Genomic DNA, 275579 nt, shown 5'->3' with positions numbered 1-275579 from the left:
TTTTTAAAACACATTTAGGGGTGGTGACTCCACCACCTCCCCAAGCAGACCATTCTAGACAGGGACTCCTCGATAACAGGCGGTCCTGAGCGGGACCCCGTTAATCTCAGGGGCTGCACGCCCTTGCCCTGAGGCGAGGGGACGGTGAGCACAGCCCCGCCCCGGCCCCGCGGCCGCTCCTCCGGCGCCGCCGTCACCGCTCGCTGCCCATGCGCGCGGCGGCCGCGCAGGCGCAGGGGCGGGGCCGGGCCGGCGGGCAGCCATGGTGTACATCTCGAACGGTGAGGGGCTGGGGGCCGGGGGCAGTCGCTGTGTGTGTCTGCAGCGGTTGGGGGCCGGGCCGGGGGCTGGGCACCGACCGGGGGCACCGGAGCTGCGCTGTGCGGAGCGCCGCCCCCAGCGCCGCCGGTGCCGGGACAGCCGGGCAGGGTCTGGCAGCTGCCGGTGTCGCGTCACCCCGCGCTGCCCTGCGGCCTGTGGCCGAGCCTGGTCTGCTTCTAAAGCGGATTTGGGGACTTTGACGAGTTCAAGTGCGTGCTGCAGACACCGGGAGCGTCACACGGCAGCACTTGAACCGCTTACGGGGAATGAGACGCCTGGTACTTTCTGTGGGTTTTCTGGACGTAGAGCCCCTGTGGCGGTGCTGACCCCTTTGACTGAGGTACTTGGGCAGTAACCTGCAGAAAATGAAACTCGCTGCCATGAAGTGCAGTTTCACCGTCCCAGCTGCAAACTCAGGACTTAGCAGATCTGGTTTTGTGTAACGTACTGTACAGTGTCAAGCACTGAACATCTTGTATCTGAATATGTTACAGGACAAGTTTTGGATAACCAGAGTCGGGCTCCCTGGAGGTTGTCATCTATAACAGATTTCTTCTGGTCAATAGCAGATTTTGTGGTTCTGTTGTAAGTGGAAGTTAATTCTTTTAATTCATTTTAAATTTGACATAGGTGGAAGTTACACAATGCTATCATTAACACAACAATAAAAATATTATATTTACTCTCTAGCATTCCAGATGTGTAAATGCTTTAATACAACTATGTGGTTGTGTTTATTAAGCACGGTATACTTAACAAAAAGTGCATGAAAAGTGACTATAACTTATTGGCAGTTCAAATGAGTTTTCTTACATTTCATCTATTTTGATACTGCAAAAAGAAAATATACACTTTTGGTAAAAAGCATCTACTAGCTGATCAAATAATTAAGCTGTTTGGAGATTTTCTACTGGTGACAATAGATTCTGACTACGTAAAAGTAATCACACAGTAAACACAAATTTGGATCAAAGCCAGTTAAACAGAAAGTTCATGTGGTATATTCAGCAGTTCTTAGTGATTTCAGTTATAAGTTTATACTTTATGCATTTCTTGCATATTACCAAGAAAACTAGATTTTATAATTTAAACTTCACTGTAATTTGGAATTATTTCAGGTTTTAGTTTCATATGTAGGAGACAAACTGCCAAGATTTAAACAACAGTGATCATGAGAGGATACACTCTTCATTCCTGAACACTACTTACTGTTTTTCAGGCCATTTCTTACCTTCCAATCAAAATATTCAAAAACTATACCCAGCTATCAATTCACCTAATCATTGTTTTAATTTTTCAGTTTCCAGAGCATTATTCAACCAGATTTAAGAAGAAGAGGCTACACATCTTCCTCCTATTCAGGATACCATGACGGAAGAGGGTATTTTTTTCATATTCACACCAGTTTTTCCCCTATCTTGGTGAAGTGACATGAATCTGAGTAGATTACAGTTGTGACTTGCATTGAATTGGGTTGTGCGGGAAGGCTGAAATGGTTATCTGCACTGTTGTTGGTAACAATACACAGCTTTGGACAGCTGCAATAGCAGTACAGACAAACACTCTCTGAAAATATTTTTGAAGCCTGCCTAGGAGACAAGATATATCTTTGTTAAAATTCTTATTTTCTTAGACCTGTTTGTACTCAGCATTTGACTTGCATTAGTGCAGTCATTTCTTTTATTACATTACCTAAAACAAAACACTGTTACAGGGGTGTAATTTCTATGAACACCGCAGCCTAAGTGTTTGGTAGGACTGTGTAAAAGCATCAGTGGTCTGTGGCCTTCTCACATCACACAGCAGTAATGAAACAGGAGAGGATTTTTGTGATAGTGGGGTTGGGGTTTTCTTACCTAGCTTTCCAGGTGAAACTCAACTTTTTCAGAGGTTCAGACTTTCTCACTACTGACATTTAGAGACAGTGTTACTGTATTTCTTGTTGAAAAGTTTAATGAAGGTAGAATTCCTTTCTTTTCAGGCCTCCAGCAAATCCTCGCCGTAGGATGGGCAGAATAAATCACTGGGGTGGAGGCCCCAGTCCACCACCAATGGCTGGAGGTGGATGAGGAAGGTAATTCTAAATCTGCTACATCCTGCTTTGAAGGGTTTGGGGTTTTTTTAAATAGCACTGTTAATTCAGGGTTATGGTCAAATGGAGTGTTTTGTCCTGCTGCAGAAGTTACCAAAACAGGAAAATAATCAAAATTATTCAATAATAAAAGAAATAAAGATACTTCCAGTAAAGGGGAGAAAAAGCAGGGGGAGGGGATGTTAAAAAGGATTTTGGTTTAGGAATGATGGGCTTTCACTTTTAATTGCACAGAAGTTGATGGACAAAGTGCAGCAAAGATTTTGGAGCACAGCTGATAAGTTATTTATAGCTTCTCATCTTTTTTGGCTGCTAATTTAAAGATCAGATTGTTAGAAAATGATGCTTTGTTTGCATTTCTAATAGTTATATGACATGTGATGGGTTTTGGTTAAAGTTGATATTTCTCAACAGAAAAGAAAGAAAAATTTGAAGTTGTTGCAAGACAGTAAAAATGGCTTTTCCCCCCCATTACAATGATACAACCATACCAATCTTGAATTCCAATAAAGTGTAAAAATCAGAATTGCTTAAAAATAGAGGTAAAATTAAAAGAGGTTTTAAATTTCTTACAGCTGCCTGATATTTAATTCTGTTTAATAAGTAGTTTGGCTGCTGAGAGTTACAGCTGACATTGAGTGTATTTACAGTATGGTTTCATTTACTTTAACATTTAAGTAAACAATCCTTGTTTTTTATCAGTCACTCCCATTGTTACTATAATAAAAGTTACAAGGAAGACAAACAACCCATGCAGGTGGTTAATACCTGTAAACCTTGTAGAAAAAATTTCATATACCAGGAAATACAGACACCAGTATTTCAGCTCACTGGAACAAGGATAAGCTTCTTCCAAGTGGGAGAAAAACCCCAGGACCCCTGGTGTTTTTTTCTTGTTGAGCAGACACAATGCCGGCAAAGACTGTGGAGATGGCTTTTGGGTAATCACAGCAATGTGTAACCTGCTGAGAAAGAAAGTTAGCATGTCTAATTTAGCTAAATTAAAAGCAATATTATTTTAAATTTTTTACTTAATTTTATCTCACAAGAGGCCTCTTTAAATGTACTATTACTACTTTATCTTTTAGGTAAACGCCTGCTGAAGAGGCAGGCACAAGCATACACATCAGCCAGATGAAGAGTTTAGTGGTGGACCAAGTGGGGATGTGTATGCCTGACTGGAAGCTGTTCTGTGATAGAAGCAGATCAATGAAGTTGTACTGGGAACTCCTTCCTCAAGGATCCGGTGTAACTGAACCACAGTTTCATTAAATACATGTTTACTGTCTAAAGTCTTTGTATAGTTTCTGAACATTTTACTGTAGTTGCAAAGGTGTAAGTAAATTATATTTGGCTTGTCACAAGGCTGATTTTCTCATCATTTTTAGAAACTGAAAAAATCTGAAGTACAGTAAGCCTTCTGCTATTCAGATGAGAAAAAAATACATATTTACAGTTGATAGAGTTGGTCCCTCAAGAGTCAAAGCAGCAATTCCTAAGAGCTTTAATACTCACTCTCTCAGGACAAACACTCTGTACTTTGCTGTATTTTCCTTCTATTAATGATACTCTAAAAGCATTTCAAAAATGCAGTTAACTAATTATTTTGTTTTACAACCCTTGCTTCACTAAGGTCCATAATGGTTTTTATAACAGAAACACCTTTTGAAAGAACTTCATTCTCCACTATAAGCTTACTGAAACGTGTAAAAATATTTACTGTACAAATTTTGGGTTTTTTTACAATAAAATTAGGTGTTGTTAATACATGAAGAAAAAAAGAGGTCAACTCAAATACTGACAGCTCTCCCAGAGTAGTTATTTTCTTTCAAATAGTAACTATCTTTTATCTGATGTTCCCCTTTTCAGGATGGCAGTTTCTCATTGCTCTTGCACTGAATGTATTCCTTAACAGTCCTTAGCAGGAAATTAATCAACAATGCCCTTCAATTAACAAGTCCTCTAGCAGATACCGCTCCCACCTAACACAAAATTCCTCTCTTTTAGACTCGGCTGTGTAACAGCAACTTTCAGCCTTTAAAAACCACATCTCCCCCAGCTGCAAACATCCTCTCTGCACAGTCTATAAAGGAGCTCGCTGTCCACAAACAGGGAGGCCCTTACATGGTTAGCCCTTACAGCTGTACCACGCACACCAGCTGTACTACAGCCCTTGTATAAAGTATTTTAAGTTGTTGGAGGGCCGTACGCCCCTCCTGCAGCCCCTCCAGCATTACCAGCCCAGTTGAGAGCGTTTGGCCGGTGCTCCACCAGACCCGCGGCAGCGGTGCGGCTGCTCCCCAGGCTCCCCGTGCCGCTGTTGGGCTCCTCAGGGCCGGGGCAGGAGCTCCGCACTCCGCTACTAGTGGAGCCATCCCAGCAGGGCCCGAGAGCCGCCGAGGCCCCTCCCGGTACCTGCTGAGGGGCGGTGCCGGGCCAGGGCCCGCCCGCTTCCGCCCCGCGCCGGGCTCGGCGCCGCTCGGGCCGGGCAGACGCGGCTTCCGCCCGGCCGGAGCATGACCCAGGCCGAGAAAGGCGAGGCGGAGAACGGCAAGGACAAGGAGCGCGACCGGGAACGCGAGCAGCGCGGTGTGAAGCGGCCCATCGTCCCCGCCGCCGTGCCCGAGTCGCTGCAGGAGGTGAGGCCGGGACCGAGCGGCGGCTGCCGGGCGCTGCTCCCTCCCCGCTGGGGCGGGCCCGGCCCGGGCTCGGCCTCTTAAAAGCCTGCGGAGAGGGGTGTGGAAGTGCCGGGAGGGCTCCAGGTGGTTCCGGGGACTCGCTCTGATTCCGTGCTCGTTGTGCCGCTTTCAGCAAATACAGAGCAACTTCATCGTGGTGATCCACCCCGGCTCCACCACCCTGCGGCTCGGGCGGGCCACGGACACGCTGCCCGCGGGCATCCCGCACGTGATCGCGCGGCGGCACAAGCAGCCGGGCCAGGCGGCCTACAGGGACAGCTGGCTCCTCAGGGACGGCCTCAATGTAAGCGGCCCCGCCTCGCCGGAATCCCCCGTCCATCGCCTGTTCTGCGGCGGTTTGGTTTGTTGTGTAGGGCATATGTGCCCTTCATCCTTCGTGGTTTCTCAGAGGAGAGTACATCTCCTGTCATACTTGTTTTTCATCCTTTTAAGGACTGTAGATGCCACCTACTGAAGTCAGTAGGCTTGGACCAGTCTGGTTTTTTGTTTTATTTGACTTGTTTGCAATGAACTAAACCTGAGGAATTGACAGGTTGACGGTTTGTACATATTGATTTCCCTGTGCTATGGTCTGGTACCACAGTCAGTATTTTTTCTGCTGGAATGCCAGCTGTAGCATTCGAATGTGTTGGTTACTAGTTAGTGACTTGGGTAACACAGCAAGTCATTTTAGTCCAGCCTGGTCAAAAGACATATGTAATAATCTGAATCTGTAAAAATCGAACTAACCTCTCTGATATTAAACGCACTGTTAAATAATTGAGATATGTTTGAACATTTTTGCTCCTAATTTATATGTCTGTAGTTAAGTAGATAATGGTCTGAGCACATCACTAGAGGTGACGTCCAGCAGCCATTAAAAGCAGTTAAAAGATTCAAGTTGACTTGAATAGGTGTTGGGAACTCTAATAGAAACAATAGTTTCTTTAAAAAATAGCATAAGTCCATTTTGGATTGTACAAACATCTGTCCTTTCTACTGTCTATCTCAATTTAATCATTGTTTCCTAATAGCTTCAGTATTACCAGTATAGAGATGTGGTTTGAAAGTATTCACCTTGCATATTTGGGATTTTCCCTTAGAAACCTGAAAGTACTGAGCAGAGACAAAATGGCCTTAAAATGGTGGACCAAGCAATATGGTCCAAAAAGATGTCGAATGGAGCGAGGCGCATTCCAGTGTCACCTGATCAGGTAACTCATTCTAAGGTCTTATTAAATTGTTCATTCACACAGTCCTTGGGTGAGATGCTTTGCTTCAGTGGACAGGAATAGATACCTTTTCTAGATCAAATATGGATAAGTGTTATTGTGCTACCTAACTGTAAAAACATGACAAATTTAAATTATAAGTGTTTCCTCAAGGGCTGGGTTCAAAGGGGTATTTAATTTTTCTTCCATGCATAAAAAGTGACTGGTAAAATATTTATCAACAGGATTTGGTTTGGTTACATTTCAGGCCAGGTCCTACAACAGACAGATGAGGCCTGCCATTTTGGATCACAGCTCTGGGGCCAAGTGGACAAACACATCAAATCATCCTGAGTTTTTGGTGGGAGAAGAGGTAAGATTGATTTTCCTACTCTGAGGCTTTGTGTGTTTTAATGCAGCCATTGATCATTTGCAGTCTGCTATAAGTTAGTATGTACTGAAAGATGTGTAAAGCTAATCAAGCAAAACTGAGAAACTTTATTGTGGAGGAACTGAGTATTTTTTATCATTCAGCAAGACAAGAGGGTTCCCCTATTTGCTTAACAAGTATCTTGGATTCTTTGCTGCTATAAATCAGTGTTTTTGCAGGGGGTAGGTGAGAACTTTACCCATATGGCATAATTCAGAGAAAAGGCAAGAAACTGATAAAAGTATCACTACATGGAATTGCTGCTGAGTAACTTGATATTTGTGGGCTTCAAAGTGTTTAAATTATTTTAGTTTCTAATATGAGGTAGTGGAAAAATATGCCTTTATATTCACTAGATGTCTGTGGGTAAAAACATTAAAAATTCAAACAATTTAGACTATGTATTTGTTGCCTTTTTATTTTAATGGTTTATTATCAAAGCCCTGTTACAGAGAAATCAGCTATATTGCTGTTACATCAGTCTGAGCTCTGCAATGTCTTGTACATGCTTCTGAAATACTTTTCTTCCCAGTTGTTCCTCATTTTGTTATATTTTTTTGGGGAAAAGCAATGCTCAGGATGTAATCTCTCGTTTTCAGGCCCTGTATGTTAATCCATTAGATTCTTACAACATACACTGGCCCATTAGAAGGGGGCAGCTGAACCTCCACGCAGGACCTGGTGGCTCCCTCACTGCAGTACTGGCAGACTTGGAAGTTATATGGTCACATGCAATACAAAAATACCTGGAAATACCCCTGAAAGACCTAAAGGTGAGCTGTGAACAGCACATTTTTGTGGTGTGGGCTGTATCCACTTCTCTAAAGGTTATTGTAAAAGGGAAGCAACTTGCTGGTATTGGTAGCCTCTTACTGGTGCTTTTCTTAATAAATACCTTCTTTCTGCTGGTGAGCAAGGTTCCCAAGACTTCATCTGGAATTTTGTTCATGTCTTGAAGACAAAAGCTGTTGATAGAATCTTTAACAAGGATGTTTAGAAATCCCATTTTAGACATTTCAGTCTTAGTCTTTGTTTGGGTTTTTTTTTGTGGGCTGTAAAGGAGGCATCTGGGGAAGGACTGCCCAATACTTGTATAATTACTTATCCTTGCCAAGTTTGTCTCATGCCTGATGTACTTTTAAACATTTTAATGGCTATAGACTCTTGGCACTTAGAACATATTTTTTAAAGTATTAAAAACCTTCCCCTTTCCCAAACTTTTGATTTTTTAAATAACTTGTATATCAAACTTTATTGGAGAGCTGGCTTTAATTTGCTCTTCTTGTCTTCAGTACTACAGATGCATCTTACTAATTCCAGACATCTATAATAAACAACATGTGAAAGAACTGGTAAATATGATCCTAATGAAGATGGGCTTCTCAGGTAAAAACCATAATGCAGCAAATATTCAATGATTAATTACATAAGGATTTTAATTTTTTTTTCCTTTTAAGGCATATTTTTGCACATCAATCCCAGGTTAGCTAGGACTAGCACCCTCATCTTTTGCCAATCATATAACCTGTCTCTTTTAAAGGGGCAAAATGGTTGGCTAATATTGAAACAAGTTTTTTTTGGTTTGTTGTTATGCATTCCAGCTGTAGGCTTCTCATTCAACTGAGGTAAAAGTAGCAGCAGTCTGTTGTCTTAAATATTTCTAAAATGCACCATTGTCTAGAAGGACAGACTGGAATCTCTGGTACTTCTCAGGTTCAAGTATGGGCTTGTGACACAAATGTACTCTGTAAAGGTGGATTGCAGGGAAAACAGAGGGTCAAATTGGATCTTATTTCATAACTACTTAAAGACCATATCTGAAATGCTAATAATAATGCTATGTGATTAAAACTAGAAAAAAATTAGGAAAACACTTCACATACATCTGGTAGCCAAGACCCTGCACTACCAGATTAAAAAAATAATTGCAATTTGGAGACAATACCTTTAATTTTGTAGAAAAAGGATCATTTGACCCTGCTCTTGGCTTCTTTTCAGGACTTCTAAAGCCTTATTCAACAAAAAAATCTCTTAAGTACCCCCTACCCCTTCTTCACTAAATATACAGCTTTCAGTCAGGCTATTTGTAGATCTTGAAAAGACATAAAATGTCCTTTAAATGTCAATAACATGACTGTAAAGTTTGGCATCAATTTAATACAATTTTTTCTCATGTTGCTAGGAATTATTGTACACCAGGAGTCTGTCTGTGCTACCTTTGGAAGTGGTTTAAGCAGTGCATGCATCGTAGATGTGGGAGATCAGAAGACAAGTGTTTGCTGTGTAGAAGATGGTGTTTCCCATCGCAATACCAGGTACCTTAGAGTGTGCAGAATTATTAGAATCATGGACTTATTTGCTTACCAAAGATTTTTGACTTCTAAAAGACAAAATTTCTATAAATATAGGGGGTTTCTTGCTCTGAGGCAGTTAACAGAGTCAACTGTTACAATATGAACCTCAAAGAATTACCTTTAGAAGAAGAAAACAGGCAGAACTGATGGGAACAAATACTATGTTCTGTAATCTTTGTGCAAGTCACAATCCAAGCATGTCTAAAATGTCCCTAGCATTCCTCTCTCTATTGCTGCAGTCAGCCAATATTTCAGCAGCTACATAAAAAGATCTTTTTCTTCTCTGTGCTTTAGGCTGTGCCTTGCCTATGGAGGATCTGATGTGTCAAGGTGTTTTTATTGGCTTATGCAGCGAGCAGGATTCCCATACAGAGACTGCCAGTTAACTAATAAGTTGGATTGCCTGTTGCTTCAGCACCTAAAGGAGACATTTTGTCATCTAGATCAGGTGAGAAGGGGAAAATCGTGTGTTCTCCCAAGTAATTATCTTTTCTTTTAACAGAATGTTACTCTGGGGAGCCTTTTTGTGAGTCCAAGTTAATTGTAAATATTTTATTCACGAGAATACTGGCAAAAGCTGTAGAAGCTTTAGACTTGAAATGTTTGTAACTTGGTTTATTTTTCCTCTAGCTGAAAGGAATCCCAACCCTTAGGAAGATAATTTCTTTTTTCTTATTGCTCAAATAAGCTGATAACAGTTGCATACTTGCTAGTTTTCAACTTCAGTTCTGTAAGATCTGCCAACAGGTCTCTTCTTCCTGCAAAACCCTCATTGTAGAGGCTTAGGCATGTAGAAAGCTGTCTGGCACATCATACTATGTGGAAAAGACTTTAAAAACCTCAAGAATAGGTAAATAAAGTCCATAGTTCGAAGAGAATTTTGTTACTTTTTGCTGTTTTCTGTAGTTAAATAGATTACACAGCTTGATAAATATAAAAGATACCTTTTTTTGTTTGTTTCCATTGTTTCTTACCTTAGGATATTTCTGGATTACAAGATCATGAGTTCCAAATTCGGCATCCGGATTCTCCGGCTTTATTGTACCAGTTCCGATTAGGGGATGAAAAATTACAGGTGATTTTTAAATTAAATTACAAGTATGATGAGCATTCAGACTCAGAGCCTCAATTTGTATCAGTCCAGTGCTACTAAGCCCATGTGATTTATGAATTGTTCTTAAACTGTGCTTGTAGATAAAAGTAATTCCTGTATGGACGAGTGGGCCTAATGCAGCACTGGTGGATGCACAAGACTTTCTAAGTAGCTTTAGCCACAATGGTTGTTGCTTCATCTAAATATGATAATTATCCTTCAAGTGCAAAGCATTAATGTTAATTTTGCAAGTTTTTTTAGCTCAGCATTGAATTTTCTAATTTTGTAACAAACTACATTTGAGTACTTGTTTATCATGCAATGCTAAATCTGTAAAGAAACTTGTGTATTTGTTGGGATATTTTTTTAAGTATAAAAAACAGAAGACACTTTAGTATTTTACAGACTACCTGGAAAAAAACCACCTCTATTTAATCTTGAATTGTAAGAAAAACAGAGCAAGACTTTTCTTTTTTCTGTAGTAAATGCCGTAAGAAGGAATACTGTAGTAAAACCATGCCAAATCTCTCTTCAGGCACCCATGGCTCTGTTTTATCCAGCAACTTTTGGAATTGTTGGACAAAAAATGACAATTTTGCAGCACAGGTCACAAGGTGATCCTGAGGATCCTCATGATGAACATTATCTGCTGGCCACACAAAGTAAGCAGGAGCAGGTGTGTGATTGCTGGTTTTATTTTTCATGAACTATCATTTAATTGAGGAATTAAATGAGGACTCATTAGCTCATCTCAGAAACCGGAGTTTGTTACCTTGGTCAGAAGTATTAAAGAATAAATTTGAAGTAAGTAGCTACAGATGCCTAAACAATTTTTTAATTAGAAGGGGCATTTTTAAAGTCTAAGAAGGGATCCCTCTATAATGGGATTGAGCAATCAGACAGAGTTCAAAATAAGCCCTTACTTAGAATGAGGATTAAAGTGAAAATTAGATGAGGCAATAATGCAGGGCTTAACCTTGCTGTGCAAAAAGGTGAAGAGAAGTACAATGGTGCTTAGTTAAATCTTTGTACTGTTCTGTAACTTGCTGTGACCTTTTTTGCATTTTTGTTTTCTCATTTTTAAGTCTGCAAAAGCTACAGCTGACAGAAAATCTATGTCAAAGCCTGGTGCATTTGAGGGAGAATTGAGAGGCCAATCCTCAGACATTTCAGAAAGGATCTACCCACAAGAAGTGGAGCTGGGCTCTTCCCAGGGTGACTGTATGATACCTGGCAATGATTCAGAGGAACCTTTAACTGCACACATGTCCCGGAAAACTGCTATCTCTCAGTTTGAAGGCAAAGCCTTGGGCCTGGACAAAGCCATCCTTCATAGTATCGACTGCTGTGGTAAGAATTACATTTTTACCAGTCTGTGAAACAGACCTCAGGGTGGATTTATGTAACTCCTGTATTTCACCAAAGAAAGGTGTGTCACTAGGTTTTATCATCTGGAGAGTAGCTACACTGTTTCTTATGCTTGCATTTTTGTTGCTGTTTCTTGTGCTATGTATCCAAGGAAGAGAAGAAGACTTTTAAAAGCAAACATCAGTTTCTATCTGGCTTGACTTGCACTTTAAAACACAGATCTATGTCTATATATTCTTTCATTCCAGCATCTGATGATACAAAAAAGAAGATGTACAGCTCCATCTTAGTAGTGGGAGGAGGCCTTATGTTTCATAAAGCTCAAGAGTTTCTTCAACACCGAATTCTCAACAAAATGCCACCTTCTTTCAGAAGAGTTGTTGAAAATGTCGAGGTCATCACAAGGCCTAAGGTAACTGTTAACTGATAGCTAAGTAGATAGTAAACTATGATTGGTTAAAATCTTTGAAAGGTTAACAGAAAAAAATTATTTTAAAATCCCAGAGTAGTTGAATATCTGAGATTTAAGGGAGCTCAGCCTGTTACATAGCACTGGCTGGTTAGAGACAGGGAGTTAGAGGCATAGTAAGAGCGTGACTGGTACAGATCACTGAAGTGTTTATTAGCTCAAGGCCCTATTCTTAAAGAAGCAGTTAGTACTGGCCCATGAAGGTAACCTGTCTCCTCAGCAAGAAATTGTGATTTTTTATTTTTTAGTACTATAAAGATAATAGAAAAACAGTCATTGAGATTAATTTTCATTTGGCATTGTCGCAGACATCTTTTTTATGAAAAATCCTTTCTTTAGGGTTTTTCCTCCTGAGAAGCTGAAACCTCAGAAACAGAATGTAAACAATAGTTACCTGCTGCTGTGGAATGCAACAGGTGGATCCGTGATTGGTCTCGTGTGGATGTTTTGATTCATTGACCAGTCACGGCAGAGCTGACTCTCGCTCTCTGTCGGAGTCAGCTGCCTTTGTTATCATTCTTTCCTTTTTCTATTCTTAGCTAGCTTCTGAAGAAACCTTTCCTTCTATTTCTTTTCAGTGTAGTTATAATGTAATATATATATATCATAAAATAATAAATCAAGCCTTCTGAACATAGAGTCAACATTCTCGTCTCTTCCCCAATTCAAGAACCCTTGTGGCCACTGTCACATGGCATTAATCAGGCAAAACTTGTAAATATACTTCCATCTATTTCAGAGCCTCCATTACTGAAGGCAAGATTTTCATAATGTGCTTAGAAAGCATCTTAAAACAAAGTGACTTCTCAAAGCATCTTGAATATCAGTTAAATATTTTTATCTCACTACTTTTTCCTGGATAATACTGAAAAACTTTTCCCCTACCCCACCTGATTCTAACTAGTGAATAGCATCGGAAAAATAGGATACAGCTTTGGAGATGATGCAGAATGAGACCAATGACTGTGTGCAATGTGTATTTTGAATTTAGGATATGGATCCACGTTTAATTGCCTGGAAAGGAGGGGCAGTTCTGGCCTGTCTGGACACAACTCAGGAGCTGTGGATATACCAGAGGGAGTGGCAGCGCTTCGGTGTCAGGATGTTACGGGAGCGAGCTGCCTTTGTGTGGTAATGGAGGGGCTTACAGAGGAACCTGTAGCAATTTCACAGAAGATTCCTTTCCCCAAATGCCCTTTTTTCCCAGGGCACATGAATTGATCTTCTGCTGATAACATATTTTTGGTATTTTATTAATATTAACTTAGCTGAGATTTTTCTGGACGTGTTGTAAAAAACCAAAAGAGTTACTGAATTAATTTGACTTCAGCTACCCTTTGTCTTTTAAATTGTATGCATTGAATTCTGCATACAGAGTACCACTGTCATCTCCAGAGTAACTATATTTATATTATACAGGTATTGTATATTAAAATTGCACCATGTAGGAACTTATGTGAGAGATGTTAAGCCAAGATTCATTCCAGAAACATGTACACAGAAGCAACAGCTGAAGAGTGCAGCTGTGGGTTTAATGTAATATTCTGATTGCTACTCTAATGTTCCCAGGAGATAAAGTTGTTATATAAGTGATCATTGGGGTAAAAGTGAAATGAAGAACTAAAACTACAATCACTCTTTGTATTTTACTTATGTAATAAATTATTTTGTGGAAAGACAAATAATTTGGAAGTGGAGTATTTTTTTCTTGCCCTGTACTTATCATCAAAACCTCTTAGTTTTTCATTATCTATTGTAGAGTCCACTTTTTTCCTTTTTTTACAAAAATAAATATAATACACCCAAAAGACCTAGCTGCAAATTTATACAGCCAGCACTCCAGTTCACTCTTCCAGTTCACTCCACCTGAGGGCAGTGAGGCTGCACTCCTCAAGCACCCTGCAACACCAACCAAACCTGGTTTGGTTGGGCAGCTGCCTTCAAAACCACAGGACTGGTTTGAACTGAAATACTGAAGCTGGAGCTTCCTGAACAAACTTGAGAGCATTTCTATTGCAATAATATCTAAATGACAATGTCTTTTATATGACCTTATCTAAAAGGATGCTTGCAGCAAAACTACAGAATACAAAACTCAAGAAGGTGAGAACTCTTACCTCTGTCTGAGATGGCAATGAGACACAGTCACAAGTAGAGCAGCAAGGAGAAATCACTCACATCCTCCCACTGAATTGATTGTGAGGAGCTCTAAAAGAGAAAAAAATCAGTTTGAAACAAGTCTCTAAAGGTATCATCAGTTATCATAATAATACTTACCAATATATGGTATGTATCCAATATATGGTATGTATCCATGTATATTAATAGAATTTAGAGAAAATGCACACAGAATTATTCAAATGGTCAATTCCAATGTCCATACCTAGAAAATGTGCTAAAAAGCAATGCAGAATGATTCATCATCAATATTAGTTGTTGATTTCATTACTTAATTTTCTTCCCTACTTTGAAAGAAACAGGGCATATCATCTGAGTCTGCTCCCTGCCAATTCCTCCCATGTCACTGGAATGTACCTCCCCCTGCAACCCGAGGTCTCATCTCCTCTCCTCCTTTTTGTTTAGAGTTTTACCCTGAGCAAAAGCTACGAAATAACAAATTCCTGAAGTGCAGTGTTACTCTAATAAACATAAAACTTAAGAGGAGGAAGGTGAAAGGCAAAATTTGCCAATGCTAGTATATATAAATCACCTAAGACCAAAATCATCTGCATCTTGACGAGATTTTAATGTTCAAACATCTGTATAGCCAAAACATTCATTTTCCCCAGATTTTTGCAAACATCCAGGGGAAAATCTGCTGAATATACCTAATAAATATTGCATCAGGAAACAATGAGTAGTTTCAGCTTAGTTTGCAGTGAATACTGGCTTGAGAATGATAAATATTCATGTGTCCCTGCACTGGACACTTGATAAATATTCAAGTGTCCATCCTGTGCAGGTGAATTTGCTGTTTAAAAAAACAGCAAATTCACCTGCACAGGATTCTCAAAATTTCTGTTTAAAGGCCCTGTGTACGATTCAGTTGGTAACAAAAGGATGAGATATCATCACCAATTTCTAGTCTGCAAACCTGTGAAATACTGGACACCTGTAGGAGCCCTTACAATGAAGTGGAAGCTCCTCTATTTTTTCACATTCCAAACAATGAACTTAGAATTTTGTGCTCTACATCTACCCCTGTTTAACTGCTGAAATAGCCAGTTACTTCATGAAACTTCTATACTCTTATACTTATTTAGTGCATGTTTTCTATAGACTTTTTATTTGCTTACCAAGTAACAGCATTAGAAGTGTACAAAATGTTTTCAACACTGCAAACACACATCAGTTTGGGTTCAAGAATTCTTAATCACTGCAAAGATTAAAGACCACTTATATCAAGTACACATTTACTCACAGTTCCACAGGGAACAATTACTCTTTTCCATTAATGAATAGTTATTCAGAAGTTTGGAATGTGGTGCTTGAGTGTGAATAACTAATCACCCAGAGACTGTCCATTATCTACTTATCTGATTAAGAACAAAAACGTGAACAAGTAATTAAGCTAGAAAATTATTAATGGTTCAATACATTCTGAGAAGAATGGTAAGGAAGGACGGAAAAAACCCAGCATCTACAAGCAACATCAGATATTGCAGCAGAGACCATTGTCCTCAGATGATGTCAGGAAAAAGTACAAGATGTCACAATAATTTTGGTTTGTCTTCATTATATCAGCTTTGTTCTGCCATGAGTATTCTGAAAGGGTAAACAGGACTCCTGAGATAACCCTCCCAGAGTGGCACTGCCTCTTCCCACAATACCAATCCCTGGCCATTTCTCGGGGAATTTTGAGATACTCTCATTACCAGCACGTTTTAATGCAGTTTAGTCTACAACAAGCATGCACTACGTTAGTATATATGGGAGATATTCAGAGGACAAAGCCAATAGAGTTATCTGAGTTATACTGTGGAATTACTCGTTCTTCTGCCTACCCAAACGGGAAACTGTTCAGAATTATTATTGAACACACACTTTTCAGTGATACAACCAAACCCAAAAATCGTCACTGCTGAGGTAATGATTCAGTCAGCACAGGCAGGCCCGGCGGGACAGCACGTTTGCTGCTCTCACTTTAACCAAGGCTTTCTCCTGGGAACGCGCGTTACACAGGTAAGGATCGCAATTAATTAAAGACATTGCACCGGTAAGGATCGCAATTAAAGCCTTCAACTACAAGTTCCAGCTCAACTTCCAGGAGCTGCCTTCGAGCACTGCTCCCAGCGCTCATCCATACAGAGATGCCTCCCGTCAGCTCCGGGACGGAGCGAGGCGCGGGCACGGAGCGGGGACACCTGGGGGTTCATCCCCAGCCGCCCTGCAGCTCCCAGTGCTCCCGCTGGAAGCGTTTTCGCAGCCGAGGGTGGGGGAAAAGTTTTTCCCTGCCCCGCTAAGAGCGGGGTGAAAAACTTGGAGCGCTCCGGGATGGAGCGGGGTGGGGTCGCCTCAGCGCGGGGCTGGCTCTGCCCCGCATCCCGATGCTCCGCGGGAGAGCAGCCAGCCCTGTCTCGGGGGAACCTGGTGGAGCTGGCAGCCCTGTCCCGGTGGCACTGGCGGAGCTGGCAGCCCTGTACAGGGGGAACCTGGCAGCGCCATCCCGGTGGCGCTGGCGGAGCTGGCCCCCTGTCCCGACGGGGCAGCGCAGCCGCCTGGAGACTCCGGCGGGATGGGCGAGGCCGAGGATTTCGCCCGCTGCCCCTCTGGGCGCTTTCCACTCTTGCACAGCCTGCACAGCGGCCAAAGGGTGCATTCCGGGGGCAGTCCCAGCCGCGCTCCTGCCCTGCCTCCCCGCGGACTCTCCCGCCGGGGCCCCCGCGCTCCAGGGACCACCCCGCGCTCCGCCCGCCGGCCTGGGCCGCGGCTGCCGAGGGTCGGCGGCAGCCCCCACACACCAGCGGCCTCCCCGGCCTGGCCTGGGACACACGCGGCCTGTGGGTGCCCTGTCCTGCGGACGGGACCGGGACACGCCCAACTCCCTCCTGCTCGGGCGGCCGGGCGGGAGCGGCCGCGGTCCCGGTCCGGTCCGGGAGCCCCCAGAGCGGGGTCGCGGGCAGCCCGGAGCAGCCGGAGCTCACAGACGCTTGTGCAGAGGAGGAAGCGGCGAGGTAAGTCGGCTTGAACACTTTCAGCCCTGGAAATGAAACTCACCGCGATGTTTTTGAAAGTGAATGAACTTTCTCTCTAGCAGGAATGAAGGAAAAGTTAGCCCAAAACATTCTGCGGCAGATACATTTAAACCTGTTACACTGCCTGCAGCAGGGAAAAACAAACAAAAAGTAAGATCTGCTTTAGCCTGAGGAGCTCTTCCTCCTGCCCTTTACACAGTCAGGCCTGACAGCGTTCGGTGGTAACAGGAAGGGTTAACGTCCTGACAAAGCCCCATTGCTCCGCTACATTCTGTATTGTCTGTGCTGTGAACATCTCTGGGAGAGGGCCACGATTTCCATCTGCCAGCGAGAATATTCTTGTTTCTCCTCTGTCATCAGAGCAGGGAGTAACTGTTTCAGGCATTCTCCTTTTTGTCTCAGGATCAGTTTAGAAGAAATGGGCTAGGATAGTGCTCATGCAGAGGGACCACTGAAAGAAGAGAGTGGATGTGAATCGGTATAGCAAAAAGAATTGTGCATTGAAACTAGTATTTTACTCCATTAAAACTAGTGTTTTAATCCATTCAATCAAAACATGTGTGCTAGATTTATATTAAATCAGACTGACTTAGTTTTTGACCTCTGCACTTCAGAACTCAAAAGCACCAAGGTTTGTGAATCATCTACACACTGACTGCCAAAGTCACTTCACTGTTATGGCCAGGACACTGCTGACTGACTTCACTCCCAGCTCTCTTTGCAAGACAAAAATTCTCTCAGGTGTTATTCTGCCAGTCCTGTTCCATTTGAAGTAAAATAACAACAAAATGCGAAGAAAACTGCTGCAACATTTAGAAGAGCTGGCCACAAAACTGTAGTTCCCTATTGGGACAAAATATCTCTCCCAGATTATCAGGACCCAACCCCTCCACCAAAGTGGTGCTCCTGGATCAATAAAGTCCTGTGGCCCACCAGTTCTGCAGGTTAAACACAGGTATTGCAAAACCATAACCCTCTTCCTCACAACCAAAACAAGCAAAAACCTCCCTACCTTTGCATCCTCTGCTGCATCACAAGAAGCTGATAAACCTTTTTCTTCAAGACAGAATCCTTTAATAGACTTCACCTGCAAAAAAAAAAAAAAAAAAAAAAAAAAAAACCCTGACACATCCCCATCTCCAGCTGGGAACAGTTTCAAGTTATCCATGTGAGGAGAATCAGCTGTGTGAACTTTAGGCTCAGACATATCACCAGCATCTTTTTTTTTTTTTTTCTTTACAGAACAAATTATTATCCATGGTTGGTTGTTCATTCAGAAGTTTTGGGGTTTGTACAGACCCAAGCAAGTTTATTACAAGTTTTCTTAAGAAAAGTCAGAGAGTTATGCTTCTTCCAATCTGTTTCCCAAGAGCAAAGAAAGATACTTTTGCAAACAAATGTGTATAAAATTGTAATTGTGCATGGAAAATTTTTGACATTTAGCAGCAGTTTACACCTAGTTTTGTTACAGAGGTTTCAACGTATTTCAGGAGAATTCTTGGTTATCTCTCTCAGCTGGGCAGTGCTGGGGGAGATAAGTGTAGTGGACTCTGGATAAGTTGCTGTCTCTAGAATGAAGGACAGCAGCTTAGACTGAAGTCATGGGCCAGGGAGAAATATTATTTACGGTCCAAGGACACCCCACTTCACTAATTGTTTAGATCAAAGGAATGGTTGCATGGGGAGGGAGCAGAGGAAGCCCTTCAGGCTGGCCAGTACCTGTGACACACAAAAAAATCTGGCACCGAGGCCCTGTGCCCAAACCAGTGCAACACAGAGCTAAACCTATGGTACTTCCAAGGCTCACAGGCTTCTCTGAAAGTAAAAACTTGCCATTCTTACTCAGCCTAAGGAGCTGGTGGATTTAGACTATAACTGTATTCAGAGTACTCTTGCAGGATCTAGGTTTAGTAGCAAGGCACAGATGAACAGATCTTGCCTTTCCCTGTGTTAGGAGACACCTGAAAATCCAGCAGTTGTCACCTTAGGGACAGCTGGAAATGAGTTTGTTACACGTTTGTTTTGTGGAGACACTCTCTGGCAGAATGTGCAGTGAGCATACTCATCATTTCCATTGTGAATTGCCTTGTGTGATGCACAGACTCACAGGGAAGTTTTTGAAATTGCTGTTGTTCTTAAATTCTTGCCTATTAGAGGTAGATAGAGAGAGACTGCAAGGAATGTAAAAGTTTCTGCCTCTTCTGGGTTTGGCAAATACTTGAAAATGTTCATCTGTCTCAGGAACCAAAAGCAAATCAAAATCAGACTACATATAATTTACGATAGTACATTTGACTGCTGCATAGACTGCACTAAAAGAATAATAAGACTAAATAATAATAATAATTAAAAAATAATAATGAATAAATAATAGTAATGTTTACCTGTTTGTCACCATTGTTGTTAACTTTTTGGGTAGTGCAAATGGGTAAAGTATACCATTGTCACCTGAAAATGACTGACATTTTAGAGGTAGTAATGCTTACATGTTAATTAGTATCTTTGGGTTTTTTCCTAGGGTAAACCACTGGATTTTTGTCAGAAATTCTGCGAGAGTGATTATCAGTAAAGATGTCATATTTAATGAAAGGATTTAAATGTCACAGTTCTGTGATGTGCAAAGTAGCAGGAAGCCTGTTTAAAGCACACACGTTAAAGAACATATTCGGCATCAATGAACAATTCAAAATTTCACGTGCATCATCCCAGCTGAGCTCTGAAAAGACAGACTCTTATAATTACATCATTGTGGGGGCTGGCTCAGCAGGCTGTGTGCTGGCCAACAGGCTGACAGAGGACCCGCACAGCACCGTGCTGCTTTTGGAAGCAGGCCCCAAGGACACCCTGCTCGGCAGCATAAGGCTGATGTGGAAGATCCACATGCCGGCTGCCTTAACGTACAACCTCTGCGATGAGAAGTACAACTGGTACTACCACACCACCCCGCAGAGGCACATGGACAGCCGGGTGATGTACTGGCCCCGGGGCAGGGTGTGGGGCGGCTCCTCCTCCCTCAATGCCATGGTCTACATCCGAGGGCACGCCGAGGATTACAACCGCTGGAGCAGGGAGGGGGCTCTGGGCTGGGACTATGAGCACTGCCTGCCCTATTTCAAGAAGGCACAGACCCACGAACTGGGGCCGGATCAGTACAGAGGTGGGAATGGCCCCCTGCACGTGTCAAGAGGGAAAACAAACCATCCTCTCCATCAGGCTTTCCTGGAGGCTGCCCAGCAAGCTGGGTATCCCTTCACAGATGACATGAATGGGTACCAGCAGGAAGGCTTTGGCTGGATGGACATGACTATACACAAAGGTAAACCAGAAAGGGGTCCTCGAGTAATTTCTATTTTTGACCCAGAAATAATGTTGAAACATGGACATATAATCTGCACTGAATGCTATTTGAGTGTTTAGGTTACTGCCTAGCTATGGCACTCTGCATTTACACCCTATTCATCTCTCAGCAGCTTGCTGTCAGTGTCCCGTGTACTTCACTGCAAGTTGCATGGGTAGAAAAGTCCTGATTCACAGTTAATTATGTCACTGTGAAATTTGTTATGTTAAAATAATATCTTTAATTATTGTATCAAATCACATTTGCTTTGAACTCTATAAACTCTGTGAGGACTTTCCCTCTGTAGGCATCCTGGTGGTTATTGGCCAAAATCTGAAGCATACTGAGCATGACTGTTTTGATGTTTAATGTAAATATACATTGTAGGTCAAAGATGGAGCACAGCTAGTGCTTATCTTCGCCCAGCCATATCACGCCCAAATTTCTCAGTTGCAGAGAAGACACTTGTAACAAAAATCTTGTTCCAAGGAACAAAATGCATTGGTATTGAGTATGTGAAAAATGGGCAAAGGAAAAAGGTAAGAGATTTTCAATTTTCAGTATGAGAGGTATGAATCAAAGCTAAATTATATCATTTTTTTTAAAGTCTATTAAAAATGGCACTTTACTGTGCAAAATGTTCTCATTTTTTAGAGGTTGTGTTGTTTTTTACAATATATGATTCCTTGTCAGTTATTTTACAGTAGATGATATATTCCGGTTGTATTGATTTAGAGATTAACTTCATCATCACATTTCCATCTGCCAGTGCTGAGGGGACAGGCCATACCTTGATGTTCCCCAGAGTGTTGTGTGAGCCTGGAGCCTATGGTGCAACCATGCCCTGTCCCAGCACATTGACCAGAGTGCTGCAATGGGGACGTTTCTGAAAAACAATTCTGGCAGAGGAAAATCTGTAAAAGCCAGATACTGAAATCTGAATTGCTCAAGGGAGAGATGACAAATCTTACCTTATGGTTGGCTGTGGAATGAATATGTCTCAGTTTCAGTCCAACTCCCGCTGAAAATGTGATTGTGTGGAAGGAAGCTTGAATTGTCCTTACAGTACTCTGGGTAATGGGTTCATTTTATGCCTCTTTCAATCCATTGAACTCTGTAAGACCCAAACCATCCTCACTTCCCTTAACAACAGATTATGGATTAGTCTGTAACCAGGATATTGCCTAAAAGGGGTTTGTATGCTAATAACTAAGATATTTGGTTACAAAGGACTATAAAAAAATTACAAAGCGTAATAATAATATCTTAGAGGGAGCTGAGTACAGATCTGGGTGGTTTGAGTTCAGTAAGCCTTATAAAACTCAGCAGACAAGTTCTGTGACTGAGCACCTGCCAGAAGTTAAAATGCAGTATAAATAATCTGTTCTTTGATTTTCTAAAGCACAGATTAAATCTGCTGCTTTCTAAGTGGATTGCAAATGATAATCATTTTACCAATATGAAACAAAAGTTGCAGAACCTTTAACTGATTTCATAAGCTATTAAATTTCTGTGAAAACAGGACCTCTAATTGCTGTTCTTGTGCCATTATCAAGATCAATTTTGCTGAAGAAAGTCTTGAAAACCCAATTACACACGATCAAAGACTTTCTGAGTACTGGACCATTTAATTGCAAAATTCTTCAATTGCTATGAATTTTCATACATACTAATATATGCATGAATTCTACATAGTGAATAATATGTTTATATTGTGTATTGTAAAAAATACACCTTCAAAGTACTTTCCCTTCCTTCTTTCCCCTTCTCCTCCCTCCCTCAGCATCAAAACTGCAAGATTAGTATCTGCTTTTACTTTCTGGAAAATTTTATACCTGTCAGGATGGAAGAACTAATAATTTTATTGCATTATGACCATCAAGATGAAGCAATTGACTAAAGTGTTTTTGTTTTTACAGTCTATTTTAGATATAATCTCTTTTACATCAGTGGTCAGCAAAATGAAAAGATCATCAAAGCTGATTCAAAAGTTATTCAGAATGTATTCACAGCCAGTGACTTGTTATTTGTCTAACACTGAAGTCCTAGAGATCTCCCAGGACTCCAGTAAAAGTAGGAAAGGTAGACTGAACAGTCCTGGAGTTTTTAAGTTCAGAATCAAGCAGAAAAGTATATTTATACTTCATATTTCATATAAAGGATGAAAATGTTTTCATGTATTTTAGACTAACTCAAACAAAAGTGTATCAAAGTCACTTTTTCCTCTTAGCATGTTAGCTGAGACATTATGGAAAATTTTGTGTGGGCCAGGAATAACTACAGTGCTGACTTTGCAGGGGGTTTAGACTGAGCAAGCATCATTTGAATGCTGCTCTGAACAAACTGGTACCAGTTCTGTGTGTACCATAGAAAATGTAAATAAGTTAAATAAGTTTGTGTAACATGCAAAATAGAGCTCTAAGTATTGATTCAACAGGCTCTGATACAGGGTTTATTAGACTTAACATACTAATGATTGCCCAGAGCAAAGCAGTAACAAATAAAAGGTAACAGCACTGGCCATCTGTTGGCCATATTGGATAAATAGTGCCAAAATGCTTTTTATTATTATTACACTTGGATGTTACTGTAGCAACATTTTGCCATCTTTCTGTACAGCTGAGGTGTCATTCAAAAAGGACAAGGCTCCAAGTTAATATGCATTAATCTGTTAAAACTCCAAGTCAAAGGCAGAGGAATAATTTAGCAGCCTGTGTCATGACCAGCTCAGGGCTCAGACCAAACCATTTGATGAAAAGACTGTTAGCAAAACAAAATTCAATCTATGCATGCTACTATTTCATGAGTAGTGCTTTGGTGAATGGTGGGGCGGGGGGTGCTTTTGAGGACTACCATGAGCTGAGAAATCAAACCTTAGCCTTGGTTGAATTAAAAAACACCAACCTCTTAAGAACTTTTGAGCTACCATGTCTGTAAATTCCAAATCTTCCTTAGGAGTTCTAGTTTTAATTTATAAAGGGTTATTGAAAATGGCAGGGAAGCTTAGCTGCCTGATCTGAGTGCCACAGGTACCATTCCCCTGGCAAGGACAGGAGCTGAATGTTTCTGTGCCATACAGTTTGAATGGATTCTAAAGATGGGAATAAATACAGGAATGATCAAAGCAAAAGCTTGATTACTTCTCTCTGTGGAAAATTCTGACAAGACAGGAATACATTGAAATGAGGAAAATGTGAGGGAAGGGTGTCTAATCTGGATCAGAACAGCATATTCAAGCAGCAGTCCTGATGTTGCTTGCATTCAGCTCAGGCTTTATAATCTTAGGGCTTTTGTGCTCATTTCCTTTTAGGTTTTTGCCAATAAGGAAGTTATTTTAAGTGGAGGTGCCATAAATTCTCCCCAGCTGCTTATGTTGTCTGGAATTGGACATGCAGATGATCTAAAAAAACTGGGGATCCCTGTTGTTTGCCATCTTCCTGGTAATTTTTTTCTTTCTTCTTTCATCTTCCTATGGATGCAACTGAATGACCATTAAATTAAATTAATCATGAAACAGAGTTTTCTTTATGTCAAGTAGCCTGAAACACATGTTGAAAACATGTTTGTTACAAATCAGTGGAAAGATGTATTGATTTAATACAAATCAGTGGAAAAATGCATTGATTTTACAACTAAGCAACAAACTCCTACTCTTTCTTCACCACATCTGACAGTGCTGATATGCCTTATATCACCATATTTTTATAATTAAGCAGCACACTTGTCAATAAGAGTTTTGAATTAGTTTTGATCCACTACACATTGTGTAAACTCCCACTGTCATAAATATTCAAATATAGAAGAAATAACGTGAGCTTTTCCTTAAAGCTAAATAAGTTAGCACATTATTTAGAAGTAGTGGCAATTTTAAAACCACTGATATATCTTTCATTTAACTTTCTATTTTCATTCCAGTTATGTGTGTAACAAGTATTGTTATTCTAGTTATGTATGTAACTATTTTCATTCTAGTTATGTTTATGTAAAACCTTATTCTGACACGAGCAAAAGGATGATGTGACTCATCAGCCTTGGTCTGTGTCACCACTGCCCTTGTAAGAGCTTGGTTTAGGTCCCACTTAAGATGCTCTCTGCTTGAAACATGGTGGGCAATCTTTCTGTGTGAAATAACATTTTCTTTCCTCTCATTTTCTTCTCCCTCTCCTCTTTCTACCCCCTGCAGGAGTAGGCCAGAACCTGCAAGATCATTTAGAAGTGTATGTCCAGCAAAAGTGCACCAAACCTATTACTCTGTATAGTGCACAAAAGCCACTGAACATGGTGAGGATTGGTCTCGAATGGCTTTGGAAATTTACAGGTATGAAGCAAAGTCTGCAATCATTTTACCACTGACTGATTTAGAATTATGACAGCCTTTATCTGTGAGTTTTATAGGCTGGGAGCCTTAATATATAATCTTTTTCATACTCTGAGAAATAACTGGAATTTGCAAATGGATTTGTACTATTTCTTTTCTTCTGTAGCAGAATATTTTAAAGTTTTTATGTCTTAGGTAATGAAGGAGGTTATTATTAACATTCTTATATCTCATGCAAATAAAAATTCTACATTTAAAAATCCGTGCTACTAAGAAAAGCTATTGCAAAAAAGATGGAGAAAATATTCTATTTTAAATCAATGTGATGACAATAAAAACATATTCTTGAACTGACTTCTGTATAACTGTCTCAAAAGTATTAGTTTGTTGCTCTGATCAGAATCCTTTTGCCCTGTAAGTAAATGTGAATTGACTTTCCTTAGAATGACACATAAATTTTACAGTACCTCAGTCATAAGTTGTACCTTAAAAAGAACCAGTAAATATAATCCTTGATGGCAGTTAAATAGCCTGGCCAAAGTAGTACTCTATATCACTTGCTGAATTTTGTTGTTACTCGGCAACTTATTCTGGGTATGTGGCTTTTAACCATGTAAGTAAATATTGAGAGCCAACTTACAGTTTTAAACAGAAATGAAGATAACATAAGGCACATTGCATGGCTTTCATCTTTCCCTTCAGGGCAGGCATTGTGGATGGCTCTGCCTGTTCTGTGTGACCGATGGGATAACTGGAGTGCACGTCACAGAGCGAGCAGTGCAGGAACATCAGGATGCGCAGCCAGTTCCCTCCACACCTGCTAGGATCCAAATCTGCTTCTGGAGTCAGAGCCTTGGCCTGGCAGTTGCAGTGAGATAACTGTAACATCCCATTCTCACATCAGTGGGATTTCCAAAGTTATGCATATTTACGTTTATCCAGGAATTAAAAGGCAGATGATAGTGGTGCACAGAGCCTAAACTACAAGCTGCTCATAATGGATTTGCATTACTTGCAATTAACGCTGTACAAATCAATTATTCATGGTAGTGCATCTACAGGTTAAAAACAAGTGAACTTGTTGCTCTTTGGAGGTATTTTAATGGCATCTTCTCCCTCCTTTACACTCCCCTAGGTGAGGGAGCCACTGCCCACCTGGAATCTGGGGGTTTCATCCGGAGTGAACCCGGGGTTCCTCACCCCGACATTCAGTTCCACTTTCTCCCTTCCCAGGTGATTGACCACGGTCGGGTTGCTTCCACTATGGAAGCTTACCAGGTGAGTCAAAGAGAAAGTTCCAGAAAGACTTTGTAGCCATTAGCAAGGAGGGTTATGCTCCATTATAAATGTTGATAATTTGGCTATATACTGAAAAATACTGTGTTCAGTATAATATGAAATAGACTGCTTAACCTCCTTCAGAGGAGAAAACACAGCCTTATTATTTGATATTGCCACCAAAATTATCTTAGTTTTTATCTCTGGCAGAGAAGGCAAGTATTGAATGAAGTATTCACTCTGCTGAAGGGCCCGAGTGCTGTGGGTTAGGACACAATTTTGCAATGGAACAAAACTGTTCCACTGCATTTTAGACAAAGGTTTAAATGAAAATGTGTAGAAACACTCATTAATTCACTGGCACAAATCCAAGCCCCTTTTTAGACTATCATCTTCATCCAAAACTCTGGGTGCTAATTCTGGGGAACTGTCACTGAATATACGTTTTTCCTCACTAATCTCCTTCCTTCAGAGACACAATAATTTGGTCCAGTTGCTGATTGTATTAAAGTGCTCTGATGCTACTAAATTGGAATGGTTGTATTTTAAATGAAAGGAACAGCTGTGAGTTGATGTGACAGGCATATTTTCTTCCTGCAGTGGAATTACATATTTACAAAATAAATTATATAAAATGGAAACATGTTCAATGGTATTTCCCACTATCTCTGGTTAATGTTTATATTTGCCGAATTTGTAAAGGCTGTCTAAATTGCAAAAAAAAACCCCAAACAGCCATGCTGAATTTGGAAGTAGACCTGGTAGGATTGTGTTGGGTGTTGCAGGTCCACGTGGGACCCATGAGGAGCACAAGTGTGGGCTGGCTGAAGCTGAAGAGTTCAGACCCAAATGACCACCCCGTCATTGAACCCAACTACCTCTCTACAGGTAACTGCAGCCTCTCCTTGCTCTGTCAGCTTATTTCCTGCCTGTTTCAGTAGTTGATTTTTGTACCTACTCAACGCCAGTTCAGAAGTGCTGGTTGGTACATTGTTACTTATTTCTCATTTATAAAAGTCAGCTAGTATGAAAAGAGGTGATTGTGCAAAGCACTGTGTAAGTTAGAAGGAATTTCCTGTTGGGGATGAAGTCAGAATTCTCAGTATCTGCTGTGTCTTGCTGTTTGTTTCATCACCACCTGTGCTTGTGAAGGAATTAATGTCTTTTGCTCCTTTGTGCTGAGACTATTTTCCTTTCCCTGGACAGTGGGCACAGCAAGATAAAGTCCAATTCCTCATAGCTCACATCTTCCCTTTTGGGCTAGTGCAATATAAGCAACAGTTTTGTTCACAGTGAATGTAAATATCTGTGACTTTAAAAAATATTCTTCTTTATCATGGCTTTCAGCAACAAGCGAGAGACTTTCCCTCCAGCTTTTTTTCCACAATGCTGCTTTGTTTCTGTTTTGCATTCTGTATATACTGGTAAATCAAATGTGTACTTAGAATTTTCTTATTTTCTCTCTCTACAGAAAGAGATATTTGGGAATTCCGCCAGTGTGTCAAGTTGACCAGAGAGATCTTTGCTCAGAAAGCTTTCGAAAAATTTCGTGGGCCTGAAATTCAACCAGGAAATCATGTTCAGTCTGACAAAGACATAGATGCTTTCATAAGGCAGAAGGCTGATAGTGCTTATCATCCTTCCTGCACCTGTAAAATGGGTCAGCCTTCAGACAGCACTGCCGTAGTGGATCCCCAAACAAAAGTAATTGGTGTTGAAAATTTGAGAGTAGTTGATGCTTCAATAATGCCCAGTGTTGTCACTGGAAACTTGAATGCCCCAACTATCATGATAGCAGAGAAAGCTGCAGATATAATTAAGGGCCTCCCATCACTTCAGGAGAAGAATGTTCCTGTATATAAGCCCAAGACCTTGGAAACACAAAGATAAATTAATATTCTCATCCTTTCATATCATTTGCTATTTAGGCCTTCATCCACATGTTGGTATCTCATACTGAATATGCCAACATGATAAATATCATGCAAAACAACATATCCTATTAAAATAGCTATTAATTTTAATAATCTTTTGTATTAGACTACCTACTGGTCTTTTTTAATCAGCTGGCTTAAGTTCCTTTTTTAGAATCATAGAATATGCTGAGTTTCATGGGACCAATAAGGATCCAACTCCTGGCCCTGTGCAGAACACTCCAAAAATCACAAATTTAATTAAATACGACATTTTGTGGTAAATTCAAACTTTCTGTTGAAAAGAAGCTGTTTCTAAATTACAACAGCCAGAAATACCATGTGACTGCATGAGGAATGGAAGAGATTAATGTGGGCTGTTCTGAAAATGATTATGTGATTTGAAGAATTTTAACTCCTATGAGAATTTTACCCAAGAAAACAGTCAGTAATCACCACATCCTGCAGAGAATGGTCAAGCAAATGTAAGCACTTATTAAGCAATTTTGAATTCAAGAGCTGAATCAGTTTCTATCAGAATTCATAGGAAAGGGAGGAACCTACATGTGCTCAGAGTTTGTCAAACATGACGAACATTTCCTTTATGAAAGGAATGCACAGTTTACAAATCCCACTCAAAGTTAGATTTCACTGAGCTCAGCAGCCTCTAACTGTAGAGCATTCAGGGAGAAGACATACAGTGTATTTATCAGAACTTATTTTTCTAAAAATGCAGAACTGGAGTTGAAATTTATAAAAATCTACTGGAAAAATGATATTGCTCTTTGTTTTGTTTTGCTTTTGATTTTTTTTTTTAACAAAGCACTTAGTAGAATTCTGCTCACAATTTAAGCTGATGTAGTTTTACCACTCTAGCAGTAAGAAATCTGCACTTTGTACAGCATCCTTAAAGTGACTGGTCTTTGCTCAGATGATTGTTTGCAAAAGATATTTATCAGTACATATTCTGAATGATGCCTTGCTATCACTCAAATTTTATTTAGAAAAATTACAACCAAACTATATTTAAAATGATATGTTACTCAAAATAACTGTATAAGGTCAGATATTGATGATATGAGGTCTTTGTGAATTAGAAGGCAAATATCTTATTCAGTGAATCAGTGCTTTATTCTAGTTAGGACTTAAATCTATGCTTTTTTAATTTTCAGATGTGTAAGTTAAGATACTTGAGCTTTCATGGCAGTTTTTGGTGTCAAACTAACTTTCAGGTACTGATTAAAAAAAAACCTAAAGAAACTGAACTCACTGAAGGAAATTTATTCCATTGACTATTTTGTATTTATTAAGTATTCCAAAGTAACTTCTGACTAAGCAGATGTTGAATCATAAAGTAAAATCTTCTGTAGCCTAAGATTGCTCAGGACTTGTGACAAAGAGAATAAACATCTTTTCAGCAAAAATTGGAATTTTACACAACTTTAACAGACTGTAGAAAACCTTGCTGAGTCAGATGTTGGCTGGAGGGAAAACTGCAGATGTTTAAGGCAGATACTTGTACCTGCAGCTGCTCTCTGTCAGGCACTGACTGGAAGCTCTGCTGAAGGAAAGGACTTAATTCCTTAGGGCATCTGCATAAACACAAACAAACCCACTGAAGATGGAAGATAACAGCAGTGAACTCTGCTCCAAAGGGAGACAGGTAAACCCTTTCTATGTATGTCATGCTGTCTTTTGAAATGAGGGGAAGAACAAGTATATTGCACATCACAGGTGATTGATTAGCTGAGTTTAGAAGACAATTCCTCTGGTTTAACTGTTTGAAAAAAGCATGAACTGTGTATTGTGTACCTCCTCGTGGCAAATAATTCTTTCTCAGCACTTAGCTTGTGAGATTTTTCTTTTAGGGTATTGAGTAAGTTCTAGTGTCATGGAATACAATAAGGATATTTTAAGTTATATATACTGGTCAGACTTACCACAGTCCTGTGCAGTTGAGAAGGGAGGCAGTTTGGCAAGATGAGACACTGAAATTCCTACGTTTACAGATGTACAATGTGGCTTTCCACTCCAGGCATGCAAGATGGGAATTGTTATTATGCAACTTCAGAGGATTAACTACCCCCTGGCTTACATAATTTACCACTGAACATGCACAGACCTCTCTGCTGTTATGCCAAGCTCTAAAACAAGGAGTAAATAGCAAGGTTAGGTATTCATGTGTCCTATGCTCATTGCTGTACTGAGAAATCAGATAATCAGGCATTTCTTCTGAAACATCATCATCTTTTCTTGCAGTTCTAACCATCCACAGACATCTTGCAGATTCCTCTCCTTCTAAACACTTGAACATCTTCATCGCTGTGAGCTGCAGCTGCTTTACTAATTCCAGCCCCACTGCTATAGAACACTGAGGCTCCCTCATGAGATTGCTTTGATGCAGTGCTGGAGGGTTTGTTGCCCTGGGGAAATCTTTAAGTAGCATCAATTTACCATTAATTTGTCCTGTGTTGTACCTGGTTGCTGTTATTGAAGTCTTGTTAAAATTGTTCTGATTTCCAGCAGAGTCAAGTCTGCTAAAGGGTTCTTAGAACAGGTCTAGGTTATTCTGACATATCCTGTGGAGCACCGGCAGTCTCACAGCTGCAATTAACCATCTTTTACACCTTACTGGACTGCAGAACCTAGGCTGTAATTCCACAGTTTTACCTATTTAACAGAATAATACAGTGTGAGTATTTCCAATTCTACCCAGATATAAATTCTATAAATATGTAGATAATATATTATGTGTTCAACACCAGTTAACTGTAAAAGCTGTTTAATTCAAGAATTACTAGACCTGCCAGCATGGCTTGGACCAGCAATGGTACTGCAAGAGAGAACACCAGCATCTCCTTGGAAATGGCTTGCTGCAGATGCTCCAGGCAGTTGGAGGTCTCTGGCTGGGGACAATGAGATTAAAAAAGAAAAGTGACCAAAAATATTTCTTTTGTACACACATTTCAACTCAAGTTGTTTCAGTATGAGAAGTGCTTTTAAAAGCAGCAGAATATAGCAGTTTTTGTAAAACTGCATTGTATTCAGTTTATGTAAGATTTTGTACGCCACAACCTTAAAATCCTTGCCAAGTGCCCACTGTCAATTAGTCTGCAACCAAATCAGGCAGCTATATGAACACTGGAAAAGTGGGCTTGGAATATGCATTTTCTACAAAATAAATGTATAAATGGATTTTGAGGAGTAACAAAAGCATAAATATATTAAATTATAGAAAATATAGATATATCATACATCATTAAATAATAATAAAAGTAATTAAATACTTTTTATATGATAGTTAAAATGAAGAGGGAGAACACAAGCATATATTATTACATTATTACAATTTTTAGTCTCAATTCTTCTGTCAGCCAAGCTCCAAAAAAAGACACTGTTCAAATACGAATATATGTTATAGATTCATTTTTTCAGTGCATTTGCTTCACTGTAGAATACTTACCAGTGTTTAATTCTTTACTAGTATTTTCTCTCATTAAATACATATATAAACAAATTTGGAGTCTCATAAATAATGATTTAATTGTTGAGAGAACTTCTAGGATTTTAGTACTAATTACTATGATTGGTAGTATTCTAAGGGCGACAATTACCACATAATTATGCATATATTGATTACTTGTCCATGTATGGACAAAATACAATTCTGAGATTGTTTTCCTCCTTTTTAAAAAAAGTTTAATGTCAGTTGCCTTGAAGGTGATTATCAGAAATGGCTTTACCACAACAGGTAGAACTTTGAAATCTACTCATTGTTACTTCACAGGGATAGCTCCATTTTGGCCTCCCAGATTTTGTTTCTGTGAGCTGGGAAAGTGTAACAAAGTGAGTATTGCTGGGCAACCTACCCAAGAGCTTCCCAAGACAGCATGGAAAATTTATTTAGATGTTTTGGGGTATTTTAGTCAAATTTTCCTAATCATTTCCATAGGTCTGTCTCTGGAGAAGTAGTAATCCCTTTTGCACATGAATACTCTGTTTGTTTTATTTCTTTGTGGTGAACAGCAACCATTCATAAAAGACTTGCATGATGTGACACTGCAGACTGATACCCTATTCCACATATTCCCTCCCATTCTTATAACATTGCAAATTGAATTTAACCTTTGGAACTTCTTGGTGAAAAAATATTAGTAAAAGGACTCCCAGGTATAATAAAATTATTACACAGTTTTATTTTGAAGAACATTTTGCATTTGTTTTAATACAAAATGATGTAGGTCAAGAAATAATTTACAAACCTTTAAGTTCTTATCCTGGCATTTGAAATAAGAACGATTTCAGAGGAAGTCTGTAAGCTATTCATAGGAAACTGTCATTATGTACAAAATGTTTATTGACATGTTTTAAACATCACATTTGTAAAAATGTGAACTGGATTGCTATCTAACATAGGAACTACAGGTAAAACCTGATAAGGTAACTTGTTAGAACAAGTCATTGTTATCCAGTGCTAACAAAATAGACAGTAGCTTTCAGGGTGTTTTAATTATCCTCCAAGGTCATTTCAGCCTCAAAGACATTTCAGGGTTTTACTGCATTGTGAACAATATTGAAGCCCTCTCTTGATTGCATAAAAATAAATCTTTGAAATAGTACACATAGAACAACAGAAAGGAAGAGGCAATAAAATAGTTTTTATATCAAGGTTTTTGGTTCTGTGTAGAATCATACTATCACATCTCTTTTCAAGCAGAGAAGGTAGTACTGAAGTGAAGCATTTTCATTTACCTGTGAAATATTTTCTTCCTCGGATATTTTCTGTGTCAATTTAGGGTATGTAGGTATTACACTTTGTCAAAATTTTCCTATGACCAGGAACACCCTGGCATGAACTTGCCAAGGTTTTGGGGTTTTTGCATGAGGTTGTTACAAAAATAAAATTAGAGCTTACTTTTCAGTCAAAAAAAAAGGGAAATTACTTTAAGTTTTTAACCTTTCCAAGTATAAGACTGAGTAGTCAATGGTACATCCCTTTTGCAGAGAGATTCTTTTGACTCAATTATTTTAAAAAAATCTGATCTGTTGCCAAGTTCACACTTGACACTTTATCCCAAAAAGAGATTTACACTGAGAGGTGGCTCTATTTAAATATTTATGCTATAGATCTATATATTCCAAGTAAAAATACTTCCATCTAGAATTCTGTGGAGAGTTACAATAATTAGGGTCCATAAATATTGCTGCAGTTCAATTACGGTACAATAATTACAAAATATAGAACATCTCTTTACAAATACAAATCATTGTATATTACAATTAATTTACAATATTTTCTACTATATAATTTTTAGCAAACTATCTTATCTAATTCTACTATAACCTGGTTGCAAGTGCATTAGTAAGAATGCAATTATTCCAGTATATTTTGCCCTTAACATGATAGTCAGAAAACAGACCATCTGAATGATATTTTCCTATGTAAACTGATGTTACATATGACGGATTATTCTTTATATAACTTCTTTTTCCAACGATCTCTAACAGGTAGAGCATGACAAATTGTATTTTAGAAGAACATTAAGAAAAGAAATCAGGAGGCAAGTTTGGAAACAATGTTAGAATGGATATGCAATGGGTAGCTGATATGGTTTGAGCACTGAGGTAATGACATTACTGGTTGTCATCACTCATCTCATGTTGCTGTTTCCCACACAATCCTGTGCCAGACCCATAGAGACATTGTCACTGACAAAATCCTGCTCTACTAGGAAGGACAGCAGCACAAGGTTGAAAGACAGGCAAGATATTACACCTCAGAATCCTGCTCTAGCCCTCAAAAAACTGATTGTCACAATCTGCTTGGTTTCAAAAGAACCTCATTCCTACAGAGGAACTGAAGATTCCGTGGGAGGAGACTTGACCTACTGCAGCTCTGTTCACATTTCGGCAACCTGGAGATAATAAATTTATTATTTATGGCTTCCTTGAGGTGCGACATCACTCATACAAAACTTGGATTGGTTATTCACTCCAGCTAGTGCCTAGCATCTTGAAACTATGAGGCACTTTTTCTGTTATTAGAACATTTTCCTCGCTAAATACTATAAGCTTGTAATGCATATCATTTCATCAGCTAAGTCTTCTTCGTATCGTCCCGTTTCCGGCTCTTCGTCACTGTAGCCAGGACCAAAATCTTGAAGTTCATAATCCTGTCTGCTCAAAATTGGAAACATATCCCCGTTGGTCCCATTGCTGATATTCCCATTGAGAAGGTTACTTGCTGCACTCTCCATCTCATCAATAGTCATGTCACACGCATCAGCAATCTCGTGTTTTGTAGCCGAAACAAATTTAGGGTCCTTTGCATACCTTCCTAGGCCTTCAGATATAAGTACCTGGCAGAGGGAGGGGAGAGAGTGAGAATTTCAGTGGAATTACAGAACAACAGACAGATCATAGCATTGCTCACTGATAAAAGCACTAGAAACCCCATGCTGAATCACTGGAGCAACCCACAGCCAAACTGTACAGGTAAATAACAATTAAATCAACAATGAAAAGTCTCCAAAGAGCACCATGATGTGCAATAATGTAAATGGTGCTGCTGTACATCTGGCACTTCTCCTTAGAGATCTGGCAGTAGTCTTTGCTGAACATCAGTCATCAGGCTGATACAATAAAGACAAGAGTTAATACACCTCAGATGGTGCAGTTAGAAAAATACAGAATTTTATATGTTCTCGGTACTTTAGAGTACATGGAAAAAAGATGTTGAATTCCCATTTGCAAAAACATAACAAAATGTGTTGTATAGCTCACGGCAATGGAAAGGAAGGGATGGATAGAAGCTACATTAACTATGATTAAGAAATGCTGTACACACTTTATCTTCAAATCTTTTTTAATATAAAAGGGAATTCTTAGCATTCTTTAGTACACCTACAAATCAATCCTTGCAGTTGTTATTCTTCTCTCTGCATTTAATACACTGATTCATGGAGGTTTTGATATTTTATTCAGATAACTGAAAAAATGGGGATTTATTTCTATAGAAACAACAGAGAGAACAGGCATATGTATCATCTCTTCCTTATTGCCATCGTGTAAGAATACTTCAGAACTGATGCTCATCTAAAAAAACTTAAACTTCAAAATTCTAAAGTATCTTTCGTTCTCTGATTAATCTCTCGCTAATGTGATGATCTGGAGTCAGTAGAAATCCTTAACTACATGACAGTTATGAATAAATTCCCCTCTTTACCTAAAACCAGTTTGTGGCTATAAAACTAAAAATCCATTTTCAGAGCGTTGATGCGAACTTGATGCCTTGTGAAGGCTGACCTAGAACAGAGACCAGATGGAGCTAAAGAATAAAGTAGGTGATTATTAGAAGGCTGCAATGGATCCACCTTGGGTAACACCAGAGCTCAGCCAGGGCTACACCCAAGATGAACCCAAAATGGACGACTGGTCATAAGGTCTCTCACTTTTTTTTGTCCATTTGCATATTGAAGTTAATTGTCCAGTTATAGATTTAGCTTATGAAGACCCATCCTTCTTGTTTTTCTCTCTTCAGTCCACATTGTTTATGCTCTTGGGCCTGAGATATTGGCCAGTTGTCCTTGGCGCCCAGCTAGAGAGGGAATTGTTTTGTTTCCCTACTCTGTGAAGAGACTGTCTCCTAATATGAAGCTCAGAGCCACACACTAAATCAGCACAGAATCTAAAAAATACAAAAGCTAAAACCTGAGGCATCACACTTTATTCTGTGCTTTGAAGAGTTAACCCCAAACCTCCCAGAGGAGCACTCTTGGCTCCCTCAGAGGCCGTGCAGCACTCACCGCCTCCACCAGGCTGTCGGCGCTCCTCTGCTTGTCGCTGTGTTTGTGCCGCAGGTCGTTGGGCACAGTCAGGCTGGCTGGGGTGAACGTCCTGTAGGAGATGTCGGGGTCATCCGTGTACCAGGAGCTCCTGTGCAGGGAGGGCAGGCTGCCGTTCATGTGCTCTGTGGAGTCAGCCCTGTCCACCTGGATCAGAGGGGTGTAATAGGGGGAACGCTCCCTGTTGGGAGGGGTGGCGGGTGGGGTGGCCCAGGAGCGCGTTGAGCGACTCGGTGAGTGTTTATGAGCTTTGCTGGAATCCAGACCCGCCACAGCCATCACCTGGCAAAGGGAAGCATTTTAGATGTTAGTGATTTCAAATGCTCAGTCATACTCATTTCTCACTTCAGCAGTTAGCTCAAACCAATTTCTCAGGCAGCAGCTATGCAAAGTTAACATCTTCTGATGTGTAATAGAGGAACAGGACTGAAATTGGTAAATTGAAGCAACAAAATGGTATTTTTTCCATTTTACTCATATCACAAAATCTTTATGAATATATTAATATATTAAATAAACATATATAAATAAATAAATAAATATCAATATATGAAAGAAAACAAAATATAGAAACATTCCTTCTGTCCAGGACAGGATAAGAAGCTGTCAGCATTTTCCAAGCTGGGCACTGAGCCTCAGAAAGTGTCTGAGTTGTACTTGCAAATTATCACAAATGGAGTTGAGATAGGCAAACATTAATAGGCAGCTGCTGTATTATGCAATCTGGTCAAAATTTAGGGCATGGTGACTCTTTGTGGGCACTCAGAGTCCAAGGGGCAGGCTACCCATTCTGTGCTTCGTACAAGGTCAATGTTTGAGAAGCCTTGGGTCTAGCAACGAATACACCAGTGCTGCTTCAAACAGTGAAAGTCAGGAGTGCAATGTAGAGGCTGGAAAGATGGATCCACTGTTGGTTAAGGGAGTTTGAGTTTACCTGCTGTTGCATTAAGTGAAGTGGCAAAGCCGTGCGATGGTGAAAATTAGGAGAGAGCGGGATGTCGTCTTGGCTACTTTGTCGGCGGAGGCATTCGAAGTTAAAGGAAGATCGTCTGTGTGCTACAGGAAAATCATAATTCATCAGAAAAACAAAGTATTTTTCTTCAAAGTCTATTATTTCCAGAATTTCAGGATGAGTGAGCTATGATACAAATTTAAACAGATCCTCTAGTAAGAAAGAAGTTGTGCTAATAGAAGCAAGTGGCAGGTTATAAGATAAAGGACAGATTAATCACATAAGCAAAAGCAGTCCAAGGTAAAAATCATAGAAGCAAACTAACATGATAGAATTGGAATCAGCTGTTTCAGAAAACAAGCTTCTCTGATGCAGCTGACTGGCTCAGACTCTCAACTGCAGAATTCTGCCATAATCTGTTGTGACTTTCTTCTTTCCTCCCCATGGCTTCAAGTTCTCAATTCTAATAAACCAGATTTCCCAAAGGAAATATGAAATTTGTAGTTCCTTGGAAGCAATATGCAATATGTAAAACCATATCCAAGTCAACTCAGGTTGTCAATTCCTGATGTTTATTCTGTTGCTTAGGACAGCGATCATCCATGGTCTCTGCTGTTATGTGCACATTCATGGTAGAAAAGAAAAAGTGGAAATCTGAACTGAATTAAGATGTTTGGCTGATGGGGAGATGTTTCAGCTGATCTTGTTGAAAGCCTGCAGAATGATGGGAAGCATGTGGGTATCATTCCTCTGCGCCAGCTTCAATGCTAAACTACACCTGGAATCCAGATCCACCCTCACAGCTGTAAGCACTGGAGTGGGACACTGGAGAGAACCTGGCTGTACCAAGTTAAGTGCCATGGAGTTATGGCACCCCACAGTTATCAGCAGACACTTCATGCTGGATACTAACAAAGAGCCACTGAACTAAAACAGTCACCTCCACGAGGTCATTGTGTCCAACTAAAGCAAACTTTGTCCCTCTCCCTTGTCTCTATGGCAAATCCAAACAGAGGGATGTCAGCCTTAGCTCCTGATCCTAATATGCTAAATGTCCCAATACCAAAATGTATAAGCAACCCAAAAAGTCCCTTCATCCAACACAAGGCACTTCATTGCACATGCTTCCCTGCAGAGAAGAGGCTGAAAGAAAATCTCAGTTGTTCCTCAGCACACTTCTGGAAACTGCTCCAATACTGTGGAGATGAGTTTGGCATAGAAGCACCCAGAAAGCTTGCACAGAGCTCAATTTACTGACTGCAGTACTCAGCTAAGGCACTGGATGTTATGTTCACTTTGACTGATTCAGATGCTAGCAGGAACTGTTGAGTGCAATGTTGCATGGTCTTTTTTTTTCCCTTTTTTCTTTTTTCTTTATTAATGTGAGACAATCAAGGCTTCCTCTCCAGGCCAAACAGCCCATACACTAGTTACCAATAGTAGATTTGAGATTCTTTTAAAATTTGCTCAGATACTGAGCTGCTAAAATCTCTCAACTCTTTTCCTGAATATAAAATAGATGGTTATGACAGGAGGTCTAACACTGATTGCTCTTATGACATTACATTGGTAAAAGTCAAGGACTTCCTAAATTACCCTTATGCAACTTCGATCAGAACTATGTCCTCTTATCCTAGGATATCAAATAATCTTATCTAGTACCTTTATCTAGTTTCCTGTAGATGAGATAAAAAGCATAACTTCCTCTAAATAAATGACTGCCAAACACTGTCATTAAAACTTTATCTCCAAGACTGCAATTAGAGGAAACCTTTAACCCTCCACTCAAAACATTTTCATGGGCAGACCCAGGACAATTTTTATATGAAATTTTTTTTCCTGCAATCTGTGGAATGGATATACAAAGCATCTATCTATTTCTTTGGCTTAAAATTCCTCTGTTATCAGAGAGGCTTGTAGAAAGATGTACAGGGGTCTCCTTTCAAGTCTCTCCTTCATCTGATTGTGTTTCCCTTCTAGTACTGAAAGACAGACTGCAGCTTTCTGTACCCTTCACTACTGTTCAGCTGAGTTATTTACTCTCTGTGGTGCAAGATTCTGCCCCTGTAGCCCCTAAGGGCAGAAAGCCAAAAAGCAGAGAGCATTGCCAGTCTTATAAGGAGATGAGTGCCTAAAGTGTAGATCCAGTACTGGCAGTATTGCTGGAGGATGCTACCTTTATTATAGAAAAATATATTTTGCTGCTGCCTTTTACCACAGCTTTCTGTAGCTTTAAACAGTCTGAGACTGGACCTCAGATATAAAAATTATCTCAATACACTTGAGAATCTCTGAGACAAGAAAAAGCCTTAAAAAGAGGTTGCTTTTGCACTCAGAGGTCAAAGACCAAACCAAGAATTTTGAGTCTGTGCCTAGTTTCACCAGAGGATTAACATTGCTAATCTCTGCAGTATGGCCTGGAACATACAAAGACAGGATTGCAAGATAAGAACCATGACATCTTGTAGAAATGCATCTAAAGCAATATTGTTCTTGAGATAAGGAAAAACCAAGGGATAGATATAAGGAAGAGAAGAAATGAAAATTAAAGAATCAGGAAAAAACATGTTGACAATGCTAATTCTACCTATAAATTGAAACATCTTCTCCTCAGAAGAAACACAGAATTTTAAGCATCATTCCTGAGACAGCAGAATAAAGCACCAATGTCAATCTGAAATAAGATGCTTAAAATCCAAGTTTTATAAAAAATCCTTTTTAAACTGGAATCTGTCTGAATGCACTTGAATTATTTCAGATTTGCAAACCAATTGTCCTTAATGTACTTACGTGGTGGTGTTGGAGGTAGCAGCCGTCTCCTAGGAGATCTTTTTGTATCATAACAGATCTGTGAATCATCTTCCTCAAAAAAACCATGTGGGTGATGGTAACCTTTTGGTCTCTCAAAATCTGATTCATGGCAGTGATATCTACAGTGATAATCATATCTATGCCTGCATTAAAAAAAATAAAGAAAAAATTCTTTCAGTGAGTTTTTGTAGGTAGTTAAAAAATTTGTTTCCTTCTAAAAGATTTTCAAGTCTACTTTTTCTCCAGCATAGAATTAAACACTGCATTCTGTAATTGCACAACTCAGATTTAAAATTCAGTTTCTGTAGGATTTTGAGAGGGCATATACTTCTCTACTCAGGTCAATTCTCAGGTTAAATTTTTAATCATATTGTATTTTCAATGAATTTATTCTTACCAGCACAGGCAAAAATGTAAGATCTCAGTCACAAACTGCTTAAAAAACCAAAATAAATACTCTCTTCTACTCCTGCCATGTTCTCTTGAGAGCCCTGGGTAAGGTGCAGAGCACAGAAGCTCAGAACGGATTTAAGCCTCTTACATTCTGGATATTCTCATGTTTAAAATCAGATCTTGAAAGGGTGTTACTTGATGCTCACTATCATACCAAAAAAAATAGTGAACCTGAGAAAATTTAGCTTTCATGCAAATCAATGGGATGCAGATTAGGGTGCCAATCTTGCCAGAATTCAGCTGGTGAATGTAGCCCATACAGCAAGAGAAGGAGGAGGAGAATTCAGCATGTCTGGCACTCTAACATATCCACTTATGGATCTAAGATAAAATGGCAATAAATTCCTCTACTTCTGGGCTGGACTTGAATATTTTTAAAAAATGGACAGAAGTGAAGATTTTTTTTGAGATGTTACTGAATGTAGTCAGTAGAAAGGAAACATTCCCTCTTTGGAATACTCTCCTTTCCTACTCATGATTTCCCATTTCAGCAGTTGTGGAGTATTAATTTCATTAGAGAATTTGCAGTGTGAGTGTGCTTAGTGAAGCCTTTACATCTATGTATCTAAAATACGAAAATATTTTTGCACGCTATTTTATTTAACATATATTTTTATTTAACAAACATCCTCACCTGTTTCCTGACAACATACTGTCATCTTCATAATATTCTTCTCCACTGTAATACTCCTGCTCTGCCAGATAATGATCATCATTGCAGTAATCTTGCACTTCGTGTTCTTCCCGGCGAATGGTCGGTCGGCGTCCATCACCAGTGTCAGACCTGGAAGCAGCAACCAAACAGGAATTTTTATAATTCTATTTATACCAATTATATATTATTGATAATGTTCTTAGAATTCTTTTAATGTTCTTCAAAGAGGAGAAGAAAAAGACAAGCATTAACAACTCTCTAGTTCATGATGTGGTGTTACAGCTGTGCAGTTCAGAACAGGAATTATGTATTTGTTTCTTAAATATGGCCTTCCTTTATTTCCTTGTGGTACAATAGAAAAATGATAAAAGGATGCTCAGTGAAATCAAATCCATTCCAGACATTTTATATTGTATACATTGTCATCTCTCCAATGCCTGAAGTTTGCCAAATGGCTCAAATATTAAGAAGTTCTCACTGAGGTATTCAAAAAGAAATCTGAAATGAGTATGCAAATGTAGACATTAAAACCACCACTGAGCATCCATTTACCAATGCACTTTAATTAAAACAATAGATCTTATATTTTAAGAAGTGCTTAGAAAATATTCAGACAGAAGGCCAGGAAAGACTTTTGGGCTCCCTATAAAAGGAACTGCACACATTAACATTTATCAAAGCTATCACCAGTAGTTTTTCCAGTCTTGGTAAGTCAATTTTTAACAAGGGCTACAATAAGATGTGATCTTTATCCTGTTGAAAACTGCCTGGACTTTCAAAAGGTCTTGAATAATTTTGAACTTTACCAAAAGTTTGTCCTTTCAGAACAGGCAGTAAGTAAATAGACTTAAAAATTGTCACTTAAGTTACTGAGCATATGCATTGTTATACAGTTAATTTAGAAAAGAAACAGGAAAGGAGAGGAAAAAAAAATAAAAAATAAAACCTCCCTGTCCTCTTCAATTATGTCAGAACAATATCAACTCACCTAATATATGTTTCATAGTAGCGTGTTCTATCCAGGTTGGCCACAAAAATGAGAAAAATATTTTAAGAACAAGTCATTTAGAGAAATTCTTTGTTGATTACAATGTCTGTGCTGTAACTAATAATTTCACTTCAAAGACAACTGCTACTTTCAAACCCCAATAAGGCTTTATGCATTTCCCATTTATCAGTGCTACATTTTAAATACAGCTTACACATCAGTAGGCAACAGAAATGAAGATTCAAATTAATTTCACTTAGCTTAAGTTTCCTATAGTGTATTAATAAATTTATTTAAAAACAAAGGCATATTTAAGTTTACCTCCTACTGCTTGGCCTTCTTCTCTTCTCGTGGTCAGTCCTGGAGTGTGAGCGGTAACCGTTCTCAGATCGGTGCTCACGATTCCCAAAACTTGGGTGTTTTCCATGGACTTTGGACACGTTGGCATTATTGAGATTGGCATTTGTTGAGTTTGGAACGTGCTTTCCTACCGAGTTGTGGTTATGATGGTTGTGGTACACAGAGTTTCCTGCCTGATGGTACATGTTTTTCTCAGTATCACTTGCAGAGGGAATTGAAGGCCGCTGGACATGTAAGGGACGGTGTGTGGTGTTGATTTGGTGAAAGGAATCTCGTCTGTCACTGCTAATGTGGTTTATATGGTTGCCAAAGAGGGCACCATTCCTCTGTTTTAGGGGAAGAGAAAGAAAAAAATTATATCAGATACCTTAACAGAACATACTCTTGACAGTGACAACTTACTTTTCTCTCCTACATGCATAGAAAAGTAGCAATTCAAGTAACCTGTGATTTTTCTTTCTAATTTTATGATGCTTCAGATGGGATCTCCTGAAGTGACAGGGATGTGATTGTGGTGATAACAATATTGTATTTCAGAGTCAAATCAACAGTATGCTGTGATCATTATTCTTTTCCACCCAAGTAAAAGTGACATATCCAACTTTCTCCACATTTTATTATGCAGGAGAAACCTAAATTCCCATAAATGAACATGCACCAGCTTCCTCAGAAAGAGATGTGTTTGCTTAATTTTTTTGGGAAGGCCTTGGTGGAGTTCTGTGCTGCTCTCCCAGGGCAGGGGTTTGCAGCAGGAGTCACTCAGACAGGATGGAGTGCCATGCAACAGCTTGCAAGCAAATCCCAGGAGGGAACATTCAGCTCCAGTGCTTCCATTCTTTCTTCTCACAGAGGTACAAGAAAGAGTTTCTGTTTATCAGCCCTGGGAGTGTGATGGATGGTGAAAGAGAGGATGAGGTGCTAAGGTATGACTGTGACATGCAGCTGTCTTGGACACCTGACCCAGGTTAGGGAGCCTCCCTGTCTAGCCAGGTGTGGGTCCTGGATGACAGCAGTCTGAGTTGCAGCTCAATCTAGAGAAGACAGGAGGTAATGATGGTTGGCAGAGAAATGCATCTACTGATGGCAGCTGAGGCACTGTGTCCAGTGCCACATCCTCCTTTTTGCAAAGGACAGTAGCAAGCTATGGGGCTTCTGCTATAATTCCTGCAGAAGCATGATTTTACATCTGCTTCTTCTGAAATGCTTGGGAAAAAATAAGTTTTCTTGCTGGCTGACAAATGGTTTGCAGACTGCCTCTGATTATAACACCAAATTTACATGTTCACCACTTAGGACTAAATAGCATAAAGAGCAAACCTATTTTTTTTTCTGATTGATTCTTATTGATATCCCTCATGGGATTGGAAATGGCATTTTATTTAGTTGATTTCTGTGTAGCCCCATGAATTCAGTTTTAAATAAGCAGCTCCGTGTCTGTTGTGGTTTGCTTGCATAGACTTTCATTCTCTCCTTCTTATCTACCACTGCAGAGGTTAAAACCAGTTTCAACCTTGCCTCTATCAAAATTTGAGATGGCAAGGTTCATACCTTTTGATAGGATTTGCTTAAGAAAAAATAAGAATTAATGAGAAAGAATTAGGGGCAGGAGAAGCACCCTGCAGGAATTGCTTCCTAAATTTATGAAGAAATGCAAGTGTCCTGATACTACCATTTTTATAGATTTATACATAAAATATACTTATTTATAAAATATTTCTATTTTCTGATTTGAGGGGTTTAAAAGTATTACTATCTTATTTCATATTGAAGGACAAGGTCATTGTTTACTCTCATATTATACAAAAAACAATTCACATGGTTGTGTTCTGACATTACTTTATAAACATCTTCCTCCTCCTCAGGATTGTTTTCCTCTGGTTCATCATCTTGCAAGTCACAGGAAATAGCTCGGCGTATTTCTGGGCCAATATCATGAAGTGTCCTTAGTCCTGCCTAAATCAATGACAACACCATAATACATTAGGAATGCAAATTCTTTTTCGCTCTTTAATTACTGGTGGTAAAATTATTTTAAAGGACAATTAACAGTTTTTGTATCCTGACATCCACAGAGGATGTATTCTGCTGTAAGTTCCTTTACTATTATTAATGAAAAGTTCATATATTCCAGTACCACCCTGGTAGCACTGGGGTGATCATGTCTTTATTATCACAGTGTAGATTCTGACTAAAACACCACTGATGTTTATGGATCCCTATAGAAGAGAAATTAATCTTATTAAAAAGTGTAAGTAATCAGCAAGAACTATAATAAAATGCATTTCAATGAGATGTATATTTAATGTTCAAAACATGTTTGCAGCCTGTGTCAACAAAGGAAACACAAGGAGATCTTTGCTATAGCAACAGCAATTTTAGCAGAGCTCAGATGGAAAAGAAAGCAGTGAAATAATTCCAGCTCATCTGCACTGCACTGTGATTTGCAGATATTTGGTTTAAAGCTTTAGTTTAGGATAGAAAATCATTGAGTTACAGCAGCAGAGACTCAGTGTACACCAGTTCAGATTCCTCTCAAGTTTTCTACCACAAGCAACATTTAGGAAAAGGGAAAATGCTGACACTGTCCAGGACAAACCTGCACATCAGGGAGGAAAGAGACATCATACCCCACCCCAAGAGCTCAGTGCTTTGTGCAGGCCTTACTTCCAAAAGGAGAAAATGCCTCCTGATTTAATTCTGCCTGCTATGATCCCAACCAAGAACCACAATCTCGTTCTTCCCAGCAACTTCTTTTATCTCCTCAGGTTCAGAAAAATTCAAGATGTGTGTGTTTAACCCTTTACTACCACTACACTTACACACTACTAAAAATCCTGCACAGCACTTGGCTGAATTTTTGATTATGATCTAAAAACCTGATTTTTTTTTTTAGCATTTTTGAAGGAGATGTGAGGGCTGTTCCAGCACAACACTGACATTGCATGTTACTTGCCCTGGGGTAGCACGAGGATGTGCAGAGAATTTTGTGTTTCAGAGCTGCAGAATGAGCCCAGAGACCCTGGAGGACCCCAAACATAGCAAACATTCAAGCTGTTTCCTCACACCCTCCCAGGAGCACACTCAGAACTGCTCAAAACAGAAACAGCCGCTTTTCTGGGGAGAAAAATGGCATTTATGCAGTGTGGGCAATCAGAACCTGGAAAGGGATGAACCAAAAATCTTTGAACTTTAATGATGTAGATTTACTACAGGCTCCACTTCAGGTTTCACTTACTCCAGTATTTCCCTTCCTGAAAAAGGTGCCTGACTAATCACATTATCTACATCTATTTGCAAATTCAGTTTTCCTCCTCAGGGATGAACTTTGAGAGTTATGCTATAATTGAACAAGGCTCTAAAAATCATTTACTAGTGAGTTAATATACAATACTCATTTCATGAATACATTGTGCTTTCTCCCACTTCTTACGCTAATTGCATAGTCAGAACCTCAGCAAGGTTGCTAATGTCATCATTTTGCAAGGTGCTAAAGGAAAGCAAAATTAACACTTTAAGGTACACCTATTCGAGTGGAAAACCAGAGGCTTCTATTGGTTTATCAGAGACAAATGCAGAATTTATTTGCTAGAGGACTTTTATTAAATTTTGGTTATTTGACCATTAGCTACCAGAGCCACTTGCATTTCACACTCACTACCTGCTGACTTTAGAGCAAAGAGAACTAAAAGGAACAAAAAACCTCAACTGGCACATGAACACAAAAAGAAACTGAGCTTTGTATGAACAGAATACAATTTGAAAACTGCTAAAATGAGGTAATTACCATCCAGAAAAATACCTGAATAGACCTACACTACAACACTGAACACATAATAATAAGAGACACATAATGAGATCCACTTAATAAGAGACACAGCAAAGTCTTGATTGTCCTGAGTTATTCATGCTGGAGGAGCCCATCTCCCAACTCTGGCTGAGTGTGCTGCTCTACAACTGCCCAAAAGCTCTGAGTTTTCTGCCATCCCAGGCTGCCTTTGAGCTGAGCCCTTCTGTGAACACAGCACTGTCAGAGAGCAGCACCAGATAAAATTTAACTCTGACAAAATCTACTAGCTCAAACTCCTGTCTGCTAAATTGTGACAAAGCCCCACAAATATATGCCTGGAAGCTGAGAAAAGCCACGTGTTTGACAGCAACACACTGAATGGTAATTTAATTTTGATTACATTTCCAGCTGCCTTCTGGCTTACTTCTTGGTGAATTACCTCTCTCTCTAGAGAAAGCAGGCAGCCTTTATCATCTCATCTCTCTCCAGTAATATTCATTTCCAAGTAACAGACCTCTTGCATTTACACAGTCGGCAGTGGAAGAAAGAAACCTGGATCACCGTATGCAAAGGTATATCTTTATTAAACTAAACCCAGCACATTTATTCACTCACAGCCAGCACTGAGGCTCTCAAGCAACACCAATCTACAGAATTGAAATATTCCTCAATTTATTTGCTCTAATGAATGACCTACAATGGTTTTGTGAACTCTCTCCTGAAAATGACTACTCCCACTTTCTGTCTCATCTTACCTGGTGCAATCCAACAGCATCATAAGTAATCTAACATTTTATGGGGAGCACCACATCATGATACAAATGCTCATGCTGATCTCACACTGATAGGACAATTCTTCATTAGATCAGTCAGCTAAAGTGGAACTGATCTAAAACCACAGGAATTGGTACTTTTATGTCAGTAGCAAAATCCCTTTTTGAACCTTAATGAACACTTAATGAACACTTAATGTCTTCTGCAAAGACTGAGGCAGCATGGACTGATAAAACATTTGACTTTACCTTCAAGCACTTCAAAACAAAAATCTCAAAAACAAGAGTGCACAAAAATATCAAACCAACCTTCCCCACCCCTCATCTTTGGTTTACAGGGAAGAAGTGTCCTTCAGATACACATTCCCTACATAATATTTCACATTTTAGTCTACCCAGCATGAACCCTGGTGACAATGTAACACACAGGAGAGCAATGGCAGCGGTCCATGTCCTCCATTTGTGAGGTTTTAAAAACTGCTACATTTAAATCAGAGATAAAAACAAAAGCTGAGCAGATGGGGCCTTTCAAAAAAGAGAGCCTGGATAGTAAATTGTCTACCCTTGCTAGAGGTGTGCTTGTTTCTTTTTCACTAGGACTGCTAAAGTTCTTAGGAAGTGGTTATTACCCTACGCAGAACTTCCTAAAACTTTTATTACATACAGAGATTCAAGATGTGCCACATTCCTGAAGCATCATGTTATAATGACTTCTTAAAAAAATCAAATTTGAGTGTTATAGAGGGATTGCTTCCTCACAGTCCTTGAGCATGGCCCTAACTCTACAGATTTCACTAGAAGTTTGCAAAAGAAGTTGTTTCTTGTTCAGACACATGGTTTATTCAAAATTTAATTTTTGTTTCCTTCCTTGCTTCATCTTTTCTCCTTGTAGGTGAGGGAAAGATGAGAAGTATCGGTCCAAAGGTTATTCAGCAAAGCAGTGACACATAGAGTGCTGAACAACATAATTACATGAGAAACCCAAGCATGTCTTTAATTAGGCTTTCCCATAAATGCCCAGAATGACTGCAGATGAACAGGATAATTCTGTGCAGCTGTGCTGTGGAGGAACAACAGCACCTTGCAATGTTTTCTGGATGGCACAAGGCACTGATAAACCAGTGCTGGGTCCTAAATACCATCTCAAGAGACAATGACTGATGCCCCTGTCTCTGACACACCATTGAGATGACACAGATGTGTTTTCAAAAGCAGAAATAACAGAAATGTAGGAGTTCCTCATCCTCAGTGAGAAAAGATATCATATGACCAATAACTACCCCTAGACAGGTTATTTAGAGATATGCCTTAAGAGACTTGAAAGGCACCTCACACCAAACCATCAAAACATTTGGAAGTTAAACATGTAAACATTTTGAGAAGACTGCTTTTAAAAAATGCCAGATTTTAAATCCACTTCCCACATCTACAGTATGCATAAAAGAGTAACGCCATTTTAAATACATGTCTTATATTAAGAAATCTGTGTCTAATGCAAGACTCCAGTCGTTACTTTCAGAAGAAAAAACCTCAAATGCTTATAAATAGTGGAACTACAAAAAATCCTTTTCCCTGTACCTAAATTCAGACCACAATAATTTTAAGATATGGTCTAACCTACATATAGATGCAGTTTAAGCTTAGTTTAAGAAGTGCAAGCTCACTACCCTTATTTAAATAATATCATTGTTACCTACACTATTTCTAGTGCTTATTCTTTTGAGCTGTCCTAGAGTGGTACCAGGAACTGGAATACACTGGCAAACTGTGTTTCATAGACTTTAGAGCAATGATGTATATTTATGCATATTGCTATATAAATTCACTAGAACTGGAAAAAAGTACAAACATGAATACTAAATGCTTAGGCTTTCAGAGCTTCATAATCCTGGAAGCCTGGAATGATGCTAAAAACATTCCTGTAAACCATTAGATTTATAGGTAAAGAACATGTTTTTACTATCTGCTTATTTTAGAGCAAAGAAAACTACAATGAATAAAAAACCTCAGATATACACTGACACTTTAACATAAAAATAAGGTTTTTTAAATGAGGTTAGTGAGAACAGAATACAATGACAGAACTACTTTAAAAAGGAAATAAGCATGCAGAAAAATAGCTGAATGACCTACACTGTAGCAGTGGACATAGGAGACATAGTGGTCAAGCCTTGATTGCCCAGAGTTCTCCATCCTGGCAGAGCTGCTCCCAGCACTGCAGCTGCACAAAGGCTGCCAGAGCTGAGCCCTTCTGGGAGCACCACGGGGACATCAGAGCACAATTAAATGGGACTTGAGCAACAAATTAACCCCTCAGCTGATGCCTACCAGAGGGTTTGGCTTTTTCCTTTTTCTATCACCGTTTACTGCAGGGTTAATAGTAGTTGTAACATTTGCAGAGAGAAGAAAGCATAATTAGTTTAATCTGAAGCATGTTTCCAAAATCAGGCTCAGGTCAATAAATCAGTGCTTTTATGTACCTGGGATGTGAAAGAAAATATCCTTTAACTTTTATTTGTGTGCATTAGCAAAGAGGGCTACACATAAATAAACGTGAAATATAGATGTGTTACATATATAACACATCCATATACACATGTTACAGTAAGTGTTTTCCATAGGAAAAATAGTATAGAATTAGTTAATTCCCTCTCTGTGCTAGATGAAAATAATTAAAATTGTTCATGCTTCACTAAACATCTATTTTACTAGCAATGTGACCACTGTTTGGCTCAATACAAGTTTCCATCATTACACAAAGACATCCTTTTCTGACCCAGAAAATATATTAGTGGTCACTGCACAAGTATCAGTCAATAGCACAAGAAAGGCAGTGGAAACCCTTTTTGTTGGTGACCTCAGGGCATGTGTAACACCACAAAAATGGCATAAACAGGTGACTCAAACTGATCACCCATCATTTCAGAACCTCTTGTTCTCTGGCCTTCATAAGGACATGAATTCCCCTGGGTCTGCAGAACACAAACTGTGGGGTTCCAAGGGATGCTGGAACCCCAGCAGCTCTGAAGATGGGTTTGGTGACAATATGCAAGTTTGAACAAACTGCTGCTGGTTTTCATCTGAAGCGTGAGGAGGAATTTGAAACTTCATAGCAGAAGGACTTCCTTGACTTAACAGCAAGAGCAGATAATCATCCCCTCCGCACTTTCTAGGCTGCTGCCTCCCCTCTGCCATACCCAAACAGCAGCCTGGGTTAGGCTGACAGCCAGTGCCACACCCTTGAGGAAAACCTGAGCTCTACAGGATAAAAATCACCTTGAATGAAGTCACTGTGGAGTCAGAAGAGGAATCCCTGCCTGCTGCATGCTCTGGCATACACAAAGCAAATCCAGTTCTGTAGGGAGCTCTGCTCTCATTTTCTAATTCAATCCAAACTTCCACTCTTTCTTCTCCTGCACCAAACACAGCTCAAATCCAGCATCAGAAGAAGCTCCTTTCTTTCTTTCTTGGAGTTGGGTGGAGGTTCTGGCCCCCAAACATGAGGGAGCTGCCAGGGACATTCTTGTGACACAGTTCACAAGTTTTGGGTTCATATAACCAAACAAAACTCAGGCAAAGGATGCAAGTTGCAGTTCCATGTGTTAAAATGCCTAAGCCTTAATGACATAAAACCCCTATTCTGTATATTCTAGTGTTCAATCACTCTAAAATGAAATGCTCTGAGTGTCTCTCTGAAGATACCTTCTAAGAACAGTATTTTCCCATGCTCCTTGGTCATTCTTTCTTCCTGAGTGCACAGACTGGACCTTTAGCTAAGTTATGTGGCCTCCAAGGGAAGATTTATTCCCACACCTGGTGAAACAGAACTTATTAAAACAACTACTATAGGCCACCAGAAAGCCTGACTGGACTTTCTGAGCTCACAGAATTTTACTCTGTGTTATGCAATTCTCTCAAGCTAACTAAAGACAGTGTGGATGGCTCCCTGTCTTTCATACTACACTTTTTCTAGAAGTGTTTTTCTTGCTGCAAATGTTATTTTTATGACCTTGAACTCTAGTTGTAATGCTGTGGAGATTTTGTTTTGCAGTCTTAAGAACCCTTTTTATCTTGCATGTAAAGTTATTATTCTGCTTTTCTGCCTATATTCATATAAGTCATTCTATCAGAGACAGCAGCATAAGTACATGTTTTTGAAAGTTTCAGCTAAAAGCAAGGCATCCAATTTAATATCCTAGATTACAACTAAAGGACTAGTTTAAAAAAACCCAAAAGTGAAATTCCTTTTGAAAAACAGGACCTTAGGCCATTTGACATTTACAGGGTTTTCCTTCAATATCTTCAAAAGTACTGAATGAAATTATTGTAAAAACCCAGACTCCTGAGCATGAGGAATAAAAGAGGGCAAAGAAATTATCTATGTTTTAAAAAGGCTGTTTCAGTCTCATAAAACAGGAAAAATGGCAACGTCTATTAATGTTTTCCCCAACAGCTGTTCTTTGAACTAAAACACAATGGATTCTGTCACCAGGAGCCTTCTTCTCATGGGAGCTGTTTACTCTCTGAGGGCAGGAAAGTGTGACATGGCCAACTGAAGGATTCAGCAGGATTATAAATCTGTATCTCACCTCTTGCTTCACGCAGAGGTTAGGAAGGGACTGTAAATAGCTGAAGAGAATGGCAGGTTGTTTTCTTCCTCTCTTGCAAGAGATAGGAGATAAGGAAAGCCGGGCTAGATAATGCAGGAACTGCAGGGTTTATTAGATCCTTAAGAACCATGTTCTTCACTAATTAACCAGTTCATTCACCCCAAGAGAAAGTTACAGGTATCAGCGAAAGTGCAAGAGCGTTTATGGCTCCTATGGCTTTTGACACAAATTGGAACAGGTGACATTGCTTTTATCTGCTGGTTTGCTTAAGGATTTTGCAGCATGATATCCAGCTCTGTTTTAAAGCTGTATCCTCACATAAGTAATTATTCTAACAAGCACAGCATTAGGACTTTGAATTTGGCATGCTGCAGCTTCCAGTTAAAATTATATTATTCATTTATACGCCTGACTGGGCTTTTTGTTCTAACCACAGGTTTCAGGTCTCTTTGAAACAGTGTTTCCATTTTTATTTAGTCAATCAAGTTGAGTTCCTACTGATTTGTTAGAAAGACAAAAGCAGAAAAGAGGAAGATGAGAAAAAAGGAAGCAATAATCTTCCCACCTACTGGCTTGGGTCATTTCAATACCATTGTTTTAATCAGAAAAAAAAAGCTCCATGCCTCAAATCCCATAGGTCTTTGCAGACTTCTAGTAGAGATTCATGGTAATTTTTTTAATTGAAAAATATTTGCCTAATGAGAGAGGAAGAGCTGAGTCTTTCCAGTTCCATCTTGCCCTCAGTCATTGAACAAGAAGCAGAGTCTGATAACAAACAAGAGAGCACACTCACATTTGAGAGCTCAGTGGTTCTCTCTACACTGTTATGTGTGCAATTCCAAAAACACAAATGGAAACCTGCAATACTGAGGCTCAAAACCAACTTTGACCTCCTTATGCTCAAATGCTTCTGCAATAAAGTCTGAAAAGTCCTGCCTAAAAATCCATCATCTTTGCCCTCTCAACTGTTTACAGCCTTTTTATCAGTTCCATTACCAATAATTTTCTCTTCTCTAATGTATGCAAATACAGTTCCTAAGGCCCTGCCAAGCCATGTGGGCACAAACCCATAGCAAGGACTGTGGTGAATCTTCCCCTGCTTGTTGCATCTCTTACACTTGTGGTGATTTGGAGCACAATGGCAGTCAGAGCTGCCAGCAGAGACTTTCTTAGGAAATGGGAATGAAACACATCACTCACTTAACACAGCAAAGATCATTTTGCTAAACTTAAGTACAAACCAACAGGGTTTTAACAAACAGTATCTGAATCAAGTTAACACAGTTCTCCTCATTTAGGAAGGGATTTTCTAAACATAGTCCTAAATTTTGGCATCAGAATAAAAAAAACTATCAGAAACAAATATATTTATCGTTTGTAGCAAACTGCTAATCATTAACTGAAATTCACAAAGTCCCAATCCAATAAAAAGGGTGCAGTGTATGATGTCTGGAATTATTTGAGAACAGCTTTCCATTTGCCTGTTTCAAAGTTCATTCTACAAAGGTACCAGTGGAAAGAAGTTGTCAGAATTTGCTCTTTAGATCACATGTACTCTATGGACTGCTTGCTGCAGGCCTGTTGAGAGACAGAAGGCCAAATCTATTGTCCTTGTTTCCATGTGATAGCTTGTTTTAAGAGATAGAAGTGTGTGACATTAATGCAGTATGTTAATACTTCCTATGATATAAATTCATGGATGAAAAATTCAGAATTTGCAAATAATAAAAAAAATAGGAAGATAATTAACCACATCATAAGTGGAAAAGAAAAAGAAAAATGAGAATTAAGAAAAATGGTACTGTTTAAAAACCTAATTACTATGAGGTAATGCACAGTAGGAAGTTCCCTGAGAATTGGCTTGTAGCATTTCAGGTACACAAGGAATTGAACAGTTAAAGCAAAATCAAGAACATAAATGATAGCTCAGGGCTTCATTTATCCAATATGCAATCAGCAACTTTAGACTGTGTTTTACCTGCCAGACTTGCTAAGAAATTTCAAAACTATTGCTACTGTTTGAGTAATCCATAGAGAATAAGTTTTTGCACTTACCTTGTTATAGACAGAACAGCAGGATTAGCTTTTACTTTTCTGATGAATAAGGGCCAAAAGAGTCCCAGCTAAATAAAGTCCTGGCAGCACTGCACAATCATCAATATGCATCTACCTGCTATTGCAAGTAAGCTCACAAAATGGTTAGTTAAAAACATAAAACAATCACCTGCAGGGCAATGGTGGTGTTCTTCGCAGGATATTTCCCCACCAGTCCTTGTTCTTTGCGTTTCTTGAATTTCCTAAAGTAGTCCTGTATCAGGAAGGTGGCATAGAACTTCCCCACGGTTACCTCATCATCTAAATGAACAGACCAGACAGATCTCTCCCAAGTCAGCACATTTATCAATAGCCTGTACACTCACATCTGATTTGGGGGGAAATGTGATGGGTGCAACAGGTACTATGCTTCCCACAATGGAGCCTGGCAGGGGCTCAAAAGCAATGTTTCAGCAAGCAGCTTTGTTCAGTCAGTTAAGTGAACTCATCCTAATAAAAGAGAAAATCCAATACTTTACCAAGACTTGTGTACTTCTAAGTTTCTACCAAAAACATAAACATGTTTGTATATACATAGAAGCTGGAGTACTGGCTTTAGTTACTTAGAGTAAATAGATTTAATAAACTCTACTACATCTGACATGCATTGATGTTCATAAGAGTGACTCTGCCTTTTTCTTGTCCCTGCTGAACCAAATTCGCTTGTCCGTGTATGTATTGTGTTAGTTCTGTAATGCTGAAAGGAAAGAAAACAACTTCCATCAGTGAATTTTGTACAATTCAATCAACAGGCAAACAGTCAGGGCAGTAAACATAGCATTTTTACAGAGTCACTGTTGTGAACAAAATCCAAATTTGAAAGTTTCCAAAGGCAGGTGCCTTGTGAGGACACCAAAATCTCCTGGTTCATGGCACGTTGAGAATTAATGGGGCTGTTCATGAGTCCATTGTATCATTCAGCTGGGCAAGTTTGATCTCTCAGTGACTAATGCTTGCCAGAAAACTAGAAATAGTTTTCTATTCAAAAACATTGCTTTTGTTGTCACACACTTTTTTTCCCTAGAGTTATCTGACATGAAGTTCCATTTCCCTTCCTGCTGTACTGTTCAATCTCCCCATGGTTTTCAGTAACAGATGTAGATTTTGGCAACAGGATTTCTGGTTCCTGCAGCACATAAAGAGGGGCTGGTGTGGTTTAGGCATCAATGTTTTTCTGTCCAGTCATGGCTTGACTGAGCTGAAAATCTAACAAACCCAGACACATTTTAACACATGTCTATTAGAAATTTAACTACAGTGAAAATGCACCCACAATGTCTTCTCTCAGCAGTTTGTATTTAAATATATCAAAACAAAAATAGTTATAACAATTGCTTCAGAAGATACTGGTTGGGAGACCAGTCTGTTGCAGGAAGTACCTTAGCATATCAAAGAGCCTGCTCTGCCAAACTCTGACAAACCCTCAAGGGTCAGAGCCCCCCAGTTCCTGCCAGGAAAGGAGGAACTAACAAGAAATATTAAAAATATCTCACAAGAAAAGCTCACCAGTCTATGGATTCCATCTCAGTGATAAAAAGCTTCTTCACTGACTCCATGAATCTCATTAATAAACTTTTTGTGAACATTTGCTTTGATGTTCACCTATAATCTACCTTTGCAGGTCTTCAGGACACTAATGGAGCATTGTTTTAGGATGAGATCTCTTACACAGCATGTTATGCAAACTTGCTCTCCCTGCTTTAGATAAATCCACTGATCTGCAGCATAGCTCTGGTTTAACTCCCCAGATAAGCCTTTCCCCATCCCTCAGACTATTTCATTCCACGTACCTGAACAGAACTTTTAAGGAAGTGAGTTAGCAAATGGCTCCCTGAAAGAACAGGCACACAGAAGTGGCAGACTGGCTGTGACACACACTGCTGTGGTGGCACTCAGCACGGTCACATCAGGCCACCACACTGCCCCGCCACTGACTGTGCCTGGGGTGACACCACCTGGGACACACCAGGGGCAGAAATGAAGGGCCCTTACTGGTCACTCTGAACATGCACCAGTTGTTCATAAGCACATCAGACAAAGGCACTGCCAGTTTGCTGGACTGTGCCAAAGGCTGGCTGTGTCCCCACGGTGCTTGTCCATGTCACAGGCACAGCCAGGGGGACTGCAGACATGAGCACACAGGAGCTGCTGCCTGGCCAAGGGGAGCCATCCCTGGCTCTCTTTTCTGGGTCACACACATATAGCCAGGTACAGACAGCTATAGGAAGGCAGCTAAGCATAACTGACCACAGAGCAGACAGATCACTAATTACAATTAGTGACAGCAATAGCAATCATTTCAAAAGGAAGCTCTTGGAAGAGGCAAAAGGTACTAGGAAGCATTAAATGGATTTGCAGGTGGAAACTGGGAAGTTTAGAGAATATAGGTGAGTCCTTAGTGAGTTTTATGTATTTCTCTTGCTCTCTAGTGTCATTCATTCACCAAACATTTGACTGACATTCTATGTTTTTGCAAAGCAGTTTTACCTTTCTGTACTGAAAATGTGTTGCTAACTATTAACAGTCTCACTGAGTCATAATAAGTTATTTAATCAGTACTAAGAATTTACTGTTTATCTCCAGTGCATCTACTTATAATCCAAGGGGGGAAAACATCGACTACACGGATTATTTTCATTCTGCTCTGCAAATAAGTGTTCTGGAGACATGGCCATGACACACAAAGGACCCAGCATTCAGTAATATCAGCACAAGTATTACTGGAGCAAACTGCTGTAAACTGCACCTCTCAATAATTTTAACATATTGAATTTGAATGGTTTTTTGATTCATACTGAAGAGAATTTTCCATCTCTTGGGAAATTGTTATTATCAGCTGTCACTGGTGTTAATTCATAGATAATTTTCCATTGAATATTAAACATCAAAACTAATTTCTACTGTTAACTAAGCTATTTTACTCTCCTATGGCATATGAATGTAAAATAGCTGTATTCCTCTTTTTTTCTAGATGGTTTACAATATTTTCAATTTTCAGGTAAATCATAACAAGGTCTACAGAGGAACAAAGTAAACTGGAATTGAAAACTCATAAATCTGCAGGAATTCCCAACACATTCCCATTTATACTGGGTTGCCAAAGCCATCCTATTTCCTATCAATTGAGCACATACAGGTTTTCAGCCTTTCAGCTACACTGAAGAGCTACATTTGCAGAATAAACATTTAGCAATGAATTTTAGTATAGCTGAAAATAAATACACAGCTTATACTCAGCAATGAAATGAAGCTGAAGTTAAGAGTGAATCACTAGGTGGGATTAGTTCTAGGAATGTCATCTGTACAGGTTCTTTGTCAGATTGATTTAGGCAGGCAGAGCTCGCTATTCTGAAGCATGCGTCTCTATTTCAATAAAAATGTAGGGGAATAAAGTTGGCAAGAGGCAACACTAATTCCATGCCACCACCCTAAAACAGAATTGCTTCAGAATATTCGGAAAGACTCATAGTTGAAAGGAACAGAGGCTGCAGAAAAAGCTCAAGCACAGAGTTACAACAATAACAAAGCGATTCATCTATGCCATGCAAGCACTTAGGTGTAAGGCTAAAAACAACAGAGTAGAACACAAAAGTTGTTTTAAATGTGCAGTATCAGTTCCCCTTTGTAGAGTCAATTTAGCCAGATTTTTGGCTTCATCCCCAGTATTATCCAGCAGCCACCCCACCAACAGGCTGGCTCCTCCAGCCACAGAGCTGCTGCTGCTGAGTGATGCCAAGAGCAGTGCAGGCTGTGCTCCTGGCAATGAGCATCCCCTTCCAGGGCCATCCCCTTCCAGGGCCAGGGGCTGGGGTCTGAGCAGCCCTGGGAGCTGCCATAAGCTGTGAAGATACAATAAACTTCAAGAAACACCAGGGGATTACACTGGATTTGAGGATTGGATGTCTGGATAAGTATACCCTGGGTATGAGTGACAGTGAGACAGATCCTGCACCTTTAAAACTTGAAAAAGCAAGTAGAAAACAGTCACCTAAACCTACACTACAGCAAATTAATAAAAATGTATATATTGAAAAAGGCTAAATATATATATCAGAATATATATATTTGCAAAGAGAGATATTGACATGGCATTTCATGGCACGTAAGAACATTTACTAAATGTGCCTTGTAGTTCTCACGAATGTTTGGTGTCATTAGAATTCAGATATCTCTTTAAATGGGCCTCATTCATATCTCAGTCTTATCAGCATAAATCTGAACCATTGCCATCACCTATGGAATGGCTCTGGTTTAAACTACTGTAACTGAGATAATTTAGCTTCTTGCTTTATTAATTAAGCAAAAAAAATTTTAAGCTGGCAATTAATTCTTTTTCCTCCCAGCAGTATTCAACATATACAAGCAAATAAGCTATAATGTAGCATAGAACAAAACATGATGTTTTGCTCAATGCATTGAAATCACGCTAGTTTATTTTGCTGAATAATTTGAAATCAAGACTATATTTAGGTCTAATAAGGTATTTTTTTCAAGCAAGAAAATAAGCATAACATTTTCCTTTCTCACTTTGATCTAAGTTTCACTTATCAATCCTCTATACATCGCCTATTGCAATAGACATCATTGTCTCAATATTTATTTTGCTATTTTTTGCTGTCCTTAATCCCATTATAATTGCAAAATTCAGCAGTTTTATTCCTTTGGTTCCTGACACTCTAGAAGGACCAACAAGCACAGAGAACAGCACACGGCAGAGTTTATGGGACTGACCGCCAGCAGGAGGGACAACTTGGTCAAGCAATTTCATGCTCGTTTTCTTCCATATTTTCTTGATGACTGCTCTAAGTTCTTCATTGGCTTGCTCCAGGTTACCTGTGGCAAGGAAATGGCAAAACAGAGGATGGTAATTATGGTTATCACCTGCAGTGAATGATCCTTTGGATATTAGGTATATACAATTAAAGACTGTGATAGAGATCCTTTGGGGCAAGCCCATGCTATGTGATGTAGCAGACAATGCCACAACTAAAGAGAAAAAAGGGCATAAGACAGCAAATTCCTGGTGCTTTCAAACCCAGCTCTGGAGCAGTGCAGAGATCAAAGATGAGTTCCAAACTTTGGCCTCACTCTGTCACTCCTCCTGCTCAAATTGTCCAGAAAGTGATGACTTTTTCCTTACAAGCCACTTCTTCCTTGAAGCAAAGCTGAGCCTTTATTTACTTAATCACAGTAATTACTCAGTTGTACAGGTTTGAATGTTCAAACTGAGTAATGCGCAGTATTTCATCTCTTGCATTGCTCACATAGCAATGCCTGAGGAGCATTAATCTAAGTTTGTTATTGCCAGCAGAACCCAAAACTGAAAGCAGTAAAAGATGGCGAAAAAAAATTGAAAAATGTGTAGAAGTAGAAAGATCTTGAAACATGCCACTACCTTTAAAAGCCTTTCCCTCTTTAATGTAAATGAGAGAAATCTATTCAACCCAGTCAGAACTGGCCTCAACCAGAGTGGGAATGTTGCTCTCAAGTGTGCAAAAGTTGCACCACTGTGGGATCCAAGGCACTGAGCTAAAAGGTAGTGAGGAAGGAGCACCCTATTTGGGCAGGAAGGGAAATTCATTCAGTTCTTGCAGTAGAACTCCTGCTATGCCAGTGCTGCACATTTTCATCTGACCAGATGGAAACATAGAATAATTTCTGAGATATCTTGGGCTCTGGCCTCACCATCCCTTTCCTTCATTTGCAAGCAAATCATTCCTACCAACAGTGAATACAATCCATGAGCCAAAACCAGATCCAGTGAGACCAAGGCAGCCCTACTCACATCCAACAAAAGAAATAAATTGTAACTTTTCCTCACTGTGCTTTCTGACAAGGGCAGTGAAGGCTTTACCATGAAGAACCTTACCTTCTGTTTTTATCTTTAGAGCAGTCCTAACCAAAGCAAATAAAGTAGCATTGAACATGACAGTCCCATCACTGTTCAGTGGCATATTCATGGCTACTAACCTCTGAAAATGAGAAAAGGAAAACAAATGTTGATGCTGTTTTCTTTGAAAAAAAAAAAAAAAACAAAACAAACTCCTGTAATGTTAATTTTTGAAAAGCTGATCTATTCAAAGAATAGTATTACTGAGAGCAATATAAATTATGTAAGTTCTTCAAAACAAAGTTGAGTTTTCCATCCTACCTGTGTATAATATGCAGTAGTTAAGAACAATATTGGGTTTTTTTTTATTTTAATGACATGTATGCTTATACATGTTAAAACTGTACAGAAGATTTCTTGAGCTATTTAATGAGCTAACTTTCCAACACTGAAGCCCAGTTTTTGACTGAGTCCCACTGTGCCAGTACCAAGGACAAAAGCAGTTATTTGAGGGCACCCACTCCAGCTGCAGTCGTGTCCCAGGCTCCCCAGGGGTTCCTCATGCTCCATAAAGAACCAGAGCACCAGGTCTGAACTGTCCCAGCCCATTCATTCCTCACTGATCCTATGCCAACTTATGCCAGCTACTCAGAACTGCTGTGAAAGGGGCTTTTCTCTTTGGGTCAGTCCATCCTTGCACCAGAGTTCTTCTAGAGTAACATTGCTGTGACCCTGACTGCCAAAAGGACACAATTTCAGCTATCAAAATCTTTTCCTAATGTGGATTTTCTTCTATTCTAGTTTAAAAGCATTGCTCAATGAATAATTGATGTTAGCATATAAACAGATAGAGGTTTGCTTTAAGTATGCCTTGTGACATTGAATTCCAGCCCAGAGGTGTACATGTCAACTTTACCTATTTGTAAAACAGATATACAAGGAATCCAAATGACAGCACTTTGTATCAATCCTTCAGCTAAGAGATTTGATCTTATTCCCAATGAAATTGCTAAAATCTCAATATCCATAATTCTGAAGCCATCAAATAATGTAATAATCATTCAGCTCCTTTGTATTGCTTTTCAACTTTTACATTAAAATGCCACTAATCCTTATCAAAACTACACATTTTGCCTGAAAGATTCTATATAATTTTCAATTCCCATTAATTTTCTCTCTTCTCACATGCTTCTACATATTGTTACACACTGTTATTCACTCCTGGCTGGTCTATGATGTTGCAGTCAGACAGAACCAGGTGGAACCCACCTTGCAGGCCACTCGGTGAGGGCATAACTTGCCAAAACCAAGCGGTGGCTGAATCCTTCTCAGCAATGTCACCACATCAAGGTGCTTTATCCTTCCCCTAGAACAACACACACCAGTGAACAAACATCCACTCCCAAAACATACACCCTGCTCTGCTTGTTTCTACCAAATCAATTATGTCAGAGAAATGATCTAACTTACTTTGCTTCAGGGTCATATTCTGACCATATTCTTTTGAATTCATCCAAATGATGGGGGCCCAGAATAGACCAGTCACGTGTCAAATAATCAAAATTATCCATAATGACAGCCACAAATAAGTTTATAATCTAAAAAAATAAAAAAAGTAACTAAGAATGATCTTCAATTATTATTTTGAATTTTTATCAATTTAATATGTAGTAGCTCAAGAACTCAAGTAAATCAATAGTTTTTGGCAAATATCATCAAATATCACTGAAAATATTTGCATTTAATTAAATAGAAGTCTATCAAATAATGACATTACAAGAACATGGTATTTTAGAGTACTCAATTTTTTGACATAGTCTACAACACAGTTTTGTTTCTCTTCCTTGATTTACCAGATCCCACTATATCAAACTGAAGAATGGATCCAATGCACACATTATGACACAGCTTGTATCTCAGGAATAGGATTCAATTTCATGACAATAAATTTTGTTAACACAGAAAGTGATACAGAGCCACAGAACATATGTTTACATCAGTTCACAGAATTCTGTTGGACCACTCTCCTTTTGCAAGGAAACAATTACTGTGAATAGAACAAATCAATCAGCTTATACCAGACAGCTGCAATGAAGAAAAACATATTTCAATTATTATTTCATAGCAAATAACCCATTTTTGCCACAGATTAGGGTGAAAGGTTATTGTTCACTTCTCATGTGCCACACCTGAGGATACTTGTAGAGATGCAAATCCAAATTCTGCTAAGTTTAAACAAAACAAACAGCATTACTGCTCAGTCATGGGAATTGCAGCTCCATTATCAATGAATATTTAATGGTACCATTGAGAAATGCATGAAATAACAGCAATGAAAAGGCTGCTAACTTAGTTTACTCAGCAAACTATCCTGCACACGTGTGCAGTCAGAAGAAACCCTCACACATGGGAATTTAGAATCATAGAATAGTTTGGTTGGTAAGGACCTCTAAAGGTCATCTACACCAATTCCCTGCATTCAGCTGGATCAGGCTGCTCAGGGCTCTGTCCAACCAAACTTTGGATTTTCCCAAGGATGGGGGTCATCTACCACCCCTCTGGGCAACCTGTGCCATTGTTTCACCACTCTCACTGTAAAAAATTGGTAGAAAATATAGTATTTAAGACTCTGTATGAGAAAACATAACCTTGCCAAAATATTTTGGATATGAGATTTTCAGTCATATTCTCAACACTCTACTCTTCATTCAGAAGAAACCAAAATGCCAAAGCTCATTGCTGTAATAAGCACAAGCAAAACTCACCAAAAATGCACAGAGCATGTAAAAACTGATAAAATAAATGATGGCAAAATTGCTTCCACATGTGTATTCTTCCCCAGGATTATAATCAGATTCGGGATCACAGCGCTTTCCAGGCAAACACGCCAGCATGATTTCCTGCCAGGCTTCTCCAGTTGCACACCTTCACAACAGCACAAAGATAAATTCAGCATTATTTGATCAAGATGGATTAAAAATTAATTCATTTGTTACATTCTGTACACATGTATACAAGCACAAATGTGAAGACAGACTACAAACATTTCAAAGGGACTAATTAAAGAAAACTGTAGAGCAAGTTTTAGAACTGACAAGCATAATCTGACATTGCAGACACATTTTATAAGATGTACTAACGTACCAAGGCTTGCATATAAAAACTGTAACCCCAAACTGTGATTTACAAGTTAAATACTTATTGCAGTGGAGTTACTGTGTACAAAAGCAGTGTTGTCTGTGAAAATCAGTCATAAAATTTCAAAGTACATACTTGTAAAAGATGAACTTTCCCCTGTGTTTGAAGAAATGCCTCTCTCTAATTTCTGCTATTGCTTTTTTTTCACAGTTGCATAAAGCCTGTGTGCAGGCCCACAATTTCAAATTTTTAAATGACAATTACATAATTATGACATCTTTAGCTGTGTTCATTACCTGGCGTCAAAGGCATTAAATGACTTAGATCTCAGTGGGTGATGCCTTTGGTGCCAGGAATGTCCTGCCAGTTCTTCCAGACAGATGAGTAACAATGCACAGGAGCTGAATTACAGAATCTCAGGCAAGAGACAGCTCAAGGCTGTCACCTTTAGAGGCATCCCTGTCCCATGCCATTCTCTCCTTGCTCCAGGACATTTTAAAACACTCCTGGCAAATGTTTGCCTTCTTCTTAAATTCTCCAGAAATGGAAATCTCACAATCTGCCCCCGTCACCATGAAGATTTAGCTGCCTTCACCATCAGGAAGCTTCTCCTATGGCTCATCTGGTATTTCCCTTCTGCAAGTTACACCCCCTTCAGCAAATGTAAAGAACAGTTTATTTCTTTATGTTTGCAATGACTTTTCATTTCTTCAAATTATCACACAAGTTGCACTTCTAAAGATGCCACCAGCAAGGGCAGAGCCATTTCCAGCTTTGCCCATGCTCAGACATCAGGTTGATGTCTGGGTGTAGGTTTGGGCTGTGCCTGAATGCTGCTCAAAGGAGTTTCACAGGGGCTGGGAGGAGTTCAGCTCTGTATCTCCTCCTCAGAACCCTCTGTGCCAAAGGACACTCAGCACACAGCCACAAACAGGAGGGGATTGTTGAGCTGAACAGATTCTCACTTGCAAACACATTTTGCACATTTTTCATAGATCAGTGAAATGGGATGCACTGAGTGAGAGTTAAGGTTTGCTCACCTGAAGAGGAGCAGCACAGCTTGGGGGAAAGTCTGAAAATTGTTGTTTCTGTTTATTTGATTGTTGTCCCTCATGGCCACTTTTCCAAATACCTACAATAAACCAGAATTTTGACTTTCATTCCAGTGACCTGTGCTGTCGAGGCTGTAGGCCTTGCAGTCTAAACTTCCTTCAGGATGCATGAAATTTCACAAAAACACTTTCATCACACTTTAGATTTTTCATTATATATATATATATATAAGTGCAGTAAATATATCACATAAACAAGGGGGAAAAAAAGCAGCACACCAAGTTCCTCTCTTGTGTCTTTTGGAATTTTCTGATCAAGAAAATCAAGAGCCAAATAAAGATTTTTCCATTACTCTGAAAGCTCTGCCTTATACATAGCACCACTATCAGAGCAACGTTTCAATAAGCAATTTAAGAAACAAGTCTTAGACAGATCTGTGCTGTTGTTTAGTGCTAAAAAAATCTTTAATTACCTGCATTCCAATGACAGCATAGATGAAGAACAGCATGGCTATCAGAAGGGCAACGTAAGGCAGGGCCTAGAAAGGGACAGGTGCATTGTCTTTTAATAATCTCACACCATCATTTCTATTTCAACTTGCAAAAGTAATTTCTCTGTTCAACACAGATTTTTCCAAGGTTTTTCTTCCTATGCAAGTGCTTGAAATGTAATTACCTGTCACTCTTAATACTTTGCTGCATGCAATATATACCAGCTTCATTGTATTTTAAATTACTTCTGCCAGCAATCCAGAGGTTAGGATCATCTTTAGTGTTTTTTATTTTAGTTTTATTACTGCTTCTGACAACACAAAGATACTTTGTTCTATACAGTTACAGAGTTCATTAACTTCACATTCATCAGTTTCCAGGAGCAATGATTCATGTATCTATTTCACTTATGAAATTGGTTTTATGTAAAATATGGGTTAAATTCTTCTTTTCTAGTCATCTAATAAAAATGTGTGGAAGCATGAAATCTATGCATGTCAAACCTATCCCATCTCTTTTAAATATGCCAAATATTTTTCCAGAAGTACCATCAAAACCTCACAGTAACAGCTGATATTAAATGACAAAGAACGACCCTCAGACTCCCAGAAATAATTGGTGAAAATAAATATGGTATTGGTATGCAAATATATTTAAATATGTCATTATCGATAAGATTAACTTTAAAAAATATTTTTGCTTTCTACAGGGTATTGCTTCATAAAATTTGGTGTATAAATGGCTGTAATTACAAAGCAAATTGAAATAACTTGTGCTAACCTGAAATGACTTGATAAATGTCCAGAGCAATGTTCTGATTCCTTCTCCTCTGCTCAGCAGCTTCACCAACCTCATCACACGGAAGAGACGGAAAAAAGTGATGGAGATCCGAGCGCTGTCCTCAGAGTTCTGAAGAGCATCAGGAGAAGTCAAACCAAATACAAACTCAAACATGCAACACTTCCAGAAAAACAACATAAAATGCAAAGGTGGAAGAGGTAAGATTTGGAAATGTATCTCGAGAGCCTGTTCACCTTGATAACCATGATATGAAAGGAAAAATTACATGCTGAAAGCACAGGACCTGTAGAAATGCTTCACACACCACATGCATTTCCAAGTTTTCTGGTTTGTTAATAGGATCATATTGGGTTTGTTTGTAATAGACTCCAATAGAACACTGACAATGGATGCAAACCACTGCATAACACCTTTGCAGTCAGACAGGAATGAAAAATACAGAAAAACTTGGTGGAAAAAAGACATGGTAAAAAGAATAAACTCAAGTATAGGTAAAACCACTGGGGTCACTTTACTGATCTTACCCCAGACTCATCAGTTGTGACTGTTTCAGTTGGCTTTGGCTTTAAGAAATTGAGAACATTAAATATTAAAATCAAATAAAATATTAAAAAAGTTAGCTTAACCATAAGCAAAATTAAGAACATTTTAAATTTCTAAATGAAAATTAACATCTTTCAACTCAATATATGTCCTGAATAAAACATTAATTCTCTTATTAAACCATCCTCTTATCTGTTCATGTTGGCTGACTCATAATAAAAATTGCTGGTATAAAACATGTTTAAAAGATTCAATGGAAAGTAAATACAAAATAAAAGATCTGCTCCTATGTAGGCCAAAAAATGTGAGCCATCAATTTTCACACGTTGCATGAAATTATAGCAGGAAGCCCACCTAAAACTCAAGAACAAAGCTTTGGGGCCAAACTAGCCTTTCAAGGTCCTTTTCTGCTCTGCCCTTTTTGAAGATTAATGACTTCATCACTGGAATCTAACCAGAGTCAAGTAATGGTGTTTGATACGACAGCAGGAGCTCCCTCAGCAAAGTGAATCCACTGAGGTGGCTCAGTGACAAGCTCTGGGCGTTGCAGTTCCCAACAAGGACAAAGGGACACAGAAATCTCTCAACCCCGCACCCTGGGGGCTGAGCCTGCCCCAGCAGTGCTTGGGAGGCACCTCTTGAACTCCCTCCCTGAGCTGAGGGAACAGGATCAGGCATGGACAAAGGGCTCGGGATTTGATTGATCCTTCTGGGCAGATCTGCGCAGCCCTCAGGAGCTACAGGGAGCAGAGAGGCTCACACAGCTCCGTGTTCACAGAGCCAAACTCTGTGTGCTGTGAGGAACTTCTCACTTTTCTCCTTTTATTCTCTCTGTCTGATTTTGAAGAAGCTTTCCTGAGAGCCTAAATGGTCACACACTTCTCAGAGCAGGCAGCAAAGCTTAAAGGACCAAAGTGCTTGCTTGTGCAATGACAAACTCGCAGCAGCTTCTTCCAAATTTGGAGCGTCTTTAAAAACATTTTTAGCACTAGAAAAAAAAGGGATTCTGGATGTTAGATCCCAGTGATGAGTCTTACCCTCTCACCTAAAATATCCTCCTTTTAAAGAGGCACCTTTCAAAAATTCCTGTCACTCAGAGCAGCAGTGAACACAGTGCCGCCCCAGAGCTGCTCCAGCACCGGCCACACTCGGTGCCACACTCCACCTACTCAAATCTCACAGGCTGCTGGTACTCAAGACAGAACTCGAGGAGAAGGAAGGGAAAAGAGCTGGTTCTGCTGAAAATATATTATGCAAACTTATTATGGTAAAGAAAAGCAACAAGAGGTAGTACTTTTAAAAAACAGGATCATTATTAATATTTTAATTGTGTTCTCTATTACTTTTTTCTTTAATATAAAGGTTTTCTCAACTATGTGCAAGTTATGTATGGATAAATTACTGCCCTGCAAGGATATCAATATATTTTGAAACAAAGAATTTTTTAACTGTATAAAGGATTATTATTAAATTTATGCATTAAATTAACAAAATCCCACATCTTATTAAACTTCAGCAAGCAGAGTATTTGTCAAACTGGCTGCAATATCTAAACTTTCTAAGAACTTATATCAAATAGATGGAAAATCTGCTGCTAAGGGAAGACAACTACTTCATTAGAAATCCTCTGTATATTTCAACAATTTGAAGTAAAATCATCAAAATATAATCAAGGAAATCTTCATTATCACAAACACCATAAATGTCAAGATATCACAGATCATGGAAGCAATCTTGCAAAGCTGCCTACCTAAATCAATGCCAAACCTGCACCAGTGCACACAGACCCACACTGCTACTGACTTTTTAGCACAGAAAAAAAATCCTTTTGATCTGCAGCTTTAAAGAAAAAAGGTTTAATTACACCTTCTGCAGATGAAGCCTGAAATGTCATAACTAATCTCTGGTGACTGACTCAGGTTGAGCTTGATACTCTCTTAACTAGTGAGCAAATTACTTAATTTGCTTTGGTATTTTGTATGATCAAAAACTGAACACAGTATTTGACAGATAGAGATCAGATTAAATTACAGTATCATCACAAACTGACACTAAAAAAAATGAAATAAAATTTCAGGGTTGGCATTTGGGAATTTTTCCCATGGTGTTTTATGGGAGCAGAATGGGGCCCCAAATAAGTTAGCATCAGTATTAGGACGGCAATATATAAAGGATACTTTGGTCCTTCATGTTTTCATTTAATCACTTTTCCAAATGCAAAATGAGTTTGCATTATGACTTGGTTATGGACAAAAAGATCTCAAAAGGAAAAGTCAGTAAAAACAATGTTTTCTACATATAACCCTCTTGGTAATTACTTAATTCTCACTTTTAAAAATGCAGAGGTCAGATTACCCAAACTATGTGATCAGTTCTACTGGAGCAGCTCTGGAATGATGATCCCTCATTTTATTTTTTTGCCAGGAGGTCACTGCAAGGGATTTGTGTTTGCACAGTGGTGTTTGCCCAGGACTGCCCAATGCACACTCCCCTCACAAATCCCTCTTCTGCAGCTTCTTTGGACTAAGAAATCCTAATTGCCTGGTTCTGATGGCTGATCTGATGCTGCTGGGGAGTGTTAGTGTTATGCAAGAAATTACAAATTATGGACACTAGAAAGTGCAGGCCAGTAATGAAAAATAAAAACACTTTGTTCACAAAAAGTAAATTGTACAATAATGCCAAGGTGAAGATAAATCTAGAAACAAAGTAAAAACATGAACTCCTGGTACAAGAGGAGTTTTTCCTGCTGAAGCTGAAAGTGTTCATCACTAGGCAAGTGTTTTGGGTTTGACATTAGAGGGTGTATTTAATTTTTTATCCTCTTTGGCATTTCCCTCTGATAATACAGCATCTTAGTTTATTTTACTAGTACCAATTTTAATGAAGCTAGTGTAGTGATACACCACAAAAGAAAACATTTTTCATACTCATTTATAAAGGAAATGCTCATCTGGGAGACAAAGTTAGTTAATGGTTATGTGTGTCCATCCAGCACGAAGCAATGCTCAGATCTGGGAAACTGAGATAAAGATAAGACAATCTTCAGCAACAATAACAGACAGACTGACAAAAACAGTGTCTGCTTCCTACAGATAAGGGAAAACCAGACAGTCCCCAAGCACACAGCCTGATTTGCAGCACCAGAGACAGCTTGTGCACACACACGTAAGAGGGTGGCACTTTTTGATTTTGTACATGTAGGGAAGTATTAGAATAGACTTGAGACTGAGGGGGACAGGCTGAGCAGAGGGATGGTATCTGCTGACAATAAGGTAAATAAAATCACCTGTGGTCAGACAATCTACCCCCAGTCTTCTCTTTCCTCTCATTTTCCACCGATCATTCCCAATGCTGCTTGGTCCCAAACACTTTGGGACTGGCTGGTCATTATTAGGATTTTTTTGTCCCCCAAAAACTGGTATTGTGTGATTCCTAAGATGGCAGGTGTGCTTCTGCCTGCTACAAGTCTGGCAATGGTCACATCTGGAATAAATGGACAACTTCTGCTTCCCTGCTAGGCTGACAGACACCCTGCAGTGAGGGGAACCAGCACAGACACTCCCCATGGCTCTGCCTGTTCTGTCAGCCATGGACCAGTCACACCCAGAGCCCAGGGCAGCAAAGCACTTCACAGCCATGTAATTGTGAGCCAATCCTTCAATACTTCAAATAGGCAGTGATATCTGATTTTTCTTTTTTACTTAACTGAAGTGCAACACAACAGTTTTCTTCCTCAAACAATCTCAATACTCAAAAAAATATAACCAACGATCAATCTAAATTTCTGACTCACTGATGAAAATGTTTGCAACCTGCTACCAATTTTGGTCAAGTACTAATGCTGCTTATGAAAAATTTAGCACATTTCCTAAACAGGAACTCCTTGTTACACGAATGTTTGCAACAAATGTTAAAAATACACATCCTGACTATAAAGAACTTCAGTGTCAAACTGTGAACAGTGTGAAACAGATTGGATCATGCCTTGGAAGCAAACTCTGTGCTTAAACAAAAAATAAACATGGTGAAAACCAGTGATGTTAGTAAATGGTGCTGGTCAAAAGCTTCTTTTTTACATATTGTGCCAAAGGGTCCAAGAGTATGTCAGAACAAATGACACATGATGATAATGTCCTCATCACCATAATTAAAGAAGGAAGCATCTGAATGACAAACACACATGATGACAATAGCATTTATAGTAAAACATTCAGGTTGCCAAAATATCTCCAGAAATGTGTGCTGTGAGTCCATGTGCATAAAGACACACAATTTGTTCACAGAATAGTTACTGCAATTCAGATGTGAGCAAGAAATTTTCATTGTCTTATCAGTGCTCTCTATATTCCCTGTTCAACATGAACCAAATGCCCACAGACATTAATTAATTAAAATTTTAAGTCAATGTGAAAAACCTCTGAAACTGTTTTTTATAAGTGCCTCTTCCACTGTAAAATATGCATTTAAGTTCTAAAGTCACAATTAATATGTTGTTGTTATTATATGATAACTAATAAAAATTATTTCTGGCTCCAAATTAGATATTACAACCCTGCAGAGATTTGATATTGCACTAAGACTTCACACTAATGAAAGCAAGGCTGTATGAGAACACAGTTTTCTGACCTACCATTAAGCCTAAAGAGAGATGTTTGCAAAAGTATACAAAATATATGAACAATATCCAAAAATACAAATTACTAGCACCAATACCCAAGTTCTAACATATGATAGGGGTGCATAAAGTTGTACTCAAACTAAATTGGGCTGCCCTTGTTCAAAGTTGAATCCTGGATCTCTTACAGGAGGCAGACAGGGGCTTTACTCCACTCCTCCACACAAGCACAAGGTCAAGATTTGAGGCAGATGGGTTTTCCTGAGGGGCTCAGCAGGAAGATATAAATGCTGTTCCTTTAAGTCCTATTTCAGCAGAAAACCTGAAGGGTTTTTTATGTCAAGAATAAAATCAGTCCTATAAAGATGGCATTAATAATTTACATAAAAGATGAGGAAAGGGAGCTCTCCATTATTTTCTCAACATTTTGGCAGCACAAGAATGGTAAAAGAAACTTAAATAAAAAATGTGAATTAAAACCTTCACAACCACTACTGCAGCAATGTGATCATGCTTCTGTAATTCAGTGTTGGTCATCCAAATGGCTTCTAAGCTGACAAATAAGATCATTTCTATACAGTCAGGCCAGATTGAAACTTGTATGTTATTTCCTTTTAACAACTTGTTTATTCAGATTTTATTTCCAATTTATTTCTCTCTCATTCTCATAAGTTATATACCCCCTCTCCCAGACTGGACTGACCACACTTTGTGTCTGCCAATCATTACTCTGCATTTTTAATTGAAAAAGAACCATTTCTATGACCACACAAGATCTTGCATGATATGTGAAAGTTTCTGAAAACAAAAGGCCACAGAGCCCAGAAGTAATTATATAGGTTTTAGTAGTGATTTTAATTTTTTTATTGCTGTACCACATGTATATTTACTTATATATACTTGCCTCTAATAATTTCTAAAAATAAAATGAACATGAAAACCAATTAGGTTCATAAAAGAAGGAGGTTGAAGAAAGGGATATTAAATGAAAGAGTAAATTAAAAAGAAAATCACAGATAACATTTTATTTCCAAAATATATGTTACTCTGAGGTGGTGCATTTCTTGAGCTGGTCACTGATCCAGCCCTTGAGAATGCTGAGCAATCCTGTAAATTGCTTAACACATTAAAGACTGAATTCCACAGGCACCAAAAATATTCAAACTATAGTAATTTCCTGGATTATGTGAGAATGGGAGGTTACTGGATCAGAAGAATCAGCCTCAGGGAAGCATATATATTCTTATAAAAGGTTTAAAAAATTAACAAAACAAAAGAGATCACATTTATTTTCCAGTATTTAATAGTGAAATCAAGGCAGTGTGTACCTAGACAGTCCAATCCATTCTTCTGTAAAAAGTGGGTCTGATGCAAACTTGTTGTGGGCTAGAAGGGCTCACTGGCCTTTGCACAGGACCTGAGCATCCCCAGGTGCACTATCAGGGTGAGGCTGAGCTGTTTCCTCAGCACAGGACAATCCCATCTGTGATCCCACAGCAGTGTTTAGTTCACACTGAGGACATGAAATATTCACACTCGTGTCTCTCTTGCATTGCTCAATCTAGATGATTCTGCCCCTACAATTAGAGCTGTGACAAGATCTGATTTTCTGTCAGTGCTGGTGATTTACCCTGCTCCAAATCAGCCCTCAAACAAGGCTGAGCTTCCTCAGCTCAAGAAGTTTCTATAGTGGGAATTTTCCCAGGTGCTGTTTCAATCATGCTTGAAATCCCATTGGAAACAAAGTGTCATCAGCATCTCAGCAGAGATGTATCTTTCCCAGGATCACTGCCAGCCTTAGATAACAAGTACAGGTGGAATGGCACAATTCAGAATGCTGAAAAAATACTGGGGAAAAGATTCTGAAATACTGGATTTGGATGACAGAAATGTACACTAAACTACTCAAGTAGGAATAGTTTGGTAGAATCAAAACAATGAAAGTAAAAATCTAAGAAATTTCCCTGGACACTCTACAACATTAAATGTTCCATGTTGAAAATGGGAAATCAAGGCCAGAAATATATAGAAACCATAATACATTCTTGACTTGCACAAACAAAGCACAGAAAAATGGCAAGACCAGAAACAGACAATGCTTAGTACACAGAGAGTCTGCTGTGCAAAAGAAGAAATCAAAGATGAGCATTTTTTTCTCTTGTGAGAATAACATGAAAACTAAGAAATAGCAGTGCTGGTTGTTGACTGTGGTGTGTACTTATCTTGGACATTATCACTTGGTCTTCAGAATATTTTCCAGACAGCTGTGGGAATTGCTAAATCCCAGTGTTCTTCCCAGCTGACAGCCCAGTCAGAGTTACAAGGAGTGCTGTCCAATTAACACTGCCCGTACACTGCTGAATGCAGACACATCTGCTTTGGCCATGGAAGCACCTCTGAGCTACCCCTCAATCTCTTCACAGTCAAATACCTTCTGCAGTTATGAGGGAAAGCTATTCTAAATGATTGGTGTTTTTACTCTCCTCAAATACTGTGCTCATCTACACCAGTACTACTGTGAATAGAAATTTGGATGAATTGCAAATACTTGAGCTGTAAATCTAAATGCAAAATTTTTCTGGGGAAATAAAACAAACCCTAAAGTAAACAAAACAGGGGGAAAAAACCCAATCAAAATAAATCAGAGGCAGCTTTTACAAATGAACTCCATGAAGAATAATTATACTTAAAGAAAAGTCTCAAAGGGACACTGCTGTTCTGGGCTGACTGACCCTCCCTGTCAGCTCATGTTCCTTCAGTTCACAGGAAGATCCATCCCCACAGAACTGAGAAAAATCAGTCTGAAACCTAAAGGTCAGGATAAAGTTCTTCTGCTCCCATGTTCTCTCATCACTCCTCCATTTTCTGTCCACAAACTCAGTCAGTCATGAGACTCCCACCGTTTAACACAAGACCAGGAAGCAACTTCAAGGTGAATCTGTTGGCCAAACACCTATTATGTGCAATGGCTATCAGACAAAATTCTAGTAAATGATGGAGTTTTCCAAGTACTTTAAGAGTAATTCAAACTTCCAAGCACTTACTGCAAGATATGAAAAACAAAAGGACTGGGAAAAAATAAACATTCTATTTTCCACAGCATGGAAAGCCTGACTTTCTATGTGGCCTCCTTCTGCAACCTCATGAGATATGAATGGCCTCCAAACCCCAACCTCTCACAGAAAAAGAAATCATCATTTGTTAAACCAAGCCACTGAAAACTTACAGAATCTTGAATTATCTTTGTCACATTAGCTACAAAAAGCAATGGGCTTCAAGTAAGATAGTAACATAAGCTTAAATAATTTTTTTTAATATTTTCTGTGCATATATAGAAAAAACATTTTATTGTCTCACTGTGCTGTGTGCAACTATACAAGTATATAAATAAATAACAGCAGCTTGTACAAACATCTGTAGCAGTGTTTTGGTCTCTGATTCCAGGCTTAAACATACTTTTATAAAAAAGGACTTTTTTGGGATTAAGTTTACATTTTCTGTATTTCTTGATGACAGCAATTACTTTTTAGTGCATGAACAGTTGCTACTTACATTAACTTCTGTTATAGCAATATCAACGACGCTACCAACAACAATTAAGGCATCAAAAGTGTTCCATGCATCAGTGAAATAGTGCTGTTAGGACAAGCATTCAGCAGAAAGAGAGCAAGAGAAAAACACAAACAGAAAAAGAGAAGAAAAGGACAGTGTTATAACACAGAAACACTCTAGGCTTCTCTGATGTACCACTATACAATCTAAACTTTCCCTTTCATAGCTAAAAAAGATTGGTAGAAAAAAAAGGCTATTTATTTCCCATATCAACATAATTGACCTATGACTGGTCTGTACTCAAAACTTTAGAAACATCAGATCAAAATCTGTGACTTGTCCAGATGATGGAAATAGTGGGGAGACAGAGAAAGAGAAGTAGGGACTGGGGAAAGTAAGCTGGGATATACTCACATCAGCTTCACTGAGAACGACGTCTACTATGCTGCCAATAACGATGAGGGAGTCAAACGTATTCCAGGCATCACTAAAATAGCCCTGAACAGAGCAGGCAGGGTGCAAACGTTTGTGATTACACATGAAATGTCAAATATTTGCATACTTCTGTTTAGTTTTGCATAAACAGAAATTAGTTAAACAAAACCTGTGGTCTAATGAGAAAACAAAACAAAAACCAAACAATATTGCCTACTGAAGGAAAAGCAACATAGATGTGCATGTGTGTGTATATATATAATTATATATATACATGTACAGACACACACACAGACACACACACTCTACACATGCAGAACACACCATCAGATAAGCACGATGTTGGCAAGCAAGCCATCATCCAAAACTGGTTTTGGGCTTCTAGCAAGGCTGAAAAATTCTAATATAAATACCCTAATGAGGAACAAGGCCCCTTTTATTATATTTCTGCAAGACCAAGCCAATTGAAACCTCCTTATCATCAAGGATTTTGTGATAGTCTTATCTAAGTGGTTGGTAAAAATATTCAAAGGGTCACGTCTCATCACTGGCTAAACATGCACAGTTATTAATGTGAAACTGTGCATAAAGGTTAGAGAACTGACTTAATCTTCTATTCATAAACTAGGTCTAATATAGGAACTCATCCCACATTTGCAGTCAGAGGGTGATTCTGTAGCCAGTGAACCACAGCAACCTGAACAATTTCTTAATGCTTTTGGTTGGTGCAGCCAGTCCAGTGTCTGAAAACTCATTTTCGTCAATTGCTTCATCATCCTTCTGATGTTTTATGCCTTTAAATATATTCCCCACATGTGTGTTCCTGGGACATGGCTGCAAAGGGATATAAAGGTCTATAATGCAATTAGCTGACTGTGGGCATAAAACAGCACATTTGGCCAAAGAGGCTCTTCAGGAGAATCCTCCAGGTAGGTTCCAGTGTGGAATAAATCAAAATGTATTACAATTGTTAAGATAACTATGGAGACCTGAGGTTTCTGCAATATGTGGCTTTTTCCCTAGTTGTTATAGAAATCCAGAACTGCAAAAATTACTGAACTTGCCCTTTACCTCATCCTGATATATTAAAGTATCAGTCTACCAAGACTAAGGAATGTGCATTACATGAGAAAAGTTAGAATGTACATTTTGTACATGTACATTTCTTGGTAATTAATTTTAAAATACTAACTTTTCAGCCACTGTTGAAGCTCTAAAATAATACATTTAACAAGAAATTTAAAATTACAAACGTGCTAATCTAACCTTATATCTAGTCACTCTTTTTATTACACTGTTTGCTCTAAGATAATGTTTTAGCTGAGTAGTTTAAGTTATTATATGAGTTGTTAGCAAAAAAAAAAGAAAAATAGGTTCCAAATAGATTTTAGAATTGGACTGATATTTTTCTCAATATTTGAAACTTTTAGAATTTCTAGCAATTTCACAGTTTAAAGTAATGCACCTGAGTACATTAATATTTGAAAAAAGGCTTATTTTGAGTGGAAATTTCCTCTTGGAGACTATGAGAGAGCTGCTACAGTAGACAACAGCTCCACATTCTTGCAGAGGAAGCAGGGTCAGGAAAGGCTCATTATGTTTCTAATGCTACTCTTTCAAAACACAAATTGCTACCATCATTCCTTTGTCTAAGGAAGGGGCTGAAAGAGGAAAATAGATTAGAGTATTGTTATCTCTACAACCCTTTGCACTTCTCTGGTTCTTTGGGATCAACCACCAATTCCAGTTTTGGGGCAAAAGCCAGTGCTCTTGGATTTGGCCTCCTGAAGAAATGCCTGTGCTCCAAAGAGCTCTTGCACAATTCCCTGTTCCCTCCTTACTCTTCCTGCTCATGGGAACAAGTCATTCCCAAAGCTTTACTGAGAATCACACTGAACCATCCCAACAATACTGAATTTTATAATCCTAATGAGATTAGCAGCTGCCAACCAAAGAAAGGGAGCTGCTCTCATCATGTTCTTCCTGATCATTTGCATTCCTTATGTCTAAGTATCTTCCTTGATTTTAGAATAGCATTTTTATCAATATATACAAAAAATAAGAGACTATTGGCAAACAGCAAACACATAATCAGCACAATCCTTAGCTGTGCTATCCATCTTTCTCTACAATGGGAACCAAAAAAGGTCCTCAAAAAAAAGGATAATTTCAGCTACAGAAAAAGTTACTTTACTAGACATGCTACAAGATAAAGCACTGAAATAAAAAAATCACATTTTGATTCAATACAGCTAAAACACTTTACAGCTAAAATAATTTACACACTTATTTATTTATTTTATGAAACCTTTTCCATCAGTATAGACAAATATTGTTCAAACTAATATGTAAAGCAAAAGCATACAAATAAACAAAAAACTAAGAGAAAATAAAGATGGTTTTGGAAAAGGGAGGAATGGACAAGTCACAGCAAATAAACATCATGCAAATAAGTTGTTTTCACCACTGCAAGGACCCAAGATCAATTCACTTACTAGCCATCTTTCCTTTTTTCTTACAAAAATCTGATGTAAAACGACATGGAAAATCATTACAAGTTTAAGCAACAACTGGCTACCAGGAGGCTGTACATACGGTCTGTGTGGATGGATTATTTTTGATTCCAAAGCTGTATTTTGTTTTGAATGGCACTGAACCTTGCTGAGTAACAGATTTTGGCAAATGTGAGGAAAAAGACCTGTTCTTTTAGCTTATATTATGAAAAATTTGCTCACTGAGAAATGCCGAAGGAAAAAATCACAAATCCTGGGGAATAGGTAGGCATAGAGAATTAGCAACAAAATATGTTTCCAGACATCTACCACATAAATATTTTAGTTCTTTTAGTACTCTCTTGGAAAATTTAAGGCCTCATTCTGCAAAGCCTTATGTGATCCAATCTCCCAGTCAAGTGTGCCAGACGCTCAGCATCACCTTTCTATTGAGCACTTCTCCAGGTTTTATGTATTTCAGAGCTGCAAGGCAGCCTGCAGTGCTTTGATTTTACACAACACGGTATCATAGGAAGAGCATCAATAATTTATAGTAGCCTTAAATTTATATGACCAGCAAAACCAAAAGATCACCGTTTTCACAGGACTTTTGTCTGCATATTAAGGGGACACTGTCAAACAGATGAGATAAAAATTAACAGGTTTATATCTATTCTTATTTTTACAGAGTTAAATGGAGTTTTTATTTGATGCTTTGAACATCTCTGAAATAAGTTTTTAAAGCCACAAAATTAGTAAATAAAGCTTTATTCTGGTCAGACTAACCTAAGAGATCCACCCACCAGTGACATAGACATAGAAGAAATTTATCAGTCTTTCCTCATGGACCCTAAATCAAAGCATTAAGTTTGGTTTCAGATTGTTCCTACTATTATTAAACTTTAATATGAGTTAAAGCAATTAATTGTTGTTTTAAACATGCATCTATTTTGAAATTTAAAGACATTAAAATTCTGCTTAAGGCTGCTATCTGATTTTTGATTATTAATGAACTATGTAATGTGTTGCCAATAGGTTTTGTTGAAGAGTATCTGATAATTTACAATCTCCAAAGAATAACAGGAACAACCTTAAATATACTTTATTCCCTTCCTGCTCATTAGTATCTTCCAAAAGTCTGATTATCATCATGGTCTTTAAACCTTGTCCTGCTAATTAAAAAGTTTAAGGTGTTCTGCACCTATGGGGGACCGAAATTCAGGAAAGGAGACCTTTCCACTGGCAGTGTCTGCCTTTCAAACTCTCAGGGTTCAGATCCAGGGATGTCTCACAGTGAAAGCATCCAGTCAGATAGAAAGCATGTCGCAACAGAATTAAAGCTCAAATTGTACAGAGTCTTAGAGACCAGTTTTAACACATTGCATTTGCTAACAAGTAGGAAGCCCACAGTACAAATGGAGCACTGTGATTTGTACACTCATGATCAGACCACTGTGTTTGGCATTAGCTGCTATTTCTGACTACAGTCACAAGTGCATGGAGAACCATACAAGGATTCACAATCTTCTTTCAAAAAGCAGATGATAAAATGCAGCAAAGTCCTCTGTGCAAAACAAGGATATAGAACAGGAAATACAGATCAGGAAACACAACCAGCATACTCATGACACCGTGGTCCACACAGCTGAGCTAGCTCCTCTGGGGCCTCATATTGTGATATTTTTAATGTGAAACCCTTAGCATTTAAATAAGATAGCTGACACAAAAATACAAATAAATTCATTAGAAAAGTACAATGGACTGGACAGTGCAGAGCGAGACCACGGGAGAGCGGGTAAACATTCACCCTGAACTCCACAGTTCACATCTCAACACCAGATCTCAAGAGATGGATCACTCCTTCACTTCTGCAGGCAAATAAAGCTGGCTTTAAACCAAGTAGCTCAGGCTGTACAGCCAATCTCAGTACTAAATACAAGCTGAATAAATAGTTTTGAAAGTCTGTAAAGCTGTAGTCCAGCTGCTGCAGCCTGAGCTGTGGGCAGCCGTGCTGGGAGCACAGAACTGCCCGGCTCAGAGCAGGGATGGGGCTGCACAGAGCCAAGGCTGCTGCACTCCAGCAAGCGCACAGCTCTGCCAGCCCCTGGGCACATATCCTGGCTGCTTGAAAAGAAGGGCAATGGAAAAGGAAAAGTACCAGCCTTGGATGGTGAGAGCAGTAAACCTCAAATGGCTCATTTGGCTTTTTTCAAATTCCAAGTGTAGCAAGTGAGCACGTTTTACTCATTTACCTCGCCCAGAATAAACATTAATTTCATTGTACTAAAAACAAATTTAGTCTGTTTGTTCATCATTAACTTCTGCACTTCATAAATGCAGTATGAGAACTGAACAAAAAGGCTGCATTAGCTGCCACAGGATACTTCTAGCTTTTTTCAATTATAGTTACCAGTTTCACTCGCAAATCTACTTTTAAAATGTGCCTGAGTCATTCATATTGACAGTGTCCCTTTAAAACAAGGAATCAACTACTCAGTGTGGGGCCTTCTACCAAATATTATGTATATATAACTGAAAATATAAAAATCTAAAAAGCCTATTGCATATGTAAATTATTTATGTGTATGTTTGTAATACTTGGATGTATTTTATAAAATAAAGATAATATTTTGCATTTTAGAATGGGAAATTATACTCTATACAGGTCTTTACTGGAGATTAAATTAGTGTCAAGTAATGAATATAGTACCCAGAACAGGAGATGTGGTAATGCTTCTAACAGGAAATCATTTATCTGATTTAGAAAGGGCCATTTTTATTACCTCAAAATATTCTAGATCGCATCAACCACTTCCTTAGATTTTTTTCTGATATCTGCATTTCATTTCCTGGAGTTACATTTCTATTATAATTTCTCTGATAGATAAAGGTGGGAAATGTTGTTTCTTTTTGTTCTTTGAATAATATACAACAAGTGTGAAACTCATCATACTTAATTCCTGTGGTGATGACCTAATTAAAGCATATCTTAAACTTACCTTGGGTTTGAATGCAATCAGTTTCAAAACCATTTCAACAGTGAACACTCCTGTGAAAACCATATTCATAATGTCCATGGCATCATTAAATAGCTTAGACTGTCCATAGTGCTGTGAATGAAAAATAGAACACTTACAAAAGTAAAGGCTTTAAAATGTGAAGTGAAAGCAAGGCAGCCTAAGACAAAGTTGACAAAAAATCAGCATAGGAAAACATTTTCTAGTAAAATGTGAAGCACATCTATATACATGGAAGATTAGCTGAGTAACCCTGGTCAAGCATGGAACTGTTTCAATTTATTCTGTTTAGGCACAGAGCAGAACAAAACTGTCATTCCTTAACATCCTAAGGGAATCTCCAGAGAGAAAATTGTTCCCTCAGAATAGGAGTATTAGATAACAACATTTTCCCAAGTTTTATATGCAAGGTTTTAAAATTACACAGGCTTGTGTCACACCTGCTTAGAAAGCCTGAAGTATGGTAGTCACAAAATAACACAGTGTGTAGGAGGTATATTTTTAAGAGGACAGTGTATGCAACTATACTGAAAAAAGCAGAATGATTTTGTAAACTGAATTCAAGCCACCCTTTTTCTTACCAAAATCTGAAATACTAGGGAAAGAAAGAGACAGCTAGAATATGTCAGAGAAAACTACTGTGATCAGAAGTGCTTTCTTTGAAATTCTACTTCATAAAAAAATACAGGTTGCCATCATTTAAAGGCATTATACTTCCCATACCCTTCCCCTCAATTTATGCCAACAGCTTCAAGAGAGTTTCTGCTTTTCCTACCTGCATAGCCAAGCAGAGGGTGTTCAGCATGATGAGGACAAACATGATGTATTCAAATCCAGTAGAATTCACCACATACCAGAACTTGTACTGGTAAGGATTTTTTGGAATATATCTACGGAGAGGACGAGCCTTCAGGGCATACTCTACACACTGCCTCTGCAAAGCAAATACAGCAAAAACTGTCAGACTAAAACCTAGCAGATTAGCAACTGGGAACACAATCTTTAAGTGAGAACTGTTAAATGTAACTCTCAAAACCAGTCTGTCTACTTGATTTAGGGCCTTTTATTATTAAGCAGAAGGAGCTCACCAATCCTTACTTGATTATTTACAACCGTATCTAACCACATCCACTAGTCAGCCACATGCAAAAATCAAATAATGCTCATGGAAATTCTGGAGGGTTTTGCCTCTAGACACTAATATATTATAGTATGTATGCACATAGTACATAGCAGGACTATTAAGTCATCTATAAACCATGTTTTGTTTTTACTCCCTTGTCAACCAACAATGGGCCTGCCTAACATAAAACCCTAGAATCAGCAAAATAAATACTGAGGAGGAGTTACTTCTAATAGCTCAGTTAAATTGCCCAGCAAAACCACATATGTAGGAACATCATGGATTCATCTCATAATCTATTAGAGCCCAAAATCTTCAGGGCTGGGCCTCCTACTTGTCTCTGAAGGATTTCTTATGGGGTCTAATGGGGTACATGGTGCAGAAAGAATCCTGCCTGCAGTCTCTTGCTTGGCTTTTTTTAAATGAAGTCAGCCAAAAACACCCCAAAAATTGTGACTTATGAGTTTCTCAGACAAAGGATTAAACAGTAAATGGGGACAGATTTTTGTAATTTTAGTCTGAATATCCCCAGTGAATTTCTAAATAAATGGGGGTGAGAAGTGGAACATTTTGAAAACTTGAACTTTGGACACTTTCAGGCTATTCAGCACACAAAACTATTTTCCAGTTCTTAGTGTAAAATCTATCTTTGCCTCAGGATAACCTGGCTGTATTCTTATTAATGTGACACCAAAAAGCAAGATGCTAGGAAGTCAACAAGCTTAGTGGACACCTTCCACAACAAAAACACTGATGGGTTGGGCTCACAGAAAGGTACAACAACCTGAATACCCAGCTAAATAAATACCCAGATAGTAAAAAAATTAATAAATACTAAGCTATGTGTTTGGTGCCCTCTTCTGCCCCAAAACAGAAAGGATGTTCTTCATGCATAAACAAAAAAGGCTACTTTCAAAATTTAAGAATTCATTATTTATGTTAACCTGATTTTTGTCCAGCTCACAGTTCTTGTACTCTTGTTCTCCCTGTTCTTGGAATGTAACAATGACGAAACCAACAAATATGTTCATCATAAAGAAAGCAATAATGATGATATAGATGATGAAAAAGATGGAGATCTCCACTCTATAGTTGTATACAGGTCCTACATTCTCGCCATTTGAATCAATGGCTTTGTATAGCAGCCTGAAAAACAAACAAAATTTTATCTTTATTACCATTAAAATGAGAAAAGAGTAAAATATGCAGACTCAGAGGACAGGTTTCAGAAATGGTCTGATGTTCACTGATATCTTCTTCTATTTACTGATAGTGCTTGCAAGAATGCAGAAACCAGAAGAACCACAGCACGCTTTGTTATATTCTCCTTTTTCTGAAAACATTAAATTAATGACCCAACTTTTGTATTTTTCATTTATTTATTTATTTCCCCAAGTAAAATTTTCTCATTTAGGGAAATAGTGAGTGGCAGTTAGCTCTTTCTAGATTTTTCTATGAGTGTACTGCTGTCTGATTTTTTAGTAAAATGTTTACTGGAAGGCCTAAAACTTTCAAATTAGCTTTATTTAAGGGCTATTGATGGATAAGCATTTAGAATTGTAACTTCCATTAGAGCTAAGGAGAAGTTCCTTATAGCAAATGCAGCAAGACTGGGAATCAAACAATACAAAAAAGTTCACCTTTTCTTATTTTTCCTGAAATATGGGCTAAGTGCCCAGATTCAGGATAATAGGTTTCTTTATTTCCTCCCTTTTTACACCACCACTTAAAACTGCTCTACTGCCCAAAAATGTCTGGGAAATGACAGTGAATTGTTCTGGAAAATGCAGCTCTGGAAACAAGGCTGTGCAAACACGCAGAACCCACTCACGCTGGCCAGCCTTCAAAGGTGGAGACTGTGAACAGGGCCATCATAGCAGACAGGACATTGTCAAAGTTGAAATCACTGTTTTGCCAGACCCTCTCTTTGACCATGGGACTATCGACATCTCCGTCCTTATAAACGATGTAAATCCCTCTGTGGAAAGAAACCGGCATTAGTGAAATGCTGAACTGGCCTCAGGGTAACTCAGTGCCCCATTCAAAGCTGTTTCTTCCATTGCCTCCTCATGCTTGCTTTATTTCCTTGCTAACCTGTGTTTTCTGGTGGGTTTAAGATGACAATTCCAATTTACACAGCCCTAAAGAGCCTGACCCATGCACAATGCCTGCCCATGCACAGTTTAAGTTATTCAGAACAAAAAGTGGCACATTCTTAGAGCAAAGATCTCCTCACCGGCATTCCTCAGGGTTCTGTTTGGCCTCATCAGTGCACTTGTAGAACTTTCCCTACACATAAAAACAAAAAGCAATGACAAAATGCAGAATATGCAAAAAAAAAAAAAAGCTTTTATACTCTGATTGGTTCAGGATGGGACCAGCCCAGTCCCAGCAGCAAAGCACCAAGAACTCAATTCAGCTTTTCTGTTCTTTATGGACTGTAAATTCTCAGTGTCTTACCTTAAACAGCTGCACCCCAATACAAGCAAACATGAATTGCAGCAGAGTTGTAACAATCATGATATTACCAATAGTTCTAATAGCCACAAAGACACATTGAACAACATGCTGGAAAGAAAGAAAAAAAATAGGTTTCAATGCAATTTGCCACAGACCACATATCATAAAAGTCATTTCTGCATTCTTTTTTAAAATTACTATTTTTCTATTGCCAGCATAATACCTAACACTGTAATTTGACAGGTTTTCTAAATTTGTCTGCAAGTTTGTTGACACAGACCCATCAACATCCACTGACTAGAAATTACATAGGCACTATGGATAAAGAACTAAAATGCACTGACAGGTTGGGTCATCACAGTCCAAATCTGCTCAGTGGCAGCTCCTGCACACACAGACTGCTGTAACTGTGGGCAGAGCCTGGGCTGGCTAACATCAGACATGTTTAACAATCAATGACTGATTTCTGCCCTTGCTCTGTGAACTTCTGCAGAAAATTTCTCTTGAGCAAGAATTTTTAACCTGTGGCAGGACTGGAGAATCAGGCTGCCAGAAATATAACCTAAAAAATAAAAATAAACACCTTAAGTCCTTTTGCTCTGTTGATTGCCCTTAGAGGCCTCAAGACTCTTAAAACTCTCAGAATCTTCACGACTGAGATAGCACTTGATCTAGAAGAAAAAAAAAAATTATACTGTTACTGTAAAGGTAACTGATTTTATTACAGAATAACAATATTGTTGTAAATTCTTGAAATGTGAAATCTGAAAAAAAACCCCTCCAACTAGAACTGTAAGATATGTATACAAGGTTTTTCTTTATTCTTTACTGATTCTTTATTATTACAAAATAGTATAAATCTCATAAATACCATAAGAATCATTTTGATTTCTGGAGCAAATTTGGAATTAACAGCTTAGAAGCTCATCTAAGACCATAATGAAGCAAAACAGTCCCCACAGTATTTTCCAGTGTTGACAAGCTCTTTTGAAGACACTGTGTAAATCCTGTAAATCAATGAATCCTTCAATTTTCAACTAACCTCAGATGAAAAGATCTCAAATGACTTTGATTCTCTCTGTTTAAGTTGCTAGGAGTGCATTTTGAGGAAATAGGAGTGCAGAGTGTTCTAAAGAACACCCTGTGAAACTGAAAGTTTGTGCAGTAGGAGGTCTGGTACCAGCAGGGATCAGAGTGGGGAGCAGCTGCCTGACACCCTCCCCTGCTCTTTAGTCACTAAGGCTTTCACAGATTATTATTAATATGGAAAAACACCCAATGAACCAAGAAGCACATTTAGATTCTTTTACTGTGTTTAGTCTGACCAAACAAAATAAAATAAACCTCACCACTACCACTTACAAACGGATTAAAGTACAACTTCTCTCCCCTCAAACAGTCTAGTTCCATACCCCACAGGTCAACACTGAAAGACCAAGCTCATAAAATCAGATTGCAGGTGTGACAATGGCTCAAGAGAAGGGATTTAAACCTCCTGCAGCTCCAGGAAATCCCTGCTGTACCAACACCAGTGTCATGGGGCTCCTCCTTACTCTCCTGGTAATTGTGGGAAGTAGTAATTTGTTTCCAACCCATATTAGTGATGAATTACAACACCCTCCATGGAAAGCACTCCCTCTTGCCAGCCCATCCCTGAGCACTGGCACTGTACACCCACCCACCATGGGGGAACAAAAGGAGCTGGAACACTGATTTCAGCTTGAAACCCCAGAGCAAAAATAAACCATTGACAGTGTGAGTGTAGTACTTACTGAATCCCAAATGATACCAGAGAAACGCCCACAACCAGCAAATCCAGCAAATTAAAATAATTCCTGCAGAAGGACCCTTTATGAAGGAATGCTCCAAAAGCTGTCATCTAAAAATAGAATTGTTACACACTTAGTCTATATTTCAATTTATTCAAATTCACATTTAGGCTGTTTACAAGACACTTGCCTGGAGTGTGAATGCATATAATACTATCTCACTTTCTAAAATCCTTTTAGATATAAAACAATCCCTCCACATACATTAAATCTTTCACTTAAATCAGAAAAATTCTTCTCAAGCAACATCAATAAATATGCTAATTGTTTCTGATATCAACAAATGTTTTATTTTGTGTAAGAACAGATGAGGCTGAGATCATTACCCTGAATTAATTTGGCCTTTGTTAGAAAAATTGCTACAAAAAAAACATTTGAGATTTCCATGTTTACTAAACTGTAGGGTCCAAATTCTGACTCCTAATTATTCATACTATGTTAAGAACTGAAAAGGAGCTGAAAATGTACTGCCAACACCTGAGAGCCAAAGCTGGTCCAGAAGCAGGACAAGGCTGTCCTAAGGCAGCACTACAAGGTTATTTAGCTTTGGCTTATGGCAGACATGAGTGGCTATCTTGGAAAAACCTGATAACCAACAGATGTTTTGTATTCTGTGTAATCAGAGGTCCCTAAATTTCACTGTTCTGTGGGGAATATCAAACGTTGCTCTTCCTTTTGGACTTTCTCTAAAGTTTTTGTTTTCTGTCCCCATACTTAAAGGAAAAAAGCTTACCAAGTGGATCTTCTATGTATCATTTGCAGGTTTCATTAGGAGCCAGTGATAGAGGCTCTATTAATTATGGCTGCAGCCAGTACCTGGGCAGATGGTTTTTGGTATCACAAAGCTGAATTTGACTCCTAAATCCATGAATGTGACTTCCTACCATAACTGTAAGTAAGTACCAGTTTAAAATGGCACTGAGGAATCCAAATAACCATTAGATGCACAGACTCACCAACTGAAAAGAATATTGCAGAAGTCTTTCCATAGTTATGGATTAAGTCTGAAACACTGGAACTAAAAACTCATAACAAAAACAAGGATACCTCTGGAAAACACCTCCTAGTCAGCTCAGTCACAAGAATTCTAATTTCTTCAGCCTCAAGATCCTCTTACAGAGCCTGAACACTGAGCCATTCCTTATTTTCCATAGGTAAGAGAGTTTGATGCCATCTAGGGAACATCCCATACTGACTGTGCATTTTAATCCCTTTACTCTCTATTCTGTTCCTGGAGGAGTAGGGAAGAGATTTTATTTCACTTCCCCTCACAGCAGATTACTGCAGCTTTCCAGGCAGTTCCCAGCGTAGAGCAGAGCTACAGGCAATGGGCATCCCAGTGCACTGCATCCCTGCTCAGTGTGAGACATTTCCAGGCCTTCTGCATGGCAAACCACCACCAACAGTAAAGGCTGGACCTCTGCAAACGAAAGATGGGGTTTTTTGGGAAGCAAAAATTAATTAATCTCCTTATTCTGTTGTTAAGCCCTCTTTTTCGTGATCAAAATACTAAATATTCCCAAAAGCTAGAAGAGTAAAAATGCTAAAGCTTTAACCTATGCCATGGCATGAGACATATAACACATCTATACAATAAAATTTCTATTAAATTCTCTTGTTCATTTACAGCTTTACAGAGTACATCTAAACTCTGTTGGGAGCTGAACATAAAAATAACCCTGAAAACCTAACTAACATCTATCTACAACTACACATTTACATTGTATATGATAAGAGCAGCACACAAAGTTTCATGTAACAACGCCCACAAAAATTAGGTGAATAATTGACATTAAAGTGCAGGTGAGGTACATGTCTCCCCATCCTCACATGGAGACTCATATTTCAAAGACCACAAATCCCAGTGGAAGAATTTGTTACAACTCTCTAGTAAATTTAAATGGCGTGGGATCAGCACAATAGGGGGAGGTAGAAAGCACAGATCCCTAACCTGACCTTTGATCTGATGTTTTCACCTTTCCCATGATAAACTGAATTTCAATGTCATGCAGGGAAAATTCTCAAATGCTTTAAAGAGATGTTGCAGCTTTCTGTTATTCACATCTTCATTCATACCCTCAACACTGTGCAATGTGGAAATCCTTGTCTGGGAGCAGTAAGAGCACAGCGAAACTTCTCACATGCTGAGAGTATTCTGGTTAAATGCATGCTTTTGTTCAAGTTTCTTCACTACAGGTGATAATATTGCCTCTGCTTATCATAATTTCAGTTTCATATATCTTGTTGCCTGGAAATTAAGGAGTACTATTGTTCCTGCAGGTCTAGTTTTGAATTTTCTCCTTGCAGAGCACTCTCCTTCTGCACAGCTCGCACACTGTGGGAAGCACAGCAGAGGACAGGGAGGGCCCCAGGCACAAGCAAGCAAAGCCAGAGTCTGGGACAGGTTAGCAAAGCAGGCAGGTGTCTGTGTCGGCTCCTGACTGTGCACATCTGCATGGTGCAGTTTATTTTCCTTTACGTGAGTGAGTGCACTACAGAGCTTCCTGGAGAAACCAGAGTCAGAAGCATCAACATTTTTGGTTGTGATGTAGCTTCTTGTTTCCTTGTAATCTTTAAAATTCCAGATTTCAGCAGCCCAAGCTCTAGTTTCCTGCTTCCCTTGGATAACCCATAAATTGCTCAGTGCCACAATCTCTTGCAGTTTGCAGGAATGTTGTTTTTCTTAACCCACCCAGTTAAGCCTCTTTATCCTGCCCTTTATAATTCCTCTGCCTCCTAGAAAAACACAAATGGAACTGCAGGAACTGGAAAACCTGCTGTTCAGAGCATGTGGAACTTTACTGCCTTTCTTCTGTCACAGTTACAATGGTAACATTTTTATGGCTTCCCAAATTCAGAGTTGGGAGCTAGTCTGATTTAATGCTACAGCTCTTTTCAATGCTCTGCTCTCTCCTTTAGTTTGGCTTCTCTCTAGCAGCAAAACCCCTGGATATTTATTTTAGTATGCTACAAATAAGAATAACCAATTCTATAGCAAGCTCTCACTGCTGAAAATGTGAAATAAGGGGATAAACATTAAGCCTGGGAGAAAATTCACAAGCATAAAAATAGCCTATTACTTACAGTACAGCTTATCTTGTAAACAGCCCAAATATTGCACCAATTAGTAATAATCAAATTGCATTGTGAAGAGTATGCACAGCAATATGAGCAAAAGCTGGGAGAAGAGATCTTGTTAAGCTTAATCCTCAACTGGAAATGCATAGTTTATGTACAGATTCTTAGTGCGCCAGCAATTTTTAAGTGTATAAATCAGGGTTACTCAACCAAAGACTTGAGGTGAGAATCAGCACAGCATGAAACATTTATGAATCATATGTAAATCTCTGAAAAAACACTTTGTCAATTTCCAATGAAAAATTTTACTTCCTTGTTCAGCATTTTGTTTCATGTGAATGCATTTTTTGGTTATTTATCTTCTTTACCACAGTAAATCTTGTACATTGAATATCTGAGTAACCCCAATAGATATCCTTAATAATCAGCACACAAACTATACATTAAAATGCCAATTTTTGGCTCATGCATGGGTAATACATTTAAGCAAGCATAATTATGCCTGTCTGTGAATTTAAATGTATGCCCAAAATAAATGCAAAGTATCTTAGTGTATAGATAGATAAATGCAAGATATCTTGCAAGTCCTATTGCAAGAAAATAGTTATCTACTATTTTAGCTCTGTGGATATAGTTCAGCAAAATAAATGAGAAATTACATGCTCCCTCCTTAAAAGACTGGTTATCTCTTTCAGAAATGCCAGAGCAAGGAGAAGGAAAAGCTCATGCGCAGTGATTGATTTTTCCCTTTTCTGACAACTGTAAGTTTAAAAAGGGTAAAAAATGAATTATTAAACTGATGTAATGATAAAAAATCAGCTTCTTCATGCACCCAATGGTAAAAAAATAACCAATCAAAACTATGAGGAACTGTCAAATAAAAAAAAATCCTCTAGTTTAAAAAAGTTTAGCTTTGATAGCTTAGAGAAAAGGCAAAGAACACTTCAAGGGCCTTTTCTTGGCAGGTGACACACAAGGAAAATCCTTTTAAACAAGCTTCCTTTAAAAACCTGTTACCTTCAAAATGATCTCAAATGTAAACATACTAGTGAAGACATAATCTGCATACCCTAGGATCTGGAAGGTAAACAAAAAGTTACAAACATTATTGCTAAAGCTGCTTTTGGGCTAACAAGGATCAATTAACAATGCATTACCTTTAACAGGATTTCAACAGTAAAGATGGCTGTGAAAGCATAGTCAAAGTAACCAAGTATCTGCAAGGTATAATATGTGCCACAGTAAGAAATCCATCTCTTAATAATTTTCACAACTTAGACCACATACACAACACCTGAATTAATCTACGTAGACAGACGGAGGATTTAGACAAAGTAGTTTAAAATTCCAGCTACTGTGAACCATTTTTATTTGCTTAAAAATTGAACAGCTGCCACTGTGCTCATTAGATTTCACCCCTCAGTAATTTGCAGGACCCAATAGGCAATAATTTCTTTAAATTCAGACTTTTCCTCTACCAGCTTTCACAGATACTTTCTTCAGCCTTTAGCAGAGAATCTTAAACAAAGAATAAATACTTATTAATAATGTCTGTGGTTTTTACCAAAGTATTGCATCACAAAATAAAACTTCAGTGGCTGCTTCTAGAGTGCAGATCACCCCAAATTCTGCTACATTATATTGTTCTGTATAGGCTTGTGCAGAGTGTCACAAAGCTAATTAATTAATAACTAATCACTTAAAATCAGCACCACAACCCCTTTTTCTTGAAGTGGGAAGATACAGCAGTGATTTATTTGTACGAAATCTAAAAGGACCCACAAGAGTTGCACAGTGAAATGAAGTTTCTAAGAGGATTGTGGCTGTGGGATTGATCTCACTGCACAAGAACAGCTATTTCAGAACCACCCAGAGCTGTGGCCACATCACTAACACCTAAATCAGGGAACTGCAGGAGGCTGGGAGTTTAGTCTCAAGGATCCAGCAATCCACCTAGCCAACAGCTGTGCACAGAAGTATCCTTCCTGCAGTTCAGCAACTAACCAAGTGGGAAGGAGAAATAAAATAAAAAGACAACACACAAAGAAGTTAGTCACAAATCAAATAAGAACAAATCATTTTTCCCCCCATATTCCATTGAACATCCCATCCTGCTGTCTCTTGGTGTGGCTGAAAAAAATAGGCAAATGTTAAAGCCATATGACAAAGATTAATCAGTAACCAATTCACTCCAGACTTAAAATAAAATAAAAAATTCTTAAAGGCATTCCAGCTTCTAAACTTTCATTCTGTTGCTGACCTGGCTGATGGAGGGAACGTGAACTCTCAAGGCAGTAAAAAGAAAATTAAGCAGGCCTGGGGCATGTGAGAGTACTTACAACAACACCTTCCTGAAATCCCTCACACATTTTATCTATGTCCCAAACAGAAATAATTTTCAGTTACCATACTCTCCACTTACATTTTCCTAGTGCTTCTCTAGTTACAAACACAATTATCAGCCCTTGAGGCCATTTCTATAATAACAATTTCAGTATTCTCCACCAGCTCTCTCTTTTTCCTACCCATTAGTGTGATTTATTTATAGGATCACATTGGTCCAGCTTTGTAGATAAGGGAAGTACACTGCTCTGCTGAATAGTGCATGAAGAGTGTCTTTGTGCTTTGGCCTCTTTTTACCTCTGGAGAAAGTTTTAGCTTTTTGGTTTTTACTAAACTTACTGGAAAATTGTTCAGAGAATGCCAACAGCCTAAAGATTTTCAGAGGTTGCACTAACACCAGCAAGAACCAGAGAGATACAACCTCTGCAGCCTCAGGGCCACCTGTCCTGCAGGATACAGAAAAGTTTCTCTGACTCTGTGACCATCTCTACAGGTCATTTTGTACCTAAAACAGGAAAGGCCTGGAAGTTCTGTCAAAGCATCCCCAAAGTCCCCATGGACCACTACCAAGCTGCACCATCTCAGCCATTTTCTACCTAATCCAAAGCAAGCCCAACTCACAAGACTGTGAGAGTCTTGGTACACAGCTGAATCAAGTGCAACAAGGCTAAAAATGTCCATGGTCATGAGAGTGGATTTATTTTAGTTTCTCTGTCTGATAATGGTGCTTTTGAGTAACAGTTAAGTATTCCACTAGATGAAGCACTTAAAATGTGCTTAAACAAATTCAAGAATTTGTTTTGGGAGAACACAGGTGTTTAGTCCCCACATAAACTACAATTTTATCAATTAATAGAGACATTACTGAAATTAATAGTTTTTAGGCTGAAATGGCATTTTTCTCTGAGTCAAGGCAAGAGCTGGGCATGTTCTGATCCTCCTCTTACATGTCTTTTAGAGAAAAGTGAGATTTGTTTAGTTTGTGATGCAGCCAATCAAGAATCCAAATATCTTTGAGTCCAGCGTGGGGGTAACTCAAACCCCTCTGAGTGGCCACACAAGCTTCCCTGAGAGAGGAGGTAACACCCTCATGAACCCCTACACTCACTGACAGAGGGATCATCCTTGGCCATCCCCAAGGCCACATAATAGAGTCAATGAACAGAGGACACATCAGAGTCTGTTCCATACATGATAAACAGTGATAATTTTAACTGGCATTTTAAAATCAGCATCAAACACTGTGAAGTAGTAAGAGTGATTCAGGAATCGCACATCAGTTACTCCAGCTGCAAAGTAGGGAAAAATATGAAAATTATAGATATGATATTCAGATGGAGAATATTTTATCCTGATATATTTATAGTCACAGAAAAAGCATTATGTAAATAAAAAACATTTTTAATACTGATGGTGTTCCATCACTAGAGCTGTCTCTAAAGATATATGCTTCTTAGAGCAAAAGGAATATAAATGTATAGCTTGAAAAAGAAGAAGGAATGTTTTTTAACATGAAAATTAAAAACAAGGCACTAGGCCCAAAGGATTGTGTCTGTGAGGGTATATTTGGCTTCAGACAAAAATGAAGGGCTTACATTATTTCGAAAAGAGTGGCTGCGAATTGGATCTTCTGCTGCTAAGGAAACACTGCTCAGCATGATGAAGACAAGGATGAGATTGGTAAAGATGTGGTGATTGATAAGTCTGTGGCATCCCACTCGAATTCTAAAGAGGAGATACAGAAATACACCATTTTTGCACACAGAATTCAGCAGATGGTTAATACACAACATGTTTTCTGTTACTCTGCCAGCTCTGATGGAACGGAGCAACAATCAGCAGCTAGAAGCAATGCAAGTCCTGAAGCCATCGGTCTGATTCCTTAGAATGTAAATAAATCCAAAATCCAATTCACCCATTGTGAAGATGCACTTAAAGCCATCTGGGAGGGGTTGGTTTCTATTGGGTTATGAGCACCACAAGTTGCAGTGCTTGTAGCACCTTGCACGTGCAGTCACAGGTCAGAAAGACCAAGGCTAGATAATAAATCATTCCAGATCCCCAGTTCTATTTGATTCTCACTGAAGTTGTCAAAATTACTCATCTTGAGAGATGCAGCTTAGGCTGCAGATCTCCTTGTGCTACTTAGGACTCAAATCAGAATCTCCATGAAGATTTTCTTATAGAATTACAGGACAGGTGGGTGTTGGAGGCTCCAGAGCTGTCAGGCTTTAGCCACATGACGTGAAGTGTAACTGTGCATATGCTTAGAGTCACTGAGCCCAAAGTAATCACAAATACAGAGCAGGCCTGGGATTAAACTGACACAAAAGGCAGGATCAGGTTCATAACTGACTAACACTGAAGTTGTCTAAATTCTGATGCAGACTAAGGTTCTTGGCTAAAATTTTTCCTCCTGTTATTAAGTAGATGATTGGAGTGTGGTGTATCTTAGTTAAGCAAATTGGCCATTTTAGACCAAGAATGCATAGTGTTAGTTGAAGCTGAAAGCAATCTGAAATGTTCAACAAACTTAATGATTTTGCATCCAAAACATTTTATCGTGATCTTCTTCTAAACTTGATAGCCTCTATCACTGAAAGGGAGCATTCCCCCATGCCAAATAAATATCAAGTAAGGATTCTACTGACCAGTCAAGCTTGCTGTTTTCACCAGGGTAGAACTCCAAATGTTCTGGAGTTGGACTAAAGTGGTGAAATATTCCACTGTCTCCCCAAAATCCAACTATTACATTTCTTGATTTTTTGAAATAATTTGTCTTTATCTTTGATGCTTGTTTGAATCTGGGAAATGCTGTTACCCTAAGAGGAATATGTGCAACCTTTCTCCTACTTTTCTCTTTTTCTGGTTTCTCCTCCACAAAGGTTACTAGGGTTACTACAATTCTGTCTCATGCAGAAGATGTTCAGATCTTTTATATCCAGTGACTAACATAGTACATAGATAATACGCCTCAAAGGGTACTTTGCAGACATGTGAGAACTCAGACTACATGTACAAAATGCTATTATCTTCAACAGTGGGAAGAAAACTAACATATTTTTCAAATTCTTCTCATTTATCAAGTCAATTAGAAAATTTTAAGAGGGAAGCCAATCTCTTTTTGTTGAAGACACTAGATTTCTACTCCTGGTCTCCCTAGAAGGAGGTCTGTTACTTCACTGCTAAACCTTGATGTCTAAACCAATATTTTTCAAAGTCATATTTACGGGTTGGTGCTGCTGAAGATGAAGAAGGCACTCCCTTCAGGGATAGGTGTTATCTTCTCCTTCATGTTGAGCTCTGATATCCTACGGGGACGTGGGCCTGCTGGTACCTCTGGCTCATCCTCCTCCTCTTCTTCATCTTCACCTACTTTAGATTGAACATTCCTTTTACTATAAACTAAAAAATATCAAGGTTTTGTTCATTGCAATACAAAAGTGCAGCTTGTATGAGAATACACATAGGAAATATACATTCATAGCATAACTCTGAAAATCTATACACATCCAAATGCTGTCACAAGCTCTCACACAGGGTGCTGTGCACACGTGGGTGTGTGCATGAGTGCATTAACTGGCTTTGCTGGCCCTGAGCAGCCTCACCTGGGGACTGCTGGAGCCCCAGTTCAGCTCAGCCCTGACAGCCTGTCCATGCCTGAGCCGAGGGCTGAGCTCTGGGCACTGGGTGAGCACTGTGTGCTCAAAATTCAGGACAGATTTCTGTGCCATGCATCCAGACAATCAGGCAGAACTGATTTTTAGATAAGTATGTTCACTGGGCCAAGAAAAAATTGACCAAACATCATCAGCCCTGGAATGTCCTCTTTTGCCAAACGTTTCAGAGAAGTTTAGAATTTGCTCTCCCATCCAGACAGTGTTACCAAAACAGTCCTGAGGCTCACAATATTAACTCTCAAATGCTGCTTGTACTGTCTAGGAAGCTGCAGAACAAAATAATACTTAGGCCCATTTATCCACAGATAAGAGAGCACAACTTCACTGGCTTCAAAGGAATTGATTTAATGTTCACCAAGAGCAAGTTTAGGGTATTTTAGCAAACAAATTTAAATGTGTTTCTAGCTAGTATTCACATACCTGGTACATCACAGGGGGGATAGGGATCTTTATCCTCGTCCTCTCCTTCTCCATATTCGCCAATTGTCACCTACAGAAATGAACGGGATGCACAGGAAGAAAAACAAATTTTAACATAGAGTACAAAGCCCACAGAAAGCAAACCAAATAAGGCTCTGAAGTCAGAGAAATTAGTTTTCTGAAACAGAGTAACTCTGAGAACGTAGGAGAGGTGACAATTTATTACTCATTTTCAATAATTATTTTTCTATAGTATCCACATTTCTCTGGCTGCGTAAATCCCAATAAGAATAGAACAAATGCACTTGGATAAAATCTACCAAGAATGTTTGAACATTCTAAGAGTTTATCATTCACTGATCTTGCTGGACTTTTCAAGCAAAATACCTACAGGAATCCTAAGAATAAAATCACATTTTTCTAACATTAACTATTTTGTTCTCTAAGAGCTTCCCCTCTAAGGATATCCTGGAACCAAAAGGATTTTTCTGGTTTAAGAGACACTGTGAGAAAGCGAAGAATCAGAAGTTTCCTTCACCTGGAAAAAAACATAGGGATGATGGGCTCATAAAAGAAATTGTACAATGCACAATACAAAGTACTCCCTAGCAAAATCAGTAAAATTGCTTCTTAGAAAAGAGACAAGGTTTAGGATAAACACCTTACTATCCTTGGGCTTCTTCTGGTCACCTTCTGACTTCTCACTTTTTTTATTTTCCAGACTCTCCTTTCTATAAAATAATACAATAACAATTACAAAGCATGCCATGTAAAGACAGACAATTTTAAATGAACTATACCAATTCTATGAAAATCTGAAAGCCTTATAATAAAATATTTGAAATATTTTGTACAGCTCTAGGGGTCAGAGCAATAAAATCTACTGCATTTGAATGCAATGATCCATTTAAAAGATTATTATTTTGAATATAATTCCAGAGGCTAATCCCTAAAACATTCAATGCATGATCATTACTCCCTTTCTAGAGGGATAAACTGTGCCCTTGGACTCATACAAACAACTTTCATTGACTTCAACAGGCTTGCACTGATTTCAAAAGAAGGTTTTCTACTTGTCTATATAAGGCTTAGAGAACTGATTCCACAGGGAGCTGTGCACTGGCAACAACAGATAAATTCTTGTGCTAATTGCACAATAAATCCAACTGTTGCAATGTTTAAATATCAGCTGGTTTATCATTACATTCTTAATTCACCCCAATTACTACCTAACTTTTACCTAAAATTATATTGTTTGTCTATTATTTTAGTGTCTAGACAAACCCTTTTATTTTTTCCCTGAATCCAGCACATTTTGAAGTTGGTAAAGACATTCGTATAAAAACATCCTTATGGAAGAATTCTATACCCTCCTCCTTCCCTCTCCTGCTGGTTCAACATGCCCATCTATTTTACCTCGCATTCTTTTTCCTTTCCTTTTCTTCAGCTTCTTCTTTCTGAGCTGTATTTAGACTTTCAGCATCTGCCAAGTTATCCACAGCAATGGCCAAGAAGACATTTAGCAAGATATCTATTTCAAATCATTTTAAGGACATTATGCCTTACCACACTTGTGTGGTTTATTATCAGCATAAACACTGACAATGTGAGAGATATAAAACACATGTTCCCAACCTACAGCGTGGAGGTTTGTGATGCTGGAGTGTACTGCAAATAACACCCATTTAATGGACCAGACTGATACTGGCTGTAAAGTGAGCAAAGATCCATTAGGGTCATGGGTTTTAAAATAGCAGAATGCTTGAGGTATTTTTTTAAATAAATGAAATTCAACTTCATGCTAGCCTGAGCAAGTCCATGAATATGAAATTGTCTATTCTATGTGAAGACTGTTCAGGCATTTTGAAAAATTCATTTTTATAATGCACTGTCTTTCATGTCTACAACAATCTATATCAAATTCAGTTCTTCAGTCCATATCAGTTAACCACAAATACTAATACAAATACCATATAGGACAGAAAATACAATGGTTTTGCCCTTTCATCACCTCCTGACCTTTTAAGAACTTCTGAGAGAGGCAGTAATTTGTTTCTACGCGGGGCCAAGGAAGTATTTCCAGATCGCTGAGGGCAGGGAAGGGGAATGTTGCAGTAGACTTTGTCCCAGCTGTGCCAGGGTGTGTGCCCTGGTCCCTGCCCTGCAGAGGGTCCCTGGCTCACCCTCAGCCCACGCCAGAGCTCAGGGCTGCGCTGAGCACTGGGGATGGATGGGGCACCATCACTGCCCATGGGCTGGGCTCCAGCCCTGCTCTGCCAGCCATCACAAACAGCAGCAGGGCACAGCTCCCAGGGAAGGAAGAAAGAAAACATTCTCTGCTTTCTGCTTAGTGGTAGCCAGAGATGGCCTGGAGATCCCTGCCTCTGGTTCCTCAGGGAAGAGGGAAAGGAGATGGCCTGGGAGATCCTGCCTCTGGTTCCTCAGGGAAGAAGGAAAGGAGATGGCCTGGAGATCCCTGCCTCTGGTTCCTCAGGGAGCAAGGAAAGCTCTGTTTAAAGGTGCAGAGAGCCCTTGCCCATGGCCATTGACCCCCTCCCAGAGGGATTTTGTGGATGTCCCTGGCACACAGCCCCATCAGAGATGTTTCCAGGCAGTGTAAAGGATACAGTTACCACAGATGAAGAGGATAATGAAATATATACAGACAATCATGCCTGAGGATGAGGGACCACCGTATGCCATTATGCCATCATACATGACAGCATTCCAGTCTTCCCCTGTTAGGATCTGAGGAGCAGATATTAGGAGATTAATAGTAACTCAGCATCAAAAGTGAACAGAGAACACATTTCCTCTGACCACACAACACAACTAACCTTCTGTATGCATAAAGCAATACTGTGTTCTTTTCATGCATTGTTTTAAAATTCCCATTTAAACCTCTCCTGAAAGCTTGGGGTTAATTCTACCAGCTTCTTTTATTTTGTGCTATGCATTTATACGACTGAACTTCAAAGGCAAAAATAATAAAAATGAAATTCTACTGAAATTTTATTGATCTTGGCATGCCAAAGTAAGAGCCCTGGTTTTCAGTAATGCCACTTATATAGCAATGCCAACAAACGTCCATCACTTAAAAATCAAGTTAGTATATGTTTTAAGGTTCTTTTTTTAAATACTGGCCACAAATCTGTACTATGATAAAAATTCTGAGTATTGCAATGCAGGCTTTAGGGGCACTTCATATATTTCTAAGCAACTTCTGAAAAAATATCAGTTTCATCCTGAGAAAACATGCAATATTCACTCTCCTTCCAAGCAATTAAATGGTTAAGAAAATAAAATGCATGCCATTTTCTAAAATTCTTTTTTTGAGAGCTAAACTTATCCAACTAATTTTCATTGCTGGTGGGCACCCAACAGGTTGGTTGTTCCTGAATGTCTTCTAAAACTGAAGGAATCTCCATTCCTTTGAAAATGAGGCATCCTAAAATCTGAATTAAATCTAAATCAGCTGAATTGGATAGTAAAGGTTTAAGTTTTTGTAGGGGCAATGTCAGGTCAAATGTGAACACTTTAACCCATAAGGAAATGTCTCATTAATATTTCCTTATCTTGAAATTAAATGGAAAGATTTTTCTGCTTGCTCTGGGCAAACAGCAGATGAGACCTCTACCAAAGTGACAGGAAGTTGACATCAATGTGAATCCTGCAGGGTCAGCTTTAACTCTCACCTACAGTGGCTGAAACCAAATATTGTGGTAATGTACACAGCCAAGTGTGAAGATGGCGAGCAAAATGAGACCAAATAGCCTAATTTCAGTATCCAAATTGGGAAAAATAAGTTTTAAAAAAGGACCACAAATAAGTGAAAAGTAAACTCTAAGTATGCCCCTACCACTTCACTAGTAGCAGACAAGTTTGCCTTAAGATTTTAATGAAACCTGGTCTCTAAAGAAATTAATGCTTATTTTTAATTAATTAATGCTTATTTTTTCTTATAGTGATATGACCCCAATGTAAATGTTACACATCTAATAAGTTAAAGAAAATAAATTGATCAAAAGAAATATAACACTCCACCTCTTCTTCATGTCATGTGTTTGATGGAGAAAGGAGATTTAAGTCTGTGAAATAACACGACAGCTATGTTGCATAGATAGATCAAAGATATGAAACAAATGGTACAAATGGTGCAAAGTTACCAGAGTACTGAATTTAATGAGCAGAATGCTACTTAAAGTAAACTGAATAAATAGTATTCATGATTTTATTTTCAGGCAACATGATCACTTAAACAGTTTTGTTGATCAAAGGTAAAATGTCTCATACGGGATGAAAGAAAGTTACCTGGAATACAGTTAAAAGGGCTTGTGGAAAATTATCGAAGGTGCTCCGTTTTGTTTGAGTTTCATCAAAATTAAATTTGCCTCCAAACAGCTGCATTCCAAGCAACGAGAAGATTATGATGAAGAGGAAAAGCAGAAGCAACAGTGAAGCAATGGACTTCATTGAGTTTAACAAGGATGCTACCAAGTTGCTCAGGGATGCCCAGTGCCTATAAATTAAAATGCGTGTGTTAACACACACCAAAAAAACCCCAAACAAAACAGTAAAAGAGCAGTGCATGATGAAGTATTACAAAACAATTGCTGATCACTCTTCAGCTATCCTTAGAATTAGCAGTATTAGATAATCTTACCTTGTTACTTTAAAAATACGCAGGAGACGAACACAGCGAAACACTGAAATTCCAAGGGGTGACATAATTTCCAACTCCACCAAAATGGTTTCAACAATGCCACCACAAACAACGAAGCAATCAAAGCGGTTAAAGAGAGAAACAAAATAGGCCTGTAGGCCCAAGCTGTACATCTTTACTAACATTTCACAGGTGAATAAAGCCAGAAGAACTTTATTTGCGATATCTGGAACAAAATATTAAAGAAAAAAAGATTCTGAATTGCCTCATAGATTCCAGTTTTATTTTAACATATCAGTACTATACTTTCTACTTGAGTTTGCAGCTTTTTGCCTAAAAAGGAAATACTTCTTTTTTCATGTTGGACTCTAGTTGATGCTTGAGTGGCAAAAGTTACACAAGGATGTAAAGCTTCCTGCCAGCTATAAACTATTCATCTTTCCAATCTGTTGTGCAGTTCATGGTTCCTCAGCTCACAGCTTGAGTCCACACTGTAACTTAAGCAACCAGCCCACAGCAAGTCCTGCTGTGCCAGTTCCCACTTCCTCCTCATCTTTCAAGCACAGTTACACGATAAAAGTACAGTTATTTACAATTTAGCATTGTCAGGTCTGTGCTGCTGTATTACTCAGCTGTGCTACAGCTATGGAAATCAAAGACCACATTCAGTTATCTCTTTTATCTCCCTCTGGCTGGGCTGAATATCCTTCAGACAGCAAACAACAAAATGGCAAAGTACAAAACTAGCCACTGAGAGAACGCAACCACCCATAGTCAAGACCAGGACAAGTAATTTTTGACTGTACCTTGGATCTGGGTCAGCCAGTCTGGTTGATTGTAATGCTCTGATGAGATAGTTAACGTGTTCAAAAAGACCAAGACAATAACAAGCCAATAAAATGTGACAGATTTTACTGCAGCCCTACATTTTCTTCTGTTAAAGCGGTTCCAGCGACGCCAGCGTCGACTGAAAGTTCAAATAAAAATAAATTTATTATTATATGGAAAACACATATAAACTTAAGGAGAGTGTGGTTTTCTTCTGTGTAGAAAACAAGTTCAATTGTGTTTGTGTGAGCAGGTGTATTTTCATAAATATGTGTATAATACTTCAATAGCTGTGTAAGTCATCACCAGTTGAAGATTAGGGACCGCTAACATGTTATTCCTTTTTTTATATTTCCTAATAGATTTCTAAATGTAAACCACAACATTTGGAGACTCCAATTGCCTGTGACATAATTAGATTAAGATGCATTTAACATTTCATTGGGTAACAAAGTATATGTATCTTTCCAAGGCCCCATACATTTAGTAGCAATAAAGAAAAGTCAACGAATCAATTCAGAATTCAAATTAAATTCAGTATAAAAATGTAGGCTTTGAGTTAAACCACAAAGAGAATTCTGGCAGCATTAAACAGAATAGGAATGCTGAGGTCACCTTTTAGAAATCTACCCTATAACATCAGAAACCTTCTTTAGTAATTCCTAGAGATTTCTACTGATGTGCACTGAAATTGTGTCAGTGGGCAAATGTCTGTGAAATAAAAAAGACCGACAAGCTGAGGCTGTACCTAGATATGAGCTGGATTCAAAAGTGAGGATATATGTTTGGACTCATAAAACTAGATTTCTCTGCTTCACTTCTGGGAACTCTGTTCAAGCATTAACTAAGTTTTCTTTGTACATCTTAAATTTGTACTTGTAGTAAAGGAAATCAATACTGGTTTCAGATATCAGTACAAAGACGATTCAAGCCTTGGCAGTATTCTAACCATATAAAGGAAAAATATCCTGTCCTGCCCTAATTCAACATGGAATTCAAGACATAACATTCTTATCTTTCCAATCCCCTGCTCTAAGGGCTGTGTCCATGGCCATCAGCAGGATGCCTCACTCTCTGGGTAGGTTAAACTGACTGTTCTGACACTTCCAGAACACCCTAATATTGAAGTCCATGAGACAATAGAACAATATGAAAGAATATTGAAGAACAACAATGGTGGCATATTTCACTTATAAGACTCACAAGCAGGCTCAAACTGCATAACTCCAAGCTTTCTGAACCCAGTGGGGCTATTTTTTTGTTTTCCCCAGAAAGATGTGTGGAGCCAGTGATAGCAAAATATAGCTAACTGGTATATATATGAATGTGTATGAATAACATAGGCATACATAAACAGACTACAGAAATAAAACAAAAATTCAAAAAGGAGAATAGCAGTAAATTTCTCCATTAGGTTGATACAAGTAAAGGCATGCTCCCAAAGATTTACTTCTATTTTGACTTGTAGTGCAGCAGGTAGGCGAGCTTGCAATGAAAAGCATTTTCTATTTTGATCCAAAGGCATTTTGACATTACTTTCAAAACAATATCCTTGATAAGTTATGGCCTGACTTACTTTGTGCTCAAACTCAGTGTACTGCCATTGCAGAGTAAATTCCAGAAGCTGGAGTGAGGATCAGCCCAGAAGAGTGAGAATTGAACCAAGATTTTGCATTTACCTTAGAAAGTGATTATAAGAGGAAAATACTGACCTGAACTTGGATTTTGAGATGGTTTGACTAGAAGAAAAAAAAAAAAACATTTTTAAGAATGGGGAACAATTAATTAACAAATTCATTTTCTTTAGAATTTCACATCAGCATTACACATACATAAAACAAACTTCTAACAAAATGCATCACGAATGCTGAAACTCTTTTGTCTGTTATTTATTTCCTGAAATACTATTTCAAAAACCTTACAAAATTTCTTGGTGAAAGAAAGGAAATCTCCTTTAAAACTCAGTAAATAAATTTTGAATAAACATGTAGAAGCTGCCTGGAAGTCATGAATATCTGAGCAAATAAATAGTGAATACCATGGGTTATAGAAACACTCTCATATATTGTTATTGTCTAAAAAAATACATATTTTCCAGGTCATGCATATTTTAACAGAAAATATTTGTTTTTACATGTCATTAGAAACTTCCATTCTTTTCTTATAATTTTGGACAAAAATAGTAATTTATACAAGCTTCTAGGAAATCATAATTCCACTCCAAGCTGAGTTGAATTGTCTTACACCATCTTAACCTGAGAATTTTAGGAGCGCTTTAATACTCTTATAATTGGTCAAATATCAAACTCCTGCGTGTGCCATACAAAGCCTGGCTATTTCAGGGCACTTTTGTCTAAACAAACAGTGGGGAGAGAAGGACCCTTCGAAATGCTGAGATGCTCTGAGCTGCTGGGGTGGGATCTGGGCTCCCAGCCGTGCACTCACCACAAGCTCCCGCAGCACGCCGGGCTCTCCCCTTCCCCGCTGACGTTCTCCGTGTTCACCGACTCGGTCTCGCTGGTGGGCATGCTCGCTGTGGGGACACAGAACTGCCTCAGAGCCAGCCCCACGCAAGGCATGGCGCTGCTGGCATCTCCTCACCCATGGCAAGAGGGCCTCCAGCTCTGCCAAGAACTTGGAAGATCTGAGGAGTCGTAGATGAAGTCAGACACTTCATCAGTCCTCCTCTCTCACCGAAAGGAAGCACGCTGAACTCCAGAGAGAATGGTGGCTTTTTTATTTTTGTTGTTTCTTTTTAGTGATTCAAGATAATTGCTTACAATTCACTGCAGAGTATAAAGTAGAGGAAGTTTGTACAAAGAGTATGCTACCCTAGCAAAGAAACTGAGCTAGATTCTGAAACTTTTCCCTTTGAGAAGAGTTCTGTTAACACTTTGGAAGTGCTTTTCTGTTGAAGTGCTATTAAAAGCTCTCTGATTCCAAGAAATATTGTCAAACCTCTGAAAGTAGGAACAACACACTGTGGTCACACTGACCACTCTTTGCTTTTACTGACATTGTGAATTATTGAGGCAAGATGCCAGAAGGTAAATGTGCCTGCAAATACTGCATGAGCAGAAGGCAGAAGCAGGGGAATGGGAGAATGGTCCTTCATACCACTAATAAAAAGGGGACAAGTACATTTGCCACAGAGTGAATTACTGCACACAGAGTGGATCAGTACCGAGTGGTTAGCAGGTGTAGCTGATGGTTTTTTAGACAAAACTAATTTTCAGCTGAGTCATCACCATTTGTCTGCAAATCAGCTGAAATATAGAGGGAGGACACCTTATGTCCAAAAGTGTTAGGAAATTATAAACAGCCAAAGTTCTCAGCACTTCCTAGGGGAGAGCACTGCTTCCATGTCTGCAAAGTGAGCATGAAAGGAAAACCTTAGGAGCAAGAAAAGGGTAAATTAATGTTGCTGATCTGTACAGTAGAAATACCATTTCAAGTAGGAAACATCAGAGAGGTGCAAGGTGCACTGAAATTACTGTAAAACAGCAAGAACAAAAGAAAACCAGAGCATTCTAAAGGTATTCTGGTGTGTACCTTCCACTGTTTTGATGGTTTGCTTGGTTGGTTTATTTGGTTTGGTTTGTTGGGAAGGGTTTAAGCCAATGTCTGTGAACTGACAATGTGACTCAGGGCAATACATTGCCAACTTCTGATAGGGAGATCTCACTATTTTGGTAGCCTAAAGGATGATATGAGATTTAAGAATCAGACCCTGAATTTTCTGCTTTGTGCACAAATCAGGTACAAAGTGATAAATGTTAGAAACAGTCTCTCTGCACAGCCTCCATACTGCCTCAACACCAACATGAAGACAGAGGGGAGTGGGAAGGGCTGGTTTGGATTCTGCGCCCGTCAGTCCCATCCAAGCTGGAGACTGACAGGTCTGTGCAGGCCAGGTACTCAGCTACTGCTGAGAATCTGTCCCCATGAGCAAGTCACTGTTATATAGAATGCTAAACAGAGTGGCATAACAAAGAAAGATCCAAAATGTCCATGCAGGTGTTTGAATAAACAAGGCACTTCAGGCAGTGAGCACAGCAAAACCTTCTTTCACAAGGTTCTTCTGTTCTGATGATTCTTTTAAAATATTACTGTAATTACTTTATATATTAAAAGTCTCTGGTTAGCACCTGCAAGTGTCTCAATTCTAATATCATGCTTCCCTTTATAAATCTGTTTTAAAATAATGAATTTTGCTAGTCCTGTAAGAACTTCACTGCTTACAGAGTTCAAAAGGAATTTCATTCAAAAGTAAAGAAAACAATCTTAGATGTTCAAATTCAACTATTAAAATTTCAAAGGGTTAAAGAAAAAAAAATAATGAAATTATTTCAAGCATAGTCTCAGGGCTTCAGAACTAAGAATTTTTATTTTTAAATGCCAGTTTCTTTTGAAATAACTATAAGTATATATAAGTATACCCTGTCTGGTAAAGAACTGAACTGGTTGCCTTGTGCCAGGTGACTTGACTGCTGTTAGAAAACACAGCATTACAGTCACTTAATTATGAACATTTCAGCACTTGTGATGAGCAACTGCAAAATAAGAGTGCTGAAATCTTTGTTTCACACACCATTAAGAGCTGCCAGGAAAACACAGCTAGGCCTACTTCCATGATTATTGCCTATGTGCAATGAGTCCCACACTTGTATTTCAAATTTATCAACCCTTCTGTCCCCTGGAAAAAAGGTACCTAGAATCCAACTCTTCATAAAGTGTCACTCCACTGAGTGACAAAAAAGCTACATTTAATGGAAGTAATGTAAGTGCATGTAAAAGTGAAGTACTATTATTTTAACTCAAGTCTCCCCTGACTTTATCTGTTAGCCCACAATAAGAAATACCAGCCCCTTTTGAACACAATTATTTGAAGAAAAACAAAGTAAAAATATCTTTGTCCCTACTGAAGTGAATGTCAATTCTCTTAATTATGAAATACATCAGAATGTTACTGTGCTTCAGATACCACAGGGCTCTTGCTGCATCTCTATCAGTGACTTGCAGGTGCTGTATTACAAAGAGAAGAGGGAAAAAAATGAACCAATTCACATTAGAAACTCAGCTGCCATTATACTGTAATTTATATGTCAAAATTGAAACTTGACAGAAGTACTGAGAAAGGCACCATGTGGAAGTCCAGCTCCAGCAATGCCAGCAAGTCATGAGGTCTTTAGGCAGAAGAAAAGAGCAGCACCGCATGTCCACATCCACTCTGCTAATGCAAGCAACCTGCCAGGGCCCAAAACAACTCAGCTCCATGGCCACAGCTCCATAAGGGCAGGTGGTGTCCATGAGGCAAACACAGAACACAATTTTGAGAGACTGACCTCAGCAGGGTCAGTTCTGAGATCTGTAAACTGGCACCCCAGTATTGAAAGAAAGATGCCAAATTTTGTCTTTCCTTTATTCACCTTTTGCCCTTATTTTACTGGCATTCTTCTGGAAAGATTATCTAGATTTCTAGATAAAATAATCTCTTCAATTAAGCTAACTGGTTTCATACAAAAGAATGCTTGCATTAGACAATATAAGCAACCCATACAGCATGCAGCTTAATACTTTCCTGAGTGGATAGAAAACAGGTCAAATACATAAATTACTCCATTTTTCTTCTGTGGATAAGAATATAACATGAGAAAAACTATCCATTGTATTCAGGAGGTACTCTAGGGAGTTTCAGACTTTGGAGCAAGGACTTCCAACTCCACTCCAGGATGTAACATAACTAATAAACAGTGAAGAGCAAGCCACTGTCTATCAACAATGCTGGGCCCTTGCCAGCTAGAGTTAGAAGAAATAAATTCCATAATCCTGAAATACAACAATTCAGTGTCACTGTAGAAGCCAGAAGCGGGCTAAATTACAACCTGAATTACTGAATTGTGGTTTCAAGTATTATTATTGGAAATGTTTTCCTCTCTAATGGAAATTATTAAAATTTTAACCTGTTTCAGCTTCAGCTGTGCATTTTCACATTGGTGCATGTTGGGCAGCCTTTTGGTTAACTGTGCTGAAGGAAAAGTGCTGCAGAAGTGGATCGATCTGCACAGCTCATCTGTATTGGCTACTGCAGAGAATCTTGGCATTATACTAAACTGGCAAAATTTTAGATCACTCTTACAAAAAATTTCATGTTGTGTTTGCTAGTAACAGCCAACCAATTCCTTGAATTGCTGGTTCAAAATTTTCCTAATTCTTTCTCAAATTAGTACATTAATTTTCTGAATCCTTTTTATGAAATCTTTGAGGTAGTCAAATGGGAAAACAGAGTGGGAAAAAAAATCCCCAAAGTGGCAACATTATCATTGCAAATTCATCTCAAATTTTCCCAAGTCTGCTGTATGCCCAGAAAACACTTCAGAAAGAAGTGGCACTATCTCCTGTGACTGTGAAGCTTTTCAGGGTAAATTCAGTTTAAGGAGAGACTGCTTGGAAGATGTTCTCCATGATAGTGTAGCAAGATATATTTTTCATAGTGTAGATTTAATGTTGCTGTAGATCATTCTTATGGGCTCTCTCTTTTTATAGGCAGCCCATGGAAAAGCAATATAAGGCTGGCTGCATAGCAGTGAAAGGAGAGCAAATAAATTGGGTTTTGTTATACTAGCATCACTGAACCAACCACTTGGAGACTGAAGGATGACACTGAGAACCTTGGGAATGCTTCATATTCTACACACATGTTGCTTTTAATGGACATACAGGTAGAGGGAATACAAAGAAAAATATTTCGTGTGGTGTTTCTAATCCAGAGACAGTCTAAGCTTCAGCTCCTCAGATCAGCAGCATAATCATCTCGGGAAGAAATAAACTTAGGCCATTAATTTGTACTTTGGAAAAACCCTACTCACAAAAGGTGCACCTGCCCTGCAAGGCAGAGGAACCCAAGCCAGTGCCCATGAGTTTGGGATGCCTCTGACTTGCAAGGTCAAGCATCAGGCATGGCACAGCAGCCACTGCCAGCAGGAGACAGCAGGTGCCAGGCAGTGCCAGGCTGGTCCTGACAGACATCAGAACCTGATTGTTTAAGGGCTGTGTTGAAATACATAGTTCAAAGTAAAATTGCAAGTGTCTTCTCACAACTTTAATGGAAAAACTGTTTCAGCATGCAGAGCTGAGTGAGCTATCAGACAGTGATATGTAAATGTCTATATGTAACAGCTGCACAAACAATTTCAAGCAGACTCACTGTTTGAACAAAATTAGTCTAACAGGCCCTAGCAATTTCTGACTTAGAATTCTGCATTCTCTAAAGTAACTGGATGAGAGTTTCAGCCTCAGTCTGGGCCACAATAGTAATTGTTAGGACAGCAATAAATCCAGTTGGTTGAATAACTTAGTTGCAGATAGGACTAAAATTGGATCTCCTAACTACTGCAACTGTGCTCATGTCAAAACAGGACATTTGCCAGTATTAAAACAGGTAGATTAGAAAATAATTAGCATACTTTAAACCTCCTGCCCATCTTCAGTGTGGGTGGGAAGAAGTGAATAAAACAAATTACAGAAACAAAACCATCAATAACAAAAGGAGTTACAGTAAAAGCTTGTTATGTTTTGTTAGATTCTACATCATAAGTATCAAAAGTAAATAGTGTTATCATCATGCTGTTCTAAGCTTACACTTTGATGCATTATAAATCTTGTAAAATACTTTTATTACTTTCTTCATGCCTAAATTTAAAATAGATTTTTCATCTGGTTTACCTGACTTCTGAAAAAGAAAACCTATTCTTCAAGAACAGCCACAGACAAAGACACAGACAAAGGGGAAATGTGAATGGATTAACCACTCTGCTTTAGGGAGGAAGAGCAGCACCTCTATTTCAAACATGCACTTCAACCAGGAGGAAGGTCTGCATGCACAAGGGGTTCCATGCTAGAGGGCTGTGCCTAGGTTAGAGAAATGCAAAGAGTCTGTGCTCCCGAAAGCTACCACATCCAATGCAGTATGGGCAAAAAAGAAAAGTTCAACTGCAAATCCGAGCACGTTTTACCATGTTTATTGGAAGAACGGCCAAAGCAGCTAAGTCTGCTTTTCTTCTTGTCTTCCATTAAGTCAGCCAGTGTAAGCCCTGGGGAAGCACATGTAATCCCAGCAGTGACGCGGGAGGTGGCAGCAGTCGCAACGCAAAAAACAAAGACGTGTCCGTACACACAACACAGGCAAGGTTAGGCAAAACAGACTGACATCACCGGCAGCACGACTGTCACAGCTAAACCCCTCACCTCTCACGGCTCCTCGCATTTTGAGCTAAATTCGCAGTGCTTTGAAGGCAATGGAAGTTTTTTTTCATTGGCTTCAGGATAATCAATAATAAAGACTTCCAACTTTCACTAAAGGCATGTTTACAATTCTAGTAATTAAAAGTATTCTGTTATTCAACAGCATTGAATACCTGCCCATTATCAGCAACAGAGACATACAAATGCATAGGATTTATAAATAAATTACTTAATGACTTCTATGATTAGAAATTTTCAAATGGTGGGGGGGCATTGCAGGAACCTCAACTGCAATTTTAAACAATTACATGAGAAACTATTAATCACTGACTTAACCATCTTTGAAATCTCTGCCTTTGCCTGCCACAGAAATCTTGTGTATCCTAAACCCAGAGCTCTTCTACATCATTGAGGGGCACCATGGTGATCATCCATCTCCATAAACCAGCAGTAATCTGTATCACCCAGAGGTTTAGATATTCAAAACAGATACAGAGTTGCCTAGAAGCCTGAAAATTATTATTTTGACTATCTTGGGACCCAGCTCTACTTCATGCTTCCAAGATGGCTCAAGAAAAAAACATCACCAATACATTTCAACTAAATTTACTACCTAAAAATATCTGAAATGCAAGGAGGTGGGGCAACTCGGCAACCCTTCCTCCTTTACAGGCCGTTGCAATTGATATTAACATTGAAATACCAAGCCTCATATTTAAGGACAGGTGCATAAATCCAGGAGTGCTAGAAGATTGCCTGTTCACTGTACATTTTCACACAAAAGCATATATGTCTGCCTGAAATTAAATTCTTGGCATTTCTCTTAAAGCTCTTTTAATTACTTTCCTTCTATTTTCACTCTGCAAGTCTTCTACAACCTTTAACTTAGCCTAAAATTATGCCTAAGTTAACAGCTTGGACATAAAAGTTCTTTCAAACTCAGTAGATATGCAAAGTAATTTTGCATATTATCTGTATGACCTCAAAGCTTTTTAAAGAATGCCAGAGCAAATGGGGGGTTTTTGCAGCCTATTAACAGACATCCAATTTAAACAGGACAAAAAGGGTTCCTGGAATTTCACCTGTAAACCGAGTCCATTGGCACCACAGCTGACAACCCAGTCATCCAACACTCTCTGCAAACTCAGCATCACCTAGAATTCTACACAGCAGCCTTGTACAAATGTACTTACTCCACAAAATGTGCCATCTTTTGCATCTCAGGCTTAGGATTTTATACCAGTACTCAAACCCAGAGTTTATGCACTCCTTCCACACATTAGTAGCAATAACGAAGTGTTGTGAATTCTGGCTTTTTTTGCTCCGTTCTAGATAAAAATTCTATTTGTGCAACATATTTTCCAATAGACATAAATTATTCCTTTCCGGTGGTGCAGGAATCAACAGCAACCCACAGTTTCCCTTGCAGCCTCTCATAAAATCAGTGTCCTTCCAGTCAGTAACACAGTCCCTTACTCACATACTTTACTTTTATTGTGAACTAAAGGACTCATAAAATTCTGAAACTCAAAGATTCTGAAAAACTACTACTATCACTGCAATACAGAGATAGTATACTGTCTATCATACTTCAATATACTTCAACATCAAACTACCAGATAAATCACCTGGTTCTAACAGCCTACTGTTAAATAAATACATCATAAATTATATTTCTTAGTGTCAAGTGAAAATCCCACAAGATTTCATTTACTGCACACCCAGTTAAGATAGCTAGTAAAAATGTTCTCTATTGTATTCTGAATATCAAAAAGAAAGACATAGAATGTTGTTTTCCTATTTCAACAACAACAACAAAACATCCTCCGTATTAGCATAAGGTTATTTCTTGACTGTAACTTTGGTCATATTTTTAAGCACTTTATATCATTATTGTTTTCCTTGCATGCATCCACAGGAAAACACATTCTGAGGATTTACAATAACACTTAATGGCATATGGCTTCTCTGCACTAACTCTTTCCAGAACACAAATAAAGCAAAGTTTATAAGTCTCAGTAGTGACTGAATGCAGACAGTGATTCATACATGGACACCCCAAGCAGAATTTTGTTGTAGGATTCCAAATTACCTTCCATGACTCAGCATCTCCATATTGACAGAAAATTGCTCTGCTAACCAACACTTCTGCAAACTGGGAAAGGGAAAGCACTGGCCAGGCTGCCTTCCCTGCAGTGCAACACCCCCAGGAAGAGTCAAACTGTCCCCACAGAAGTAGACAGGAAGGAATACATACTGTTCCTTTTGCCTTCTTCATCAGCCTCTTCATCATTCTCAGGGTCAATGTCTTCTGCCTGGGTAATCCAATCTAAATATCCTTTCAGGTCTTCTTCAAGCTGCTGTTTTTCACGTAGCTTCTGGAAGTCCCCGCGGGCCTTGGCCTTTTCCCTTTCTTTGGAAAATTCTCTATCAAATGCAGATAAAGCAGAAAAAAAACACTGATTGACAAACTCTTTGGCATTTTAATCAAAGTCTTGACACTGCAGATTAGCACAGTGACATAGAAAATACACTGAAGATTGGAGTGCTGCTTTGAAAACAAGGTAGAGGTGCAAAGAAGTCATGGCAAATCCCTACCACTTCACATCTCAACTTTCAGAGCTTTTATGATTTAATCAAAAATTAAGCGGTATTTTTGACACTTCCCATAAGGGAAGAGTCAACTCTTCTCATTTAATTACTGCTCTTCTATACAGATCTCAAAATTTCTTTTATCTACAAACAGAAACTAGCTTGCAATAATGAAGCAATTTCACATTTAAGTATTAAGTTTCAGTGAAAAGAAAATTCTGGTTTTAGAAAAGCCCATTCTAAAATCCTTCCTCTCCCGGTCACAGTTCATTGGCCATGTCCAAACACACAGAACCCCACTTCTGGGCTCTCCCTTAACAATATCACACACAGACTCCTGTGATGCTGGAAATTTTCTCCCTGCAACAGAACCTAGAAGTCCTCACAGATCAGAAACAGAAACTTAATCCTCTATCTCACTGCCCCAGTCTCAAGACAATGTATTGGACTCTCTATCCAGTTTAGTTCATGACTGGGATCAATCCCTGAATTGTCATGGAATGATAATAAAAATAATGAAATCATGCTCTTTGATGAGGAGATTGGATAAAATGGCCTCCCTAAGGTCTTTTTCAACCTGAACTACCCCATAAATCTAAGATTTCCTGAATTACATATGACTCAAGACAACTAACAATTACATTCTATATTCTCCCTGCACAACATCTCACATGCCAACATCATTAAAACTTTTGGTGTGATCCACAGCTCCAAATGAGAAACCCCCTCTGCGACAAGGACAAACACATTCCAATTTATCTGAGTATCAATATGTAGTGTTAGGGGCAGGCAAGGATCTTTTGGATTGTACGCTAAGTACATACAATTCAGTATCTAAAGTTAGCTTGTTTTGACTAACATGTTAATCTTTGAAGGGTTTGGGTTGGGAGGGACCTCAAAGCTCATCCCATTCTGTGTTCCTGCACTGGGACCTCTTCCACTACCCCAGGCTGCTCCAAGCCCTGTTCAACCTGGCCTTGGGCACTTCCAGGGATGTGGCAGCCACAGCTTCTGTGGGCAATGTGTACCAGGGCCTCATCACCCTCACAGGGAAGAATTTCTTCCTAATATTGATATAAATTGCCTTCATTCAGTTTTAAGCAGTTTAGCCCTTGTCCTATTGCTACTCACATTAATATTACAATAGGGCTTAAGTTAAACTTTAAAAAAAAGTTAGAGCAATTTCATTTTCCATGAATTTGCATCTCCTTTATTTATTGGAAAATTTCACTTGAAGATATTCCCTAGTTAATACGCTCTTAAGGGGAAATTTATTGAACCACTCAATAATACCCTTTCTCAAGTGGAAAATATTATAAAATTCGCATAAGACAAAAATATTTTAAGACAGTCAAACAATTAGCAATAAAAATATTGCCCTAAGAAAGCAGAATAGAATAACAGAAAGTCTCCATTTTTCAAAATAATATTACAATTTGGTGATATACACTGTTTGTTTAGAATTACAAACACATAATCACTCCAGGGGGCATCTTATTTATTTTTACTGGCTGCTTTAGTCTTTAAACATGTCAGAGAAAAAATTTAGTATTTAGATGACATCAGTAAATTTAAGTGTTAAGCTGTTTACATACAACTATAGAGATGCTGGAGGCTTTTTAATGTTATGTTGCAGAAGTTACACAGCTTTCTGCTGCAAATGCTAAGAGGCAGGCATTTCATCTTTTACAGCTGAGGACTTAATTCAACAGCACTTCAGCCTGGCACATGGGGATCATCCTGTTCCATCTGATGGCGCTGTAATGAAGAATGCCTGTGCTTGCTTTGCATTTGCTACCCTTCACCTCCCATCCAGGACCAGATCCTGCAAGAGGCCATCTCCTCACAAAAATGCCAGTGAGAGAGAGAGCTCTAAAGATCTCTCTGAGAGATAATCACTCTAAAAAATAACCAGAGTGACTGCACAAGTCAACAAGAAACTGTTTGGGTTAAGGAATGCCAGGTTTAAGCTTCTCTCAGAGAGAGGATTAGAGCCTGTCCTTTCCACCTGATTGAGGCAGCGTGCTCATGACTCACTTCCCACAGGCAGGATCTCTGGAGAAAGAGCTATCATGGCAGAGGAGGAAATGAGAAGTAGCAAGCCTTGCTGGCTTTTACTAAGTATTCATGTGTTTTTCATTTAAAGTCCTTCAGGTATTTCTCATTAATTCAAAGGAGATGTGACGCATGAGGGTGAAGTAAAACAAAGTTGCTATTATTATATAGAGTGAACAAAATAATTTTTTAGTTAATCAGCTGGCAAGGCTGATCCTTTGAACAGAACTTCACCCATGGCTGAACTGCTCTTTGACTTCACATTAAAACAGCTGCATACAGAGAATTAAACCTAGTTTTTATACACAGCTGATTCTGACCTTTCCCTTTAGTACTGCACAGAAGTCAGATGCTGCCTTGCTACAGGCTGCTGCCATTTATCAGTAGGGGGAGATACAAAGGTGCTCATTTCCATGATACTTAAAAATTTCAATTTTATTTTTAAAACTGATTGTTTATAAGGAACTATAAAACATGAGAAGGTAATTTTTAATTTTTTTTTTTAAAAAGGGGGAGGGAAGAATCTCGCTCAATGGTATTTGGGACATCCCTCAGACACATATGTACATACTCCTTTTAGGGGAATGCCATTAATAAGAAAGGAGAATTTAATAGAATTGGAAAGTAATTAATTTCCTGTTGGCAAAACAAAAGCGTCTCTTTTTCTTGGCCAAGAAATAAGCAATTTGAAAAAGATGATGGGGTGAGAAGTGGGAGAGATGTCGGCTCTTTAAAGCTCCTGACAAAGACATCGGGACAAAAAGATACTTGCATATTTAGGTAAAGATACACAGACATTGGCTGATTTCCTGGAAGGAGGACTAAGACAGCTGCTTGTGCAGCATTTCATGGCTGGGGAGTGGGAAGGGTGGGTCCAGGGCAGAAAAGAAAATCTTTCAGCTCTGCAGGCAACACAGGGACTGACGTGGTCAGACTGGTGGCCTGAACTGGCCTCCTGTCATCAACCCAGCACTCAGGCCAGCAGCCTCTGAAGCTGACAGGCTCAAGAAACTGCACATTAATTGCAGTAAGTGGACTTAAGCTCTGTAAATATTTGGTTTCACAAATGCCTGTGCTAAGAGCTAACTTTGAAACACGTATTTCATTCTGGTTTGATAAAGTGACCTGGATCTGATATTTGAAAGTATTTTGGGCAGGGGGTGCTGCATTTGCAGCACAATAGAGACATCACTTGCAAAATAAAGCATTTTATGGAGACTAATTTACATAATCTCATTTACTTTTAGTGATAACTAACCTACTATATAAAATTCAGAGTTTATTTCTGTTGCCCAAAAATTCCTCGTCTCCTAGCAGAAAGATGATCTCATTTCTCTGTTCAGGCACAACACCATCATCATCAATGGTTGTTGAGGCAGAAGCATATAAAATGCAGGGCTTGAATTCATGCTTCAATAGTCTGGGGTAATCATGCCAGATTTTTCTTTCCTCAGCAGAGTGAAATAACCCCTGCTGATGTGCATCAGTTGGGAATGGCTTGATGCAACAAGGTGGAAGTGGCAGCAGAGTGCCTGCTGGGACTCAATTACATCTCCCTGGTTCTCACACCTTCAATTACAGGCAAGGTCATATTAACCAAAAATCCTAAGGCAATTTGTTGAAATTCTTTGGTACACTCTCCCTTCTCTCTGTGTACTTACAGATAGAATAACTGGAGACACCTCTACCAGCCTCCTACCAGCTGAAAGCTTTCCCATGCTAAAGGCCAGGGACATTTCATCAGGGGGCCTGCACAGCAGCAGGAGTGTGGTTGAAACTTCTGTGTGTCTCTAGGCATTGATGATGGGAAACAAACAGGTGCTTTTGATATCAGAGCATAAAGCAGGACACAAACCCTTTGCTAGCCATATTCCTGCCCTTTTGTGTCACTGCAAATGCAGTGGGAGGGAGAGTGAATCTCCTGCATACAGAGCTCACTGCACACAGGGTCTGGTATGGGGAAAGTGTTAAGCTAATTCTATATGTAGAACTGCCAACCAGACATCCCAGACTCATTTATTCACAGAGAACTGTCACATAATAACAAAAATGTACTCGCACGAGTACAGTGTTGGGCACCAGACTTGCAGGAGAGGTTTCACACAGTGGTAACCATACCAACCAACAAATCAGCAGAATCAAGTCAGAGAACTAAAACTACCTCAAGTGTACAGCTAAGCAGGGACAGCAGCTCATAGCTGGGTGTAGAGTGTAACAGATGTGAAGAGACATAAAAAAGGTTAAGTACATCACATCTTTAAATACAGGAGATTTGTAGACATCATTGTCACCCCTTCTTTTAGAGGGAAAAAACCTCACAGGCTGAACACTAGAATTATTACTCTAGGGCAAAACCAAAAAGTCCTAGCAGGAATTTTCCTTGAGCAAGGAGCATTGGGCCCTTGATGGGGAAATGCAAACTGGTATTACCCACCCATGGCTATCTCTGCGCAGTTGGTCAGCAATTACCAAAATGTGCATTCCACAGCTCCAGCAGCAGCTCTGTGGAGCAGGGGCCTGTCCAGCCTTACTGTGCCAGAGAGCTATGGGATCACCAGTAGGAACAGACAGACAGGGAACCATTTGACAGAGCGCCAAAACCGAGATCTGCTGTTTCAGACCATTGTTAATTAGATCTGCATATTAAGATGTGCCCCTCCTCTCCTGGGTCAAGCCCCATTTGGCCCAGGGCACTCAGGATTTCTTGGCAGAAGAAGGGGCAGGTGTGAGCCCAGGACCAGAGGCTGCCATCCCCTGACATCGATCCGTGCCGCCTCCATGGGGTTTGTGAAGCTGCCCTGTCTTGATCCCTGCCAGGGGCTCCCCAGCAAGCACCCCACAGCATTAATCCCTAAAAAACCTCGGTGTGGTGAGTTCAGACAAGACTGAAACAAAATCAGTTCCCTCCAAGCTCTTATTCAAGACTTCAGACCTGACCTGACTTTAGTGGTTTCTATCTAAAGCAATCAGTTACTTTCTGCTGTATACAGCTGCAAGTATTTGCTGATTAATTATTGTTAGTATATTCAACTGATTGATCAAATATAATATTTGCTTTCAAAAGTTTTACTTTCACCATGACACAGAAATTAAATGACCCTGCTTCAGCTTATAACTTCTTGAGATCTATAGCTGAAGTCCCTCTCCTTGTTTCCAAAGTATATTCAGTTTATTTATGGGAAGGAGTTACATTTTCAGCAGTAATTTTTATTTTATATTTCTCACTAGGCCTTCCTGCTGCTGTGAAAAGGAGCCCTGCCAAAACCAGTTCATTTTCCTTTTGCTGAAAGGCTATGGATGACAGTTTACTGCCATTTTCTATTTGGTGAATCATTATTCAAATGTCTTTTTCTATGATTTTTTCCATATATACTGTAGACAACAGTTCTTAGGTGTATAAGCTTATCTGCACCAACATCATTTATATGACATTAATTGACAGATACCGCTGGGAGATTGGGGTGGATGAGCACACACCCTTAACTTTTAGAATCACTATGTACATAGATTGCAAACATTGCTGGGGAAAACAAATTGAAAAAATTAACATTCCCTTAGTAACCTGCAAGATCACATGCAGGAGGATGTAAGGACATGTCAAAGCCTATGTTTTGATGTCATTTTGCAAGGCAATAGGCAATGAATTCAACTTATAAATTTATTAGAGTGTATTTGAAAGGTTTTATTTGTTCCCGTGGCTACCCAAAGAAACACTAATGCCTTGAGCAGAAAATGCCATCAGCAGAACCCATCTCCTAATGATAAAGACTATCTTCAGGAATAGATTATCATGCATCATTAAAAGCCATGCCTCTTGGTAAATGATTTATTTCCTCTGTTCATAGCAAACCAGTTAAATGCATGCTAAATTACTGACATGCCTATTTTAACTTCTTGGGTTTTTTTTATTTTAACTTTCTACACTTTCAGGAGGGATGAGTATCTCCATCCTGATCTTTATTTGTTAACTTTCTAATAACCTTAACCTTATAATTTCTAACTTTCAATTTCAGCTCACTCTTTTGCACCAATAACCATTCTAGGCTCTGGTCTTTTACACTGGAATATCTGGAGGAGGACTGTCCTGAGCTCCCAGTTTCTATGCCTAGTATTTCATACCTTCAGAGAATTCACTTTTAGAGTACTGTGAATACTTCCAGAGTAAAAACAGTAAGAGTAAAAAGAGTTTTCTAGAGTTTTTTAAAAAGCTGAATTAACTCAAGCCTACGAATTCTCTCTATCCTTGTTATCCAAGGGAATTACTTAGGAAAAAAAATCTCCACAGTCAGCTTCCATGCAGAAATCACAATATTTACCACATGCAGATTCCATACACGCATTGTTTCTGTTCATTTACACTACTGATATTAAAAATATGAACTGTATTTTTAAGAATGTCACCTTCTGCAGGCAAGACTGACATGGATCACCAGGAAACACTCACCTTCAGAAAGAGCTAGATGTAAAACAAAAGTTCTGCCTAATCATCATTCTCATCCATTTTACAGTACCTAAATACATCAAACATGCAGTGCACAAGAGGCATTACAGAACTACAAAGGGGCAGATGGTCACAGAATAACAAAGGAGTGCAAAGAGAATAACTGAATATTTTACAACAACAAACAGATCAAAAACAGCAAACAGATTAAAATGTACACAGCACAACCTGATATAAAGGAAGTAACACTTTCATACAGAAAAGGTATTAAGCATTCAGATTCCAATTTCAAAATCTGTATGCAGAGCCATGCTTTTCAAGTAAGTTGGCATAATTTTTGCATTCTTGATATTTGATTGGTTTAGTAAAATTTAACTTTATCTGTGGATTTATCATAAACCAAGTTTTCGTGTTATGGTTTGACGAGTATAAAACATAAAAGCTAATAACTTTTAAATAAAACCAAAAAACATATGTGTGATACATTCAATGCTTGTCTCAGAATGAAAAATATTTTTCTACTAAGAAACACAAAAGCATCCGTTGGATCTTACTAGTACATCAAATTTATCCATAAAATTTAGACTTGGAGCTCTAAACAGAAAGTATGGGGAAAATTATTTATATACAACTGTCATATACTGCTTAAAATAAATCAGAGTAACAGTATTCCACACTGGCCCTTGTTTGTCAGAGTTTCACACAAGTATGTCAGGACATTCCCTTCACTTCTCTACCAAACACCAGTTTGCTATGACTGGTATCTTTTAGGAGCATCTCCTTAGACTTCCTCCTTGCACTTTCAATGTCAGTCCGTGGTGATATTTATACATCACATGTCTCAGCCCTCCAATGTCATTGTCTTCAGAAAGAAAACAAAAACTGGGAGTTTTAGGAAGGCTCTTTCATGTATTTAGGGCAAACATGGATTCAGACAATTCATCAAGCACCCTGAGCATTCAATTGACCCTGGCTGACACTATGGCAGAAAAATTAATTTAGCAGTTAATGGCTTGATGAATATAAGGAGATTTCACTTTTCACTGCCATTTCTGTGCGCTGAAAATCCAAGGGAAGCCAGCAAGGGTTGTGAGGAGCATTAGAGATCTATGGATCACAAAACCTAAAAATCAGTGGTGATTTCTTGTCTGCAGGAAGGAACCCAAGGACAAGGGAACACCTCTTCCCTGTATTGGAATGACAGCTAAAAAACTACTCCATATTCCAAAAAATATATGTATCAAAATGTTGAAAACTTCACACAGTATTTTAAGCTTATTCAAATGTTAAGCTGATTCGTGAGAGTATGTCTAAATTTCCATGACTTCAGGAAAAGACATCAATATGGGCAACAAAACACCAGATTTGGTGTCACTTTCCCTGTAATTTTTTTATAAAAACAGAAAAGACTGAGACCAATAACAATTCGAGTCATGGAAGAAAAAACAGGAATATTCATTATCTGTTACCAGACATCTTCACAGGACAGGAAGAAAATTAATTGGTGCTTGTGATGTTCTTAAGGGCCAGAGAAGGAACTGTGAGAGCCTAATCCTGTAATGACTTCAGTGCAAAGGCCAGTCACACAGCAACGTTAGGTAACAGCATCAAAAGAAGAAATAAATTACACTGTAACTACCGTCATTTATCTGTCCTCCTTCTTATTTCATTTTCCAGGGTGGCTGAAAGCTGGGCCCTTAGTTTTGCAACAATTTACACATTTACACATTTGTCCTTGGAAGGACAAGGTTAAATCTAAAAATCAGCAGTGTTGTTTTAACAGTACCATATTTCTTTTCAACATCTGCTTTATAAAGTAGGCAAAACTATACTTTCTCTGGTTTCCTGTGTGCAACAGTAATCCATCACAGATAAATGGCTAAATATTTTAAAAAGCACAATGTAAAACCACTCATCAAATAAAAGTGCTCTTGTAACGAAATTACATCAACACCTGGAAATCTTGTTTGCTTATCTGCTTTCCAGGAATATAATAATCATTTTATCATTTCTTTCAGATACAGTGTAGCAAAACCATGAACGTGGCTGCAGACTCTATCAGCACCCTGATGACACCATCACCTGCACTGTCAGGCTGCTTTCCATGCAAGGGAAATGTTTCTGTTGGTTGCCAAAGATGGCACGACTTGCCTGACATTGCCAGAACAATATTGTTTGCTGTACAACTAAAACCTAATGGATGCAACCATAATGATTTTCTTTTCAGCACTTGAATGATAGCTGGATCTTTTATATATTTATCAAAAAATATCTTTACCATAGACTGGAGTTTCCCAAGCTCAAGTATGTTAGAAATCAGGAAATGGCAAAGGAAATAGGGTTGTAACTTCACATAAGGGGACTTTGTAAAAAGAAAATCTGGCAAACTCTTGCCATAAACCACAGTTTTAAAGCACATTATACAGCTAGAACTGACACAGGTTTAGTTCTTGGCTGGAGCCTGGAGTGCACAAACCAACAAAAAGCTGTGACAGCCTCCCACTGACAGCTGTATTAAATTGATACATTACTATTGATGAATTGATACATTACTTTACCAGCTCCTGGTGCAGGTTGTCACAGCAGTTCACAGTTCTACAACCCAGGAATCACTGAACACTGTCAGGGTAGTGCAACCACACTCTGTAAGACAGGTCTTGAAGCACTTATTAAAAATATTTTGCCATATTTTGAGTAAAATATGCAACTGTTAAACATAAATAACACTCCAATTGAACCATGACTATTTGAAGAAAAGCAGAAGTTGGTTTTTCAGAAAAAGACACTTGTATATAACAGCAGGGGAGGATATTTGTATGGGTGCACCACCATCTCTGTGCACAAAATCTTTTTTTCTGCAGGAATATTATAGAATAAGGAGATTAGTGCCTCATTGAATGAATATTTTTGGCAAGCATGGTGAACGTGATGTCAAGACAGATACAGGCATTCAAATCACACAGTTCAGTCCAAAGAGCAAACACTGGTAGGATGACATAAGAGTCTCAAGTGCATGCAAAAAAGCCATTGCTGAGAAGCTGGAGTCAATGCAGAGGCCATCTTACAAGTAGCAGTAGCATACACAAGGTTAACTCAACTGCTTACCCACTAAGTACACCAAGAACCAGGTTAAGTACGAAAAATGAGCCAAGGATGATAAGACTAACAAAATAGATCCATGGCCACTCACATCCTATTGCATCATTTACCTGTAAAACGCAAGGAAATAAGTTATGATTCAGTCATTCATTAAACAGCAGAGTCCTTTGTGCAGCTGCCAGACCACGTAGGTTCAACACAAAATTTATGGCCTATCCAGATCTTTAAAAAGTCAATGAATAATTGTTTCAATTTACTTACCCAAATTTTGTTGTAGATGTGAGGCTTTAGAGGATTAACTGAAATAACATCCAAATGAGTGCATGAGAATTTTTTGTCTTTTTTATGACTTTGCCAAAAGGACATGAAGGGTACATACTGGGATGTCTAAACTCCAATTTTGGTGTTTGTATGTTATTTATAGGAGAGATACAAGAAAACTTTTCTGTGTTGTAATTAGAGGAGGAAGCAATAGAGGTTCACTAAAAGATGTCATCCCAACTGAAGTCTCACCTGGATGAGATAACCTGTGTGTTCATGGCAACTGGATTCAGGACTCTGCCTTCATGATGAAAAAGGTGTATGCTTACCCGCTCAATACACCAAGAACAAGATTTAGTACGAAAAATGACCCAAAGATGACGAGACTGACAAAATACACCCATGGCAATTCAAATCCCATTGCATCATTCATCTGCAAGAAATAAGATGATCTTATAGAGTAGATCACTATATTTACAGCAACGAAGAATCAGAGAAAGGAGAATTTGATCATTCAGATTAGATAACATGCTATGTATTCCTTCAGAAATCAAAGAACAATGAGAGTAAGAAGGCACTGGTCATATTCACTTTGCATTTCCAACACAAACCCTAAAACAAAACACTGAGTGAAACTAGCATTTGGATCAGAAATATTATCAAACATAAATGGAGCACTGCAACAATTCTAATCTTTTTCCCTGCAGGAATATTATGGAATAAGGAGTATTAATAATAATAGGAATAAATATTTAATGCTGAGAACATGAACTAAATTTCAGATCTCCAATTAAGATGATGATCACAAATTATATTGAAATCTTAGGAATTTCAGTTCATTTATATCCTGTCTACATGGATGATTATTGGAAAAAATAAACAGAAATATGTATCTCAACTGTACAAGCAGTGTTACTTTTTGTAACACAGAATTCCCACACTTTTTCCTGAAATAAAGCAATCAAATGCAGTCAGATATTTTAAATTAATTCAAAAAGAAATAAATGAGAATGAGTCTGTGTAAAAAGCATGAACACAATTTTAGGAAAATGAAAATTTGAAAACAAATTTTAGAAACACAATGGAAACATGGAAACATTCCAGGAAAACTTCTGAACATGACTTATATATCCAGACCAAGGTTGAATAAAATTTAAAAGGTTGTTGAGGATTTTTTTAAGTGAAGTTGAAGTCACTGAGCTTCCAATACACTCTTTATAGACTCACACAATATTTTCCATAAAGATTTCTTCCACTTGCTATTCTTAGCCAGCTCATCATACCTATCCAAGGACGGACTTGTGAAATATACCCATGGAGATCTAAGAAGGCCTATTAAGAAAAATAGATATTTTAAAACAGGCAAATTTGGTTTTGTGTGTAGGATTCAGGTGGAAAAAGACATTTTGATAAGTCACAAAAATAATTTGGATGTGAAGCTTCTTAGAAATAGCTCTTCTTGAAGAGGAATTATTCTGACTTTTGCACTGGATTCTTCTTAAGATGTTTTATAGTCGTGAAAATTCAGCAGACAACAAAATTACATGTGTTACTGCAGAACAATCTAATTGCAAATATGTTTTCTCTTCTGTGAATGTCATTGGGTTTTTGTATCTCAAATTTGTGATTAGGCTTTGAGCTCTACTGACAGTCAAGTTTGACACCTCTCCTTAACATCTCCATTGGAATAAACCTACTAAACATGAGAACAAACATTTTCCAAAATTTCTTCTTTTATTTTTTGCCCTGTCTTTTAAACATCATAATCTCAGTTTCTGCAAGGGGACCCTATGGATGGTTAGACAGAAGCTTTAAGTCTTTGCAGGTTAAGGCCCAAAGGCCCTTCGCTTCCATGGTGACCAGTGATAGCATCAGTTTGTACTTAAAGTAAACAAACTTCCTAAGTAGGCAAAACAAATGAGTTTACACAGCTTCTTCATGCACCTTTTAAAAGAGTCTATGTATCAGCTTTTAAATTTTTTTTAATTGAACTGAGGTACTGACAAGTAACTTACGATTACACTTGCTACAAAAAAAAAAAGAAAACTTGAAAACACATTTGGTTTGGATTTTTTTTCCCCATTCCAATAAAACTGTATTTTGGAGAAGTTAAAATAAACAAGGGTTGCAGCCATTCAGCAAAATTGGCTTCATTACCTTTAAGAGATGCCAAGCTTTCATTGTTCAGTTCTGCAATATTCATTGGGAAATTCGTTCACAATGCTGCCATTGTACCTACCACTCTCCTGGGCAATGCCTCCAGCAACCCTTGGCATGTCAAAGGCTTCTGTTAAGGACAGTGCCTGTGAAGTTTTGGGGTTTATCACCCACACCCATTCTGTCAAAGTGAGTCCCCTGTATTTGGAAAGTTTCAACAATGAAGACCCAAAGTTAATGAGTAGAACACATCCCATTGCCCAGACTGAATTTCTGCCTCATCCCAGTGGATGCTGCCCTTTGCATCTTCTTTAAAGCATAGGCATCTGGCCTAATGTTTTAAGAGTAATATTTACTCAATTTTTTTTCTAAAGTATACTCATAATTATTTTATTACTTTAGAAATTAATTTGCTTCATAGACCTGACTCCTACCATACAGGTCAAGTGTTTTTCTAGCAATAAGTGATCAGAGCAAACATTTTAATTAAATTTCAAATACATCTGAATGCATTTTACATCCAACAACTCTACAATTAGCAGACAGTTGTTTCCAAGCCACCAGAGTTCAGAGTGCAGACATAAATTCATCTGGTATTGGTGCCAACATTCTGCTATGTATAATTTTGAAAAACCTGAGAGATTAATGTTTGCAATTTTACTTTGAGCAGAGCTCAAAAAACAGAGCTCTGGCAGTCACTGCAACACAACTCCATGCTCTGCTTTTGCTCATAAAGAGAGTATTTTCAGGCAGCCAGGCACTCTGCTAACTTAGTTACCCAGGAGCAAAGCTGAAATTCTCATGCTCTGTCACAAAGGCTCTGTTAGTATGAGCAGCTGGGATTTGTATTCACTTTTTAATGTGTAACATATTAAAAAAATTCTTTCTTATTTATGCAGCTGGATTTCAGACCCAATATTTTAGGCTAATCTATCTAGGACTAATGCTTTGTGAAGCAAAAATCGGCAACTGCAGTTAACCAGTACTAGAAGAAATGCTTCACTTTGGACAGATGCTGGACTATTTCAAAAGCATTAACTCAGGAACACCTGAACCTAGCAGAACACCTTGGAACAAATCTAAGATTGAATTCCTAAAAACTACTCAACAACTTTACCATTTAATTCTAGATACAGTTAAACCCTAATCAAGTAATGCATTGTAATTTCTATTCATGAAATAATATTTCAGATTGCATTAATGCCAGAGATCAAAGTACAAAAAGAAGTCCTTTCCTTTTGGAAAACTTTGCTGCTCATTTCACACATGTCAAATGGCATTTTCCATAACTTCCAATTAAAGAAAGATTAAAGGAATTGATTTGCCTTCTGATTAAAAACTGAGACAGAGCTTGGTTAATATATGAGAACAGGAAAATCTCCATCCTCAAAACCAAGATATATTCATTTGAAGTGATTAATGCTGACTTCTTACCCAAAGTGCAGAATGAGTTAAAGTCAGAAATTTCAGATTGCTAAAGCAACACCAGGAGTTCAAGGAGATCTCACATCTGAAATCCTCAGCAAAAGTCCTTGTCTTGCAAGAGTCTCCTGCCCTATGGCTCAGGGTGCACTGTGCCAAAGGAGGTGTCACATTTAATGGCTCTCAATGGACTTGTTCTGTCTTTTTGAGGCCATGGGACTTTTAGCCTTCAAAACACCTATGGCAAGGACACCACCAAGCACCATCCTTCTTGCCCTTTGTCTTTTTAAAGGTCTAGTCTTACTATTTCAATGTCAGTTCTCAGCAGTTTGTCCATCACATCAAGCAGAGGGCAGATGAGATAATGGACAATATGAAGGACGAAGATTTCTTCAAATCCCTTCATTCTGTTTCACCATAACAGTAGATGTGCACTACACATTATTTATTTGGCTCTTTATGTTTACCCATATATGTTGGTGAGTCTGCAACTTTGAAGAAATATCTTGAGCTGATTGGACAAACTTGTTACAGTGTGAAACTGCCTCAAGTGGCATTTGGATTAATTATCTTGTGAGCTGTGCTGTAGGTGGAGTCAACTATCATTGCAACACAGCATAAATGATCAGAGACCAAGACTGAAGTGAAACAAGGGAAAAAGTCACATTTACTGCAGATATAACCTTAGTATTACACAGCAGCAGATGGCAAACTTGAACCTAAAACATCAGTTAGAAATCATTAAAACATTATTCATCCCTACTTATGGCAATTGTGAGTAAAATCCTCATATGCGATTGCATGAAAATCAAGGTCTTAACTTTTCTCTACACCTGGTATTCTTTTATTGAAAATTGTTGCAAGCTCAATTTGCAATCAATATAAGCTCTACCGGGGGTTAATGATAAAACAAAACCTCTAACTCTGCATTTGTAGCATTACAGATACAATGTGCTGATGCATGAACCTATTTTGATTTTCCACAGAGTTTCAAACTCTCTTAAATTTGTTGAATTTCTTAGTTTCCTTAGGTTTTAATTTTACCTTCCTCTTTTCATAACATGCTAACAAACACATAACTGGTGGGTTTACTTTGTGCAACCTGTAATCTGCCTCATCATCTTAAAAATTGTTCTGACTGACAAATTTAGTCTCTTGAGAGGTGTAAAAATTCTGCAGACATCAGTGTTGTGAAGTGGGACTATCCTTGCATTCTTGGAAGCCTGGAAGGGAGGTTCACAAAACCCCAGATCAGGCTATTTATTCTACCCAGTGAAGAGCACACCAGAGAGCTCTTCAAAGCTGCCTGGCTTCAAAGGTTTCGTCCTGAGATATTCTTGGCTGAATTGGAGTTAACTTAAAGCTGATTTAAGACAGGCTGTGCTTGAGGCACAGAACTCTCCAGACGGATTTATAAAAGAATGGAATTCTATATTCAGTGTTCTGGAGTCAAAGCACAAATTTCCCTGGCAGTGTCCTGCTTGGACAGACTCAGCCCTTTGTGGTGCTTCTGACACAGAATATGGAGGAGCACTGGTGGGGTGTGCACTGAGATCACCCTTTGTTAAGCATTTCAGCTCAGCAGCGCCTGGAAAAACGAGAGTTCCATGTCTCAGGCAACAAGGTAGGGCCTACACAGAAAGAGATCCCATTGAGAAGCATAAAACTGTCACAGGACATGGAGAGCCTCATAATTGCTTAATCACCTCTTAAATTTGGACTCTCAAACTGTACTGTGCAATTGCATACAGGAAACATCTAAGTGATCCTCTCAAGTTAAACCTCAACTTGGAAGACACTGCTTCAGCTTAATGAATTTGACCAAGCTGAACAGACTTCATTTTCCTCCTTCTGTTGGTTTCATCCATTCTTAGCAAATTAATTGTAACATTTTGGTATTCCCATAAAGCATTTACTCTTCAAAACATGACTGTTTATAAATTTTTGCTATGATTGTTTGGAAATGAGTTTAGATGTAGGTCTTTCATTCAGACACTGAATTTTATCTGAGGCTATTTTAGCTAATTCCTGTTAGTGGCATTCCATTAATCAGCTTACTGTCATTAACTGGGAGGAGGGGCTGGGCGGAAATCAAGTCATTGTTCCAAGGGAAGCCAAGATGTCAAACGTGACTGTTAAGAACTTGTTTTATCTTTTTCAGATAATTATGCATCCCTGCTTAATCTGCAGAGCAGATGGACAGAACCATAACAACATGAAGAGTGCTACCTCTAAAAAACAGTAACCCAGAGAAGGTTTGCTGTTGAGCACTACCAGGTTTATCAAAATCTGTATTCCAGATATAACAAAATCCAAGTGTTTGACTCCTCTCATAAATAGCAGCATGTTAATTTCAGATTAAGAATTTGTTAGTGCTTATACCTATTTACCTGTGTTGCCCAAACTAATGTCACAAAAATTTATAAAATCTATGCATAGATTTGGCTTGTTAAATCTAAGGGCTCAAAAAACTACTAAAATTAAGTAACAAATGTGATTAACAATGTATTTATTTTTTTCAACAGTTAGTTATCATGTATGAAAGTTATACTATGTACATATCACCTTTCTTTTGGGATCTGCTATTCCACCTATATATATATACCATACCTTATACAAAAATTGGATGTGTTTAATCTTTCCCATATACTGGACACAAAAAATACAAATACAATGCATTTACCCTTCAGATAGATTATATAAAATTGTTACCTTAGTTTATGTAGCACCAACGAGCAAAGCCTCAATACTCAGGAAGATCTAAAATTTATCTACTAAATTTTTATCCTGAGACAGACTGGGAACAAGGATTGTTATAAAATATTTGTTAGCTTCTTGTGGCAAAGATTTTGGAAGAAGCTCTAGCTGATGGACTAGCGGAGTTCTTAACACTACCCCAAGTTTAGCCTCTATTTCCCATCCAGTTTTGACCCAGTTTTATTTAAAATTTCTGGGGAGAAATAATAGGTTCTTCTTAGTATTTGCAATGATCTGTGACAAGAAATGAGTTCCACGTTTTGACTGCAGTACAGGTCAGCAGTCAGCTGAGGCTGAGATACCAGATATCTTGTCAAAGTCAATCAAGTTCACCTCATGGGAAAGAGATTTCCCTGTGAGTTAGTTTAAAATCCTCCTCTGGTGGGCTCTTTGTGTTAAGATGCAAATTGGGAAAAAATTATACTATAATCATATATATATGGATGTGTGTGTGTGTGTGTGTGAGATACTTATAGGTCACATCCTTTTTGATCCTAATGCAAACTTTTACTCTGTACATTGCTTGGCTTGGTAGCTCTGTTTGCATGTCTGATTTTGATCATTCCCTTTTTTCTCTTTCTGAAATTAAGTCCTGTCTCTTTGCAATCCAAAACTGGATGATTCAGAGCTTTTAACAACAAGAGAATATAAAAAAGCAATTAGTACAAATCATTACATAAAAGGCAGGGAGGGGGGGTTAATCTTGATTTTAACATGAAACCAGGTTCAAGTAGTTAACACTCAAACAGAAAAAATTCTGCCTGCAATCCCTGGCTCTTTAGGGAGATTTATGCAGTATATTAATGCTGTCAGTCAAAATTTCTATCACTCTGTCTCCAGCTGCACATCATGTGTTAACTTTCTGCTATGTAGTCATGGAGGGCTGGGAGCCCTGTGCAAGCAGCACATGGATGCCTTTGGGGATGAGCTGACTTGTTTCACTCCAGAGCCTCCCTCAGATGACCTGTGAGTGGTGCTGAGCAATGCCAGCAGAACAGCACTAAGCTTTCCCTAAGTACATAAGAGGAAAAGGCAGGAGTAAGTATTATCTAAGATTTTTCAGGCACAATTCCTCACAGTTTTTACATTGCTAAATATTTGCAACTCATCTACAAATGGAAAAAAAGCTGTGAAGCATTCTTTGACTTCTCTCAGACAATAAGCTGAAATTCATTGCTGACAAATATTGCTTGGATGCAGGAACATGCCTTCCATTTCTGCAGGTGGAATGGGACTAACATGGCTTAAATCACCATAAGTAGTTGATTCCCCCTTATTAAATCATTCAATTCAAAGTTCTGGACTATTATTGCTTATTTGATTCTTGGTCATATTTTTGGAAAGATATTTTTAGCAGACTCCTTGCTAGCACTCTGATGACAGTTTTGGTAATACTTGAAACATATTTTGCAGTTTTTTGTTTCTAGCCTATTAATACATTTTGTGCACGAGCCAAGAGGTTTTCTTGTGTGATATGTATTTGTAAAACATTTGTTTGTGTTTAGGAAATATCTCTGGCTGCACATCAGCTGATTTCAAGTACACTATATCTGATTCCACCCTTAAATATTCTTGAATGGAAGAATTCTAAAAGGTGTCAGGAGTAGAGATTGAGCTCCTGACCTGATCTGATTGACATTAAATATACTGGCTGTGCAGACACTTGTGCAAAAGTGCATGTAGACATACACAAGAGTGCAGTGCAACCTGAACAGTCTGTGTTATAGAAATAATGGATTTTTTTCAGATGTTCTAAGATGTTTCAAGGAGTATATTGGGGGATTTAAAGCTCAATTTCTTAAACAGGAGAGAGGTTCTTAGCTGTACCCTTTTTTGTTATAAAAGCAGAGGAACAATGAATGAAGAATTTCTTTGATGATAATATATGTTATTAGCAAAAAGTACTAACAGTTTTTTAACATTGACATATCAGTAAAAGGTATATTTAAAAAACCTGCCATCTCTTTCCTTAAACCTTATATGAGTTTTAGGTATATTTAAGATCGCCTAGACATTTCAAGTAATGATCTGAGTATTTTAAACAAGAATCCTTTAGAGAATATCTTTTTAACATATCAGTAGGTGTATTAATAGGCAAAACCATGTAAGACATCAGTGTACCATTATTCAGCAATTTTAGCTCGAGTGCTTCAATCTCAGAAATCTTCAGGTCAATCTGAACAGTTCTAGACAGGTATTAGAGAACTGGGGAGCTTTAAAATTGGGGTTAGTGATGCAGCATCTGGCCATAAAATTGACCTCATAAAATTCAGTAGCCATTAATACATTTGTCCCAACTTTGAAGCAACTTTGAAGCATCCCCTTTGTTTCTCAGAGGCCCTGACCATCTCTCACTCAAGCTACAGTTGGATTATTCAAGTGTACTAAGTCAAGATAACTTCACTATGGTGAAAACAAGAATTAAATGTGACCATCTTGGTGCCCATAGGAAAATTGAGGGTTTTGCTGGCAAGTATCACTGCTTGTTATCTGTGCTGCCATGTATCAAGTGAAGCAGCTAAAAATAAAAAGCAATTTACAATTTTTGTAAATTGTTTGCCATTAGGAGATTATACATCGAGATGTTTCAAAGGCATGGGAAAAATCTGGAGCCAGATATGCAAATGCAGATTCAAGTTCTGTAATTCCTGAGAGCTTGCTGCCACAAACTGGAAATGAGGCAGAGAGTACTATGCTCTCAGCTTTAGAATGTGAGCCAGAGTGTTAAAAACTTGGGCACACGGAGGCTGCCACTTGGCTGATAACAAGGACTGCACCAGGATCCAAAACCAAAAGCATAAACCTCCAGTGAGGGCTCCAGAGCAAACAGAAAGGACATGAATGGGAATAAACATGGTCCCAAATGGAGAATATACAGAGATGAGCAGCCACAAACACAATTTGGGAGCACACATGCTGCACTGGCTGCTGAGAACATGGACAGCACCCCTTAACCTCTCAATTCAAACCTTGGCACTAAGGAGTCACAATTTTTGTGGATAAGCCATGTAATGCCTTCTTTCCAGGGAGTTATGAGCTAGAGAGGAGAGGCCAGATGAAGACACTAAAACCCAGCTGGGATGGGGATGGGATGCAAACTGGTGAGCAGCAGGATGCCCACGTGAGTCACCATGACCTGAAGGGTGCCCAGCAGCAGCAGAATCAAGGCCTTGACTCACAATAGATATGCACAAGAGAAAAATCATTATTGGTGCTTGGAGAATTTTCAAAGCAGTTTACTGTCATTAACCAGGTGATAACAAGCTGTGCCAGTGAGGGCTGTTGGAAGCTGTCATTTTCAGCTGTCATCCTTGCTGACAGAATGCCACTTAACACGATGCAAAATATTGCACAGATTTCACCCACTCACATTACACCTGCTAGCAAGAGAAGCATACATAAGTTTATTTCACTGTTCCCCCAGTGGCCGAGTGAAAAGCGAGAATTTTGTGCAGTTTCTAATATTTGTGGGTTTGGTTTTATTTGTTTTGTATAAAACTCATTCAGTCTGTGTATTAATAACAGAGTTCTAAGCAAAAAGCAACCCACAAACCCCATGCACATCGAGCTAAAATGGCTTCCTCAGATTCTTTTATTACAGTTTGGTATCCCCCTAATGCTTTTACAATTTTCAGATGAAATGAAATCTTTTCCAATTTTTAGCTAAATCTACTTCAGCTTGATCCAGTGATAAAATTCAAACACAAACTGTCATTCCTCTTGTCCTCAGCAAGTAATTTCAGTTTGAGAATGGGCAACTTGTTGGTCTGTAAGATAGAAAGGATCTGAATCTATAATGTAATTATATAGGCATCATTTAAGATAGATCCAAAGACACCTGAATATCTGATTCTGATTATATTTCACTAAGTCAATAAATATTTGCTTCACTGTCTAGCAATTCCAGTATCATTTGTAATAAAATGAAAAATGACACCTGTGTACCTGTAAATACTTTCTACATTGGAAACTCCTTATAGAGAAAGAAGTAAAAACAACTCATGCAGTTATCAATTGTTTATATTTTTCTTATACTTTTCATTTTGCCTGATCCTGAAAATATTCAACATCCTACCTTAATGATTTTATTTTTTCTGCTGTCATTGGAGACTCTGCAAAGGACAGCAGAATAATTAGGGCATTTAATCCCAGGGGAAAAAATATTTAATTCTGAGATACTCAAATTGTTTCTATATGTTTTGTAACAATTGTATTCTAAATACAGCAACTCTCCAAAGCTTTTATATTCATTTTCTTTGAAAAAAAGTTGGAGAAATTATCAGCTCCTGAAATGTGGGTATACTTTTGCCTCAAAAGATATTAAAGGTATAATTTTTTTCTAGACAACCACAGTACACCTTCCCTTTTCAGGAAGAATTAAAATAATCGCTATCACCATGAACACAAATCATAAAGCAATGCTAATTCTACATTCACACAGTGTCCTAGTAAATTAGGGAGAGCTGGAGCGCAAACTACAAGGAACTGAAAATCCTTTACAATGGGAAATCATGCAATGGCCTATACATAGCCAGACATGATTGATAGTCATTAGTGTTGAAGGTTTGTGTCTTTCTAGCCAGTTTTGTAACTGATAACAGGCAGTGGAAGAAGATATTCATAGTTGCCCATTTTTTTATCTTTCAATCCTAAAAGAATGCCATTTTAACATCTTAATTATCTTTAACATTGATATTTTCTTAAAAATACGTCCATATTCTATACTTCAGTATCACAGATTTTATCTGAGACTACACTGTGCTATATGTTTTGGCAACAGTTTATTTCACCCTGATTTCACATCAAATCATCTGGTCATTTACTGGGTAATACCACATTCTTAAATGTGTCCAGTAGTCCACAACCAATGCACTGTTAGTAAATAATCTCACTTGGCCTGACAAACTTCAACAAACTCTCACAGAGAGCTGCTTTCAGCAGCACCACCTAAAGTTCCACTAAGATACTCCTTGAGATAATCCTTTTTAACAGCTTGCTAACAGTGATCCTTACCAGTAATTGTGTTTCTTTTTCCATACATATTTTCTAACACTTGACCTGTTAGAATTGTGTTTGTTAGTAAGGTCCTAATAGCTACAAAGACTCCCTGCTGAGTACCAGGTAGTGCAGAGTATTCTCACTGATGTTCAGCACCTGTGGGAGGTTCTGTCACAGACTTCTTGAATGCCCTTGGACAAATCACATCAGATATTGAGATACTCCAAGACTCACAGAACAATGTCACATCACTAGGAGTGGAATGGAGTTAAGCAGAGAAATGTCTATCTTGTGTTTTAGGTGACTCGACTCTTTTAAAAATCTGTATGTTCATTTTCCTCTATCCTTCAGTTTCCCAGTCTGTGTCCAACAGACTGTAGATGTTGCAAGGCTCTGGAAGCACCATACCTTACACCAAAGAAGCATTTAAATGTGAGGATTTAGGGAGTTAGGTTTTTGAATACCTTTTGCTGCTTTCATGGAGATGATATCAGGGCCATAGTTCCTGTACATCTGTAGTTTCCGAATGGTTAACATGATTTTCAGTCCCCATGGCAAGCAATGTCAGTTGAGAGCTTTCTTTGTTCTAATTTATGTTAACATGCTAAAAAATTTTCCACAAATACTGCAAAAAGAGAGCTCTTAAGCCTAATCAGTGAAGACATACTTAATATCTGTAGGCTCACACAAAAAAAATGCTAGTCCAAAGGACATAAATGTACTTTTACATTTATCCAAATGGAATAGGCAAAAAACCCCTCACATAAACAATGAATAAATTTGTTTCTAAAATGTTCTTTTAGCCTGAGGAATCCAGTAACAGGCTGTGACTGAAACAAGTATGCAGCCGAGTTTGTCTCTGCAAAACTCACCAAGATTTCCTGTTGATGGTGCTGCAAAACACAGCTCACTGCCCACTAGAACAGAGAAGCTTATTTAAAAGCACACAAAGCTCAGTGATTTATGAACTCACCCAGTAGAGCACATCAGTCCATCCCTCCATGGTTATACACTGGAACACAGTCAGCATTGCAAATGCAAAGTTGTCAAAGTTGGTTATGCCTCCATTGGGTCCAACCCATCCACCCTTACATTCGGTGCCGTTCATGACGCACTGACGCCCATTCCCTGAGAATGCACAAGGTGCTGGATCATCTTCAACTAGAATATCTGCAAAAGGACCCAAAAGTCACAGCTCTGAGACCTCAGGATTTCATGAGTTACCCATTCACATGAGGAAATACCAACACTGTTGTGGTATTGTGAAATCTGGAATCCAGATTTCAAGATGAGAAAGGCAACACATCAGAACTTTGGAGGTCTTAATCTCACTCAGATCTGGGCCTTACAACCTCAAGAACAGACTAGTAAAAATAATTAAGCAGTGGAAAGAAGCACAATATAATAATACAACATTTAAAAGCTCCTCATGCTGATTTTTTTTTCCTCTTTACTGCTACTACTTCACTTCAAGGCACTTTGCACCAAAACATGGACTACTAAGGAAAAATTGATCTAATTCCTATACAGAGTTGTCTTCATTCCTTAGCAGAAAGAAAAGCACCTTTAGCTACCAGGTAAGATGGTTTCACTCTTTCAAAGTTCTCCCACAACACACGCTTCCATTTCACGATTTCACCTGGATGGAATAACACTGTTCTCCACTCCTCACCACATTGCCACAATCTGGATTTGTCCCTTGTAAGTAGTCACCCTTATTTTCTTCACTGCTGGTATTTAAGCTACACATATCAGAAAATAAAACCTATTCAGAGCATAGTCTAGTCTCTAATTAGTTTGATTTTTTGTGACTTTGGTATTGAGGTTTTTTTTTTCATTTAATGCACTGTACCTAAAATTGTGAACGAGTAAACTGGTGTAACAACAGTTGAAGTGCTTTGGCCCCTAGTTCTACTTCAAACTGAAATACCACAGATTTAAAGGAAAACATCTTCAAACCCTTATTTTAATCAACCGGATAATGACTTACCTGAATCAATAAGAAAACAAGATTTGTGCATTTTTCCAATAAAAAGTTCCAATCCTATAATAGCATAGATTATGATTACAAACAATACCAAAAGGGCAATATGGAGGAGGGGGACCATGGCTTTTATAATGGAGTTCAGGACAACTTGTAAACCTAAAAAAAAAAAAAGACGATACAAGATATGAACCATATTTCTGTGTCTTATTCTATCAAATTTTATATAATTACATGTTATTACATTATTAGGATTTAATGATACAGACATGCAGAGATAATCAGATTTTTTAAAATATCTATTACCCAGAACCACAAAATGCTGTTTTAACACCGAAATCTTCATAAGAATCTAAAACTTTCTGTCTAATTATTTCCTCTGTTAATCAAGTTTATATCATAGAAGTCAGTGCTTGAAATGTGTCACAAGAATCGGTGGGTGTTTTATAAAGAAAGGGCACTTAGTCAGTGTGTGCCTGTTAGTCATTTATATGACCTTGAAGTTCTGTGCTAAAACAAAAACTTTGTGTCAAGTTCTGAGAAAACGTGCACTCAGCCAGTTGCAGAACTGTCCTCTTACTCTGGGAGAAAAACACAGTTAACTGGGAAAACACATTTTTCATCTGTACAAACTTATTCTTTCATCATTTATCCCTTTCAAAACTGCTCTATTTTTTTTTTCAATTAAATATTTCTCCAACTTTTGGCTTTACCAAGATGATCTAATCCCAGACTAATGAAGCTGCCACAGTACCAAAGAGAATAAAATAGGCCTCTTTTTCAACTTGATAGACTTCCTCTCTAACATTTCATAGGACTGCTTCTGTCCTCAGTGAAGCCCTTTTGCCAAAAATCAGTCATTTCCATGTAACAGTCCACAATATATTAAACACAGAAATAGCTTTCTTCCTTTGAATGCCTTGGAAAGAGCTGAACTGGAAGTCGTGAACCTTGTATAGCCCACATAGCTTCAATAATTAATAAAGCATTCAAAGAAAACAGGAAATATCAGAAAATTCAATAGCTTTCTTAAACAATATTGTTCTGCTTTTTAAGCTTCCTAATTTATCTGTTAGCTCTGTTGAGATAAACAGAAGGCATTCATGTGCATTGGAGGGGGCAGGAAACACAAAATGTGTAATGTGCTCTGGCATACACTTACCAACATATAAACTATTTTAGGGCCAGCTACACTTTCAGATGCAGGGGTTTAGAATTTTTTTTTAAATCTAAATTTAATTTTCTGGGGTATTTGCATTTTAACATGTAATTTACTTTTTATATAAAGCTTCTAAAAAGGAAACGTATTCCCCTGTCTGCTTATTGAGCTGTGTAAGGAGATCATACACTGACTGAATTCACCATGTCTTGTTCAACTTGAAATAGGGTATCACTCATCTTCAAATTCACTTTATGTACATAGGCAGATAACAAAAATTCAGCTTTATCCCATCTCATGTCTGTAGTGCCTGGAAGAATACAGTTCAACAATGAGAGCAGCCACATTCCTGATTGCAATAAAGAGAAATAAAGGAAACAAAGAGAGCAGAGCTTACTGGGCACTCCTGATACGAGTCGGAGAGGTCGCAGTACACGAAAGGCTCTTAGGGCTTTGACATCAAAGCCACCAGGTTTGCCACCTGAGTGGCTGCCACCGTCTGTTTCTTTGGTTAATTGTTCCAATATTACACTAAATAATCTAGAAAATGAGATGAAAGATAAGGTCATCACTATCTCTTTACCACACAGTCAAAGATACTACTTTGGAAATTAGTTGAAGTGCAGATAATTCTGCAAAGCTGTTCAGATGTCAGACTGAGAGGTATATTTACACATTAAATCATGACAGACAGAGCTATGAAGTGCAAGACTTTATAATCCCTCTAGAGAATGAGGATCACACAGTTTCCAATAATTTAGCATTCAGCTTATATATACAGTTTGCTATTTTTAAATAAATGAAGCTGCTTTGCCACTTTTGTTCAAACATTTTAGCTTTAACATTTGGAGAATTAATCTTCCCTTTAGAAGAAGAAATAGATAATAACTAAAACCATCTGGTTTAATTTTGGTGGAATATATGAACTCTAAGTGGCACAGCAGTACAATATTCTACATACAGTCAGCAGAAACGGAATATTTTAAAAATAATTAGAGTTCGCCATTTAATAACACCAAAAAGATTTGTTTCTTACACATAATACCTCTGAGGAAAAATACATTCCCAGATGGCTCATTTATTACATTGTATTTTTTCCCTGCAGAAATGAATTAGTCATTCATTAGAACAGTTTGCAAGACAAGACTTTTATTTTGTTTTCCCACTTTTAGCAGCAATTTAAAGTGATGCATGTTCTTGAAATGCAAATAAGTCTTAGGTTTGTTTTAGTTTGGAGCTCCATCTCACATGCATGGGTTTCTAGACTGCCACTAGACCACACAAACTGTGTCATCCTTTGCACAGAGACTGTAGTTGCAGAGCTGCATTTCTCCTGAAAGGATTATCACGTTAATAGAGTTCTGCAATCATGAGAAATGTTTCACACTTGTAAAGGGTGCCTGAAATATGCAGGGTTTTAGTTTGGTCGTGAAAATTTTCCACAACTCTGGTTAAGAACTCTGTCACGCTGGAGAGCTGCCTGAAATCATATATTATTTAATAGGGTGCCTAAACTAGATTATTGAAGGCTTTACTCTCCCCCAGTAAGCAGCTGACCCACATCAGTCCATACCCATCCCTAGACTGCTTCTTTCTGCTCCAGACTAAAACTCAGCCCCAAAGACTCTCCAGATGTTCAAGGGAACATCAGCAGCCCACATACTGTTCCACCAAATCCAGATATCCAACACCAGGTCTTGATTCAGCCTATAATTTATTGGAAGCATAATTGCAGGAAAACTAACACCTCGGTGATTTCAAGAGTGCTCTAAAGACAGACATTATTAAAAAGGCTTCTGAATCAAGTCCTGAATTCAGAGAACATTTCAGCCTGTCAGTTCATATGGCATTCAGAAAATTAAAGGGCAGGGGCAGGTGCTACGAAAGCTTTCTCTACCAGGACCTTATTCTTGCACAGAAATCAATAGAAATTACATGAGAGACCATACGGGTGAGCAGACTACTCAGAGTAATTCATACTCTGATGGGTTACAGAGAGAAGTGACAAAGAATAGAAAGCATCACATTCACAGCTCTGTCTACAGCTCTGTCATTTTGTGTTGTTCAGCTGAAACCAGGACACATGTCATTCCTAAAAAGCCATTAAGGTATAAAACTATTGATCTGCTTTATTGAAATTTACATTCATATTCCTCTACACTTTATCAAAGTTTAAAGGTTTAATTACGATTTGATCTTAAAAACATCTCTATATGTGTTTTCCTTTTGCTTGTAGACATTTCTTTAGGTATAATTAAGATTAATGGAATTGGACTGGCTGCAGTCTCTGCTGAGAAAGCAAATTTCAATACATTCAATATAGGACATCATGGCAGCTCTTTCAAGCTATTAGAATACCTAATGAAATTTCCCATTGAAGCCAGTCAAATAGAATCAGGTCCAGAAGTGGTTCCATATCCACCTTGGGTTATATATGAAAATCAATTTTTCACTCTACTACTATGTATTAATTAAATAAATGGGACTCGTGCTTGCTTATTCATGCAGGTTGTGTTCTTACTGAAAGAACAAAAACCTTGCTCACAATTCTGTCAGTGTGTGACATGTTAGGAAAGGTCCACCTTGTCTTACAGGTAGGCTGCTGACAACCTGCAAAAGACGTTATATTCCAAACCACTGGATTTAAATTAGGACTTAATCTTACTGTGATATTTTAGGCATTTGACAAGATTTAGTCCTTTTTTATTCGTATTTTTAACAAATTTGGTGTGAGCATTTGACATAACTCCATTTAGCCTCCAATAATGAGTGTTTTAGGAATTAGTGGAAAATTTTTTAGTTATCATGTATTTAGGACACAGCCAAAGATAGAGGTCATGTTAATTAGACTGCTCCAGGGTTACTGTAACTCCATGGTCACTTGACAAAAGGGAAGAGGCCTATTCAAGGGACTGCTTGGCAAGGGAGCAGAGCTGTGTGTGACAATCTCCAACCTGCCCACCAAGCTTCCCCTTCAGGCACAGGGACCAATCTGTTGAGAATGACCTGACCTGATGAAGGATCTATTTATACACAAATTTTAGTCCTGGACCAAAACTGCCTGCATGCCAAAGGACTGGCCCAAATACAACCTTCTCAGTAACATTCAGTATCTCATAATCAAATGGTTACAAATGAGGCATTCTTATATTCATAGTACTTCCCCAAATTTAACCATGCTTTACCATAAATTCCTTTACTTAGCAACTCTTTCTTTCCCTTAATGCAGTGACAACTTAAAAGCAGCACACACTCTAATTTCTGAGCCTTTTCAAATACAGGCAACTCTTGATATGGTTTAAATTTTAAGATGAAATTAGAACTGCGTACTGCAAGCCAAGGTAGTGTTTCCTACAACACACAAAGTTATACATGGATAATGTTCTCCATGTTCTAGATAATGCATACTTTTAGCAAACAAAATTTGCAGTACTGGTTAAACACCTGTTTAACATAACCTCTACAACATCTAGGAAATTGGTGAAAATACATCTTGAGATTAATTCCCTAGATAGCTAAAGGTAAGAACTAATGAAGTAGCACAGCCACTGACATCAAGTTGCTAACACAAAAATTAATTATCAATAAGTAGGTGCATAACGTAAGTTCCACTCCTCTGAACCTGCATAAGGCCCAAGCAGTCCCTTCTCTGGGGCAAAGAACAAACTCTCCAAGGTTTCCTGGTACAGCCAGGTGCACAGGGTAAAGAAAAAAAAAGGCATTTTTAACATACATTCAACCCCAGGCAAATCAAAATCACATCTGTATCTGGGGGCTGACATGTAGCACCCAATTTTACTCAGATTTTGGCAATATCAAGTAATCACTGTTAATTCTGTCTCCCCAACTACTCTTCTCCACTTTGAAACATGTGGGTCCTCATAGAGGTCTTTGTGAAACAGATGAACTCCACATGACTGCAGTGAAGGGCTAAACAAATACATTAAATAACAACACGCAGCCCTTAAGAGATCAACATATGGAAAGACACCAGGAATTTACCTTGAGAAAATCAGATGGAAAAGCTTCTGAAAAACAACACTGGAAATCTCCAGCAGGACTCAGAATTCCCTGGGAACTTATAAATGCAATACAGTCTATAGCCAGGGATAGCACTGAAAATTTAAGGCCTTTTTAACATTTTTTTATTCAGTTCATTCTTTTACTCCAAAGAAAGAAATCCAGCATAGGCTGCTACTCACAGCCAAAGAGGCCTATACTTACCTCACTGTAAATAAAAGTTTAAATATTTTTATAATGGAAGATAAGCTACTTACCCTACTATTACTATTACAAAATCCAATAAATTCCATCCGTTTCTAACATATGCATTGGGGTGTAATAATAATCCATATGCTATAATCTTCAAAAATGTTTCAACTGTAAAAATTATCAGGAAGGCATATTCTACTTTTTCCTGTGGAAGACAAAAAAAAAGTACAATAAAAGACAATGAATGTAACAGCTCTTTTTACTATTGACAATTTGCAACAAGTGGGTACTGATCAGGACTAAGGAAATACGTTCATGGCAGTTTATTTCACAGGTTTTAATTGCATAACACTTAATTATAACTATACTGACAAGGTTATAATTATATAATTGCACAAGGTTTTCTTGTTTTCACATTCTGTGAGAGGAAAACAAGCTCTTTCTGCAAACATTTAAGCATACAGTACCTTTGCTTAAGCAAAGAGTCCCATCCAGATCAATAGGATTCCCTGCATTCATTTTAACCAGAAAATGCTGTAGAACAGAGCCCTGGAAATATCCTTGAAAGGTAAGCTGTGGTATACTTCCTTTCACTATTAAAAAAGTTTTAACTGTTTAATATTTAATTTTACACTGTCTTGCAACTTTTTAATCTTGATATGGAAGCTTGCATTGACTTATTCTCCCTTCCACATCACCAGAATTTCTTTAAAATACCCTATTATGTTGGAAGAAATTTTAGGGTACTGTACCACCACCTTGTATCATTGAAGATCCAACATAAGATTTAATAGTTTTTTTAAATGTTATTAGTTTCTGCATTTTACTGAAATTTTTATCTCAGGGCTATATACCAAATATCTTTTCTTAGCTAACTAGATACTTTAGAAAGAAGAAACCCCAAAAAATATTATTAGCACACTTGACTTGGTAAACTGAAGTCACCACTATCAAAACAGAGCAGTTAACAACTGTTCTTTTTACCTTCAGATATGATCATTTCATTATTTTCTACAACATTTTGTTTAGTTATCTCTTGCTACTCAAATATTACAGCCAAGAATAAAATGCACAAAGAGTATGATTCATTTTTTAAACTTGTTCAGGAACACATGATGTTGCTCATTTATCACATACAAGGTTCATTACATGACTGTAACTGCTCAGGCAGGATTACCATCTTCTACTATCATTACTCAAATAGAACACCAACATTACACACAAAAATACATTATCCTTATTTGTTACACAAAAAAAATACACAGTTCTTATTTGCCACACAGCTTGGCGCTCTCATACACAACCAAAGGAAAAACCAAACCTTAAACATTTGCATCTTAAACAAAGATCTTGATATTCTTATGTGAGAATCTTTAATTTGGGCAGCTAGATTTCTTTTCCTGCCAAAGAGGCCATTTAGGATGGTTATGTATACGATGTGGTATTTCCATTTATAAATCTGACACTGGTGATTTAATGGAGGCACAGGCTGGTCAATAAACTCCTCTCCAGGTCTCTCCCTGCAGCAAGCAGCACCTGGGGTCACTGGGGCAGGTCAGGCACTCCCATTGCAAAGCAAGGATTCCTGGGTCTCCTTTCCTGCTCAGCTCAGTCCTGTACCCCTGCCTTTTTCTCCCTCTTTTGATTACATTTCATGAACACTGTGGAGCTTCATCCAAGGCTCCTCAGCCACTTTCCATTTTGGGTGAGATCTTCCAGCCCAGTGAAACCAATAGACATCTTCCTTCTCCTCAAACTTCCTAATATTTCTTTCCAAATTGTCCCTCCCACTTACCCATCGATTTACCACCAATCAGCCAGGACAGTTGCTAGATAACAAGAGTGAAGTGGCCTCACACAAGAAATGTCATGGCCTTGTGCACCAAAATCCATCAGATCTCTTTGGCTGGAGAGCACCACTGAGATTACAATAATATGAATTATCAGCATTCCTGAGAAACACGCTTAGAAATGCTTAAATATAACAAATCCTACCACATACACATTCCACAATAACAGCTATTTCTGTCTCCCTACATACAACTAAATTTGCAGCAAAGTTATAGGAAGATAAATAATGTAGGAAAACATAAGGAAGACAAAAATATTACAGTTGTCATTTGCCATGGGCAAAATATATATCAAAATCATAGTAGTAAAAAAAAAAGTGAGACAAAATATGTATGTTTCATTTATGCCAAATTTCAATAGCTTCTTTTCTTAAAAGGAACACAGGATCCAGGACTGGATGTGACCTTCTGAGCCAAAATAACCTCAAGTTTTATAGGCGACCATGTAATTTAACTTCATCCATTAAAGTACCAGTTCCATCCTAAAAACCATCTTTGCTCTTCACTGCTCCCCTTCAAAAATATTCCAATGCTCCTCTGCTCTCTGGGCTAAACACCAGTCCCAGTGCTAAAGTTACACAACTTTGTTAATGTCACACAGCCCTGCAGCTCATTTTAATGGGACAGTTCAAATCTGAACAACTCTGCCCTGTCATTTCCCATCCAGCCTTGAAAAATAGTATTAGTCTCCATCCTGTTTATCTCTTCTCTTTTATGGAAGCAGGAGTGTTTCTTATTTCCTAGACAGTATTGCAAACATTCCATTAGAGTCTTATGGAATGTAGGACAATCTCATTTTTAAACCCACCCATGGGCTCAAGGTCAGTGTGTGTCACTTCACAGATGGAACCATAAGAAACCTTGAGTCCTGCACCAACAGAAGCCACACAAAATCTCAGCAAGGAAAAATGGGAAGTGCTGCACCTTGGGTTAAATAATCCCACGCCAATATGGGCTGAGAAAGGACCTGGAAGTCCCACATCAATTTAATGTGTGCTCATTTAAATCAGACAAATTCCATAACTTAACTGTTTCATTTTCCCTCCCTTCCTGCTTTCCTCCCTTTCATACTCTCAAATACTCTATTTATTTATTTCTTTTTAAAGCACAACCTGTGTCTTCCACAGAGGCCAGATGAATGACTTGGCCCCATAGTTAGCACACAAAGTACAGGCCGTGCTTTCCTCACAGACTGTTTGGCTCTTTAAGTAGGCACCCAAGAGATGTTCTCACACAAACTGCAGAGCTGACAACCTGCTCACCCTCAGGAAGGTTCTTCTCACACTTGGATAATTTCTTGCTGCTCACTATGGACATCAATTTTTGCCTCTGCAACCCTGATACATCCATAGGCCACACATCATCTTGTACATCCAGAGCTTAAGCAACCACTACTCAAGAGTAAATAACATTCAATTTTCAGTATTCATGAAAGAATTGTAGAGGCAGGGTTGGTTTGGGAAAATAAAACTAAAAAAGTAAGAGATAAACTCAAAATACAGATTCAAACACTGCAATTTTAGCAGGATATGATGCACACATTTATCTGCTCTCTTTTCTCCACAGAGGCGAAATGATATTTTGTTCAAATTAGTTGATATTTTTAAATGAACACTTATCTTCATGCAAAATGGCAATAGGTACACTAAAAAAGTAGACAGCTAAACAAAATAAAAAGGAAATAAGAGTATGTATTGAGTGCTTGCAAAAGAAAATCTATTAAGAGAAACCAAGAAGGCAGTTTTGGTTCTAAGAAACTGCAGAGATTATTGCAGAATTTGCAATAATTCTAATATCTATTTCTAATAATTTCTAATATCTTTTATTGCATTTAGTTCTACACTGCATCATAAAATCAGCAGAAAAAAGTGACAGCTGTAAACCTAAAGAAGATATGGAGCACAACAATATGTCTGCATTCTGAAGGATCTAATCCTGAGGCTGTATAGATTAATAGTTGTTTGTTCACTGATTTGATAAAGCTAGGTCATCTCTCCTCACAGGCAGCTGATTCCAGCAAGGCTGTCTGACACTTTGGTTAATGCTGCTCGAAATCTTCAAGTCTCAGCAATCTTTTTCTGAATATATGATGCACCAGGACTGATAAGATAAACTGCCCTTCTCATGGAATCCATGGAGTCTGCCTTTGGTATTGACCATGGTGCACAAAACAAAGGCCACCCTTACCCTATGAGCTTAGGTGCCGTCATAAGATCCTCATTTTCTCAAAAAAAAAAAAAAAGGAAAAAATGCAAGCATTTGCTTTCTTATTTTAAGTAAATCAGCTTAGCAGAAACCCTGTTGCTCAGAAAATCTTTTTTCCCCCACCCTAGCCAGATGGTGTACATTAGTCATCATTTATTATCTTCATATTTTCAAAATCTCAGAAAGAAATATGCAAAGCTACTGTTACATGTCAGAAGGTGACACACCAAAATTCTGCATTTATGTTAAGATGTTTCACAAGATAACTGCTCCAAAATAGGAAGTCATTAATTTGCAAAACCTTAATCTATTATGCTAGGTAATTAAGTCTTACTATATTGAAATTTCTATTCCCTTAGCATCAGAGATGGGAATTATTTCTTAACTGAAGAAATACATCTTTGCATCCAGACTAACAAATAAGCATCAGAGTAAAAACTGCTTAGCAGATAAGTGACTCAATGTAAGCAAATTAAGCAGACTGATCAACTTTCTGAAGCTTAGACACAACACAAAATACTTTGACATTATTGATTTAGGGATCAAAAACCACAAAAAAAAATCAGATGCTGTTTAATAGGTTGTGTGACTGATGTTTGGACAACACATATAAAGCCATTCATCTTTTTGAAAATCAGCCATTTTTTCAAGTTCTGGCGCTGGAAAAACACTATCTACAAGACAGAAAAGTAACTTGAGTTTTGAATTTTAAAATATAACGATTTAATTTTTCACTTTGTATAGCTGTATTCCTCTGAAAATCCTCTCTGACATGCAGCACAGTAACAATTAACAATAGGAAAGTAAACCTATTTATTCCCACATGTGAAAAAATGTTATAGCAGTTTCCAAATGCAAAAAAATGGAAACACAAACGGAATCCATACACCAGGCAGAAAGAAATCTATATACTTGCCTTTAATTCATCAACTTTAAAAGCAGAAACAAAGTAATGTACTACCAAGACCAGACATGGAAATTGCTGTCTATTCATTAGAAGAATTGGAATTATTTATCTCTCAACAATTCGGATAACTATTGGATTAACTGTGCCTTTAGATACATAACAACAAACAAGGAGGGCGAGTTTAAAAAACATGTTTTAAGGATTCTTGTCCTGATCAATCCAAATAAACCATGTTTCACCATCCTCATCAGTCCTGACCCACTGGAGGGAATATAACCACTGCTCTCTACTTTGTCTGATGTCTGCATTACTGTCCTTGTAAGAGCAGCTTTGCTCTGCAGCAACTTTAGAAAATATCATTATGTTCACAAAATTACTCCTTTAATATAGGCCTGGGCAACAGACCTTGCTTCCATCTTCAAGAGCACATTTCATGTACATGAGACCTTTTATGTTTGAATACATTGAATACATGAAAAATCCAGGGCAAGGCTGGGCGGGAATTTGGCATCAGGCCCAGAAACATCTCCAGTCTTTTGAGGGGCTTTGCAGGACACCATCACATTACTGCAGATCCAGATGCTCTGGCATTTCAGGCTGGTGCGTCTCATGGCAAGGCTGAGACTTGAAAGTCAACACCAAGTACAAACTCCATACTTAGGAGTAGAAATAAGTAGGTGTTACACAGCAAGGACATTCTTACACCAGTTCAATATTAAATGAACAGGATTTCACATTCTTGGTACCGCTGCCAAGCAACAAATCTCACTCAACATTTTCACTGTTTTCAAAGACAATACAGCGTCCTTTCATCTTTTTTGAACTGAGGATTCACAATCCCATGGTCTGGTCACAATTAACAGTTGCACCCTCCAGATCTCAAGCAGGCATTTGTGTTTGCAGGAACAGAACATGCAATAAGAACATCTCAAATAGTGAGCACAGCAAAGGAACAAAATGGATGTGCAAGCAACACACTGAGCTACAATTAAAATTAACTGCAATTAAGTTTCTTTAAGTCCCTTTTTATCAGTGTAGTCTGAAGGAGCATTTGAATAACTTACATCACTGAAATAGTACCCTCAAGCTTCAAAGACAGTTTTAGTTTTACTTTCATCTGACAGGTTCTGGCAGCCAGAGGTAGAGGAATAAGCAGAGCATATTTAACACTGATTACTTTTTTCATTATTTCCTGCAATCACTTCCTCTAAATGCATTGTAGACCTGCATTTCATCTTTGAGTGTAATTGATTCTTATATGTATTTTGCACTTTATGTTGTAACACAATAATGGAGATGTAAACACCTCTGTTCTGTAAATAACCATTTGTACAGAGAGAAAAATGTTGCATCCAAATTAGAATTTTTCATACAGAATACAGGCTTCTGTGTGGAGCCACATTGGTTTTATTAATGTAAAAGTTCAATTTAGTACATGTTAAGTATTTTCAGTCCATAAATAGAAAAGAATCCAACCTCTTTGTCTGTTTTTTCCTCCTCTGTATTTAGTCAGAGCTCTGCTCTGGGACAGGTAATGCAGAGCTTTGCTGAGCAACAGCTGGGGAAAACAATAGACATCCACTCTGTGTGTACATAATAATAAATTCACTATTGGCACTGCCTTGCACACCCTCATAGAGGCACAGACAACCCTTCTGCTTCTATTGCTGTGAAGAGATGAGATAAATGGTGTGGTTTTGAAAATTTGATCATAAATAACCAAAAGCAAAACTGAACTCCTGCAAACTGACCACCTACTAAAAAATTTTCAAGAAAGGGCCCACAAACAAATCAATCACTTGGCAATGACTGCATTCTCGCAAGGTGTGAAAGGCAGGTTGTAGAAATGCCAGCAGGCAGAAACATGTGAGCTTCAGCTCTAAAACCACTTGAAGACTGAGCACAGTATTCCAAAGAATTGCACAAAAGAAAGCTGGCCAACTAAGCAACAAAGAAGATACCCAAGTAAATTAGATTTTATTCCAGGTATCTTTCTGCCCCCATCTAACTGATGATATTCAGGAAAACAAGGCCAGCACAATAAGTAGAAGAGAATATTTGTGTATACTGGCACATGGTCTCATCATTTTCCTTACACAGTTGAATAGAATCAGTATCAAGTGGTAAATTAAACCTACATCTGCCATAAAAACTTTCAGCTGTCACAAAAACTTAACTACTCCAGCGATGCTGCAATAGCCTAAATTTAAACCTACCCACAAACAATGTCCATTTTTCCCCCGTTTTCCAACCCATGTTATTCCTTCTTTGGCCAACACAATTCTGAAATGCACAGGAGTGCCTCTCACACCAGTCCTGGTCACTCTGCACTCAGCTTTTCTGTAGGTGACCGTGGCAAAGCAAGGGTCTGTCCCAACAGACAATTCCAAGTGGCTCTGAAGGAATATGGCATCCCAAATGGAAAGAAAGGGAGAAGACCAAAAAGGTCAGGTTTTCTTGTGTCTTACTTAATCATTCACAGCTCTATAATGATCCAGTGCCGTGTTTTATTAATGTCAAGGACTTTCTGTAAAAAAAAAAAAATTTAAAAAAAATCAAACAGTAAAACAATATGGAGAACAGATTGGGTCTGTAGTTGTGTTCTGCACTGGTAGTGTCAGCCAGGAAACAGAACAATGACATTCCTTGAGTAGGTGTTTTTTCCCTTGATTTATTCATCTGACTGCAAATCTAATTTCCACTTTCATTACGAAAGAACTGGACAAAACTGATAAATTTCATCACAATGCTTTACTCATTAATCTGCCAGATATATGACTCAATCAGCTCTTTGCTTTTGTCAGCTTAAGAACTACAGAATGATTTGTTAAGAACATACCCAATGAGACAGCTTGTTTTCCTAAACACCTTTAGTAGGGTAGAAACTTGCATTATGTAAGGATTAATAATTTCATTTGGTGGGGTTTGGTTTGAGTTTGTTTCATTTGTTTGGTTTTGTGGAGTTTCTTTGTTAGTTGGTTTTTATTACAGTGGAAATGGTTTAACAGACGCCCACCAACAAGGTTTTCAAAAACTCAAACACACTCTACTACCCCATGTCCTGGTCTGACCTTGAGGGGAATACAAAGGGAGGACAGGGTTAGGCCTGATACTTCATTGGAATTTTTCTTATCATCCTTCTCAAATTTGAAACAGAAGAGTCCCAGACCAGTGGCCAATCTGTGAACTACATCCTACACTTGTGGTCTACTATTGACCCTGCAAACCAGCAGCATCAAGAATATTTTATTCAAGTCTCTGCTTTTGGAGAGTGGTCAACTTCCATGACCAGGATTTGGTATCTGTATCAGGACTGGCTACAGAATTAAAATATTATTTTAAAAACTTTTAAGGGCTTGAAAAGTACTGCAGAATGTGAATCCCTTACATTGATACAACAATGCTAAGAACTTTCTACAGAGAAATCTGTATTTTGTTCTGACTTTCTTCTTAATACATCCTAACATCAGCTCAGCACTAGAATTTCATACAGAAGACACTGAATGCAGTACATGATGTGGAAATGATGATTCCATACTGAGAGGAAAGTATGATTGTTAAATAAGTTCCAGTGTGCAATATCTAATGCCTCTCTGAGAACTACATGCTGCTCACTCTATTACTCCTTCAAAATTCTTTCCTTTTAGAAAGAATTTCTTAACTCCTTAGATAGACTTTGATTTACTCTACATATTTGTTAACAGGTAAAACAAAGTATTGCACTAAAAATCACTCCAACAAATCTAGAAATATTGCATTATTTATGAGCACACAACCTGCCAGAGCACTAGAAGCCATAAACTACAGAAATGTCAACAGCAATGTTGCTCATGAAATACATTTTCAACTAAAAGAGAAGACAGGATAGAATATTCCTGGTAGATGCTGCCCAGAACAACAATGTGGGGAACCAAAAAAATGCATTTATCCAAACTGACAGGAGAATGGTCTGCAGTAGCCATGAAAATGTTAAAACACAACTTTATCCTTGAGTGTCTCAGCTGCTGAACAAGTTGTCCTTTGCAGTTTTCTTCTCCTGTAGTAGCTTTTGAGCCAAATGCTTGAGGTACCTCTTTAATAAAAATTTTATTTCATAATCAAAAATCAAATAACACACTAATAAAAGACTTTGTTTTGAAAGACTATCTCATTGTAAATTCCAGATATGTGAAATGTAATGTGATCGTGGAAATTGGTATTTCCCTGCAGCAATAAAATGCAGGAAGATTCCCATTTTTTTTACCCACCAAGTATTTGGATAACTATGAAAGGAAAGCCCTCTAAGTTCTTTCATCTTAAACACAAGGCTAAATGAACATAGAAACATTTTCATCACACATCTGAGGATTAGATTGCTCTGGCTGTTCCATAACAACACAGAAAATGAGGATCTGTAGAGAAAATACAAGGCAAATGTGCTCTTTTCTATGACAGTGTTCAATGGAAGCCCTTTGCTGCACTGCAAACATAGAGCTCTTGGACAAGAAGTATTAAAAGGTGGAATGGCTTTCTATAAATACAGAGGAGTTGCAAGAAAAATTCAAGAAATAACACAGCTAAACCAGCAATTTGTATCCAGTCTACAAACAAGACCCATGATATACCAGCTTTAATTTCAGCAGTGCTCAGGTACAACACTGATCCAACTCTTAGGAAAATTCATTAAAAATTCAAGCATTTAGCTGGTTTCTCTACTAATAGCACCACCATGAAGCTTTCCTGTTTTCATTCTAACCATGGTAGAAAATCATTCAAAGTAACCCTAAATGTACTAATACTGAAATAAAGCAAGCCATGGAATACTACTGACATCCACTGCTAAGATATCAGGAAAACTTGCCACAGTAGAAACAGCTGAAATACCTGAATAATGTTGAAAACATTTTTGTTCATTTCATCTGATCTGCAGATCAAACCTTAGTGATAAAAATCTTCAACTCCTGATAGAAAGTAAAATATGAGTCTGCCTGCCCTAAAGCCACATTTCTTGTTTCTTTATGGATGAATCAGTTTTCCCTCTATGTTGTGGAATGTAGCCAACATAATTTAGGGTCCCTCCAGTGCCTGCTACAATTACAATTCCAGATTCTGCAAATGCTTCTAAGTGCATCTTTATAATCTCCAAGTTACAATGCAAAATCATTTTCTTCCTTTCATTCCCATACCATTTGGCATCCCAGGAGATGTATTTAGGTTCTGAATGTCTTATTTCATTTTCCACTTCTCCACACAGAGCACTTGATCAAGAAGATTATTTTATTATTATTCCCATCTGAACTGCATCTAAGCCTGTTTTAATTTATTCCCCTATCTGGAATATCAGTTTTGATTTCCAGAGAACTCACTGTCCACAACAATATATTCCTAAGTGCTCTGTCACTGCTTCGAGTTCACTTCTGTTATGACTATAAGACAGTTTGAGTACACCAACACTTGCTTTTCTTCCACCTATAAAACTGCTTTCCAGCTGACATAGAATGCCATAGTCCCTGTGATTTTTCACCCATCTATTCCATGGAATAGCCCCTAAAGCACATGTACAAACATTGTTCTTCAAGGTAACTACATGAAACAAGAGCCATTACCTCCCTTTTGGAAAAATTCGTCTTTCTCTCCTAAAGAACCAAAGTCTCTACTATCCTCAAATAGGCAAGAAAAAAAATACATTATTTTGATCAGATAAAAATGCCAGAGACCAAGAGTCAAAAAAGAAAATAATTTTTTTTCTCTTTCAGTTATATGCACAGAATTTAAAAACCATGCATTTACTGAAGGTCACAGAATCGTCAAGTTTGGAGAAGACCTTCGAGATCACCTGGTTCAAATATCAACCCACACCACAACCACAATAATTACCCCTGGACCATATCCCCAAGTGCTACTTCCAGATGTCTCTTGAACTCTTTGAGAGGTGACGACTCCACCACCTCCCTGAGTAGCCTCTTTCAAAGCCTAACCATTCTTTCAGTGATTTTTTTTTCCCTAATATCTAATCTGAACCATTCCTGACACAATTAAATGGCCATTTCATCTTGTCCTTTCTCTTGAGATTTTGTAGAGGGCAACAGTCACTTCTAAGGGAGTTGCAGAGAATGGTAAGAACCCCTGAGCCTCCTTTTCTCCAGACTAAACAACCTCAGCTTCCCCTTTAGGACTTTCCAGACCCTTCCCCAGCTTCACTGCCCTTCTCTGGACACACTCCAATGCCTCAATCTCCTTTTGAAATGAGGGGGCCAAAACTGGACACATGATTCAAGGTAATTTGATTGCCCAAGTAAAGATATTTCACAGCCAGAAGAGCTAAACTAAAAATTCTATTAGTCTCCCACTGTTTCCGTGATTTGAAGACAGCCCTAAAAATTATTTGATTCTGCTTCAGTGAGTGTAACTAAAATACAAATCTTTGTACCTTAATGGCCTGGGAGCTGATGACCTATGGGAGCCAGTTCACACTGCACATTGGTTTTTAAAATGACCACTGAAACACTTACAAATATTTTCATAATCCACTACTATACATTGCATGGCCAGTGAAAATATTGGAAAAATGAATGTCTGAAAATTAGTCCTTAACATGGGAGGAGGACTAACAGGAATTTACACTCCACAGGCTTGATTTGGAATCACTTTGGAGTCAGCAAGCACCATTTTTTGTTTCCTTCTGTGAACTGACAATTTGATGTCACAAGTTTTCTACTCTGATTCCAGCACCAGTGCCTCAAATTTGAAAAGAGGGTCTTCATCTCTACACAAAAAATGCCCAATACTCTGCAAATAAAGTCCTCAAAGTGCAACAAAATGCTTTAATTAAGTATTTTCTTTGCTTAGCACTATTTCTAATTTATGATTTGCCAAAGGCACTGTTTTACTCGTGTTTCGATGGAATACTTAGCACAGCGTGAAATAGATGGCATCTCCTCTGTAACAAAAGTGAAAGGTTGACTTCTGCCCTGGGCATCTCTTATTTTTTGTGAAAGCTTAGAGGTAGAAACTGAAGCATGATAATTGAATCTTGAAGGAAAAAGTAGTGACATTATAAGAACTGCTTCCGTCAAGTGATAAATATCCTGTGATACGGTATATTTAATTTGTACGAATAAATTCATAGTGTTAATAAAGATTAAAAGGGAGTTATGCCATACAAAATGGGACATGTTGGACATGCTGACAGATAGTAGGGCCCACTTACCATTGTAAGTAATCATACAGGTTACTATCAGATGAAAACAGAAAGCATAATTCACCTAATCGTTTTTTCAAAAATAATTCTGCATTTACATTTATTATACACGGCATATTTAAAAGGTGGTTTTCATATTGTCCAGCACCCAAGGCATAAACCTGAAAGTGCCAGTGGAAATAACAAATGATGTAAGAGAAGTGTGTAAAACCTGAGGCAAGAATACGTCGCAGTCAGAACCCAATGGCTCTGCTCAAGTGACACACACATTTGCACTCAGAAGTTTTGCCTTTTTTTTATTTTGGTTAAAGCTACCACAGCAACATTCTCCTAGTGAGGTGTGTCAGAACTAATGTAGCTGAATGTAGTTCACTGTAATTGAAAGTAATTCATGCTGTCACATTTACTGTAACGAGAGGTCACATCTCCAGGGCCATAAATGTTGTTCACATTAATCGTAACTGACACCTTCCTCCTCCTTCAGGGAAATTCAGCCATATTACATGGCTTAGTTCACATCCTTTTTAAGTATCTCAACTTTTTTATGTTTGGCTGGTTTAGTGGTTTGTTTTGGGTTTATTGGTTTTTTAAGCTAAAAACAGACAAAAACACCAGCAACAAATTCTGTCTGGTGCCCGGTGATAAAGTCATCTCACAGAAAAGTATGCAACAATAATTATAATTACCCTGATCTCCAAAAATCCTACAGATTTGACCTGAAAAAAAATTACGACCTGAAATCTGGATATTTTGGAAACAAAACCAGTTCTTAAATTATAAATACATATAGGCCATATTCTAAAAGAGTAAGTAAAATACAACACACTCCATAACAACCCCCTGGACTACATGCATTAATTTCTTCCTAGGAATCATAAAGCCCCACAGTAAACCATGTACTTATTTTGAAACAGTTACGCTCCATACTGACATGCCAGGGAATGACCTCCATTCTCAACATGACTGTATATTTCAAACCAGATAATTCAACTAGGACACCATTTCCTTTATAAATATTAAGCAGTTATCTGGGGGGCTATGGCATGTAAGTCTAAATCTTTTGATCCTTATTTAACAAAGCTACACACCTAAAGAAGGCCCTTCAGAGCACTGAATAAATGTGCCCTCCATAATTAAGACAGTGTACAGGAAGCGGAAAGTTTTTAATCTGCATGCTTAGTTTATCCTGAATTCTAGTTAAAAGAGGAAAGATGCCAAAGAAGAAGTGAAATGTACAAACTCACTGGCAAGAGTACGATGTACTTGTTGGCCAATAATCTAAGTTCCTTTGGTTTGTTTTGGTTGGGTTGACCAAGAATCTGGGTTTTCTCCTTGAAAAATTCAGTGGTGTCTTAACTCAGAATTAAAAGCTTAGGGTTTGGGTTTCTTCTAACAGATCCTTATGGGAACACAAAATATAAATTTTCATTTACTCACAACAACAACTGATAATATTAATGAGAAAAAGTTTCACCGATGAATCTCAGAATTATGTACTAAAGAAGTGAAGAACATAAAAATAGGAGGACAGATTCATTTCTATAATAGCTTGGAATAATACTATTTCTTGAAAGACAGCTTAGTCTTAAAGTCACAATTATTTGAAATTGATCATAACACCACAAGAAAATCAGTTGTTTGATTTCGTTTGGTATAACTCAGTAATAATGCTACTGAAACCAAATTAATTAGATGATTTTATGCATTTTTGAAGAATCAACGTTGAAAGACTCCAGACCTGCTATCTACCACCAAACACAACCCTTCAGGTATAAATAAAATTGTTTCTTTCAGAGACTAATTTTTATGTCATCTGACAATGTCATTTAATTTTGGTGAGGCATCCAGCAATTGTGCAATTTCCTACAGTAGCATTTGGTGTAGAGATGCACAAAACATTGCTGTGAGCCCTGCAGTAAATGTTTGCTGAATGACCTGAAACACCAAAACAACAAACACATGACCTCACTGCAATAAAAAAGTCATATCATGCTTATTCTTCTTACCTATAATTAATATTAACTGTTATCTTTTTAGCAACATCACTCAACATTTCTCAGAAATAATTCTAGGTTGTTCTTCCAAACAGGCAAGCACTTCATGTTTCATTATTACCACACTATTGCATAATATTTGTCCTGCACCAGTATCTACAATAGCCTTGATGGTGCTTGTTGTACCAAACATATCAACAAGGATAAAAACATGATTTACATTTCAACTAGGTCCCCATCTCAGCCTTAACTGCATTATAATTCCATCAGTTTCTTACTCTGCAGAAAGGCATTTCAGCAATTCTACCCAAGTACCTCATTCCTAACTTCCAAGGTTATCATTCATCTATATTTTTCCAATATTGTATCACTTAGGAAAATAGCTCAAAAGTCATCATGAAACCATATTCCAATAAATCACCATTGCCATTAATACCTCAGCACCACAAAAAGTATACATAATTAAATAACTATGGGATCTTCTAACCAGGGAAGTGATTTTCCCTTCCCAAATACTTTCTTTCCTGTTCTATAAAGAACAAGGCAGAATGTAAAAATACACTTAGATAATAAAACATGCACTCCTATTGAGTCCTATGAAATACAGCTGCTCAAAGCAGGTCTATTATTTGTTTAGGACTCTTTATGTACTTCAATAAATCATCAATCACTAATTTCAATGGCTTTGGTGAAAAGAAGTAGCAGCACCAATTATTAACCAGTCTGCCTAAACTCTGAATATGGTTTTGCAAATATTCTAAAGCTCATTTTTGTACAATAATTTCACAAGAAGTATACAGTCTAATACTTTATTAGGATTGGGGCTAAATCAAGGCAATATGACAGGGAATTCAAATTTGCCCCCTTTTCCTACTTTATTTCTTCACTCATTGCTACACTCTTTTCCAGCAGATTTGACAGCCCTGAGATGTGAAGTTGTGGGGCCAAATCCTGCCAAAATGAATGTCCTGTTCACTCCTACTGGAAGTCTGTTCCCATATCTCACCCCTCTGGCATTTAGAAAGCTCTTCTAATCACTAATGTAACTTCACCCCCAGCTAGTTGATACCCAGCTGTTCTTGTGCCAGCACTACCCTTTAGCTAGAGCAGCTTTCCTCTCCCCCTCATGTTCCCCCACTGAAATTCTCTCTCATTCTTCAATTTTCCAAGCTGAAAAATGTCATGCTGTTGGTTCCCTCTTATGAAATAAGTTTATTCTACACTCATCCTATTATCCTTCCTCTGCACCTATTTATTTGAATTGATCCACAAGTGCATGATTAATTTACCCTCTATCAGAAAGCAATTTCCACATTGTGACGAAGTATGCACATAAATCTGTTACATAACTTTAAAATATGAATTTCTTATATGTCTGTTTCTATGAATGTCTTTAAACTCCATACCTTCAAATCTTTACTTTAGGGTCAAATTGTCACTACTTGAACTCCACCAAAGAATCAACACTAGTTTCTCCAATCACATCTGATTGAAATCCATTACGTTAGGTTTTGAAGCTCCCCAGACTTCCATTTCAGTAGTGCACCTTAAGCATTTATCATTTCTGTATAAGCTTCTTAATATTTCACATGTGGGGAGCCCTTTCCATAGGGATGCTTAAAATACATCACTTTTCTTGGAGGAGAAAAGGATTATTCTGGTAGGTTCACATAAAGTCATCTTTTCCCTTGTTACGTAAGCCTTGATGTCTGTGTTGTCAAGTATTTTTCATGTCCAGAATTAAACAGCATTGTCTTTTAAGTCAAAAGGAGTAGGCCTGAACCCAGAATCTGGAAAGCATCCAGCTATAGTAATGTTTTCTTTGGATGAAATATGTTGAACAAATGTAAAGCCTTTTTACTACTGCTACAAAATATGGTTGGATTAGGTCTTGGGGCTACACACTTTGTCATTTCAATTCTGTGACAGCAACAAGCCATGAGAGGAGCAGAGAGAACTCAGGCAGTCAGCTCCTGTGATTATTAAACACTTGACATTTCTGTAAAAAATACTTCACACTGAAAGAAATAATAATTTTCTTAACCTTTACTTGCAGTCTTCTAGAGGTATGATTAATCAGGGGCTATGCTCTGTAGCTGTTTATTTTTCTGGTTTTTACTGCATGTACTGGCACAGGTAATTTTAAATGCTGTCACTTGTTCTTTCCCTCTCTCTTGATTGTGCACCCTTTCACCTTAACTTGCTTTCCCAAAAATAATAAACTTACTTCAGACAAAGTCATTCTGGTAATACTTAGCCCAGGTGAAAGTACATATTTTGAAAGTTAGACCATCAATTACATCTAGTATCCCATCTGCTAAACAGGAATACTGGAGTACTAATGACATTTTACGCCTCAATTAGATTTTGGTTCATTACATAAGAAAGGGCAGCACAGATGTGTTATCAAAGAAAATTAAATTACAGGACATATTTTAATTCTGAAAATTTATGTGCTCAGACACCATTTATTCTTCCACTGTGGAAAAGCATAAAAAGTCTCAAGAAAAGGCCAAGATCAGTTCGTTTAGCTCCTGAGTGATCCAGGGTATTCTCCAGACAAATACCCCACCCCTGGCCACGCAGAGCTCTGCTTCCTCAGAGGACCTGAGACACCAGAAGCCAAGTCTGAAGTCAGGCAGCAAAATATTAGTACAGTAATGGCACAAGGAAATTCACTGGACATGCTCAGGACAGAAAACTGACACTAAACTTTTGTCTCCCTAGTTTTCCTTCACCTCCAACTTTCACCAAACTCCACAAAACATCAGTGCAAAGCATGTTTGAAAAAGGAAAGTAAAAATACACCATAATTGTTTAGACACATTCCTGAGAGTGCTTGCTCTAACCTGGAGAATAATATTTTGTGCTCACTTGGTGTGACATTACTTTAGGCTGTCTATGACAACAGGCATTTTCTTTCTAAACTGCCATTAAGCTTTGATCACATTTTTTAATTGGTTCAATGGAATAAAAAAATAATTAATAGCCATGTATAATATAAAATGCATCAGGGAAAGATGCATGCAGATGTATTAATCTTATGAATAGCAAAGTGACCATAAGATCAAAAGGCAGATAAATATCAAATGGATCTAGCTGAGAAATAACCTTAAGACTGTAGGAGCAAGACAGCAGCAGAGGCTGATAACCTGCAGCCTGAGAGGGAAGTCACTGACTCTGCACTGATCTTCCTGCCCAAGCCAGTGAGCTTTAAATCCACCCTGCCTGTTCTGTAATTAAACCTCTGGCTGCAGTGGGCACCAGCTGGACCCAGCCGCACCATAAAACCTGGTATTGGCTGGCAAATCAAGCAGTCTGATCCATGAGAGCATTCTGGCTGTCCAGGGACTCTATTGCAGCACCCAAGAACTCTATACACAAACACAAGCTCCATGCACAAACACAAAGTGCACTGCACACTAGGCAGGGATGAAATCAGACTCTGCAAATGAGCGAGGAGCCCAGTTCTGGTTCCTCTGCACTCTGAGCCACTGAAAGGCTGCTCTGTGCAAATTCTACCTGCATCTCATTTGCTTTCATATTTTAATAGTAACTTAGAAAAAATACATAATACAGAGCCTGCATATTATGGACTATGTGTACACACAGCCTGCAGTGTGCTTACATGTCATACAGTCTGTACAGGCAGTGCACAAACCACTGGCACAGTGGGGAACAGAAAATGCAACCCTTTCCAGGTGGTGTAAGCAGCAGAGACTCCTCACAGCAGCTCCTGCTGAAAACTGGGGAGAAAGGGACCTTTCAAGCCAAGCCCCTCAGCTGGGCTTGTTCCCAAACCCATCTAAAGCACAGAACAAGGACAGGAGAGCATTCTCCTGCCCTTCAAAAACAAAGTAGGTCAATATGACCTGGCTGTGTTTCCTGACATGTTTATGCTGGCCAACTACTGCAGACTAGAAGGAAGACATTTCAAATATACATCCATCACAAACTCTTCCATATGTTTGCTGTACCCTCACATATAGAGCCAGAGGAAACAGGCAGAGGTGAAAAACTGAAATTGAAAATACACAGCTATTTTTATTTATATCTAAATTATTCCTGCCCTGATATTAATCTGGAGAATATCTCCTTGCCAGATCAGTATCATGCTGATGAATATTTCTTTTTAAAAAATTCTGTTTCCTTAATATTTACTTTCTACTTATTATCTTTGCTCTTTAAAAATAAAACGCAAAAATAAATCTTCCCCACCCTAGATACTGTTAATATTAAAATAATACTATTCATAGAGATTTGCATGAAGTCTGGTTTTCAGCACAAAAAAAAGTCTGAAAATCCTGTGTATGTTCAGTTTAGGATGAACACAAATACAAAAAGTTCATGTAAGAAAAGATTAGTAGAGGATTAAAACTTTAAAACATAGGTGAAGAGAAGGTTAAACAGGATATAGATCCTACCACCTTTCAATCATTTTTTTAAACTCTGCTTAAGTGCATAAGGGTTGAAACTGGATTCTTTGGATGTTCTTCTGCAGACCAGTATAACCAACCACCACACTCACAGCAAATCCTGTCATGAGTGCCTGCAAAACAAACTGGACAATCTGTTTGGCAGAAACTGTGGAAACACCAATCTCAGTCTACTGACTGAACTGTGGGTGAAGTTATTTTCTACTTAGCAAACATTAACTAAAGTTAAAATATTAATATATACACTGAAGTTTAGATACTGCATTTAGCTGTGCAAATACCCAGATCCAGTGCAGGTAAAGGACTAAATAATAAACTTGAACTGAAGTGGAAATAAAGGATCATACCTACACTTACAAAAGGAAATAACTTGGTAAATCATAACTCTCTGTTTTCTGTTCTTCTCTGAAGCATGATAACTGAGGAATTCAAGGACAGAGTTCAATCCTTTTGGTATACTGAGTGAGATCTGCCCTAAATTCTGGATTACATGGCAGGAACCATGTAATCCTTACACTGTGTCTACTTGGAAAATGTCAATTTAATAAAAGTTTAGGTCAAGTTCTTCAGAATCCATCCTTATATCTGTCTTCAATCACTTGCCCAAGCAGACCAAGTTCTTAGCAGATAACAGTAACTACAGTACTCGAGGCTCACAATGAAGCATCTGACAGCTTCCATGAAGACTGCCTGGATAGTATCATTTTGTAGATAAGGAAGTTCAGCCGGCTTCAAGCAATAAATTCACTTTCCATGAAGAATGCAGATGGTTAGATACCAGCAGGATGAATGCTGTACTGGCCTTACATGAAAGATTTAAGCAAGCAGCTCCTCTATTCATCAGCTATGCAAGAAATCCAATTTTTTAGCATTTAATTTGCAAGAGCATTTATTATTATGGGATCAGACCTAAATACAATATATTTCACTGTTTCACTGTAATAAACTGTGCCAGCTTTTTTGTGTGCTACCTTACCTCAACTACATCAACTTACCAAAAAGTGCATTTACATTTTTAAATGTTATCAGGGCTTTATGAATTTTTTAGTTTAAGACTTTTCATCCCTCAATAGTACTACATATACTGAAACTACATCCTTAACTTTCTGTAGAATGGATGTTCTTACATTGATTCTAAATTCACACAGCAAAAAAACCCCAAAGTGTTAAGCAGAGAACCTCTCCCCTCAGTATTTTCATAACTACCCCACAGGAAAGCATTACAATGCCTAAACACTGAATGCTCTGCAGCACTTGTGTAGTCATTACAATACTTTGAGTCACTTGACAACTGCACATAATATTTGTACTTCCAGTGGCAGAAGCAACCATGATAATGTACTTGTAATCAAACTGCCAACACCAAAAATAAGTTCCAAATTAAAAGCATTAGACTAGAAAATTTGAAGATGGAGGAGAGCAGAAAAAAGGATTCAAAAATAGTCATTAAAATGTTATGCCTCAAAAGCATTATTTTTACTGTAGTTTTGGGGAATATTCTTGTAACATTTTCATATGCATTCATTCAAGTTCCAGAAATCCACAACTGGGATATCTGAACTCAAAAGGCCCCATGTTCTTCTGTTAAAATCCTGCTCAGAGAATCCAAAGCCAAAAAAAAATCTGGTGGCTGAGGCTCTACATTTATAGCATACCCATGCCAGTTCAGACAGCAGTAAAAATTTGATTCATATCAGACATGGACATGATAATGTGTATCTTCAATTATTCAACTTGGAGCTTATTAGAAAGTTAGACTTCTAGAGCACATCAGATCCCTAGCAGGGCAAGGAGGCAATATCTGCCATGGTTGAAGTGTCACTGAAAAGTTTATCAGCTGAGAGAAACATTTACCAAACTTGAAAAGCGGCCTGAGTCTGCACAAGCTGGGAGTGCTACACCATGTGCACATGGCACTTAGCACTTTGAGCCTTCAAACCAAACTTTATTTGCTGGAGTTTGACTTAGAGGCTAAGTTTTCCACAGATCCTCATTTTACATTAGTTGTACATACAATGAAATACTTAATGGTTGTATATTCAGCCTGTGACAGGATAAAAAATGTGGGGAAGGACACTGACAACTCTTTTCTTCCCATCAGGAGTACTAAATTAAACAAAGCATTTTTCCACTTCCATCTTTTCACTCTTTCTCACAAAAGCAAAACCATTTCAACTACATGAGAATATACTGGGCATATGTTGATCGAGTTAAGCAAAAAGGTTTATTAAAAACCATGGGGAGGGGTCATTTTCAGAGAGATTTGGTAATTGATCTGTCTCACCTCACTCTGTACAGTTATTTCAGCACAGTCCAAGCAGAAAAACATGCACTGGAGAATGAAGGCAGTGCTCAACTAAGCAATGAGACTGCAAAACTGTTCATAAAGCTAAAATCTTCTATATTCCATGTTCAGGGGAAAAATTTTAAAAAATGAAAATAAAGGAGGAGTTTCAAAAGAGTAAGAGTCAATACAAAATATAAAATTACACAAGAAAGTATAACAGAAGACATATTTAACATTTTATCAGGGAAATTGCTGAAGAAGTATCAAGACCTGGATCCTCTAAGTAACTTCAGCAGAAGGAGAAAAGAAGAAAGAAAATTCAGCTTGATACCAGACTTCATCCTCTAGGAATTTGAAGAAGGGACCATGGAAGTTACCAATAACATCAACACAGCTAAAAGCTCAAGCAGAAATCATCATTATCTGATCTCACCCAACAAAAGCCTAGAGTGCTTTTGCCAGCCTGAAAAAATGACTGCCAAAAGCAACCCAGGGAAATGTTTTATAATCAGACAACTTTATTGCTACAAAAACAAGAACAATTCAACTCAATTAATAAAATCTTCTCCCTTTCTCAGGGCCAAAAAGCAGTGCCCTTCAAGCAACCTAGAGGAAAGAAATTAATCTATGAATAAAGAAGTGTCCCTTAATAAGTTTAGTAACTCTGTTTTGCCCTCCAAACATATCTCTGACCAAATCTGCTCTTTCTTGGCTGAGATCCTATGTAAACTTGTCAGAAGAAAAGCACAACACATGAAACTGTGCTTAAGCATTAAGAATGAATACCAGAGACTCATGTCATTCACTAAAGAGCTGGGTCAAAAGCTCTGATTGGTCCCTGAACAAAGATTTTCTTCAATTCCAAGAATGTAGAATTTCTTCTTCCCTCTTTGAGCAGCAGAGACCATCCCACCCAGACTTGCAGATGGGTCAGATGCACATGGGGCATCTCCTGTCACCTCTCCCATACAGCTGTGGTGCTATTGCTCAAAGATTTCACCTCACATCTCACACTTTGTACAGCTTCCCCATCCTGCATCAAGATACTAAGTTTTGCTATATCCAAAAGGTGAAAAGTGCTATATCCAACTTGGAGAAAAGCAAGGTAATAATCCAGCCCAAGTGTTTCATGGCCTATCCAGGACTCTCTCAGTTCTATTATATGTAGGCATTGACAGATCCTAAAATGACCTTCAGAACTCTAAAACAGAATACACAATAACCTACCTATAAAAATAAGTGGAAAGAATAACAAGATTAGCAAAGAGCTGCATGATAAAATGAGAGGTAATGCAATTAACATTAAAGAGGATACAAATATAACTAAGTAGACTAGGAAGAAAAAAAAATCTGATTAGCAAAACAAAATGTAATGAATGAACACAGTTAACAGTAGTCACAACTAGTAGTCACAACTAAGACAGCCTACACAGAAGTAAGTTTGGAAGAACTGAGTGAGTCTACCATAATTTTGCAGGCAGTAATTTGCTCTAGACAACATCACGAGATCTAAAGTATAATGGGAACAAATTGGATTAGCACCAATTGCAAGGAAATTAAATGCAGGAGTACTCAAAGAGGAAAGAGACATGCAAATTGCTTTCATAGCAATGATTTCTTTGGGGCTGCAGAGATTAACCCAGCTTGTTTCAGTAAGTGCAGAGGAAGTGAGGAAGTCTTTTTTAAAAGAACCTGGCTTTAACAGGGGAAAGTGAACATTTTTAGGAAGACTTTTAAAAGCTTTTTTAATGCTTAAGAAAACATGACAAAGATTTTTACAGCCCAGTTGGAAAGCAAAAGTTAAAAAATACAAGACTTTGACCAAATTATTTTTCCTTTGAATTGTCTTTCTTTTGCTCCCCAGAAGTCCTTCAGGTTCTCTTTGCTCCTACAGGTATCCCTGAAGGTAACCTTGTCCAGGCTTCTAATCTCATAAAGAAGAGCTCAACAAAAGTTCACTTTACTCAAGCATACAGTTCTTTGCTTCATACTCAGTATACTGAAAACCACACCACAGAACACCAAAAAAGCCAACCAGTGACACATGCTGCATGCTCTCCTTACAAACAAATTTTGCACTAGAGTATTTTGCTCTGACAAGTTTCTTCAAATGCACGATGAAATAACCGTGTTTTTGTAACACTGAGAAATCACTTGCAGCTTGGTTATACAGTACTGATCTTACTTTTTGAAACTAGCAAAAACTGTTGAAAATTCACTAGATGCATGCTAAGGAGACTGGAGACTCATTTTAACAGCTTATACGAATACATCAATATTTATGTCGAATGGCCTTAAGAAAATATAGCTTTGTTTGTTCAATGGTTTTTAAATAGAGATGCTTTGTTTACTAGATTAAATTGCATTAATCTTTACTCCAGTTAAATTACATTCTTCTAGCTATATGATTTTTTAATTCTTTTAATGCAGATATTTTCAGTAAAACAACTGCCCTGAAAACACAAATATAAAATTCAAAATTGATCAGAATTAATTTCTCTCATACCTCTGCACCATTAAAATACTAAGTGTCTAATACTGTTTCTTCTTCCTATAATGAACATCCAAGTACAAATAACCAGAAAGATCTGCTCACAAATGTAATCAAAACACCTTCCTGACAGCTTGGTGCAGTGGATATAAAACAAATTCTCTGGAGGCTTTGGCAACACTGAATTCTGCAAGAAATATGGAAATCACCTGTCCCCAGAAATTATTTGTAACATTTTTTAAAGCTTGTTGCTTAAAATACAGCAGGCTAACAAAGTCCTGTCAGGAAAAACATGGTACATGTAAATCACCTTCTGCTTCCAGAGCCTTCTCTTGTCATACAGCAGGATTCTTATTTCCCTCCTTATAGCCATGGAATAACTTTCTAACAAGAATTCTGGAAGGGCTTTAGAAGGTCATGAGCCCCAAACTATTTCTTGTTGACTACAGACACGTTGCTCAAAGAAAAGTAACACATTCTCCACTGTGATCACAGTCCCTTCTAAGGAAATGATTGAGAACACGATGGAATCCTAAAATATTTAACAAGGATGTATTTTAGAAGCTGCTGCTGACAACTTTACTATTTCTGTGAGTATGTTTTACAGCATGACTTCCTTCCAATTTTGAAATATTACTACCTTATTTGGGAATACTGAGATCAAAATCTTACACAGGAGAAAAGCTCCTAAACTGTACAGAATGGAATGTAGGTAAATGCTGAACATTCTTTCATTACCTATTATATGTATTTTAATTTACAGCCTGATGACAGAAGTAAAAACTTCAATGGGCTGAGGAATATGAGTACAAGTTACTGCAACAGTAATGTGGGAAAAAGGCCTTCAAAAACCTGTGCTTTATCTGCATGATAGCTGTGCAGAGAAATACACTCCTGTCACCGCCTATGTCAGGCCAGTATCAAGGTTGATATCAACATTCACAAAAACCCCAAAACTGCCTACTCAACAAACTCTATCTCAGCACTGTTACATTTTTCATCCTTTAATATGATTCTAAGAAGCTGAACAAGTCACCTCTCATATTTCTGCAAATATACAGCTATATATGTATATATACATATATAAAATATCCCTGAAAATCACCAACGAGCTCAAGAACATTGGCAGTGACCATATTAACTGAAAAAAAAAAAAAAGTGTACCTGAAACCAAACAGGGATCTGAAATTTTGTTGATTACATTTACGTCCAACTCTCACATCCCTGGTCACATCTAATGATAACATAGTCTAGAAAATTCTCATCTCCTGATAGTCATGTCAAAAAAAAAAAAAAAGGATGCTATTTAATCTACACTTTAGAATACCTCCAGAGTAAGGACTCCTTCCTCTGTCAACATACTGGGGTCCATTTACTTTCAGTACTATGTAAGAATATAAATATTTACTAAAAATAGCTCAGCTTGAAGATAAGTCACATCATCATGTCCTTGGAGACCAATTAAAAGTGGAGTCATTCTGATCAAGTGTTACAATAACCACCTAATAATCAAAACAAATAGAATTACACCTTGAGTAAGTACTATTTAATGCAAGAACAGCTGAATCATAGCATAAGTTTTAAAAGGTTGCATTGTGTGCAGAAAGAATTTCATTACTTACAATGGATTACACATCACAACAAGGCTTGAAATACTGGTTCTCACTTTTGGAAGGAAGTTAGAATGTGTGGGGGACATGAACTTAATTAAATTTTGCTAAAGAACCCACTTATCCCCAATCATTTGCTGCATATCATGAACAAGAAAAATTGGCAGGAGTAGGTACTGCACCCTTTGGGAAGGAGACCAAGCAAAGACCATTTTTGAGGAGAAATGTTTTTGACCTTGGCTCACACAAGCCCATAGGACTGTGAGCCTGGTATCTCATGTGTAAGGCTAATGAATAAAAATGCCAGCAGAAATATTCCAAACCATAAATGTCTCCAGTTTATACCAAATGGCCCCAAAGAATGGTTAGAACCTGCCTATTGGAGGCAGAGTGACAGAAACTGGACACTTCCCTTACAGGATCAACTTTAACCCTCAGATTAACTGGAGTAAGACCAAACAGGATTTTCTGGGAACCACGAGGGCAGATACAGAATGATGTTAAGCAGCCACTCTGCCTTTTACTTCTGCCCAAGCCCAGAAGGCAAATGCTTTTCTCTCTTTTAATAACTCAGTGCAAAAAAATTTATATTTAATGAGCAACATTTTGATTTCCAGCTCAATTTTAAGAAGTCACTCAATTTCAGATACCTAAAATCAGCAACCACCTTTAAAAATTTTTTTCTTCTTCACAGAAGCACTGCTCACAACATTTAATGAACAAACCACTGATACCTTAGCAGCACATTCCTACACAAAATCTAATTTAAGAATTCTGCTTTAAGACCTCTTAATGAGCCTAGGCACAAGTGAGGGTCCAATAGGCCAGCATGCTTTTAATGAGCTTCTCTATCACAACTCTGAGGATGAGTAAAAAAATTCATTATTAGTGTCTTCCCCAACTTGCCAAGAGCATTCTGCAATATTTGTAATAAAATCCTTTTTTTAACATTAGTTTCTTCAAATTGATCAACATTTCCTTATTTGGAAGGGATATGGAATATTTACATGGGATTCAACAGATACAGGAATGTTTTATTTGACATATTCTGATATTCACACTGCTTCAAACAAAACATGGCAAAAAAACATGTGGGGAACAACTGAAAAACAATAGTCAAGATTTTTGACCGTATTGCACTTTTTGTTTCAAAAAGTTATAAACAAGTTTAAGAACTTTTTCCCTATACTATTCCTACTATAAAAGACTTTTTCAATCATTAATGAAAAAGAAAACTGTCAAGATCCAATTACACTGTTGTGAACTCTATATGACAACCTGTTCTTGTTGTTTCTCTGGATCAATATTCTGTCATTATTCATGCCGGAAAGCTTTTCAGACACCTCAATTTAAATGAACACCACAATAACTGAGTATCTGGAATAAAACTGGCTGAAATCCATTTTCATGCCAATGTGTGCTCATAGACTGTGCTTCTGTACCCATTTACATTTGAATACTTGTTCTGATGACTAAGCAAAGTCCTATAGAAGCTGTCTTATTTAATAAAAGCACTTCTAGCAATTCTAATTAGGAGCATTTGTTATTCTACAGACATGCAATTTACAGTGGGGGTCATAAAACAAATCATGATAAAAGCCAGGATAATGTTCCTCTACCAGCTCAACTTGATAGATATTGTACACATGAGTTAATCTTTAAACTCCAGCAGGAATAACCATACTCCTGCTTTAGCTCTTTTCATGCACAGAGAAAAGCCAAAGGCACTAAAAATGGCCAGTCCAGCTGCAAAATTTTCTTGGTTCAACTCTTGCTACAATACCCATAGTGCTGCCTACAAAATAAAGCATAGAGCAGTTAGCCAAAGTGTGCATACTTGAGCACTAACATTTCAAATTTGGGGGCTTGCTTGCAAAATTGGTTAACACAATGCTGAAGAGAATTCTTGGATGGGTGGCACCTTCTCCTGACCATCCCTCCTCTAAATCCAAATTAACACAGTATAGTAAAAAAAACCAGGTATCTTGAACTGTGACCTAACAAAAATATTCTGAATCAATAAATGTTGAATAAAAAATAAACATGCAATTGAATGCAGAGCATATTATTCCTAAATTAGTAATTTATTTATCAAAATACACATCTACCTCACAATTCAACATAAATGTACCTTTTCTACCAAATTCCTGATTTGGTCCTATGTTCTACTCCTTTGACTACAATCCAAACATACTATACACGTGGAAGCACAAAAGTAGCTTAGAAAATCTAAGGGATAGTAAGCAGATCAATTCAAAGATTTCTCCTAATCTGGGCTAGACCAAAAATGTACAATGAGATTTCAAAATATAAAACTAATACTGCTGCTAGAAAACAAAATAGGCGACCTATTTTTGATAAGAATAATTTAGAGGTCTTAAGCAATTAGTAAATATAATAACACTTCAAGAGCAAAGAGTCATCTGTAACAAAGTAACATTTGAAAACTGCATCTAAAGCAATTTCCCTTACATAATTAATATGGGCCTGCTTCCTAGATTAGTGCATGCACAAGGGAAGTTTTCTTTATATGGAGCTCTGATTACAAGATTGCAGAAAAGGTAACGAGTTCCCAGGGCATGTGACTTCGGCATTCATTGTCTTCATCTTCTAATCCTCCACCAGGCAAACTTCTACACAGTAGAAGTACTGAAGGAGAAATGCAAATTCAGACCAGAATACATTTAAACTATCTCTGATTTACCATGTCACTAGATAAAGCAATTTTAATCATAAATCCCTGAGAGTCTTTAAAAAGTATCTAGATGATGCCCCTGCAACTTCTTAGCTATTCATTTTCAAATATACAGAAACACAAAGCTCAAAGTGTCCCAAAATGTGGCTTTTCAAGTGCATTTAGAAATTAGAAAAGGATTCTGTCCCTTAACAGGAAAGATGCATGTGTCATGCATAATCTTTTTTCTAGGTTAGCAACATATCCTCCTTCTCTTAGATTAACTATTATTAATAGTTGCCACTTGTATCACAGTTTCCTAATCAGAAGCTTAGTAATGCCTCAGAGCCTATAAGGTCTTACATGAAATTATTGTTTCTTTTTAAGATATAAAAGTGTTTTCTCCCATTAACCATGTGTTGGGACCAGAATTCAGAGATTCTTATTTTCAGGCATGAGCAAAACCAAGAGATTCACACTTTTTATTCTCCCAGTATGTGTTAAAAGAGTCCATTCCAAAATATTGAATAATTCAAAGTTATTGCAGAAGGAATGACAGTTTTATACATTTTTGTGACCTGTGCTACTATGTATTTCCGTTGATCAAAATCTGAAAGTCTTCCTGGAAAATCACGTCTTTGCCAATGAGCCAGATCAGTTTGGATTCACATGCAAAATATTCTTTCAATTTTACAGTAGTCTGTGATTAAAGCAGGATTATATAATTGCATTCCTGGTGACTGGCTTGCAAAACCATAAACAAACAAAAACCCAAACAGCAACACAACAAACAGAAAACCCAGTTAAAAGAGTACATTCCATTGAGAGCAATTTAAACTGCTGTCTTTGAACTGCTCAAACTTCCCTAAGAAATGCCTATATACTGTGTAGAAATGCAATAGTTTCCTTCCTACTATTTTCTTTCAATCACAGGCTGCTTTTTTCTTTTAAGTTCTTCCTAATTCCTTCTTTGGACTTCTGTATCAGACACAGAATTAACTAAGCTGATAGACCTGGCCAAAACAGAAAACAGAAAGGGATCACTTGTTTTTCAAGTCACAATGATGAGTCATTTGGGTTTTTATAATTCATAGCTGTATGTAAGAAAATAATGTCAGATTTGGGAAAATATAAAGTTGTAACACTTTCATATACAAGTTTAGTGTCATACAGAAAGGAAATTCAGTTTTGCAGGGGTTTGTGACCTTACATGAGGTGCAATTCACTTCCTTAAAAAGATAGCCTGACCAAAAGGTTAAAGAAGAATGAAATAAAATTCCAGAAAAAAAATGTTCTGCCAGTGAATCACCATGCCAGGCTCCTATGACACTCCTTCCACTCTAATCAAATTTACTTTTAATGTGATTTCTGTAATTGTACAGAACTCTATAGGCAGAGTCTGTAACAAGTACTCAAAGCCACCTTTTCCCAGCTCCTGAGAAGATACAGCATGTGAGAATGCATAAACCACAACCATTTCAACATTAATATCTTGGTCCACAGTCAGCAGAAATTGTATGGATCACATCACTTGAACACAAGTTATTCAAGATGATTCATTCCTTCTTCTGATACAGAAATCCCAATAGAGACTTCTAAATATAGGTACCAAATCATTTTGGAATACTCTTAAATTTGAACTAAAGCTACTGGCATAAACAGGCCTAGCCTATTTATTTGGCAATAGCCACAGTAGTAGTTATAGCCCATGTTTATTGATCTAGCTATTCCAGTTGAACAAAGCAATTACTTGGTTTGTTTTTCATTAAAAATGTAAATAGGCATTTTAAAAATCCTAAAGGATAATGCTGCTAATTAATGGCAGTCTTGAAAAATATTAAACATTAATCTATTTGTTCATACTCTAAAAAAATGACATCTCACAATTCTTCAGCAATATAAAGCAGGTTCAATGAATGTCCTGACAAACTTTCCACCAGTCTTAAAACATTTCAGTATTTTCATCCCCTATTACTGCAATAGCATGGAAATCTTCTATGGAGGGGAATTATAGCCCTGGTAAGGTCATACAAGACAAATTAGGGAACTGTGTTTACAAACACTAGGTACTATATTTTTATTCAAACTGTGAAATTTTTCAAGTTTTAATTTTGTCAGTACTCATTCAGTCTGCAGTCATGCACAGCACACACACATGCATACAAAAAGATTTCTTCTTTCTTCCTGCAAAGTTTCAGTTTCCACATTTTTATGCTCTTGATTAAAGTGGTGCAGTAAGATGGACTTTTATTAATGATCAATTTTGCCACTATTCTTGCTAGAGTAAAAACACTACTTTTGAGAATGGACTTAGGAAGCAGCCTCTTCCCAAGCTCATATTCTTCTTTTTCTCTGTGATACTGAAACAACACTGAGTTCAGACAAGAATCACTCCTAGCCAAGGAATAGCTGAATAAGGAACGGGACTAAATAATTTACTTGCTTGAAGAGAGAAACCCTTTAATCTCATTTCATTTATGAGAATTTTCACAGTGCAGCCCTTACACTGTGTATGTACAACACATTCCATAAGGACAAAACCACACTGTTTCATCTTGCAAATAATCATGAGGGCAGTCAACAGATGAGAGGACAACATTTATTCTGTCTTGGGTGTAGCCCTTCTACTCCATGTGTACATCCAAGCCTCTGACCACATTGACAAAGAAGTAAACAGAACCTGATAAATGAAACAACTGCACATAAGAACCCTGTTTTCTCATCCTAATTTCTTTGACTTTTGTTAGAGAACTGAAAATTCATCCTGTCTGAGCGGCAAACACCCAACTTGCTGCTTTCTGTCATTTTATGGGCATTTTAGCTTCTTTATAAGCTGTAGAATCTGATTATCACATTAAAAAAACTATGTTCACAATTTTAATTTAGAAAACTATTGCAGCAACACTAGGAAGCTATAGAGTTATTCAAGAATAACATTGCTGCTTTGAAATTAACTTTATATTCAAGTAAGGAATCTGAGACTCAACTGTTCTATTAATCTCTGGATTTCTCTGAAGCAAATCAAAGTTATTGCCTTAAAACTGTCAGGACAGATACCTGCACCACATGTTAGCCATCAGCTGTGCAAGGATCTCCTGGGTACTCTGAAACCTGCACTGAAAGTGAGAACAGGTTGGCTGAACACGTCAGATTTCACTGTATTAGCAGCTGGCTCCCAGTTAATATTTAAATAATTAACTAGGAAGTTTTAATCATTTTATTTGCACTGCTGTGGTAGAAAATATTTCCCTCAGAGAACTCCAACAGCATGCATTTGGCCATGAAGATATGCCTGCAAATGTGAGGAAACAGGACAAAGATAAAGAGCAAGAAATAGGATTATCTGCTGCAAACTATTCTTGCTGAGGGTCATTCTCTAATCAGCCTCCCCACGTAGCCACTCCTGTATCACCACAGCTTCAGTGTGTCAGTACAAAGCACTGGTCCTTTTTTCCTCCCTGTGTCAGCACAAAGCACTGGTCCTTTTTTCCTCCCTGTGTCAGCACAAAGCACTGGTCCTTTTTTCCTCCCTGTAGTTAACTGCCCCCAAAGGCACTGACCCAAAAACATGTCCAGTGTTATCACCTGCAAGTGCCACAGCACATCTGGGAGCAGCAGTCACAACCTCACTGCATTGGTTCTAAATTTTTCTTTGCAGTTCACATTCAGACACTGCCTTTCCAGTGTATAATTCCTAGTAGAAGAAGAAATTATGCAACATAGTAGGACGTTGTACATTTGTAAACCCAGTAACAACTGCAAGTGTTTGTAAGCATGTGCTCCTCAGAGCATGCACACCCCTCACTAGTCCCAAGCAGTTTCTGATAAATGAGAGTTTTGGGAAAGCATCTGCTGCCAAAATAACTCACACAGCTCCTCACAACCACCTCTTTTGGAAGCTGTACAGGTTTGCAACCACAAAAAAGTTTTAAATTACTCTTATGATTGCAATCCATTCTCATACACCAACTTTTCAGGATTACTTTGGCTTCTCTGTCACCCCACAAAGACAATTACAGCCCTTTAAACACAGTATTGCCAATGACAGGGCACAGGCTCTGTACCCAATGTGCCGGGTCTGGACCAAAACTTGCCTCTGTCACCTGATGCCTTCCTTCCACTTGGTTTAGCTCTAACTGTTTCTAACAGCAGGTAGCCATGCCTGGCTTGGTGTGGGACAAATCAATTTGAGGGTAATGGAGAGCAAAGAATAGAACTTATGTCAGAATACAGTGTATGTGTGGTGTGTTTTACACAGCTTGAAGAACACTGAAGAAAGAGCAAGATCTAAAAGTACAAGCAAACTTGTAAAAATGATCCCCAAGCAGATCCTAGAACGAAAAGAAGCCATCAAACAGCCCCTGGCTCACACATGCGACACCAAGAAAGCCTGAGCTCTGCAGTCCCACGGGAGAACTGCCCCTGCCTTGCCAGTCAGCAAAAGTTTCAGCAGCACAAGCACACAAAGTGCCCAAAGCCTGATGTCCCCAGCACCTCAGCATGCACATTGCAACTGTAATAAAATATTTACCTAGCACAGAGGGACATGAAGAGTAATCAATAAGATCCAATTATACCAGGTATTTAAAAGGTCCCTGGTGACACCTTGCAGCTCTGCACACCTTGCTTACACAGCTAGGAGTGAGCCCATGCTGTGTGGGGCTCTGCATTCTCCAGGCACTGCTGCAGCACACCAGCAAAACTCACAGCTCTCCAGGGGAAGGGTGAGAGGTTGTTGTGGCCAGAACAGCTTGCAGGACCACAAATTAAATTTTGGTTAAAATTAAATTTTAAAATTAAATTTTAAAATCAAAATTTTCAGAGTCTATGCCTTGCTACCTAATAAAGAGTGCTGCTAGAGCTCTCTTGATTACCAAAAAAGCAAACTAGAGCAGCTTTTGATTACCAAAACCACTCTAACAAGAAATGCTACTGCTACTATGCCATTTAGATGCAAGATCTGACAAGAAACAGATTATTACACAATAACTTAAGGTCATATGTACCTGCTGTAATTACAAATTAACATTTTAATTAGCACAAAACTCATGTCCTATTTTTTGCTAAACCTGTTTAATTAAATACACCATGACAATGAAAAAGCTCTTCTGGTTTACTATTAAATCACTTAGAATTTTGTTAGACTAAAGCAGAGACTAGTGACAATTTCTCATTAGGAAGGACAATTTAGTTTCTCATGTTTTTCATAGAAGATAAAAAGCACATTCATTTCTGGTACGGTATTACTAGCAATGCTTTCACTGGTACAGAAACATCTTGTAGGTTTCCTTTCCTCCAGAAGCATCAGCAAAACAAGACCAGCAAAGTACATTTTTTTGTGCGTGTGATTTGCTTTGGCCATAGCTTTGCTGCATCAGCAAAATGTCACTGAAACAAGACAAGAACAGCAACAGTTGATCACATCCCCTTTCTGCTGCACACGAGGCTCTGCTCACACTGCCCACATTGTACCTCTAAAGTCAAGTAAGCAATCTGAGAGTATCTAAGACTCCACTGTTCTGTTAATCTCTGAATTACTCTGAAGCAAATCAAGGTTATTGCCTTAAAACTGCCAGGACAGATACCTGCACCACATGTTAGCCATCAGCTGTGCAAGGATCTCCTGGGCACTCTGAAACCTGTATTTCCTCAGCAGCTCCCTGATGCCATCTAAGCCCTCCCAAGCGCTCCCTACAAAACCCAACGCTGTCACCTTTGTGACAGAACCTTTGTGAGCACAGATCTCTATTCCCAAGGCCCACACTACAAAGATGAGAGAATTATCCTGATGATCAAAGACATCCAACTCACCACAAGTGTGTCTGACAACACCTTTTATATTTCATGATCAGACAGGAATACTAAGAGCTCTCAGATCTCTGAGAGCAGTAAAACCAATGTGCAAATTCACCTAAGGAAACTACAAACAGCAGTTTTTTATAATCAGACGCGTCAGTGGTGGCAAACACAGCTCACAAACCACGTTAGAGGCAGAAAAGCTTTCCCCTGCTCTTTGCTAAGGAGACAGGAGATCATAATACCATTACTGACCTCAACCTCTGACAATGTCAACAGAGAGCAGATGCTCTGTTACTGGCACAGCACTCTGCTCTTTGAGGTAACAGCAGCTTGACACAACATGCTTTAAATGACATCCACACTTGTCACATGGAAGTATGCAGGCTGTTACAGGCATTTGTCAGCTTACCTTGAAAAAATACCAAAATAAAGAAGCTGCTCCTAATGAAAACCTCACATGCTTAATAATGCAAAAATAAAATAAAATTAAGATTAAGCCCCCAAAAAAGGAGACTTGAACTCACTTCATTGCATGCATGCTTCAAGTATTTTTCACTACAGGATAAATTAAATTCAATAATTAAATCATCTGTGTGCATTGGGTCTTGGGTGGGGGGGAAAAGACACTATTTTTCAGTTGCTATGTTTATTTTTTCCTCTCAAAGCCAGGACTAAATTCAGATATAATTCTAGAACTGCAGAATTATAGTCGCAATCAGTATAACTAAAATAAGAACTTGGCAACATGTCTCCTCATGCCTTGTATGGCATTAAAGGTACCATCTGTGTGCTTAACAAATTGATAATAATGTCTTGTTACCAAATGCTGCATGCTCATGTATGTATTAAGGCTTCTACTCTGAAAATGCATTGAAGCATAAAAAGAGAGATTAATTCTGAATTACCTGAACCAGTGCAATTAACATTTTGGCCATGTGCTAATGTAAGTACCATTTATCCACAAAACATATAGTCCACAGAGGGCAAAACAAAAACAAACAAGAAAACCCAGGTTTCCATTCCCAGAATTTTAGTTCTTTTTCTTTATTAATTCTGAAATTGCATCACTCCACAATTGAAGGGCCAGCATTCAAATGCAGTGTAAATGTATTGGAAGACTGTAGACTGCAATCCATCATGTGAAATTTCATGCAAGCCCCTTGCTCAAGTACTTCTGCCTGCTTTGGTGCAGTCCCTGCTGCTGTGTGATAACAAAGCTCTCAACCCCACTCCCCCCTGTGAGGGAGATTCTGGTTGCAGAATCCCTCACAGAGGGGAAAAGCTGCCAATATTGTACATCAAACCTGGAAATGAAACTGTGGGCAAACATCTGGATCCAGCTGAAGAGCAGAAAGGAGAACCCCATTCAGGCAATTCTCAGCTGTTCATCACTGCTTAGTTTAGAAAATGAAGTGAGGCTTATTATTAAAACGATTTCAATTAATTCACTTTGAAACATGAGGGTAGGGAAGAACCACAGTGACAGCTCTGGGAGACAGGAGAACAAGTTCCCTCCAGCAGGGAAGAAGAGACAAGATCTAATGATGAATCTGGTTTCTAATACAATTCAATACATTTTTAAAACTACTTATAACATTTCATATGTATAATTAAACTTGACTTCAAATCTGAACAGCAGTCTTAACAGGTTTCTACAACCACTCCATGAGTTTATACAACAGACATTTATCCCACCTTTGCCAATGTTATTCTACTTTTCCAGCTAAAGGTCATGTTAAATTTTAGAAGCATTTGGATTTCAGAAAAAGAAGTAAGGCCTTCCATAAGACAGGTCTTCTGAATATGCAATCATAAATGCTTTATGTAACACTTGTATTTATAATATTCATAATGCAAATAAGTCCTAACCTTTTCAACAATTCTGAATGTTCTGGAAATTTAGGGTTTTCCAAAATTTAATGGTTTTTTTCTTTCTGTCCTTTCCTCCTCAGCCCCAGAAGAACAAATGTGTCAATATATGGTCATTTAGTTTGCCAAAATCAAAACAGGAAGCCAGGAATTTAATAAGTAGTCCTCCTTACTGCTAATCAAAATCCTTCCACATCCCTGGTTTCTCAGCTATGAAACTCCAGATTGCATTCCTGAATCATCCATGTATGGAAACTTTACTGGTACAATACCCATTTACTCTCCTGAAGGGTTCCCCCCCTTCCTTGCTGTTCAAGTAACTCCACATCAACCAGTGAAGGCAGAAGAGTCACTTCACTGTCCCCATAAATGCTTTATAGCACAAATGTGATATTTATACAAAGTAACCCAAATCTATGCAGGCACATCTGGGCCTTTTAAATTGAATTACAATGGTTAATAAAGCCAACACCAACAAAGACTTAATTCAGACAAAAGGAAAATATTTTTGTACATAGACATCTCCTGAATAAACTCCTAGTTTATATGACTACAAATGGAATCAATCCAGGTCTTAACTTCAAAAGAAACAACCTCTTGTCATATCAAAGTAACAAAGTTTATATAAGAACATAGTTACTTCCCACTACATGCCATGTTCCTGATTAATACTTAAATAGTATCAAAATTAAGATCTCTGCCGTGCCTTTCAACACTACTCATTAAAAACATTTTCATTTCAACAGCGTCATGAACTGGGACATTGCCCAGGAACTGAACAAAATATCCAAGTTTATTAAAGACTTGACTTTCAAACCCAAGAATATTAAACACAGTTCTCACCAAGTATCCAGACACAAATTTAGCTTTACTAAGAATGTTAGGTTGGAAGCAATACATTCAGTTTGCTCTGAATTCATTCACAAATAACTGTGTCAGCCTCACCTCTATCACCCCTAATTCCTTATCACCCATTTATAGGCTCTGTCCGCTGTTCTGCAAGGAAACCTAATGCAGATCATTTTTTATCATTTTTAATGTCCTTGAGACTCTGCACATGAGATCCCCTGCTGTACAGGCAGTAGAGTTCTCCTGCTGGCCTTTCTTAGTCCCAGCCTCCACTTTGCCAGAAGTGTCACTCTCCAAAGACACAGAAGGGCTCCCATTCCCACAGCTCTGTTGCATTAGCAAGTGAACTGCTTTTTCAGCCAAACAATTACTAGTTTCAAACTCTAAGAGAGGAGTACCATAATTTATATAAATATCACCAGTCAGAAAGAAATCAAAGAAATATCAAACAATAGTTAGGAAATGCCAGTGAGTAAAACAAAAACTGGGACCCCTAAATTACATGTACACAAATCCACCTTATGTGGCGCAGCTCAACACCTGAAATCCACAATTACATGATCGTGAAATCCTAGAAGTCCAAAAGCAAATTCAACATTATAATCAGAAAGCATTTACACCTTGAGTCTGGCAACATTCTTAATAAAAGACAGATTAAATGATACAACACCATTCCTGTGCACTGTCAATCAAGTATCCACATTTCGATATCTTTCTATTCCCCCCTACCCAAACTGCAGGTTCAGGTATTGAAACCACTGAAAATTTGCATGTCATTGACACCTCAACTGTTTAAAGGTGATGAACCACATCCTTATCACAGCTGGAGAGCTGGAATCAGCTTGCAAATTGAAGGCTGTACCACTAAGACAGAAATTAATATTTCAAATATGCATTTACTAGTGACTTGTTAAATCCTCAATCATATTTTAGAATGATTTTACAACATAAAAGCACTTGCTTTATGAACTTCCAGCCATGAGCTCCCTTTTGCAAATTACTAAACTTCATGTTGAATTCAACATATTATTGCCCTAATTTGCTGTATGCAGTCATTGTCTGAAATATGAAAATAAATTATGAAAATAAATTATTATATCACAAGACATTTTTGCCTAAGAATGTTCCATAAAGCAACTGAAGTAGCAAGCAAGCTCTGTGACACTAGTGTTGATTAAAGGTGGTATTAAAAATCTAATTTTAGAAAAAGACCCAAAGAAAGAATCACAGAACACATATAAGTATCTTGACTTTGTATAACCCAGCCTTTAACAGATTTTGACACCACAAAACAGACACCTGCGTATAGAAACCTGATGTTTCTTTACAAGCTATCCAGAAAATCTTCATATGAACCAAAGTTCTGACCCAAACTAAAATTTTAAAGTGTTCTGGCCCAAAGAAAAAAGCTTTGACGCTACAATTTCAGATAAATGAATTCTACATTCACCAGGGGGTTTAGTGCATGTGATCTTAATACTAATTCCACACAAAGCATCCACTAAGGACTTGGCTATTTCCTTCCCCCTCTACACCCCAGCAAAACTGGATTAATGCACAGAATTTGAGTCCAAGCTCACTGTGCAAAACAAGGGATAAAGTGACATTATGGTAGCTGAGAATAACACTAGAAACTGCTGCCTTATTCTTCCAGAGGTCATCAGCACACTTGCAACAGATAACTAATGCTAATGAGCCACAGTAAACCTTCTACACTTTTATGGAAGACAGGCAACAAAGCAGGACTTTTCCTCAGGATGAAAGAGCACCTCTCTTTAATGATTTTCAAAGTATTTAGCAATGAAAGCAATGAAAGCTTTCAGCAGTGAAAGCAACCCAGAGCGTGCCTCTCCCAGCTGTTGTCTCCATCTGAAGATAAAAAAGAGAGGTACAGCTGAGTGATGAGCTAAATGAAAAAGCTTTTCTCACAAGTACACAAACGATTACAGACATCAGCCTTCAGCACAGAATAACTTTCTACTTCAAAAAAAGAGGATGAGTTGTACTATATAAAAATTACAGTATCAGCTTCAAAAGTTGCACTAACCTGCATTTTGGAGGCTGATAGAAAACATAAAAACACAGAATAGAAATATGAACATGCTATCAAACATGTTAATTTATACCACTGAAAAATGGTATATGACTTCCAGAATGTATTTCCTCATTTTCCTGCACCTCCACAGAACCATAGAATGGTTTGTGTTGGAAGGGACCTTTAAGACCATCTAGCTCCACCCTGCCTGCTGCATTTTCACTGTTTCTGGTCAAAATGAGTTCCCAACATTAACAGTCCATCATGCTGTAAAGGTTATTGATGGCTGTTTTGCAAAAATGTTTATCTCAGCAAGCATCACCATCACTGCAGGCTGCCAGCACAAATGCAGCAAGCATCTATGGTTCCCTTAGACCCCATTTAACAGCTGAGCCCCATCTTCTTACCCCCACCACAGGAGGACATGAGATGGTGCTGAAGGAGACCACCACACTATCAGGCTCCCAGCTTGCTCACCCATCTCCAGCTGGAAGCCTGTGACCTTGTGTAGAACAGGAAAACCATGACCAGCTGCTCCCAACCTGCCCTGTGGGGAGCTCATTTTGGGGTCTTTCCCAGAAAGACCCCCAAAAGAGCAACTGAAATGTGTAGGCATCCTGCATAGAGACTTCCTTTTAAATTGCATCATGCCAATATTATTTTGCCCAAGTCCTGCACCCTGACAGTGTGGGCACAGCAAACAGAGCCAGGGAGCTCCCTGACCCCTGTCCTGCCCTCTAAGAAATGTGCATTTAGAAACAAGTAAATTTACAGAAACAGCCACAAAGCTCAGCTGAGAGGATCTGTGACAGATACTCCTCACTGAGCCTGCTGACCTTACACAAGCAATGGAGCTGCTCATGAGATGGCTCCTTAGGAATCTGCACCACTTGGAGACAGATTCTCCTTTGGGAACTCATGGAAGTTCTTATCAGTGATCCAAAAGCATCTAATGGAAAAAGAAATTCCTGTAACATAGCTTCATCTTTACTGTACTGATTACTACATACTTCAGCAGCAGCAGCAGCTAAAGAGAGCTCTTTTCAAGGGAGTAGAACAATCTCCCACTTAAAATTTGAGTTGCATTAAACAATTAAGGCAAGGGAAAGAATGCATGGAGGTGTGCACCAACTGCCAAAAAAAAAAAAATCCCAGTTTTAGTTCCTAGAGTTTGGAAGACATTGAAGTTAGCAATTTTACAGAGGCATGCTCTCAGACTGTATTCCTTGCTTGTTATCAGCTTCTCTGCTTTATTGCAAGGGAATAAAGTTCTCAATCAATTAACTGAAAGGTTCTGCATAACAGAGAAATCTCAGAAGAAATAAATTTGCAGTCCACCCCTTCTTAGCATCTAGGAGACCTGAAGGATAACATAACTGCTGGACAAGCCAGGAGAAGAGTTTGAGTGGAATCATCTGTATTCACTAAGAGGACAATGCCTCTTTTCATATCTTGGCTGGATATTTATTAACACCAATGCAACACTGCAGACAAACATTTGGCCCAAAGGCCCCAATAATGAAGGCTGCCCCTCAGAAGAATTTCCATTCCTCCTTACTGAAGTGCTCCTACAAGCAAATGCAGCATCATCATAATGAAAAACAGGCCTGAACATGGTCCCAAACCTCTTCTGATGAACAATTATAAACATTCCATCAGTATGCACCTCACAGAGACTTGAGTCAATCTCACTGGAAAACAGAAGTGTGATGTTATTGTTGTCATCATCATCTCCTACAGGACTGGGGAAAAAAGAGTTTCATGAATCAGGGTTGAAATACTGTCCCCTTTCCTGCCTTCAAGACTTCTACAAAGATTTTTAATTTTAGGACATGAAGAGGGAGGAGAGCTTTCCAAACAAAACAAGCAAACACATTTTGGCACTAAGTAATTTCAATTGAACTTGCTTTCTGCTGTTTAAGTACAATGTCTTGCTTTCTCCTAGATACTTCCATGCTCACTTGATTGACTAATTCACCATTCATCAGGTAATGAAAACAGTATAACAGTTGATTATGCTGCTGCTGCCTATTGCTGACCAATTTCAGTCCCACTGTGTTTTCCTCCTACTTCAGCTGGAATCAGCAGCTTCTTTCACCATCTTTCAACACTGAGAAGGTTATTGATTTTTTTGTACATACATGTTAACTCAGTAATCTGGTAATAGAAATTTGTTTTCAAGAAAACTATAAACCAGTCAATTATTATACAAAATTAAACTAAAATCTTGGGACAAGAAAATAAAGCAAGAGATAGTTGTGTCCATCACACATTTTGATTTGAGAAAATTGTTTGGATATTCTATAGTTTACTTCATCACTACTGGCTGCCTTCTTCCCAGAAAACACCAGAGAATGTGAATAAGATTATGGTGGCATGATACAGAATATGTTTATATTTACTAACACATAAACTAGAAAGATATTTATAATACTGTGATACACTCTAATGAGAAATACTGCATGCAACAGTATACTTAGCAACAGTTTTCTGAGCCAGCATTATGTGTAGGCAATATGTAATGTGTTACTGCCAATAATGTACAGAAATTACAGTTAAATATCTGCAGATGTCATTTACCTGAAGTCATTACTAGAATCTGTCCGACACCTGTTGGCTTTAACTTCTACCAAAGAAATGACTCAGAAGTGCTACAATGAAATGTTTGAATCAAAATGAGAAACTTCTGGCAGTGTAAGATCTGAAAGGCACAGCTGACACAGCCTTAAATGATGTTTTAAGTTCCAATGCATATTCTGTTTACTTGTGGTACAAACGCAGATCTATTATTATCACAGCTGCTACACTTCTTCAAAATGCACCTTTCTTACCAGCCTTCCCATTATACAAGAAACACCACTACAATTCAGAATCTCAGCAGCACAGAACATGAAATGTCAGGGGCTAGTTGCAGTATCCAAAATGTAACTTAAATTGGAGGTATAGCTGAGGGAGGAAAATGAGATTGGTATAGGGATCAAATTTGTTGTTGGCTTCTGTTTAACACCTGACAAAGAAAACTTTGACTACTTTGAACTTCTAAGTTTATTTGCCAAAATAAGCATTACAATAAAGAGAGAAAACACTATTGAATACAGTTTTTACAAGGCATCTGCTAACAGAAAATATTCCATCAAAAATAGTATCTGACCCTGAATAAATAGTATCTATCCAGTACACACTAAATGAGACTAGAAATGCTTCACAGGCAGGAAAAAAGCCCAACAACATTCTGGTAACCCAGATCACTACTTGGTAAATACTGGGTCAGACTCAATCTGATGTAATATTCCAGTGTGACCCAGTGTACATGGCAACATCTCAAATCATCTTTCCAAGGAACCAAAAAGTCATTGTGTCACGATATTTTCTGATTCAAAACACTATTTCTGAACAATACCTTCACAGCAATCACTGCATTCTTAAGTTTTACTTCCTGATAGAAAAGAAAAATATCTACTATAGTGATATAAAAGGATAAAATAGCTTGTTAAAGGAGAAATAGAAAGAGTAACAAAAAAATTGCAGGTGAGTTAGAGACTGCTCCACATCAGAAGGTTTTTTAATAGGCAAGATGTTAGAATATTTGTCTCTGCTGAAGCATCTTTGGAACCAAAACTATAATAATTAAGCATAATGACTAGATTATTTTCTCTCAAAGCACTTAAACAAAGTATGGTGTGAATTATGAAGTGTGATGTGAACTGTTTCATCTAGAACCACTGAACACAAAGGCCTTGAGCTGAGGGTTACTGGATCCAGTACTGGGCATTTATTTTTTTCCCTAGACATCCTCAACTGGCCAGTGCTAGAGCCAGGATCAAGGGGTTGATCCCACAGGTTCAGTACAGCTGCCATAATTTGCTGTTCCTACACTAAGGAAAATCTTGATAAAGCAAAAGTTGCTTCTAGTATGCCCAAGTTAATTTTGGGGCACAGACAATTCATGGCATTTAGCTTCCAAATCATTACGGTGCTGAAGTTATTGATAAAAATAACCTTCTATATCTTTTCAGAGGTGTGAAAGCTTTTCAAATTTACATAAAACCCATATATGCCAGCTAGAAATCTACAGCTCAGAACAAACACATTGCTCTGTTTTAGGCAAATAAACACACACAGAGTATTGTAAAATAGAAAAAAAAAACTGAGTGCTTTGCTTGTCCCCTTTGGAAGATCTGTGTCTGCCCAAGCTGAAAAGGTCTCCAATCCCTATGCACAATTAGGACAGCAGAATACAGGCCAGATTTAGCCCTCCAAACAAAGAATTTCTAAGCATGTCTTTGATTTTTTCCTGTGATTTATCCAACAGCGAAGGTCACTGCAAACCACAGAGTGCACATTTCACTGCTTATACAAAACCACAGCTAGCAACTCCAAGCTAAAATATGTGCTATTTTTCTTAACTCATGCAGAGCATGCCTGCATAGATATAGCACCAAATTATCAAGTAATCATCGCCTGTGGCAGCATCCAACTATTTCTGAAGTTGTGGGAAACCATTCACCAATTTTAACATCTTTCCAAGTGTTATTATTTTCATCATCAAAATATCACTGCTTATAAAAATCTTTTAGTATGGGAAGAAAAACTGTATTGGGAAAAGCTTTAGAATAAAATGTGCCAGAATCCAACTGTTTTGGTGGAGTGAAGATACACACAACACATGGCTAACTTACAAATGAGGGAATCAATTCCCATAAATGTTTATCAACCTAACAGCTACTCACAGAGTAAATTCCATTATGAAGTCATGACATTTATAAAAATTAACCCACTCTGATTTTTGTCTCTGGTTTTTGTACAAATTTGCTGCAACATGTACTTATTTATAGGCTTCCAAAGATGAGTGAATTCTTCAATCCATTTCTGGGAACCACAGCCTTTTTGTCTCCAGCCTTTAGCCTTAGGAAAGAGTTCACTACATGCAAGAAAACGTGTCCATGATGCAGTTAATACTACATGTGGGAACATACTAAGTTAGATAAGCTGCTTCTGATTTGAAAACAGGTACAGTATTTAAATTACAAAGCTAGGTATTTCAAAAAGCAGGTTCTGTGTATGATATCTACACTCTAGGCTTGGCTTTAAAAAAAATCTACAATCCCTTGAGACTCCACATCCTACTCAGAGTTATAACAATTCTAACATTTCATTAATTACAATCTGAAAGCTAAAAACTTCTCTGCTCCCTGGAAGTCAAGTATTTTCATGTGATCATAAGACCACAGCAGTTTATCACTCATTAGCTAAGTCATTATATTTTTAGTGTTCATGGTTAACACCTCTAATCTGCAAGTAAAATGCATTCACTCAAAATATGAGCAGCCATGAAAAAGTGTCATTAAGATGATTCACCCTGCAATTGGGGTTGTCTCAGAGCACCACCTAGTCATTTCTAATCAAGTCAATACACGAAGAGAAATAAATATAAATCGGTCTTTGCGTAAGGACACACAATTTTAGGATAAAAAGATCAGTTTTGTCTTCTAGATAAAATGATAATGATAAGCCATTTTAGCTTCCCTTTCTAAGTCAAGATAAAGGCTTTTAATTACCCCTTTTTGATTATCAGAGAAATAAATATTCCACCACAAACTTAAATATGTAGAGCAACATTCAAATCCAAGGATTCAGCTTCAAGGATTTGCTTTCATTCCAGTAGGGCTTTAATATGCACTGAAGTCACAGCAAGTAAAAGCAAGGCAGCATTTGGAGTTTTGTAACTCTTTTCTAAAATACAGTCAGAGCTTGATAGGAAAATTCCTGAACTCTCTCTGTGAACAGTAAACCATGGACTTGAAACTCACAGACTTTATTTCTTGTGGTTATTTCTCCAAAGTTTTAGAGGGATAGGATAGCATGTGCTGTTATGCTCTCAAGATTTCCCTCTCTTCAGGCACTGCAAGGGGGTTCCAAGTTGTGCAGTGCAGGAACAGCTGATGTTCCAGGGTCCCCCTGCTCAGCACTGACCCTGCACTGGAGTGTCTGGCACTCTGAATGCTGCCTGTCAGCTGAGGAAACGCCTCCTGCAGACAAATGTGAGCCCGTGAATCTGCCCTTGACCAAGAAACCAAAGCATCTCTATTATTAGTGACCTCTCTAATAGGTTAGCAAGGAGCAGGCATCAGCACCCTACTCTGTAATTACGGAGACTCTGAGTGTGCACACAATGACTACGGAGAGACACCCAAATCCTTTAAGTTCATTGATAGCTGATGAGGTTACCTTTCAGTTCACATCACTCAAGATCTAGTTCTCAGAAGAACAGATAAGCTTCCCACAATTTATCAAGGTTAAAAAGTATATTATCATATGAAAACATCAACTCAGGGCCTCTACTACCAGCTTTCTTCCTGTGAAAAATGAGAAAAAGTGGCAGAAGGAAATGAATAAACAACTTAGTGGAAAACAGCCTTAGTACCTGGACCTCTTAATTTGTCCTTCACACTTGCCAGGGACTTACTCTGAGATTACTGGTTAATAATAGCCATACATTCCAAACACAAACTCTTCAAAATTCCTATGGGAAACAAGCGTCTGATACAAAATACTTTTGTGTTTTGTGGGATAAAATTAATACATTCACTTGCATTTTAATAGTCTGAAGATTTAAGTAAGATTTCTGTGGGTTTACACTTTTTCTTCCCCATTCTGCAAAAATGTTGTTTACACAGCTGGTTAAAAAAATTCATAATCTCTTCTAAAGAATAAATCCTCTTCACATGACAAATATCCATCTCCCAAAAAAAAAAAAATTCTGAAATCCAAAGATCCCAAATCTGAAGACTGAATTACCTACATGCAAACTTTGCTCTTTACTAGAAGCGAAATTTTTGACTAAGAACATTAGAAGTTTTGTACTTCTGTAAGAGCAAATTCAGCACCATTTCGTTATTTCATAGTTGTGAAATACAACAGTGAAGTACTTTATGGCTTTAGTAGTATTCTACAAAGCACTATATCAAATAATAGAACATTACTACTTATCTCCATCCCTGGAAGTGTTTAAGGACAGGTGGGATGGGGCAGGGGACATTGGGATGTCTTTAAGGTCCCTTCCAACCTAAGCCAAGATTGTGATTCTATCTTTTTATTGCTAAGTGATGAAATGCAGGATTCAAACATTTCTGAAGGCAGAATCCTGCAATTCAAAAACACCTTCAGTGGTACCATTCCCACCAGCTGGACAGCTCCCATCATTTTGAGCACTCAAACTATCACTCTTTCTTTTGTCATGTGCAATTTCTGCTGAATGGGGCGTGGCCTGCCTTGGCTTCACTGACAGATCACCTGTTCAAGGAATCACTGAACTTCCCAACTAAATACTGAGGGGTGCTTTTACCACCAATATAGCAAATAGAGGTTTAACATTAGCATTTCCAGATACACATGAGACTGCCTGGAAGCTTACTGTATCTTCTGAGACATCTAACATTAACTCCCCCAAATTTCCTGTCCTACTGCTGTTTACCTAAATGTCACTGCTTCTGCTGTATCACTATGGGAACAGTGGCTGTTCCTTCTGTTCCCATATTGCCACTACCAATCACTTTTCCTTCACCAAAATTTGCTGCCAAAACACTCTGCATACTCAAATTTAAAATATAGCCTCTAACAACAAAATCCTCCAGAAGCACTCACCAGAACGTCAGCCAAACCATTTCCAGATAAAGACAAAGGAACTGTTTTAAGAGAATTCTCTAGATATCATTCCACTGTCTATACAAAACCCATTTACTTTATCTGGATCTTTCACAGCCTCAAATTTACTTTTCCTTTCGACAAGCTTTTAAAGCAGAAAGCTTTATAGGCAGGAAACAAGAATTCTAAAAAGATAAATATCCTGTCCAAGAATACCAAGAAGTTCAGGGCAAACTGAAACATTCAATGCTCATCCCTGAAGTTCTTGGCTAAAGTCTTACCTACGTTCTCTTACCCTTTCCCTTATAGCACCAAACTAGTTGACTTTCTTAGCCCACATAGTCCAGAGCTCTTTTTAAAGAAAACAACCAGTTCTGTAAGCATGAAAAATAATAAAGCCTGATCCCCTCAGCCTGCCATTGTTTGAGTTCTGGGATGACAAGTGGCCTGCATGTGGGGGAAAGAGGAAACAGAAAGTTCCTCTCCCTGTTCTCATAACTCTTATAAAAACAACTTGGAAATGTTGGTTTCTGCTTTATTTGGTTGAAATCAGATTCTCTCAGAAGCTGAAGCTAAATCAGCAGCCCATGCATTTTTCATCCACACTGATACACACTCTGAGCCATGCAGTGCTCAGGGGAAACAGAGATGTGGGAAGCAGTCCCACAACAGGAGACCAAGCCCTTGACTAGAAAAGTCACAAGTCTAACCCGTGCTGGCAGGCCAGGGCTGTGCATGCTCAGTCTACCTGGGCTCAATCTGCACTAACTGGGGGTGCTCAAACTGCAAAGCCTCCAGCAAGTTTGAGTTCATAAGATCCACTTATGGCATTAGGAATGCAGATGGCACATGTGCCTGGCTCAGGGTGGGCTTGCACCAACACCCCTGTGACCACACAGACACACAGCAAAACAACATGGCCTTTGCCAAAAACATGGTTTAGTGACTTTCACTTCAATGAGATTGTTTAATTATACTAAAGAAAAAACATAAAACATTTTAAGTACCGTTCAACTTGGTACTAGAACGGAGAAAAGCTTTCTGGTCCAACTCTGTGCCTTGAGAATGAGAGCAGCTGAGGCACCTCAACAGGACCAACAGAGCCAGTCACAGACTTTGTACCTGGAACTACTCATCTCTAGCTTTCAAACACGGAAGCATCATTTAATACCATGAGACTTATAGGTACAGTTCAGTTAAACATCGTTCCTTTTAATCACTGAATTGTTCATTTCATTTTTCTGAAGTCAGTCGTGTCAAGAGATTTTGAGATCTTATTTTAATAAACATAGAAGAGGTACATAATTTTGTGGGTCACTTTCTTTCAGATTTTTCCTTTTCTATAGCAAGAAATACAATATGATATAAAGTTACTCGAACTCAGAACTACTAAGTATTCTTGTGATGAAGATAAGCATATAATCACTTAAATATCATTTCATTATGAATAATGTTAATGCCACACATCACTGGTTCGTGTTTTACAGGATTCTGGATGAATACATGAAAAAATCAGTAATGGCATCATAATAAACCCAACAGAGTGAAAACTGCACTAACAAAATGTCTGATAAACATAATAGAGCTTTGGGGTATTTGCTACTCAGTTCCTTGGAAGGACTGCATTTGTCTGATTAGCTGAGCTGCAGAAGATGCCGTCTTGCTGGAGGCTGCTGCACTCTGCAGCCACCGTCAGCAACCCAGAAAAGTATAATTATTAAACTCCTGAACCTTATTAACAAACACTTCTCATGCTCATACTCTTACCCTGTAAAGAGATTTCCTTTATGCTGAACAAATGCAAGCAGCTCTGTGGGCTCCTTTGTGCCACTGGATCTCCCACAAGATTTTACTGAAATGCTGCCTGGTAGTTCAGCACAACATACAAAACCTGTCAGGTGTGATTAAATCCAACATATCACCTGGCTTGTATCACAAGAGAAAAGGACAACTAAAACAACTGGGCTTCAGGCTGAACTATTTCCCTCAAACTAATATTTGATCTATCTTAATTACAGGGAAATTTGCAACAAAAATAAATCTGAAGACTAAATTCTGAGCTTCTGCAGGTTCTTTGTCTACTGTGATCCCTTCACCTTCACCAAGCCACACAGACCATGGCTTGTATTATCTGATTTACCACACTAACAAATAGCAAGATTCAGGTCCTTAACAACGTCATCACCCAAAGGTAGATTTCTACAAGATTGCAAACTGGTAACAGCTCTCTACCCCCATGAATAATGATCAGGGTGGGAAAAAAAATCATAACAGCAACAGACTTAGACACTGCCCAAACTTCTAGCCATGCATCTAAACAAAAAATATACTGGCACAATACCTTTTAAGAAGGGGGGGGGGGAATCTTGATTCATGACTAAACAAATCCATGCAACTCAATCTGCCTATCATTTCAAAGTTTAATTAATCCCTAAAAACATTGAAAAGTCAAATTATGCATCATCTCAGCCATGGTGACTTATTGAAAAATGACAGAATTACGAGCATACATCTCAAATCTTTATCTAAAGTTTGCTTCAAATGCTGAAGTCAAGCACCTACATTTCTGAGAAATACCACACTGTGTGATCAAAGGATTCCTCAAAAAGGGCTCTAAAAGCCCTTTTCTTCATAAAAATAACCATTAAACGAATCACAAACAATTGTGAGTGGCTAATTGGTTTTACCAAGTGAATCTTATACAAGCAGAAACAACACTCAGTCTCAATTTCTTCTGAAGGAGGCAGTGGAGAGGAAATACACTGATATTCAATTTGCAATTCATTAAATGAAAATGTTATCACAAATGATTACACAATGACCCAAAAAAAAATCACTTCCATCCTAATTAATATTTTCCCACTATCACTCTATATTCATTTAACCTTTCTTTGTGGCCCTATTCTTACAGATGGCCCTGCAAAAGAAAGGTTTTGGTGCATGACAGAAGGATAAACAAATCTGAGTTCTTGCAAAATGCACAGTAAACCAAATCACACATTCAATTAACCATGACCAAAAACAGTTTGTCATTAAAGCTCACCAGATTAGAAACTGCATTTCAGTTGATTTAACAGCTACATGAATCTTTTGAAATACTCAGGGACCAGCTTTCTAAAAGCACACAGAATTATTCCAGTTCTGCTCATATTAAGCAAGCCATCCTTGACCAGCACTTGCAAAAACCATGGATCCCAACTCTGGTATTCCAAGACACAGCACTCACACACGAACCATGCTAAAAACAAGCACAGTTCTCAAAGCCTAAGATACATCTGACCTGAACATCTTTTTAAAAGAAAGTAAACGCCCATACTCTGCATAACCTAGAGTTTTAAAACAGGGTTTATAGAAAAAAATCCAAATTATATTTATGGCAATCTGCATTTGGTGTGGCATTAATTCATGGCAACATTAAAAGCTTCTCGGTTCTATGGTGTTCTGTTTTTTAGTAAAACTTCCAGAAACAACTTTCAGGGTTTCCTTTAGCATAGCAGCCATTGTCAAGGAACAAAACCATAACTGGTGTTTTGTTAGGTTTACATACTCAATACTGGAGTAAGCAAGAAATTCACATGCTTTATATAAAGTCAGTAAAATAGTTTTATCACCAGGATTTTTCATGGGTTTTTTCAGAGTATTTCAAAATCTACTTTTATTCTATTCAAACAGTTTGCATATAAAGTACAAACTTCTCCCACTCATCTTAAATGCTCAATTTATATTTCAATTACAGCTATTTTAATACCAAATCTAACTACTTTCCCCACTGACCACTAATGATACAGTAACTAATATGATTGTGCTATGTTTTTAAATTAACAGGTTTACTTTTATTACAATCAGACTATAAGTAAATATTTCACAGGCATATCTTCATCAAACAGGGAGTAAGGGAAAAGAGTGGGGAATCACTGCTCTCCACATAAAGAAACTCAAAAAAACAGTTTTCTCTACCAGTGCAGCACTATTCTGTCTGGGGACCGACTTTAGGCTATAACAGCACAAGAACTCTTTCTGGGGTATGCTCTCTCCCCAGGCAGCTTGCCAGCAGTGCACTACCAGCAAACCTCTTTAAGGAGAGACAAGCCCTTAGCAGGAATTCCCCACAGGAACAAGCTTGCAACTTTGAACATGGAAAAAACATTTCCTGTCAAATGGGAATGATTAAGTACATCTTTTTGTAAGACCTTCTAGTCTGGACAACAGAGAAGCTCTCTCTTGCATATTAAAAAAAAAAAAAAGTTTTGTAGTGTCACTACCTGAAATCTGTAACACCAAACTGCAGATCTTCACATACCCTTATACTCCAAACAGACATTTTAGGATCAGCTACCTCAGCACAGATTAAGTTGTACTGGGACACACAAAATAAACTAAAGAGGGACAAGGACTTGACTGTGTCATTCCCACACCTCTACAAACCCAAATGACCTTTCTGCCAGTTGGAAATTGCCAGTCATCCTGGTCACAGCATTCCTTTGGGAACGTCCCTCTTCCTACACCAGAGTGAAATATAATTTCTGTTTCATTCACAGCTAGAGATGGACTTGACACATGCAATTACATTCTCCAGAAAAATTTAAGAGCTATGTCACATTACTGGGATAGTGCAGCACAGACAGCGCACAGAACTTACTGCAGGATAAAGTGGGAATAAAACACTAACTCAGAATTTTCATCGGTTTTGCAGGGGTGTGCATTGCAACACAAAGGAAAAAAAATTCCAAAATTCAAAATTTGCATTGAAAAATCAAAATAATCCACAATAATTAGTTAATGCACATTACTGAAGTTTTGGGCTGACAGTAATATTTAACAAAGAAATGAAATTGAAATAGGAATATAGGGATGAGAACTAAATTACAATATTTTTTTACAATCCTCTTGCAGAAATGTCATCTCTTGAGTAATTCTTGCAAATGTGCAAAGGTTACTGATGCACTCTCTCTCACATAATAACCATGAAATAACTTTATTATTAATTTTCAGAGAGATAAGGCATGTTGTTCTTGTAGTTAAATAGTTCTTTCATGGATTTTTGAACAAGAAAATACAAGTCAGGGTATCAAGGTACATGAAAAAGAGCAAAAAAATATTATCAGAACTATCCCTCAGAACATTTACCTACACACAAAAAAATTGACCCAAGTCTCCTAATTTTAATGTGTGGGGATTTTTTTTTTCAAAACTGAGCCAATGACTTTCTCATGGGCCCCTCCTATTCCTACACAGACATGTAAATACATTTTATTGACTTGAATCAATGCACAAAATAAAATTCCTATGGTATATCAGTTACAATTAGATCCTATATTTTTGAATCTTTTTCAGATAAACCTTAATGATATTTTCTCTTACAACAAATTAATCTGATATCCTTAGAATGGGTAGCCTGGCTAAGTATACAGAAGTCATTCTAAGGTCCCCACCATGTTTTCCCAAGCAAAGTGAAGTATTTTCAATAGAGTCCAAATTATCTTGCATCTTTCCTCAAAAGTTTACTTGGGTGACTTTGATGCCAGCTAACAGGGACATTAGGAGAGCACATTAGCTAAGAATCCAAAGATAGAAAAATATCAGAAACACAGTATCAAAAAGTTATTTAGATTGGAAGATTTCTCTAAGTGCGTGGAAAGAGAGCCAGGCCTTAAAGACCCTTGAGCTGAAAAAGTAAACATGGCAAAGACAGTAGATAAACACAGAAATCCTTCTAAGATACAACACTGAGCACTTAGCAATTAAACAAAAAATCTTTAGAATTACTTACTAAATGAGATTTAAATTTATAGAATTCTACAACAATATTTTCAGATAATCTCCTTATAAAGGACAACTGGGTGCCAGGTAAAAACCACCAACCTTTTCAATGGATGGATTAATTAATCATGTGGCCCCAGAACTGAATGAGTCATCGAGTTGCTAATGAGATAAGGACAGGAAGCTTGACACCTCTAAGTCAAGAGTTCAACCGGTTCTCCTCAGAGTACTCTCCTGCTGTGCCCTAGATTGAAGGCACAACACTGGCTTTCCTCCTGCTGAAGGGGCTCAAAGAGCCCCATAAAGCTCCTTACAGAGGAAATCTTGGCCTGAAAGTAGGACACAAACATTGCCTTTCTCTAGCAGTGTCTCCCACCACGGCTCTCCCAGTCCTTGGGATAAAGAGGAGGCATCCAAGACCATCAGCACTGCCCTGCAAGCACAGGCTGAGAGAGACATGGCCTCATTCAGAGGCTTCCCCACTGACAGCAGCAGTCAGACAAGGCTGAAAAATCCCGTTATCAGGGGTACAGAGACTTGTCATTAACATGAGGGGCCCTTTGTGCACTACAGGCAAGTTCTTTACTCATGGGGCTTGGCCAATTTGCTGTCATTGACACGGCTGGGTCTCCCACCCCTGACTCTGCTGCCAATCTCTTCTCAAGTAGAACAGTGTCACCACACAAACCTTGGGGGTCTAGGCACAAGAGATGCAGTGCAACCAAAAATTCAACTCAGACTCAGGGGTGTCATTTCCAGCAACTCTGAATGGATGGATGCCTTCTGATTGTTCATATATACTTATTAAAAAGAAGGAAAGAAAAAGAATAACCAACAATGTCTTGACCATGGCCAGAATCCATTGTATGGTGCTGGTCTGCCTGCACATGATAAATATGCACATGACTGTTCATATTTACTTATTAAAAGAAGGAAAGAAAAAGAATAACCAACAATGTCTTGACCATGGCCAGAATCCATTGTATGGTGCTGGTCTGCCTGCACATGATAAAGAAAGAAGCCCAGTGCAAGTAGGGCCATGGGAAAGGCAGCAGGAGGCAAAGCACAGAACAGAACATGGGACAGCAGGATGACACCAGGAAGACAAATTGAGGTGGGAGAAGGAGATAGAGAAAAGCATGCTGCACAAGAGGACAAACAGAAGAGAAAACACAGAGGGAAGCCAGAGGGTAGAGGCAAAAGATAACAAGAAAGGAAGGAGTGGAAATTTAAAGACAAAAGCCATGAAGGGAAATAACATAGCACAGATGAGGAATAAAGGAAAAGACAGAAACAGAAATAAAATATATATACAGGAAGCCCTTTCTGCTATAAACTTCTTCTTATCAAGCACAGACAAGAAACACTTCCAAAAAGAAGAGCTCAATTAAGCATGGAAAGTTCAGATCACCTGAAACTTCTGAAAGCAGATGAAAGAAACTACCTTAAATTATGAAGCAGGATTTCATCCCAAAGCACATGCCCCTGCTCTGCTCTAACAGAAAACTTCTCAGGTCCATAATACTTTCACCCATCTACTTGGAGAAGAACAGGGCCCACTTCTATCAGTACATTCAGTGATTAGAGACTAATTATTGATGAAGTAGAATTCAGGCTTAAGTTCATCACTCTGTGCTCCAGTTCATGCAATACACACAGCCATGAGAGAACTATTCTAGTTAAAATACAGAAAAGAGGATCCCTTTCTCCTGCCTCTCCTGGCACACATCAAAGACACATCAAGGTGTTTTAGATGAAGGATTACACAAATTTTCCCTTAGAACACAGGGCTGTAACCCTTGGCAAGTGGTCAAGCACAGCCCAGTCTGAGTTTGATTCTGCACTTCTGTTTTGTTTGAATGCATTGTTTTGTATCACTCACTGCTCACACCTCTAGCCTGGCAGAGTACAGCCGTGAATCCACTGAGCAAGGAGGTAACTGTAGTGCACCCTTTAACCCAGAGACAGGCAAAAAGCCCAAATACAAACCAGAATTTGTGCATTCAGAACACAAAAAGACACATCAAAAAAAAAACCTAATGATGAAAGGGACTCCTATTCCTACATCATTGCTTACCACTACCATCTGCTTAATTCAGTCACCAATATACTGAAAAAAACCTTTTCTTGCTTCCCTAAATTATCATAAATATCACATAGTATGCTGCTGGCTCTGTCACAAAAAACATCAGTAATCACAGCTTGCAAACCAAAGACAAGTGACCAACACAGAAACACACAGTGGAACCATCCTTGAACCATCAATTTTCTATAATTAGTCTACTGTTCCAAAAGGACAGGTTTGGAACCCTCTCACAGACCTTTACCTTAAGATATTTAGGATTAAAGATAGATTCATTTCCAAGAATAAATGATACCTAAGATACAGCCTATTTTTAAAAAATACATTTGATTTACCATTTCTCTTAAGACACATATACCTGTTTCTTACAGTGTTTGTTATATATTTGGTTATAAATGCATGTTGCCATTACTACTGCAACATATAAGTGACCTTGTGTTGGAGGCATTAATGAGAAAGGGAGAACATGGCTCACACAACCAGAGTTTGGGAGGTTGATAGAGGGTCAATGTTTCACTGGCTCAGCCACAGGCAAAGACAGACTCAGAAACACTCACAGGCTTATTTTACAAGTCTTGGAAACTCCATCTTACAGGCTCTGCCTTTTACCTCCCACCACAGAGAGGAGGGAACACCTGCTCTGCACATACATCCTTGCACTGAGGTCACCACTGCAAACTTCCCAAGTCACAAAGGATGAACACTTGGCCTGCTCAAATTCTCACATATTTACCTTCTCTTGAGCCCAACCAGAAATTATCAAGTTTACATTTCTAGTTCCCATTTACCAGTGTTCCACTGGTTTTTCCTGAGGCTGATTACAAATTTTGTCTATTTCGTATTCATAGAAAAACCCCACATGTATAAATACTTCATTTTCTGCTTACAAATTAAAAAAAAAAAAAGAGCCAGTTCAGCTAGCTGATGGAAAGCAATTCATCTATTCAATTCAATGTAGCAACATTGAGAGAACCAAGCTAGATATAATATCCATATGCAAACTAAAATTATGAAGATGAACTTGAATTAGAGACAAAGTGGGGTCTCCTAGCAAGACCAAGGGAGCAAAAATCCAGCCAAAGGTTCAGTGATGATTAATATTTGGTCTGTTCACAAAGCAGAGGAAAGGTCTGAACATTACTAACAGAATAATCCCTACTCCCATTGTAAGACAGTCCTCTCTCCAGCACTTATTGACATAAGCACCTCAAGCAGCAGGAAATACAGGATCCAGCAGGTTCCCAAGCAAGCCTGAAGATTTCTCACTCAGCTCTTCTCCTATATTCCCTCATAGTGCACTTGAATCCACACTAACCAAGGAAAATTGCCGGTGAAATTCCAGAGGAGAGGCATGGACCCAGACCACTGGGTAACATATTTCCTGGTAGAGAACCCCAATCACAGGAAAAGCCAATGCTGCTCATTCCAGAACTAATTATTTTATTAGACTGAACACACAGGATATGTCTGTGTGCTCCCTTATTGAGTTTAAATCTGTCCCAACAGCTCAAAGTACATAGCCAGTATAAATTCTGCTCTTTGAGCAAACTTAGTGGAATGATTCAACTTCAGGATAAACAGGATACAAATTTAAATGAGAATTTGAGATCACTTAATGGCCAACTAAACTTTAAATACATATAATTGGAGGGGTCCAAGAGGCCTTCTACTTAAAATAGATAAGGTTTAAGAATCTCTTACTAAAAGAAGAAAAAAAAAAAAGACATCAATTACTATTCCTTAGACTAGCCTGGCCACATCAAATAATAAAAGAGAAATCAGCAGGGATGAAAATGTCCATTGTCTTTCTAAACATTAGCACATTGTAGAATTGAAATTGGCTCAGAAACACCAGATAGTAACCTAACAAAACTAATGCTAGAAACATTTTTCAAAATTATTAGCTTCTGACACAAGTAACTGCTTTACCCTTTTCATGTAATGCTTTCTGAAATTAGTTATTAGCAGATCTCGGGGTCGACTGACAGCTATGGAGATTTGTGCCCTGAATTTCTCAGGGGAAAAAAAGAAAGGCTGTTGGTTGGTTGGTTGGATACACAGCTGCATAACTCTTTCTTTACACTAACCTGAATTATTCTGCCTTTCATCAGCAATTTTTATTGTCCATATTTACTTAATTGCAATTAAAATGTCATCTGCACAAAATAATTACTTTTAGGAAAATAAACATATACACACCACAAATTACCCAAACATGTTCATAAAACAGAAGACCTCATATCAACCCTAATTTTCCAGGTAAATTAATACAAAATTATCTACTTCTTGGTAGCCAGTTCCTTTTTTCATGAGCTTCCTTTCCCATCCAAAGAGTCACATGCAGATTATGAGTGCACAAAACCACTCTACTATTTCAAGATGGAACTTCATATAAACAACAAAATTGCTACGTGTAATTCAATATTACCCTTGACAGCCTTTGTAAGTTTTAGAGAATTAAAAAAAAATAATTTCCATTTTTTCTTTTCAAGTACAACCCTAGTATACTATTTTCAACCAAAGAAATACATCTCTGCGCACCACTTACTGCAACACCATCCCTTTTTTGAAAGATCATTTATACCAGCATTGATTGCTTTGAAAATTCACATTGATGTCCCTATCACTTTAAAATGTATTAATGCAAAATCTCCCACCATCCTCTCATTAAAAATGAAAATATCCAGTAAAATAAACAGCCCAATAACACCATTAAAAACTGCAAACAGAGTAGACAAGTACACTAGGAAAGGCAGTAAACCTTCAAGTCTGAAACAAGTGTCAGAAACAGTAAGAGTAAATATATAATCAATATAAGCAATGGAAACAAAACTTTTTTGCCACACAAATATATGGACATACACAGCATATTAATATACATTTCTTTCCAAAGAATTTTACTGATAAGAAACCTAATTTTGAACACATGACAAAGTAAACAAAGTAACGCTTAATACTGGGGGGGAGGGGGGGGAACACAAATCAATTCCATAAACATTTTGTATACCACTATCTACCAATTTCTTTTGCTGAAATTATCTATATTTGGTGCAATCTCAAATGCTAGCAGTTAATCATGTTAAAAGCACAGCAAACAAAGAATAAAAATTAAAGATTACTTACCAAATTATGATTAGTTGAATTAGAATCATCTTCTGGGAATGGGATGTAAACAGCTAAGGCCACACAATTGGCAAAAATAGACAGTAGTATAAATATGTCAAATGGTCTGGAAAATCTTGTTAAGGAACTCATGACTTTGAGTATCTGCAAACTTTTAAGTCTAGTTCTCCATTCCAGCATCAACAATGGTAAAGATTTAAGGCAATCTTTTGACTGATAACTCTGACAAACACTCCATCACCTTTAGTTATAGCACTATATATACCATATTATTTTCCATCACAATGATCCTTCAACATCCTCTTCCTTTTGAAAAGAGTGAAAACTATTACTCACGCTGTCACAGAGCATTTCACATTAATTTCCAAAGATGAATATAATTATCCACTCATAAATCTACATGCAGGTCATCATAATGGGCAAGGAACACTCATGGATCTATTCTGTCCTCATACAAAGGTTTCATAAATATACATTTGTCTAAAGGAAGAAAACCATTGGAAATACAGTTCATAGTGGGATATGGGAAAGATTTCCAGAAAACCACAGCTGTTCTCTTACAGGAGAGCTAGAAAGCTGTGCAATTGACACAGGAAATTTCTGAGCCTCTCCATGTCTCTGACAGTTGCATTCCTGAATCCTGGCTTTAGCCAAGCCAGATGAAAGTTTAGGTGAGTTGAGTAGAAAATAGAATATCATGGCTGGCTTGGCAGCCACAAAAAGAGAAGCTACAGATTTCCACACTGACAACAGCAGGGACTGCAGCTCTGCTTTCTATACTAGGGCTGGACAGCAGCAGTGGGAACCTGGAGATACCTTCTGTCTTCCAGAAAAAAATGTCTTCCTTATCTTAAAATTCATGATTATGTACCTCATCCTTCAGTTCATCATTGATTTTCCTTTTTCATGAGGTATTTTACTATTCTCAGTGACCAGAAACACAGAGGTACTGAGATGACCCTATCTGTGGGAGCTTGGAAATGAAGTACTTGGACCTCAGCTGCAATTTTTGGCATCCTTTGATGCACAACCTCTGGATATGTTTCCATAAGAGTCCAATAAAAGACTGGGGTAAGAGTACTAAATATATTCCAAAGCATATTTTTGCCAGCTTAAAAAGTTCCCTGGGAAAAAAAGAGGGGGAAAAAGAAAAGTCCTACAAAGCCCATATGTCCTATAAGATGTGTTACATTTTGTTTGCTGGCCTATTAAAAGTTTGTCACCTTGAGGGCCACTTTTATGTCTACAAAGCAGATCAACACAAACAGCTGCTACATTGTGTACAAAATAAAGTTAAAACAGCATTTTCCAGACTGGGGTGAGCAATTGATACCATCACAAGACTGACAATGTTTTTTATGATGTGGTGCTGCTGGGACAAATTCTCGCTGAGTTATTCCACTCCAGATCCATAGTAATTTCATTTACCCGACCTTAGCCAAGGAGAGGCCAATTTACTGAAATTAGTTGGACTTCTACCAGTTTAAATGAAAGAAGAAGCCATTTCACTATCTTTAATTTGCAATTGAATTTTGTACAAAGAACTGAAAAGCACCAACCCCATAAATGAGTAACAGCTCTTATTGCCAGGTTGGCTGTTCTGTTTATAGTAACAAATTGAGTTTTACTTCAGTAATCTACTGTCTTGAGCAGCTGTTTCCCATTACAGGGATGTTGCCATGGCTAATATGCTAACATTTGTCTCCTTGTACCCCAGCAAAACTATTTTCTATTTCAAAGCTTTTCTTGGTAATTAAATAATATACTAAACCATCATGCTATCCATTCTGCCAGAGAAATGCACATATTTCCACATCATAACCACTGAACTAAAGGACTTCCCATCACACAGGTCATCATGAACACAAGGCAGCATCTCCGCTCTCCCATCTAGATGAACATGCTTCCAAATATGTTTGGTGGTAGATATGTTGTACAAGCTCAGAAGATTATTATATTTCAGACACTTGTGTGTACTTAGAACATTTCCTTGGCTTAAGTAAAAATCTTCCTGCTTTTAGTACTGGGAAAACAATTGTTTTAAAAAGATTTCTACATCTGACTCCTTAGCCTTAATGGCAGTACCCCAAATTGCAATATGGAAGATATAGGTTTGACACCTTTGGCCATCTCCCTAACACTGGATGGCTAAATACATTTCCATCCATTCTTCCTTATTTGGAAAGGCAAAAAATGCAATGCAGAGATTTGCTGGAATATGATGTTAGCCTGAAAATGTTCCCCCAACTTCTCCCAAAAAAAAAGGAACAGCTATGAGCTCTGACTTTCAGCTGCCTACTTCAGTAAATGATATTCTGTGTCAATATGACACAAGAGACTATCTTTAACAGCAACTGAAGCCAAATTAACTCCCATTGACATTAATGACAGTTACCCACACATACAAGTGATGTAACATGTAAGTTGTGATGCTCCAAGAGATCCTGTAAAACAATCCCCTTTATATGATCAGAAAATGTAAGAAAATAATTTAAAAAGCAAACTGCAAGAAAGGATACTTCCATTCTACTAGACTAATGCAGGCTCTTCGTATTGGATTGTTGAGGGATAAACAGAAAAGGGCACGGGGTGGCCGACTATTGGATGTATTACCCTGTTTTTTGCTCTTGGCATATTGCTGGCGTTTTCTTTGGGACAGAGATCCTACAGGCTGGGCTGTGGTGGTACTCATGTTTTGGGCAGCCTTTGCTTGTCTAGCAGCATCGATTGCAGCTTGCCAAGATAGAACAGTTTGCTTGGATGGTGCTGAACTGTTTGACTGGATAGCTGGTCCGTCACCAGGGAGAGGAATCCTGGTGCTGCTTGCATAGTTCACCTCTGTGGGACAAAAGAAAAAAGTACTTGGTTATAATTGCTTTACACTAAAATGGGTCTAATCCAAAAAAGATTGTTCTAAGACCTCCTGGCAGTGTGATGTTTGCATTACATACACAGATACATTTGCATACACTTGTGCTGCGGTATATGCAATTGAACAGCAGAAAATATGCTCAGGAATCAGTCTTACAACTTCAAGATGGATGTAAGTATTGACACACAAACACGTCTCATTTTGATTCTTCCATTTACAATGTCTTTTTCTAAGTGGATGGAAGCCTTCCTGTCCTCATGTTTATTCAGTAAACCATACCTACCCTCTAAGATCAAGTTTGCTGTAGCACCTTCACATTTACTACTCTCTCAATTTATTTTGGTCAAAAGAATAGTCATTCCAAATTCTTACACATTGTTCAATTAAGAATAAGCAGCAAGGTAGAGGGGGAAGTTCTGTAAGCAAGTTAAATCTTGCCCTGCTTTGCATTCTCAAAGAAAAATGCGTGGATGCCTCCCACAAGCGAAGATCCAGTACTGTCTGTGATAAACACGTTCATAAAGCTCTGCTGTCTTGTGCACAAGGAATCACAACCACGGACCCATTGTAAAAGGATGAGCTCTGGTTCTGTAAAAGGATGCTGTTTGGTTTTGCTTCTTCATGAGAATTTAAAAAATAAACTGCACCTTCCAAATAATAATCGAATAATAATAATCGAGCGCTCTTTATGCAGATGACAGCAAAGAGGCAAAACACCACCTCCTCGCAAGGATCCTTCCTCGCGAGCTCTTTGACTAGCGCAACAGTCTACTCCTACATGCACCTGTAGGAAGGAGAGGCTCCTGAGTGCGTTTCAAAACTTGATGCCTGGGTGGGGAAAAAAATGGAGGAACGGCACAATATACGTGCTGAGAATTCGGGCTGGTAAGAGAGATGACTGTGAAACGAATCTACCCAGGCAGGGGACGAAAAATCTCTCCCCGCCAGGCAGCGGAGAGGCAGGGAAAGCACAGCCCTCCCGCTCCAGACGGGGGGCACAGACCACGGGAGCGCCGCGAACGCGCGTGGACGCGGCCGAGGCCGGCGCCGGCCCCCGCTCCGGGGGCGCGGGAGCCCTAAGATGTAAATGCCCTAAGATGGCTCCCCAGGATGGCGGCGGGGAGTGGGGGGGTCACGGCGGGGCCCCCACGGAGCTCCGCGGGGAGCGGCACCGGCGCGGAGAGCGCTGGCCAGCGGCGGCGCATCAACAGCTGGGTGACACGGGGGGCAGAGCCGCCGCGGGGGCAAAGGTGGCACAGCTACCTCCAACATTTTCCCAAAGCATCCCTGCTTCCCCTCCCGCCTTTTTTTTTTTTTTTCCTCCCCCAGATATAAATGCAATGGCACAGCCATCTCCCCCGCCTTCCGCCTGCCCTTCGGGATGCCATGAAACGTGGCTCGGCGCAAATAAACCACCCACCTACTCATCTATCTATACAGCCATCGTCTTTTTAAATGGATGCTCGAAAGGGAAACAAAGCCCGGGTGACTGCGTTCCTCGGGGGCAACACAAACTTGCTGCTGATTGAGGAGGGAGGAAGCATTTATAAACAACAGCGGGGGCTGTGGCAGCGGCGGAGCCCGTCGGCGGAGCGGATTAGCGGCGCGGAGCCCCGCGTCTCGCCCCCGTGCGCCCCGCCGGGCAGGGGCCGAGCGCATCGCGCCCGCCGCCCTGCCCTCGGCCCCGCCGCCCTCCCGCCCGGCGCGGGGCAGCCCCCGGGAGCCGCAGCTCCGGGCAGGTTGAGCTCCAGGTACACACGGATGAGGCGAACGCAGCCCCAGCCGCGTCCTCCCGCAGCTGATGTTAATGGCCCCGGGACAAGGGACAGACGCGCATAAATGAACTCGCACGTTGGTCACACGCCGAGGGCAGCACCTTGTCCCGCCTTCGCCTCATCCCCTGCCCTTCGCGGTCCCTCCTCGAACACAGCCGCTCATTCCTTTCCCATCCCAAAGCGACCCCATCCTCAACCCCTTCCCTAATCCCCCCAATCCCCGACTCCCAAATCCCTCATAAATCCTCCCCCCCGCCCCCACCCCTCCCCTCAGCCCCAAGCACGCCGCTGCCCTTGGTGGGCGCCCCGGCTCTTACCTTCAGGGTGCTGCTCGGGCTGCGGCTGCTGGTGCATTTTTCTCACTTTCTCCAGCGTGTGAGAGGAAAATGAAAAAAGGAAAAAGGGCAGAGACGCCCCCCAACCCCACCCCGAGCCAGGTGCGCGCTGCCCCTGCGCTACCCGCTACCCGACCCCCATGGTAGTGACTAGAGACGTGCGAGGGGCTGCTGCTGCTCCTCCTCCTCCTGCCGCTGCTGCTTCGCCGCTGCCAAATCCCTCAGAGTTTGGGCCAACATGACACTCACATCCGGGTGACACGGGATCTCTCCATCCCTAGCAACCCGGCTGCTGCTGCCGCCGCCGGCTCCTCGGTCCCCTCCTGCCGCTGCTGCCTGCTCCCCGGTCCCCCTCCTCCCGCCGCCGCCTGCTCCGCCTCGGCCCCCTCCTCCCGCCGCCGCTGCCGCCGCCCGCTCGTTCGCTCGCAGTCCCCCTCCTCCCGCCGCCGCGGGCTTTAACTCCCTCGCTGCTGCCACCGCCGTCACCGACACCTGCTGCTGCGGCCGGGCGGGGGCGCGGGGCCGCTCCGACCGCCCGCAGCTCCGGCACCGCCAACAGACCCGCGCCCGTCACCGCCCGAACCCCTTCACCGCCGCACCTGCTCCTGGGGCCCCCGTCCTTCCTCAGCCCCCTACCCAGGGCAGGGACAGCGACAACCCCCGGGGCACCGACCTGGGCCACAGCGGCTTTAGCGTCTCCCTGTCCCCGCGCTCCGGGCACCGTGTCCCGCTCCTGGCGGCTCAGGGCTCCCCGGCCGCTCCGTCCCTGCCCGCACCCTCTGCCCTCACCTCCAGGAAGACTCCCGAGTTATCCCAATGCCGAGCTCTCCGCTGGCCTGTTGAAATGCCCTCATTCTGACTTCAAGCGAACATAGGATCTTCGACGTTTATCCAAATAAATAAATTGACTTGGGAAAAAAATCATTTTGGTGTTACCTTCCACTGCAGAAGCCTCAAACATTCATTTCGGGTTTGTCTCATTCTGGGTGGTGAAGCTACCCCAGAAGCGCCGTGTCTGGAGGGACCATGAGCTGCTACCACAAAGGAGCAAACCTGGGACAGCCACCTTCCCTTACAGCAAGGCAGTGTTTCAATCACAACAAAAAGTGATTAATGAAGTTCCGTAAGAATTACAGAATAAATTCCAATTTAAAACAGAACTGATGCTTCAAAATTATAGTTTGTTTTCTCTGCAATGAACATTTCCCCATATTTTTAAAGAATATTTCAAGCCACAGTTATACTCAGTGGGTGTGAGCCCTTATCTTTGACAAAAACTGTTACAAAAACTTTTCCATTAAACTATTTCTACTACACCTTTCCTCTGCCACTTTTGTATTCATGTGCCTACCCACTCTTTCATCCATTCTTCATCCACAACTATCTCCATCTAATTAATAATAAATAACATCTACAGACAGTAATAAGAAGAAGAGCAATAAAACCTTAATACTGCTGATATTCTCCAGGGATCCAGTGAAGAATGCCCAGACAGCAGCTTTATAAGAAGCTCTCCGTTAGGTAAAGCCTATCCTTTTTGGCTTTACCTTTGTTAATTGAAGAATTAAAAAAAAAATAGCAGCAAGGCTGATTTAGAGAGCAGCCTTCCACAGATGCTTCCTCTTTTCCAATTTTCTGACCTGACTGGCTCAGCTGTTGCAGGTTTGGTTGATTTGGGAAGGCACCACACCCTCTCACAGGTGTCATTACAGTGCAGGTGTTTCCAGTTTAAACAATCTTAACATACTTAGGTACTTGCCTTACATGCCCAGAAATTAACTAGGACTTCTCAACAGCCAGATATTTATGCTTGGTAGATTTTTCAAAAGTATCTAAATCAAGATTAGTTGCCTAACAACCACTGCAGGCACTGAAGAAGGCACCTCATGTGCTTAGCAGGAGTCAGTGCCCCACCCAAGTACCTAAGAAGTATCTGGGCAAAGCTGGACTCCAGCATCCAAATAATTTTTTTTTAGTTAGGCTCATTAATTTAAGCACTGAGGCACTACTGAGAAATTCACATCTGCTAAGGTTTAGGTCTAACACAAACAAAAACATCCCCCAAAAAACTGCTTCCCTTGCAAATGTTTTCATAAACTTCTTGATTTTGGCCTCACCAATGTCATTTTCTAACCCCAGTCCTTATAATGACCACAGCAATACATACTAAAAGCTACCAAATACTCCTCAAAATCAATAAAACCATTAAACAGTGAAAAAAATTTCACAGTTGGTCCAAACTTGTGAGCATACAGTTGTGCATATTTCAAAAGCTAACTGTCCTTTTATTGCTAGATCAAATTACCTACTACACTTTCAAATCAAAATCAGAGATAAAAAGAAAATGCAAGTCTGTTTAGAAACTTTTGAGGAAGTATTCAGGAACACTGATAGTCTTTAGGTACAAAAGTGCTAATTACTGAAGCCATCAATTCTTGTCTGAACAGTTTTCCCTTCTTCTAGAAACTGGTGCCCATTTGTTTCTCTAGGATTGCTTCACTTTTCTGTCACTTTGGTATTGGTTGCTCACTCCTGAATGAAATGGCCAGCATTCTGTGGATGTTTTAGAATATGTCCGAGCTACAACATGATGACATTTTGAATAGAAATAACCATTTTCCGGAGAAGAAAGAAATATGGATGTTCCCATGTGTCATACCTCTGTGCCACACCATACTCAGTGTACTTCATTTAAATGTTATAGATTAGTAGAGCAGGGAGTACATATATTCAATATTATAATACATTTATTGCAGATTTCCAGCTAAATAACCATCATCCTCCTCTTGATAACATTTACTGCTTCTCAGGGATTTATTCTGTGTAAGGGAAAGAGGAGGATGAAGAAACCGACTCAGGGATATTGCAGAGAGCCCATTAAGAATTTTGGGGTGCTGTGCAGAAGGACAAACCTGCTTAACCAAAACGTCAGCGTCTATGAACTGGTGGAGTGGAGCACAGCAGTGCTGTGAAGGAGATCATTGCAGGAAGCAGAACCAAATCCAGTGGCAATGCATGTGGGAGGAACTTACATCACAAATACGTAATTTTATAAAAAATGAGAAGCTGCAGAAGTGGCCTCATCCTTAACAAGAGAGGGATTCTCACTCATGCAGGTTAATCCATTATTAATTCTAATAGTCCAGCTGAAGTTATTACTATGCTAATATATACTAAACTATTACTATCCTTATTCATGGGAGGAATATTTTAAGGAAACATGGCTATGTTGCAAACAAGGGTTTGCAGGATTAATTCTTGTCCATGTTATGCATTTTCTTTTAATTTTGTATATATTTTCATGGGGAAGGCTCTCTTCTTGTCCAGAGACTTATATTTTCATTCTTCTCATCTAAAGTATGATGGAGCTACAGTTTGAATTTGAAGATCTAGTTCAAATTTTTATCTAAAAAAGACCATGATGAAATTTAAATATGTTCATATATTGTTTATGTCAGATCAGTGAATATCACCTTTCTGATGTCACTGTGAGTAAGGGTGACTCTTTAAAGAACTTAAAATAGCACATTGTTATTGTGGATGTAATTTATATAGAAAAATATAAAAAGTACAGACTTCCAAAAATCCATTAACTTGGATCTCAAAAGTAGATAAAAATGTACATAAATGGATTTTAAAATACATTAATCCACTATGGGATAAAAATGATGAGAGGGAAGCTTAATTGTCCGTGTTATTGACCTTATCCACACTTGAGATTTAATAGGTAAAAGAACTTTCAAGAGGATTAAATGCTGAATTTTCATATGTCCTCTGCAAGAACAGTCTTTTATGGTTTTGCATCACTGGGTTGTTTTACTAATTTGCATGAGCAAAGTATCCTGATACTAAGCATAATTTTTATTTTCTTCTCTCCTATTTAGCACTTGAAAAAAAAATTCCAGATACAAGAAACCTGCCACACTGAGGTCTTGCCATGTAATCATTTGCAAATAAACTCACCAGAAATACAAATTTTTTAAAGGTGAATATAAATGAAGTGAGTAAGACTACTTCAGTCTAGCTGGAGATTTAGCTCTATATTTTGTGAAAATATCTCATTGTGAAAATTTGTACAAAGAAAGAGTGAGAGGGAGTGAGGGAGAAGGGAAAGAAGGAGGGAAGGCAACAGGATGCATGGACAATACTCTTTTCATTTGTTTGCCTGAGCTGAAGCTTCAAGTGGATTAAAGAAATGGATGATGCTCTCCAGTATTGCTCACCAACTCAACAAAAGTCCAATTTATTTTGTCCATCCCTTCTGCAGAAGTTCATAAGATGGTACCCATAGCTAGCAAGGAACAACTGCAAACATGATTTTGAATTAAACATTTCTTTTATATAGGTCTATGAAAGACATATAGTCTGCAACTACATTTTTCATTATCTCTATATGCAAGTATAAACAGTGTAATCTGCTCTGAACACAATGAAATCTGTCAAATTTAAAATCCAGTTGGACTTTTTCAAAACAAATTACTAAGAATGTAATGAAATGTGTTTTCCTGACTAATTAGATTCTTTGGCTTTGTGTGGCTTCAATTAGGATGCTATTACTCAGCAACACAGTTTATATTCTTCCAGCAGCTCCCTCTTTTAGCTACAGTTCTTCACTATTTTCAGTGTTTACCATATCTTTTCACCAACTTGCTTTGACTGAAAATACCACTAATTAAAAGTTGCTGGATATTCTGTTGTTCTTTATCTCAAAGCTTCATTTCCTAGTCATCAAAAATGAAAAAATCATCTTCTCCTTGTTCTCCTCTGATCTACAGTCATGGGTTGTCCTCACATTTTTCTCCAGGGATCCCCTGCTATTAATAAATACTTTCCACTCTGAGTGTTATCCACCTTCCAGAGCTCTCTCATGCTTATGCCAGTCTGCTCCTCTGGGGCCCAAGTGATTTGGCTTTGGTGGGCACCAGACTGGGTTTCCAGCCAGAAATTATTTCCAGCTCTATTACTGTGCTAGCAAGGTGAATTGAATTGGTGACAGCAGGACTACATCACCTTAAATTTAGAGTATCCATATTTAGGATAGAAAATATTTAAACTGTTGACTGCAAGAACACATTTCAAACTGTCATTTAAGTAGATTCAAAATTTTCTCTCAAGAGTTTCATCTCTATTTTTAGTGCTCGGTAGAATGATGATTTCACAGATGGGCAACATAGCCAGCTACCAAAAAAATTCCACTACACATAATTGTGCTTGAAAATGTCACAGCAAAATGGATGGATGACTCACTGTATCAGCACATGTGCCTCATGCAAACAAATAACTTTTATAAATACAAGCCACACTCCAGGTTTTTTCAGAATGTTCTGCTGGTGGCTTGTGATGGAGTTTCAAAACCCCGCACCGGAGGCTGGAAGACTACTAAAAACTGCACAGACTTTAGGCAAGCAAACACATCCGTGTGGGGGCTCTCCCCCGGCGCCTGCAGGAGACAGCAGCCAGGCAGCTGCAGCCCCGGCGGGGCCGGGGGAGGCTCCGGCAGCGGGGGCGGCCGCTCCCAGCGCCCCCGGCGGGAATTCCAGCCCCGGAGCCGCTCCCAGCGCCCCCCAGAGCTGCTCCGGGCGCTGCCCGAGCGGAGCCCAGCGGGAATTCCAGCCCCGGAGCCGCTGCAGGCGCTGCCCGACCAACCCCAGCGGGAATTCCAGCCCCGGAGCCGCTGCAGGCGCTGCCCGAGCGCAGCCCAGCCCAAAGGAGCGCACGCTGTAGGGCACGGTCCCTGCGCTTCCTACAGGAGCCCTTTGATCTCTCCTCCGAAAGCCCAAATGAACCCTTTCAAATGTAAACTTGCTTTGCAGTTTTAAACCAACTCTATCTGCTGCGCTACCTGGAAGTGTTTTTGCCAGAATAAGTGAAATTTATTGGCTCTGTAAGAAATATTAACAAACTGACACAGATATTAGGGAATGCGTAAAAATTCATGTGTTTTAACATTTAGCAGAACACAGACTGAAATCAAACACTCAGGTTACTAATCAAATTCTTTAGTTACTAAAATCACACATTACCTGGGCTTCAAATATATTTTTCTCTTGGCAGACAGAGGAAACTTGAATTTAGCAAATTTCTCTGCAGAACCTTTCCCAAACTGACTTCAAACATTACTTTGAGAGACATTCCTTGTCATAAGAAGACTACAGCTGCATGGTTGAGCACACCAAGGTCAAGAAATGTCCTACTTCATTCTGGGGCCGTGTCATGACACAGTTTCACATGGTCCATGCTGCCTTTTGCAGGAATACGTGCTACACCATATGCAGGACAGCCAGCACTTACAGCCGGAAATGAAAGGTAAATACTCCCATATTTATCTTTTCAAACCATTAATTAATTTATGTATTCAGCAATGGATATGACACAAAATGTATTTCAAACTTCTTTTGTTGGAAGGCAATTTTCTACTGCAGCAAAAGCACACAGGATTTGCCCATACCTGTTTCACAATGAGAAATAAGCACGAACTGCTTTTAAAGTAGGAATTAACAACTGTAAGAAGAAAGCTTTCTCTCTGTGCTAACTGGTACCTACTGAGGGAAATGCAGTCATGTCTCTTTGTTGGCATTGGCACCCCACACTGAAACAGGAACCACAGACAATGAGAAGATCACAGGCCCATAGAACAAGGGGAGACACAGTAACTGCATTAGAGAATGGGGGAGGCAAATATACAACACTACTGAGGAGGAACACAAGTCTAGATTTCAGATCTAGAGCAAGCGTTTAAGGTAATTTTTCTTTAAAATCTGTCAGTCTTACAAATAGATCCAATGAGCTGCATTACTCACAGGAGTAAAAGATTGCCATTAAATAATTTAAGAAGTGTGGTATAATCTCAATACTAAATGATATGACAATAATTTTTCAAGTGCCTCACCAGGTAGAAGAGAGACTGTCACGCAAAGGTTCCATCTTTGGCTTTAACATTAACACCTGGAATGAATGATCAGTCTTTGTTTTTATGAGTATCTAAACACATGTATGAATTATGCGTTATTCAAAAATTCCTTTCTCTGTCTCTCCAAATGCTGTAGGATGTCCAGATTCCTACCCTACTGAGAAGTTTTCTTCCTGGCTTTATGGTGACATTCAACAAAACACAGGACCATGTTAGGTCAAACCTCTCACAATGGTGCTTTCACTGGAGTTCAAAAAGCTTGAAAGGACAAAAACATAAATGAGGAAGCAAAGTAAATATCCCATCATATCATAAGGCTTTACTGTGTAGCTCTTGACAACACAAAGACCAGCTTAATAGACTAGGGAAACAAATCCCTATAGAAAAGCACTGAGGGATCACGTTAGTAGTAGACAAGGCAACAGAGGAGCTTTCAATCAGTAATAGAGGAGATGCAAATAACAAAATTCTTCAGCACACTACAGACTCTCTCTTTATGTGTTTCAGTTAGCAGGTGCAATTACCAAAAGGGGCTTGTGAAATACACTTTGTCACTTAGAGGGTTTGGGGATTTTTCTGTCATCAGAGACATCACCGCCCAAGCACATCAAATGAGGATGTGCTGTGATGTGTTTAATTCCATGGAAATATTCCAGGTTTGCATCGTATTAATATTTCTAAAACAACTAACAAATTCTGTCACACTTTTGCTTTCTTCTGCATGCCCTTGAAGCTAATTGAAAATCAGCTAGTGCAGCCAAATCTCAATATTTTATAATCACCTGCCTCACACAGTTGGCTTGTTGATGCAGTTCACTCACAGCTTTGAACTTATGTGTAAGGCTCCATTCAATGGCTGTGGAACTGGGGTCTCAAGGTAGGGTGCCACTTCCCAGGGAAGGGGGTGTACCCCACCATGGATATCAGCTTGAGACAGCTGACAGACCTGTCAACACACTCTGCAATTTCAAACACAACAGAACTCTTATGCATGCAAAATAAAACTTAGGATCAGGTAGATTAGGTCCTGGGGCTTTTCCAGTTTGTTATTGTAGAGAATTCTCCAAGCATTTCTCTGTGCAGAAGCCTAGACTAATATCTTCAGTCATCTAATATATATGTTGCCTTTATTTTTCTTTTATTTTTTTGTCCCGGAGTCTTTTATTTCCTGTCTAATAAAAGGATTATTCCTGAAAATGACTCTCACTAGATTCAGTAAGATTTTTATCCATTTCTACGTCTGAAAGGTTTGCATCATCAAATAAGAAACTAGAGATTATGACTATGAAAATATGTGAATAAAAGCAAAGGGACAGATGCCGAATCCATAAAAATTACTAAGGCATAATCTGTGCTTGCTGTTCCATATAAATACACAGTTTAAAAAATAAAAAAGAAACCAAACCACAAACAAAACCAACATAGAGTAAAACCTCAAAATTTATTTTCAGCTTCCAGCCGATTTAGTAGATGAGGGGGCTTTGTTTTGTTCTCTACAAAGGCAAGTGACTGAGCTTATTTATGGGCATATTTTAATTCTTTAAAGACACAGACTGCTTCCTCTTGCCTCATACTGAATTTAGAAAATTGTAAACAAACCAAATAGTAAATTTCCCTTAAAGGTTCAATTTAGATAAGTTGATCTAGGTTTAAGGGGTCTGCAAAGCTGCAGCACATTTTGACCTAATTTGTGTACAATACAGTGGGTTAAATAACACTTGATGACAATGAAATAATTTTTAGCATTTTTAGCCCCCTGAGAGCTAATACAGCTAATATAGTACTTAGCAATATAAACCACATGTGTGTGCCCTACACATACAAAATCCCATTCTAGAGTCACACAGTGTGGGCAGGTTACAGCTGTACTTTGTATCTTACACAGTCTTTCATAAATGCCAGCACAAATTTAAGAATTCAAGGTATAAACAAAGCTGAAAGAGAAAACCACAGTTCTTTCAAAAATTCTAGGAAAGATTTTGTCTCAAGCATCACTATTTTTTGAAATTTTTCTGTCTCAGAGGAACTTCAGAACTGCTTTAGCCCTCAGTACGCTGTGTTCTCAATGGAAATTCAAATGGCTGTGACCTTTGCCAAGGAGATCCCTGGCTAACAATACAGTTTCTTAGCATCTTGCAGTCAGGCATACACTCCAAGGTAAATTAAAGCATGTCAAATATTAGACCAGCCCCTAGATGTAGTTCTGGACTGCCAGAATGTGAAGATATACACAAAGTACCTCTCTCCATCCATGCCATGTCTCCATAGAGCAGCTCTAACTGAAGAAAAAATTGTAGTTGAAAGTTTTCTTTCAGACTGGAAAGGAGAAAAAAGAGCTGAAAAATATTTCAGGCAGTTTTGACAACAACAACTTAAAAAAAAAAAGAGAGAGAAAAAGAGGACTACAGGTCTTACACTGCTTTCAGTACCTGACAGAAGAAAAGGTGGCTGATGCTGCCTTCCCCCCTGCCCATATTCCTGAACTGTGGATCTCACCTGGGAACACTCTGCAGGAGGAGCCCAGGAACACAGAGCGCCAATCCACCCCCACAGGGACACTCACTCCAGCCAGGGAGTAGTTGATTAAAAGGAGGCATTCAACTGCTCCTCATTTGTGGCAGTGAGATGTGGTGCTGCCATGCCTGGGAGGGAGAGCTTCAGAACTCTGGAGAGAGCAAATGGAACAGAGGCTTTCAAAAAGGGTGGATGTGAATGTATTTTTTAGAATAATAAGCTGTTTGGCTACATAGAAAACATAGGGAACAAAGCTATACAAAAACAGACAGGAAAGCTTCTTCATTAGGTTGAATTTTTGTCAAAAGTCTACCCCGTAAACCCATGTGAATTATTCTTTTTCTCCGTCCTTCAAATCTAATTTTGTTTTCAGATACAATATTGCAATGTTATAACTTCATCAGAAACACTAATTAAATTATATTCAAATACAAAAGTTTGGGGTTGAAGTGTGTGCACAGAAAATGGATTTGATCTTGCCTCTGATGGAGAGGTGCCACTATAAAACCAGGTGCCACATTTCATAGTGCATTAGCTGACACACTCTGCAGAAGGATGGGGTTTGGCTTCCTAGAAATACAGCACATAATCTGAAAAACGCAGCAGTTTATTTTTTACCTCTGCCTAAGCATCCTGCTCACATACAGATTTCCCTTTTGGCAAGCAGAATCTGTATCTTTTCAGCCTGTGCCTGTTGCATCAGCAAGCACCACCTCCTCTGCTGTGCAAATGAGCCAGCAATGCAGCAGTGGCCTGGGGGCAAAGGCTGACTCAGAACCACTGGAGCCAAACATCAATGCTTCCCCGAAATAGGCAGACACTCAATATCATTGACTTCCATGAGATCTGGTATTTCTTTCAATCCAGCCATACCCAATGCTAAATAATGGACGAAGCAGGAGTTGGGGCAAGGAAGGGAAGGCTAGGGATTGCAAGAGCATGAGAAAGATCAGCTATTCTAAGCATAAAAGAAGGATGAGACTGATGTGGATGACTAAGAATGTCAAAAGAGTTCTTGAGGAAAAACAGAGGGTATATGACACATATAAGAACATGAAATCCGAAGAGGATTAAGAGAATTATGAACTGGAACTGAAAGGATGCAAAAAAACCCCCAAACCCAACAACAGCACTGTGTAAGGCTGCCAGAATTAACAAAGTGAGAAGACTGCAAAGAAAAGCAATAAAGGATCTCAAAATACTGAAGTGATATGAAGTTCAACAGGGAAACAGCTCCTGAACTGTTAACAGAACCTGTGCACAACAGGAGTTAACAAAACAATAAAATAAAGCAAGAAATGTAAATGCCCACTTCTATTAAATATCTATGCAATAAAGAGAAGCAAAATGCCAGAAAAGAGAACACAGCTTGCAGAGGAGGACACTGAATCAATAAGATTTTAAGATGAATAAAATAAGTTATAACCTTTGTGCCATCTAGAATAACCAGTAACACAAGGAAGCTGTGAGGATAGATTATTTGCAACAAATATTCTTAAAATGTCAAACAACAGTGACCCTTCAATGGTGATTTTGTCGAAAGAACTCAGGCTGAACATAAAAAGTAAGTAATGTTACTCCAGCCTTCAGAAACAGAATTTGAAAGAGCTGGGAAAGCAGAGATGACTCATTAGAACCTGGGTGGCCATTGATCCTACTGATATTAAAGCAGAACATCAGTAACCAGGTATGGCACTAGGAGAAATAAAAAGCCTTCCATAGCAATCCGCAATGGGACATCCTTTGCAAATATGGAGTGTTTCAAATTTCATTTTCCAACTTTACTTTGAAGTGAAGTCAATCTGAGGCAACAGTTTGCAAGCTTCCCCTGATTTCTGTCACAGAAACCAGTGGCTCACTATTAAGGCAGAATCCTTGGGCAGAGCAGCAGTACCCATATTTCCAGTGGGAATCTTACTAAAATGTGACAGCAGATCTGAAAGAATGGGTGCTTCAGGATCTGTCATGAGCCCTATTTCAGGACCATAAAATAACACCAAAGGTGAAAATTCTTCACAACAGGGTATTTATCTTACATTCTACTTGCTTTTTGTATAAAAGGTCAGCAGGCCCGTTCTGCATCAGATCACCGGTCTTAGATTCAGCAGCAGGAAGGAAGGAATTCACTGACCCTCTTAGATTCACAAGACAGCAGACAAAATTAAAGAATGTAAAATGTTTTTTGTAACTTAAAGTTAGTTTAATTAAACCCTTTGTATCAAATAAGTAACTTAGTCAACCAGAGAAAAAGAGAAGCTGGTGCCTTCCTGGCTTCTCCACACCTGAGCATGCAGTAACACTGTGTAGCTTCTTTGATTAATTCACATGCTTTCTGCTGTGGAGAGGTTGTTGAAGTAATGTCTGAAGCCTAAGAACTGCCAAAAAAAGGTTGCAAAATACATTTGATCCAACCATTCTCTTAATCAGATTCAGAGTACTTCTGCCCAGGTTTTCCACATTGAATAAACTCACCACTATTCAAGCTGCATTTCTTTTTCTCTACACATACCCCATTTTCTGAGTGCACATTCAAACAACCTGGTAGCTTTTCACTTTTATGTCATTGAATGCTGCCTAATATAAATGTCTGGACATGCTCCTTACTCCTGCCTGACCTTCCCCTGAGAGCCCCACTCTCCTGTATGAGGCTGTGCTGAAGCTACTATGGATGCTCTATTTGATGACATTACATCAAAGAGATCCATGCCAAAGCTCCTTGGCCACCAGCAGCACTGCTGATGTCAGCATAGCTGGAAGAACAAGGCTAGTTAGCTAATTGCTTTACAGAGCAATCACAGGCAGTGCAGAGCTTGGAGCCAAGAGTTTTGCTGGGGCAAGCAGGCAAAATGCCACTGAAGGCTCCTATTCCCTGGGCAGAACTGCCCCTGCAATGACAGCCAGCACAGAGGTTTCTGGACCTGCTTGTGAAACCAAGGAACAAGGTTTCTCTAGGTTTGCATCCCACATAAACACAGCAGCAATTGTCTGGTTTAATTACAATGAATCTGATCATTTGTGGGCATCCCTCCACAGTAGCTTTCATTGCCTTGTATTGATTTTATCAGCATCAGGAAAGCTTATGCATTTAGGATAAAATCATGGAATTACTGAAAGCAGAGGGAGCTCTGCTGCTAACTTGAATAGTGTTAGGGCTTTCTGCTGCAGGAACCATTCCAGCAGTACAATGAAGATAAAATGAAAGACAGCTCACTGATGTTAGGTAGCAACTCAGTGATAGTGCAGTGAACATGCAGGTGGAATTCAGATTCCTAATTTTAATAGTCTTATAGACTATAAGTTATAAGACTATAAGTTATAATATGTTTATGTTATAAAGAATATGTTCCATAAGATTTGTCACGATAGATTCTACACACTATAAAATACACCTTGATCCTACTGTTTTCAGCATAATCACTACTACAAGTGATTGTAGTTTTACAATTTACTAATTGTAAATACAATAAATCATGTCAAAATTTATTATTTAATGAGATTAAAATGGCACATTTAATATTAAATAGTTTTTTTCATAGAAAGAGGAAGGAAAGAGTTAAATACCTGTATGATAGATTAAAAGTGAAAAATTATGTGATACTAGTGAAGTAACTTTTAATGTCTTTACAGACATTAAAATGGGCACAGAAGTAGAATCAAATTTGTTAAAATAAACCACCAAATCTTCAGGAAAACACATTGTACTGAATAAATACTTTTTATTGGAAAAACAATCTTCTAATCATGATACTTCTGCAATGAAGTTGCAGCCATGAGAAACATTAGAGCTTAGTTTTAATCATCACCTACTATTTAGCATGGGATGTAAAGTATTAAAGTAGTAACTCTCTGGAATTCTACAGAGAAATCTAACAGACAGCATATTCATTTTAGAAGCTTCCTAAGTACTGCTTTTCCTTCTTCTTTTTTAATAATATAAAGACTTTATTCACTATAAAGACATTCTCACTATGCCAATGTATTTTAATCAAAGCGCTACTAAAATTACCATTTGATTTTTCTTTGCTTCTGCAATAAAGAATGAATGTGGCCATTTCAGAAAAGTCCTCAGTAGTCTTTCACTTCTTTTATATTTAAAAATGCAATGCATACGTTGATAAACCAGACTGCTCCCTTGAAGGACCTTCTGAATTCATAATGATGGTTTTGAGATCTCATGAGCACTAATTTGCTTTTGCAAATTACTTAATAACTAGCAAGATGTTTTAACTTGTCATCATTTGACCTCTAAATAAACCTTTATGCAATAATACAACCTATCACCCCAACTTGCCCTCCTGTGTGCAGGAATTCCAGTGCTGCAAAATCATCCTATGCTCACTGGCTGCTGGATTAAGCAGTTCAAGGGAATAAGTATTCAAATTCTAACTGCACACAAGTAATTCTTACCAAAAGAAAATAATATTTTAAGTCATTCTCTACTGCTACAGGTTTTTCCTTTTAGATGTAAAGCCTAATTATATAGAAAACCATTTTATATCTCAATTACATATGCTTGTGGTTTCAGGATGTGAACAATACAGTATCAGATATTATTTTTAAATTTTGCAAGGACAGTCTCCCAGCTTGGAAGGAGAAATCAATATTAAAATTCAGCTTTAGAGAAAAAAGAAGCTAAATCATGCCAAACAGTGTAAATGGAAGGACCAAGGTAATTTTATGTCTGTCAGCCTGACAGCAATCCTGAGCAAAATAATAAAAAAGGCAGCACTGGAGTTTGTAGTAAAACTAAGGAAGCAACATGATTTATAAAAGGTTGCATAAGGCAATGGAAAATAAATCTTTCAGACCACCTTGCCAGCTTTTACCCTTTGAGACTAAGAGGTGTCTCGGTAAAATTATATTTCCATTTCTCTCTGGTATTTGACATGTCCTTTTGGTAGCTAAGGCAGGATGATATCAGTGTGGCATACAATGGATCAAACATTGTCTGATGTCCCTTATGAAGGAAGTGCAAGCTGTGGGCCTGCAAAGGACTTTGCATCACTGTCTATTTTCCTAAAAGCTCAGTTCTCTCTCAGTCATTGCCATTGGACATACTACAATGACTCATTCATAAAATTACATTGTTCAAAATAGACAGTCACAATAGTCTCTTACAAGTTCAAAATTTATACTTTATATAATCTCATGTAGAATCACTGTAAAGTGGAGATCATTCTTTCAATATCTTTCCAAGGCACAAATTAATGGTTCATGTATCAAGTATCACACATTCCAATGCTGTTACTGAAGGCAGAAAAGGCTATTTGTGGGCAGGTAGGATTGTGCTGTTTTCTGAAAAAAAACCTGAAATTTCTTCTTTAAGGTCAACATGTATTGGTTTGTGTTCTGAATTTCAGGAACTAAATAACCTTAGCAACATTATGAATTAAGAAGGAAAATGAGAAAAAAAACCAATAAATCAGTATAGGTAATGCCGTAAGTCTGACAGATGTATAAACCTATATTAATGCATCAGTATCTCAATAGAAATCTTGTTTCTTTATAAGAAGATATATTTATCTTCTAGAAAGCACAAATCCTAGATCTTATAAGATTTTATGGAAAGTATTCAAAAATGCCTAGGGAAAAAAGGAGGTCAGTTCTTGAAGAGAGATCCTCTGTTCCTCTTTAATGCCTACATTAAATCATTTCAGCTCAGCAATCAAATATTTGCCTCAGCCTGTGGCACTCTGGTCTAAGAACAGACATCCACTACAAAAGCCAAGCACATGAGAAACCACCTGAAGTCATTTCCACGTGGCTGTAGGAGCTCCCAGAGTGACTCCAGGAAGGACAGACAGCGGTCTCAGACAGATAGCTCTTCAGTCAGCTAAGCCAGGAGGAAGTAGAAGAGCTACAAGGCATCAGAGGCAAGAAGCAAAGGAATTATGAGCATTAGCACAAGTAAACCTGACTGCAAGTGACAAAGTACCTGTGCCTGTGTGCTCTGTGAGGTTAAAGCACATTTACATTTGTGAGGAGATAATAAGAGCTTTACTGGGAGAGGGTATTTCTCTCTTGTTGAATTGCCTTTGTTGAAGAGGTTTCCATTCAGAAGGCACAGATCTGAGAGCTTTCCTTCCTAATAGCAGCCTGTTACAAAACCCTTTTGACTTTGGTAAGTTTGCAGGTTTTGCACTTTATTCATGCACCATTTATTTATAGAGTATCTACTCTGCATTGTACTTTATTTGCTCTGTCTCCTTTTTTACAAAAATATTCTCTTTAATATTTACTGTGATTGTCTAATTCACCTGGGGCAGGTGTCTCAGAATTAATTTGTTCCTAGCTCTGCAAGCCAGAGTATAAACTGAATTTTTCCAGGTGCCTGCAGCTAAAGGTATGGCTCGTGGCTTTGCTGGAGACTGCCTGCATCTGGGATTTGGGATCTACAATTGAAAAAGGTGCTGAAAGAGAGAGAAAGGTGTCATATGACAGCAATCTGGGACATTCTCCTTTCTGCTTAAACTGGCCACTTCACACACAGTGCTGAAGACACAAACTGATACATCTGTGCACATTAATGCTGAGCTAGGTTAAATTGATTTTTGAAAGATTCCACACTATGTATTTATTATACATATTATATTTGTCTTAAAATAATATTAAAATACAATTTTCACCAAAATTATGACCACACACTGAGTACAAAACTAACTAGAAATAGTTTCTTCACATGTAATGTGTTTAGTTCCCTTTACTCCTGAAACAGCCAGAGAATATAGTGAATTGATTTCCAAAAAGTAGCAAATTGTTGCTTTGTGACCACACCTTTTTCCTGTTCCCAAAACAGCAGCAATGCTACTTCATCTGCTACTACCTACCCTGCTACCTACTCTCATTTCCAAACTCATACTTTAGTGTCACAGCAATATGCTTTTGCAGAGGAAGTAAAAGACATTTTCCTGAAGGCATATTTTAGGAGAAGCTTTTTGCTGCAGAAATTCAATAAAAAATCTGTGAAAAAAAGAAGCAACTATGGAACTTCACATCATTTCCCATAAATGTTATCCAGTAGTAATAAGGAACTGAAGTAATAAAACTTTAGAAACAGTCCTAGACAGAAAGCAGTTAAATATGTGCAGGAGTAATAAAATGTGACTAAAGTATTTCATAAGTTTCTGTCCCTTTCTGGTAATTTTTCACACCATGAACACTCATTTCTTCAATAAATAGTTTTATAGATTATAAGGAGTCAATGTGAAGAGGGTTAACAAAGTGGAAGCCAATATAGGTCTGCTCAGTCTACTATGCCTTTAATTTCAGAATTGTTGTGGTGTATTTTTCACATTTTTCAAACACAGGAATATCCCACAAAGCAATTTCTGTCATCTGGATACATCATCAGTTGTTTTCCAGTGCTTATGTAAATCTGGGAATTAACACAAAATTGCAGGGTTTGAATTCTCCATCAGCTGTTAATTAGTATCTATTAGTATCTATTAGTATCTATTGTGAGTATCCAATAATTTTAGAGTATTTTTAAAGTAGATGTTGTCTATGTGTTTTCCATCCTCTTTCTCTATTCTTTCTCACACTAAACAAGACTCTCATTCAGTTTATGTGTATTTAAGAAAAATAACCCACATTATCATGCAGCCAGATCACAACAGAAAAATGTCTCTCATATAAAGGCACATAGATGAGTGAACTTTTGCTAGCTATTAAATGGTTTCAGAAAAGTTAAATAACTATTTATTTTTCCTGCTCCTCCAGTCCTCTCTAGTCATGGTTGCTTAAACTGCATCCAAAACAGCAACTACAACTGGAGCTCAGGGTGTGTGTGTGATTTTGGTGCTTAGTTACCATGAGAAAATTATTTCTTCCATTTGGTTCTCTGAACTTTGCTTCATGCCCATAAAAAGAAGCCTTTACTGAAGAAATTAAATGTTCTTGCTTAGTTTAGTTCCTATAGGGTTTTATCTGAACCAGGAGCTCATGCAGAAGTTTAGGATTAGCTCTGCCACCAGTGAAGCCAGTTTCAGAACTGGCCATTTCCATTTATCCTCTTTCTGAACTGGGTTGAGAACTATGCTTAAAATTCCAATGGACATTTGACTTGGAGCTCACCCTGCACATCAGTCTGGGATGGAAATACAATGTGCAAACCTATGCAGGAATCATATGAATTAAACTTTTCTTAACTGCCTGGGAGGAATATCTCAAAATGTTCCCTGAGATGTTTTTTTGAGTTCAGCTGATGAAATAAAGCCTGACCTGAATAAAGCTGCTGTTTATAATCAAGAAAATGCAAAACTCTTAAAGAATTGTATTTGCCAGGAGATAGACTCTCACTTCAGTAGCAGAGTGACCACAACCCATCATCATGAACACTGGCACTGAGAGGCTCACTGCATGTAAGAAATGAAAATATGAAATAGTCTTTTTTGGTTTTGGCTGCTCACAGAATATATTGAATGGCCACCCACTAACACTCAATAGTAAAGCACAATTCCACAGAGAAATGAAACAGATGTTTGCCAACTGGCATTTGTGAGTCAGGGTACAGTTTGAATGGCACTGTCAAAATACATTTTCACTTTTATGGCCCAGGAGCACAAGAGTGACTTGAAAGCTGAACCATCATGTTCTGCAGGGTTTTCAGTCACAACACTATCAAATGGGTGTAAAAGATATAACCAGAGCTGAAGCTTTTACATTTCCTCAAACATAAAACACTAAGAATTTTATATTCAATTATTAAGAATATTATATTCAATTTATTATATATTCATCATTAGGAAAATTATGTGGGTTTATTGCCTTAAAGATGGCCTACAATTTCCATATTGTATGTGTGAGCACAACACAGCATCCCAAACTTGCACACCACATACAGTGCACAGTAAAACAGCGCATCTAATAGTTGTAGGAGCAGACAAGATCAACAAATAATTTATTAAGTTACCTTCATCTGCCTGCATCATCTGAGAAGGTGAATGTCTGTAAATACAGAGGTGTATCAGTCACTGTGTCACAAGGCTTTAAGCAGGGAAAAAAAAGTGTAAGCAAGGCTGGGCTTGAAAATGAAACAAATGGAATTTGTATGAGACTGATTCTTACAAACCAGAAAAAGATCCTGAAGACTACATTTACTACAAAACTGTATTTAACTTCAGAACATTTGGGATAATACTCATGTATTTAATTTCAAACTATACAGAACAAATATTCAACTTGTTTCTCACATACCAAATATATACTTGTCAGAATTAAATGTTCTGAACAACAAGGATCCTTCTTCTGTCATTCTGCACTGAGAGGCCTCTAAACAGATGGATATCAGGTCTTCACAGGGAGCACAGCAGAGTCTGAAACTCTTCAGGGAGTGGAAATTAAGTATCTCAGTGATGGTTGTCCAGATTTCCAGCTCTGCCACCAGAATAATCTGGAACCTGAGTGCCACTGGTTCCCCCCATTCCTTCACAAGCACAGCTCAATCTCAAACTGCTGAGGAAATGGCGTGGGCTGACCTACAAGATCTTGCCCTCAGTGAAGTTTGCAATTCTGTGCTCTCTGCAGTGATGATGAGAGAGCTAATTTATGAATGGCTGGGTCACAAGAGAATTAATGTACCACAGCAATGGAGCACGATATGCAGATCGGAGAGGGAAGAATGTGGAGCTCAGCAAATCCCTTCTTTCTCATATAAGCTGATGCTCAGCTTAGAGAAAAACCATACTAATGATGCAGCTGATGTCTTGTTAGAAAACATCTGAACTGTGACCAATTTTTCTTGACAAGAATTTTTATTCTGTATAAAAATGAGATATTTAGTCATACAGAAAATAAAGACTAAATCAGTGATGTAATTTCATTCAATGATGGAATTTCAAAAAGGTTGGGGGTTTTTAATTATAAAGAAAACCTTTTAATAAGTCTATTGAACCAGCCCATTCATAAGCTGTTTCCCATCAGTATCAAAAGAGAAGTTAGAGCACAGTGCCTAGAGGATAAACAAGAATATAAAACCTTTTCTCACTGTTTTATAATTCAAAGTTTCCATGTCCCTGCATAGGCTGTATGTGCATGTTCATGCACAAATAAGAGTGACAAGCAACAAATATCCTCAACAATTTTTAGCCTCCTGCTGTACACAAAGGGCAAATATAGAAGGAAATGTAATGTATCAGACATCAACACACTTCTTCTCCCCACAAGATTCATGTGAGTTGAGTTCTCCATAGGGAAATCTGCAGGAAAGTAATTCTTAGAATAGAATGCAGACTTGCTGATGATTTAACACATACATTTAAGAGGGGGAAAGGGAAATGAGCTAAAGTAGCTGGGACAAGTTTCAGCAGCAGTTAATCGAAGTCGGTAAGTGAGCCCTGAGAATGGGAGGCAGAGGAAGGGACTGTTGTCTCCCACAGGCCTTTGCCATAGTCCCCCTGAAAATGAATTTTTAGTTTTCCCTTAGCATCCAGTGAAAAGGAGGGTGCCAGAAAAAGGTCACTGGGCAGAGGTGGCTGAGAGCACAGCCACATACCTGGCTGTCTCTTTAGAGAGCAATCCTTTCCATGGCAGTCTGGCTAAGCCACATATTTGGTGTCTGTATAACCAACAGAGATTGACACATTGCCATAAATACCAGAATTTCCCACTGTCAAATGTTGCCTCTGTATGAAGGGATAAAAAATTGCATTACTTCTTGATATATATATATATATATATATATATATATATATATATATATATATATATATATATATATATATATATATATATATATTTGGTTTTCTAAAGCTTTCTGCTTGACTTAACACTTTGGACTTCCCATAAGCTATTTGGAAAAGCAGTACAAGGGCCAGAAAGTTTAGAATTTATTATAATTATAGTTATGCTGGTATTTTTGGAAGTTTTTTTAACATTTACTAGACACTCAACAAATCAGTATTTTTATACATCAGATCATATCTGTGTCTCAAAGCGCAATCAGAATGAAATCAAATAATGCTTAACACTGAAATCATACTATTCATTGCATAACTTTGGTTCTACACTCAAGAAAATAAGTGTATCTCTCTCCTTATGTATTCTCAGCTCTGGAGTCACTGAGATAATTTATCTGTTCTGGAGGTGCTGCATAACTTCTGCTAAGGGCTCTTTATGAATTCTTTATGTCACACTGCAAAACAAGAGTCCAGAAAATCATTCAAAAAGACCCATACCTAGATTTTACTACCATTGCCACCCAGCACAGCATCCTCTTAACCAGCAAACATTTGGACACCCATGTCTTCTTCTAAATGTTTCAAAATAATGTACAAAGATGAATGGATTAAACTTCTAATCCTCCTTTTTAATATTAATCAAAACCACTGCATTTTACATGGAGATAAGATGAGGCATTGAGAAGACAAAACAAGTTTTGTTGCTGTCACAGACAGGTCTGGGTAAGAATAAACTTCCCAAATTTCTGGCTTTCCTTCATCTGTGATCTGCCCCAGAGTGCCATGATGGTAAAGCCTAATAAAGCAAGGAGGTTACTTGGGGGGTTTCCCATAAAATTTCTTTTTCCTATATGTTTATGACCAGCAGACTGTTGTCAACGAAGAGCCCAGAAACCTGTTTTTACTGAAGAGTGAGGCATAACCCAGAGAAGGCTGTTATCATCTAGTTTGCAATTCTGATTCTCAGAAGCTTCTCCTGATGATTTCTTACCTTCTTTAATCAAACCTGACTCAGAGAATAATGATATCACCCCCACTGCTGCTGTTCTCACTCTTGTTAGCATTGTCCCTCAAAAGACTGTTAAAGAATAACTGGTGGTAGCTGTCAGCTCAAGAAATCAAGTGTTACACACAGTTGTAGGGACAATGTGTCTGTGTGTCTTCTTTAGCTAGTGAAATCTTGGGAAACCAAGGGGAGTTAGAGAATGATCTGAAGAGTTTGTGCTGATTCTCATGGAAAGCAGCATGCAGCAGTGTTCCCCAGAGTTGCACTTGTATTAACACAGTTCCAGGAACCCCACAAGTCATACATAACTCCAGGGAGCCTGAGAAGTAGGTGCAAGGGCCCTGATATTATGTTGTTGTGTGTGAAAAGCAGAAAAGAAAATAAGAGCAAAGGTAGGTATGATGCATAATCATCTCTGTGAATCAACATCATTTCCATACAGTGAAGCAAAGGAAAAGTGGGAGGATTTCAGACAAAGCAGGTGAACTTTTGAGGCATAAGCATTTTGATTCAAAGATTGTAATAAAGGATGAGAGAAGTACAGATCTCACAGTGACAGGGAAGCACAGGAGACCAAAGGAAAGCTTGTACCCTAACTTTGCTGACAGCAATGACTTAATTTGTTGCTGGTATAACACTTGAAGGGTCTGCCTCAATTAGAGCAGAGCTATTAACTCCCTGTAGGTAGGTCTAAACAAGCACTGGTTCAGTAGTTGAGTCAGAGTCACAAAAGAAAGGACAATGATTTCACCACTAATCTTTCCTTCAATAGACCAGATTGGTAGAGCAATATCAGCTGAAAAGGACCTGTGAAGTCACCTGGTCCCATTCCCTGCTCAGAGCAGAACCATTTTGGAACAGGATGCTCATGGCCTTGCACAGTCAAGTCTTCTCCATGTCATAAGATGCAGATTTCCTTTCCCTGATGGAGAAATGGGGCTGAGCTTCATGAGGTTCATATCAGGGGATGTCTGTGGGCTGCTAAAATCCCTCTGCACACACATCTTGTTTTATCTTTTTAAATATTTGCATACCATTTTTACTTTGTTCAAATTACCCCTCAGTTAATCTCAGGCAGTATGGGAAGATGTATGGTGGAGCTAAAGGGATTATAGCTTCCTCTTCTTTAGCATTACCTGGTCACATGGCAGAAGAGAGCCACACATCCACCCACATGCTAATTGCAGCTGACTGGAATCAGGCAGAGGCGATTCCTGGAGCCAAATCCTTGTCTAGTGTAAAATAGCAAGGCCTATTCGAAATGAAACAACTTCTGCCATTTTAGAAAAGCTAGAGATATAATCCAAAAGGCATCTTAAAAATTTGTTTCTGCTTTCACTGAAATCAAAGGAAAACTCCACAGGATTTTTACTTTCATTGCTGTAACATCAAGTACATGCAGAAAGGGAATGGGCACTGCAGTACAGATTCATATCCAGTCCATACATTATTTGTTCTGTGTAATGTCAGAAATGTTTTGGACAACATTTGCTCACATAGGAATGCAGACATTCAGCTTCAAATTATTTACAGGCTAAAATATTAATGCCTACAACATCAACTAACACTACAAGCTAAATTTTCTCACTCTCTGAGGCTTCATTCTTTTCCTATTTACAATACAAAATGTGCTGTTTCTCCCACCTCAGAGGAGGCTGGCCTTACCTCAGCCAGTGTATATAAAATAAGGGGTTGTTAGAAGGAGTGATCACAGTGGCCAAAGTTGATGGCAGTGCTGGAATGGCACTGCAGTATTGACCATCTTGCTGACAGCGTTTTTCCTTCTCAAACCTTGAACTTTTCCACACCTCTAAAAGGAAGGTAGCCCCTAGAGAGAGATCCTTCCACCCCACTGAACAACTCACTTAACTGCACAACTTCTAAGCCATAAACCACTTGAGTAATCCCACTGCTCAACACAGGATAAAAGGAGAAAATAGCATTAAAGATTTAAAGTAAAGAACACAGCAAACTCCAGTGATAGCTGCACCATTCACGTCATTACAGCTAAGGGTTTGTCAGCACTTTCATTATAATGCTCATTCCTCTGCTGTCACTCCAGGCTGAAATTTGGCAGAGCATAAAACATAAAGCCCAGACAGACACAATAAGAACACAGCAAAAAGGAAAGCAAAGGTTTCAAGGACAGCATCCTAAGATACCTTTACATGTCAGGAACAAACAGTGTCTTACAAAGCATGATGCAAGAAATTAAGCCAGGAAAACAATCTCTTCTCATTAAGATGGTGTCATGGAGAGGGGATTGAACTGGAGGCTCAGTGACACATATTGTTATGAAACTACTATGAGTCCAGAAGGGTAAGTATCACTACAGTAATTTCAGTTAGATTTATGCTGCAGTACAAGGGAAATAAATAAGTTAGAAAGGCAGACCACACACAAATATTCCATCTGAACAGAAGAGATCAGGCTTCACTTTGGGAATGTAGGAAAATGTGTCTGCTTGGTCTGGTTTGGGGTGCCAAGTCCACTAACATGAGTAACTGCTCTCAAGCACTGTAGAGTACCTTTCTCCCTGCCTCCTTTCAGCACTGAGATTGTTACTCCAAGAGTCCAAATGTCCAAAATACAAGAAAAAAAGAGGACTAAGCATAGGACCAAATTACCTTTTATACTCCAGCAGTAACCCTTACATTATTAGCATTAAATACTTGCCCCTCCATTCCCCTCAGCTCCTTTGTCCACCTGGTACCCATGTGGAGCCAGAGTGAAGAACTGAGACCAGAACTAAGCTATGACAGAGGTCAGAGAGGCTTAGGATCACTTCTTGCAGTAACAGAGATAGCTAATGCTAACTGTAAACAGTTTACAGTATTAGATACTATTTTTTTGAAGTTTTTAATGGGGTTGATTAAAAGAACAAGAAAGATAAAGTTACTGTTGCAGAGATTTAGTGCATTGGATGGTTTAATCATTCCCCATCTTTGTCAGTTGGTGCCGTGGGACTTATCACAAGACTTCTTAATTTTGTTTCAGCATCAATGAAGATGCTTCTTATCTTTAAAAAGCACTTAGAGATGAACTGCACTATCTATACAACATATGATTGCTATTATTATCTCAGTAAATTTTTATGAGGATTTGAAGAATCCCAGTAAGTCAAAAAAGAGTGTGCTTCTTTCCCCTGTTCAGAATTAGTTATAAAAAGACTGCAAGATAACAACTATATAGGTCATCTTATCCCACTGACTTTGTTAGGGTCACATCTTCCTTGACTTCCTAAATAAGTGAGGGTTTGGACCGTGATATTCTCCCAGCAGCTTTTGAAGGAGGGCAGTTATGCATCCTTCATAATAAACATTCAAGAGCTTGAGAAAAGTCTAGTGCATCATTCTCGGAGCAGTGCTACTGCTGACCATGTAAAAACAGCACTGTGCTCATCTTAGGAGAGCTCTGATGGCTGTAAGAAAGAGTATTAAAAACAATGTTAAAACAAACATCTGCCCACAAAACATGAGTTTCATTTGGTAGCAAAGGCACTGTAGTAATTTACAGTGCTGGTGTCTAAGAACCACTGTTCTGTCATAAGTTTGTCTGGTCATGCATGCCTGCATATAAAATTTGTTGTCATTTGTCACAGAGAAGAGGTGGAGCTCCATTCTCCTGCTTGCCTGTGCTGTCAGGGAAGGGCACACTGCTTGCATAAGATACAGGGTCACACTTTCAAAAGCATTTTCCTGGCACTCTCAGTCTTTTGCCTTTGTGCAAAACGCTGCTGCTTTAGAGATGCAATGATTTAGCATGTCACTGCACTGGCAGAACAGATGGCACAGGAGAGCAGAATGAATGAACAATGGCGATGTTTCACTTTGTTCAGTGTGCAATCTTCCAGCACTCCTGATACAAGCTAGCTGTTATTCACTCTTTTTAAACCAATCAGCTCCCTTTGGTAAACACTACCCAGTTAATAGTGAGATACATATTTTGAAAAATTAGGTAAAATGTGAGTGCAGCACGCAGAATTAATGGGAGAAGAGTCAGGACTTTTTAAACATGAGGTCCTTCCTCCCTTCAAGCAGGATTACCATCACTGATCATCTTCATTGTGTGTCTGACCACAGAGCTCCCTGAATCAAACCCAGGTATTTCCTGGTCCTCTGCTCCCAGGCCTTCTGTAAAGCACAACCCTCCTGTGCCACTGAAGTCCCTGCCAACACCTGAAGCCAGGTTTTACAGGAGGTTAAACATTTTTGGGTTTAACATAGACTTTGTGATTAATACAAAGATAAAACAATATAATGATAAAACTTTCAAAAAGCAAGGAATGGAGAGAAAAGGTTGAAAGTCTTCAAAGCAGTATTCACGTGAGTGGTTTATTTATTTATCATATTTATCACCTCACAAGGAGTAAAGATGGTGGATCATAAAAACCTTCTTACCCACAGGTAAATCACAAATAGCTGCAATATGAATGGCAAAGAATAACTTCTCTCCTGTGGGTCAGAAATCATTGATATCCAGCAACATTTTGTCAGACCTCAGGCAGCTGTTTCACATATTTCAGGGAGTACAGAAAGGAAAGAGTGATACTCCTAAGTACCAGTGTGTATGCTAACACAGGAAGTGGATGTATCAGGTAGAAAATGAATTATAAGCTCTTCAAGTATTAAAGCATCAAGCTATGAAAAGCACTGCAGCACTCCGTAGTAACAGGCCAAACATTGCAGTCTAAAAATGTTACAGAAGTGTTTACATAACCGGATCTAAGGACCTAATCCAATGCTCATGGACTTCAGTGAGACTAAAAATCTTGATGCAACTTCTTTTTTTCTTTAAATAATCCCTTGGAACTGTAAAAACAGTGCTACGCTCTGTATTTGGAAACCAAGGGGTTTCTGCTGATAAAAATCCCAGAAAAGCTATTATTTTCTGAAGGTACTACTGACTCTGAAGATTAATTAACACTGGCTTGATTTCGTTTTAAGGTGAAAAGAAACATGATTTTTTTTGGTCTTGACTTCTTTGATTTTAACCAGTGTGTTACTGATACCCAGTTCTTACATGCTACACATTTCTGCTCATCTGACAGCTCTCATGCTTTGATCATCAAGACTGCAAGAGGAAGCATGCTGTGTAATAAGGACACAGATCCTACTTCAGGGAGCAGTGTGGCAAAACATGCTTAGTTAGAGAAATTAATTGTCTATCCTTTGGGAAATTCAAGCATTTCGAAGTTTATTTCCATCCTTAGTGGATAAAAAAATATCGAAACCCCAAAATGTTCAGTGAAATGTAGATTACACTGTCTTTTAATTCAGAAATATCAGCCAGGTCCTGTTGAAATATTTTTACAGTAATATTGAAATGTTACAGCTCATACAGCTAAAGGTTTGCACAAGAAAAATATCCAAATAAAAAATAGAACTACACTGTTCAATTTCCTTTTTAAAACATTCTGAATGGTTTCCATATCAAATTCTTCTTGAGAGATTTTGAATTAGGTATTTTTCAAGAGTAAAAAATCTTTTTTCTACAGCTTACTGGAAATTTTAAATGTTACCAGCTTTCAAAGAAGCAGTAAAATAAGATAGAATCACTGAAGCTGTCCTGACTTTAAGGAATGTGTCTGCACTTGCATATATTTTATAAATTGTGCAATCTGCATCTGTGATCCATAGTAAGGGAGAAAAAAAAAGATAATAGAAACAGCTGCTAGTATTTTAATGCCTACAATACTAGGCATACTTCATAGAGTATGAAGTTTAAAAGTGTTAGAAAGCCAATTAAATGGGCATTTTCTAAACTCAATATTTTATATTAACAACGTGATTACAGTAATGCTCTTGAAAATATATAAAAATTACTATTTTTTACAAGATTCATCCTTGTGAACTGCTAAAGACACCTAAAAGTTGTTTTTATCCCAAAAACAGCTTCCACATCACTTTTTCTTTTTTTTGCATAATTTCAAAGCCTTAAATGACCTCCAGCCAGTCAGAAACATGTGTCAAATTATGCAGTACCTATTGCTGTACTGCTCTCCCAACCCCAGATTTTTCATTGGAATTTTGAGAGAACAGAAGACATTCAAGCATGAAGTCTGGGCAAGGTCAGCATGCTCTCTGCCTGAGCTGGAAATGATGTCGGAACTTCCACTTGGTTGGTCTCAGTGCAGTTTCAAAACAGTGCAAAAGGGATTTGAGAGAAGCAAGGTCATGGAGAGCACTCATCCCCAGCTCTGCAAGGTGGGAATCCTCTGCTGAAAGGCACCAACAGCTTTTCCTGCAGTGCACCCAGACTCATAGCAGGGAAGCCTGGTACATCCAGGGATATAGAACAGCAGCAAAATGACCTTATGGGGGATGCTGCAGGCACTGCTCTGTTCCTGTCCAAGTCCACCTGTGGCCAGAGGAAAAGGAGCCCCTTCCATGCAGAATGCAGGGTTGGAGCTGTTCCACCTACTTGTGCAGGGAGTGACAGAGCAGAGCAAGTGCCTCTGAGCCAGGCTGAAATACAGATATTTGTCCACAAATGGATGAGGCAAAATGGAATTTTTCATGATAGTTTTGCAATTTTTGTCTAGTAGAAAAATTATATTAATTTCTTCCTGAAGGTCATTAGATTAGTTCTAAGGGTGGGATCTATGAAGTAGACAGGAACTAAAGTGAAAAAATTAGGAGCAAGAATGACCCTTCACTAGTATACATGTGGAGATTAAAGGCAATTTAACCTCTGCCATCAGTGTGGAGGTTGTGCAGTGGTAAAACCTCTCACATCCAACCCTACAGTACATCATAAACCAACATCTTCTTAAGGCTGATCCCTCAGCTGTGGACACAGGCTGGTTTAAAGGCATCTTTGATCCCTGACAAATAGAAAGATCTTGTTGAAAAAAAAATTAAAAATAGATATGGACCAGGACTTTGAAGATAATCAATTCAGTGGAGAAAAAAAAAAAACAACCTCCTAGTCTTTGACAGGTCTTTCTCATACATATGGAGTGTCTGTGCATCATAAAATGTATCAGTCAGCATGCCAGTATTAATGAATAATGAGAAATACAAGGGAGAAGCCAAAGCCTGAGAGCAAAGGACAAGGAAAGCTTCAATAACTTTTCTATCGCTCAGGTCATAGATGTGCTTTCTAAAATATCAGATTTAAAACTGAGTTACAAAGTCTACTATGCATGGTACAAGTCCCATGCAACATCAAATATAAGGAATCCATAAAACTTGCTTCTCTCAAACTAATGATCTTTATATACACTGCTGAAACACCTGAAACTGTGCATCCAGTCAGTGTGAACAACTCAGGATGAAATAAAACTTCAGCTTCTTTTGCAAAAACAAAATACAGCAACTCCAGTGGTCAGTGAGGTACAGGAGTGCAACAGTGATGAACAATCCTCCAGACCTTCCCAAAGAGCAAACTGGACCCTCCATCCGAAAGACTGCTGAATTATTCAGTGTAACTCTTTATCTAATTCCACTCAACCATTTAATTTTAATGAAAGCATTCTAAAGAACATCTAATAAGATTTTAGTAAAGAGGTTTGTATAAAGCAAGAAAGGAAGCATCCAAATTTTACAGTACTATTACTAACCCCTTCTGCCTAAAAACTGACTACTCCTTTAAATAAATTTTTAAAAACATGTTTATGGGACCATGGGGTCCTGCTTCTATTTTACCATTCAGACCAGTTCAGTTTTGTTGTTCATATGAAAAATGTTCTGAACTGGCTCAAGGTCCAACCTGCTAAAGCCCAAAGATGATCTGGTCAGTATTGCTCATACCCTTTTACAGACCCAGATTTCTGGGCTGTAACAAGAGGACAGTGCCATGTCAGTTGATATGACAGTTTCAATCCTGCTCTTTAACACATTTTGGTCCTGGTGTGAGTTAGTTTCCTTCATTATGAAAAATTGCTTTTCTGTGTTGTTTACTGCTTTAATATTCTAATATTGTTGGATGAAACAACAGCAAAATTTCCCCACCACAAACACCTCTAAAGAAGGGGCGGGTGTTTACTCAAGGAAGAACTAACAGACTTAAAAATATATCATTTAGGTCTCTGCCTATTATGTATGAATATCTAAAATGATAATTTCTTTCTTTGTACCATACACATTTCATAGAAAACAGCTTCATGATTTAATAGAAATTCAAAATGTAGCAGGAAAGTTCTTTAAGAAACTAAAACGTAGATTATTTTTAAAAATAAAAAATTTATGGTTTTTCATGCTTTTCTATGACCATACCATGAAATACAGTCATATACAATTAAACTAGAGTTAGCAAGCCAGGTCCCCAGTTTTATTACAGTTGCTTGTAACAAGGGTCTCCTCAAATTAATCTACAGCACATTAAACTATTCAGTACACTAAAATGTGGAGTTAAAACTTGGTTTCCCTAAAGGAAAAAAAAAAAAACAACCTGCAACAGATGAACTACAGCGCTGTGTAGGATAATGTTTAACACTTGTTAAAGTGCTGAGTTTTGAAGGAAGCATGTAGTGGAAAGGAGTTCCCAAAAATAGGAGTGTGCTTCCTCCCCACTCAGCAAATCCCAGCATTAAAACTGACTCTCAGTAATACCTAGGAAATACTTGCGCACACCTTTTGTGTGCTAAGGTATCTTAGATGTGCTGCCAGAACTGGTCTTAAAACAGAGTTAGGCTTAACCCTCAAATCTACCAACCTTCCATTTTCATTATTTATACAGTAGTATGTTTTATAGACCAATACAGAAATCATCTGATAAGACATTAAAAGTAACAAAAAGCCTGTGCTTTTTTTACAAATTGCTGAGAAGAACGACTATGGAAATAACAGCTGCTTGTACCCTGCAGGAAAAGAAGAAAAGAAATTGGGCTTTTGGATTCCAGCAGGGGTTCAGCAAAAGGGATAAAGAGCTGGCAAATTTCAGAATGCTGCCTCTACACATACATGCTACCAGGAGATGTTCTGTTTGTAAAACAACAGCAAAAATTAGGGGGGTGGGAGGGTGCAATGATGTGACTAGAACTGACAGATGAGGTGTTGATTCCAGACCATATGTATTGAATTCTCCCCAGAAACCCAAAGAACAGTCACAGAGTCCATCTGCTCTCCGTGCTGCAGAACAAAGCCTCCTTTGCTCGGAGCACTCAGTGCAGCACACGTGTGAGATTCAGCTTCACCTTGCTGTGATTACCTCGGTGCATTCCCCAGCCAGTTTGTCTTATCCACCTGACAGCTGCCCGGTGATGTGGGCTGAGCCCAGCGCTGTCCCCAGGCAGTGGCACGTTAATGACAGCAGCAGTGACAGGGCAGCCCCACACTGAGCTTATCTGGCACCTCCTCTGCCCACTTGCCCAGCCTCTGCACAAGTGTCAGCACTCAGCAGAGCTGCTGATTCTCCCTATCTATAGCCCTGCTGAGGCTGTGACAGGGATTCCTGTTTGAAATGCTCTTCTGCATTCCAAACCAGGCCAAGATTGCCTTACTGACTATCCTTTTCTTCTCAGTTAAGTCCTGTAAAATGATGCCCACATCCTCACTTGCAATGACTGGGTCTAATTCACTGAGCTCTGTGCTCCAAGAGAAAGGTATTAAGCAATGAGAATATATGCTATGTACTTCCTCACATTTTTTTGCTATTAAATATATCAAGTAATTAGTGCTTTGTTATAAAATACCGTTGAGGCTGCCTGAATAGACTTGTAGTTATTTAATAAATTACTCAGCAAAAGAGTGAATTTAGCCAGGCGTCCACTGGTGAGGAGATTGCTAATTAACTGATATCCAGGCAGGCAGCAATTACCCTTCTCCTCCCAGACAAGAATATCTCTATTCCAAATATGTGTTGGGAAAGAATCAAGAACTATAAAATATACATCTCTTCCAGTAGGAAGCTATTTGGAATGGCATAGCCATCAACCTAGAGATTTCAAATTGTGTGAACTAAACACAGAACAAGATAAAATAAAGAATCTGTGCTTTATGAAGAGAGTGAACTGGCTTCAGAAATAAGTTTCCAGCTGGGACCAGATTGCAAATGCCTTTATTCACTCTGCAGGAGTGGTTATTCATGCAAACAGCCCCTGCAAAGCCAGGGAAACAAACTCACATGAGCATGTAGTCACAACTGTGAACATGAAGCTTGCCATCTGACCTCCAAAAGCAACAGAACCTTGTGATGTTTTTACTTAAAATACCATAGGGACCTTGGAGCTATATCTTCCTTAGACATGATTTTGCTGTCATTTCACATATCATGTTTTAGGAGGAAATCAGCTGATGTAATATTAATTTATGAGAGTTTTTAATTTTTACACATTTGGTCAAATTTCCAGGTTGGTATCGCACCAACAGATTTGTAGCAAACAAGATTTATGAGGCTTGCATCCCTTTTGTCTTTTTGGATGCCCAATCATCAGGCAGACTTGCCATGGCCAGGTGGTGCTGAGGCTGTGCTGGTGGGCACCCACCCACCTGCACATCACACAAATGTGAGCACAAAGGAAACCAAGAGACTCCCCATGGTGAGCAGGATCGGGAATTCCTGGAAGAGTATCCAGACAGTTCTGCATCCTCTGTTTAATGAGCCACAGGGGAAGGGATGCATTTAGAATCGATTTAGAATTGAGCTGTTCTGATTACAAGAGTTTTATATAAAGGCTGAAAAAGAAATGTAAGAAGCACAATTGGTGCCCTAAGGGGAAAATTTCAAAAGCACATATAAGTGCCAAGCTGCAAGAAGCTGTTAGAGCTAATATCCAAAACTGGAATCCAAGGCTAGGACAAGAGGTGATCTGGCACCCAAAGGCCAGCAGTCAGGCTAAATACCAAAGGCCAAGAGCCCAAGCCAGAAACCAAGATACAAGGCAAAGGTCAGGACTGAAATAGGTCCTGGATGCAAGCCAAAGGTCACAAAATGAGCATTTTCAAATAGCCACACACCTCAACCACTGAGCAGTCAGCGAGCAGATTTAGATGCTCTCTAAACAGCACCGGTGCTAGCACTGGGAGCATTCCTGGGCTCAGCCATCAGTGCTTAGCAGCCATCACTGAGGTCACTCTGAGGCAGCCACATCCAGACTAAAGCTGGGAACAGCTCCCCTGGATCACACAGATGAGTGAAGCCCATGATAGCCACAACTTATCTGCAGTTTCCATCGGAAAAATTAAGTTATACAGATTTGCAAAGTTCCTCTCTTGCATAAGCTCAGTGGAAATGCAAACAAAGGCAGTTCCAGATGAAATATTAAAAAAAAAAAAAGGGGTCCCACAGAGACTGCAGAAGCCTCAAAAATCCCTGAACTAACAGAAGATCCTGTTACAGATCTACATTTCAGTTGCCTTCTTCCTCTGTTACCTTTTTGCTGATTATAACAGAAGTCCTGCTGCTACTGTATTCCCTTGCCTAAATTCAGATAAGCAAGACATTCACCTCTGATAATTTTACAAGGTAAACATTTTCTAGTCTTAGCTTATCTATAATGAGAAACAAGTAACAAAAGTATAAAAAATAACCTTCTAATGTATAAATTAAAATAAAAAATTCATCCTGATGTCCCACTATATGCCTCATTAGTACATCCTCTGGAGAGCACTTGATGGTTTTGGGAGCATTTCAAAAATCAGCACAATTCTGCTTAAAACTACAATTAAGAGAAATCTTAAATAATAATCTCAGTGAACAGTTTGCAAATAGCCCATATACCAGAATATGTTTTTGCAAACATTAATAATTAAATTCCAACTAGAGATCCAGAGGAAAAATCAACTTAAAGAGACAGAATATAGACAATTTCCTTATCTTCCTCTCTGAATTTTTTAAGGTTATGAAGAACTGATGGGGATTGAAGTAAGTTTAACAAGTCTCTCTGTTCTTCTACCATGATGGTAATAAAATACCATTGTACAATTATCTTCATTGTTACATATTTATTTTTTTCTTTGTCAAAGTGTTTGACAAAGTGCCCCTATTCTGGCAGTCATGTTTTTCTGGTATAGTCAGTGTTTTAGTTACCATCTTTCACTTGCAGTGGATTTCCCTTACTGAGCCTTTAATTGTTTAAACTCAAATAAATAGTTACTACCCTTCAAACATCTCAGCAGTTGGCTTGGTGCCACCAAGACACAGGCAGCACTTTGCAGAAGTGTGACCACTAAAGAAGCACCATGAAATAGGCAAGAGCCTATGAAGGGAACATCTGAGGCTGGATAAAAGTAAAAATCCAGATGTTACACAATATTAGGGGGATTTTCTAAAGGAACAAGAATAACGCTTTTAACTTTAGCATTCCCAACAGCTGTTTGTAAGGCAAGAGCATTGCCTGGCTCTTGTGTCACAGAAGCTCATAGATCACACAGTGGCCCTGAAGTGCTAAACCTTAGAGCTTTGGACAGCCTGCTTGGCCAGCCCCCCACTACAGTTGGAATTTAAGACCAAGTCCAAAAAAAACCCAAACACCAAAACAGAATATAAAGGGAGAATCTTACCAAAGCACATGCCCATGATATTGCCAGTCAAACAGTCCCCTTCCCACACAACACATTACAAAGACATGCCTGGTTTTGTGTCCTAGCCCTTCCTCAGCCTGAGCTCCCCTGTCGCTCCTGTGTGGACACTCTTGCTACCAAGGGCAGGAGGAAGAGCCTTTCCCTCAGTCACCTTGTGCAGGAGCACGACCAGCTCTCCTCCGTACCCAGCTTACCTCCCAGACACAGCACCCCCAATCACATAACTAATCCATGATGAAAACAGAGCTGATCAGAATTTTTCTTAATCCAGTTTTATCTCAGAGTGAAAACACTTTACAAAGGGAACATTTTGTTCTATGTTTTTGGTTTTAGCTGATTTTGAGTCTTTTTCTGTTGGGTAAATGGTGGACTCTGGCCACTCCTGCCCTGTGGGACAGCTCATCACTTGTGGAATTCAGTTCTCCTGGCTGACAGGGCTTTCTGTCATAGAAGTGTCAAACCCTGTCTGTGTCTGAGCAATGTCAGGTGCATACAGGGACAGGAAAGGCCAGCATGGCCAGCTTCACCTCCCCATCTCTGCTTTCTGTGCCAGCTGCCAGCAGCCACAGATTGCACTCAGGGGCAGAGGGGGAGCTGGGCAGGCAGGCAGGCACCATGTCACCATGGCACTGCAGGGCCCAGCTCAACCTGCCAGCTCTGCAAGGAGTCACAGCAGAAGGAAAAAGCAAGAGGAGATGGGGTCCTTCAGCTGTTGGTGCATCTGTGCATTGTTTACACTGCAGCTCTCAAAGTCTGTTCCATTTAATTGTTTTGCAAATCACATGGTTTGTACAGACTTTAAATGAGGCAGTAATTCTGAAAATGAGAACTAGTTGTACTGACCATGAGAGTCTTGAAAGAACCTATTACAGCCTGTCATGAAAACTGGTACTCAAGAGGTCTTGAAATAATTATTTGAGATTATTACAATGTATTGGAGAGCTGTTCATCAGCTTGCCAATCCTTACCTGATAAAATCTATCACCCCTACGCGAGCTCTTTATATTCAGCATTTCCGTGCACTAACTCCACATACAAAAGTAATTTTATTATGATGTACCTCTGGGAAAGTAATTCTTGTCTGAATGCAAGGGATGATTTCAATACACAACTTATTTCTTCTTTCCTTTGAAAACACACCAAAGCAAGCAACCTAATTTGTAGTTTAATCTCTCAATTTATACTTATTTTCCAAATGAAAATTCAGGTAATCTCTGCACAGGATTTTGTAGAAGATTCTGTAGGAAATAGCTGACTGTCATTTCTCTTTACACATGCAACTGCACACAACCCACTTGAAATTAATTAAATAAGATGCTGCTACTTTTGTTCTTTAATACTTCATTACTATTAGATCATTTATTTTCTAACACCAATGTCAAGGGACATGAGGTCCCAAAATTAAAAAGCTGCAATTGCACTTCCACCACAGCCCTTCAGGCCTGAGCTCCAGCTGTGTCTTAGCTAAGCTTTGCTCCAGTTTGGTTGCAAATTTCCACAGCACTGTGTGTGAATGCTTTCCCCTGAAATGCCACTCCTCAAACACCTTATCCACAGCACTCCCCTGGTGATCCTCAGCACACAACTTTATGGCTCTTTTCTGAGTGACTGCAGCAAAGGAATTCTCCAACAGCCAGAACTGAATTGGAGGAAAGAGGCCAAATAAGAGGTGAGGATCTCATCCAGTTTATTCCCTTAGTAATGATGTAACAGTGACTCCTCCCCACCTCTCCCAGCCTGCCCTCCTCAGCCCTTGCATAAAGGCCATCCAGAATGGGTGCCTCTAACTCAGAACTGCATTTCAAGCACATTATGGATTCTTGACTGCATCTGACAGAGGCAGGATTTAGCACATGACACACACTCAATCCTCATGGTTTATGTCTCTGAATACTCTTGGACAAGATACATCCTGGAGAAAGCTGCCAAAGCAAAGATCCCTGTGCTCACAGCAGGAATGAAGGGATGCTGTGCTCCAGGCTCTCTCTACACCTGTTTCTGTTCCTGTTTTCAGCCCACAGGAGGTGTTGGCTAACACTGAGGGGCTCCAGGACACCCACCCAGCCAGAGCAGAGCTCCCAAGCTGCTCCTTTGTCCTGGTGACAGCAGCCAGTGCAGCTGCTGCCTCACCTTCCAGAGAGGTTCTGTGATCCCTCAGCATCCCACCAGCCCCTCCCTGGATGAGTGAAATATCACCAGAATGCCTATTGCTCATACTGCTCTTCAGAAAGTATTCCAATTAGATTTATGATGATGAGTAAATACATTGCACTCATTTTATGGCTGGGAAAATGAAGGTGGAGAGAGCTGCAGTGGTTTAATAACCTCTGAAAGGAATGCAGGTTTGCTGATTCCCATTCCTCTGACACTGGAAAACCCAAGAAGCATCAAAGGCAGCCCAAACCACTGGGCTGTTTTACATATTATTTGTTTTTAGTCATGTCTGAAAAGCTCTAGAAGCTATTTACTCTCAGAATCGTGCTGTATCTTCCTTATTAGTACAGTACCACATCAAGAAAAGCCCATTGAAAAATACACATTTGCTCATAAAAAATTAATCTAACCTATTTTGGAGATGATTGCTCTGATATGGGCATATTTTGCAAAAAGATAAAATATTTGAAATGAAATATTAAAATAAAATATCAAAACAAAATATTAAATGAAAAATACTGACAAATAAAAACAATATGTATTAAAATATTTAAATATTTAAAAGGAATACTGACTTGCTATTTTACAGCAAGGCTTCAGATATAAAGCAGCATAGAAACCTACATTTTAACATTTATGTGATGGTCCCAGTATTTAAAGAGCCAGCTACATGGAGCCATCAAATGTGGATCAGGAAAAAAAGGATGCTTTAAGAAGACAAAAATAAAAGTACACAATAATGCCATAAAGCTGACACTGTATATTTAAGGTAAATCACTCAGTAATTAAAAATTGGCTGAGTTAAAAACTAACATGGTTCCACTAAAGTAGCTTTCTCAAGGCTCGGGGTTACTACTACAATGCACAATTATTCCTGATGTATTTCTCAGTTCTGTACAGAGCAGGACCTTGCTAATCTAGTTATCTTTTTCTTTTTTTTAACTGTACAAGGAGACCTAGGGAAACAGGCTATTCTGCTTGTGATAGTAATTGAATATTTCTCCTAACATTATTATAGCAATAAAACAGCAACTACATGCAAAATGAAATAAGCATTTGAAAATCATTGATGGTGCACTTTTGCTACTGCAATATTTTGACCAATGAATATTTGCAATGGAGCTCATTTTCAGCAATGAAATTAGCACAGCCTAATATATTCAACAGCAGGCCTTGAGGCTACAGCCAGATAAAATATCCCAGAAGTAGCTAAAGATGTTTGTTCAAAGCCAATGTATCACATTATGCACATCAATCAGTAAAAGTTAGGCTGCACACCTGCATCCAATGGACTTACACAGGCTGCCATCACTGCATTTAAAAATAAGTTGTATTTAAATTTTTCTACAAATTTACCCAGGAAAAACACATTGCTGGACATTATGCAAAATGCAGAATCCCAGGAATAACATTTTCTCTCTAGTTCTGATTTATGCCAATGATAAACTTCTCTCTTTCCTCTGTCAGTGACAGATTCTAACTAAGGGTGAACACGATACAATTTGGAGCTGAACCTCTGTGCCCTAGAAAAATCATTTTACCTGTCTAATTTCACTACCTACCTTCATCAGAGAAGAGCTGTCATATTTTGATGCAAATTCCAGCAATTTACATGTTTCAAGCTGGCAGGCAATGTCTTCCTAGAAAAACTTGCCACCCTTCCACAATCTCCTGTGAAATGGCAAACCAGGTTAGAAAGATAGAGGAGATTGGATTACCTGTCTGCACCAGATCATTGTTTCTAGGAGATAATCCATAAATGATTAAGCCTTCTAATGTTATTGAGCAATGTAAGGAGGGCTGCCTGTGACCTATTTCACCCTCTTACACTGTTGTTGCGGGAGTAGCTTTACTGTATAAATCGAATTGAGTGTTTTCATTCTTCTGTTTTTATTGAATTGTAACTGTAATTTCATGACTTCTCTGTTTCTTTCAATATTATTTCAAAATCTCTTGGAAGGACTGTAACTGGTGGTTACATTCATATCCAAAATTTCAGTGGACACACAGATGGCTAACTGCTTTTTATTTTCTGTCATTTCCTTGTACTTTATTAAGCTATATTATTTCAGAAAGTGATTTTTTTAATGTTTCATGCTTCACATTTTCTAGAAGATTTTTCCAATTGTAAAAGGAGGGGAAAAAATAATCAATTCCTTTACAGAACCATTACTGCAATTATTTCATTACAAAGAAACATCTAGTTAAATTCACATTTCAGTATTGTAACAGCTGAGAAACTCAGATGTTATGCAAAGTAGTTCTGTGTTATCTCTGTTTTATACAGAGCATGGAAACAGGAAAAAATCCCTACCTACAGCTGGGTAAGTCAGTAGCCCCAGAACAGTATTCCTAAACCTTGTCACTCCCGTGTGATGATCCTGCCAAATATGGAGCCCCTTTACACACCCTCCTATCCCACCAATTTGAATTGTTTGGATTAACACTGCTGCCCTATAGTACTGTTAATATGTAGCAATTTGGAAAACTTTCCTCTGAAAGAGGAAGAGTATTTTGCACAGCTAAAAACAAATGACTGTCACCATGAATATGCAATAAGGTACCTGTGGCAGCAGCATTAGTGCAGAGAGAGCACAGTGTAAGCTGGAACTCCTAGGGAAGGCTGCTGATCCACTTGGCCCTCCAAAGAGCAGAACAACTGCCAGGGAAGGTAACTACAGAACCTGAGCAGCTTATACCATATTTATACAAAGGAGGAAAACACTCAAGTAATATCACCTGTGAAATAAAAGGGTTTTTCAAATAACATGTCAACACTTCAAAAATTCTAGCATCTCCTGCCCTTTGGTTTTTATTAAAAGAATTAAAATGCAAAATAAATGTTCATTAAGTTATTATGGAAGTTATGACCAGGACATTTTGTCCTATATAGAACAGTCCAAATAAACAGTCTGTATAATTACAGCCATTATCCTGAAATTTAGGGTATAGATAACAATGCAATTATTAATCAATAGCCCAGAAATTGCCTCTCATTACAAAACAAGAAAAGCAACTGCAAACAAACCAACAGGAGTGTGTCATTTGCAAACAGCTCATGAAACCAGGAATATCAGGCATTGTTTTGATAAAACACAAGCTCTGCGAGTCACTCAGATTTGCAGGACTCCCTGGACCCTAATTCAGCCTGGAGCAATAACAGGAAATGCACTGACTGGGAGCACTGGCTGCACTTCTCCCTCATTTGAACAGCAGCAATAAAACTTTTGCTGAGGATATTCAGCCAACAAGGGAAAAAGAAAAGGACTGAAGAATGAAGACTTTCTGTTGGAAGATGAAAGGAGCGACTGTTATCATCTTATTGCAGGGGTTCCATACTGTTGTCTCCTTAGCACAAAAGTTTCACACTTTCTTGGTGTTTCTTGTGGGCAGCTCCTCAGAGCTCTGACTCTTTCTTCTTCACAAAGCAGCCAACTGACTCCAGTTCCCTTCTCACCCAGCCCACCCCACTCTTTTATAGCATCTTCTTCTCATTGCTTACAGCTCAAGCTGTGGCCTGTTAAAGTCAGGCCTGCTCCTAATCTTTGATAATTGGCCCAGCTGCAGCCCCTTAGGGGTAAGATTACTTTCTACACTATATTTATTTTCTTATATTCTATCCCCCTACAAGGTTGAGGACAGGTTGTGCATCCCTTCTGATACAAAATATTTTATTCCAATGCAACAATGATGAAGACAGGCAAGGAGAATAAATTCACTGAAATGCAGGACTGGAATTAGCAGATGCAGGACGAAAACAATCCATAACCAGGAAGCACTGCTTCCATTTCTTTCCTTCTACTCCTTGTGATCCACTTTTAATGTAAGATGAAGCCAAGGAGTTTGCACAACTGAGAACTCACACAGCACAAAATTTCCTTTGCCAATAAGTTTTTAAATTTGAAAGATATCTTTTCTTTACAGTAATCTTGTAGAAAGGGGCAAGATATTTAAGATGCCATCTAGAACATGGCTTTTTAAAACTTTTTTGTTATTTTCTTTCTGTTTGAGTTCTTAGAATGCTGTTGCTCTATAAAATAGTTTTCAAACTTTAATTTCCTCTTACTGTCTTTCTCTAATACAAACTGTTAATGAACAATGAGACATTTTACATCCAAGTATTGCCTTTAAGAGCAAACACTACTGAACTATGGAAAACCCAAATTTTATGGATTAGGCTTTTCTGTGGTGAAACCATTAGAGAGACATGGACAATTTATGGAGCTCTAATACATTCCATATGACTTTTGTTAAGGTTTTTTACTGATGTCTATGCTCTGGGGTTCAAGGGTGAGTTACTGGGATGAAGCTTTCTGTCTAGATTACTTTTTTCCTAAGAAATGCATTTTTACTTTACACTAGAACTGTTTGACACCAAAACAGGCACATTATTGTTCTGCCCTAAAAGCTTTACAGTTTAAAAAAACATATTAGACTGGAATTTGATATTTCCACTTCTTATCAGAAAGACTTTTTGTGGAACCACACAGCTGCTGGGTCCTTGTTTATGGTTTGTGCATTAAATGTCAGCCATCATGGGAGAGGACTATCCTGTAAAGCTGTATTAAAATCAGAAGTTTGTCCACCTGCAACAAAGAACAACATGACCTGCAGTAAAACAGACCATAGCACATATTCTTTAAATACTCAGAGGGTCAGGAGCTTGCCACGAACAAGGTTTTGTTTAGAAAATTACAAGGTTTTGGTTTTTTTCTGTCAGATTGCACAAAATGCTACAAAGTACTTGAATCTGAGTGAACTTATCTTGGAAGTAATTAATGCCTTGGTTGTGATGAATTGTCTATACTTTCCTGTTCCTAAAATCACCAGTAATTGAAAAAGCTGCACGACAAAGCTCAGTGCACTGCATGTTACTTTGTTCTTGGTTCAGCCAACATAGATATGTACTACACAGCACTCTACATATGACAGTTTACTGTCCTGTGTACCTCTGCTTTACCTGAGAAATGTATCTGTGGATGTTTACTATACCTGAAAGAAATATTTAATCTCCAAATTCTTCTAAAACATTGAAAATTCCATATCCCACTGTAGACTGTGAACTACTGACACTCCAGAAAATGACAGACACGGGAGCAAGCAGCATCACCCTCCAAGTGCTGGGAGACAATTCTGAGCTTGTGACCGAGCTCATCGCGCTTCCCAACGCAGCCTGCAGCAAACCCCGGAGCCTTTGGGTTGTTATTGGGGTAAATAAATAACACCACGACGCGACGGCCGGCCCTGAGCCCTGCCCTCAGCCCTGCCCACGCGTGGCTGCGGGGGCGCGGCCCTGCCCAAGGCCCACGGGGCTCCGCTAAGGGCCCGCGGCCCTGCAAGCTCTCAGTCGTGGGAGCGCGGACCCGGGAAGGGGCCGCCGTCCCGAATTGAGAAGCGGGACCCGGGCAGGGGCTGCCGTCCCGAGTTGAGAAGCGGGACCCGGGCAGGGCCCCAGAAGGGCCCGGCGGGGCCGGGAAGGCCCGGCGGGGCGGGGCGTGGGCCCTGGCCGGTGGCGGAACTGCAGGCGCGGGCCGGGCGCTCCGGCCGGCGGTGGGGCCGGGCGCGCCGCTGCACCGGCGCGGCTGTTGCCGTTCCGCGGGCGGGGCTGCCCGGATCCAAGATGGAGGCGGCGGGCAGAGCGGGGCAGGAGATGAGCCTGGCGGCCCTGCGGCGGCACGACCCCTTCATCACCGGCATCGCCGACGTGACCGGCCAGGTCGCGCTCTACAGCTTCAGCCCCAAGGACAACGAGTGGGTGAGTCCGGCGGGGCGGGCCCGGCCATGCCCGTGCCCCAGCAGCCGCCTGGCCCGGCGCGCCCGCACGGGGCCCGCGCGGGGCTGCGCTCGCCCAGGCGGAGTTCGGGGTTTGGGCGCGTTCCCCCCCTTGTGCTGGGGGAGAGGACATAGAGAGCAAGGGAGAGGGAGAGCAGAGAAAGAGGAGGAGGAAGAGGGAGAGGGAGAAGAGGAGGAAGAGGCAGAGGAGGAGGAGGGAGAGGCGAGGCCGTGTGTGCGCTCGGGGAGGCGGCGCCGTTCCCCCTCGGACCGGGGCAGGAGGGCGCTTTGGCTGCTGGTGGCCATTGGCTTTTTCTCTTCTTTAATCGTACTTTGTTGTTGTTGCTCGCGCCTGTTGCACAGAGCCCTAACTGGGGAAGAGGGGAATTTAAGAGATGTGAGTATTCGTCACTGCATTAAAGCACAATTTGGTTTGACTGCCGCGTTCATCATGGAGCTATAAAAAGGGGAATACAGGGAACTCCACGGTGTCAGGGCAGCCCTGGAGCTGCAGCAGCTTTCCCCGCCCATGCCGTGGGGAGGATTGCTCTGCGAGCTGGAGTCTGACACTGAGCCATGGCCACAGTCCTGCCGTGCTCTGCTGTTCTCCTTGGAGCAGAACTGGAACACAGCCTCTGCGATATTTGGAGCCTGCCTTGTCAGGCTCAGAAGGGGAAGGCAGTGGAACTCCGTGTGTTATCACATGGGCAAATAGAGAACGTGAGCAAAGGATTTTGGCAGCAGGTTTAACTTCCTAATCTTTCTAACAAAAATAATTGATAGTTTCTGAAAATAGCAGAGCACATTTTTAGACCTGTGATGTCAAACCTTATGGAAATATAAGAATATTGTAAGTCTGTCATTAAAACACTATCTAAAACCTACTTGTGTGAACAAGCTCATCGCTGAAGTGCATTTGTTTTGGTTTTTTTGTAGGAGAAAACTGACATAGAAGGGACCTTATTTGTGTATAAAAGGTAAGGGTTGGTTTGGGTTGGTTTTTTGGGGGAGGGGGGATATAGTGGTGGTGATGTTTGTTTTCTTTCCTTAAGAAAACAAACTCCAGATGGCTTCCTGCACAGCTTTCATACTCATCATTTTTTGCTTGTCCAGCTGTTAACTGCTGTGTACTCACTCAAAAAGAATAAATTCTGCACATGGGTGAATAACTCTGTCAAAAGCCCCTAAAAGTATTGCTGAGAAAGCATAAAACCTGAATGCCACATATGTACCCACATCAAAAACTGGTTTATTGAGCTTATTTTATTAATCCAGTAGCATTTGTTAGTGCATTGAGTTTGTTAAGTGCCAAGTCTCCCTTTGTCTTCTAAAATCCATGAAGCTGCTTATGAAAACAATAGAGATGAGAAATTAAATAATATGTTTTAATTTACTCCTGGAATATGGGATGAATTTTTGTAAATGGATGAAGTTGCCCAAAAGCTGGAGATTTTGTAGTGTCTGATTTTAGGGGCTATTTGATTTCCTCTCAAAACCATGGAAGAAATTTCCAGTTCTCTAGGACAGGTAAAAAGGGTGAGGAGGAGAATGAGCACATAAAATCAATAATAAGTTCAAGTTTTAAATTGTAGGCAAATAAAAAAGTCTAAGTGGCATAACACTTTGTTGAAGGTAAGAAATAGAAATAATGCAGACTTAAGCCATCCTGAAGCAGACTGTCAGAATTTGGTCATTACAATATTTTATCCTGGCACTATGTAGGGATTTGAGTAACCACTTCCTGCTACTTCAGCTCCCAGTTTAGAAATACTTAGTGTAAGAAAGTGAACCAAACTTTAAAAAAATCAAAAGAAAAACCAAAGCAAAAGCTTTCTGTGTCACTAGCGGATGACTTCAAACAAGTTCTCTGTGGTTCATTAAGAGATTCACTTGTGATGGTAATGGTTGTTTACCCTGTTCTTGGAAGCTCTTGACAGATTTTTGTTGCAAATCATTAGGTAAAGGTGGCCACATTGTTACAGAAATATTTATATTTACCAGCTAAGTGTGTCTGATTTTTAGCCTGCCTTCATTGTGCTGCTGTTGTTGGTTATACACCAGGTTACAGGCACAGTTGAGTGCTGACAGGACATTCATGCAGCAAGAGAAAACAGATCTAAAACTGTCTTGAACTTTCAGTGCTTGCTCAGTGTTCTGTTTCCACTTGGTGTCCAGAAAAAAATATAGATAAATAAAAATTGCTTCACTAAGCAATACAACTCTGAATAATTTACTTTCAGGACACTGGGTTAAGTCCTTATTTCCAGAGTCTCCCTTTAGGAGGAAATTACTGTTTGTGGTTCCCCCTGTAAGTGTACTTCATGCTATTTAAGACAGCAGCTCTTTTTTATTGTCATGTCTATTTGCAGTAAGGTAATGGTGCTGTGTAAGTGGTTTGCTTTTTCTCCTCTAATAAAAAAATTCTGAAATGCCTCAAAATGATCTTATGTCAAGTATTGAATACATTTGCATTTTAATAGTGGACCTGCCCTAGTTTTTTTGAATAGATTTTTCAGAGGCATATCTTTGATTCAGCAGTTCAACAGTGTAGAACTGTAATGTTAATCCTAATCCTGCTTTGAGGTAAGTGTAGTTTGAAATTGAAATTAGGTGGCATGCCAAGAAATGGCATAGAAAAACAACTGTGAGAGCTGCAGGGCTGCTCAAGCTTCACGTAATAAAGCAGTGGAAATTTGAAGATGAGTTCATAACTTGGTTTTAGAAAATGACTTCTGTTGATGAAGATATTAATCCTTGGTTTTGTTTTAATTGACACAATAGGTCAGCTTCTCCTTATCATGGTTTTACGATAGTGAATCGACTGAATATGCACAACCTGGTTGAGCCAGTAAATAAAGATTTGGAGTTTCAGCTCCATGAACCTTTTCTGCTCTACAGAAATGCCAGCTGTGAGTATAACTTCCTCTAATCCAAATAAACTTCAGGTTCAGTTTTATAACCTCGATCACTTCTGATTACTGTGATGTCTGTTTCAAATACAATGTAATGGGGAGGGTTTCAGTGAAATATCTGATGATGTTTTCTGTCTACAATGCTAAATTTACTTAAATAGCTGTTCTATTATATTATCATTACTGCCTGCTTTCAGTAAAAAGCAAATATACTACCAAAGTGCAATGTTGCTCTGGTCTTACATTTAGATCAAACCTATAGATCATTAATTAATCTCTCTTCTCCATCAGAATGTCCCCTTGATGGGAACACTGCTTTGGCTGTGCTTTGGTGTACCTAATAGACCAGTCAAATGTTAATCCCTTCCTTTTTTCCCTGTGGAAGACTTCTGGGATCTGTAAGAAGCAGGATAGATTCCATCATGGTGGCAAAGAGCAGCCTAAGGCAGATGATCTCCTCTGTTTCATAATCTTAGCAGTCTTCCTTCCATAAGTGTCACAAAGAGAAAAAAATCAAAACTGATCAGTAAGTTCAAAAGTCTGGGAGGTGAGGGAAGTTACTGGCAACAGACTGGGAGAAGTACTGTGTTGAGCTGGGTGTTTAAGCAGATTGCTTGGTTTGCAAAGAAGGGGAGCTGTAGATGGAGGCAGTAGGGATAAGATGGACGTTAAGGTGTCAGGAAAGAATTGCAGCTCTGAGGTTGGTGACATAAGGGAAGAAAGAAGTTGATTCATTTGTTGGGACTGCTGATGGTATAAGGAAGCAGGAGCTGCTGTGGAATCACCATGGTGTGTGACAGTGACTAGAGGATCATTCAGGGAAGGAATCACAGAATCCTTTAGGTTGGAAAATACCTTTAAGATCATCACACCAAACCATTAACCCAGTGCTGCACAGTCCACCACCAACCCACATCCCTCAGTGCCACATCTACACATCCTTTAAATACCTCCAGGGGTGGTGGCTCCACCAGGGCTTGACAACCCTTTACATGAAGAACTTTTCCTAATACCCAATCTAATCCTCCAATGGCACAAATTGAGGCCATTTACTCTTGTCCCATTACTTCTTAGTTGGGAGTACAGACCAAGCAGCACCTTGCTACAACCTCCTTTCAGGTAGTTGTAATCAGAGAAGGTACAGGCTGTGTGTGAGTTCATTAGAAACCCCTGAATTGTTTTCCTTGATAAAAGCTCTCCTTTTCCTCTGGGACATAAGTGTGTAAGATCTGTGGGAGGCTCATGGGTTTAGGATAGAGGTGACATAGAATAGTACAAGGAAGGGAAGAAATCATACAAAGGTCAGCAAGGAAGAAATTACAGACTGGATATGGGAATTGCATTCTGAAGTAATCAGGAGTATTTTTTTTCCTCTTATTTCTTTGCCATTGACATTTTAAAATACTTTGGTCAGAAACTATCCTTTCTTTCATTCCCCCATTCTGTCTCCAGTGATTGCAGATGGAAGATGTCCAGTGCAATTAGTATGTCATGAGTTATTTTCTCAGGTGCCACAAATAAACTGCAGATGAGTTTTCCTGCCCTCTGAGTGTGTTCACTTTGTTCAAATACAAGCTTAAAAGCATTGAAAAGGGCATCTAAGCTTTTTATTCCTTATCATTTCCACATCACTTACTCCCTTACATTTTGCATTAAGCTATTTTGTTTTGGATTATTTTCCTTACATAAGGTTTTCTAAATTTTCTGTCCTCTGAAAGAGTTGGAAAACAAATTATATGGTTGAATTGTGTCAAAGCTGTTTGCCTCTATTTGCACAGTATTTGTGAATTTGCAAACAAATTTAGATTTGCAGACAAATTTCAACATGTGTGTGTTTTGTTTGTCTGGGTGGATCAGAGGATTCTTGTCCGAGTTCTCTTCATGCAGAAGGATCTCCACTTCCGCTCATTGCCTGCTGGCATGAAAAACCTTCGCATTTTTGGAACTAATTCAAATCAGAGGTTTAAGCCAGTGGTTACTATAATGTGTATTTCCAAGGGCTTAATGTCATGTGTCTGTAATGGCTTAAGGTGAAGTTGTTCTGAGAACCATTAATGACTGAAAGAGGATGGAGTTCTAGTTTGTGTAAGGAGCAGCTTCCTCTTACACAACCCTGTGTCTTGTAGAGTGGCTTTTACTGTGTCCTTGAAGAAATCTCCTGTCATCATTAGAAACCCTCTATGAGTGATTGAACTGCTGATTCTGTTTCCTTAGCTTACACATGGGTGATGGCTCAGACTATCCAGTAAAAACCTAAAATCATGCTAATAGTGCTGTTTGTCAGAGACAAATAGGTACTTTGTGCCTCTGTAGTTACATTGTAATGGGATCAGTAACAAATAGAGATTTGTGCTTCACCAGGGCATGGTAGAAGATGATCAAAGCAAAATTGTGTCACCATGCATTTGGGGAAGGTTCCATGTCAACAATGTTTATATTCAATGTGGTACTACTGTCCTACAAACTTCATGTTTTCACTTTGTTCTGGGATTGTGTCTTGACTTAAAATGAGGCCAAGTCTGTTCTGTGCAGCAGATCAGACTTCTGGCATTTCTGTCTTCAGCGGCGCAGGAGCTGTTCTGGGACAGTGAGTAACCTGCTCCAAGCTGCTAATGACTTATGTGAGGAACTTTGCAAGCACTCTACAAACATTGGTTTTGCGTGGCTGGAGGCTGTAAGAATGATTTGCCTGTCACATTAGATCATAATATTTTGGTGGGATTTTACTGTTCTTTTGTAGTTTGATTTCTTCAAATGCTCTTGCTATATGAAGGCACTGTTGGTTTGCTGCATATCAGAAGTTACTTTGTTAAGCTGTAGACATGAGATACTTTATCCAATTGCACAGAGGCATTTTTGTACTCTCAGACCAAGACTGGGTAATTGCCATTTTATTCTTATGGGAAATTACTGATTTTCACAGCTCTTGAGGGGAATCCTCCAATTTTTGGCAGGGTGGGGGATGAAGGAAACTTCCATGGGCATTCTGGAAGGAGAGCAGATACAATACCTTTCTTGTATCTGCCTTTTGCTATTCTCTGAGCATGATGGAAAACATTTGGATCACTTTTTATTATTCTGTGAGGTTCCCCCCCATCCCAATCCTACCTTTTTCATATTTCAGCTTTTAATGGGGAAATCTTTCCTCGCTCCAGAATTTTCATTCTCAAAATTATTTTGTCTACATAATGTGGTTCCAACCCCAAAAGAATACCAAATGCAAGAAGTTGCATATAATGCTGCCCCAAGACTTACACCATTTATTTTGTTGGGCATAAGACCCTAAAACAAAGATGATAAGAATGTGACTAAGAAACTGTGAGACATTATACCACTTGCAGTGGTAAACAGAAAAAAGGTATTCTTGTTTTCACTGTTATAAAGAATTAAGGAAAGCAAATATCACCAAACATAAACAGATCAAGAAATTACCAAATTGAAAAGAGATTGTTTGACTTTACAGTAACATATTTTAAAATTAGAATTACTCTTAAAAAGTAAAAAATTTGAGATTAAACTCCACACTCAATGTGCCATTTATTATTTCTTAGTCTGGAATAGGTATTGCTGGGTATATTTGATCCTTGTTGAACTCTCCCTCTGGGCACATCCACATTCTTTAGAGAACTGAGATTATTTGCTCATTAAATACTGAATACCATTGACTTTTTTTTTTTAATGAACCCAAGCTTATTTTCTCTTGTCTGTGTTTTGTGGAAAGCATGCTAAACTCTATTTTAAAAAATGCATGCAGTTCAGCCAGTAACAGTAATAACAGTCTAGTCTGAAGTTCAGTACTTCCTTTCAGTCTGTAACGTGAGAATCTGGAGCTGTTAGTTAATAGTTTGCTTAATAATTAAGGAAAATTAGTCAAAGTTTTAAGCACTATTGAACTTACCTCCTGAAGTCTGCAGGAAAAATTCTTCTGAGCCTTTCTCATTTATAACTTTTCCCTTGTATCGTTGGTGTTGGTCTTGATAAAAAGGATTTTTAATCCAAGTCAGTTCACTTGGGAGGTCAGACAGGCTGATTTCCATGGTGCAGAAAAGACAGGTGTTTAGCATAAAAGTTGGGCATTAAAATAAATGGTCCTTGTTTGGTGTGGGGTTTTTGTGGTGGTGTGGTTTTCTTCCTTGCTTCTTATTCCTGTCCAAGGTAAGAGTTAGTAATAGAAAAAGAATGGATTTTGGAGAGGTTTATACATATGAGTGGAAAACTCAGTTACAAAGTGCTGTCTTCTGGTCTTGTTGTATTATTGATGAAAACAACTTGTATTCTGAACAGCAAAAGAGAAATGAGTTGCATTAGAAGTGTTTCAAAGAGCTCCTGACTGGTTTCAAAGCTGTAAGGAAAGTCTCTTATCACACATGTTCCATTAAGTGTAATATATCTGTGATTGCTGAGGCTGCCTGGCTCTCCAGCAAGCACATTAACCCAGTGGTTTAGTCTGAGATAAGAAAGGAATCTTTTCTTCTAATCTTCATAGCAGAAGAAGCAATGCAACCTGGGGGAGGGGGGGAATGATTGAAAACTGTGGAGACAGCCTAAAAATACATTGTTTGACCTGAAAGACAGCCCTCTAACTGCAAGAGGTTTTCTTCTGTGGTTCAGGTTGCAAAGAAGCAATCCCTCTCTCTCCATATAATACTCAGGTGGCAGTTAGTGTTCCTGAGCTTGGGTGCTGCTTGGCACCTGCTGAACTACTCTGTGCTCCTGCTTCTGGGATTGTGCTGTGTGATGTATTTGTGAAATGCCTTTAGGTAGTGAAAACAGGAAAGGGAGGAACTTTGCCCATTCATTCTAAAGGTTTGTAAGTCTATGTGGCAGGCTAATATCTACATGTAGGAAATAAATATGAAGAATGTCAGTGATACAGAGCTGACTGACTGAGGAGAGGTGCCATTTCAGCTGACATTGCTGTTAGAGGAAATACAAGCTTCAAGAGAGAGAGCTTTATGTCATTTTGCCTCAAACTCTATTTGAGGTGTAAAATGATGCATATTTGTGCTTTTCCTTATGGAAGTGAGATGGGGTTGTTTTCCATGGTTACATTATAGGAGGGGTTTCAAAATACAAGTCCTTTTCTTTTAAGAGTTTGATAAACTCCACTTCCAGTTGTTCTGCTTCATTGTATGGCAACAACAAAATTGGACCTGTAAAACAAAACTTTTCTCTCCCTTCTACCAGCTTTTCCAGATAGTTAAGGGAAGTTTTAAACAAATCATCTCTTTGAATGAGTTGAGGATGTATTTGTACAAATGGCTAAGCTGCCTGGGGGGGAAGGGAGTGACAGTGTCTGGAATTGCTGAAACTGGCAGTGCTGATGAGTCCATGTGCACTTCCTCTGGCACACAGTTCTATTCTAAGTTTTCCCTTCCTGTGTGTCCCCAGCTTCTTGTTTGTGCTCTCTTATGCTCCAATGGCCTTTTGTGAAGCTGATGCAGAAATGGGATCAAGGATCTGGTCTGGACAAGAATGTACCCCCAGCTGACATGAGGGAGAGGGGCCCCTTGGGGCACAATGGGTTAACAAAGTTGTGGGAATGTGAGGGTGGCCACACTGCCTCTTGCTGCTTACTTAAAATAAGAGCTGAAGTGAAACTACAATTTGGGGATGCAGCTTCATTTTCTGTTGGCAAGGATGAAGCTTCTGTCTCGCAGTGGCACTTGGCTATTCCCACTCTTAATCCAGATTATAGAAGAGCCCAAGACCTTCCTTTTGGTATTATTCAGCTGTTAGGCTTGAGCAGGAAGTCTTCCATAATCCTTCTGTTCTCTCAAAAGCTCTTTGGTTTCCCATTTCAGTTTTAATCAGGTTTTAAGGATTGATCCAGACAAGTTTGGGGAGAAGTTGTGTGTTACGTGTTTAGATAAATATTTATGGGTCAGTGTCTCTAACAAAAATTACATATGTCAGAGAAGAACACAGATTATGAAAATGGATGACTTCTTTTAGTTTTATGAAACCTGATTTTTCTGTGGTATGGGTTACTCATTATTCCAGGGGTGTCAAAATTCAGTGTGGATCCTACTGAAAGAATTGCTGCTGATGATTACAAACTACTGTTACTTGAGTGCTAAAGATGCTGCCCAGCATTCAGTGTAGAAAAGCTGGATGGAAAAATTCAGTGGCTTCTGTTGGATGAAACTCTTGCAAAACTGCAGTAGAAAGGTGCCATCAGACATAGGAATATTCAGCTAATATTTATGCTGGGTATAGCAAAAAATCACATATTTAAAAGGAGCTGGTAAGAGCCAACTCTGTCTTTGCTATAAGGATGTTCTTAATTGAAGCTGCATGCATGGAAGGAAGTACAGTGTATAGGCAAATATGTATTAAATAGTAATAGTAATACTGTTGGGACACACACTTCTGGGGAAGGGAGCTGCACTGGCAGTACAGGAGGGCTCTTGGAAAGAGGAAGGTGAACATTCCAGCCTGTGTACCTACATTAATGCCAAAGCTGTAATCTGCGGTGCATCTTTGTGATATTGTGTAAAATTGCTTTGCAGTGACTCCCTGTGATTGCTTGCCAGTAGTACAAAGTGGAAAAAAGCCTCATACTTTACACCAAACTGAGATTTGGATCTACTTGTGGTCTTGTCTAGGCCTGTTTCTGGCAGAATTGAGTGTGACTTTTATCATTTGTCCCATTTAAATATTATTGTAAGTTCCATATCTTAATTTCTTCAGCAAGTATGCTTTTGAAGCAGCTTTCTCCTCTTGGCAGTTTGTCTGGTAATGAAGTCTTTTCTTTAGTGCAAAAGTATGAGCTCCTTCTTCAGTCATGTAGCAACCTGGAAACTTTGTAGGTTTCTATGCAGCAGAAAATCCAGTTGTATTAAACTGCAAAGTTTAATAGAAGCATTTCATAAGCATTGGCTACATGTGTGAAATGCTTTTTTATTGGCTTATGTCTTTTGTGCATTGATTTCTTTGTTTATGACTCAAAAAGCTTTGTTATCTACTACTTAAGCTGGAACCTCTAAAGAAGTAAACACCCAAATTAATACAGCTGTTATTTGAAAGAAAGAAAATGAAAGAAAGAAAAGTGAAGAATTTCAGCTTGTCAAAGGATGTTTGTCTAGAAATGAGATGTGTACCTGACTGCTTGAGGATTTTGGCCCAACAAAGTACACCTGGAATAAGTTGAAGGGCCAGAAAAAGTTTGGTAAATAATTGTCCTCTTTGCCATGACTCGACATTATTTTGAGTGGGCTTTGCTTGAGGTTTTTGAGTATCTTGTGGAGGAAAAAAAGTGAGTAAAGAAAGAAAAAGGATTTCACTGTGAAATAAAAATCTACCTCTAATGGGAAATGGTTGTGTAATTCTTTTAAAACAGTCCTTTCCTTCACTTTAGATGTCTTTGTAATCAGTGATTTCAGCTACATAAAATCATTGACATGAACTGCAGTATAAAGATGAGTTTTAAAAGACTTGAAAGCATTTTTTCAGAAATTAAAATACTTTAATGGTACCATGTGTAAAGTGTCCAATTGCCTTTGATGTTCTAGCATTGACAAACTTCATAGGTGAACTAAGATTTAAAGTAACCTGCATTGTGGGCTGGATTCAATACAATTCTGAAAAGAGTTGTGGAGCTTTGTGGCTTTGGTGCAGCTGGGGGCAGTGGGGAGAGGAGCTGCTGTGTGGGGAAAAGGGGGAGCTGCTGTTTGCCCTTGGGAGGATTGCTGGGGAAGGAGCAGCTCATAGCCCTCCTGACAGAGTGTCCCCCTCTGATGGAGCTCAGTGGTCAAGCTCCAGCTCTGCAAATTTTCAATGGAATTTTACTTATTCTGAAACCAGAATGAGGCTGTCTTGCTGAGCTGGAGCCCTTTTGCTCTCATTGCTCTGTCCTGGATACCTTCAAAGAGCAGGGGTCCCTATCAGTGTAGTTTTAAGCTGTTCCATGAATGTGTCTGTGTGATGGGAGCTTTGGTACTACTTCCTTCTGGAGAGGGAACCTTCCAGAGAGGCTCTGACTGAACTGTCATGCTATAATCCAAATGTTAATCTTGGTCTTTGAATTTGACACATTTAAAAATCAGTGGTTTTTTAAAATGGATATTCCTTGGCCTAGCTTAAATGATAAAGTCAATTCAAAGGAGGAGGTTGCAGCTGTAGTGAGAAGGCACCTGCTGGTTAAAACATTTTCCTGCCACTTTTATTTACAAACTGTATCAAGATTCTATAGTTCTTCCATTTAAACTGACTGAAGTTGTATTTATGTTTGCACATGTGCTGTTTCTGATTACTTTGTGAATAGTAGGTGGTGACACACAATATTTCAGTGGAAACTGATGGAACTTTGTATATTGCAGATCTAATGGACTCCTGGGGTTTTTTTTTTTCCTATTGATTTAATCCTTTTTTTTTTTGTCTTACACTTGCTTTTTTTCTTGTTTTCTAGTGTCAATTTACAGTATTTGGTTTTATGACAAGAATGACTGTCATCGAATAGCAAAACTCATGGCTAAGTAAGTACTGGGGCCTTCTAGAGATTATTAAATGTGTCTGGTTTTTTCCTCACTCTCCTAAAAATGGAGGAATACAACATTCTTGCTCATACAAGTTTTTTTTTAACTAATGAAAATTACAGTTATGTTTTAAAAAAACTGCAGCATTAAAATTATCAATTGAGTGTTTTAAAAAAATGAGTTGAAGAGTTAGTTGGCATTCTCCAAAGAAAGCAACTATGTGCACTGTGTGTTATTTTATATTCTGTTTTGTATAGGGGTGCTGGCAAAAGATTTTCTGATGTAGAGAGTGTAATGAAATAAACTGTGGTTGGGGGTTTTTGCTTGTTTTGTGGTGAGCTGTTTTTTTTCTTGGAATTTGTGGTTTGTTTGGGTTTTAATAAGACTTAGCTGTTATTCTTGACTAAAGTGAAGAGACAAAAAACTAGTAGGAGAACTAGGTAGAATTTTCTAGAATTATAGTGGGTTTGGGAGTATAAGCAAAACGGAAATAATAAGAGCTTGGTGTTGCTAATTTCAGCATTTTGGGATAGTTACTCTTGCTAAAATGCAGAGTGTAGCTGTACTACCCAGGGTATCTTCTCATCCCTCATTCTCAGCTTTGCTCCTCTTTGCTATCACACTGCTTTCTTGAAACCTCTTATCTCTTGCATGCCTTCACTAGCGTGTCAGGGCTTGCCAGTCAGGCTGTCCTGAAGACTTGCACAATTTAATTACATGGAAATATATAATATTTAATTATATGAAAACTAGTCACAATGTAGATATTTTAAGCTGAATTCTAATTTCTTAGTGTAGGGGGTTAGGTGTGGGTTATTTTGGTTTTTTTTTTAATTATTATTATTTTCACACAGAAGCAGTGAAAGAAAACACCAATGACCGACATTGGTATCAAGATATCTTTCTAAATTCCTTTTCTGTTTTCTCATCCTTATAACTCCATTTTCTACTTTTATTTTTTTCTTCCTCGTTATGTTGGACTTCTTACTGTTAGTTGGTTTGTCCGTATCTAAGGATTAATGGAAAACAATTGTGTGAAACTGACTCTTGGATGTTGTTACCAAAACAAATAACAAAACATCTACTGCCTCTCCTCTTTATAAACAGAGCATCAGAAGGACATGGCTTTCTCTTCTAATCTAAAAGCATTAGTTAATGTTTGAAGTGTGAGAGAGAGCTGGACTGTCAAACTCTACCATATTCACAGCTGCAGTGCAGATCTAACTTCAGATAGCAAACTTTGAGTCCATTTGAAGTGCTCTGGTCACTGTAGCACAAATGATGGGCTACAGATACTTCAGAAGTCTTAAAAAGTGTGATCAGGTAATGGACCAGTCTGGCCATGGCACAGCAGTCCATAAAGCACATTTACTCTTTTGGCCAGATTGCAATATTTACATTTTCTTTCAAGAGTATTAATTTTGTTCTGTAGTTTTTTGTCTTTGGGGTGGAAATTTGGATTTGCACCCTTTTGTTAAGGTGGAGTTTTTCTTAATCACTGATAGGAAAGAGTGCTGCCTTTATAATACTTCAACACTTCCAAAACATAACCATAAAAGGTTTCAAGGAGATTTGCATTCTCTTCCCTGCATTTAACTTGACCTTATTGTGCCAGACTGAGTTAACAAGATTGCAGGCCATCCATTTGTATTTTGGTGGCTTATCTTTGAAAAGAAAAGTAAATTAGGGTTTGTAATCACAGACTTCACTTCTCACATTCTCTCCCTCCCCCTGCCCTTCTGTGAGGTTGTGCCAGGTATATTTTCAATGCTGTAACTCCAGATATTCTTTAACAAACTGTCACAGTTACTGTGTCCCTGAAGGAATGTGTGCCTCTTCCACTATCTGATATAATGGAAAGAAACAGCAGGCCTTGCTTAAAAAAGATTTAATCCTGGATTGCACACAGAGCATGTTCAGTGTACAGATTTGCAGTAGTTGACTTTTTCTCCCCCAGGAACAGTATTTAGGTATTTGATTTACAGATTTTTTTTTTAAAGAATTTTAGAATTTTCTGAAATTAAAACATTTCATGGGAGTCATCAAACTCCTGATTTCAGAAACAATTAATTTGTGTCAAGTTAAGATGATTGATTGAGGGTTGGCCTTTCTAGAAGAAGTAGGGCAGAAACTGGAGGACTTCAAATATTTGAGAAAACTATTGCATTGTGACCTGTAACTTTGTATGGGGGGTTATTTTCAGTTTAGTTTATAAGCTTGTTTTACCCTGTTTCAGTAGTCAGACCCAAAGTGGCTTCTGAGATACAGGAAGCAGACTAGAATTGGGAAAGAATCTGAGTTCTGAGGATACAGTTTGACATTATATTCCATCACCACCATTGACGTGTAATGTGCACAAGACAGAAGATGGAGTTTAAACTGTTAGACAATTACCTAGATGAGAAGAGAATTTGTTATGCTTCAAAAAGAAAGTAAACTTTAAATTTTAAAAAGGTAACAAACACTTCATAATGAGCAAGGGAAAAATATTATGAACTGGTTTTCAGAAATTTCTATGAAACATTTCTGTGAAATGCCTGCACTCCTTGAAGGTGTTTTGCTGTGAGTTCAATGAGTACTGGTTTCAGGGGAGGATGTTTTATTGAAACCTTCTGGGCCAACTAATTAAGGCAAAGGAAAGTCTCAAGAGTGAAGCCTTTGCTTTGCCTGCCAGGCATCATGTGTGATTTCACTTTGCCCAGAATCTTCCCTTTAACTGAAGTGTTTCTTTTTTCTTATACAATTATGCTGGCACTTAATATCTCAGCAAAGCATTCTGATTCTCTTACCTTGCTCTTTTTCATCATTCATTTTGGAGTTGAGTTTAGAGAGGTCCTAAGCCATGACTGGGTGACCACATGAGGTGCTAGAACAAAATGTTCTCTCAGGGTGTCACCATAGAAACACTTGTGGAGTATTGAGCTGCTTCATCCAAACGAGCACATGCTGCAGTTCTCAGAAATTATCAGGGTTACATTGGCCTCCCTATTGTGGGTTACCTTGCCAGGTGACTGCTGCTTACAGAGAAGGCTGGAAGTAATCAGGAGCTGGTTAAATAACCAGCTTGTATGATGAAAAATTGTGAAAGCAACATTAGAGTGTTAAAAGCCAAATCTAACCCTTTTTCAGCTAAACTCTAGTGAAGTAAAGAAGCTTGGTACCTAGAAAACTGGGAAGAAACTTGAACTGTGTCTTCCTCAGAAATGTAAACATTAGAGGTACATATAAATAATTACAGCCTATAAAATCTAGATTTTGTCCTGAATCCTAACTGACCCAAAGAAACTGGAGGCTGGGATGATTGACACTTTCTGTGATTGTTGTGATGGCACCTCTTGGCTCCCCCCTCAGCCATCAGTTCCACAGCATGAGAGTTCCCAAGTGACATGCCAGCTCCAGAGCTCTGCCCTGTTTACAGTGCTTGTTTTTCCTTAACATATTTGATTAATGCAGGCTTAAAAAAGAAGGGATTACAGGCTGGTGTGTGTTTATTTCAAGAGGATCAGCTTCAGCGCACTGCACAGCCATGTATATCTTGTGAACTGCATATGGATTAGGAGTATATGCTGCTTTTATTTTTATTAATGAAATGACCAGGTGCACATCAGCTTCTTGCATCTCTTACCTATCCTTCAGATGGAGGGTTTTGGATACTTGAGGCAAGCAGGGGTGGAGTAGGGGTCATGAATGAACCATAGGCACCAGGGCCAGAGGTAATGCAGGTAATTGGAATGACTGCAGGGCAGCTTGAAGAGGAAATGGTTTGCTGCTCCTTCCAGAGCCTTAGGTGGGGGTGTGAGGGGTGACTTGCTCTAAGTCCTCTTGCAGACTGATTCCAGAGGCATCTGGTGTGAGCCAACTCTCTTCTTTCCCATTGTCTCTGTTGCATAATGGTAGGCCTCATCCTAAATTAGAACTATTTGGTAATAGATTTTGTTGAATGACATGGCTTGACTTGGCTAAATATGGAAAAATGCATGTTAGGATGTAAAGAGTAAAACTTGTGTCTTAGTGTATGGTGTAAAACATGCTTTTTGTGTATCACATGCTTGGATGTCCACATATTTCATTGTAAAAATGTCTAAACATAAGAGTTTTATAGGAGTAGTGTTTGCTGTAGGCAGACTTTGAGAGAGACAGACCAGTGCTCTGTGAATGGGAGATAAATCATGCAGACCTTTTGACAATTTGTCTTGTAGCAAATGAAAACTTGTGCAACTTTGGTCAGCTATGTGTTAGGCTTTTATTCAGGCAGAAAAATGGGTTAATATACTGGGAGTACTTTTTTCTTTACTGCTTTTTGCAAGATGTTAACTCTAGTTAAATTTTTAAATCCTGTTTCTCCTTTCCTTTTACAGAGTGGTTGAACAAGAAGCTCAGAGGTCGCAGCAAGTTTCTCAGGATAGAAAAAGTCCCAGCAGAACCAATGGCTGCAATGAAAACAGGCCCATTGACATCCTAGAGATGCTTAGTAAAGCCAAGGATGAGTATGAACGAGTAAGTAAATGTCTCTTTTCTGGAAACCAGTTTTTAGCACATCAGCTGTGCTTTGTTTAAAGGGTGGGCAGTGTCTGCAGTAGTTCCAGCAGCCTTGTTTTCAGAGTGCTGTGTTGTTCCCTCCCTCAGGAGCACTGTACTAGGAAACATTCTGTGATTTCAGGCAAGATGGATTGAATCCTGATCATGTGGTCTAACTTAAATTGTAGCAGGGTGGACCCATTTTATTATGATTTCTCCTGGTGTGAGAAAATCTTGTCTCTGGGAATAGCAAATAAAAATTTTACCAAACAGCATCTGTCTCTTCTTAGTCTCAAAAGATGAACTGTGGTGTTAGAGACTGAGGCATTCAGTTTGTTTGTAGACTCTATGAAGCATATTTCTTATTAGCTGTAGACTAAGTGTAACAATACTGTTCCTTTGTCTTTCTGTTCTCCAGTTTATTTCTTGTGTCCTGTCTACTGTTTCTCCCTTTAATAAAATAATTCATCTCAGAAGGAAAAGCCTGTTATCCTTTGCCAGTGCTAAATCCACAAGATTACATAATGACGAATGTTACCTCTCTTAGGAAAGAATTACTTTATATAGTCATGAGGACCAAATTCATACATGCAGGGTGAATATAAAGGTAATGTGTGGGAGATCCAAAAATGGAAGCAGAGATTCTGAACACGCCTCTTCCCAGAGTAATAATACAGGAATGTGCCATAGTAAAGCAATGTGTGAATATTGCATTGCAGAACCATAGTGTGGCTTCTGTGCCTGTGCTACTGGGAGAAGAAGGAGCACATTTGTACAGTGCTTGATTCCGTCCAGGAGTTGCTTGTGATGCAGAGTTCCTTTGAGTACTTGAAATTGAGTCTTTGTGAGATTCTGGATGGTTACAACACAGTGTGGGATGAGAAGAGAGCAAGCATGTGGATTAAACCTTGTATGAGCCATCTTAACCTGTCACTGTCTGATGTACATTGAGGTCAGGGCAATGTCATAAACAATACAGTGTCTTTGACCCAGGCTAGATACTCATCTCTGGAAATCACTCCTATGTTCTTTTCATGCTGTAAAATACAGATGAAAACAAAATTCATTCCGCATGTGTGTCAGTGCTGTTTGGGGAAAAGGTGTCTCTGTATGAAGGCCAGCATTGTGCAGGTAGCAGCTTTTGTGAGATCACAGAAGGAAACATCACAATGTGATTCATCTTTCAGTGCTGTATCAATCTGACAGATTTGAGGAAATTGAAGTCTTTTTGCAAAGAAGGGAAAAAGCCCATACCACAGGAATGCACTGCTTTGGTAGTGCCCTCCTGGGTGTGGTGAAGCCTTTCTCCCTCTTTGTTCTTGCAGTATTGGATAATGCACATTTCCAACAGATGGGTCTTGGGTGACTTGGAATATTCCAGCTTCTCTTCTAATTTTCAGATCTTTTTCATATGAGAGTACTGAAAAGCTTTTGCTAGAAACAAAGTTCCTAAACATCATGGATGAAGCTCTGTAGACAAGTAAAATTCTGATGAGCAGGAACAGATGCAGATATTTTAATGGACAGACAATATCTGTGGTGCCAATAATACAGCAGTGAAATAGGCAGGGCATGGGCTACAGCAGAGCTGCTTTAAAATTGGAGGCTTTGTATCTTTATTTCTTCTTATTGTTGCATATGTGTGTGTTTCTTTCTTGATATTTTTAGAACACCAGGGAAACTGGAATAATTACTTCATTTCCTTTGTGTGTGTACATGAACCATAAATGAACCTGTCCATGGTGATCCCATCAGAGCCTGCTGTGACTGTAGTGCTGTACAGTTGTCAGAAAAGCAGAACTGAACAATGTTGGTCATGTTTCAAGCAAACTTCTTTGGAGAATGTTCTGTTGACCACCTCAGCTTTAGCAACAAACCCCTGGCACATTAATTTTGGAGCTCTTGTAGCCAGTGTGTGCCAATGTTAATGTGATGAAGTAACCAACTTGTTTGGGAGATGCCTTCTTGAGAGACCTTTCCTGACTTAATTTTTTTTAATAATTTTATGGCACTTGGTAATTATGCATGAATTTGTATTTAGGAGCAGAAAGTACTTATCTGCTGGTACATTCCAGATGGATCATACAGTAATCCTTGTGTGCAGCCCACATGAGATTGGCAGAGTGTCAGCATGAGAAGGGGGCAGAGGGAGTGAAAAAGAGATTTATGAAGGTCTGAGTGCTTTAATCTAGGATTCCAAATCAGCTTAATCCTTCAAGTACACACTACATCAAGCCCATATGTGAAAATGAATGAACTCTGAGATTTTTTTTTAATGAAGTGAATGGATGCTTTTTATAGTGTGGTTTTGTGTTTGTATTTCAGTTTGAGCAGGGAAACATACTGCAGCTTATCCTCTAGTGAAAAGAAGACTCTGCCTTTCCTGATTTTATAACTAAAAGGCCTTCAGCCTTTCAGGCACAAGGAGTTTTGACCTTCAAGTTAGTTGCTAAAAGTCAGAAAGATGCTAGAGTCTGCTTCTCTCCTCTGTCCTTAAATCACAATATATAAGCTTGATTTTGTATTTATTGCTTTCAGTTAGAATTTGAAAACAAAAGAATAAAGCACAGATTGCTTTTTAATCCGTTGCTAGAAAGTTTAACCCATATTTTACTGCTTTGGGTAAGATACCAGAGCAATCACCACGTGTTGTACCATTGGTTGAGCTCTATCATATGCATCAGGTGTAGTTTACCCATTGAAAGCTGGATTATTCTACACTCTGGGTTTTTCTGGTGATTTTAACAGTAATAGAATATCTGTGTTTATTTTTATGTTTATTAAAGATGAAAGTCAAATCCATCTGAAACATACTGTGTTATAATGCAAGTCTCTTGCCTGGTTTTGTCTTGTTCACAGAAAACCAAATTAACACCTGAAAATAAATGTACCTGGCTGGTTAAATCTGGTGGAAGTAAATCAATGACAAGCTGTCTTTCCATCCACTTAGAGTGCTTTCTGACAGGATTTTTTTTCCTGAGTTCTAGTTTGGGTTCCTGATTGAATGAAGTGTAACAAACTTCTCTGTTAGCAGCCAATGCAGATACAGGATGTGAAAAGCCCACCTTTTCTTTAATGTATCATTTTTGTTCTTGGTGAAAAAGTATAAAATCAGTTGTATTTTCTTGTTGCTTTTCTTATAATAATAAAGAGTAAAAGTTTTATGACTGCGTACCAAATTCTGGATGTCTTGGTATGATTTTTATTTCCTAAAATAAATAATAATATTTGTGAATTCCACAGTGTCTTAAAAAAATCAGTGCTTTGTACCTCATCTGTATTTCAGTCCCAAGTGCCATGTAAACAGGACTGTATAGTAAATGTAGACTGAAACTCATGTATTTATATTAATTTTTTTTCTATTTTTTTTTTCCTGCTCAGAATCAGATTAGTGACCTAAGTATTATATCAAGTTCTGGAATGCAACAGAATTCAAATCCTCCAAAGCCAGAAAGCACAGAACCTTCAGAACAGAAGCCTTCATTACAGGTGCAAGACCAGGTATGTTTCATCCAACCCTAAATGAGGGTTTTTTTTCATTTAATACTTTGTTTTGGTACCAAAATGGATTTTTTCCTAAGATGCCTTCAGTATTTGCCGAATGTATTATCGCTAAACAAATGAGTTTGAAGACTTTTAGGATCCTAAATTCTGTCTTTTGAAAAATGCTATGTTCACACTAGTGTGAAAATCCACGTTGAAATGGGCCCACTTGGCTTCTGGAAGAAGTGAGTCTGTGGTGATGTGTGGGATGACTTGGAGAGGCAGGAGGCAAGAAGAGATGACCATGCCTGGTGGTCAGGTCTTTCCCTCGGGAACTCAAGCCCTGGTGTTCTGTCTCAGACATTTACTGAGGGTTTGTCTGTGCTTCAGAGCCACACTTGTGTACCTACACAAGGAAGCTGGGGCTTGATACAAGACTTTGTAGAGATGAATTTAGAGAAACAAGTGAACTGAGCAGTACCTGGATTGCCTGTGACAGGGAGGTGCCATGGGCCTGCTTGCAGTGCCACCCAGTGGGCACGGGACAGGCACTGCTGCTGCTCCTGGAAGTGCCCCATGGAAAACTCCTCTCTCTGCCATGCTTCTCTGGGGTGCTTCTGATGCAATAAATCACCGTGCCCAAGAAGGGAAATCCCCTAGGAAAATGTGGGCAAATTTTCACTTAGTACTTGTAAATAAAATACACAGTTTGGAGGAGTAATTGTAGTTCCCAGTTCGGGTTAGGGCTGGGGCTGGGCAGCAGGAATCTGATTTAGGGGTAGGGTAGTAAAAGTTAATGAACTAAAATGAGGGGTGGGGAGTTTGCTGGGATTATTTCTATCCCAGCCCTTCCAGCCCCTGAGCAGCACCTCTGGTTTTGACCCCTGGCAGCCAGCTCTGTTTGCTGCATGCCATGTCTGGAGACCTGGCACCAGGGCTGCCTGAGGCTTTGCTTTCAAAGCACATATTTTCTTTGGGTCATTCCATGTAGACTGTACAAAATCAGCTGAAATGCTCCACCTGACAGTGCTTGGAATTGCAGAACAGGAATCAATTAACTAGTAAAGGAAAAACTGGAAAGATAAGATTCTAACAAATTGCTCTGAAGTAATTAAAGGGAAAGTTGATTTACAGAACATGTAAAATGTCATATTTTTAATTCTGTTGAGCTATTTAAAATAATAGCTGCAAAGATATTGGAAAAAATTAATTGGGTACCATAAGTGATAGTTCTATAAAGCCAGTTAGCTGGGTTCAAATATATCTCAAATGTGTTGGTTCTGAGTCACATTTTTAGTAACATGGACAAGTGAGAGACTACTGGAAAAACATTCCATTTCAACTGTAAAAATATACATTTTTCGTCTAATTAAAACAGATGGCCAGTGAAATAAAAAAATAGTGTGCATATGATAAGTACAGTGAGATTGCTAAATTCCCTCCAAAATGTCACACTTGCATGTTGATTAACTTCATCCCATGCTAAAGATACCACACATTTGGGAATAAAAATAAATGTCTTCTGTATGATATTATGTAGTGTGCAAAACTGAACTAGACCACTGGTACTGAACCATGAATAAGCAGAGCTGGGACTGCAAAGCTTAATTTATCTGAAATAATTTCTGGAGAAACCCTCTGAGCAGCAGCAGCAGCATTCTATTCCTATGAAATAAAGTGATCTTGTGGCCTTTATGCAGCCCCCGGTGATAAAGGTCTTCATAAAAACACTGAGTTGATGAAATGCTCGAGGTACGCCTCAGCCAGACAAGGCAAAAGAGATGTTTTATACTCCATGCTGGAAAGTAACTTGATGTTTGAGACTATCCAGTCTGACTTGGATCAGGGCATGGTAGAGATTTCAGTTTATTACTTGACTTTTGTAATGTATTAATAAAGGAAGGCTGATCAATTAATCATACTGAAGTGAACAGCTGAGTTTGAAATGATCTGGAACAGTGATTTTTCTCTTAATGGAATCTTTATGCTTGAAGGCCAGGTCTCCAGAACAGTAGGATCAGTGGAAAAAAAGTAAAAACAACTTTCTAGGAAAAGATTGCTAACATAACTAACAAGGTTTATAAACTATAGCATGTCCCAGCCTCAAAATGAAAGGGTGCCAGTCTTTTAACTAGCTAAAATTGAATAACAAGGACAGTAGAGATGAGTAACCTGGGCAAAGGACAGTGTGACTTCAAGCTCAAGGGGCTCTTGTTGGGCTGTTTGTGGCACCTGTGCTGCTGTGCTGTCCTGTTCTCTGTGCTGGGGAAATCAGAGCCAGCAGAGCAATGTCATGGTGCAGTGGTTGTCATTGTGAAGTAGCATCTTTGTTTAGACATACCATCAGAATACACTGGAACTGTGCTTCAGGCCATTCAGTCTTCTGAACAGAATGTTGTATTTCAGTCCAGCTGTTTTACATAACTTCTGGTCCTGTGCAACCTCAAAAAAAAAAAGGAAAATTTTGAGATCACTGCTGTTAATAGCTGTTTCTTTTCTTTTTAATGAATCACATTTTAAAATATTTTCAGCAAAATATTATATTCTGAAAACCATATTTTTCTAACAATGTCAGTGGTGTAGACCAGATGTATTTTTTTGGGAGAGACTAAAGGGCTGGTAGATATAACTGTGTACATATATACACTTTTCAATGAGATACATATTTAGGTTTATAGAAATTCTCTTACCTATTGTAACATCTACTGCACTAGGGCTAGGAAAACTATCTAGGCATGTATTGCTAGTTCAGTTGTGCAGCTTCTGGTTTTTATGTTCCTTTCCCATCTTTTAGAGCATTTAACTATTTCCAGTTCTCGAAGTTCTGTGAGGATTTTTTCAACATGTATGTTTTTCCTTTCACTTCCCTAAAGTGCCTTATGTAGTTAGGGCTGATGGATGATGGCAGGTGCCATGTTCCTGACAGAATCCATAGCCATCCCCGTTCCTGACTACTGCTGCAGAGACTGTCCTGAGATGGCCCTAAGGAAAAGCCATACATAGCCAGGATGTTCCTTATAAATTAATTTCAAAATTCCTATGAAGAGGGCACCAGTGGTATCCAAACTGTGTTTTATAGGCATTTGACCTAGTTGTCTCTCCTAACTTCTTTGAATTTGTAATAGACTCTGTGATCTGCACAGTGCTGTGTCTAGTTCTAAACTGAAATCTTCTTCCTTCTTTTTAGCCATTTCAGTCAAGGCAGAAGCATCTGACTTTGGAGGAACTGTTTGGAACCTCTGTCCAAAAGGAACAGCCTGCAGCTCCATATCCCAATCCAGAGAGAATGGAGAAGCTGCAGACAGACGCATCTGCCAGAGAGCAGCACAGTTTGCTTTTGCCTTTTTCCTTTGACCAGTCACCAGTAATGCAACAATCCCTGGGGAAATGTGAAAGTCCAAGCATTAAACCCAGTGCCAGCCAGCAGGACTGTTTGACACCTATGATAATACCTCCAGCTTCAGTTTCCCAGCCTGAGCTGAAAAACGTTCCAAGCTATTCAGTTCGTTTAAGCCCTGTTCTTAATTCAGCCTCGACAATGGAAGCTGCCCCTGCTCAGATGCTTCCTGGCCTCAAACAAAGCAACAGTATAATGCAAGTTATGCAGCAAGCTGCCAAGCCCATATCCCCACTGGTGAATCAGCCGCCATCTGACGTGAACCACGCTCCACAGAATCTCATGGCTGGCCAAAGCCAGCTCATAGCACCCTTGACTACAGCAAACACAGGGACTGTCTCAAATGCATCTCATACAAGTGTTGATCTTCTCCAGAAACTCAGGTTGACCCCACAGCATGACCAAACACAGCAGCAGTCTCTCGCTAAGAGTCCCTTAACACCAAACATCTCTGCCTCCGTTGGCCAACTTGCAACACCAGAAAGCTTCAAAGAATCTCACAGTAAGCCATCAGCCTTGAACAGCAAGATAATCTCTCCCCTTCAGGTATTCTGTGGGCTTTGATATCCATGAAGCTTTAGACTACATGTATTTTTCCCTTGAAAACTGTGCTGTTTGAAGATAATGAAGGATTTCCACTGTGTGGTATTGATTGAATGGCTAAGTTAGAAATTCAGTTCCATTAGTTTTGTATCATTAGCATCTGCTCTCCAGTGGAGGAGGTTTTTCAGACTGCTGCTGTTAGTGGGTGAATAAGTCCTAAAGATTTCATTGTGTGTCAGAAAAGTACTGCTCAGAGCTGGGGATCTGAGAAGGGATGGAAGGTTGCAGGCTGAGCACTGTGATAGGAGATGATGTGTGGAAGTCTACAATACAATTAACAATTTCTTTTTTCTGATTATTTTGCTGAGTGTTTTGTTCTCCTTCAGTTTTGACCTGCTTCTTCTGTGGGTACCTGTGGGCTACATTGAGATATGGCTTTATATGTTTGCCATATTATTGAAAACATAAAACATAAGTTCAGATTTTTTCTCTTTTTTCTCAGCTTCGCATTGATTATATCAGTTTTACAAAATTGATCGAATTATATCTAAAATCTTGAAATTTGCATTTTTATGGCTTTCTTAAAAACAGAGAATGACCTCTAGAAATTGAGCTGTGGATGGTAACCTGTGAATTTTGCTTTTTTTTTTCTTTAACTCAGACTGTACAACAAAACAAGGAATCAGAAGTATTTCCACAGCCGAAAACTTTGTCTAAAGCAAGTCAAGTAAGTGGATAAGCACCTGTGCTAATCAGTCTCAGGGATTTTCTTAGGGGGAAAAAACCCAGCTGCAGAACCCAGTTGATATGTCAAATAGTCACTGCCCACTGACCATACTGAAGGAGCTGTTATGAAACAGCACTGGAGGAAGGGGGAGTTGCTGTCAGTGCACTGCTCTTGCACAGTCACTCTTACTGTTGGTTCTAATGCAGAAATGAAAACACATTTTTGGAGTTGCAGCCCTGCACTGAGCTTGCACCATTTGAGCTGGGTTTTTTTATGTTGCAAGCAGGGAGTGCTGATGCCATAATATTGTAGTAGGGTATATTAGCCTTGGCCCAACCTTAAGCACCCCAGAGGCTTAAAATGCAATCCTGGCCTTGCTGTGTCTCAGTTTTCTTGAGATACCTTGTATCTTATGAACTGATACAAAGCAGAAAAAGTTGAAGATGGAGAAAAAAAAAAACCAGTAATTGCTACTGCAAAACTTGTGATAGCAAGTTTTAGCCAGCTAAAAGCAGGTTTAAGCTTCTTAAAACTGCCTTGGATAACAGTTTAAAATAATGTCAAGTTTAAGTTTCAGGTTATAGTTACAAAATAATTTGATAATAGTCAAGTGTTCAAGAACTGGTTTTGATTACCTTTTTGTTATGTATTCATTTTAGGACACCATCTGTATTTTATTTCTGTTTTTCCCTTACGCACCCACTCCTTTTTCAGATATCTTGCCTCATTCTTGTCAAACTTGCTTTCCATGAAAGCAGTTTTAGTAGCATGCCCAGATCTGATTGGGAAGGCAAAATTGGCCCTACTTGAAGTAAAATGCCATTTTATCTACTGGGACACTATAAAATAAGCTCTACAGTCTGATCATGTTAGTAAATAATTACCTAATTCAAAGCATTTTATATGGATTTGGGAATTTTAAGAAACATGTGCATGTTGTATAGTAAACTGTCAATGTAAGCACATTGTCTTCAGCTGAAATCCCACGCTGTGAGTCTTCACAGTTTTGACTACAAGAAAATCAGTTTTCTAGTTCTGCTGTTGTTTATGTTATTTTATACACATTAACTTTAGATGGCTTTGGAGGGCTTTTTCCTCTGAAGATTGTTGGTTATCCAAGATGAGCTCTTTCTGCTGACATATCAAACATCTTTATGAATCACATTTAGTGTTGCTTTTCTTTGGAGTGAGATTAGCTTATTTATTTTCTTTTTTTTTTTTCCACCACGTTGGTCCTCCTGGAACCTGAGCAAGACACAGATTATCAGCCTGAGGAACAATTGCAGTTATCAGGAGATGTCAGAGTTGCTCAAAGGGGACATTTATTTGTGTCCAGTTGATGCCAATCTAATAGTCCTTTTAATGTGCAATTTCTGTGCATTTTTGTAGTGAAATGGAGACAGACCTGTGGAACGATGAGGTGGGAAGATGGTCCTCAAAGTATTTCCATCCTCCATCCCCCCAAGGGAAAACAAAATAAGAATATTTCAGTGTACTCCAATGCTTTAATTATAATTCAGCAGTTTCTTTAAATATGTTTGAGATGCACTTCAAATTTGAAGTAAAGTATCTGTGGGAGACCAGAGAAGTGGGGGTGCAGGAAGCAGGACTGATCTTTCTGAAAACTCCAAAGGAAAATAATTTGCTAAGCAGCTACAGGCTCCTTAGATTACTGGGGTGAAAAGCTCAACTTTCATTGTATGTATTCTATTCTAAAAATTCTGGAAGGTCACAACCACATGAGTAGAAAGGAGTCTGCATACAAGAATGTTCAAGGCTGCTACCTTCTTCACCTTAAGAGCAGCTATTCTGCAATATCTAACTGAATAATTGTGGCTGCAATTTATTTCATTTTCTTTGTGTTTATCTCTCCAGCCTTTACAGCATCATTCATTCTTACTGAACACAGTACTTATTAATCTTCTGTTCTTTTACAGGTTGCACCTCCACAGTTTGTTACAGCCACGACGACAGTAACACCTTCAGTCCTCTTGTCTCCAAGTGTGTTTCAGCAATCAGCTACAAAAGCTACTGAAGTGGAGAATAAAGCCAGTTCTTCTTCGCCTTTAACACTTGGAACAACAGAAATTCAGACTACACCTCCTACTGTTCTCAGTAGGTCTCAGCTTCAAGAAGCACTGATACATCTAATAAAGGTAGTGTCTATACAGAGCTCAGAGTTTCTGAGGGATGGGGTTCCAAGCACAGAAGGCAGCACTGACAGATTCTGTACCCCTGTAACTCCTTTTGCCCTGCAAGATTACGAAAGATGTTCTTTTCTTTTGGAAGGGGCAGATTACTCCACACTGTACGCAGATTATGGCACAGCTTGCTGCTTTTGGTAAATGTGTCCTTTCATATCCATATGAATTTGTAGAGAAGTGAGGAGTAACTTGCAGCAGTAGAAGCTGGTATGGTGGGAGTTGATTTTGTTGTCTTTTTAAGTGTTCCACTTCCTCAAGGAAAGATTTCCTGTTTTCAGTTTCCTGGAACCTTTCCTCATCTTTACTTTTAGTGTGTTTCTTTGAAATGGAAATTGCAAAGTTTTAGCTCTGCTATTTTTAGGGACTAAAAAGTTCTGTTGAGCTAAATCTGTGATGTTGGGAGTAGCTGTGCATTGAGATGATTTTGACCTCTAATGTCATGGTGAAGTTGCCATGAATGACAAACTGTTCTTTCTTAGTTCAGGATTCTCTTGCTCACTCCATGCTGGTGTTAGTAGAGCTTATGCCCAAAATGCAAGAATAACAAAAATAACAAACAGCATCTTCCCAGTGACCAAGTTGTCAGGACCAAAAAGGTCATTACCAGATCGCATCATTAGGTTGCCTGATTTATCTGTTCCATTAAACTTAACCTTTTCTTCTGCTGGTGTGTATGGGTTTTCTAATTAAGGACTTAAACTAATCTTGGAACTGAGCTCACCTGTTAATATTCTGAGTGGTGATTTTAGAGAGCTGACAGGGATATTTGTCTCCAGTCTTTACAGAGGGAGAGCTGAATGAAGACCAAAATAGGCATATCCTGCAGCATGGGAGTACACAGCACTCTGAGCAGGATACCAGTTGCTGTTCAGGTCTTGTCAAGAGAGTATTACACTCTCAAGCTAACTGATGATATACCAGTTTTGCAATGTGTCGTTTGAAGGAATTAGACTCAAGAAATATCTGTAAATATTGTCCACAGATAAAACCAATTCACTTCCCAGTCATGCTTTGACTTGGGAATTCTTGTAGAGCATGCTGCAGTCCCATTCTGGCTGCTCTGCCTGACAAACAACATCACATCTGACACTCAGGCAGACACAGAATGGGTTTCCCTGTGCCTAAGACTATGGTTTGGACTCTGGAGGGAAGCAAAATGTGGCCAGGCTGACACAGTGACCCCGTCTGTTTGTCTGAGCATCCAGAGTGCCTGGTGATGCTTTCAGCTGCTGCCCAGCTTCATGGTTCACAGCCTGTGTGTGTTCCAAAAGCACCTTTTGTGCAGGCACACAGCTCCTTCCCTTGCCAGCTGCAAGGAAACCTTATCACAACTAAAGTGACATTAAATTAAACTTTTTTTGGCATCCTTTCACTAATGTTTTTAATGTGTTTCTGTTTTTCCTGCAGAATGATTCCCGTTTTCTCAGCACTATCCATGAAGTCTACTTGCAAGTCCTCACCAAGAGTACAGACAACATTAAGCTATAATTGAAATTGAATCTACTTAAAATATGTTCATTTTAGAAACAATTATGCCTCATCTATAAAACTAATATTTTTGTAAAAGAATATTTAGTTTTCAATGTCTTGAATTTGAACCTGTTAGGAAATATTATTCCTTAAATACTTATGAAAGTAATGTTCTCAGAATGATCTAGGTTTTCACTGTGATCATCACCAGCAAACCTTTTTTTTATTGGGGAGGGGACTTAAGTTGCATTTGAGCTCTCATTAGCATTAAGTGAATGTGCAAATGTTTGTTCTGGCTCTCATTCCTGGCTGTATTCATTGTTCAAGGATTACAGACTCAAAACTATTTCAACCAGCAAATGCACAATATAATACACTACAGCACCCCAGAACCAAATTCAGTTGTGGGAACCTCGTTCCAGTTTGCAGGACTAAGGAAAATGAGAGCAAAATGCCTTGTGATTAAGCTGGTAGGTGTGGGGAGGGAAAGGGTCTGGAAGCCAGGCCATTGGAGCTAAATCTTTAACAAAAGGTCTAAAAATGTGATTAGCTCAAATACATTGGCAGTCTCTAGCTAATGCATGTAAATTCATCCTTTTAATATTTCATTAATCCTATTTGTTTCTGTGTTACTGACATAAAACACCCAAGTGGGTAAGGCCATTTTCTCTAAAGAGGCAAAATTTGAAATATGCAAAATCCTCAGTGATTGCAATTTTTTTTAAACAACAAAGGAGTTGCATGTTGAAGTTCTCATTTTAAATTTATAGTTAGGAGACCACCCCTGGAAGACTCTCTTCCTGTTCAGCAGTGTTTGATAAAATTTAAACATTTTGTTTCCTTTTAGCTTAAGGATGGACCACACCGTAGTTGGCTTTCACTCCTGTTGTGTTGGAACTGCAGTGTTGAGAACTATGCAGATGGGAAACAAATGCATGCTTTTCTTCTGTTGCCCTCTATCCAAATAATTAGTGTACACTTCATAGTCTGAAGTTAATCTAATTAAAATGTTACTGCTTTGTATATGTGATTTAGTAAGCCACTATTCACTAAGAATTTAACTGGGTACTTTTCCCAAATCAGAAAAATTTTAATTATACCTTCTTATGCTGCTGTGTTGGTTTACCCATGGGTTGTATTTATTTCTAAAAGGCATGCAAAGGTAATTAATCTGAGTTCAGGTCCCAACATTTTCCAGCAATAGTAGTTTAGATTTTCAGTAGAAAAGTGTTGGGTTATTGAGTAAAAAGATAATCTGTAGTGAGTTGTGATGCACTGCTTCATTCTTTTCCTTCAAGCACTATTGAAATATGAAGAAAAATATTGTTTGGTTCCTTACAACATATATGTAAGCATAGATCTCCTAAGGATTAGTTAATGTTGACATAGTCAAGGTGCATGGCCATTTCATTGGAAGCTAGTAATTGAGCTTTAATTGTGATTTGTTCACAAATCAGGATGTTTTAGATACAACAAATATTTACATACATTCAAATATTTTTATGTATTTGAACTATTTTAGGTTTTTTTCTTAGCTTTTTAGTGGAAAATATATTTTGTTTAGCACTACCTGCCTTCTGAAAAGCTCTTCTCAGCCTTTGAGTTCAGTGTTTCCAATTAAAATATATAGTATATTGTTAGAAAAATGTTCAAGATTCAGGGAAAGATGCTAATGTGCATTCCTCAAGAAATATATTGGATTTAATGGTAGCATCTAAATTCAGCAATACAAGCTCAGACTTCTTAAGGAAGATAGGAACTTCTTCCATAAATTCTGGAGTTACAATACTGTGTATGCACATAAACAGTGAGATTCAAGTTCGATTCAAGGTCTAAACTGATTTTTTGTTGGGCTTTTTAGGAAAAGTTTCACTGAAAGGGACAAACCAGGGAGCAGTTCCTCTGAACAAAAATGGACAGTCTAAGCCAAATAGAGGGTTGCTCTTACCTGGATTTAGCAAAGATGGAGTCTGTAACTTCTCGCTTCTCGTGGACAGCTTCTGGTTTCTTCAATGAAAGATTTGATAAAGGTTTGGAAGAAAAGAAATGTTGGAAGCTGATAGTGCATGTTGGTACTGTTTGCTAAATACAGTCATATCCAAAGATCTGTAGAAATAATAGGAAGTTGTATTTTGAGTTCTTCAGCCATACACAAAAGTAATAATACTTTCAATATCCTTAACTTGTGAGGGTTCCTGTGCAGCTGGAAACAAGCAGTTGGCAGATCCTTACTTCACTTTGGTTTTGTAGTGTCCTTGTAGCAACAGGTTGATGGTTTACTTCCCTACCCAAACTTTCCAAATGAACTGGCAGAGAACCAGGGTTGGAATTGTAGTGTCCACAGCAAACTTTCCACCTTGAACTTTACGGCATGTGTTTGTTCCAACCTGTGCATGGGGCCAGCAGACACAGGAACCCCCTAGTGCAGAGGTGTGACAAGTGCCAGGGAGTGGCTCTAACAGATAAACTCCTTTAATTAAAAGCTCATTGTAAAACACAAGCTCAATTACAGTGTAAAAGCTGATTTTTTTTATGTGGATGCTGTATTTAAAAACCTTTTTCCCTACTTGTTTTAAATTTTTGTGTAAGTTTGAAATGACCAGCTTGTTGAAGTGCTTGATTTGTGTTATCTGCATGTAGGGATAACCAGTGTGTAGCAAGTTACCTTGGGGCATCACAAAAAATGATTGTGACCATTTTAAAGTTGCTGGGTTTTTTTTAATTGCTGGCTTAATGGAGATTTTATCTATTCTTTCTGGGAATCAAAAGATTATTAGTTCAGACTACACTCCTCAAATTATTACCTAAGCATGTTTTTTGTGGCTCATATTAAGTTACTTTAGGTTTGAGTTTGGATTTTTACTTTTTCCCTAATCAAAGACAGTTCTAAAACCTACAACTGCTGAATTGTTCAGGAAAATCAAAATTCTCAGTTTTGTAGTTAGACTTTATCTGTTGTTATTTAACAATGCAAAGTTTATATGAAAGGTGCCTAACAGTTATTAACTTTAGAAGGAGAATATCTTTCCAAATTAAACAAGATTTGCAGAATGAGTGATAAAAAAAATTCAAGTGATTCATCCTGATTTAATATAAAATGTGTAATTCTGTGTATAAGTACTCAATATTTAAACACTTGCTGCTGGATGTATCATTTTTGCTTGCATTTCTAATTGCTTCATTTTGATTTATTTCTGAAATCCATTATGCCATGTGTAGTCACTGATAGAATTTCTGCAATGTTTTGGAAAGCAAACATTAATTTGGGACTTCTTGGTTTTTAAAAGTATTCAAAACAAATCAGCCACCTTTTTGCCAGGTATTTGGGTTGCTTTGTACAGCATATCTTAACAAGAGGAATGTGTGCAATATGTATCACCTCATGTTTGTCTGGCAATGTTACTAAAATGTTAAGATGCAATATCTTCCTCTCACTTCAAGTTGGAAAAATTGCAGTAGCTCTGATTTGGTGGTGTATTTATTTTTATCTATTCAGTGTATGGGCATATGGTTAGCTAGGTTCTTTTATGTGCATTATGTGCTTTTAGTAATTTCTGAGTTTTATCACTTCTGCATATGCACCAGTTGTAGCCATTTGCATGTTCTTTCAATATGAAGACCATGGGGAAGGGGGGGCTTCAAGGAAAGATTTCTGGAAACCTGAATAATTGTAAGTCAAAAAATATAGATACTGCATCATTAACGTTTTTGGTATGGTGTGGGTTTTATAGCACCTATGTATGTTTGCAGTTATTAAGTTATTGCATAAATGTTTAAGAATGAGCATTTTTTTCATCCAAAATTTTGTATGTTTGCAAATATATTTTTGTAATAAAACTTCAAAACAAATGTTTCAGCACCTCCTAAAATCTCGTGACGTTTCCTTTTATTTCTAGAGCTCTCTTAGCCTACTGGAAGGTTCAGTTTTTATTTAGGGTTAATATTTCCCAGAGAAAAAACTCAAATTCCTTTACTTCATTCAGGGGGTAGAACCAAATTGCATTTGTCCACATAGAAAATGCAACCTGACTGCTTGAAAGGCAGTGGGGAACAGCTTCTACAAGGCCCTGTGCTGCTGTCAGCAGCCTTGTGTTCTGAATTTGATAAATAGATAAGTTTCCTCTCACATTAAGAATGCAGCTGCACTTTCACTGGTCTGTAAGTACAGCTCTGTGTTTGGTGCCTTTCTGTATCACTTTTTTATGGTATTCCCTTTCATCCATCTAGACATGGCATTTGATTCTCAGTCCAGTGTTGGTCTTTGATCCAAGACATTGGAAATTGCAGTTGTCCTCCTATCATATCTGATCAGTATCATGCAACTGGTTGATCCAAGTTTCACAAAGTAAAATAGGGAAGAAAAACATAGAAGTTCATCTTGAAATTAAATAAAACTTTAGGCCTAAATCCCTAAATCTTACCTAGATTCTAATTCCCGTTCTAACTACCCATAGGAGCTGATGATTGCAGGGCAGGTCAAATGTCAGAGGAGGCCACTGGAGAATGGCATTTGTTGCCCTGATGGTTCATTTTGGACTGATTCCTGTACTATGTCCAGAAGCAGATTCTTCTAATAGAAGACTGTGCCATACAGGTACAGAAATCATGGATTTTGCAATATTTTGCAATATAAGTGGGAAAAAAAGTGTAAAACTGCTTAGAATCAAACTTTCAATTCTGGAATCTAGATCAACATTCTATATTAGGTGTGTTGCCTGTCTGAAAAAAATATTCTCGATATTGACCATTCTCAGTGCCATTAATCTGTTTGTTTTCTCTGGTTCAGGTGTTCCTCTTCACTGATACTCACAGGAAGTGCTCTCCTTTGGTTTGGGAATAAGGGAATACTTCTGAATTTCTCTGTTCAGCTGCAGCTAAACCAGGCACTGTACACTTGATCCTGTGTGCTCTAAGTGATGTTTTTTGAAAGTGTATGACAGAATGAATATCCCTACTACAATGGTGATGTGTACAGGATAGGATCAAGGAATAGGCATTAGGCTTCCTAAAGTTCATTGTCTAAAATTCAAATTTCATTTACAGGCTTGCAGAATGAAATAAGAAGTTGTAGCTCATGTTCATGGGCCAAATTAATTGAAGTCTGTGGACTCGTGTTTGGTAAGGGTTCAGCTACACTTCCTTCTCACTACAGAAGTAATATAGAGAGTAAGAAACCTGTCATTCCTACAGTTGTTTTTTTTTGTTTGTTTGTTTGTTAATAGAATGCCTTCAAGTTACTAAATAGTCTTTATTATGACTGAGGTAAATTTCAGTTTAATTTTCTAACCAAAATATTAGAAATTACAAGGCATGTTATTGAAAGATATTTCCAGTGCCCAGTAGTGGAATTTTTTCACTTATCTTCACACAACTTCAGGTGTGAATCAGCTTTTTTCCATCTTCTAGATTTTG

The 275579-nt window shown here is 38.7% G+C and overlaps 5 protein-coding genes across 7 annotated transcripts; 4 read left to right on the top strand and 1 right to left on the bottom strand.

Annotated features, from left to right (window-relative positions):
- The first annotated feature begins 232 nt into the window (after positions 1-232).
- Positions 233-3777, top strand: SELENOK (selenoprotein K). Of its 2 annotated transcripts, XM_030956749.1 has the most exons (5): positions 233-281; positions 816-906; positions 1622-1702; positions 2303-2395; positions 3502-3777. In XM_030956749.1, exons 1-5 carry the CDS (start codon positions 263-265, stop codon positions 3503-3505), a joined length of 288 nt encoding a protein of 95 aa, XP_030812609.1. In that variant the 5' UTR covers positions 233-262; the 3' UTR covers positions 3506-3777. The 2 variants fall into 2 exon arrangements, with proteins under 2 accessions (XP_030812609.1, XP_030812610.1); XM_030956750.1 differs by lacking the exon at positions 3502-3777 and having other exon boundaries at positions 242-281; positions 2303-2399.
- A 1086-nt stretch (positions 3778-4863) lies between these two features.
- On the top strand, positions 4864-13151 carry ACTR8 (actin related protein 8). Its single transcript, XM_030956630.1, has 13 exons — positions 4864-5052; positions 5225-5395; positions 6195-6305; positions 6571-6675; positions 7332-7505; positions 8025-8118; positions 8915-9047; positions 9381-9534; positions 10066-10161; positions 10715-10855; positions 11265-11529; positions 11796-11959; positions 13008-13151. Exons 1-13 carry the CDS (start codon positions 4930-4932, stop codon positions 13149-13151), a joined length of 1875 nt encoding a protein of 624 aa, XP_030812490.1. The 5' UTR covers positions 4864-4929.
- A 2977-nt stretch (positions 13152-16128) lies between these two features.
- On the top strand, positions 16129-29322 carry CHDH (choline dehydrogenase). Of its 2 annotated transcripts, none has more exons than XM_030957066.1 (8): positions 16129-16198; positions 19730-20527; positions 20936-21087; positions 23859-23988; positions 24732-24866; positions 26002-26144; positions 26930-27032; positions 27616-29322. In XM_030957066.1, the coding sequence occupies exons 2-8, from the start codon at positions 19783-19785 to the stop codon at positions 28032-28034; spliced, it is 1827 nt and encodes a 608-aa protein (XP_030812926.1). In that variant the 5' UTR covers positions 16129-16198; positions 19730-19782; the 3' UTR covers positions 28035-29322. The 2 variants fall into 2 exon arrangements, with proteins under 2 accessions (XP_030812926.1, XP_030812925.1); XM_030957065.1 differs by lacking the exon at positions 16129-16198 and adding an exon at positions 16665-17190.
- Positions 29323-32228: 2906 nt separating this feature from the next.
- CACNA1D (calcium voltage-gated channel subunit alpha1 D) lies at positions 32229-201304 on the bottom strand. Its single transcript, XM_030956521.1, has 49 exons — positions 200920-201304; positions 198475-198793; positions 195956-196061; positions 139225-139364; positions 135345-135487; positions 133795-133947; positions 132778-132974; positions 120800-120903; positions 110280-110449; positions 102224-102311; positions 101491-101517; positions 99757-99917; positions 98951-99176; positions 98599-98806; positions 96915-97035; positions 95704-95818; positions 94949-95018; positions 94288-94357; positions 93418-93562; positions 91783-91912; positions 89002-89061; positions 84710-84816; positions 83521-83608; positions 82938-83045; positions 82714-82766; positions 82309-82455; positions 81422-81623; positions 80130-80288; positions 79337-79447; positions 73825-73908; positions 73411-73494; positions 65222-65260; positions 64677-64805; positions 63878-63943; positions 63393-63484; positions 61980-62139; positions 60685-60812; positions 60484-60580; positions 59254-59356; positions 58116-58217; positions 53515-53645; positions 43957-44073; positions 42082-42446; positions 41761-41787; positions 40752-40901; positions 39644-39807; positions 36836-36957; positions 35863-36183; positions 32229-34416 (listed from the first exon to the last, which is right to left on the bottom strand). The coding sequence occupies exons 1-49, from the start codon at positions 200954-200956 to the stop codon at positions 34123-34125; spliced, it is 6540 nt and encodes a 2179-aa protein (XP_030812381.1). The 5' UTR covers positions 200957-201304; the 3' UTR covers positions 32229-34122.
- A 40919-nt stretch (positions 201305-242223) lies between these two features.
- DCP1A (decapping mRNA 1A) lies at positions 242224-274130 on the top strand. The gene is made up of 10 exons (XM_030956807.1): positions 242224-242419; positions 243373-243413; positions 245218-245345; positions 253759-253825; positions 258184-258322; positions 261725-261844; positions 265014-265769; positions 266428-266493; positions 268431-268649; positions 270105-274130. The coding sequence occupies exons 1-10, from the start codon at positions 242285-242287 to the stop codon at positions 270183-270185; spliced, it is 1752 nt and encodes a 583-aa protein (XP_030812667.1). The 5' UTR covers positions 242224-242284; the 3' UTR covers positions 270186-274130.
- Positions 274131-275579: the final 1449 nt, after the last annotated feature.

This window comes from Camarhynchus parvulus, chromosome 12, assembly GCF_901933205.1.
Source record: "Camarhynchus parvulus chromosome 12, STF_HiC, whole genome shotgun sequence".
Lineage (NCBI taxonomy): Eukaryota > Metazoa > Chordata > Aves > Passeriformes > Thraupidae > Camarhynchus > Camarhynchus parvulus.
The sequence above is the reverse complement of the archived record's forward strand: the minus strand, read 5'-3'. Positions and strand labels throughout refer to the sequence as shown.

Bases quoted from the DNA above. Each gene is read 5' to 3' on its own strand.
- ACTR8 (XM_030956630.1), top strand. From the start codon at position 4,930: ATGACCCAGGCCGAGAAAGGCGAGGCGGAGAACGGCAAGGACAAGGAG. The intron at 8,119-8,914 runs GTAAAAACCATA...TCATGTTGCTAG, and splicing joins AATGAAGATGGGCTTCTCAG to GAATTATTGTACACCAGGAG. The intron at 9,535-10,065 runs GTGAGAAGGGGA...TTCTTACCTTAG, and splicing joins CATTTTGTCATCTAGATCAG to GATATTTCTGGATTACAAGA.
- CHDH (XM_030957066.1), top strand. From the start codon at position 19,783: ATGTCATATTTAATGAAAGGATTTAAATGTCACAGTTCTGTGATGTGC. The intron at 20,528-20,935 runs GTAAACCAGAAA...TATACATTGTAG, and splicing joins GGACATGACTATACACAAAG to GTCAAAGATGGAGCACAGCT. The intron at 26,145-26,929 runs GTGAGTCAAAGA...TGGGTGTTGCAG, and splicing joins CCACTATGGAAGCTTACCAG to GTCCACGTGGGACCCATGAG.
- CACNA1D (XM_030956521.1), bottom strand. From the start codon at position 200,956: ATGCACCAGCAGCCGCAGCCCGAGCAGCACCCTGAAG. The intron at 98,807-98,950 runs GTAAGATTATCT...TTTAATTTATAG, and splicing joins CGTATTTTTAAAGTAACAAG to GCACTGGGCATCCCTGAGCA. The intron at 53,646-58,115 runs GTCAGTCCCATA...CTGTTCATTTAG, and splicing joins AGTTGTCCCTCCTGCTGGCG to ATGATGAGGTAACCGTGGGG.
- DCP1A (XM_030956807.1), top strand. From the start codon at position 242,285: ATGGAGGCGGCGGGCAGAGCGGGGCAGGAGATGAGCCTGGCGGCCCTG. The intron at 258,323-261,724 runs GTAAGTAAATGT...TTTCCTGCTCAG, and splicing joins CCAAGGATGAGTATGAACGA to AATCAGATTAGTGACCTAAG. The intron at 266,494-268,430 runs GTAAGTGGATAA...GTTCTTTTACAG, and splicing joins CTTTGTCTAAAGCAAGTCAA to GTTGCACCTCCACAGTTTGT.